The sequence below is a fragment of the Ischnura elegans genome, chromosome 9 (assembly GCF_921293095.1).
Source record: "Ischnura elegans chromosome 9, ioIscEleg1.1, whole genome shotgun sequence".
Classification (NCBI taxonomy): Eukaryota; Metazoa; Arthropoda; class Insecta; order Odonata; family Coenagrionidae; genus Ischnura; species Ischnura elegans.
In genome coordinates this window covers 32343999-32632356 of record NC_060254.1, presented here as the reverse complement: position 1 = coordinate 32632356, position 288358 = coordinate 32343999, and the positions used below count along the sequence as shown (strand labels likewise).

Here is a 288358-nt window from a genome sequence, read left to right as displayed (position 1 = left end):
ACTCCGTAAAGTTATCACAGTGGCTATTTTCGCTATACTAGAAGTACATTTTTGTCTCCATATGTCTCCATATAGGAGAGACAATTTTAGCACCTATCAGTTAAGGGCTGGTTACATGGTTTATTATCCGTTCGGGATAATAAATATGTGTATTAATGAATGGAACGGAACGGAAAATGTTCGATTGCTTGAAGAAAATAAGAATAGGTTCTATTTTCTGCCTGTAAGCAGAGCAATTTTTCCCCTCTGATTTAAAGGAAAAGGCAACGTATCGTTAGCGATAATCATTTGTTTATTTATTTATTCCTGTACCACCGAAAACAGCACCATTGGCCTTTCAGATAGGTATTTTTAAACTTTACAATCAAACGTACTCGAACATCTATGTCCTGGATAGCTAAAAACTACCCAGGCGGGACTTGAAAACGCGACCTCTTGTGTGGCAGGCAAGGATTTTACCCCGCCGCCACCAATAACATTTTAATCGATATTTAAATTCGAAAAAAGTCCACAAAAACGTTGGCGGTAGTATGTTTGGCTTTAGTTAAATCCCTTCCGAAGCGGGCCCAGTCACATTGACAATTCCTGCGAATGAAATATGATGTTCATGACCTTAAAAATTTCTTTCAAGCTTCAAGAATCACGAGAATAGAAATGGCTTGGGGAGAGTATTTTCCTTTTTTTTAATTGAATGTTCGTTCCATCTCGCTCGTGTCTCTTCGAGTGATTGGAAAGAATTGCAAGAGAAAAGGCCACGAAAATGCGTTTAGAAAGCTCTTTGCTTCGCGCTTGAAGTTCATCTGGCGAAACGAGAGTAATATGTGCGGGACATAATGCCACGAAACCTGAATTACGATATGCTGAATATCCCTGAGCATCCTCAGTCGACCCAAATCAATTAGCTATCAATTGCAAAGTTCGATACATCGGCATGTCTATTTTCCATTTGTTCCCATATGCATTTTACTCTACAATCATTATCATTTTGTTTTAAACTGGCGGAAAAGTGTTATGAAAAATACTCTGCAATATTAGCTTATGTTGTTTCACTAGAGCGAGAGTTTTTCAGCTTACAACGACAATGATTTTTCTAGGCCGACTGGAAGAGATTCATTATTGACGCTATCGTATGTCTTGTTTTGATTCGGTTCGGCACATCACGCATCGTTTCCGATTATCGAGAAATACTTTTTTTTCAACATTAGTTAGCCATCTAACTTCATATTAGTAGAATTAAGGCCGATAAAATAATTTCGTATTAACTCCGTTGTAGCGGAACGATGTTCCATAAGCTTCTGTTATTAAGTTATAATTCATTATGAAATATATACATTTTTCTATCGAATTTTGTTAACTTTTTAATGATCTCTAAGCTATAAACTGCATATTATTTCATAAAGCTGAGAACATTATCAAATATCATTTGTTTAAATAGCTGTTTTCGATACGATTTTTTGTGAATTGTATTCTAGGTTTTCTATAACATTTATTTTATTTATGTTATTTTGGTAGCTAGAATGTTGGCTTGCCACGCTGACGGCTTGGTTTTAATCCTGGAAATTCCTGCTGTGGAGGGGATTTTGCAGTGGATTTTCAATCACTCCTTTGGGGCTGGATGGACTGCATATTACATCCATAGAAATTACACAGAAGAAAAAATCATTCGTATTGACTGGGATTCGAACCCGGATCCAGGACCGGAATAGTAGTCTGTGGAATTTTGCACATTTGTGTATTGCGGGTGACTTCGTAAAATTATCACCATGGTTAATATCGGAATACTATAATGAGTACCCCATTAGTGTGCCTTCTGTAAGCAGAGTAATTTTTACCCTCTGATTTAAAGAAAAAGATGATCCCCAATTGACGGTAATAATATTTGTTTGGCCTTTTACATCCCAAAAACATACCAACCAATCAATACGCTAGTGGTTGCTTGCTTGGTTTTAATTAAAGTGCTTCCGAAGAATGCTCTTTAACAGGTGCTGCCAATGAAATATTATGTTCATGTCACTAAATATTTGAATATTTATTGATATATTTTTTTCGATGGGTTATATTTTTGTTATTTTGGTTGAGAGAGAGAGGGGGACGACGCACCCTGGCGGGTGTTGATAAGTTTACCCCCTTTATCGCCACCTATTGCAAAGAGGAGACCAATACCGACGCTATGTTTTTCTCCAAGCTCATCTCCCTGCGCTGCCCTCAATGACGCAAACAATCTTACCTTCCGTCTGACTCCTCTAAACAGCGGCACAGCGAGGGGGAGGTTTTGGGGGATAAACCCCCCCCCCCCCCCACAGAGCTCAGAGAAATTTTTAAGTTAAATCTATTTTACTTAATTGGATTAATATTACTTATAGAATAGTGTGAGGATATATATCCCTCAGAAGGCCGTAAAACTCAACATTTGGAACCATTTATCTCATTTTTTCTGGCGGGCCTTTTTTTCTTCTTATCAAGGCCCCGTACCTCCTGTTCGATACTTAGTACGCGTCTTCAAACCGACTTGTCCAAGGGTGGTAACTTTAATGAAATGAAAACCGCGTAAAGATACTTAGTGGACTGTATTAACAAATAGAAATGGTTCACATCACAGAATAGATGCTTCTCGGTTGATGTCACGCCGAACACTGCTCTTTGTCTCTGTCTCTGAGCGTGCAGCCCTCGCACTAAATCATGTCACCCTAGGGCCGCCACCCCCGACCCCACCGAAGGCCCCTAACCCAGTCCTCCACTCATAGATCCATCATCGCAACCTCCACTCACCCCAACCCGAAGGTCCAAACACCTCCCGCTTACCGTGGCGGGTATGTCATACCCCTAGTCTCCTCAGTATTAGTTGCGCCGGAAACCCCCCTAGCCTAAATTCCTAGCAGCGCCCCTGCCTCCAAATACAGTATCGTACCTTGTTTTTGAAACGAGCGATTAAGATAAAACAAAATTAGTTAAATATTACCCGTGAGCTGTTGGACTTAACATTTTTTTAATCGTCCACCATGGCCATGTGGCTACACTCTACTTGGAAAGTGAGACTCTTGACGAAAATCTGCGCACTTTTTTGTTTTCAAATTGCCACACATAGGTTGCTCCGTCTATTTTTGAAGCTGGTAAAAATAATTCCATTCGCTGAAAGAGACGGTTACAAATCGGAATATCAATATGGACACCTACCATGTGTAAATAATTTGCAAGTTATATGGAAGTGAAAAAGGAAGGAAAATGAAAAGATGATTGTACATTTCCTTCATACAAAACTATGATTTCCCTGAAGATTTTACTCTTTTTTAAGCTGGTACAAAAAAGATCACATTACATTTCGACTCCATCACCAAAATATAAAAAATGGTAGCTTAAGACAACCACAGGAGCAAAACAACTAAATATCTTCAAAATCGCAAGCAGACATTTCGGAAAAAGGTTAATCTCTGATCGGCGGCAATGAATGCCAAGGAGGTGTACTATTCCTCTGCTCTTCGTTCAATTCGGATTCAGTTAATTTATTCTATCTTCACTATCCCTTGGCAGGTACTCAAGTTCGTTTTTTTTGTCTGCTTCCGTGAGTGTTCTATGGGGCGTGGACATTAGAAATGTTTTCACTACTTTGGACCGAACCACTCAAAATATTCTTGACCTTCTGGCGATAAGTAATAAGATTTCTTCGAATACAAGTCAAGGGCGGAAAGTAGGTGTGGAGACACCCTCCGTCCTTCCGAGAAAGGTAGAATAAAATTTTTATAGCCCCGCGCCGTGTAAAAGAATGAAATGATATGGAAATGAATTCTTTCTTTACATTTGCTTTAGTTTAATGTAGTTTCAAGTTTTTGTGTTATTTTCATATCACACTGACGCTGAAAATACTATTTTCTGACGGTATTTTTAATGTACCGTGTACCCTCGCATTAAATGGGGGAAATCCATACCTTAGAGACCCTAAATGATATTATTGGTGTATGTCACTATCTCTATCGTAATGACTGACTGACCCTAAAATTAATCAACCGAGGTAAAATTAGTCGTAAATTTAAAAAAATTGCTTCGTTTCCCCATAAACAATTTTTTTAAATTTATCGTTGCAACTTTATGGAAATGAGTGCATTTTTGACTTGAATGCGTTAGTTTCATGTCACAATAAAGCTGAGAATACTGTCGGAAGGTTTCTTAAATAATGTCCCCTCTTCCCTCGCATGTACCCTTTAAAGACCGAACTAGCTTACCAACTGATTTTTGTTATTTTTTGCATACCCTATTTAATTTTCAACTAATTAAAAGATATTATGAAATAAAACGCGAACAAAATTTTTTAAATGCGTTTACAGCATGTTCCCAAATAGGAACACGCAACAAAATTTTGCTATTGCTTGAAAAATAAATATGCACTTCAATGGTATCGGGCTCAACTATGTGGAAGTTGTTATTCACAAATGAAAAGACGACTTCGTTGACTTCCACCGATTTATTTTCTTGCCACGACATGTTTCGATCCATAGAGGTCATTTGCAAGTACCGTACGTTTCAGGTATTTGGGAAGTCAACGAAGTCGTCTTCTCATTTTTAAATACAGTCTTGACCAAAAAACTAAGTTTAACAATGTAATGTATATTGAATATATTGATCTTTTAAATTAATGAGAATTTGTCAATGGAGAGCGAGTGAAGAGAAAAATATCGAATAAACCGCATACTTACTGCAGAGGTGATGAAAATAACCAATTTTAATAAGGTATAATTAACGAACAATGAATACACAAGTCATGCAATTAAATTTAAAAAATACTTCCATGCTTTATTCACGCATTAAAAACTACAAAAGTAATCATAGATACGAAATATAATTTTCATGAATTTTTATACATATGTTCCCAAATTGGAGCATTGAACCATAAACGGTTAACTAGGGGAATGCCATACCTTAAGACCCTAAATATTCTTGACATAATTCTTTGTCTCGGACGTGACTTCATGGAATCGTCTTAAATTAACGAAATGTTAAAAAAAATTGCAATTTTATTCTACAGTATTAAATTTTTGTGGAATCACAAAGTTTTCTTGCATTGCATTAAGACATTCTTTATGTTTGTGACTATGCCAATCTTAGTCATCATTGGGCTGATAGATCTAAAAATTATTCGTTAATTTAAAAAAAAATTGCTTCGTTTCCGCTTAATCCTAGATACTGCGGTATTTTATGGTCCTCCAAATGACCGTCTCATTATCACTTTTCTTTAATCCATCATTGAAACGAGTATGGACTCTTCGCCAAATTTTGGCGGCAGCCTTGCTCGTCCTTGACGGTATTTAAACCCCTCCCTCCAATGCCCCCCACGGCTTGTCCTTGACAAAATGCCCGACCACGCCCCTAGCAAACATTCGCATATGTCTCGCTCTTTATCTCTCCCGAAGGAATCTTTTGCCCGCCTCCACTTATTTTTTTTCGGAAGCATTTTTTCATCAATGACTAAATTTACCTCGCTACTTTAAGGTTATGTGCAGTGATGGGATAATGTCGGTCGAAATCGATTTTTAATCGAAATTAAAAGTTCAAATTTTCATCGAAAATCGAAATTTGAACCCTAAGATCGATTATTCGCAAAAATCGACTGTCCTTTTTTATACAGTTTGTGCAACAATGTTCGAGAAACACTCAAAATACACATTTGAGTAGTAGGAGAAAATCCCAATAAAAATCTACTCTTAATAATTTATTGAATTATTATTCGGTAGTTAAAAAATAATAAATGCGCGTACATTAGAGCTTTGGGTTCACCGCTTGGATGAAAATGTTTTAGAAAAATCAACTGATTGAGATGATTTCTTGGTTATCCAGAGCGTGCCTTTCCAATTTTACCGGCCTTAGATAAAAGTATTTCAATTGGGATGTATTATCGTAGGCAGGTTGTCGCACTGCTGAAAACAAACAAAATGGACAAAATCGAAGCAGAAAAAACCAGTTGGGATTAAAGCTCGAAGATCATGGCTCGATCTACATTTTCTCGATCTTTGACTGTAAAAATTGGATTTTCATTTTTAATCTAAATTGATTTTCCATCAGTAGTTGTGTACTCGAAAGATAGAGGGGGACAAATTTAAGCATCCATTGCCTGGAAGTGGCTAACCCTGCCGCAATGGAGGGCGCCTTCTAGGGCCGAATTTTCCTACAGGCTAATTAGGCTTTAGCCAAGGCCTCAGGATCAATGGGCTTTACTTTCAAATTTTTAGCTGCATTAAAATTACACTATTCTAAAATCAATGAACACTAATGCTTGTTTTTTATACAGGCCAGTGCTCGGGATGAGTCGATTCCACTTTTTTTCGAGTCTTTCTATAATGAATTCCCGATTCTCAATTCCGATTCCATCGATTCTTTTCCATACTAACAGCTGGGATATATTCATTTTACTGTCATCAAAACTTAAGAATTGAATGGAATAAAATAGCAAAGACAATTAAGTAGCCCAAAACCTATATCAATTACAAATAGAGAATTAGTATTGTAATAATATATCCTCAGTTTTAATACAATAATACTTTATAATAATAATACACTTTAACTGTTTAGGGCATAATTTTTTTAAAATTACTAGGCACATTGGCTCAGGTGAGTGGCGGCTTTTATGCCCCAAGCTTATTGAGTCACATAATTACCGCGCCGGAGGTGCAAATATTAGGGCTGCACCGATGAGTCAAAACTCACCCCAACCAGCCAGTTGACAAAACAAATGGAAATGGCGCATGTGTACCGTTGTCAGAGTTATATGTTGTTTGTGTGGAATGAGAAACTTAAATCTGATAATAAGAGCAGTAACTATGCTTGTGAGTTGCATTAACAAAGTTGTTTATTGAACTTTGCAGATTTATTGCATTCAGTTATTATTATTTTCAATCCAATTGAATTGGATATAATTTTGTTTTTTAATAACTTAACATTGAAATAGTGCAGTATTGAGCTGCAGTGATTGACTTTATTGTATATTTTCAAAATATTTATCTTCCTGGAGCCGATAGAATCGGAATCGGCTTTAGGCGATCGATTCTCCATTCTCCTTTCATTTCGTAAAAAAAAACCGGCTCTTGCGCCTTTTATCAATTTTTCTCGCTTAGCAAAGTAGTATTCCCACGTACAACAATTACATGTGCGAAATATCTCAGGCAAGACCTAGTTTAATGCTTAACCTTTTATTTATCTATGTCTTTAGTCTCTTCCCTAGCTTCCCGGAGGAATTTCTAAAACAAATCACGGAGAACGATGCCGTAAAATATTCCTCGGAAAGCTAAATACCATCTTAACAATGTCAACTTTTCTATGCATTAAGTGTAACTCAATGATTCCTGCTGTTTTTTTTCAAATCCCGTTTATCACACTGGTTTATGACCTTGCAGGAAAAAAAGAAAGTCGTGCCATGGCCATCAACCCAAGAGTTTTTATTTTTTTGTTTTTTGTAATTGAAGTGGTTTGAGCTCTCATTTTATCCTTCCGAAGAGCGCAAATTCTCCAATACGTGGAATTCTTTGCCTAAAGAAATAGTTCTAGCGATGGGTAGGGCTCCTAGGCAAGCAGTCATTTACCTTTTTCACTAGCGGAGCCTTGTGACCGGATATACTTGAATTGAGCCGATTTCAATGCTAATATTGCATCTACATGCAGTCTAAATGTATTAATATGAAACTATTTATGTTTGGGCAAATATAGCCTCCCAGCCGGCGCAGTTTTCAGCCGCGGCGGACCGGTGGAAAAGTGGTTGCTATTAAATTGGTCCAGTATTTAGCAGAGTCATTAAGATTTTTCGGTTATTTATTCTTTTCCTCAAATGGTATTATGCGAAACACTTCCATTAAAACTGGAATGCAATATACATTAACACTGATTATATCGTTTATAAGAGAACTGTGGAGAAGAGCAAAGATAAAAGAAAGGATTGACTTGTGCACGATTTGTTTGAATTGGTCTAGAATAGTTGTCATTGATTCAACACTGATACAGGTTATCATGTTCGATCATTTCTATTTTTCTATTTCTCCAATTTCAATGTTAAGTACTTCATAGTATCGATTCTCGCCTGTCTTAGACTTTATTTCATTCGGCCGTGAAGTATGCTAATCAGCAGGATCACCAATGAAGGACCGTAGCAAAAAAATCTTGTTGTCCTCAACAACCAAGGAGTCTCACCGATAATCTGTCACACCTTTGGATTAAACACATACTTTACCCTTCAGTACCATCAAGAGTCGCAAGGGGTTCGAGGATAAAGACGCTAGTGGAAGGAATGAGAAGATAATCGGGATTAGAACGGCAATCGATCAAATATTCTCTAATTTCTATCGAAAAGTTTCTAAGTATCACTACTTTTTGATGAAAAATATCCAGACTAGGACCATCAATTTGTGGTGATACTGATGTAAGTAATTTCATAAAATTAAAAATGGTAAAGTATTCATGACTCAAAGTAAACTGTAAATTTAACACATGGCAGACAATGGCATGGCAATGGGCTTTAAACGAAGCTTAAATAATAATAATTTCATAGGTTCGAATATTTTCGCGGCGTTGGTTAGATGATCTCTCCATTCTATTCGGGTTTTTCTCCGCGTTTGTTGTCTTTAAAAAACAACAAACGCGGTGAAAAACCCAAATAGAATGGAAAGATCATAAAAATAATTTCGTTGTATCTTATTTGACGTGAAAGCACAAAGCTCCCCAGGATTAAATCCATTGAGCTAATTTTACTATATCTACGTAAAGTTCTCTGTTAGCTCTTGACTATGACCTGTGGAGTTCCTATGATTGATTGACGCAGCTCTCAACTCAATTTCCCCATCAGCCAATCTTTTCACACCTACGTATTTCTTCTCTTCCACATCCTTCTTTACCCGATCCATACATTTAATTCAAGGTCTTTCTTTTCCATTCTTGTCATCCGCCTGTTCCTTGTCTTCATCAGGCCATTATACCTCAAGATATAGTCGATTAGATTGCTCTATCTTCTTCTTAGTGAGGCTTTTTTCATGAGGCTTCACTTCTCCGCTACACGTTTTAGAACTTCCTCACTCGGTCCTCACTAGGTACTTCCTCCTCGGTCAATTCATTTGATCCTCATAATTTTTCTGCAGCACCACATTTAGAAAGCCTCCAACCCTTGATTTCTACAGTACTGGGTATATTATCGTATTTGGTAAAAATAAGTAATAAAATAAGCTTAAAAAATTAGTAACTACCTCTAAATAATGATAAAATAAGTAAAAATTAAATAATGTAATAAGTTTAAAAAATATGTAACAAACTGTATCTAATGATCTTGAGAGTCTTCGGTGAGTTCGTATTGTTGCCCTCCCCCAGGATTTGACGTGTAATAAAATAATTAAGTACATAATAATTATAAAATAAGTAAAAAATAGTATATAAATATTAAAAAATAAACAATAAAATAATAAATTAAATAAATGAATAAAAGTAATAAAATAAGTAAAAAAATAAGTAACTAACTCTCAACAAATGAACGAGCCTTCTTCGTGAACGGTATTTTGGCCGTCGCCCTGAATTTGACGTGTGCCGTGATCGGTGGTGGTCGAGCGAAAGTCTTGGATGTGTAGTGTCCCGTCGAAAAGTCTAGAAAGCGAGAACCTTGGGAGAGAAAGAATGGGTGAGTGAGCGGATCGTGTTCACGCCCGCCACTGCGAAAGGATCGGCCGGAGGGAAGAAAGTTTCTGCCTTCCTATGAAGGTGGTGGATCCACCGTGACATGAAATGCGCATACTTTTTTGTGCTCGTCTCAATCATAAAAAAATGGTGAAGTCAACTTGTTTTTTCGGAGAGGCATAGTGGAACAATATTAAGGAATGATAAACAAAAATATCGCACTGCCCACTAACTTTGTTTACCAGCTCACAACTCGTGTGTGGCTAATGATGATTTAACTGATTATACCTGATGTTATAATATTTCCTGGAGTTTAGGTCAATGTATTTTATGAAAACAAGTTATAGCCAACGTTTCGATTTATTTCAAATCATCATCAGGGCTATGAAAGAAAAAACACGAACAATATAAAATACAAAGATAACAACGATATACAATATTTTACATACCTGATGATGATTGTAAGGCAATCTAAACGCGTGTTGTGAGCTGTTAAATATAATAAGTGGTCAGCATGATATCTTTTTTTATCATAGTAACAAGGGGACTACTTAGTGGAAGCCCCAGTCCGTATTGGACGCATTTTAATCAATTTCCAAAAATGCCCGCAGCGTGGTGACGAGCGCAGAGCGATCCATTTTTGAAATCGTTTGAGGCTTGTAGTGGTGGGAATGCGATATATCCATGATAAAAAATGAACAAAAAATGGTAATTTCCACTCTTCAATAATATAACTCCGCTACCGACCATGGTTTCGGCATCTTGGAAATGACATTGAGTGTTGAAACTGTGGACGGTAGTGGATTTATGCTTTTAAGTGTGGAAATTACCGTTGGTTGTTTATACTTTATCAAGAATTTATATATCATTGGTCCATATATTTTTCTGCTTCAGGCTTTTCTGCTGGAAACATTTTAATCTATACCCGATGCTGTAATGATATTATTTATTTACTCGAATTATACACTATGCTATATGAACATAATTCAATCAATACACTTGCTTTCATATTTTTGGCTTAAGAATAATTATATTAATTTTTTAACGTTTATTAGCATTTACCTTCAAAGTCACGTGTATGTTCCATTTAAAATTAATTTAGAATAGATATTAATCCCAATGATTCACCCTTTTACGGATTAAACACTCTATTCAAAGGAAAAGAAATTATAGTAAAAGAATTTTAGCTCTAATTTCAGTTTGAGTATACTTATTTTAGCTTCAATGTGATTTCAATGTAGTTTATTTGCAATCATATTGAACAAACGAAAATGAGGAAGGATGTACGTTCGCGTCAATTGGTTCAAGGGTAACACGGCCGAGTAGAAGAAAGAGACGCGCAATAGAACGTGGTTTAATGGCATAGAAAAACTAAGTGTGTATCAATATGTAGATAGATTGGTGTACCTGGGTACTCCAATTATCTCAATCCCGTACTAGTTCTTATTCTTCTCTGTCGTCCTCCTTCCTCGTATCTTATTCTTGGCCTAAGTTATCGTATTTTGATGATGCATGGGAACAAAAGCTTGCTGCATGCCAATTCTGGTGTGATGGAAACATGAAATTAAACTAAGAGTAAGAGAATTTTAACATAATAATCTAATGCCGGGTTTCTTTCCACCCTTCTTTGAAGCCATGAATGACCTCAATCCTCAAGATCATTCTCTAAATCCCAACGCATACCAAGATTCTTTCCGAAACTAAATGAAGAAGGGGTAGACCTAGTGGATGTTATAGTTTATGAGCAGAGTTAACCAATAAAACATGACTAATTTTTAGAGACGAGTTATTACAAACTAGGAATAGAAAGGTGAACTGCAGCGCCCCTGTCAGCTGTTCGGTAGCCACTGATGATGATGATGTTTATTTCCGTTAGAATTTTGAAAGGTTCGAGGAGGAAAGTGAAAGGGCATGTTGACGTAAAAACGAGGTCCGGATGGGTGGATGCCTCTGGCCTGGGGGGTCATCCTCAGCTGAATCCATCACTTTCCAGCATCTTCACATTTTCACTTCAAGGGAACTTATAAATCCAGGACTCTGTCTGCTCATTGAGAGTGGGTAGTAAAACTGCCGAACCTCAATTACTTGTTGAATAGCCGCTGATGAGGATATTATTTATGAATAGAAGTTTGAATGGTGAGTTTTTATACAGGGCGCTTCAGGAGGAATCTGCAATAGTTCAGGTGGTAGGGGAGGAACTTTTAAGCTTAATATTTGAGCTTAATTAAACGAGAGCCTTGAGCGAATATCAACAATACGATTGAGCATTCTCTTTGAGATCCATTGTTTCAGACAATTATGATTGTACATTTTCGTCCAACTGTAATTCTTTTATATCCTTGTGTGTTTAATAAAATGCCGAAAAGGCTGGATACCTAAGAAAAACCGTTTTAATGGAAACTATGAACTGCATCCAGAAAAATGTTTAAGTTGCCATAGCTCATTATCTGAGTTGCGACCCCATGTTTGTGGAAAAAAGCTTAAAATTGTCTCCCATACCACCTCCTGGAATATATAAGATTCCTTCTGAAACACCCTGTGCATGAATATTATTGGTCGTTACGTATAGTGTGGCGGCAAAATAATAATATCATAGTTCAGTGACTGAAACTTTACTTGTTTGGGGTTCCGATTGGTGTGGTGGCTAGAGTATCAGTGGTGGATTAAATTAAGGGGGCGCGGCCGTCCCCCCTCCGTAATTTCTGGAAAAATTGGAGAAACATTAATGGTAATTTTCAGGGTTGCTCTCCAAGGTAAATTTTCATTTCCACAGCTCAATAATCAATTATATAAACAATTTATTAATATCTAAAAGCCAAAGAGCCAAGGCAAGTGGTAAATCCCCATCCAAAACAGCGACGTTAAACCGCTCATTTAGAGTATAAGCCTCTTACATTATGGACCCAGGTTAAATCCCGCCGGTCGCAGTGAATTTTTATAGTGCTCCATCCCTACTTGACTGCTATGTGGAGGGCGCTTCAGGTATAGCACTTTATCCGTCGGGTGGGTTGCTTAGCCGTGGTCTATTTGGCGCTTCCCGTGAAGTGTTTTGAGCATTACATCAGGTCAGTAGCGCAGCGAGGGGGGATAAACCCCCTACCCCAGAGCTCAGAGTTTTTTAAAAATTTTATCCATTTTACTTAATTGGATTGATATTACTAACATAATAGTGTAAGGATTAATAAAATATCCCTCAGAAAGCCGTAAAACTCACCATTTTCATACCATTTTCTTAAAATTCCGCAATTTATTAATCTCGCACCTACCGCTTATCCTGGTGGGTATTCTATACCCCCTCACACTCCGGTATTGGTTGCACCTAACCCCCCCCCCCCCCAGCCTTAATTCCTAGCTGCGCCCCTGCATCAACTGAGTCCTCTATGGAAGATCCCTAAAGGTAAAAGGCAACTGCACGCGCTCCTCAATCAACCGCTCTGGGATGCGTCCTCACCAAGTTCCCCTCAGCCTTATACTTAACCGAAACTTATATTGCTTTACCCCCAAATTCACAAGACCTGAATATGAATAAAATAAAAAGGAAAGCTACTCATTACGTCTAAAATTGCTAAGAGGGAACAGAAAGCGTTATACACCTTTTACACGAATCAAGTTGGAATCCGCTAGAGACTCAGAGGCTACGTGCTAGGCTTAGATTTCTTGAGCTACGAAGGACAGACATCTTATAGAGCTACGCAGGAATATTAACTTATAACCTTCTATTTGTATATTTCTATCTATATATTTCTAAGTTCTACAGAAATTCTAAATTAAGAGAGATATTTTGCCGAACGGATAGGTTCAGGAAGCTTGTTTTCCCCGGACAATAAATAACGTTAATTAATGTGAGGCGGGACTTAGTACGTGTTTCTCCTTTTCTCTTATATTTTCGTTTTTAGTTAACGGCTGATGTCCCCTCCCGCCTCTCAAGGTGGATTGCGACGTAGTATTTAGATATAAATGAATATAAAATCTATACTGGAAGTCAACAGTGGAAGCATTCGAAATGAGGTACTACCGAAGAATAATGAAGATAGAATGGACCGACCGAGTAAGTAATGAGGAAATGCTAAGAAGAGTGGGAAAAAAGAGAAGTCTTCTAGAAACCCTAAGGATAAGACGGGACAACTTAGTTGGTCACATTATGAGGTATGATGACCTGATGAAAACAATTGTAGAAAGACAGGTGGAAGGAAAGAAGGGCAAGGGACGGCCCCAAATGAGTTACATAGGACAGGTTATAAAGGATGTTAAAGAGAATAAATAAGTCACTAAAAGGCTAGCGGATAAGAGAGCGGATTGGAGAGCTTCGCCAAACAAAAATTTGGATTGTTGACTAATGATGATGATGAGGATACAGTTAATGCTATAAACTGATGGAATAATTCAGTCATTTAAGATATAGACTAAATATTATTCGGTCATCATGTGTAGGGTGACATTAGGGGATTAATCACGTGTTTGGTCGCTTCTGAATATGATGGTATCTATTTATTTCCGTTCTAGAGGTGTCATAAAGAAAGTGAAAGGACAGGCTCAGGTGAAAAAGAACGTCAGATAAATAGGCAGGTATCCGTCGCCCCAGGGGAACATCATCTCAGCTGGATCCGCCTCTCTCTCTCCCCGTCTCCAACATTCCCACTCCTCCCTTCCCGACATCCCCCGCGGCTCCCACAAGCTCGCTCTCCTTCCCTCCCCCTTTTGTGGACCGCCATGACCCACTTCTGAGGCCCTTTATTTGGGACAAACCGACCGCTCTCCGCCGCAATACCACATCCTCGCATGTGGCCCAACCTCCTCCTCGTGTGGCCGTGCGTAAACCACACGCGTGCACTCCTTCCGAACCCCTCCTACTCTCAATCCTTCGCACAAACACACACACACGATCATTATCCCCTCCTAGTGGGCTCCGCTTCTGTTACGACCCCCATACCAGAGGCTGATCTTGCAAGGGCAGCCGCCGAATGATTGCGGATGCCGCCGTGGTGACCAGGTGCCGCTCTCCGGCGACAGACTGCTCCCAACTGCGCCAACCACGGCATCGATTCTCGCTTTTCAACAATGCAGCAGCGATTATATTTATATTTAGGGTGCTCACACCCTTAATCATCATCATTTGTCAACGATCCTAAGATTGGTTTGACGCAGCTCTCCATTCCTCTCTCCCACCAGCTAGCCTTTTCATAGTGACGTATATCTTCTCTTTTATATCCTTTATAGTCTGTCCTATGCAACTCATTCGGGTCCGTCCCTTGCCCTTCTTCCCTTCAGTAGCGGACACAGAAAAAATTTAAGGGGGGGGGCGCAAAAGACATCTTGAGCTACCTTTACTTAAGATATGAAGTGAAACACTTTGCACTTTCCACATAAAATTTATTAAACTACAGTCGGCATGTTTCGCTGCACTGCAACATTATCAAGACTCCTGATTACCAAGACTCCTCAAGTGTCTCGATAATGCTGCAGTGCAGCGAAATATGTCGACTGTAGTTAAATTAGTTTTATGTGGGAAGTGCAAAGTGTTTCACTTCATATCTCATAATGGATTTCCACAAAGTATCTGCCTCATCCATCCAATTTACCTTTACTTACTTTATCTTAATAAAAAAGTATTCAAGTCACATGCGAAGTTTAAGAAAGTTTTGTTTAAACTGATTATGCTCATATACAATGCAATGCCATCTTGTGATACAAAGTAGTTACAATTGTCTTTCTACAATGTTAGGCAATGCGGACGGCCCCGAAACGGAGGGGGCGCGCGCCCCCCGCGCCCTCTCTCTGTATCCTCCACTGCTTCCCTTCCACTTGTCCTTCTACAATTTTTTTCATCAGGTCATCATTCCCTATAGTGTGGCCAACTGAGTTTTCCCGTCTTCTCCTTGCGGTCGGTCGGTCCATTTTACCTTCATTATTCTTCGGTTTCGGCACCTCATTTCGAATGATTCCACTCTTCACTTCCATTGCATATTTAGATTTTATATTCATTTTTAGAAGACCTCTTTTCACCCACTCATCTTTGTACTACTTCATTACTTATTCGGTCGATCCATTTCATGTACCACATTTCAAATGCTTCCATTCTTGACTTCTCCCCTGCTGTCAACGTCCAGCAAAGTGTTAAAGCTACCCAAAATCATGACGTAAAACCTTCCGATATGTCCCGAAAACCAACCTCCCCTTTCTCTCTATGCATCACCTTTTTGTAGAACTAATAGCACCCAAACATTAAATGGCTCTATGTTGATTTATTGTGTTAATTTTATCAGCTCCTCCTGTAGAACTTTCAACCGTTACTTAAAGTGAAAATTAATCATGCTGGATGGATAGTTACGAATGGATGCTACAGTTTTCGAAAGAATGTTTCTCGGCAGTGGAGAGATATTACTGGATAATTTGGCAAAGTATTTTCGACGAGCACTCCGATTTATTTTTTGGAATCGAATGTGTGGAATCAGAGTTTTTGCTTGATTTTTCCCCTGCCAGCGGCTGATCTCGCTAGGGAGGCAACCGAATGATAGCTCATACCGCTGGGTATAGGTACTAGATGCCAAACTCGAGCGACAAACCGCGATCATTGTCGCCGTACAGGGACATTCGTTTGGCTTGGTGTATATTCCCGGTCTTGAAAAGAGCAATTTTCATAAGCAATTAATGCGCAAAACATACAGTGATAGCGTTTAAAGTTGAGTAAAAGGAGAACATTTTACCTGAAGTCGCAGCCGAAAATTAGAATGTGCCTTACAATATCAGACCATCTATTCTTATTTTATTCACAAAAAATAGTGACTAAAAGCTGCTAATACCTTAAAATATTCAAGCTTTTTAACCTCTGCCTACCTCTTTCGTTCCCTCAAATCCAACAATCCAGCAACTAACCCCGTTTTCATCAGCAACCTCTTCACCGCCAAAAACATTTCCATGCTAAAACTAATTTTATGTATTCTAAAAGCACAGCTAATTAAAACAAAATCACTCTTTAATCAGTTCTTTTGAAAATGATCAGACGTTGAAGTCTCCTGAACGAATTCCTTATCTACCTGCTATGCTCAGTCCCTGAATCAGCTTGGTAACCTTAGTGCTAAGCGTGAAATACCATACTTACCTCTGAGGGCCGAGCTTATTTCATGTGCCCGCGTAAATTATGAGACGCGCCTACATCTACATAATACCCTGCGAGCCACCTCTAGGGTGTTTGGCAGGGGGTGATCAATCACCAGCATACAATTGGACTCCCACATGCACACCACACGGTCCAAAAAACGTAACACATACTAAAAAATTACATTACCACATGCTGTTAGAAATTATAATAAAATTCAGAAACATGCATTAAGGTATACGTAATTTCGTAGGCTACACTACAATTTATCAAATCTATTAGTGAGTTCTAACGCTGCCTTTATAATCTCTTATTGATCGTGGAAAAAAGACATTCTGAATCCGTCTGTTCTACAGTGTATCTCTCTTATTTTATTTAGATGGTCTGATCTTCCGTAGTATGCTGGCGTTCGTAAGATATGGCTGACTTCGTTTGAAAGGACGCTGCTCTTGAATTTATCTAAAATGTTTAGTCTATTTTTTACTGACAGAGTTTATCCGTCTACTGACAGAGTTTATCCGGTCCGAGTTTATATAAGAGGTCAGCTACACTTCTATGTTGGCCGAAAAGGAACGCCATTATCCACTTAATCTCGCGAGAGGATGACAATGTAGACCGCCATTTTTACCCAAACTTCAACTCTTTTATGATGAGTTCGCCTCATCTACTTGGTATATCACTTCCCTAAAATGAATTACTCATATCAGCGCTTATTTTTTCATCGCGATGCTGGCTCGTTGTGTGAGGGTCATCCATGCACAAAAAAGTGGATAAATAGTACCACGTCATACTCGACAGCACACACCTCGAATATGCAGTAAGTATATGATGACCGGCGCAGAAAGATGTAATGCTAACAAATGATTCGTAAAAACTGCTACGAGAGGATAGAGAGCGATACACAGATTTTACGCGGATGAGGCTGTTAATTCATATTTCCCACATTGAGCTCAAATTTGGGTCGCAGGTTTAGCCAAATACGGGCGAGGACTTTACCCCGCCGCCACCGAGGCCGGCGTAATTATTCTGTAATTCTCCCCTATATCATACTGAAAATTTTACCCCAGTGTTTTCTTGGGCATAAATTTTTTCTACTCGTAATACAGGCAAATTCTGCCAAAAATCTATTCCATTGACACTGAGAATTTCAAGATGATAACTTAAAGAAAATAAAATTCACTCTATATGTGCCAAAACGACTCTTTATTACCTTTATTGAAGTGTCACAGTGAAACGTGCCATGTGAATTTTCTTTTCCTGTATCGTGGTTTCACAACGTAAAGCTGTAAACTTTAAACAAATATAAAATAATATTTAAACGAGTAGTACGTCGCGAAAATAGTCGAACGGGCATGAAGCTCGTCTTTACGCTTCCGAAGCTTTTAATCCTGAGGAGACATCATTTGGGCATTGCCTCAACATTATGTATTGATTAGCCTTCCACATTTGTTGACGGCAAATTAACCACAAATTATCCTTCAACATCAGTTAGAATTAGCATGAAATCTATTGAACGCGATCCATTTTCAACCCGCAACAAATGTATCTTATGTGTTTCTTTTAATTTTTTTTTCTTTTCTTTTGGGAATGTAATATCATGCTTAACATGTGAAAGTTGTGCAATGGTTTTCTCATGGGCCACAGGCCCACGAAATAAACGAATTTATTATTATTATGTTTTTTCTTAAATTTTCCTCAGTTTTCACTGAGTAGCTTTAGTGTTAAGAGCACGGGTTTTCACCAAGGTAACTCTTCACTATTGAATGCGTTGAGAAATTTTCTCGTGATATGACAGGTTGAAATTATTACAGCCTTTTGCAGTTTGATGTAAGTATTTGGATGGAGGTTGAGTATTTTGAAACTATTTTGTATGTGTTTTGGGATGATACCGGTAGCTGAGATGACAATTGGAGCTATATAAACCTGTTCCATATTCCATATTCTTTTTATTTCTATTGCCAGGTCTTGGTACTTGTTAATTTTTCCTGTAATTGTCTTTTCGATGTTATGCGACAGTGGCACGGCAATATCAACTATGTAGCAAGTTCTATATTTCTTGCCAATCAACACTATATATGGTCTATTATTAACTATAGTTTTATCTGTTTGAATAGGCAGATCGTAATAGATTTTATATATCACTTCCCTTATTATTATTATTATTATTATTATTATTATTATTATTATTATTATTTTCATCAATCACTTCTGCTACGTTTCAATCATCTGAACATTCTTACTCTACTTTAAAAAATACTTAATCTTCTCGACCATTTTACGTCCCATTCGATGTACACAGTAATACCCCATAGTATGAGTATCCATTATGTCTATTATATGTTTTATCCGTTGGTAATGCGTTTTGACGCTAACCCCATTTTACACGCTTTTTCTCAACTTGCTACGACTGTTGTCTTTTCCTTCGGTGGAATCTTGAAACTGATTTTAACCCACTTCCCATAGTCGGATCAGCTTGAAATTTTGCACATTACCTTGCTTCTAATTATTATTAAAGTATTCTACCGATTAAGGTAGGTTTCCATGGAGTGCTTAAGAATGAATCTTGGAGCCTTCCCTTACATCATGCACATCCCTCTTCAGTGCACAATAAGACCTACTACCTTTCATTCTATCCAAAAATCCTATTATTTTCCTTCCCCTCCCTCGTTTACCTAACATTCTTCCCTCTAACACTGTTTTCAACATTGCATCCCCTCTAAGTACTCGTTCCATCCATACCTTCTGTCTCCTCCTTATCTCATCTAAACGCTGCCTCTGCTCACCCACCATGTCCAGCACTTCGTCGTTCCTCCTCCTCTCCGTCCATTTCACCTTCTCCATTCTTCTCCATATTCACATCTCGAATGCCTCCAATCTTCTCTCGTCTTCTTTCCTCAAAGTCCACGTTTCCGCCCCGTTGCTTCTAATGACAATACAATAATGAATAATCTGACATTTGAAATTTCGCTCCATCGTGCTCTCAGTAATTAACTGAATTTCCATATGGAAAAAACAGTTTTAACTTTTATCGAAAGAAATAAATAGTGCGACCCAATCCATACTCACCTAAAAGGCTTTCCTACACTCATTTCTAATAACCCTAATGAGAATAACCCTCGCTTTATTCTCCCGGTGATGAAAACGCATTATAAGCCTTACTTTACGGAATACATTCGTCGAGCTCTCCAAAGAGTTTTGTCAACGAAATTTTGAGCTGATCATTTATTTGGTGTTTTTATAGTTTTCTGAGAAGATCATAATTCTTTTAATCCGTCAATCAATATTTTGTCAGCTCTAATGAAATTTTAAAGGTAAAAGAATTTCCTCCTTAATTTCATTCTTGAGACCATGGTATAGTGTAATTAATTCTACTCTGTATTTTAAATTGTTACTGATTTTGACTCTGTAACGTTTTGAATTTTTCATGCGTTTTGCATCCTATAATTTTTTGAATTTCTTTCTTATTTTTTTCAAAACGTGTGCAAGTTTGTTCACCCAAGCATTTGAAAAACATTTCTGACGCAAAAAAAAATTCCCATGCCTCCATAAACTCAGCTTAACTTAAATGTAAATTCCAATGGCAACACCATGGACTGTTATGCTTTTAGCCATGACGATAGCATTGCGACTTATTCCCCCAAGTCAACGACCTCATTGTTCAATGAGCTGAATGTATTCGATCGTGCTGGTGTCTATTGACCTTTTCCACTTTTCTGCCTCCGTCGTTCAACTTGTCGCGCTAGGACACGGGGAGCTAGCTATGAGAGTGAAGAAACGATCAACGCAAGTCTTTGAAAGGCCTTTATTATTTCATCTATTTTTTCTTTCCTTTCCACCGCGTGCCTCGAGGGTCGTTTGCCGCGGACTTTTCGATTTCCATCTGATCCTAAAGTGAACCGTCGGAAATCGTTCGCCTCCCAGTTATTAATTCGTTTAAGGGTGTACGCATCGAATATTAATGGTGCTCATGGTAATCGCGTCGCCGGCGTTTGAGTGCAACCACCCAAGGGAATTTTTTTTAGCGATGCAGGAATGTCATATGGGCAGATGCGGGGGACAGACTTCCGGTGGACTGGTGAGCGACTTGGGACGCGAATGAGGGGAACGCGTCAGCATGGCATTTCACGTGCAAGGGTTAAGAACCGGCCCATCATTCCTCAACCTCTCGTTTTCCGTGGCGTTCGAAGGCAAACGACTCGACTTTACTAAACTGTCCCCGAAATTTGCGAGTGCTAGGGAAATAATGAATACCTATCATTGCCATATACAGGAATTCATGGTGAAATAGTTCTCGGAGTATAGGTCAATGTATGTGATGCAAAAAAGTTTTAGCCAACGTTTCAGTTTATTTTAAACTATCATCAGGGCTTAGCCTTGCACATATTTATTGATAACAATATTATGTATCATTGATATCAATAAATATGTGCAAGGCTAAGCACTGATGATAGTTTAAAATAAACTGAAACGTTGGCTAAAACCTTTTGCATCACATACATTGAACTATACTCCGAGAACTATTTCACCATGAATTAAACGAGGTCAAGATAAGAAGAAAAAAAAAATAATTATAAAGGAATAGGGTGGTTTCCTATTATTTTTTTACTGCCTAAATCGAAAGATTATTACTACTGGAGTACGTATTTCACGCTTTTAGATTTTTAAATGGCGATATCTATTTTTCGCGATTAAATGAAGAGTGAAAATTTTCAAGCGCGCGAAAACGCGACGCGTAAGTAGGAATGATGGGAAAAAAGTCCGTGTGACGCATTTCTGGTTCCCCCTCCCGCCTTGTGAGGTGACCTTGGAGAGGCTCTGAGCGCTGATACGACGCAGGATGCTAGCGGGTAGCTGAGTACCATGCTATCTGGTAGCGCTTGGCTTAAAAAAGGTTTATTAATACCTTATCAAACGAATAAAACTTTCCGACCTTAGCCAGTTTTAATAGGTTATTATTAAGACATGTTCCCCTGAGCTCTGTGCCTCTTGCATGCATTGGTAACCTCAGACGATGTATAACTCCTATCCTCTCGTGTAGAAACTAGGTCCCTGTGACGTCACGTGGAGTGGCATCGCATGGGCGCCAATCTGGCCTTTTTCAAATGAGGATAAAATTTGACCCTTGCCATTCGTCTAAACCGGTATTTCTTAAACCAAATAATTTGTATATTATTAATACACTAATGGTGGGTAACGAATCGCAATCAATGCCTTTCGTTTTCTTCGATGAAGGAAACTACCCTATTGCCATGAGAAAAGAATATCCCCTGGACCGTGAATCGAACGGTGTCGCGAAAAAAGCGCACAGCGAAAAAAGCACACTGTGAGTAGGCACTACAAGTAAGCACACAGTTAACCCTTTTGGAGTCACAAAAGGAATCCAGCCCCTATCTTCTTAGAAATAAGGAATAGTATAGTACACATAGAAAATAAAGGGTGCATATGGTTTGTGGTTACGCCACTGGGCATTTCCAAAAGTTCACAAAATAAAAAAAAAATGTGGAAAAGTGCTACGATCTTTTATTTATTTAGATATGTCTAACTTCAACCCATTGAAGCCTGAATATGTTGACCTTATTCCCACAAGTAATTTATTGTTGAATTAATTAGTTTCTGATTCCCATCACAATTTAGCCAGGCTTTGAACTGATTTAATGATTGAATACTTAATAGTTTTTAGTCATTTCGGAGTGTTTAAAATCAGCATGAGTATAGCTTCGTCAATGTTAGCATTTCAAATATATATATAGTCTTATGAATATAATTAGGCTTATTCAAAATCAGCAAAAGTGTACCTGTGTCGTGGTAAATTTTTATGTGAGAGAGAATGTACCTGAGCTATTGTATTGCGTGATGACTCGTCTTCAAGCAGCTCCAAGTATTCATTTCCTGGTAACGGAACCCCTACCCTAAACGGTCACTTTGACCCTTGTGCTCTTTCTTCGCACGTATCTACATTTTTCGCGCTTTTTTCGCATAATCGAATTGAACCACGGACCTTTGGCTTTCCGGGCCCACTGCGCAAGCACTACGCTATCAAGGTTCATAAATTTTTGTGGAAGTTGTACCGAGACTCATGATACAATATTTTTGGCCTTCGCGGTCCATAAAGGACCAAAGATGGTAACCCGGAAAGCCAAAGGTACGCGGTTCGATTCCCGTTCCAGGGTAATTTTTTCTCATGGCAGTTCACGTATACTTCACCGCCGTTCACGGGGCAGACTTCGAAATATTACGCTATCATTGCCATTTTATTACTTACTTACAACAATTATGCATTATTTACAGCATTATTTTTTTAGCATACATTTTTGTTATTTGATGGTGGCTCAATTCTGGTCTTATGACCTTGGTGACCACCTAAAGCTCCTCCTTGTTATTATCAACTGTACATTCAAAAAAAATAAGTAAATAAATCATTAAATCAATCAGATCATTCATTTTGATGCTGTGCCGTGAAATGGGATGCAGATTGGCTATGAAACTTAGACAGTTAGGGATGAGGATGGAGATTGAAAACGGAGAAAATTTTTGTTTATTCCGCTGATATTTTACACGATTCAATTGGCCATGGGCGTAGCAAGCGAGGGAGGATTCTGGGGGTTCCAACACCCTAACACGCTCTTAAGATTTTTCCCTACAAAGGTTTCCCTTTTCTACCTACCCCACTCACCCCCCCCCCCCCCCCCCCCGAATTGTACAAATTTTTGCCTTTTCATGAATGTGGAAGTATAATTTTGTTAGGATGCATTAAATTTTTATGATCGTATGGTGTGCAAGTGGGAATCCTCTTGCTTGCTGCATTCTGATAATTGATCACCCCCTGCCAAACATCCGGGCGGTAACTCGCAAGGTGATATCTAGATTTAGATGTAAATTTTTTCTGTCTATGGCCTTGCAATTGGTTTCAACGGATGGTCATCGGATGGCTGGTCATCTGATGATGACTAGTGCTGGTCATATTAAAATGTGCGGAATGCTGGGATCGGGTTGGTGAGGTGGCTAGTGTACTGGCTTTCAACCCTGTGGACCAGGGTTCAGACCTTGGTTCTAACAGATAATTTTCCGAAACTGCACAGAAGTGAGGCAAATGTTTGCGTTGGAGAATGCATTCGTAGGTGGTGGCAATCAATGAAGGAAATTTGAGCAAAAATATACTTTAAAGATAAGGTTATTTATATTAATTTGACGCATTCTATTACTTTTTATCAGAAACCTTGTCCCTGTGGAAGATAGATGTGGGGGTATATAAGGGTTGGAATGGAGGAAGAGAAGGGGATTGGAACTGGATGCGAAACATGCGTATGGAAGAACGGACAGTAAAAATACTTAAAATTTTCGTTTTGACCTTAGCATCGTGTTCCATCCTTCTTATATCTTGAGCTGTCACGTATCTATCTTAGGTAATAAAAAGATAAAAAACATTATATATTAAGCAATTAGACACATTTCCATTAAATATGCCATCGTGATGTATACCTCTATCTTTACCCGATGACTTATTCACAGGTGGAAGTGAATTTCCGAAGTTTGTAAAATATATTTGGTTAATTTATGGTAATACTTAGAATATGGTGGTTTCCTATTATTTTTTTATTGCTTAAATCGAAAGATTATTACACCTGGAGTACGTATTTCACGCATTTAGATTTTTAAATGACGATATCTATTTTTCGCGATTAAATGAAAAGTGAAAATTTTCAAGCGCGCGAAAACGCGACGCGTAAGTATGAATGCCGAGAAATCTCTCCGTGAGACTTATTTCTGGTTCCCGCTGCCCCCCTGTGAGGTGACCTTGAGGCGAGGCTTGGCGCTGATACGACGCAGGCTGCTAGCGGGTAGCTGAGTACCCTGCTGGCTGGTAGCGCTTATCTTAAATAAGGATTATTAATACCTTATCAAATGAAGAAAACTTTCCGACCTTAGCCAGTTTTAATAAGTGATTATTAAGACATGTTTCCCTGAGCTCTACGCCTCATGCATGCATTGGTAACCTCAGACGATGTATAACTCCTATCTTCTCGTATAGAAACTAGGTCCCTGTGACGTCACGAGGAGTGGAATCGCATGGGCGCCAATCTGGCCCTTTTCAAATGAGGATAAAAATGGACCATTGCCATTCGTCTAAACCGCTATTTCTAAAACGAAATAATTTGTATATTTTGAATACACTAATGGTGGGTAACGAATCGCAATCAATGCTTTTCGTTTTCTTTGATGAAGGAAACTACCCTATTGGCATCGCATAGAAGGGATTATTTCGACAATATTTCGAGCCTGAGCACGCGATCACATTGCAGTGTTGCTGCCTTTTATAGCTATGGTAATAACATGAAGCTTAGCCAATCGTTTCCTTTTTAGCCATATCACTCTTTGCATTTCCTGAAAACCACGGCGGAAAAACCACGTGTTTTTCGATCACCTTTCCTCGTGGTATTACACGTGATAGACATTTAATTTGCATCTCTCTGCTGCACGGTTGGAACGATCTTCAGACTAAAGCTCTTTCTGAATTGGCGAAATATCGTTATGCTGAGCTGTGATTGAGTAATATCCCTTCCTTTTTATGTTTTTTTCTCCCTAACATACCCAATAATTGTATTATGCACTCAAGAATCCACCCTCGGTAACTGGCATTACGGCATGAAAGCAGTCATTATCGCAGACACGCGGGAATTTTGCAGCGATTTCAGTCACTGTCTTTTACGTCGTCGGGATATTCCGTCATGCCTAATTAAAGTCGTTCAGCTTCTTTTACGAAGAAGCATATCATCACGATTATCGTTGCTTAAAGAATCTTCACGCACCGCTTATCTTCGCGTCATTAAGAACGAATATTTTCTTTTCGACCCTGAGCCCAAGGATCAAGTTCTATCGACCCTTGCTGGATCCAGCCGGTCGTTCATCCCACAAGAATTTGCAAGTAATTATTACGCCATCGAGCGTGGTGGCCTAGTGGGTACAGTGCTGGGCTATTGATTGTAGGTTCCAGGGATTAAATATCGGGAATTCCAAACCAAAAATCCTCAAAGTAAGAGGTGTATTAGGGAAAGGTTGACCCAAGCATTGATACCCAGGAAATTCTTATCTCGATAATTCACTTTCGGTACCGTAATATTCAGTGAAATATTCTAACCGATGAAGAGCCATTCTGCGTTCTTTGCACGAAGGAATAGCATTATTGTTGACGTGAGGAAACGATTTACCGCGGTCATAGTAACTTTGCATAACACAAATGTGCTCTGAAAAATGGCTTACTAAGTCGTTATTCATAACTATAGGTGAATTTGATGTTGTTTCCCTATTTATTTGCTGCGACATTTTCCCAATAGTTTTTTGGAATCAAAACATTATGACTTACGTCAGTGGTGTCGAACACACCGTAATTTGCGATAAATATTCGAACTTACCGATGCAAGACCTTGACATTCACTCCAAATAATACTGAAAGTGATGAAAATTAATGCGTATCAGATGCAGAGGATTGATTTATCAATGTAACTGGTTCTGATGAAGAACGTCATCAAAGGGGAAATTAAGTCAGAAGTCTATGACATTAACGGATTTACATATAGATCTCATTAAGAGACGTAATAGTTTGCGAAAGATGTCACGATTGCGCGAGGCATGCGTATAGATGATACATAGATGAGCATGCGTAATAAAATTTTAACGTGTTCAATTATTCATTTTGGATTAAGTATGTTACAGTAGTAGGCATTTTTCATTAGGAAAATTATTCACCATATCTGAAGGCTGCAATATACGCAATAAATTTTACACCTATTTATTAACTCGCCTGCCGTATATTTTTCGAACGTCTATTTACGATACAATGCGAATGTTTGCTAATTGTGTTTTTATTCGCCCAAAATATTGGCATGATGCTTACATTCACATGTGAAGCACGACTATTTACTTAATTGTATTCCTATTAATAATTACTTACATAAATAATTACATATTTTCCGCTTTCACGAAGTTATCTGTATGAGTTACGAAAAGCAAAATAATACTAATTTGCTCAACCCGTTTATTCATTTCAACCGTTTTCATTTTTCCCATCTGACGATGATAAAAATTAATAATGGAGAAAACAGACATGGAGGAATGTGGTCCCGTGGGTAGAGTATCGGGATACTGATCTGTACGGGTCTGAGATCAAATCAGAGTCATCAAACCTTTCCGAGATCAAACCATAGAACTTCCCATTTAAGATTGTTGCTATGCGAAGTGGCTCGGAGATAAGTTCTGAGTGAGGTATACCCTCATCTAATTTAACCTACATTTTGAAACACTGAACTTGTTTAGAGAGTGGAAATTAATGAAGTTGTACGTATTTAAAATTAGTTTCAGTTTTGAGTGATTAAAAATATATTATTAGATCAAGTCAAACCATTATACGAAGAAAAGGCTTCCATAATTATATTTGGAAGTTATAATCGCAAACTTTTTAGCGACACTTCTTATGCTTGTAACCTCCATCATATCTCCACCTCTACCGGGTGAGAACAGGAATTATATTTTTAGTGTAAGTACTCCCTGGTGATGCTATGTGTACGTTGGATAAGAAATCATTGCGATATAAATTACAAGTATCCAATACGATTGTAGCTTCAAACAAAAGGGTAAGAGATTTATAGAGTGAAGTGATTTATATTTCAATTAAATTTTTCTAGTAGAATTAGACGCAGGTTAATCTGATTTTGGATATTTGTAGCGCATTTATTCCATCGACGGTTCATTTTAAATTTTCTACGGTGTTTCCATAAAAATCATTGGGTGTAATAGATGAAAAATCGATAATCTATTGATTACTTCAGTTTTTCCATCCTTTTTCGCAAGGAACTTGGGTAAAACCCCAGCTCCAACCCAAACTGAGGTCGTAAGCACACATTGTGTAACCGGTCCTAAGTGGTGGAGGCAATGCCCTAATGTGAAGAATTTCCGTGACCTTGCAGATTAATACGTATCTTTTTTGCGTAATGAACCCCTTGTCCTGTGGTATAATCATTCTCTCGTGTCATTAACGTGATTCGCATGGCAAAATCATGTGCATCCACTTAAAAGAAGCTTGAACGAGCAATATGGATGTGTGTGGACTTAAGGATCCTATTCTTAGGCCTCCTACCCCTCCTCTCCTGGCCCTCTGCATCTCTTTGCGCTGCCCAATCAACTAACACATCGGTCCACGCTTGGTCAGTCATTTGCACCTCATTACAATTTGCCATTATCATTTTAATTTCTATTCGAGCGAGGGCATCGACCCCCCCAGCTCCTGGTCTTTGACCCCATGTTTTCCCTCCATTCTTGTGGCGGAAGCGGCTAAGCAGGCCGAATCTTTGCTGTGTAACGGTAGCTCTTTCCTCAAATCCGCGACTCTCTCAAAGGATGCGATTCTTAAAAGATAAGAGGGAGAATCACTCATCCTCGATCAGACTCGGTTTATTTCTTTTTTCGACTAATTATTCCGTAGGAGCATAAGTTATCATCATTTTTGAGGCTAGGACTTTATCGATATATTTGACTGAATCATAAATATATAATTTTTTTTATAAATTATTGGTTAAAAGCATCAGTTGGCATCTTAAAATTTTTAGGGTTAATAGAGTTTCAGAATCAATATTTCACTGACTCTTAAATATCAAAAAATACTTTCAGACAAATACGATTTGTAAAAGAAAATCGACTTTGAGAATTGGAACCCTCTATCTTCATTGAAAGTAAATTTGAGATGCAGAAAAGGAAACCGATGCAAAGCACTGCACGGAACGCAATGTATTTTAACTGGGCAATAGGGGTTTCCTTGGACCTAAATCTAAATTATATATTCATGTAAAATAGGACGTTCGTATAACTGTCCGTCCGTCTGATATCGATATACCAGGAAACTGCTGCACCGATCGTCTTGAAATTTGGTACATGCATGTATGTTTTCCCTATGAAGGATTTTGTACCATAACCATTTTTTGTAACTCGCCCTCAGGGCCAACAAAGCCCCCAACCCCTATTTCCCACTTAAAATACATTGCGTTCTGTGCGATATAAGCGAGTTTACTTGTCCAATAAACAGTCGTGGACAAAAAGCGGCGGCATTCCGAGGTAGCATGGGTCTATCCCTGGGTAAGATAGGCCATCTAAATGATACATTAAACCTGTGATGATGACTTAACTTGGCGATAAGGGGCCGCCAACAATTATGCCTCACTTCATCTGGCGGAGAGGGCAGCAGCTCTTCTTCATATGAGTGAAGGTGGAGAACACGCTGGTCAGTACAGCGACACTCATTTCACTGCAGGCGTGGTAACATTTACTTTCACGGATGTAGTGCTGATATGTGGAATGCAAGTGGAAACCACAACATTATAATCCCGAGGAGTCGCAGCTACTCCAACTTTAAATAATCTGACATGATGGCCTGATCAGTAGCGGATACAGAAAAAAAACTCAAGGGGCGCAAAAGGAATCTTGAGCTACTTTTACTTTTGTCGTAGTTACAAATAATTAAGTCACATGCAAAGTTGAACAAAGTTTTATTTAAACTAATAATACGCATATACAAGACAATGCCATCATATGGTATAAAAAAGTTATTATTGTGGTTCTGCAATGCTAGGCAATGCGGACGGGCCCGCAAGGGGTGGCGCGCGCCCCCTCTGCCCCCAATATGTATCCGCTACTGGGCCTGATAAAGACAATCGTTGAAGGACAGGTGGAAGAGAAGAAGGGCAAGGGACGGCCCCGAATGAGTTACACAGTACAGGTTATGAAGGATGTAAAAGACAAGATATACGTCGATATGAAAAGGCTAGCGGATAGGAGAGTGGCATCGAGAGCTGCGTCAAACCATTCTTAAAGGCCTGTTTACACGGTACATTAACACGTACGGGTTAATGTCTAAATGTATGAACGCGAGAATGAACGCCAAAATGCACCGTGTAACCACCCAACTTGTGCGAATGCATGCACAGAAAATAGAACCTGTTCTAATTTGGTTCATGCATTCGTACATGTTCCGTTCCGGTCAACAAAAATCATTCACGCAAACGTACATTAACTCGTACGTGTTAATGTATCGTGTAAACAGGCCTTAAGGCCGTTTTACACGGTACACGGAATTGCGCAATCTGACGTACGTGCGAAGGCGCAATCAAAATTGCGTCGTGTAAAGCGGTGAATTGATAGAACACATGCGAGAATGCGTGGATGCGAGACGGCAAAATAGCCCGTGTTCTAATTTCGTTCATGCATTCGCGCAATTCCACGCCATTTTAGAAATTAATGCAGCTCTAACCTGCGCAATTCCGTGCCCCGTGTAAAACGGCCTTTAGGACTGTTGACTAATGATGATTATGATCCGTATAAAATCCGAAGAGGCATGATGGAGTGGAATTTTTCTATATTGAATTTCATACTTGCAGTTTTCCACGATTATAGCACTTATATTGACCTCGGTTCAAACCTTATTATATTACAATGTGACCTTGAGAATGGAGTAACATTGAAACCTAGGTTGCAATAAATTTTATAATCATGGAAAATAGCAAGTATTTCATTGAAATTAGGAGATCCAGTTGACATTTATTATTGGGGCCTTTAATTAAGCTAATTGTAGAGAGAAGTTCGTGTGGGAGGAGGGGTTGATTCGTAAAAATTGTCCGTCCTAAACTAACGCAACTGCTGAATGTCTTTAAAAATAGTAAGTCAAAACCTATTCAACGTATATCTGTGATTTACAAGAGAAAATATCAGCTTCAAGAAAAAACGAGTTAAAATTTTCATAGCCGAGAATATGTTTGAGGGAAGTCATATGATTACGCCATGGCTGGTGCTGAAATCTTAAGAATGATGGATATGGGAGAAAATTGTGAAGTCTATATATGAAGGATATTCTCCATCTATTTGACTTATCCGGGAATTTGTCTTTAATTTTCCCAATATCTTTTCAAGACATTAACATTCGATTGCGTCTCAAATATGAACATTTTATTTCTGTTTTTTTTTTCGAGTAAAATTTTCATATTGTAATAAAAGGTAGTTTTACTTCTCCAAACTTATTTTAATGCGTAATACGCGTTCCGGCTCACATCTGGTACAAGACTTTATCATACCAGAGCCGAAACGCGTTGTACGCATTTAAAATAGTTTTGGAAAAGTGCGACTACCTTTTATTTTAATGTGTCGAACTTTCATTTTATCACGCCAGAATCGGTTGAATTTAAAGTTTTCATATTTGAGATTCAAGTGACTCTTGATTAGGGTCTATCATAATTACACCAAAACGGTATAATGATAGAAGTCATAGCTTTGTAAATTGAGACAAAATATACCGTGATTTAGCGGGAGTTGGAGTGATGCGTCCTCTGATGGGGGCTCGCTAGCACGAGAGAAATTGGTGAACTTGAAAATTGATTGCAAAGATTGGTCTTTTATCTTCCTTAGTTTTAAAACCGCACTCCAAATTTCACTCATGAATATGAAGCTCTAGCGTGGAAAATACAAAATATTTTTATGATTTTTGGAATGAAAGCGTCTTTAGGAGATCGTAGGACATTTTGGATCAGGTATCAGTAGCGTGTCATATGAAATGAAGAAAAACGTAACGCCGTTTGCTCATAGTCCACACTACTGGAGATAAATCAGTGCCATTTTGAAGTAAACATAATTTTTAATTAATATAATTTTTGAACACCAAAAACTCATTATACCGTTATGGACAATGACGTGACATCGTTATTTTTGGTTTTCACTTCACACGGCCATGGCCCTGACTACCATATTTTTTTGCAGATGTGCCAACGTTAATAATAAAGCAAAGTCGAACCATGTTTCGTGTATTCCACGCTTAAGAATTATTTTCATAAACCGTATTTGCTTGCCTTTTTCACACGAAGATGAAGTACCAATCTATCTCCTATCACGTGTTTTTCTTCAGTGTCAGACATTGCATGGGAGCATGCCAAAAAAACACAATAAAAATTGTAGAAAGTCTATTTTTCCTGAGCATCAACACGGACTTTCAAGCGAATATTATGATGGTCAGGAGCGACGCTTTCTAGCCATGCACTGAACCCCCTCAGCCATTGAGTTTACCCCTTTGAAAACCACTCGTGCTCTCTGAGTGACTCCAATTTTTGGATAGAGAATGCGAAGATGACGAAGTCGTTTATTACTTACCTCGCTTATTCACCACTCACTTTGTCAGACCAAGAGTTTCCCCTATTTCATTTGAAAGGTACAGTTTCATACTCAATGGAGGAGGCCGAAGATTTTGCATCCGAACAGGTCGTTCTTGTGATTTTGTCATTCCATGAATACGCCATATTCTAGTTTGGAGTAATTTATTAAAATGTGACATATGATAAATACATAAATATACGGGTTTATGTTTTTCCCTATTATTTACCAGGATAAAATTAAATAAATTATATACCCGTTGTGTCTGATTTCATTCCATTCTATTGTTTAGGTTCAATTAGGGCCTATTAATAAAAATTAAATGTTACAAGTATGTAAATCAGGTGGATTGAATTGACGAAGTGTACGCTCTTTCCCTCAATATTAGCCTATAAAAAAGTCTCACTATTGTATAAGTTAAAATTGCAAGTATTTAATACAATCATATAAAGTATTATATCAATCGCTCCATCATAAATAAATAATAAAATCTTAAACAATTAGCTTACAAACTGTCGCTCGATGATTTGTAGCACATAATTTGGGAGATGAAACTCGTGGATTTAATTGGACGGACAAGCATATCCTGATCTCCTTATATTCTTTGAATCATTGCTCTAAAAACATGAATTCCAAAAAGATGATATCAGGTAGATATTCCCAGGGACGATTGTATTAACTTTCCATGGAGTCGTCTAAATTGTAAAGAATGTTCCAAAAAGAATCAGCTGAGTAAATAAAGACTCAATGTCATCCAATCCCCTTGGAACTTCCGCTGGAAATGCCTTGGTATGTTGCAGGTATTTTCTATCTCGAGGATTTAAAAAAATATATATATTTTTTGAAATCGCTTCCCACATTTTCCTCACAAATCAAGTTTGGAAAATTCGCAACAAAATGCTGATGCGTGGAAAAATCGTAGTGTCCGTTAAATAAATATAATCTTCATGAATGAATATTAAGTCAGGGATATTTTAATCTAAACCAAATTATTATTAGCTCTAACCCGGTTCTTAAAAATTATTGAAACTTCCAATATGTTATCTCGTGAGTTATTGGTAATAAGTTGATGCATCAAAACTACAATCTTTACTACTGCAAGTTTAAATCATAGGAATCCTCTCTTTACTAATAATTATATCCATCTGTTCAGAATTTAAGGCTGTATTTATTTTGATATGAAATTTCTGTTAAATATTGTCATCATTTTCTATGTCATGAAGTGAATTATAAGTTATGAAATTATTCTCGATTTTTGGTAAGAAAAGTAGGTCGTAAGCGTAGATATATGAGTATGCCTTCGTCTCATATACCACCAACATACCTTAAAGAAGGTGACTTTCATCTGAATCGTAGGTGCTATAATTATGGAATTGATTGAAACACGGAGTAACCTCGGACGTTTGGTATTTACACCTAAATGTAGGCATTAGCTGAATATGAATATCTTAAATGCATATACGTATTCCATCATTTTATTTTCGCAACCGATATGTGAATCAGACTTTACGGAAATTGTAAGCAGTAAAATAAGGAGGCCGTCCTTGTAAAAATTACGTCATTTTCTCTTCGAAGAAATCTGTGCCAAACGATTTAACTATAGTCAGTGAACTGAATTCTCGGGTACTTACCTACTTACGCTGTCGTCTGTAATGTAATACGGAAGTAGAGCAGATCATGTCGCACCGGGAAACCATATGATAGAACCTAATGTAATACACCGAATTAAACTCATAAAACTTATTCGCCTTCGTATTTTCTCTAAAAAAGTGAGTTGTATGCTGTAAAGTGGAAAAGTGAGTTGTATGCTGTAATGTTAAGCCTTGGTGTTCCTTCCTGCCAGTGGCGCCGACTCCATGGGGCCTGAGGGGGCCCGAGCCCCCTCAAAGATTCGTTTGGGGGGGCGGAGCCCCCTCAATAATTCAAGAAAATAATTAAGTTATATTATGCTTTGTAAAATCACAAAAATATATTGGTAATTTTTATTTCCTATATTTGACGATAGCTACCTTTTAAAATAAATTCAACAATAAGTTAAAACAAATAATTATAAGGTTAAGCAGGTTAACTGAATCAAGTGGTGTGAATTAGATAGTGTTTTGGTGCTGCGACACACTTTGAATTTAACGTCTTCCCGGGGCAAGACCTCCGATATGGGCCCCCCCAATATTTTTTATAAGTCGGCGCCCCTGCTTCCTGCCGATGCTGGCCACTTTGGAAATCGGAAAGTATGGGAGCGATGAATACTGTATGACTGTTGTGAAGGAGCTTATATTAGGAGCGAATATATTCGTAGCTTATATTGCTTCATTCAAATTCATATTTTTCGTTATGATATCTTTCTTCTTCTAGTCTTCTTACTTTACTATACACTGCATTCTACCACGTGTTTTCCGCCAATTTCTTATATAAAAACGTATATAGGTCCCAGGGGCGCAGCTAGGAATTAAGGCTAGGGGGGTTTTAGGCACAAGTAATACTTGGGTGTCTGGGGGTGTGGAATACCCACCAGGGTAAGCGGGAGGTGCGGGGGCACTCCTTTAGAAAAATATAAAGATAAATGGTTCCAACTGGTGAGTTTTACGGCTTTCGGAGGGATATTTTATTAATATTTACACTATTCTGTAAGTAATATTAATCCAATCAAGTAAAATGGATTAAACTTTTAAAAATTCTGAGCTCTGGGGGGGGGGGGGGGGTTTATCCCCCAAAATCCCTCCTCGCTGCGCCACTGATAGATCCTCATTTCGGAGAAGGGGGCCTTATAATCACCCTTATATTCGACCCTGAGGAAGATATTGTTCTCTTTGTGTCAACTTATCTCTTAAAAAATTTTCCGCCATTTCGCGGCACAATATCGCTCCAGTTTAAACCAATATCTTCAAAAAAATGTTATATTGGGAAGATATCACATATAATGTCTATACTAACTCCGAGGAAGGTGGTAGTGCCACCGAAACTTTAGTTGTGTCAGTCTTTTGTGTCTTTCATTGTGCTCTATACTGTGTGTACCCAACCTGGGTCATATTTGTATAATATAATAATTTCATATGTAATAATGTAATGAAAACATAATGTCTTCTATTCCGTGAAAAGGCTTTCACCTCAAATCTATCAACCTAATTCCAAATGTCTACAAGAAAATTTTGATCGTGTTTATTTTTGAATATTTGGTATGTTTTGGGCATCCGTATCTCAGTAATGGTTGAATTTAAGCACCACCCCATGATGATCGGCTATCATATTTGATGCTTATATTAAGTTACTAATCTTTTTCTTAGAAGAAATTTTAGCGTATTTATTTGTAATTTTCCGATCTCAAACATGTTCGAGGTTAATCATGATTGCTGCCCTCAATATTCATCATTTTAAATGAGCGCATCGTAAATACCGTTGGTGATTGCTGCGGTAATAGCTGCAAGTCAATAATAATTTTATTGAAGATGCTGCCTTTTAATTTTTTTACAACGAAATAGAAAATCTTTTTACCTTCGATCATATCGCGATTTCTTTTTTTTTTCTTTTCCGAAAGAAGAAATTTTCTCTGGTAGCCACAGTTTTTGCGATCAGTTTTACTACCTTGAAATTCTTCTATGCATCCAACGAGCTATAGGATTACATTCCAAATCAAAATTACCTCTAACAGTGCCCCTCGCTAGGTCATCAAAGTTGCATGTCCACTTGAGCATGAGGCTCAGGCCATTTGGCCAGCCTTCCTTTTTGCATCAAAATTGAAACTGAATTAGGTAAAAGGATTTCGCCCCTCATTCATTCATGTTGAAGCCTATGAGACTAACCAATTCGACGAGGGGATCTCATCAGTTGAACCTCTCCCTTGGTCGGGAGAGATTATTATCATATTCTGCATTTAAAGGTGTAGTTACATAACGCGGTGAGGCCATTATCGACCGAAATGTTATAAGATATGCATCGAGCTGATTACCAGGCAATGAAAAAACGCACGCTGATGGGATAATCGAGATCTTAGCCAGAGAGCGTCGGTCAAGTTCATTGCACCTGAAAGCTGTGGTCGCGATTCCCTCCATGAGATTCTTCGACGAAGTCAACGAACGAAGCCATCGCGTCTCACTTCCTTCGATGCCTTGATAATGACCCCATGCTTTCGTGGTTGAGGGATGCGTAGTAAGTTCGCTCGCTAATCATCAATCAAGACAATTAGGCCAATTAAAGTTATATATTCTCAGCGTCCTAATGCTCTCTCAATCAGTGCGAAAATTAATTAATTTCCGATCTAAGACAGACTTATTACTCTCGTATATCTAGTGGATGAGTGCGGGGAGACCATCATAAAATTTAGTTCATTCTCGAGACTTTTATATCTTTTATTCGATTGATTTCGACAGTTTCTGGTTATCTGCGGTGTTTGATATGGGTCGACTCAAATGAATAACAGAATGTGGTATAAAATAAGTTTTTTTTATGGTAGTTGTACAGAAATAACGCCAAGTTTTCTACCTTAGATTTTTAAACATCTCTTACTCTAACCATTATTGTATCCATGGAGATAGAAACGATGACAACTATCTGATATTAAAAATGACTCCATGTTTGTTTTTCGATAATATACTAACTGATTTACATTCATTCAAAACTAAACCACTAGAATGGGTTCGCATAATTTCTGTAGTGCTGGAACCTATATGCACTTAAGCACTAAGGATTTTTTTTCTGAGAGAGCCAATGATTATCTTCATCAGGTAAACTCAGTGTCCCGTGGCCGTATCCAGCGATGCGAATAAAAGGGCTCGACTGAGTATAATGTAGCGTCTGTTTACGTTACGAATCATAACTTGCTTGACACTTGAAGTTCCTAGTAACCAGTTTTGGAAACTCCTTCCATGGTTCCATTTTTCTAGCACCTCCCAATATACCTAACTTTTACCCAATCTAAATAGTTGATAGAGTATTTGTGACCCAATCTATATGTGATATTCAGTAGAAAGGTAAACAACGAATTACCTCCTCAAAATGATTTATTTTGTTCTTTTGGAGAAAAGGCGCAACACTTTCTCGGCGCCTGGAGGGTATGCAATACCCTTAACAAAATGGGAATTATTATTTTTTTTAGTTATTTCCGCGGAAAAATTAATAAACCTGTATTGCAGGGACATTGTACATTAAATTTATATAATTAATTATTACTTTTAAAAACTTCATTTTTGATTAAGTTTATATTATCTTCCCCCAGGCACTTAGCCAGGAATTTGATATATATCTAGGCCGAAGACTAAAATTTAGTGTCTAATTTAAAATATTTATTGATGGTATCAAATGGTTATGCAATAAATATTAATGAAAAAACTTTTCTCTCATCAAATAATCAATATGTTTCCTTTTTAAGTGATCCTAAATTTACGTAAGCATATGTCATAATCCATACCTTTATTTTTATAAATTTTCTTATGTACATATATAGTTTACATTATTATATATACATATCATATTTGCGCAAATTCGTGTCCTTTCTGTCAAATCAAACCTGACATCGCGCAAGCTTTTTTTCCATTCTTCATATGGCGCAGACGGAAGGTAAATAATTCTGCTTCCTTTTACGACGCACGTAGGTTAATTCCTTTGATCGATTCTTCCTGTGACCGCGATTCCAAAGCAGTGTAACCGAACGCTACTTGGGTGAGAAAAAGCTCGTCGACATCTTGAGCACACATCGTGCATTCCTTCCTGGTTTTCTGAATAACTTCTGAAAGTTCGTAACCCATCGATAGACGCACTTCCTTCATCGCCACCATAACCTCAAATTGTCCCCTATTATTCGTCTGACTTACGATGGAATCGAATAACCGTATATTCCGTCGTAGAAGACAACTGGGCGTATATGACAACGCTCAATTTTTCCTGCTAAAATGTAGATTTTGGGCTATATTTACGGTAAATGACCGCCGCCTACGAGATAAATAGAGATACCCCTTTCCACTGCTCGCCAACTTGTATTACGGAATAATATATCCATGCTTTCATATTATTATTGCTTCAATAGTGCTGCCCTTACTGGTGTCATTCGGTAGAGATACAAGTGTGCAGCCATTTTTGAGCTTCCCCCACACTATACGGCGGCCAAAGATTTTGTAGTCCGGCATGAAAGTCTGAAAACTGGCACCATGAGACTAGCCCCAACGGATAAGACGATACCCGACAGTATGAAAAGATTTTCCCGCACTAAAACGTCATCTTAAATTCCGGAATGTACATTAATTTCAATTCCATGCATCCCCTGCTTCATTACCTTTACAGTGAGTCATTCTCGCCTCCCCTAATTTTCCATTGTAGGGTACGGGTTACCTCTGCAGTGCTGAGAATTAGTAAGGGAGAGCTTGAGGGATATGCAGTACTACCTCAATAGCCCTGGAGAGGAACAGGTAGTCGGTAGCATTACTATGACGTTAATCGGGCACGTAGCCAGGGGGGTATTTGGGGGTTTCCGTCCCACATCCCCTGAATTTTTGCCCTTATGACGACTACCCGCGAACCATCCTGTGAGGTCAGGCACCTATCCTCTGACTCACCATTTTTCGAAGTACTTACATTTCAAACGTCTGCGATTAACTATCGATGAATTTAACTTTCGGCTCTAATATATTGCCGATATCTATATAATAATAATAATTTAATCCCGAAATATGTAGCCGATTTATTTAAATTTATCCTTTTCCGATGCGTACGAAATGCGAACTCACAACAAAATATCAATATGGGTAACCCGTGTACCACCCAATCTGCCCCGAAGCAAATTTCTGCCCACGTACCTGGGACTATTAATTCAATAGCCTCGTTTACAATTAGTCAATTTTTCTATCACCTTTTGCTGACCCCTCTAGCGGAAAGATAACTAATGTGTAAAACATCTTTTTTAATCATAACACTGTAAAACTGTCACCCTTGTTAATGTCTACGATTACAGGGAAAATAATTTTTTGACGTATCTAAATCTAAAATTTTGCGGTGGAACGCTGCTTGACAGCCGTAATACCGATTAATTTATAAATTGCATACATAACTTGGGATCGGTTGTGTAAAAGGAATGATTCCTCAGAATGAATGCCTTCACCCAATCGACCTGAAATTGTTTTCAATATTAGCTTGAAACTTGCTGTGAAGCTCTCTGCATTGATCATCATCTAACGTCAATGAATATGATGATTTTCCGTATTTCTATGTTCCATTTTCTAAGTATCGAAAATCTCTCATCATTCTTAATTTTTATTCAGAATTATTTTGTTTCAGGAATCCATCCCTGGGATTTCTATTTCTGTTAATTCCAGTTCTTTATTCATTTCAAAATATTTTTCAGGATTTTGTTATGCCTGGAGATTTTTCCATGGTATTTGTATTATTTTTTCTTTAAAACATGATAGCTTCGTTTTCAACTTGCCCACAATATATTTACTCGGACCACAGAATGCTGGAGATCTGACGCATTCTGGAAAGAGCGCATTAATTTTAGGTGAAAAGACGATTAGGTCATTTAGGGAGATGAAATGATAATTTGGTCATCGCTCCTGATGCCTTTCATTGAGTTTCCATTGTGTTCTTCAATAATTTATTTTCTTTCGTGGCTTGATTACTGAAAGAACTGATAGGGAAACATAGCAAATACCTTTAAAACTTATGGCTGACAAGTATTAATCGCTCACTTTCCAAACAAAATTAATCGCGGTTACATGTAGACTACAAGCAGGCCACCTTCAAAGAATTTGAGGCATTCCCTATTTTTCTTCTCATTACGTTTTAAGAAGGCTGCAGCGAAAAGTAAATTACGATTATTATGATTACCTGTGGGGTAAATCATTGGTGAAATAACAATTTCAAATAGGCAATATTTGCTTGCAAAAATTATCCAAAGTAATAATTCCATTTCCGTAATTCGAATCCTTTTACTTTGTTACTGGCTACCGCTGATTACAATGATTACACCAAAATTAAAGTCATTGTTCCGCTCATGTTAAATTTGCTGCTGCTTAATTTTCATTCATGAGAATCTTTTGACAAAAATGCAGTGATAATGATAAAAATTTATAGGAGCCAAGTAGCTTTCGGGAATGTAAGTGATTATAATTTACAAATTTCGTCCTCACTCTTATCTATCACAACCATCACCACTTACTATAGTAATGTAATTCTGCTTTATCCTGTATTCCAAAATAGCGCTACTTTTTCCTATATTCTGCGCGCAAAGTTCCAAGGAGAAAAAAAACTCCGTATTTAAACTCATTTTAATTACGGATAATAATTATTTCAGCATAATATTTTCTACAAAATGTACATATTATGTGTCAATATTCATCAATTGTCATGATATATCTAATTATTAAGATTATGAAAAAACATCATTTTATACGCCCATGCATCAATTTTAGATAATAGCATCACAAATGCGAAAAAGAAGGGGAAACAGTTTCTTCCCTACTCGCAATATGGTGACGTAGAAAGTCAGCTTTAAATACCATGCCAGGTTATTACGTTCATAATTACTAACCTCCATCAATGAGTCAGTGATGCAGAGATCCTTCACCGCCCATTTGGATATTTTGTTCACACAATGATATCGTAAGTAATACTATTTACGCAAATAATACCCCATTGGATCGAGCGTGGAGTTCTAAATGCGGGTGGAAAAAATTGGTTATCATATTTTCTAACGTCATACACTTATTTTTACCGAGGCACTCAATTTTTTTCCAGAGCAGCTTATGGTTTATGGTAACTTCTCGTCGTGGAATCATTTCCCATTCATGAAAATTTAGCAAATGATAACAATGCATAGTTCTTGTTTATTTGGTTCTTGGCTGAGTCACGAAATCCAATTAATTTGGACAACTTTTTTGGAAATTTTTTCTAGCGTAAATGAGTGAAGATTTCCTCGTATTTTAACATCTTAAAGCTAATCAACTCGGAATCCTCTTTTGATACTATAAAATAGTGATGAGCGTGAAATTTTCCTCCTCGGTCCGTTCATGAATTTGGTTTTGATCACACATTTCCCGGCTGAAATTATAGCCCCGTTTGGAATTATGGCGAGCAACAAAATATAAGTTTTTCAATTTTCAAATTCCATTACATAAAATAAATGCTGAAGTTATCCCGTGACATGGCCAAACTAAAATGAAATCTCACCGCGGAGTGAATTTTAATTATCTAGCACACATTCGTACCCACATTAAGTTTGAGCACTTTCATATAGTGTAATTGCTTTGAATAGTTTCCAAAGTCCCCTATTTGTTTTTACTCCTCTGTAAATATCCTGTGGCAAAAGCGCAATTTTCGAGATCTCACCATGGCTTGTAGTTTTTGAATGTGGTAGAAAATTCTAAACACCATCAAATATCGTGGAAAATCATATAACTCCCAAGAATACTAACAATCGCGTATTAAATGCAAAAATATTTTTAATTCGACAAAATCACGGAGCCCTACGCAAATATTTTAATTCGATAAAATTACGAAGCCCTACGTCCTACGGCTTTGACTTATCGCGGTCCTTGGTCACGTTGATACTTTCTTTGCCGCTGCGCAACTAGCGGCGCAGACACGAATCTCATCCACAAATTTACGGCGGGAAACTTAAATTTTAGCATGGCTTTCAAGCATTATTAATTAACATATTGGTATATCCCTAAAAACATGGTCCACCAATGGAAAATATTGTGAGGGAAAGAGTTTAGTGGCACAGTAATTTACGTAAAAAGGCACTGCATATTCATTAATTGGGTCTGTTAGTGATGCAACACTTGTCGGCATACATTCATTTGAAAGCTAGGTACGGTTTGGCAGGTCTATATTGGATATAAATAGTCCTTAAAATATAGAATTTTATCGTCTTTCCCTCACCCCACTACTATATTCCTGCATAAATGGAAAGTACATGGATCTCCGTTAATGTTACAATGCAATAGGGTGGTTTCCTATTATTTTTTTATTGCCGAAATAGAAAGATTATTACTCCTGGAGTACGTATTTCACGCTTTTAGATTTTTAAATGACGATATCTATTTTTCGCGATTAAATGAAAAGTGAAAATTTTCAAGCGCGCGAAAACGCGACGCTTAAGTATGAATGTCGGGAAGTCTCTCCGTGTGACGTATATCTGGTTCCCGCCTCCACCCTGTGAGGTGACCTTGAGGCGAGTTGAGCGCTGATACGACGCAGGCTGCTAGCGGGTAGCTGAGTACCCTGCTGTCTGGTAGCGCTTGGCTTAAATAAGGATTATTAATACCTTATAAAATGAAGAAAACTTTCCGACCTTAGCCAGTTTTAATAAGTGATTATTAAGACATGTTTCCCTGAGCTCTGCGCCTCATGCATGCATTGGTAACCTCAGACGATGTATAACTCCTATCTTCTCGTATAGAAACTAGGTCCCTGTGACGTCACGTGGAGTGGCATCGCATGGGCGCCAATCTGGCCCTTTTCAAATGAGGATAAAAATGGTCCATTGCCATTCGTCTAAACCAGTAATTCTAAAACGAAATAATTTGTTTATTATGAATACAGTAATGGTGGGTAACGAATCGCAATCAATGCCTTTCGTTTTCTTTGTTGAAGGAAACTACCCTATTGATGAAAATCATTAGTTCTGTCAAAATGAAGTTTTGCCTGGAAATTTTTGGGTGGTATGTAGTTGCATGTTTAGTTGTTTTCTGAAGTTGATGCCTACATTCTTTTTATATCTGAATGTTACAATGGTGTTGATTAACTTCTATCAGAATATGGTATGGAGGGTTTAATTCATTGACTCCATAATCTAATCCAGTTACAATTGAATCATGATCAGCTTAAAATTCTATCCTAGTGCAGTTTTAAATTACACACATTGAAATACATTGTAAAGGTCGAGTATATAGCTTTTGGAACACATTCCTCGATTTCACCCACTCTTTATGACTAAGTACCAATTTAAAACACCTCATATTACTTTACATGCTTTCAAGTTTACTTGGATCCCTGATGCTCTCCAACACACTCTCCCTTTTCTACACATTCTGCATGAGGTCCCAGTAAGAATAGGGTGGTTTCCTATTATTTTTTTATTGCCTTAATCGAAAGATTATTACTCCTGGAGTACGTATTTCACGCTTTTAGATTTTTAAATGACAATACATATCTATTTTTCGCGATTAAATGAAAAGTGAAAATTTTCAAGCGCGCGAAAACGCGACACTCAAGTATGAATGCCGGGAAATATCTCCGTACGTCGTATTTCTGGTTCCCCCTCCCGCCCGGTGAGGTGACCTTGAGGCGAGGCTTAGCGCTGATACGTCGCAGGCTGCCAGCGGGTAGCTGAGTGCCTTGCTGAATGGTAGCGCTTGGCTTAAAAAAGGTTTATTGATACCTTATCAAACGAAGAAAACTTTCCGACCTTAGCCAGTTTTAGTAGGTGATTATTAAGACATGTTTCCCTGAGCTCTGTGCCTCATGCATGCATTGGTAACCTCAGACGATGTATAACTCCTATCCTCTCGTGTAGAAACTAGGTCCCTGTGACGTCATGCGGAGTGGAATCGCATGGGCGCCAATCCGGTCTTTTTCAAATGAGGATAAATTGACCCTTGCCATTCGTCTAAACCGGTATTTCAAAAACCAAATAATTTGTGTATTATGAATACACTAATGGTGGGTAACGAATCGCAAACAATGCCTTTCGTTTTCTTTGATGAAGGAAACTACCCTATTGCATGATATATTCAAAAAGTGGAGATCTTCACCAGTAATTCTAGTGGTATAAATGGCCATCTACAGAACGCAAAGTTTGAAGAAGATTATTACATTTGTACATGCAGAATTGGTGTAAGTTGTTTTATTTTTGCAAAATATAAATTAAAAAAGTGCACATGTTATAAAAATTAGATCAAAGTAGAATAATTTACATTTAACATAATACATAACTACTTCAATAATATATAACATTAAAATTAATCCATCACGAGAACGTTAACAATGATGTCCATCCAATTTGTAGAAAGAGGGGCTTAGTCCACTGGTTTCTTGATTTGCCTGGCAATTTCACAGTTTGTTATCATACTTTCCCATACCACAAAGGACTGTGAAAGAGAGTTGATCTGAATCTAAATTAAGGAGGTAACTTGCCAAAGTCGTATTTATAAGAATTAGTTCATCAGGGTCACTTCTTCCTGAGAATTTATTTCACACATACAGCCTGCATTTTTTAAACAGTCATGAGAAACATAAATTTTTAAGTTTCATTATAAAAGGATCTTAAATGGTCTTCCCTCGGCGCCTTGACTATTCAGCCCAGACAGATTCGTGTCCATCGGGCTGAATGTGTTGAGATTAACTTTATAAATAATCATTTGTAAAGTAAGTTATGTATTAATGTCACCCCAATTTACATGCAACTTTTTTGCACAAAAAATCCCACAAAAACTCTATCTTACTATAAAATTCAATAACTTCGGAGCATTTCTCATTGAATGATTGACTAATTAACATACTGAATATACCTTACGTTAAATGCTCCATTCTGGGACCTGTTCCCCATTGTCCTTGCAAAAAGGCAAAACGGTTGAGCTAGGGATGTTGATAAGAAAATCCATTGATTGCAATTACGTGAAAGGCAATTTTTTAGTACCTTAATTATCATCAGCAATTGATCATTGTATGAAAAATATATTTACCAGACTTCCTATGAAAGTGTCATGGTTTATGGTACTTTGAAAACAATAGTTTCATTATGAACAAAATTTTTCAAATCACTTTAACAGAACTGGCTGCTGACAGCTCTAGAAATACTATTTTGAAAGATAAATTGCTTGACTAAGATGAATTCACATTACATATAGGTCTCCAGTTCCAAGGACAAAAAAATCAAGGGATTCAAAATATTTTAGTCCTCACACAGATGAATATTTTAATTAATATATCCTTAAATATTTTTTTTTAACTTATATCTTTGAAAACATATGCATCATATGAATTCAGCATTTTCAGGTTCTGTCCGCATAAGTTGACAAAGATTTATAGCAGTTTCACCACCAGGATACTGTTGTGAACCTTAGTCAACATACACGTACTAAGCCTGAACATGCGGAATTCATCCATTCAACGCTTCGGACACCTGCAAACGAACATATGCATTATGCACAAGGGGGGACCCAAAAGTATCGGGAATTTCGCAATAACTTTTTTATTAATCAATATTTTCCCACCAAATTTTTATCACCTTCAAAGTAATCCTCCTTGACTGCAACACATTTCTCTAATCGTCTCTTCGACTGTTCAAAACAATTTTTTAATTCACTTAAATCAATTTTCTTTAAGCCTTTTAGCGATTTTTGTTTTGCCTCATCTACAGTCCCAAAACATTTTTTTTCATTTCCCTTTTCAGTCTAGGAAATAAAAAGAGTCACAGGTGGAAATTTCTGGTGAATAGGGGGGGGTGAACAATTGGCGTCATGCCGTTTTTTGTCAAAAACCGCTTGGACAGTGCGGTGTGGGCGGGTGCGTTGTCGTGGTGGAAGAGCCAATCACCTGTGTGCCAAAGATCCACCCTTTTCTTCCGAGATTTTCCCTTAACCTCTACAAAATATCTTCAAAGTTCGTCAATGATTCGGCAACAATCTTCTTGAACAAGGGAGTGGATTTTTCGCAACATTTTCGTCCGTTCTTGGTGTTGACAGGTGCCCTGAATGAGGATGGTCATCAATCAACATCTGTCCATTCTTGAAACATGAAAGCCAGTCGTAGACACGTGTTTTACTCAGAATACAATCACCATTAGCAGTTTTTAAGCATCACTAGAGTTTCTGCATGAGTTTTCCCCACCAAAAATCAAAACTTCACAGCCGCTCGTTGCTCCCAGCAGTCAGCCATTACACGTTTTTGCTAAATCAGAAAATGTTGGTTAACCAAAAAAATCCCATAGACAAGCGGATGCACTCAGAGCAACCAGGATTCGCACACTGACTCAGGAAATATCATAGCTTAGAACCCTTTACGGTAAAAACCGATCCCTCACTCAGCCGACCCCCCACCGCGCTATTCCCGTTACTTTTGGGTCCTCCCTCCTATGTGCAATTTTTATGCATTACATCTTCCATTCAATGGATGAAAAAGCAATAACAACCTTTAACTACATGCATGAAACAATTCTAAAACACCAATTTTAAAATTTAAAATAATTTCACACCATCATCTGCTAAATAAATTTGCATGTCTCCATTACTAGGAGTGGAATAGGGCTCAGAAAAGGATACAATTCCATTGTATTGTTCAATCATGTCGTAAGTCTCTTTGGTCACATTTTCAAACTTAGTTTTATTTTCCAATTCAACCACAATCAATTTGTCCACCTTACTTTGCAAAGCAGGAATATCTGAAATTGTAAAACAACCAGATGCTTAGATTGGACACTTTCACAGATACTTCAATATTTTGGAAACAAAACAAAAGAGTAGAGTGAAATTGAACACTATGTAAAATAATTCACACTATTTTTAGGATCACAGCTAACTATTTTCCAAAAATATTCACAAGGGATATGAATATAAAAATATGTTCTTCAATTAATTTAACAGAAAATACATCTGAATTATCTCCAAAATGTCTTGATACAGCAAGAACAAAGGCTCTGTCTAGTCAAAGAACTTGTTAAGGCTTTCTACAGCATAAGTGGGACCAACGAGGGTTACCATAAAATTTTTCTCCCTTTAAATAATTTGCATGTAACATTCCTTTCTTAATACAGAGTGGGTTAAAGTTCTTTAATTATATTCCAAATTTACATAGGCACTACTTTAAGACCCAATTATGACATTTTTCTCTTTCCCGTATTCAAAAGAATCACTATTCTGTCCCAGTCCCATAAACAGTGCAGGAGTAACAGCAATATTTTTATTTGCAGCTGGTTTGCTGGATAGTCAATTCCCCAGGGTGACGCCATGCAATTTTTGGGGTTCCATATTCACTCTAAAAGGGCAGTTTTATGCCAAAAAGCTTCAAGAAGAGAAACTATTTTTTTCTAGCAATTACTTTTTCAATGTTGGGTACAAATAAATGATTTTAAAAATCATCATCTAATAACAGCTCTTGGAAATTTTTTATGAGCCACTGACATTTTATTTTTATAATGATCTGCTAATCATGAAAAGGCTTTAGAAAGCTTTACTACCTATTGACGCCCATTGTCTCCACTGATCTTACAATACAGATTATATCACAGAATATAGCCTGGTCTACAATAGGAAATAAGTCATAAGGAAGCCAAAATGCTAATCCACAGAGGACCTTAGCCATAAGACAAATGCAATGAGAAAAATAGTCAAGTTCATCCTAATCACTTTTGCATTAAGTCTAGCCAATCAGAGTGCATTTTTAGCACAGGTAGTACCAATGCAGCATCAATCCAAACTGGAATTGGATGGTAGCAAATTCAATTGACCACAGCCGCACCTCCAAAAAATTAAAAATAAGGAAAAGATAACACATCTATGACATAAACCCTTAGATGCACGCTAAGCGGGGATTTTGCCGCATTTTTCAAAAATTCGAAATAGCGCATTTACTGTGAATGGATCACTTGTGGTACACTTTGTTATCCTATTTCTGTACTTTTCCCTCCACGAAGAACATATATTTGCATCAATGTGACTACCAAATATTGCGTTAGAATCTTACAAAGTGAGAACGACGTAACTTCGAGTGATTTGCCGCTAGATGGCGTTCACACGATACTAAGGAACTACTGATAAACTGTCGTTACCGTGGAAACTTGGAAGCATAATCCTTTTTGCAATATATACTATGCAAATATGTTGTCTCGTATTTATTATATTTTTTGTAGGCATTTGCATTATCATTTCTTTACTATTATTATTTGTATAATTTATGTCAACCTCAAACCACATGTCGTAATTTTAAAATTTCGTCTTCATACTCAAATATGCATTACATTTATGTAAAAATGCGTTACATACACTTAACTAGTGACCGAAAAATAAGTGATGCACGTTTACTATAATGTATTATGCAGTGGAGTTTTTCAAGAAATTTGCATATAATTATGTGATATTTTTGTTTATAAATGAATGGGAAAAATATTTTAAGTGCTTTTATTTATTAGAAGTTACCCAAATACGTTAAAATACTCTCAAATTTGAATTTATACTTGGGAAAATCAAAAATGTAAAAGTGCGGCAAAAAAGCCGCCAGCGTGCACTGGCGCTAAACTTGCAGGCACGTGCACCTAAGGGTTAATATACAAATAACAGAGAGAATATTAAGTTTAGGCTCTACAGAGTGAAATATTACATACAATAATAATGAATTTAGTTGCCTGTTCCTGACTAGCACCTAAGAATAAAGGAAAAATATCAAACTTCTGAGAAGGTAACACTGGCAACATTTGTGTCAAGTTGCTCATTGAGGATAATAACCTTGGAAAATTAGGTGCAGAGCTAAACAGCATGTAAAATAAGTGGATTGAGAGTTTGGAAAAATATATTCTGAAAAATTAACAAGCAAACAAGCTCCTCTCCTGCCCACACCATAAAACAGCTTGAGTCGGAGTTAGGAGAATTGGGTAAATTAAGCGTAGGTGTGCATAGCATATTACATCATTTGCTTAAGTTTATTGTGCATGCATTCCATTGATTAATCACAGTGAGAGAACTTTTACGTGGGAAAATGATCCCTATCCACTCAATGGCATGCAATGCTTACCAAACATTCACGTAAATACAATTCACGATAGTAGCAGGTCAAATGCTGAATAGATTTGATCATTTGACATAGGATCGTTCTTTTTAGGTACCCTACACTTTTATCATAGCTTCCCAAAATTCAAATTAGCACAACCAGCAATCAGCTTATTGAAAGTACACTTTCGGAAATACTTACTTTTGATATGTTCACTGTCCAACACTGATTTCAACTGCTGCAATTGCTGAAAATACTTCACATTTTGTACAAGTTCCGGCTCCATGCTCAAAATGACATCAAGTTTTGATTTTGTACTCATAGGAATATCATCACCATAGCTGGGGTCCATGAATTTTTCTAATTCATTTACTGAGGTAATTTAGACGCAAAAATAGAATAGATGTATTAAAACTCACTATAACATATACAACCGATCAATGTTGCCACAAATTTTAAATGACCATTAACTTGCTAACAAGAACCCAAAACTATTGACTTACATCTTTTAAGAACTGCAGTTACCTGCTCCCTCCCAGACAATGCATTGGCTATTTGGGAATTAATTACCAAGAGTGAATCCATAACCTGAAATACCAAACGTCATGTTTACCTTCCAATCACCAGAATTTCGGAAATAGCAATTCAAGATTGACGAATATAATCTGAAAGCAGTTAACTGTAATGCTTACCGATGTTTTCGCATCATTTTTCTGAGAATTTCCAATAACACGACTTTCTAAGGCTTTAATTCGGCTTTCTAAAAGATCGAGGGGATCCACCATATCCTTCATCTTTCTTCCTTTGTAGAGCTTAAGCCCAGAGAACGAAATCCAGTACAAGCAATTTTAATATCTTTCAAGCTTCGATATGTAATATATAACAGCTTTCAACTTTAATTAAGAAGTGATTCTTCCTCCTGCTATTACCTATTGCAAGGGTGACGGCACGAATATTACAATAGTAATGGAGTCCCCTTGGGTGACGGCTTGAGAAAGTATACAAATTGATACAAATTCTGATAGCCGATCAGCTGTCCAAAAGTTTGGGAGTACCACAAGCTGTGGTAGAAAATTATTAATAGATGGGAATTCATATGGTAAAATGTTCAATTAAATATTTGATTACCTAATTTTATCCGTAATTTAGATTTTTCATTCTGTTTAATTAGTTTTTATAGCCTGAAACGTCAAAATTTTTACGTTGTAAAATATTGTACATTGGCGATACTGCTCATCCTATTGGTTATACTTCTTGTAAACACATGTATGCTTCAAATTCTTAAGGCTAGATGGAGATACCTGTAATTCGATATTCAGATGTTGGTATTAAGTTACCCTGCCGCTGTTCTGGTAATGTAATTTAATTACAAACTTATTGCTGACTTGTTATAACTGTAACATTCTCCTTTTTCTGACTTCTTTTCTTTGTAAAATTATAGTGTTGCTAAAATTAGCCGTACAGTATCCTAGATTTCGGGAATATCCAGTTTCCCGAGCAGCAAGATGTGGTTTGAAGCTGATGAGTTTGCAGAAATATTTAAAGGATATTTCCCTTACTACTTAATTATTGCCTTACCAATATTCATTATAATATCACCGGTAAACCCTGTAGCAGCTGCTCATGAATTTCCGTCGTACAGAATGCAACACTTCGATCTCCATGGAGTTCCGCATGGTTGGTGCCCCATATAATATCGTTTTGTTCTTCTAGTGAACCTTTTTTATGCTGCCTCCATTATATTCTCACACTTTTTATTTGGTCGTGAATTCTCTATCAGGGAATCGGTTTTAATACATTTTGTCGTATATTTACACAGGGTGCCGAAGTGCCCCAGTTAGCCTGGAAGCTCGCCCATTGCAGAGCTGGGGGTCATCTGCTCCATCTTCACAGCGGCATTGCCTTGTAGCACCCTTAGCATCTGTCTCTCCCCAACTGTTGAGGGATGCCCTCGGAGCAAGTGGATCTGGCTTGGCCCCAAGAGCAGGGGCACTACTACTGATGCTTCCACCCAAAGGTAGCCTCACGGCTGAGGATAAACAAGTAAGTTATCTTACCCTGGATTAATGAAATTTGAATTTGAACACCTATAATTCATCGCTTAAAAGCCGGTTATATGATAGAGTTGTTATGAAGTCCATCTTCGTGGATGCATGCCAGTCTTTAGTTCTTATTTAAAAATGAAAGTTGTGGGAACTGTCCCAAATTTAATCATCTGTGCACTATACCACAAGCCGCCTCAGTAGCAGCGTGGGACAGGTGTTAGACACCTTGCAATAAAAAAAGGAATATGCATGTACCAAGTTTAGCCCAGCATTTGTTCTATATTCTCAGGGATTTTTTATTAGTCCTTTATTGTTCAAGGGGAAAACGAATTTTATATCTATCCCTTCTGCAAAATAATATTTCTCGTAATTTATCGTTTCGGTCAGACGTGGGTATATAGTGATGTTATAATATCATGATCTGCTAATAGCTCTGAAAGATATCAATTATTAATTGCTCGAGCACTATAAGCCTAACTTGTACTCTCTGAGTCTCAAGTGACTTGCAATTAAAATCAATGTAACGCTTTCTCCATGCCCAAAGCAGCTTTAGATGAGTTTTGCAGCTTTCCTTTGAATCTTATTAAGTTCCTGCATTAAGTTTTTCTGTGCCCGCTGCACCCTGCTAATTAAAAGTGTGGCCTAGCAAGTGCTCTCTCGCATACTCTCTCCTCTGAAAACCTTCCCACACACTGCTCGATGGATCCTGGTTTCTTCAGGGCCCTGCCACTAATATTTCTTGTTTATGTCGCCCATGACAGGTTCAAAGTTATCATAACTCCCAGATATTTCACATCACATATCACCTTGCACTCATGAACATTGCGTAAAGTCTGAATGATCACTACTGTCGCAATTGGTGATAGTGTCATCAGCAAATGAGCATAGTATATGTACTGGCTATTTGAGGAAGAGGTCATTTATGTATGTAATGAACAAAAGAGAGCAATAAATCTTCCTTGTGGGACACCTTATGTCAGTTTAACTACATCGAAGCTAATTCCATCAGGAATTACTATTTACTTATAATTACTTGGAAAGCCGTGTATCCAGCTTACTACTTTTTGTTTAACCGGCATGAATTGTGTGGTTACGGCTTATCAAATGTTCAGTGCAATTCCATCATACAGTTCTCTGCTGGTACAGCGTTAGCCTTTTCCTCTGTGGTATAAGTGTGTATTGTTGAATATTTTGAAGAATGTCACTGAACCAGCCATACATATCAAAGAACAGCAAACCCTTAGAGTTGGATGGGAGGGCCTTTTCTTCAGTGTGGTCGATAAGGAGTTTGCTGCTCATCGAGTAAGGGAATTTGACAAACAAAGTGATTTTTTATTGAGTGCCTCTGAGGGAGCATGAATTCCTTGTGGAGTTAAGTTATGAATAGAGATGTGCGAATAGTATCTGCGAATACTTGAATACCTCGAATACTAGAAAGTATTCGATATTCGAGGTCTCGAATAATTATGCTAAAGGTACCCTCTCGAATACTTTGAATTTCGCGCCTTACACTGTCGTTGGTAGTTGACTCGGAAAATTGTAAAGAACTCTAGTCGTTTGGTATCAATTTACACAAGAACAATAAAAACGTGTTTCACGCCCTCCCCCCTTTTCTCACCCACTGGCCTTTTTCTGGCTACCTACTTCGAAGTTCCCCATTTCAGAGGTCAACTGCTGCATGAGTACCGTGGGATAGTTACATTAGCGCATTTCCCATGATCCGCTATCCCCCTCCATTCAGCACTAGCCCCCCTCTGAGGCTTTACTCTTCTCCGAAATAAAAAAAAGGTCCCAGCTCGCGCAGGGATCATATAACAAAGACCTTTGAAAAAAATATCTAGCTACACGAGAACAATAGAAATGTGTTTTGCGCCCCCCTTTTCTCACCCACTGACCTTTTTAAGCCTGCATGCCTCAAAGTTCCCAGTTTCTGCTGCATGTATCGCCTATTAGCCCAAAAGGTGTCTAACTATGACTTTCGGCAATTGATATTACACCTTTATTGGATTGAAATACATATTAGTAATGTGCGCGTTATTTAAAAAAGAATAAGATCAAACGCGACGTATTTCTGACTTTATTTAAGCATTTTACACGAGGAAATAAATGTCAAAATACGACGGAGACTTAGCATTCTGGCGAGACTCGATATGAGCAGCAGAGCTTCTCGGAAGTTGATGCAGTATTTTTTTCCGAAAACGTATATCAAGTTACAATTTATGAGTTGTGCTATAAATCTCTATTGTTACAGTCACAGACAAAGGTATATTTTCTCAGGATATTTGGTTACTCCCTGATAGCAACTCGAATTCATCTTCTTATCTCGTGAGAACTTCCAAAGATGGACTGAAAATAATTGAAGATATTCGGAGGAGAAGCGCGTGTATTTTGAAAAACGCCTCAGATTGTCCACTAGCACTTGACAGCAGGAGTGGGGGTAAAGTGAGCTACCTGTTGAAAATAAGAAGCTGGATGAAGCCGAGTATCTGAATGGCATGCCGCTGAAATGGCGTTTGGTAGATAAGAATGTATACATCAGACAGAAATCCATCGTAGCTGTGTAAATGCCGAGACGGCATGCAATCATTTTTCGCGAGGTGGTGTCCCCTTAGAATATTTGAAAGAGATGTTAGTTGAATCAACTATATGCCCAATTGTTTCCATAAAATTAAAATATTCCATTAATCAGCTAAATTCCTGTTCGAATCCTTTAAAGGAAATCAAAATGACTCCCCAAAATCTTGTGTTTCCTGCTGCATAGGCAACCGAGTCAAACATTCCCGCATTCATCGTTTAGTATTCGAGGTATTCGAATATTCGAGCAATGATTTAATATTCTAATTCGATATTCGAGTTCGAGAAATCTGCTATTTGACCCATCTCTAATTATGAAGTACAGTGGAACCTCGTTAAAGCGAGTACGGGCTATAGCGACACCCCCGCTATTACGAGAGATAGCCGATGCACCGTCAATTGGCCCTATAATAAGCGTGTTAAAGAATTCGTTTTTACGAGACCCTTTCGGTGTTGGCTCTCGCCATAGCGAGGGTTTTACCGCCGGAAGACTTTCATGGAGTCTCCTTAACCTCTGTAATTGCTAGCGAACTGTTAGAAATGAAGTTAATGGAGTGCTCAGTCTCAAATTTGTGGTAAACTGTCGTTCGATAAATGTAATGATGACGAAACAATGCTTTGCATGATTTAATTCAGTGCGGCGCTTATAAATTGTTTGAATAGTTAGTCGTTATTTGAGTGAGGAAATTTAGTGATGCAAAAAAACATCGCCTTTCGTCTGGATTTATGCTTACGTTTATCGGATAGATGTTTATCTGTCGCCACACCACTCCTGTTCCTGTATATCTGTTCGCAACAGGTATATTGGCTATTATTTGCTCCACCTCCGGTAGAGCGACAATTCGCTATAGCGAGTGTTTATTAGTGCACCGTGGGGTGTCGTTATATCGAGGTTTCACTGTATTCTGTAGCTTTCATTTCCACCAAAATGTGCATATTGCTCAGTAGTGGGACATGTCGGAATAAAATCAGAAAGTGGTTTTGAACCACGATCGGGAGGATATTTCAAAGTATTTAATTTGACATAGCTAGTGGGTGCAACAAAATGGTTAATCAATTGTATTCTGACGTGTCCCACCCAGGAATACACACAAAAATGCCTTCTGCAGAGGAACTGACAGCAACAGAATACTTTGTATCTCAACTCCATGAGGAATCCACGCTAGCTCGGAAGGCAAAACTCCAGCACACCCCATCATAAATATCACTTTGCTGCTCAAATTTCCTTCCTCAATGAGCTACCCACTCATTTTCAACCACACCAAAGGAAAGGCCTTTCCTCCCAGCTCAGAGGGCTTGTTGTTCTTCAATGCAGAGGAATGGTTCAGCAGCATTGCCAATTCAGAGTGAATTTGAAACTTAGAAAATTTTCGGCTCCTCTGTGGTAAGATTTTTGTGTGTGATATTCATGAATTCATATAAATTGCTGGTTGCATAAGTCAGCTATCAATCTTCACCACACTTTTGGATAATTTGGAGAGCCATTCAGTTAGGCTGCCAAGATACACCACTTTAAGGTATTAATGACAGCAACACTGCAGTTCCAGCCAGTCTCCGTGATATGTCTCTCCTATTATAATATATATTTTAAGAATTATATTGTATTGAGATTTGTATCATCAATTTGCCTTTTCATTATTATTTAAATGTTCTACTTTACAGAAAATTTTAGAAACTGAAGAGAGTCTTCTGTCAGGCCAAGGTGCAATTTCAATTCCTGTGTATTTTGCATATCATAGTCCTCAATTAGTCTCCATAATAGAGGACATATCATCTAGCTTCCTTGTGGACAGTCGGCCGCGATCAGCATTACAAGGTATTAATATTATTATCAATATCAATAAAATCAACTAGGTATAAAGATATTAATAAAGTTTCCTACTTATCAATTGTTACTACATTTATAGATTATTCTTCTTTGAAATCTCATTCAATTTTTTTCTGGGAATTTTCGTAACTTTTGTAATTAAGTATTCTGACATAATATAATGATGTAACATCATTTTGTGAAAGCCCACTCTAAATCATCGCTTGATTAGCCCCACCCCCAATTTCTGCAGCTTTTTAAATTCCAGCCATGCAAATTTTTTCATTTGTTGTCTTAATTATTTTTTCTCTTAAGTTGGTAATTTCAGCACCGAGAACATGCTGTGACAGGCTCATACTTTTGTGCTTTTTTCATACACCTCCCAATATTTGTGATTTAAGGCTAAAGGTGATTGCCCCGTTAAATGATTTTCCTAATTTGAGTGATGAGTACGATACTATTGACAAGAAACCTTTGCTAATATATAACAGGCCCTGCATTTTTTCTGCCTAGCTTATCTAAATTGACATAAATTGAGAAATTTAAGTTTTAACATGTTGTAATTAATTGAATACATACATGTAATATTTTTGGAAGAAAGCAGTGCCTACAAAAGAATTGTAGCCAAGTTACTAGTCTAATGCGACTTTTAAAACCAATAACTAAGCAGGGGTAAAGTTATAAATCGAATAGTAATAATGATAAAAGCACGACCCGTCGTAGGGCATTACCAGCGGCGAGTTGTGAGAACTAGAATGACTCATCCCATCAGCGAGAAAAAGGGGGGGGCCTGCAAAAGCACGGGAGGGTAGGGGCCATGGTGGGGATGGAGAGTGTTTGAGAACTCTGCCTTATTAGCAGCAAGGCATTGGAGAGGATACAAACGGAAGCAAGGGAGGAGTGTGTAAGATCATGAAATTTTGTGAAGTGTTTTTTCCTTGGCAGAAATGTGCGAGCTAAGTGATTTGTGTAGTTTGAGTTATTGTAAGTCTGTATCCTCTTGTTCGGGTCTCATACTAATAACACAGGCCTGTATTTTTACGTTTCTATGGTGTTTTTCAAGTTCTGTTGATGGAGTACCATATATTGTGACCATATATCATGTACTGAATCCGAAAAATGTCTTAGAGGGAACTAGAATGACTCATCCCATGTCCAATGTCATCCATGACCAATCAGCGCACAGGAGCCAAGAGAGTTCTGACCAATCAGCGCACAAGAGGAGATCGACCAGTGCTATATAAGACGGCAAAAAATTAAAACTTCTCACCTTCGACCTGAAGACGGAAGCAGGATGGCTTCCGAAACTGTAGTCAACCATAAACGACAGACGCGGCTGGAGAACCCGGAAATTAGCAGTCATCCTATCCATTCCTACTCCCCATTCCACTTCCATTTTTAATTTTTCATGGGAATCTACTTTTATGCTTTAAATGCATAAAACTCGTTAAAAAGACACTGTGTTTGGTGTCATTTTATTTTGAATTTTGTGCATGATACGAATATTTCAATCCAATCAGGATACCTCATCATTCGCCAAAAGTCATGGTTAGACACTTTTGAGCCCAAAAGGTGACTCATTTTTATGGCCTCGAGAAACTGGGAGCTTTTAAGAATGTTGGCTGAAAAAGGTCAGTTGGCAAGAAAGGGGGAGAGGTGTAACACGTTCCTATTGTTCTTTTGTAACGTGATGTTTTATTTCAAATGATTTATGGTCTTCGCAACATGGACCCTGAGCAAGCAATGATCTTGGGTGCCAAAGGCTTGTTGGGGAGCTACAGAGGGGAGGGAAACGTTGGGTTGGACTGAGGACTGATGGGTGGGTGATAGTGGATTTTGGGAAATGTGGGACATAGTTACTATTCTACGGCACTGAGATTCTCCCGATGGTAGTTCCATCTCTTGGTGAAGATTCACACTATGTGCCTGTCGTGTTTAGCCTTAAATCCCTAAAAATATGTATTTTATTCGCCAATTTTTAAAATTTCCTAATACATATTATGAATTACTTATACCTCTAACAATATTCATCTCAGAACTAAAATATTAAAATTTTTAATTCACTAGAATCTATGAAGAATATGGCCTGGAGAATGTTGTCCTGAAATATGTTAGGCATGTTGCTTTCCGATGATTTTGACTTTTGATTTATTACACTACTTAATTTTAAATATTTTTAGTATGTACTCATTTTTGCTATGCTTGTTTTTATCTAAATGTCAATTATAATTTTTTTTTTCTTATTTCTAGCTCTTATGAACTCAGTGTCTGCCAATGGCTATCAAGTGTCAGTCAGTTCTGGACAAGCTGCACCTATGAGTAATGTGTTTGTTGCCAACATTCAGGTAAGTCTTTAAATTGCTGAATATTTTTATTTTTCCAGTACAATGTATACATTTAGTAGACAGTCATGATGGAATTATCAAAAATTTGTTTTTCCCTCAGAATTTTCATTGGTTTCATTACATTTGACTGGTAAAAGTTGCCACTACTTTTTTGAAATTATTTTTATTAACTGTAAATTGCATCTGTTACATGAAATGATTGATAGATACTGTTCTTCAGTAATTAACTATGTGTTCCCAGCTATCGATTATAAATATTCCACAGTATTTTTCATTTTCAAAGGAATAAGAATCCATTAATCTATCCAATTAGTGATGTGCAAGTGACGTTACCCATGTATATATATCCCAGATTGCATTGTAATACACTTTAAATTGATGAAAATTTTAAGCTCAAAATAGTGGCACTACAGCACCCCTATTTCTGCCATCATGGATTTATCATTCCAGGCATGGGAGAATTTTCATCACCTGAAGTTTAAGAATTGCTTTATTCTGAGATAATTGTATTAATTATCACCCATTGCAAATATCTAGGCGTGGAAATTTTTCATCTGTGAAAAGAATTAAAATCTTAGTTTTTAAACCTCATATGCTACCTATCAACGAAACACTTGGCTATCACTAAGTCTAAATTTTCTTGTGACAAATAAATGGATTACCTTGTATATTTGGGAAGTCTTTGTTTGAGTAATTGCTTGCTTGAACCAGGTTCAGGTGTGTTTGTTTTGCTCCATCTTTAAATTGCTATCATCTGTTTCACTTAATATTCATCTCATTTAGGTATGTTTTTACTTGCTATCTGTTGTATTCCTGTGGAGAATATCCCATCACTTCCTTTTCACTATCATTGTAGGGAACAGTAAACCAACTCTTTTATTGTTTTTGGAACTGAAAGTTTTTGAGAGTGGAATGAATATCTCATCGTTCCACCAAGTAACGCCTAAATCTGTTGATTTTATTAGCTTTTGATGTTTTTATGAATGGGAGTGAATTTATGTGCATCACAAACCTTACCAGAAACACTCATTCCAAGTCAAATCCTATATTTTTACCAATAAAAACCCACCAGCTGGAATTTACATGAAACTTGCTACGGACAGTGCAAAGGACAGTACGAAACTTGCTTCAGTTTGGCATATATAGAGATCATGTGAAATTTTTGCCTCCAAGTGTCAATATTTTGTCAAATAATGGCAGTTGAAATTGCAGCAGCATTGAAATTTATCCATGACTGATAATTTGGCTAAGACATATGTATTATCCCTACTTTGCCATAACTTGCAACATGCATGTTTTTATTTCATCCATAATATATTTCCTATGGATTGAAAAGCCATGATTGATTTGTGTGGAGCTAAGAAGTCTAAAATGATCCCATGAATATCAGTAAATATTTCCTAGTGAAAATAAGATTTATAAAAAAATCCCACACATTTCATTTTTGTGTGAATACAAAGAGAGAGACCATGTGATTACAGTATAATAGTTTTGTTTAAAATAATCATCTAAGTATGAGCAAAGATCCTCAGAGAAAAAGAATTGTTTTTTGTGAATCCTCCATTTCTATTAATTTCAATGTAAAGGCAATTGCTGAGAAATTCATATTTTTTTCTGTTTCCTAAAAATTATTTTTTCTCTTTCTTCAGGGAAAGTTGCCTGGATATGGACTTGAGGAAAAATTGCCTACCATTGCAATTGTTGCCCATTATGATAGCTTTGGAGTTGCTCCAGTATGTCTCATCTTTATTTTTTCTAACTACTCTATATTTATTGAATTGCCATGCTATTCTTGTAACTTTGAAATGCCAGTTGTTTTAATAGTTTTTCTCTTCTTTAAAGTTTGTTTTGTTCTTAGGAACTTCTAACGGGAAATTTATATTTGTGAAAAGTGTAAAAATGATCTCTTAATTTTTTTCTCTTCAGCGCCTCTTCATATTATATTTTTGTATTATCAATAAATTTATTCTATAGTTGAAATCATAATTGATCATTAAGGGCATATCACTTTGCAATTTGTTCAAACAATATGAAAAAGTTTTCACCCGAACACATTTTATTGAATAATGTACTATTACCTCGTGTTGCTTAAAATACTTTAAAGTAGTGTGCATCTTAGTATGTAGTCACCATTTTCTTCCCCAAAATCGCCATGAGAAAATTTATATTTTGTTAGTGGGACTACATTCAAACCCAAGTAATTTGAGTGACTAATTATGTAACAGCAGCATTACCATTATGGTATGAATTGCAGTGTGGTAGAAATAATTATTTACTAATCTGTCATGTTAAGTTTACGATCATGACAATTCTTTTGGAACCAGTCCTTTCTTTTTTTTAAAGTTATTTCTACCATTTGTTTCAATCTTTTTTCCTGTATTTGTTTTGAAACACACCTTTGTGGTGGAAGTTCTTTAAATATATTATGTTAAAAATTATTTTGTAGTTAATCCATATCTTATGCTCTCATTAGTACAGTATCTCTTATGCTTGCATTAGTACAGTGAAGTCATTTTTTGCAGGAATTGTCATTTGGAGCAGACTCTAATGCTTCTGGAGTGAGTCTTCTTCTGGAGCTTGCTAGGCTCTTCTCTCATCTTTATTCACAACCTCGCTCTCATCCTCATGTCAACCTCCTCTTCCTTTTGTCCAGTGCTGGAAAATTCAATTTCCAAGGGAGTAAAAGATGGCTGGAAGATCATTTGGATGCATCGGACTCAACTTTGTTACAGGTATTACAGTAATTAAATTGACCATATTCTTCATGGATGAAAAAATTATGGAGGTATACATCTATCTCTCCAATGTTTAAATTTTAGGATTCAATGTTTGTACTCTGCTTGGATTCTCTTGGCTCCATGTCCTCAAACCAAAACCACACCCTGTACATGCATGTATCAAAGCCGCCAAAGGAAGGCTCTCCAGCGTCTCAATTCTTTCAGGTATGTTGTAAATAGCCCTTTTCTTTTTATTTACTGGTCCCTGTTGTAAGTTTTCTTTCTAATGCCTTTGATTCCCTTGTGCAATAGTATTTTGTCTCTTCTTATTGTTCATGGGTACTAGTATGGAATAGAATGTGAAAGTAAAACTTATATACAGCCAACCTCCATGCAGCAAAATTTTAAGGAAACCTTCGTATTTTGAAGCCATAGCCCTGATTCTGTATCCTTCCAATGGAGAATGTATGTAAAGAAAACCTCTTGTAACAAGTTTTTCTATTTTTGAAAATGTCCTTACAACAAAGTCTGCACTTGGGCCCAAATCAGAAAATTGCATCAACGTAGGGAGTTTTTTTGTGAAAGAAATAGTATTTTGTGATAATATTTTCCATCGATATTGACATAATATGCAGGAAGTAGGACTGAGGACAGAGGGTACTGTGCCGCAACCACTCCACTCAGAGCTTTACTTTCTGCAGTAACTTTATAGTGGTGTGTTATTCAGTATTAATTTGGGATACAGAAAATTTTCAACTCCTGGATGATAAGGTTTTCTATCTGGGACTGTGCCAAAGGCCAAGGGTATGAAGACCTTATTGTGGCTGGATTATCAAATCACGGTTTAATGGGGGAATTGACTTCAGCTGGGCAGAAGTGTGGGTATGAACAACGTGTGAGATGAGTGATCGCCGAGCTTATAAAATGCGAGAAAAAATGTTCTTAACACCAATTTCCCTGAGATGTGAAACTTTTAGGCTACGAAATTGAAGTGATCGTGATTACCCATCACAATGTTAAGATTTGTCGAAGTGGAGATGAAAAAAAATTTCTAGCCTTGGCCACATTATGATGATATGTATTAACTAAAGGGAGAACCATACTTGTTTTTCTGTGTTTTATGCAGGGAATAAGGAAAGCTTGTGGCAAAGTTATGGTTGAAAATGTTGCCATACTGATTTCAATTTTCCTGTTGGGCAGTACCCTTTATTGCAATGGGCCATGGGTGAACTAATAGACTTTGTAACTATAAAGATGGAATTACTCTGAGGGATTGGCTATGTAGTTTCTGAAACAATAAAATACTGGTAACTCCAGTTTGAGATTCTCTTACATAATTTTCATTGTATGTATGATTGGGAATGGGGGAGTAGTTCACTAATTCTTATCAATTGGTGATACATATAAAGGTTCTTCAATGGGAGGTTCTGCTGTAAATGGAATTCATTTAGTGCACCAGCTGAGGCATGTAGGAGGAATCGTCTTCTCATATTCACATTGAGCATTTTTGTAGACTGGCCATGATAACTTTGGTCATTCATTTAGAAAGTATATTTGCATAAAATAAAATGTTTTCTTATGTTTAATTTTGACTAGAACATTATAATTTTTCCCAGGTCCTCAAGAGTGTTTCCCAGAAAACATATCCTGGAAGCATGAATGTGGAGTTGATTCATAAAAAGATTAATTTGGCTGAAGAATCTCTTGCATGGGAGCATGAACGTCATTCTATCAGAAGATTGCCTGCTTTCACGCTGTCAAATTTCCAGGTACATGTGTTTCTTTGATAAGCTTGAACCTAAATGTCCCTAATGCATAGCATTTCAACTGGTGCATAATATAATTGTGAAACCCTTGATCAAAAGATAGATTCAAATGATAGATTATTTTTTTCCTATTTGGGTACCTCGACAATGTTCACTTTAAAGTGGAGAATCTACAAAGTACGAGGGTTGCCCAGGAAGTAATGCACCACCTTTTTTTTCTCAGCCGACAACAATGGTGCGAATGTGAAACTTTGTGTATGCATTATCTGAAGTTCCATGGGTGCGCTTACCAAATTTTTTGCTTTTCCGACTGATACATTAGCTGCAGGACTGTTTCAAAGGGGCATCTGTTGGTGATGTGCATTACAAGCAGCATGCCGTAATTGGATTTCTCACTGAGGAGAAAAAAATTGTAAGGGATATTCACAAACGTTTGTGCAAAGTCAATGGAGCATCTGATGTCAACAGGGGTACAGTTAGTCACTGGGTTCAGAGAACGAGGATATCAGAAGGCAGTATCAGAAGGTGGTGCTCCAAGATTTGCAGCAGTCAGGGAGACCATCCACGGCTGTCGCACCTGACATGTTGCAGTGAGCTGATGTTGTCGTTGCCATGCCATTGATGCTAAGAGGCGGTACCATTAATTCAGAAGCATATGTAAACACAGTAAAAAACCTTGAGAATCGCTTCCAGTGACGTAGGCACCATATCAACCGAAGAGATGTTTTGATTCAACATGATAACTCTCAGCCCCACACAAGTTCAAGGACTGCTGAACACATGGCAAAACAGGGTTTGACAGTGTTACCCCATCCACCATACAGCCCTGCCCTGGCTCCCTAGGACTTCCGCTTGCTTGGGCCACAACAGGATGCCATTAAAGGAAGACATTTTTAGGACGAGGAGGATGTGATTCACTCAGTGTAGAAATGGCTGCATGGTCAGAACAAGAATTGGTACCAACAGGACTTACACACCTTTGCTTCACATTGGATGACAGCCATATAAAGGGACGGAGATTACGTGTAAAAATAGGGTGTGTATTTGAAACGTCATTCTGTCGTATGTGTAATTCTCGTAATGTCCAACTAATAAATGTCTAAGAAAAAAATATGGTGCATCACTTTCTGGGCACCCCCATGTATATGTCCTGTTGGTGAAGTGAGTTCAGTTTAGTTGAAAATTTTTAAAGTAAAACTCTATTTTGCTCAGTTAGGAGGACCAAATGCAGGCCATGTGTAAAATCAAATTAAGGAAAATCACGAGTTGGTGAAGGGGTAAGTTAGATGCACCTACTGAGGCACAGGTATCACTGTGCAAAATCAGAAAAAAAATTGAAATAAATGTGTGTAATATCAAAGTTTTACTATTGTGCATTTTCAAAGTTAGGTACTAAAAACATATTTTACCTTGGTTAATATGGAACACTAGTTTGAAAGTATTTTTAAGACTTAGGAATGCATACCTTGTGCTATAACAGTGGCATCATTACAAGTTTGGTTGAACTCGCAGGATTTTTTACGGATCAGGAAAGCTCATCCATGACATACAATAGGAGAATATGGATGGCAAATCAAAAGAACTGCCAAGCTGTCAGCTTTCGGGGGGCTAACGTCTATTTGATTATTTGTCCCATCACATACTTGAATGGTTAAATGCATCTTATAAACACGGCTTAACTTACTTTTTTTAATCTATGTAAGGACAGTTCTTACATAGAAAGAATGGCAACATGTATCATTTCTAAGAAATTGACCTGTGATATGTAAGTAACCGAACATAATTCCTATTGTTAACTAAAATATCCCAGTATGTGTCACTAAATAATCAGAAAAATTTTATTCTCTGGCCACACCAAAAATTCCTCCGGGCATTAAATTTTCTTCCCTCAAGTGATAATGTCATTTGAATTAGTTACTATTTGTTTCTTTTAACTTCCAGAGTCACAAAGACCCTAAAAGGACCACTATTTTAGACTCAAAGGAGTGGATGGGAAGCAAGAATGGAGACACACTCCTACGGAATGCACGGGTGATAACTGAAGCTCTGACTCTGGTGATGTACAACTTGTCTACAGACCATCAAATTTTTTCAAACTCTTTGGTAAGGCTATATTATTTGCAAGTTAATTCATGGCATTAGAAGAAGTTGGATAGGGAATATTCATGAAGCGTCCCCCTCCAATTTTGTTCTAATTTAATAGGATAGTATGTATTTATAAACTTTTCTTGGGTTTTTATGTGGGTAAGAAAATCTAAGAGTGCCAACATTTCATGTTTTGTTTTGTCATCCATTCTCAAGGCTACTGATTAAAAATATGAAGTGACCGTTGAAGCTCGGCATCAGGAGGGGTGGGATTGGTCGAGTGAAAGAAAAAAGTTTATTTCTATTTGCCAGGAAAGTGTTAAATCATGCATGGTAGGATTGTAGTGTATCAGAAAAATGAACAAGTGCATAATTTTCCATACCCAAAAGGAATAGAAGCCGAGTAATTTGTCTTTGAAGTTCTGGGCCCTCTTACCAAATTTTGGTCAGAGGGCCCAGACAAGAAATTTTGCAATAGTTCATTTTTCATAGTACAGTACCATCCCACTAAATTTGAAGAAAATGGGAAGGGGCATTTTGTGAATGTTCTGTTTGAGTTTTGATCATGATTCCTTGTGACTTGGGGAATGTTTGCTCAAAAGCTTAGTCCTTAAAATATTTTTAATCTTTCTGTGCATGTATTTAATGAGATTCAGTTTATTTCCTGTCCATCTAATTCCAAAAATATCAGGAATTAAGAAAAATTATTTTCGTTTAAGAAATCATATTTGCACACTTGTGTATTTTTTGAGAAAATTGTGATAGAACAAGAAGAAAATATGGTATTTCCAAGGTTTGGTGTGATATATAAATAAAACTGAATTTTTTGTAGGGGGTGGAACCATCATCTCTTGAAGCCTGGGTGGACTACTTATCCTCTCAACCTAGATCAGCACAGCTTCTGGCAAACAAGCAAAATCCTCTTATCCTTACTCTTCAAGACGCTATGGCCAGGTAATCAAAGCATTCATGGGGAACTGGGTTATGGTTTTGGTTAGCTTAAAATTGTTGAGAAAATGAAAGTTGAATTTTAAATGATACATGTGGTATTTGTGCACTCTTTAATAATCCATTACAAATTAGAGACTACATTTTGTTTTTTAAATAATTTTTATCTTGTAGAATGTGTGTTGAATTTCAAAAGACTTTATGTTTTATTTACAGGTATACAAAAGAAGTCAAAGTTACATACTTATCACCTGATAAAAGGGATCCAGAATTTGTATTTTATGACATATCCAAAGTCATAGTTAATGTATACAGGTAAATATTACCATTTGGTTTTGTGTTGATATTTGGTCTAATGAAGTGATATCCTAAAAAAGGTGAAAAGTGGGCAAAATGATCACAGAGAAGTAAAGAAATTTGCTTTGTAATGCATCATAAAATATTATTTGTATGAGCTCTAAGAAGGGGAGAATTAGTGATGGGTCCACAGTCACCATTGAAAAGGTGTTCTTGTTCTCATGAGTAGATTTGAAATCATGACATAACAGTTACAAATACTTTTTTATGCTACTTTCCCTTCCATCTACTCCACCACCCTCCCTACTCACCTTCCAATGGTAATACGACCTTCCTACCCCAACCAATGCTCTTCCAACTCATTTCCAATGCTCTCCTCCCCTTTACCATTCTCCCCTTCCAACCCACTTACTATCACCTGGCCTTCCTTAGCACTCCCCTCCCCATGAACCTATGTGCATTTCTTTGATGTCCAACACCGATTATAACTTCAGCAATGTGTTGCTGTTAAGATATAACCCTCAACTGTATGGAGAAGGAAGTAAATGGTTACAGAGGCTCTCCCGGTGATTAAATTCATTATTGCTTTTCAAGTTGATGCTGCGTCGACTCATCTTTGGTGGACAACAGAACATCAACGGGCACATTCCAGCTTCGGGTTCAATTTTGAATGGGAGCTGGAATGTGCCCGAAACTTGTCTACCAAAAATGTTTCGACGCAGCATCAACCAGAAAAACAATTATCAAGGAAATATATTATTTTGAATAGGTCCACCTATCCCATCTTGCATTCTCTTATCATTGCTTGAGTTAAAATATTTTCTATTGAAATTGAGTCATGGAGTGTGTAAGTTCTGTCTCAACCCAGGCAACTTTCGTGAGTGGGGTCCCAGCAACCCTTTCTAGGGATGTTTACAAGTTGAGAACATTCTAAAGAAGTGTTTCCAGTTGAGAATCAGTGGTTGGTCACTACTGTGAATAAGGTACTCCATTCCTGCAAACCAATGCAGTTAACTAATATATACCAGTGGCATGGTCTTAAACATTACAACCATTGGAGTTGATTATGGAAAATCTCTATGTCCATGATCACTTATACTTGCAATACCTAGAGGTCTGTGAAATTCGCGGGATGCGATATCGGGAAATGATGCGAAATCGGTAAATAAAAACCAAATTTCGTGTTTTTTTGCAATTCTAGGTGAATTAGCAAAAAAATCACATCTAATGAGTCATGATCTATTAAAGCCTAAGCCTTCAATGTTTAACGCTTCCGACATTCATGTGCTCTTTCTCATTACGATTCCAAGGTCAATTGGCTTGTTTAGTCTCGCACATAACGCATCCGCATAATATTGTGCTCTGTAGTGATTTCTTCGACAGGATTTGCCGATAAATATTTCACAGCCTCACTCTTTGATTCCCATGTATCAATCCTGAAATATTTAGAATTAGGTGCTTTCCCACCTGAAGAATTAGATATTATGAATTAAAAATGTGTTGAAAGAAATTAAACGCAGCCGCGGAAGAATGGAAATACAAGCTCACGAGCCCGGCACGCGTCAATGCCGAGCAGTTATTCCGGTGACTCAATGTGACACGGTAAACCGCGTATTGGATAACTTGTTGCAGGAAAAACATGATGGTCTAACTTAACAATTTTGTAGACTTAAAGACGGCTGCTGGCTGGGAATGGAAGGTCACTTTCAGACAAGACGTCTTTCCACCAGCCTCCGTTCACGGCACACAGCATGGTGAGTGAGTTGTCTCGTCTGAAAGCAGCCTGAATTTCACGCCTTTGTGCCATGAACGGTGGCTGGTGAAAAGTTATATCATCAAAAAGTGGCCTCAATGGAAAGGAATTTTAAAATGCTGAAAACCTAGTGTTACCATTTATACCAGCGCGAATGAATTCGGCTCAGAAGGATTTTATGTGAAAGACGTAGTATTATGTACTGGGTAAATTTTGGGATAAAAGACTTGTATCTGAAAGACATGACACCTTGTTAAAGCACATCAACTGCAATACACATAAATGTGCAAAAAAAGGGGGACCCGCAAAACGCCAGCTATCATTAGAACAGACAGGTACTCAGTCAAAGAAAGTGAAGGAGGCGAAAGAGGAGTTTGCTGTCCCTACTACAGAAGCATTTATAAATCCTGGAATTAGTGTAAAGAAACCTGATAATCCAAAAATTCGGGAAAGGTTCTCAAAGTACATGCATGAAGGGTACGGGAATTTACCGTCTGCCGATTGTATTCGCTAAGAATACATTCTGATTGTAAGGAAAAAGAAGCAGAAAGGCTTAAATATTGTGTTATTGGTCTAAATTAAAACAATGATACTGAAAATATATTTCAGTATTATTTGGTCAATTTTTGCTCTAGTCTTTTTCACAAAGACAATCAAATGAAGTGCTAACAGTGCACATTTTCTTGCTCGCTCTATAATATTAATGCTTGAATCATTGATATATGTACATTGAACCATTTCCTTCATTTGGTTTTATCATAAATTTGGTACGGTTGAAATCGTATTTAATGTTATGTAAAATGCAAATTCAAAAGCATAAGCGATTGTGAAATGTGCACCAAAAAATAATAAAACACCTAGAAATGTGCAAAAATTTTAACATTATAATAACACTGCTAAGATTTCAATAACACCGAAATCGCATAGTTTTAAAACGAATTTTGGCAAAAAATGAAACCACTTTCACAGATCTCTAGCAATACCTCTTTTTTCGACGTATATGGTTGATATTTTCACTGTCATTTCTAATGTGTCATTTCACCAAAAACTACAAGAATTGATAAGTAAACAGTAAAGGACTATCTCATGCGTATTTGAAGCCAGTGATGAAATGCATTTGTGAAAAGAAGAATGAGTGGAAGTCTTAATGAAGTAATAAGGAAGCATGCAGGCCTGTATTCTAAGGAGACACATGTATGAGGATACCCAGTAGCATATTTAAGTATTCAAGGAAATACTCTGATAAATTTGCCATTTTGCAATGTACTGAATCAGGTGACATGAACTACCCGTATTTTCAGAGCATCCTACAATTCCTATCACCCAGTGACAGCACAATAAATTTTTGGCATGGCTTGTTTTGCTTAAATGTTTTCTTTTTTTTTTTTTTTTGGAGCATCACTTGCGTCTGTGTGATGTTCCTTGAACTTACAACTTGATATTAAGTTGAACTGAGGCTGCCAACTCTGATTTATAATCATTTCAATGGTTCAACATCCTTATACCTTTCAATACACAGTGTGCTAAATGTATTTTAATTGTTAAATCCTTATGCGGGTAAGTGTATTCATGGCTTTATTTTCAAGTCATTTGAGTTTCATGTACTCTTTTCTTATTTTATGTCTTTATTTCAGTGTTAAACCTGCCGTTTTTGACCTGTTTCTTACAATTGCCATTCTTGGATACCTTGCAGCTGTTTATGCTCTCATTCAGGTGAGTTCTGTTACCTGTTATTGTTAGATAAGGAATGATGGTATAGTTTATTCTTTATGTGCATTCTTATGTTGTCACTTTTGACATTGCAACTGTTTTGAAATCTTGTAGTGTCAACGGACATTTATGTGGGTGTTTTTTTATTATATCCTCCAGGGTAAACAATTATTAATTGGCTTCAGAAGCTTTAGCAGTGAAAGTCAGACCACAGCCATCTCCAATATAATCTCAATTCACAAAATAATTTCAAGTTTCTAAGTGCTGTTTGTACAAAGCTTTTAATACATCCAAAAATTAATGCATTATTTTATTTATAAACCACTGGCGGGCTAAATTATTTTCACAATCAATAGTTTTTCCTCTTAAATTGAGAAATGCTTACTTAAATGCATCCATTTATGTCATGGAGGTCAAACTCCAGTACCCTGATATGCCTGGCCTGAGCTTTTATTTTCCTCCTTAAAAGTGTACACATTATCAATGTTTAGATTAAATAGATATAAGTATGTTATATCATGTAGCTGTAAGTTTTTAGCATTGGTTAAAACCTAAGGTAGACAAGTTTCTACTAATCAAATGGGCAAGCCTTTTTCAGTTGTTCTTTTTATTTGTTCTGAGACTAAACATTTGATCAAAATATGGTACAGTAAATGCCATGATGTTCTGCTGGTTAAAAAATAATTACACATAAAATTGTGGGTGCACATTGATTAGTATGAAAATTTGTTTGCAATGAACCTTGATAAAATGTCACTTTTGATATTGTAATTCCTGAAAAATTGCTGTTATAAATATTTTTAATGTCTAACAGTATGATATCATGTTGACAGTTTTTAATTTACCTTTTACAGGTATTGAAGTTTTCAGACTTCCGATATAAAACTTTTATTGTTTCTATTTACAGAACTTCCCATTGGTGTATGCAACTGTGTCAAAACTGTCTTTTGGTTCAAAGCCTAAGGTTCATTGAACTATCTTTTTGGAGATGCTGCGTGCCATAGATCACGGAAATCCATTAAATAGAAAAATAGGTAGCATTGTAGAAAAAAATGATGCTATATTTCTACAAAATTTCATCAAGAGCATGAGTGCATACCTCATAAAGTTTTCTGCCATTGCAAGTCATGCGAGGTAGTACTAATTACTATCTTTTTTTCTGTCATTTTGCTATGAATCATCTTTTATTTATTTAGAATGACGGTATCATTTGTATTTTTTGCGTACCCGGTGTTAATGGGAAGATTGTTTTATAAAGTTCATGTTTTAGTGTGCTGGTCTTGTTATTTACTGCCATTTTAATGCCTAACTTTTTTGAGTCAAGTGCAGGGTGTCAAGGATTGTTTTCTTTGGGTCCTGGTGATCTTTTGTACTGTGTTTTATTGTTCTTTCGTTTGCTTCCTCTTGAATAGTATGAATGAGTGTCATTTTAGGTGTCTTTGAGATTGTGCTCAAGTGTGATCTGTGCTATGGCCAAATTTAGTTACCTCCTCGAGTATAATGTTATCTTCCATGTGGTAGTGTGTATATAAATTCATGCTAGCGATTGCATATGCCTTGATTAGCAAACAGAAAGAATTTCCCAAGAAGTTCTCTCCAGAAGTTTGCTATTCAGCATGTAATTATGTGTCCCTTGTTGTTGATTATCAATTGTAATTTAAATATTGTGACTAATAAAACTGTTGCATTTGTTTTATTTGGATTTTTTCTGATCAATTATTACCGTCTATAATGAAAATTATTGCAATCACAATATTTTCCCCAAACCAGGTTTGTTTCACTCAGCTGTTTACCAAAATTATGGAGTTTCAGCTTTGCTACATTTTTTTACATTTATTGAATTCATTTCTGTTTACTATGATTCCTCATCATTACACTTTCTTTGTTTTACCCATCAGTCTGTGTCTTCATCCCATGGAATATCTGAATGGGGGTGTGTAGGTAGACCTGGATTCGCTTCTGCCGGGTCAATGATGGTGGAAGACTGAAAATCATCGTCAGCGTACTCACAAAAATTTTGTCGTCTCCGAGATGCTCTCCGTGGTTTTGGTCTTGGTTTCTGATTAAGCTCAGTGCACACAGCTTCTGCTATTGGTTTATACGTCCTGCAGTGAGAGAACTTGAATTTAGCTTTTATATATTGCACAACAAGTCAAATTTTCATAAAATTAATTATTTATGATATTTATGTTAAATAATACGCTGAATATAGTGTTAACGCCCACTCAGTTGTAAGAAAATAATCCTAAGTTTATCGGGTAAAGAGTTACTAATGATTTCAACACATTTTATTTCATGCCAAGGCTGTTTCTGAACCTACGGAACTGGTAACTCTGCTCCTTGTGCTCACTGTGGATGTTAATCCTGAGTGAATAAAAACTAGTCTTTACATCTACATTGTATTTATCAAGAGAGGAAGTTTAAAAGAGTAAAACAATGAGGATGTGCTGACGCAAGTGGAGCAAGTTTAACAAATAGGTTGGTACCTTTCTTCCACGAGTTGCAAGTGTATGGCTAAGCTTAAAGTAATTGATGTTAAAGAAGAAATGATGCTTAGGGTAGAATGTCGAGGTAGTCATCACTTGATGTCTTCTCGTCATCTTAAGGGTGGAATTAGATCTCTGCCTTGATATTGAGGTGAGCTAATTTGTCAAGGTTGGCTGTGGGTATTGTTCGGATTAATTAAAATTTATCATTTTATCTCATCATGCATGCCGTGTAAAACGTCATGATAGGTTATATAATAGTATCAGTGCAATTGTAATTGTTGTTAATATTATTTATGGATAGTATTATTTGGAAGATCATTTTTACCAAAAAAAATATGCTAGGTTAAATAATCCCTTCTTCAAATTATAAAGGCCACATCATAATTTTCCTTGATCGCCTATTTGATAAAAACTGTGGTGAAAGGGAGAAAATACTTTTAGATACAGCGATTCTCTCAGAGAGGTCTATTGGTCCAGGGAAAATTTCCATAAATCCAGGTAGGGAGGTTCGTCTGCTGTTATGTAACATGTTAAGCAAAATTAGAATAATTAGTCAATATGACTGTGATTGTTTATTAGTGCCTCAGAAAAGCTAGTTCTGGAGGTTAATGGATTATGGGTGCATACTTAGGCAGATCTAGGGGGGAGGGGAGGTGCACCCTCCAGACCCTTAAAAAATATGCAAGATTTTTATTATGGTCCCATTATCATTGCGTTCATTTTGTATTACGAGGTATCCTTGTGCCCCCCCAGAATAAAATCCTGTATACAGCCTTGCTTGTGCCCCCACCAGAAAGAAATCTTGGATCCGCCCCTGGCTACATAATTGAATATTGATATCAGGGAAGGGGGCTAAGTCATTAGGTTTGGTATAAGGTGAGCCATCAAGCTTAGGGAATCTTTGAATTGAAAGATCTCATTAATGGTTGATATAGGAAGGGAAGATATTTTGATCTGTAATTGAAGTAGAAAGACTGACCTTGATTGAGGAATATGTGCAAGCCTGCCCCATGGCTTTAAAATACATATAACTATATTGCGGCTGTAGATATGGGAGCATCCAAGCAACAAGAATTGCTGCTTTACAGTGTTTCTCTCTGCTTGGATGCTCCCATATCTACAGTGTTTCTCAAATTGTGGTAATGGTTTTGTGAGCCTGGTAGAATCATTTTTGAATAATTATTACAGCTGGTGGGACAAATGGATTTTATTTTAATTTACTATGCATTAAGCACTTTGCTAAGCATAAAAAAGGATGAGCAGTTAGCCATTGGAGTTGGTAATTGACTTTGATCTTGTTACAGAGAAAGTTAACTACTGCAAATTTTTTTAGAAAGTGGCATGATATGAATTATTGAACATATTGAATTTGCTCTATTTGAATTTATAATAAATTAAGTTCATTCAATAAATTTATCACTAAGTACATAATCCTTAGTAAAAATATTATTAAAATGATGCTTCACTCGCTTCTCGCCAAGTAACCTTATCTGGATAACTTTCTGGACCTTATATTGGCCTGTAGCATACCTTTCTAAGTAATGCCATACTGCTGATAACTTATGAGTGGCATCAAGCATCCAAATAAAGAGAAGAATGCTCCATATCTGAGCTGCCAATGATAAGCCTGGTGGTGATGGCAGCCATTCTGCCCATTGGGAAAGCCGACCTTCACCAAAACCAAGGCACGCGTTGATGGTGGATAGCTGTAATGGAGTAAATTGAGCTTTAAGGAAGGTAATTGGTTTTATTTGATACTTTTTATGCATGTTTCCAAAAATTATAATCCAGTTTTCATGATAAAAAATGGAAAATTGTCAGATTTTTTCATTCTCTAAGAATTTTGATTGTGTATTTTTCATTCACTCAGAGCAAGTGCTAAAAGATATTTTGGTATGTTCCAATCAAGTGATAGGCATGTGAAATTAACACTCATTATTTTTTAGTCAAAAATACTACGTGGATTTTTATCATACTTCAGCTTAGATGATACATTTATAGTGAAATAAGTGGTGACTGATACATGTCTCTTTATGTCCTCTACCAGTTTCATACTATTTTTTCTAGCGTAACTTCACCAAATTTTAACAGATTATGAATATCTTTTCAATTAAATTTGACCGAAATTTATCTTTTTAAAGTAAGCATGCTTTCATTTTCGTAAAGGGCTTTTTCGAAAATGTTTCTATATTTCCCTCTATTTTGCTGCCTTATTTGTATTTACTATTATTTTTGCATGTACTTAGCCTAACCTGGAAAAATTAATTCTATAATTCTTGCATATTTGTATTGATATTTCCCTTTAAATGTCTCGGTGTGTGCTGATTTTGGTGGTTGTAAAAAAATGAGGTGCTCATAAATGACATCAGAATATGAGGAGTAGTTCACAGCTATTTTAGTACTCCAAAGGGTGAAATTTACCATGGAAAAATATTTGGTCATCTTGCCTTCCACTGCCAAAATAGAGTGAAAATGGCGAGAGTGTTGTGGGTTGTTAACTCTCTATGAAAAACTAGAGCAACAGCAGTCTATAAGGTCAACATATTGATTAAGATTCTCTCAAGCTAAGGTTAGGTGGCACACATTTTGTCAAAAGATAATAATCTTCGAATTATGATGGATTTGTTTCTGCAACCACCAAAATTGCAGGTATGAATACATGATGATGAGTTTGGGATAAGGATTTGGAAGTTGGGTACAGTTTCTTCAGCTTAGGTTGGGAACAAATTGAAGATAAGAATAAACAATTGAGGTACCTGATTTACCCCTACATGTTGCACTGGGTAATGGGATGAGGGTGGAATTCTCTGGAATTGGGAGGGTGACCTCCCAAAATTTACAGAAAATCCCCCCTTCAAAATTTTTTGGGAGGTATGTTTTACGTGAACACCTTAAGTGAAATTATTTACAGCAAAGCTTGTCATAAATTGCCATGGGAAAAAATTCCCCTCTACTGGAAATAGAATCACAGTCCTTCGGCTTTGAGGGCCACTGTTCAAACTATGTACTATGATATCCAGGTTAATAAATGCCCATTACAAATGTACAGAGACTTTTGGAACTAGATGTTAGGCCCTCGCAGTCCATCCAAGATGTCAAAGGTCTGTTATTAGATTCCTGGTCCAGTGGATTTTTTTCCTAGGCAATTTATGACATTTTCACCGCTGGTCATTAGGCATGTCTGAAATATTTCACAGTGAATCTTGTCTAAACAACCACCTCCATTCAGTAGCTACCTCCAAAAGTTGCCACTTTCCTTGGGAGCCGAATTAATATCCCTCATAAACAATGTAAATTCTTTCTCTTTTCACCAGCTACCTCATTCATTTTTTTTACCAACAGCCAATTCTTGAGCACCAACCCCAGGCCTTTACTTCCTCGAAATACCCTGTAGTATCATTTGGGAATTGCTCTCTCCTAATCTAATTACTCTGCATTCTGAAGTGTCCGAAAAGAATTCTAAAGAGCTTGAGTTTTAAAGAAACTCATCCACCCTTCCAAGGAATGCAGTTTATTTCGAATGTCTTTGCGACTGAGAGGCACATTTTATGGGGTGGGGGCAGAGGGCACCGACCTTCCTTAAGACCAGCCAAAATATCATAGAAAGAGACTAGCCTCCAGGAAATTCAGTTGCTTTCAGACCTCCGTGATGTATGCTTCGTAAGTTAGCTGTGTTGCATAGTGGGAAGAGGGTTTTTGACACAATCTTTCGTTTCCATTCACTGACTAAGTCCTTAGAGAACATGGCATTTCCTGCCTCTCTCTCCCCACATCCCTAGTGTTGCAGGTCCCACCCACTCCCTCGACGCTGCTCAAAGCATTCCAAGGATCATAGTATTTCTTCATTCATACTGCTGGCAATGGCACATAGACAGGCATTTTAAAACTACCCAGATGCCATCAATTGGGAATGGGGCACATCATGAGGGACACACCTATCGACCCTGTCTCTTAAGCATTTTGGAGAAGGGGGAGACTGGGGCAGTTGAGCCCCAACTAGCTGTATGGCTTTTGACTGGATACACCCTAGTGATGGGCACTGTGCGAGTTAGTCAGTTCAAATGTGCAACTCAGCAGATTGAGCTGTGAGGCAAGAGAGTCTTATTTGGTGATTCGCAACTCCCTCATCACACAACTGGCCCTCACGACTCCCTCCACTCACAATGTGCGTGCTGGAGTTGTGTGCAGTGGGAGTCGGACTCCATGCGCACATGACTCCCTTCACGCACACTGTGCTCTGGAATAGGGTGGTTTCGTATTATTTTTTCATTGCCTATATCGAAATATTATTACTCCTGGAGTTCATATTTCACGCTTTAAGATATTTTAATGACGATATCCATTTTTCACGATTAACACATTCAGTGCGGATGACATATATATATATGTCATGAGGGCTTTTCCACTCAGGCGGATGACATAAATGTATGTCTTCGGGAGTTCGTTTTTCCGCTGGTCACTAGGGTGCTCCGAGCGTGCCTTGCGTTACTTTTTCACCCTCCCACAGTTCGGGAGTGACCTTACACCATTGCGGAAGTGTCCGTTTCTAGTTCTACGTGTTCCTTCATTTTTAGTGTTTTTTTGTTTACTTTAGTGCTATTTTTGGAACAATTTGGCAGGTTGAGATTTTTCTTTTCATTTCCTTCGTCTTTTTTTCATCATTCTTATCGTAAATATCATAATCATGTCTTACATATGGATTATTTTTTTTTATTTGTTTTTTTACCTTCATTTTTAATTTATTCATATTTTATGTGCTATCACAAAAATTATGATTAGACTAACTTTTTTATTAAAGATATTTATCCCCGTTTCATACTCAATACATAATAAAAAAATGATCTTAGTGCGGTGCTTCAGTTAATGATGTTATATTTGAATTTCTTTTTCAAGGAACATTTTTTATTAATGCAAATTACGTTTATCCTGGGTGATTTTTTTTGGGTCTTTTTCCTACTTTTACGTCATATTTTCTTATTCGTTTCCCTAGGTCAATTACCAATCCTCTATTCATTTCGATTTTATTTCATTTTCTGAGTTATTCATACGTGTTGGGTTAGTTGCAGATTTTCTTCCTTTTCATAAAAAAATAACATATTAATGGCTTATGCAACACTGCATTACATTATCTACAGTATTGGTCTGTATTTTTTTACTCGTTTATTTGTTTCCTTAGCTTTGTAAACGAAATTGCGGAAAAGAATAGACTCAGAGGTATTTTAAGCATTACGGCATTTAAACATTATTTATTCCCTTGAAATAGTATTTTTATCTTATTTTTTAATTTATTCATATCTTATGTGCAACCACAAAAATTATTATCAGACTTAGTTTTTGTTAATAACGTGTATTCCCGTCTAAAAACTTACTATTTCATTCCAAAATGTTTTCATGCGGTCCATAAGGTCGTATTTTATACTTTATTTATAATTTTAAAATAATTATTGCAAATTACGTTTTTTTACATAATTTGGGTTTTTTTCCTAATTTTACGGCATATTTTCTCAGTCATTGCTCCACATCAATTACTTGTCCTCTGATCATTATGGTGTTTTCATTTTGTAGGTCATTTATACATTCTAGTGTTAGGTACAGATACAGTCTTAATTTTCCTAAAAACTAAAGTATTAATCACATATGCAACACTCCATTACACAAATTGTACTATTTTGCTGGATAATTATTAAGGCTCAAGGTTGGAGTCCCTCCCTACCAGCGGCACTCGCAGAGATTATTTCAACTTGATATTTTCAAATGATATTTTCTTTGAAATAATCCTCTCATAGACGGAGAAAAATGCAGAAAGCATTTTCCTCCAAAATCCTTCACCAAGGGCCTTCACTAAGGGCATAATGGATTGGAAGCCGTTGGACAGGGAGAACTGGAAACTTCCACACATGGGCGCAATTAGGGTTAACACGATTTCTAACGATTGGAGGTTAGAATTAGTGCGAGTAGCGATATTCGGGAGAAAATGTGCCGTGATAGGTTTTTAGGAATGATGCAGGCTCTTCATTTCTCCGCTAACCGTGATGGCATCCGTAGGACAGTGACTACGATTTGCCCAGAATGTGAAGGTCAACCAGGGCTCTGTCTAAGGCCTTGCTTTCAAATATATCATAAACATCTGTGAGAATTTTTATTGAAATGTTTCAATTTTGCAATAACTCTGAGGTAACATAGATTTAAAAAAATGTTTATCCCATAAATTTATATTTTTCTTGCCGTTCATTGTGTGTTCTACTTCTGTGACTTGAAAAAATTAAATCTACGGCCGTTGAAACAAAAAAATACACGTAAAGACTAATTCCAAGATATTTTCGTCATTAACCTAAGGAATCAACGGTAGAAGATGTATTATAAACGGAAATAAGAAAAGTTCACTTCTTCATACAAGGAAAATTGCATGTGTGTAATGCGGGTTGCGTGAATTGTCAATTACTGGTGACGGGTGGCATACATGTATGTCATTAGGGTTTTTTACAAATTGCTTGAAATAGAAACAAAAAAAATTGCAAATTCTGTTGTATTACTTCCAAGACCACCGTTATGAAGGAAAATCACCCATCCGTCACTGGAGGTTTCGGTGAAAATATCATCCGCATTGAATGTGTTAAATGAAAAGTGAAAATTTTCAAGCGCGCGAAAACGCGACGGCTAAGTATGAATGCTGGGAAAACCCCTTGTGACGTCTGGCTGCTGCTGTGTGAGGCCACCTGGGTGCGAGGCTAGAAACGCCACTACGATGCAGGCTGCTTGCTGCTGAGCATGGCGGTAGCGTAGAGTACCCTGCTGGCAGGTAGCCCTTGGTTTAAATAAGGATTATTAATACCCTATCAAACGAAGGAATCTTTCCCACCATTGGCAATTTTAATAGGTGATTATTAATAAATGTTTCCCTGAGCTCTGTGCCTCATGCATGCATAGGTAATCTCAGACGACGTAAAACTCCTATCTACTCGTATAGAATCTAGGTACCTGTGACGTCACGTGGAGTGGCATCGCATGGGCGCCAATCTGGCCTTTTTCAAACGAGGTTAAAATTGACCATTAACATTCGTCTAAGCTGGGTTTTCTAAAACTGAATAATTTGTATATTATGAATACACTAATGGTGGGTAACGAATCGTAATCAATACCTTTCGTTTTCTTTGATGAAGGAAACTACCCTATAGTGCGAGGCGAAGTCAGACTCCGACGCTCACGACTCCCTCCGCGCACAATGTGCGTGTTGGAGTCGAGAGCGGTTGAAGTCGGACTCCACGCGCACATGACTCCCTTCGCGCACACTGTGCGCTGGAATTGTGCGAGGCGAAGTCAGACTCCCATAGCGCACACTTTGCGTGTTGGAGTCGTGAGCGATGGAAGTCGGACTCCATGCGCACACGACGTCTTCCACATACATTTTCCGTGTGAGGCTCATCGCAAGTTTGGCGAGCCAAAGGAAGGACATGGCACTTAACGCGGGTAGATTCTCCTCATTCATTTTCTGGGTATTACTCTGAAGAATCTCATATGACCCTTATCGTTAATCTCTGTCATATGCATTTTCCATGCATCATGTAATAAAAAGGGTTGAAGATGCTAACGTAAAAGCTTTCGTCAACGGCAAAATTTATGAAAATAATACGAGACAAAAATGAAAATTTGTTCTAACACAAACAACTAAGATTAATCGAGGAAATTAATATTGAATTGTTAACATGATCATTTAGTTTCGGAGAGAATATTTTGTTACAACAGAAATTTTTTAATTGTCGTCACCTCTAAGCACAGGAGACGGAATACATTCTCCGTCTTCCATAAAGATATGACGTATGTGTATCGGCAGAAATGGTTCCTAAGTCATATCACCTGTTAAGCATTGTGACTATGCAATACGTGATTGATTTGAAATCAAAATTTCAAATTGTGATCTAGGAAATGTTACATTTTAAATGCTCGTTCAGACATCCTCCCTCATCACCCTCACCTCTTCCCCTTTCTTCCTCTCTCCTTTTCCCCTCTCCCCTCAACCCAGAGACGCTTTCCTGAGTCGCACTGTGCGAGCGGCTCTCTGGAGTGTGCTGTGAGTGTTGAAGCAGCTCCACGAAAAGAGTCGTTTATGCCATCACTAATTTACACCCGTGGATTGGTGGTATTACTTTTACTGTCCACTGGCTCTACCATTCATTGGACCAAGTACCAGCTAAGGAGGGAGGATTTTCTGGAATATGGGAAGCGACATATCAAATTCCATCACAACACAAGATTTACATGTACCTTGAATGTTGAGCTTTAATGTGCATCTAAAATCGGGGAATTCTCTTAATATGGCTTCTCAGAATGCGGAATCCAATTTAAATTACCCCTTACGCTTCATTATAGAGCGGCGTAACTCAAAAAACTACACTTTCTTTTGTATGGAGCTGCAGCCGCGTACATAATGGACGAATTTCTTACCGCACAAGGATATCGTGATTTTTATTTTCGACGTATCAGTGCAAAATAGCGTAATTACTAAATTGCTTTTTTCGGGAAAAATATCATTCCACCGTCAAAACCTTACAGGGAGGATCGAAAGCTTAATATATCAACATTCGTTACATATCGGCATGGCTTCGTTTTCTTTTGCGAAGAGCTGAAACCGGAGCCTCGTAAATAAAGGGCGAATTTATTTCAGGGCAATGGTATAGCTTTTTTATTTTCGACGTATTAGGGTAAAATAATCTAATTTATAAATTCCATTTTTACGTGAAAAAGGTCGTTTCATCGCCAAAACTGATGGTGTTGATATTAAAGTAATGTTGTTGAAATGCGCGAGATAGGCACATAATTACGTGATGTAAAATTCTGTGGAAAGTGTAAATTGACTTTAGTAAACGGAAATATTTTTAAAAGGACCGCGGAAGCTATTGACCACAACAATCGCATCGATATACTCGCCTCATTCAAAGGTGACAAAGTTAATTTAACAATTTCCTCTGTCAATATGGGCAGTCTGTCACAATATTGAACATTTTTCACATATATGACCTTTAAGTGAATATAAATTTTAACGATAAAAACTGAGGACGCAACGCCAATTAGCCCGCGTCTCAGAATTTGAAAAAAAAATTGTGCCGATATAAATACATAGATGATATTCACTCACCCAGGATGCTAATTCCGTGTTTATCATGGCTTGCAGATCGAGCAAAGGTAACCAAATTAGTCGGTGGGCAATATTCGTCAAAAAGATACAAGTAAGTGCCTGAAAATAAGTAATCCATCGAGTGTCAGGAAATTTATACGCTCCTTTGGAAAAAAATGCTGGGTGGAAATAATACTTCTTGCATCAGAAAAATAGTCAAAATACGTGCTTTATGATTTTCCTGGTATGTTTAAAAATATTTTAAGAGTACGAAAAAATGGAAGGCAATGGAATATGTAGGAATTAATATTTATAAGGCGTAATATCATTTAAAAATAGAATTTATTTAGTGGAATACTAACTGTGTATATGTAAAACAGAGTCTTCTTAGGACGCTTGAGTGACTGGGGCCACAAACTCCATCGCGCCAGAAGGGAACACACGGTAAACACAAACAAAGTTGATTCAAAAGTAGCCTCATAATTCGTCCACAGGTCCTGGCACATGCCAATTATGCAGAACGAATACATATGAATGTATAGACTTGGCCCGTACACTGCCACCCAACCAAAATCAATACAGTCACTCCAACAAATCATAGCGGCCGAGTATTGCGATTACGTCAAGCCAATTGGGATCTTTAAACTAATAATTTTCAATTTTGACATATAATTAACTTTCACGAAAATTTCCACACCAAATACGAACAAGATAGGCAGTCGTTACCAAACAACTAATTCCATTGTTGTTTTTACGTGAGCATACGCAACTTTGGCTTTTAGCTGTATTTTTTACTATAGCAGCCGACGGAGTATCATGAATAATGTTAAAATTAGTGTATTAAGGCTTCAAGTTATATTTAGTTCTTATCGAGTTGAGTATAATACTTTTCTCCGGAGTCTTGGACGGTTGTTAGTTATCCGTAATGAGCGCATTGTACGTGGTCCCGATCAGTTTATAAATGTTTGTGGTCAATTGTGCACCTTCGTCTAGTGGTGCTTTATCAACGAGTAAGATCCTAAAGATAACGGATTCCCGTAAATAAATGCAGCACGCCTCGTTAGAAACATACTTCTTCGACTTTTGGTCTGCAGAGAGAGAGCTAAATAATAATATTGTATTTTAGCTAAATCAGCTGGAAACGTCAAACATAAACAATGCATCCATAGCGATTTAAAAATGCCAATTATTCAAAGTGAAAAAGAACAAAAAAATAAAAGCATACACATAAACACAAGCATTTCGGGTGTAATCACTTACTGAAAAAGGAGGAAGAGTGCATGGATATAAGAAGTTAAAGTTGGCGGGCATTTGTAAGCCTGCACGGGGGGTGGTAGTTCAAACCTTCCTAAGATGAGTGCACCAATATATTTACGATCTGATGAAATAATTTGAGGAAAACAGCTCTTTTAACTGTTTAAATATTTTAGTACAATTAAGATAACTAATTTTGGAGAAAACATAAGTCAGTCAATAATTTTTAAGTTTAGCTTGTGGCAAAATGTACGAGACTGGTCACCACTGCTACACATTTGAAGACATATAAAATTTTCACGCAATACCTTCATCCAATTTTCTTGTGAGAAAGGAAAAAAATACTCGAGCAAATTTATCAAACTTCCACGGTTTTTAATCGCCCAAAAAAAGACCGCATAGCGATGATAGCCGTGAAGAAGATGCTGGGAGAGAAGCGGCCGTTGCCTTCGCCGTTAGCGCGCTTGCGCCCGTCGTTGCTCATCTTGGGACAAAGGATTGACGATTTGAGTAGGATTGGAAAGGGAGAGTTGTGTTGTTTGTTATGTTTTAATTCTCCTTACACGAGTGGTTGTTAATTCAAAATTGGAAAATGTTCGCTCGAAAGAAGGACGACAAGAGTAAGCGGAGATCAGGTGGCACGCCTCAGGTATGTTCAGTTGAGATAGCACTCCGAGAAATGAATCCTCTTTGTAAAATATTTAGTGGGTCGTTGTGATTTACTTGGCTCCGTTGAAATTATGTTTGTTTAACTACTATTTTGCGTATTACTTTCTAGTTGGGTATATTTGGGATACCGGATGATATAAACAATTTTAATCCTGAGGGTGGAGATGACGATAGTGATGATGATGAAGACCTTGAAGCAGAACTTTTAGCATTGACCTCAGGAGGGGCACCAAAACCGAGAAAACCAGGTGAATTTCTTATTTTACTCAAACTCGTTTATGCATAAGTATCATTCAAAATCGCGGTATTACCGAATCTTCCTGTGACTAATGGTCATTGCGTGCATTAGGTAACACACTAAATGCTGGCAAAGAGCGCTTTCCAACGAAGGATAGTTGGAAATAACGTCTTTTCTATCATTTTGTGATGTGTATCGTTAATAATACTTCATTCCTCAATTTTAGCGCCTGTTAAAGTTCAACCGCAGGATTTGGGAATAATGGTTGCGGCGAGCTTAAAGGATATTCCTTCGGATGATGATGTATCCGTCGATGAGGACGATCCGGACCTAATGGTAAGTATGTGTGATCACCATTATTCGCATGCATGTTACTCATCTTAACGTTTCATTTCCTAGTGTGCCTTACTAAGAACTGCAGTAGGGTATCTTCGTAGTGGTAATAAAGTCCAATTAATGTTTCCCTGATGAATGCGTACTTTCCTATAGTCACCTACAATTTGTGGCGTGCACAAAATATTTGTAGAGATAAAATGTATCGCGTAGTTCTCTTGTAGGTTAGGACATCAAAAATAAACTCAATATGAATTGTTCGAACTTGAAATCGTGGCTCTAAAAATGTTTAGGTGTTTGAACCCCTTGACCCTGGAGGCTTTTTCCTTGGTTGCTCTTTCCACAACTGGGTACATAGCATGCAGATATTATACATTCATACCACCTCTATTGAATATGTTTCAAGGAATCGATCCATGAAATAGACTCTCCTGATTTCGAGGAACATGCAATAAATGATGAAATCATCTTTTCAGGCAGAGCTGGGTGAGTTGGTTGAAGATCCACCAGAAACTACGGAAAGCAGCACGAAAAGTCCAACCTCCCCTGTGGCCCCTGCAGGTTCACAGCTTTTATCTTTATTAAAAGAAAGGCTGCAAATGTATGAGAAGGCAGAAGCCCATGCTAAAGCTGCTGGGGAAGCATCTCGAGCACGAAGGTATTATGAAGTTCGAATACAAATTAAAAGTTAACTCTGCTGTAATGACTGGAGAATAATTGTCAAGAATATTTTAATCTTCTTTGTCATCATCATTTATATAGTGTCACTATGAAAGTATAGCTTGTTAAATTTCCCTGAAATTTATTTTATGGGACTGGTTTCGTGGAAGACTCCACATTGTAACCCCCCTAAATAGATAGATAGATAGATATAAAGATTATTTATTATTCTAGGACTGATGTCCTCTAAGAACAAAACAATTTACAAAGCATATATACATACTTCAATATATTTGCTCAATTACTCATTGTGAGCAGTAATAGAGAAAAAAAGAAAAATATTATACAATATCCAATCAATGACACAAGTTTTATACAATGTATACAACGGTAAGACATACAATTTACAATCAAAATTACAGCGTGGCGGTAAGCAATAAGCTATAGACCTTTGACTTAAATAATTTCAGAGACCGAATGAATTTCAGAGATCGTTTTCAAAATCAGAAATGAACCCCATCTTGGGTGGTCGGTAAACAACACATAATAGTAAGTTGGCAGAGTTGACGTCAGAAACACTAGCGATGAGGTATTCAGGCCTTGAGCAGTAGGCAGGAGGGGAGTGGGAAAGGAGAGTCACGGACAGATTTGAATGAACATATATTCCAACGCCACCACCTTTTTTCCCAATCCTATCATGCCTGATTAAGTGAAAACCAGATAGATTTACCATATCATCCGAAACATCAGGGTGAAGCCAAGTTTCACACATACATATTATATCAAAAGATTCAGTAAGAAAATAATCCCGAAATTCATCAATGTGACATAGGAGGGATTGACAGTTTACGTGGCAAATTTTACAAAAGGGAGTTCATGCTGCTTAGATTTATGACTTAGATTTACAGAAGCTGCAACACATATCCTGATGCTGATGCTATGCTAGGGAATCAAGATCACCATTGTTGCTTATGGTAAGTCTTTCACCACCTTCAGCTATACGGTCGAAAATTCGGCCGCCACGCACCCAGAGGAATTTGAACTTCCCTTCCCTTTTAAGACTTCTGGCAGCAGCGTAAAGTTTTCGATGGGCAGGGGTGAGAGATTCATTAATGGGTAGTAAAAGGGAAGGGTAGTAGTAGAAGGGTAGTAGTAGAAGTTCAAATAGGGTAGTTTCCTTCATCAAAGAAAACGAAAGGCATTGATTACGATTCGTTACCTACCATTAGTGTATTCATGAGATACAAATTATTCAGTTTTAGAAATCCCAGTGTAGAGGAATGTTAATGGTCAATTTTAACCTCATTTGAAAAAGGCAAGATTGGCACCCATGCGATGCCACTCCACGTGACGTCACAGGGACCTAGATTCTATACGAATAGATAGGAGTTTTACAACGCCTGAGATTACCAATGCATGCATGAGGCACAGAGCTCCGGGAAACATTTCTTGATAATCACCTATTAAAATTGCATATGGTCGGAAAGTTTCCTTTCTTTGATAGGGTATTAATAATCCTTATTTAAGCCAAGGCCTACCTTCTTGCAGCCTGCATGGTGGCGGCGCTCATAGCCTCGCGCCAAGGTGGCCTCACACAATGGCAGGAGGAACCAGAATGACATCACACTGGCTTTTCCCAGCATTCACACTTAGCCATTGGGTTTTCGCGTGCTTGAAAAATTTCACTTTTCATTTAATCGCAAAAAATGGATATCTTCATTTAAAAAATCTAAAAGCGTGGAATAGTTACTCCAGGAGTAATCATCTTTCGATTTAGGCAATAAAGAATAAATAGGAAATCACCCAATAGTGGACTCCTCCACCTGCCTTCTACCTTCCATGAGGCCTACTAATTTGATCTATTACATGTATCTCTTCTGGCATGTAATACCTCATCCACTTTACCAGTCGCATATTATAAAACTATGAAATTTCATGGTTTTACTTTCATGCTGACAAATAAGGAAAGGAATTTCATGAAATTGAGTGTGTAAGCATTGACTTCTTGTAATGCATTCCATATTTTCAGAATTTAGCAAAAGATTTAACTTAGTAAAGCTTAAATTAAATGTGGAAAAATTGACCAGTTAAAGTTTCTAAGAATTACTGATTTAAATCTGAATAAGGCTGTTTTTAGTAATAAATTAGCCAAAAATAAAGTTAACTACTGAATGAAAAATTAGTGTAATGACTCTGGGGCGTTTATAAAAAAGCAGGTAAAGCTAAAAGTAGCACATATCAGCGGGTACTGAACGCCATCTGTCATTTAACTGACACTCACACTATTAACATTAAGTTAAGTTGTTTTTTCTTTTTAACTGCATCAATGTCTAGAGTTTGTCAATTCCATGTTATTTCTATGTTATTTTTTATGTCTTTGTGATTCATGGTGTGAGCCAGCAAAACATGAATGAAAAGTGCACAACATAGAAACAACAATGACATTGGTATTCCAAAATTTTAACGCTTATCATTAATTTGTAATTGACGATACCCGATGCTAATTTTTGCGTTTGTTTAGCCAGATTTCATGCTAATTTTTTTCATGAACACAGCCACAGAACATGAATACACACGGATGGATATTGGAATCTTGGCTTGGTGCTCCTTAAGGTTAAAGTATTGCTAATTTTTTTTTGCTTTTTGAAGGAAAATCATCACCTATCAATGCTAGTTAGCCTAAGTAGGTAGGTGATGATTTTCCTAGGTTTGAGGTGTAAAAATGAGATCGAGCTCATTTTTTGTGAATTTTGGTTTCCATACCAGTCAAAGCGAATGAATTTTCCTCTGTTAAGTTTTTTCTCTTCATGTGCAATTACAGGTGACTCTAAAGAAGAAAGCCAATAGCAATTAGACTGCCGTTCCCTTGAAAAGTACCTTACTTTTCTATAGAAATTTATTTACTGTTTTAGTAACTCTTTGAAATGTTTTTCTACACAGGTTGCGTCTTCATCCTAACTCTTTCATTACTTCTTGTCCATGCTACTCAATATATACCTTATGGTGCTTGATGTTTTCTTTTAATGTTGTGATTCACAATGGTGATGGCTGAATGTAAGGATTTGCTTAACAGTAGGGATGGTCGGATCGGATACCTCGGATCCAAATATCCACGGATATTGCCCTTCTTCGGATATTTCAGTTCTAAATTTGCTGAAGGCATTGGATCTGGATCTGAAATTTTATATTTATGCTTCAGTGAATGTAGCATCCCATACAAGGGAGTGGAAAGTGTTCTGATCCTACCTTTGCATGCTCTGTTGCACTGCGATGCTTGTCCTACTCATGAAAATTTTTGTTTAAAAGCTCTCGTAAGGGCTGCCCCTCCATCACCCCATGCCTCTGATATGTTTTTTTCCTTTACAAGACCACACAGTCCATAAATCAATATTTTTGAAGGAAAATATAAAGTTACACGAGAACAATGGAAACATGTTTCATCCCTACCCCAACTCACCCTCTGACCTTTTTCATCTTAATTGCTTCAATTCCACGTTCTGGAGAACAAATGGTAGGTGAGTGACTTACTAGACCCAAAGATGTCTCGATAGTTTTCAGCAATTGGATGAGATTAAAAAGCTCTCGTAAGGGTTGCCCCTCCATGCATGATGTTAGTAGGTAGGGGTAGAGCGAGCTACCTGTTAAAACAAGAAGTGGGATGAAGCCGAGGATCAGGTGGGCGTGCCGCTGACAATTAATGCAAAATTGTTCACGCTTTACACATTGCCTCAATTATATTAAAAATATATTTATTAGAAAGGAACATTTCAAATAATAGACCATTGGCCTTTGTGATCCATCTCACAACTAATCACTGCGCCGACGAAAGCAGTTATTTTTGGCATAACATGCACATTGCTCTCGTGAATACGTGTACTGGAAATGGCGTTTCATGGATAAGAATTCATACAGAAGACAGAAATCCATAATAGCAGGGTAAATGCCGAGTGGAGAGCAAACATTTTTTAGCGAGGTGGCGTGTTCCTTTAGGATATTTGAGAGAGATATTTATTAGTCGAATCAAAAATATGACCTAAGTGTTTCAATAAAGCACTAGTATTCCTGTAATTAGCTAAACTCTTGTTTGAATCCTTTAATGAATATCATTATCACTCATCAAAATGCTGCGTTTCCTGGGACATAGGCAACCTAGCCAAACATCTCTGCAGTGATTTGTTTCCCGCATTCATCGTTTTTTTTTTGTCCATCCCCCTGAAAAATGATAGATCAAGGTTCCACTGTATCACATAGGTCACCTGGCTTTGCTTTGAAGCCAACGACGTCACCAAATAGCAAGATCTGACATGTTCATCCTCGACTCCCTCATTTCTAGCCTCATTGCTTGAAAGACGGGGGAGCACACTCCTTCCTTCCCCTCCACCTATCCTTTATGCACTTCTGCTGCCCACCCCTTCCTCTCGTTGCACGGTCGTCTTATTCTGTTCCCACAACTCGTCACACAAGACGCTAATGTTTTTTTAAACATTGTTAATTGTGTTGCAGTTTGCGTAGTTGCAATTTAATTTAATGGTATACCAATAAAAATGACTTTCATTGTGTAGAAACATTTTTATTGACATCAAGAGAACCATGTGCATGCACTGGGACGTGAAAATATAGTGAGGAAGTGCAAAATCCACCTCACTGCAACTGAAGCATTCTCGGGTGAAACAAAGTCAGTATGTGATGAGAAAGTGACAAAATTCGGGAGAAACTAATGTGAAGAATATTAAAATTCAGTCAATGGCTTATCTTAAGAGTGAAACCTATTTTCATTTCTAAACACAAGCTTAAAGGTTTAGATCGTGAGTGTTTAAAGATTTTATCATTTAAAAAAAATAATTTGAAAGCTTATAAAAATGATTTTTAACAAGTAAAAATTTGAAAATGTGTAGGTTAATCTGAGAATCATTTCTTTGGTTGTATGTTCCAAAAGAAACATGAATAATTACTTTGTTTTATGGCAGAAATTTGAAAATGCATTTGGGTCCGAAAATATCCAAAAGATCCGTCTCCCAAAATCAAGTATCCTATCCGGATCCGAAAAAATCCTAGATCCATCCATCTCTACTTAACAGTGTATTATCTCAGTGTTACTTGAGATGGTATTTTCTATTGTGGTAGTGTAGTGCGTAGAGCACTTGGCCTCTGATCGTATGGTCCCGGGTTTATTATCAGGCATAGCCTCTGGATCCCACCCTCCCAATCCCCTCCCCTAGCCTTCTAAAAAATTAATCATAGTGCAAGGGAAAGGAACTGAGCTCCTTATCCTTAATGTGTAAAAATTCTCATCCCTTTGGGTTATTCTGAGGTGAGCTCTACTCTTACTTATCCATACCAACCATTGTGTTGAATAACTGAGTTAGCATAACTTTAATCTTCATAATAAAAATACTTGTGATTTGTAATATGAACTACTCATGATACTTCTTATTTTTCTCTCACCTTCATAATGGCTCCTGGTTATTAATGTCCATTATCCAATCTACTATTCTTCTACATAGTATTATTAGGAAGACTGAATAGTTTTGTTATATATCTTTTTGTTGATAGGTTCTCACGTGGAATTAAGACTTTGAAGGAGCAGCTGAAAAGTGCCTCAGCTGGTAAAGTTGTCAATGAGGCTGACATTCCACCTGCGGTGGCCAGTGGAGATAGGCCAAAAGATAATTCTCAAGTCAGAAGTGAAGCTGATGGGCCCATTTCAGGTGTGTCTGTATTGCTAGATTCTCGAGAAACATTTAGCCCAGTCTCTCATTATATCTAGAAAATTTTTATGAAATTGTGGAAAGCCTGCATAAATTGTCCAAAAACTTGAAATCCCAGAATTAAAAAAAAATTGAAATTCTTAAACTAAATGATGAAGTAATGTAATTATTATATATACACTGAATGTCTCATTCAATGCTTTGAGTTTTCGGTACACTAAATGGGTTGTCATTAAAAATCTAATCTGTGAATATTTTCTTCGTAATTATGGTTTGGAGCAAATTTAGTGATAAACCGTAATGTGAGTGGAATAAATTCAACAATCCTTACAGGCAGGAAAGATGTGCAGATGGGTAATGTAATTGGTAAAATCATTGATAAATTACCAGTCTGCCATTGAGTTACCATATCATACCTTAGGGCTTTGTGTCCCAATTGGCATGACGCCATGGGACACGATCATGTATGTATTTGCATTTTAGTATAAGATTTCTATAAATTAATGGGCGGTCCATTTAGTGGTACAACTTTTTGCTTTATAATTCATTTATCTAAAGAGTTAAAGTAACAGTTGATACAGGGAAGGGCCCCATGTGGCCCATGAATTGCTGATGCTCAGCTTTTGAGTGTACTCCTGTACTCTGGGACGTTGAATGAAATGTTCTCTCAATTGTGAATGTATCTTTGTGGTATAGATTGAAATAGAGACATGTGCATAATAATATGATGCAATATGCATAGAAAGTATGAATATTAGTTTTTAAATGGAATATGCTGTTTACATTGTTTAATACTACAGAAACTTATGTGCAGCCACAGACAATGTGAAATTATTTGAGGTTTTTAATAGCATTTTTAGTTCTCGCTGCATTTTTCATGCCGTACTGATTATTACTTTTTCCATCCTTCTCTTATGAAAGAAGGTATTTGTTTTAAGAATTTTATTTTCTTGGTTTTAACTTATGGGCATCTCACTTAAGGTCTCTTGGTAGTTATCTGAGTTTCGTCATGTGTAGCAGAGCATTTTTGGAATCAACCATGTTACAGGGGCTTCACATGCCCCTGTAACTGCTTTATGCCTTGTCTACACTACACACTTAACTTAAGTGACTTCACTTAAATATAATCTTAAATGTGGTGTGGTAGCTACACTTGTGCTTTAAGTCGACTTCAGCACCGTGATTGTCTATATCGGGAAACAGTTATGTTGACAGATGAAGGTCTAGGAGAGCGCGTGACTTCGTGGAATGACATATTCATAACGTAAACAAAAACACTTATTGCTAGTCAAATTCCACTGCTTTATTAAAACCATTGATGTTTAATTTCAACCATTAATTCCTCCCACGTCCAATGAAATCGCCACATCTTATCTCCCTCGGCATCCCTAGGACTAACATTAAAGCCCTATGCAATAGTTTCAATAACAGTGTGTGGGAAGTTACTGAGTGCATTCGTTTACGTTATTTTCGATTATGACACCATGGAAAATAAACTGTTTTACCGGATCCTCTGCCATCGTCTCATTGTCAGTCTTAAAATTCCTTAAAACGTTTCTAAGTTTTATAAATCGAGTTTCACCGTGAGCAACAGGCATAGCAATTAGTTTTCACGGAAATAAAACCAACAATAAGATGAGAAACGATGCACTGAATTGTTGAGGCCTTTACTTTGTAGAATTCCATATTTAATGTTTGGAAGGAAATTTCTTAGCTTTTCTACAAAAAACACACACTTTATTGCCGACTAGTTTCGGTTACACTGTACCATTTTCAAGACTAGTGATACACATCAGAATTTGCCGGTATATATACTCTGTGGTCGGGTGATTGGAGGGGAAGGGGAGAGGTAAGTGACGGGAATGGTGAAGGAGGGAAGGGATAGGGGAAAAACCAGAGGTAGTTACAAAGAAGAGCGTGGGTTGGCGTCACAAGGATTTTTTGGGGTGTAATAGTGGAATGTCTAGGAGGGGGGAGTGGAAAGGGAAAAGGTGGTCATTAGCAATGGGTTCTTTCCTCTTTACAATTTTTAAAATTTCCAACTGTTCTCTGATGTCCAGCTGTGTTCCTTTTTTGACTCGGTGCAGCAATTCCGGGGTAAAATCCGCTTGGTGGCCTTAAAAATTGTAAAGAGGAAAGAACCCATTGCTAATGACCACCTTTTCCCTTTCCACTCCCCCCTCCTAGACATTCCACTATTACACCCCAAAAAATCCTTGTGACGCCAACCCACGCTCTTCTTTGTAACTACCTCTGGTTTTTCCCCTATCCCTTCCCTCCTTCACCATTCCCGTCACTTACCTCTCCCCTTCCCCTCCAATCACCCGACCACAGAGTATATATACCGGCAAATTCTGATGTGTATCACTAGTCTTGAAAATGGTACAGTGTAACCGAAACTAGTCGGCAATAAAGTGTGTGTTTTTTGTAGAAAAGCTAAGAAATTTCCTTCCAAACATTAAGATGAGAAACACTACAAAATAAATTCGTCGAATTAATATCCCCAACACTAGAAATTAACTAACGAAATAGAACGCTCAATAACCACATCATACAATACAGCACAACTTAGAACATAATCAACGGGATGATGTGAGATGGGTATTATGTGCCATTTACAACACATGAAGGGCTTCAACCGTGCGGAAACAGTTGCCTACGCAATTTAAGTTGGGTTCTAAGATGACTTAAGTGGAGGTGTACTTAAATGAAGCTGGTGACACCTACACTACCAACTTAAATACAGAGCCAACTTAAGAATCACTTAAGTTACTAGTGTAGACCCGGCATTAGGTGCCGCTTAACTGCTTTGCTGTTGCATTTGCTGGTGTTCAATGTGCCACCTGCAAGTGCCATTGTTAGACTGTATGTGTAGTAACTCTTTAGTATCATTTAAAATCCAGGATACATACTCCCCATGTTATTATTGTTATTTATATTTGAAATGCAAATTTTGTTATTGTATGTAATAATTACATTTTTGTGAATTATTATTTGCTAACCTGAAAGTCTGTAAGATATTCATTTTAGTGATTTTTTTCTATTCAGACCCATTGCCTTCTGAGGCTCCTCAGTCATTGCCACCTGCAATTTCACCTACTGTGCCAACACCTGCTCTAGACAGCAATGCCCCCACAACACCTCAGGGATCGGAAGACATCGTGTTAACCACTCTCAATGAAAGGAGAAATGCTTACCGACATGAAGCTGTCTCAGCTAAAAAGAATGGTGATAATGAATCTGCCCTGAAGTATGTCAGAATTGTGAAGGTAATAATGTACCTAATAAACCAACCAAAATATTAGAAGATATTGTGTCAAAAGCTTGAGCACCATAACAACTTTAATGTCCATAATGGATTCCACAAATGATTTTAGCCGAGTAATCTTTCTAACTTATGCTTTTTTCATGGAATAGACAAAGGTACATTGGCTCTTTTTGTATTTTTATGTTTCCTTCATATTTGACACTGAAGTGAGAATAGTAATTGTTTATGATTATATGAAATAAAATAGCACGAATTATGAGAAGAATTCTAAAATAGTTTTCATGTTAGAACATGTTGCTATCTAATTTTATGAAAAAAATTAGGTTTTAGTAACTATCTTTCCTATTAAATGTAAATACATTTATGAATTTAATGAAAATTTTTTATCACCTTTCATTCTTGGATATACAGTATAAACCTCCATTTAAAAAATTTGTTGGGACTTAAAAAACCAAGACTTCGCTGTTGGGGGTTTCGTTGTATGGATGTGATGTGCAAGTTGTGTTTTTCAGGGGTATTAAAATATTCTTGTGCTTTACGGTGCAAGTCGAATAAATTTTTAAATCTTGCTTTATTCACCTTAAAAACCTTTCCTGTAGTGATGATAAACAATTTTTATAATTTACCATCATATACTGTGGCTATCACCACGTGATTTTCAATCTGCGTATTTCTAATTGAAATTATTGTTTTTCTCGTCCATTCTGCTCTATGCTTCATCGCTTTGATAGCTGGGGTAAACCTATTCAACCTACTGTATAAGTGAACAACTGTGTGTATTTTGATCATCATGGCTTTAAGCAGCTTCGATGGAGTTCAATCTGGAGGTGGTATCATAAATTTTCATTTGATCTCTTTTAGCAATTTGACTCCGTAATAGCAGCAGTGAAGAGTGGGCAGCCGGTAGATTTGTCGGAGATGCCTCCAATGCCTCATAAAGCACCATCTGTGCCTTTAGTTCCTGTCAGGGAAGCTCCTAAGCCTCCACCAAGGATGAGGACAAGTCTGGTCACAAAATCAGAGCCTCAGGAAAATGCAGAGGAAGAAGTAGCGAATGAACCTCCTCCTCCTCAGAAAGGTATGATTGTTAAGGCTTTCCTTTGATTTCAGTGTCACATAAATAAATGAACAACTGTAGTGCTTTTTGTGGCGAAAAGATTAGCATGCAGCGATTTGTGGATGACATTTCAATCATAGCAGAGACAGGGAGAGGAGAGAGAAGTTTCTATCCATAATAGATATTGTAAAGACTAGATTTAAGCTGAAAATCAATCCAAAGAATTGGTCTGATCTGGAGTAGAGGTAGATGGTAAAGCATCCTAAGTGCCTTAATGGAGATTATTTCTGATAATTTTCTAATAAACCAATACCAGGTGAAATTCTCTTAGTCACAACATCAACGTGTAATGCCAATTCAAGATCATCAGATACAGTGGTACCCCGATTTATCGTTCCCGCATTCATCGTTTTCCCGCATTCATCGTTCGCCGCTCCTGGTCCCAAATTAAGGTCCATATAGACAATGTAATTTTTTCCCGCATCTATCGTTCCCCGAAGTATCGTTTTCCCGCATTTATCGTTTGAAGATCGCGGTCCCGTCGAATAATTTTCCCGCATTCATCGTTTGATAAAAATGAGACGAAGTGTTTACAACGTGTTATTTATGGCTAATCACAACAGACACATAGTTCGAATCTTCCCCGGGAGATTGAAATGCGATAGGGAGAAGCAGAGTGCCGTGGGATAGTTACATTCAGCACTCGCCTCCCCCTCCCCTCCCCCCGGTTGAAGCTTTCTTCATCTCTGAAATAAAAAAAAAGGTCCCAGCTCGAGCATGGATCGTATTACGACGACCTTAGCTTCGAAAGAAAATATCAAGTTACTCGAGAACAAAAGAAACCTTTTTCACGCCTCCCCCTCTCTCGACTGCTGACTTTTTTTTAGCCGACTCGCTTCAAAGGTGGAGGTCAACTGCTGCATGAATCACCAATTAGCCCAAAAGGTATCTAAAAATGAATTTCGGCATTTGGTATTATACTTTTATTATATTGTGATATTAGTGATGTGCACGTAATTCAGTAAAGATTGATACCAAACACGACGCATTTCTAACGTTATTTAAGCATTTTAAGCAAGGAAATACATAGTTGGGATAATACAATGGTGATTTCTAGCGAATAACGATATCCTCGCAGCTGATAGTGAGCTTCACGGCAGTTGATGCGATTTTTTTCGAAAACAATTACGAGTCTGGTTACAATTTACGAGTTATGCTACAAGTTTCACTTGTCTGAGTTGCTAACGAAGCGATGTCTTCTCAGGATATTTTGTTTCTATCGACTAGCAATCTGAATTCATCTGCTCATCTAGAGCTACGCTACTTATTGTTAGAAATGAGTGGGTACTTTGCCTTCTCTATAGGATAAAAAATTTCATTGCGCAGTCATATGGTCATGCTTCACCCTCTGCAGTAAGCTCTGCCTACGCCGTACGCGATGGATAATTAGTGCCGAACTTCACCTCGTACGAGTGGTTCCGTACTTTCCGGGGTGGGTTGACTTAAAACTAGCGAGTGTTTTCCGTGTGGGTTCAATGGAGTCCGGTTTCATTTTTATTAGTTTTATTCTTATTCGTCTTCGGACCATGGCCCTTCCGAAGACACAAGTGAGAACTTTAAAAGATGGACTGAAAATAATTGATGATGAAGAAAAGAATCCGGGCTAGAATGCGTGAATATTGCAGAACGCCTCGGTATGTCCGGTAGCACATCACGGCAGGGGTGGGGGTAGAGCGAGATCCCAGGTGAAAACAAGACGTGGGATGAAGCCGAGGATCAGGTGGGTGTGCCGCTGACGATTAAGGCCACATTGCCTCAATCATATTAAAAATTTCATTGCTAGAAAGGAACATTTCCAATAATAAACTATTTTTGGCCTTCTTGATCCATCTCATGACCAATCACTGCGACGGCGAAATCAGTTGTTTGAGGCATAACACACACATTTCTCGCGTAAATACGTGTACTTGAAATGGCATTTGATGGATAAGAATTTTTACAGTGAAATAGCAGTGAAAATTCCGAGTGGAGTTCAAAAATTTTTTAGCAAGGCGGCTTGTTCCCTTAGGATATTAGAAAGAGAGATAAGTCGAATCAACAATATGACCTAAGTGTTTCGATAAAGTAATAATATTCCTGTAATCAGCTGAAATCTCGTTTGAATCCATTAATGGATGTCAATTCGCAAAAATCCAGCGGATCCTGGGACATAGGCAACCCGGACAACCATTCCCGCATTTATCGTTTTCCCGCATTCATCGTTCTTTTCATCCATCCCCCTGAAAAACGACAGATCGAGGTTCCACTGTACCTGAATGCCCAGAAATTTTATTGAAGGAGCAGGGTGAATGGTGTGTGTCCAAAATTTCTGGAGTACATATATTGGAAATATGTTGGGAATTGCCTTCTCTTGAATGGGAATACATTTTAATTATAAAATCAGCACATTTAATCAATGACGGCCTCGGTGGCGGCAAGGATAAGTCCTTGCCTACCATACCGAAGATCTCAGGTTCGAGTCCCACGTGGATAGGTTTCCCCATCAAGGAAATGGCTGTGTGTTATCGTCTGATGTTGATTGTTTAAACTCCCATTGTAAAGGCCATATTTTGCTGTGTTTGGGGGGGTAATTGAGATGAATAAAGAAAATAAAAATGAAAGTTGGAACATTATGTGTCTACTTTAGCTTTCAGTACATATGGTGCTAACCTGTATGCTTGCAGAGTTTGTGGCAAATTTGAGGTTATATGTATACCTGTCCAGTCATGGTTGTGAATGGGATGTGAAGGGAATGAGATTGCTTTTTCTGTTGCTGAGTATTTTGCTTTATAAATAAACTTCAATTCATTGTTCAGAATAATTGAAACTTTGGTATTGTTTACATTTCAGCCCCACCTCCTCCCCCACCCCCTGCCCCCTCGTCAGTACTGGAGGCTTTGGAGCAACGTTTGCAGCGTTTCAAGGAAGCTGAGCAGTCTGCCAAAGAAGAAGGAAATAGTTCCAAAGCAAGGCGATTGGGACGTATTGTAAAGCAATATCAAACTGCCATTAATGACCACAAGAAAGGCAAACCAGTCCCATTTGATGAGCTGCCTACTCCCCCAGGTGAGAATAATTTCAGAATTATAATTTATATTCAAGTAACTGCAATTTTTCAATTCCACTTGCCTAGTTTTATTATTGTGCACAAACTGTAAATAATGATAAGAAAATAGGAAAATCTACGCTTAAAATTGATCATTCTATGATTGTTGAAAAAAGAATTCAGCTGGATTACTGTCACTTTTAGAAAATGTAATCAGGTGCATTTATACTTATTTTCCATAAAAATAATGACTTATTTTCATTTAATAATATGTTACTTGTATAGAAGCTAGTTCTGGCTGTCTGTTCTTTGTCTGTTTATGTGTTCAAAAACTTTGAAAGTAAAGTGGATCATTATTACGTATGAGTAATACTTAAAATAGAGCTGTAATGTAACATAAATTACATTCCAGCCGGCGAGAGTTGTCCGATGGCACTGTAAAAGGAGGGGTAGAGAACCCTGCGCCAACATGGTTTGCAACCAATGGCTGTCCCCCAAATGCATCTCACACCCTTACCTAGTCATACCACCTTGTCACATACATATGAAGCACTGAAATAAGCCTAAGCCACCAAAACAAGCCCTTTCTTAGAATCACCGAAACAAAGGATTCTTCCATTGGATCCTTCGTCATCCCTTCTGGCTGCTTTCTTCACGGAACCCTTTTGTTTACATGTGAATTGGGCGTTTCCCTTTCTTACCTGGCAACCTTGCCCCCTACCCCTTCTAGCTGTCAACAGACAACTCTCAGCGGCCGGACTGTAGTGAATCTCAACATTAAAATTAACTTCCTGATGAAGAAATTGCATCTTGTCATCTAATTTAAATCTTGAATGGACGAAGTCTGTTCTTATTTCATGTTGCATTACAAAAAGTGCTGGTGATCAAAAATATTTTCATATTTGAGGCTCTTTTAGAACTTTTATATTCTTTCAGTATAGTTTTGGCACTCATTTCTTATTCTGTCTGTAATATTTTGTTTTTTATGTTCACAATTTAATCAGGATTTGCCCCCATACCTGGCCAGCCCATTCCGAAGCCTGATGATGACAGTGAGCCTATGACTTCTGGTGAAAATTTACCTGAGGAACCAGCCAAGCCTGCTGTCACTCCCAACAAACCTGCCCCCAGTCCTTCCTCTGTTGCACAGAGTGGTAAGTAGGAATTAGTTTTGTGCACCCAAGTAAACTTCGAAATCTGAAAATTTTCACTCCGTTTTAGTCAGTCTTTCACTGATTTATTCATAATGCTGTACCAGGACTATGATTATACTTCAAGACTGTAACCAGAAAATTCTTTTGAGATTTTGAGAGACACTGATTTAAAAAAATAGTGTATTTGACGGCATTTAAGATGCACCCTTATTTAGAAGGCCACGCACAAGAAATAAAGTTTCAATGGCCCACACGACAGCGCGGTACCACAATAATTTAAAATATTGTTTCTTTTAGTTCTCACATTTCATAAAAGCCAAATAAATAATCATTGAATGCAATTACCAAACATATTTTTAATTAAGGAAAATTAACAAATGGCAAGCTATTTCGAACATAGTGTGTAAATTTCAATGCTGAATAAATTAATGAACGGCAAGCAATCATACATTATACAAAATAAAGCAGAAACAACAAAAAACACAGGTTCAAGAAAAACATTGCCTATCATGAAATTAGACTTTAATTACTTTCAAAACCATACAAATCCGTTTCACTGTCATCATCATTGAAAACGAGAATGTCGTAATGTTTTTGTTTTTAGCAGTCTTTAGTTTATCTTCCTGCAGTCGCCAAGTACGTATCATTTTTTCGGTAGGTTTTTGATCGAAATGCCTTGCTGCTGCTCTGTTTCCATGCACTTTGGCATAGTTTAACACTCCTAGTTTATACTGAATTGTATAGCTTAATCTCTTGTTTTCTGTAGTCATATTTTCCGGGGTATACTTTTTTTATACAAATAGTTTACCAACACGTTTATACAGAGTAGCACCGATACGGACACGTGTGTCGCCTGAGTGTCGGGCATCATATGTTGAACAAGTAGTACAATGTTGTACTATGTGCTACTCCCCGCTTCTCCACACCGAGGGCAGAGCGAGCACTAATAGTTTCGTTTACAATGTGATGGGAATGGAAGGAAACCATCCCAGTGCTCTCTTTTGAGCTATATTTTTGTTGGAAAATTTCAGTTAAACCTGATAAAATAGTTATTACTGATGTAGAAAAAGTTGTGTGTGTCTAGATCTTTATCGGGGCTAAAAATAGCATTCAGTATTGAAATTTAACCTGTGTCCTCCATGTATAAGATGGAGGTAAATTTTTTGAGACCATATTAGGGAAAAAAAAGTGCATCTTATATGCCGTCAAATACGGTATTTCAATGTTTGGTCACTTTTGTCAGTTACAGTTTCGAAGTGTAGCAAAAATGATTGTGCAGCTCTGACTGAGCGACAGAAACTCAGGAGCCAAGAATATATGAGACATTAAGCACTTGTTTCCAATTACCAAAATTTGGTGGCTTTATGATTCGCAATATTATGATCCTGCAACTGATAGTCTTTACAGGGGCTCTATGTTTCTGATTGCATGCATCACTGATTATTCAATTGTGTCATGTTAATATGCTATAGCATGTAACTGAAAGAAAATTAAAGTTAGAAAATATTGGGCATTGAGGGGCTTCATCCTTCACCATCAGATATGGGTGCTGCATGTACCGAATGATTTCCATAGAATTCAGAGCCCTCATTATACGGTCTCCATTGTGTGCGTGAATGTTTTTGTTACTCAAATACTGGTTGTAAAATGATGTTTGATGTATATTTTAGAGCTGTGTAAGTAACCCAAGGTGTACGGGCCACATGTAGACCCAAAACAATTTCATTTGAACCAGAAAAGTATTTGCCAAAATTTTTTTAAAAACCCTTTTAGATGATCAAATTGCTTATGGTGGAATAGAGTGGTTTCCTTTTATTTTTTTATTGCCTAAATCGAAAGATTATTACTCCTGGAGCACGCATTTCAGACTTTTAGATTTTTAAATGATGACATCTATTTTTCGCGATTAAATGAAAAGTGAAAATTTTCAAGCGCACGAAAACGCGACGGCTAAGTATGAATGCTGGGAAAAGCCTGTGTGACGTCGTTCTGGTTCCCGCTGCCGCAAAGTGAGGGGACCTTGGGGTGAGGACATGTGCGCTGCTAGGCAGCTGATGCAGGCTGCTAGCAGGTAGCAGAGTACCCTGCTAGCAGGTAGCAGAGTACCCTGATAGCAGGTAGCCCTTGGCTTAATTAAGGATTATTAATACCTTACCAAACGAAGGAAACTTTTCGACCATAGCCAGTTTTAATCGGTGATTATTAAGACATGTTTCCCTGAGCTCTGTGCCTCATGCATGCACTGGTAATCTCAAACGATGTAAAACTCCGATCTACTCGTATAGAAACTAGGTCCCTGTGACGTCACTTGGAGTGGCATCGCATGGGCGCCAATCTGGCCTTTTTCAAATGCGGTTAAAATTGACCATTGCCATTCGCCTAAACTGGGATTTCTAAAACCAAATAATTTGTATATTATGAATGCACCAATGGTGGGTAACGAATCGCAATCAATGCCTTTCGTTTTCTTTGATGAAGGAAACTACCCTATTCATTTGCTTAAATTTGTAGTTATGTTTAAAAGTATGATGTGAAAGTATTGGTGTCATTACCATGCCAATTTTAACATGCACTCTGCAGGCTCAAAAAAGTTGCCAATCCCTGTTTTATAGCATCATCATATTCCTACTAGATGAAAAATTCATGCCACCAGTAACACACAAAAATAACCTCACTTTTAAAGCACCTCTGATTTTCAAAATTAAGAAGTTTTGCTCCCCTCACACCTCTAGATTTGAATTTCTAACATATTTGAGATAATGTAATTATTGTTAATTGTGCATATATTTCAATCGAAATCTCTGGAAACTTAGGCCTTTGAAACTTTAAACTACATTCTGTGATCCTTATTGTAAACAGATGTATTGTTATCTCATTATAAACACACTTTGCACTGGCTATTAATAGATGGTTCTTTTTTCTATGAGGTAAAATTGCTACTCCGAGTCCAGTTAGTGGGCCTGGAAACCAGTCTACAAGATTGGACCGTCAGTATGATGTTCTGATCAAAAGGCAAGCAGCATTCAAAAAGGCGGCATTGGAAGCTAAGAAACGGGGTGATGTTGCTCAAGCTAGAGAACATTTAAGGAATGCCAAGGGGATTGATCCACTCATTGAGGCTACACAAAATGGTCTACCAGTGGACATGGATACAGTAAGTCTATGAATTCCATTCCTGATTTATATGTAGTACAAACAAGGTTAAAGTGTATATTTTTGTGATGAGGTATAACCTCATCATTTTAAATGCTATTAATTCATGATGTCAGTTTGTTCTTTTGGCAGCCGTTAACTTCTACAGAAATATAATAGATGTCAAAGAAAATCTCCAGCATGCATGTAAAGTTATTGATCTGTTGCCTGAAAGTTATTTCGTTCATGTAAGAAAATACCTTGCTATTATTTCAGTAGGAAGGAGCATGGTGTACTAAAAAGTTTTCGATAATATAGTGGAGTGTCAGTTTTCTGCTCTATTAAAGAGGAAAGTTCAAACAGGCAATTGGAAGAGATGGATAATACGTTCATGATATTTTTCCTGGCAGTATTCCTTTTCCTTCTGTCATGCTTTTTTTTATCTCTGGCTGGCATTGCATTGAAGTATTGGTTACTTCCACTACGAATCTGTGTAACTTTCACAAAGTTAAGACTGAATTTAATAAATAATTACCGTATTTCCCGGCCTATAAGACGCACCGGCGCATAAGACGCACCTGGATATTTCAGGTTAGAATTTACGAAAAAAACTAAAATACTTGGATAATACAAAAAAGAATTTTAATGATAACATTTTACATAAAAACGGAACTTTAATATTAAAAAATTTTAAAATTATTAATTAGCAAATATATCAGAGTTTATTCATCATAGAACCCCAGAAATTCCTCATCACTGCTGCTAAAATCATACGCGTAGATATTTTCTTGGGAGTCATCACTTTCCTCATACAAAATGTCATCTTCACTTCCATCCAGCGTATTGCTGATTCCACACTTTTTGAAAGACTTTATTATAGTCTCAGTTTTTACTTTCTGCCAGGACTTTTTCACCCACTCACAAACGGTAGAAATTGACGGCCGTTTCATTCTTCCGGTCGGTGAGAAATCGTGAGTTGGTGCCTCAATCCACTTTATCCATTCTTCACGCATAAATCCCTTGAATGGTTTATTGATTGAAACATCCAAAGGCGGCAGTTGAGAAGTCAATCCACCAGGAATCACAGCAAGATGCGTCTTCAGTTCTGTAGCAAGGATTTTTGCAGACTCCGTTATATGGGCCTTAAACTGATCGCACACTAACAAAGACGATTTCTTCAGAAGTCCACCTGGACGCTGGGACCACACCCTCTGCAACCACAGTTTCATACCCTCTCCATCCATCCATCCCTTAGGATGAACATGAATATAAATTCCATGTGGAATTGTGCACTTAGGCAGCGTTTTTCGTTTTAAGATCAACTAAGGAGGGAGTTTTGAACCATCAGCACAACACGCAAGGACAACAGAATAGCGTGTTTTTTCGTTAGCGGAAGTCTTTATCGTAACTGTCTTTGCACCTTTAACATACACAGTTCTATTTGATGGCACATCAAATGTCATGGGAACCTCATCCATATTTCCTATCTGTCCTATTTCAAAACACTTCATTTTTCTCAGGTTAAGTACGTATTTGTGGAATTTGATAATTTTTCTTTCGTATTCGGGTGGCAGTTTTTGTGCTATTGTGGGTTTAGTATGCATTTCTCTTCATAAATCTTTCACACCACGGCGTTGTCCCAGAAAAATCGGCAATGGACATATCTATCGCCAACTTTCTCGCTTCCATTAAAATCATTTTTGTTGAAACAGTGATCCCGTTCTTCCTGTGATTTATTATCCAGGTCTTAACGTGCTCCTCAAGCTTTGGCCATTTCGGAGAACATGAACGTAAAGTTTTCTTACTCTTATTTGCATTCATTAAATCTACCTTCTGCTTCCGCCATTCTCGTATCATCTTCTCGGTTGGAGGTGGGCCGAAACGCCTTGCAGCTGCCCGGTTGCCGTGTTCCGAAGCATATTTCACGACTTCAAGTTTAAATGCAGTACTGTACGACAATCTCCTCTCTTTAGATCCCATTAGGTTATTCCAATTTTGACTTTTTATACAGAAATTACCAAGTTTCTGTGCTTAGAAGCACATGTGCAGACTAAATAGAAAGATACGTATTACGCACTGAACTGACTGAACACCGAGCTCATACTTTGTTACCTAAGGATGAGTGCCGGTAGACTCATGAGTTTATCGTGAGAGATACAATGAATTAGCATATAGATGACATCTCCTTTAGCTCAATGTATGTAAGTTTTGCAGCAGCACCTATTGCAAGATTAAACTAAACATGCTACATTGTATGCATTTCTGATTTATCCGGGAATTTTTTTAAAGGGAGTTAGACATCAACGTATTAAAACTTTATTTCTCACAACCTGCTCAAAAGAGTGCTATTATCAAAATTTTTATTGAATTGAACTATTTTCAATGCCTGATACACTAAAAAATACTTAATGGTATTTATTTATCCTGTCAAGACGGTTGCTTATTATAGGACGAAGTTATACCCGTGATATCTGTATACCATCGGCGCATAAGACGCAGGCTAATTTTACAGCACATTTTGGAGAAAAAAGTGCGTCTTATCGGCCAGGAAATACGGTATATTTTCTTTATAATAAGGTTGAAATTGGTAGGAAATAGTGGATAGAGGTGATTAGAGAAATTAATTAGGGAATTTTACGAGGAATGTCTTCAGAAGTCATAAATAGTTCAAATATTGGTCTTTTGAACGAGTATATTGGAGGCTCTACTGTAGGTAGTGCATAATTAACCATAGTGGTCAAAATGTTTATTCTTAGTGTTGGTTGAAATTCTGATGACAGTTAGGTAGCAGTTAGAGAATCTCTCATTAAGTTTAACCTAGAGAGCACTGCTATTATAATAAACCCATAGAAATGATGAATTTTGTGATAACTTAATAAATTGTTAATGAGCAATATTGCATGTGTTATTCTAGCTACCCCTGCCTCCAGAAGAAAAGGCTGCTCTCCTTGAGACTGATTTTGACTTTGTTTCGGTGGAAGAGTGTATACCTGGGAGCATAGCTGAAATATATGAAAGGCTGGAGGAAGATCTTTCAAAACAAGTTATGGTAAGTCATTTTTCATGATAAATTTTTGTATTCTGGTTCTCTGAGCTGTTGTATCTGTTTTTGGGAGATAATTGAGTTTTTATGAATGTTAAAATTTAGATATTGATTAAGAAAGGCTAGGATTAAATCCTGTCGTTTTTTGTGGTTTTCCTACTCAATTCTGTTTCCATTCCTGTAAGGAGCATTATGGATTCCATTCATGCTTCATGTAGTTGTTGCCTTCATTGAAAAAATAATTACTACGAACGTGATGCGCCCGCTCCCAGCGGGCTTCCCCCGCTCTTTTCGATGCAGGTCCACCGAGGGATAGGCACGTTTCTAATTTTAAAATGTAGAAAAAAAGGCAGGCAATATTTAGGAAGTAAGATATGCCGTCGCATGTTCTTTGATAAATTCTGTGCATTTTGGTACCTCATTTGTAGAGTTTGTTGCGTATAAGTTGAGAAAAAGGTATCTATAGAGTAGAAATAAATATATAAGGAGATGGTTTCTCCTTTTAAGTAATTTCAATACTAAAATTTCCTTTAGGCAACCTGCATGATGCATGTATTCCATTGAACTCTTCCAGCTGTTTGGCATTGGAGATGAATTTAGTGATGAAATGCAGTGATGGTGATGCATGTATCATTCAAGGTTAACAGATACTGAGGAACCTTTCACGATGCACTTCGAATGCACAGGGAAGCCTTATAAGTTGGCCTTAGGCAACCCTCTACACTTACTTAACATGTCACTCTCCCACTCGCTGGCCTTCGACTTGCAACATAGGTGTTACATTGTATCTGCATTGTTCATATGGTATACTATAAATAGCCTCCTCAATAATTAAATGGTTTGTGTACATTTGGGTTAAAATGAAGATCTAAATTTTCAAAGTACTTGGTAAATTTTAAAGTAATGTTTGAACTTATCCACCAATTTTTGAATTTGAGTGGCAAGTTTTGTCATCCAGCTCCTGTGTCTTTGTCATGGAAAATTCAGTGCCTTCTGGCTATGTCAGTGTCTTACATCTAGCATGTCCATATTACGATAAGTATTGCATTTAAAAATTTTCATTCTTTCTTCTTTTATGATATTTATGTAGATGTGTATGAATACGAGAGATCACTTCCGTGCAATCGGTGATGTGAGCAGTGGAAACCGTTTTGAGCAGATGGCATCACACTCCAAAAAGGACTTGGATGCTGTGAGAGCTGCCAATACTGCCTACAAAATGGAGGCATCGAACAAGGGAGAGGATGAAGTCATGAAAACAGCACCTCCTCGTTTTCACTATGAAAACAAAACATTTTCAATCGTCCAGTTAGTACTTAAGTACCCTAATCCTGAATTAACTCTAAGTATAATAGCATATATGGGAGCATGGTAGCTTACTGCTGTTGTAAAAGGTCAAGGTGCCCATGTTTGAAGTGTTATATGTCAGTATTTCAATTGGTTGCTATGAATTAAACTGGAAACTAGAGATGTGCAAATAGTATCCGCAAATACTCGAATACCTCGAATACTAGAAAGTATTTGATATTTGAGATCTCGAATAATTATACTAAAGGTACTATCTCGAATACCTCGAATACTTTGAATTTCGTGTCATACACTGTCGCATGCACGTCGTTGGTATTTGACTCGGAAAAATGTAGAGAAGAGTCTTTTAGTGCATGCAAGGCCGTTTTAGGCAAGTTGACGAACTACATCAAATTTGCGGGTTAGAGCAGTGAAATATTCTATTAATCAGCTAAATTCCTGTTTGAATCCTTTAAAAGAAATCACAATTACTCACCAAAATCCTGAGTTTTATTGCTGCATAAGCAACCTAGTCAAACATTTCCGCATTCATCGTTTTTTTCGTCCATCCCCTTGAAAACTGATAAATCGAGGTTCCACTGTATACCTTTTTATTTGTACATTCATCAAGGGAAATAGAAGAAGAAACGTACATTTAGTATGCTTTGCGCAATGCTAGTATTCGTGGTATTCGAATATTCGAGCAATGATTTAATATTCGAATTCGATATTCCTGTTCGAGAAATCTGCTATTCGACCCATCTCTACTGGAAATGAAAGAAAATTTATTCCTACTTTTCTTCAGTATTATCAGCAACTTGTTTTGGCATTAAAAATTATTTCATCGATCTTTGTTTGAAAAAAGGCTCAGTTTTAAACACTTGTGACTGTAGCTCTGCTCTGAATTTTTTTCCAGAACATCTTTATGCTTGGATATGAGAGTCCATACAACCAAAGAATGGACTCGTAACGCCACTTTACATTGTGAATGATCATGTGATTGAAATCATTTGCCATGTATAACGGAAAAATTCACGAATGAACCCTCATGCGCATGATCATTCAGTGAAAATTAGAACATGTTCTATTTTGCTCGCATGATCCTGTGAATGATCACGTGATCATTCATATGATCATTCATCATGTATAGCAGCCGTTACGTATGCATATCCTAGAGTAGAAGTTTTTAACAATTATATTAGTTCCAAACGTTGGTAAAAACTGGTATTTTAATTTTTCAAAGACTTACTGGAGATTTTAAAGCACTGTACATGTGTAGTTGACGAGAATTTCAGTTAAAACAGCAAAAAAATCTTAATTTGATTTTTATTGGCTTGTGTTCTTCAACAAATTTTCCAACCAAAAGAGTTGAATTCAGGGCTGCTAGCTACACAAGGGAAAAATCAGAAACTGTTAGCTTGTTGCCAAGTTGAGGCTTGCTGTGAATCAGACCTTACTGCATGGTTCGTCATCAGCGGTTGAAGGGTAACCACGCTTACTGATTCTTTTCCATCTCCTTCACTTCTCCAGTCCCTACCATTTTCATTTCTTGTGCTCATTGGGTGTCTAAATTGATTACTAGCAAACATCAAAATAGAAAACTGTTATAATTTTTCATAATTGTATTTCTGGTAGTCCTTGATAGTACCAAAAGTGCTTCTCAATTTTACTGTTATTGGGTTATGAAAACAAAAGAGCTTTAATTAGCAATGACTTTTTGGTTGTAGATTTTATAAAATAACAGCAGTCCGAGTGGCAATTCTGAAGTATGGATTTGGTCATTTCAATGTGACATTAGTATTAAGGCTCTATGCATACAGTTATTTTCTTATTCATAATATGATTTAATTTGGTAATTTTTGTGTCATTTATGAAAGCTAATCCTATATATTTTGTGATTACAGATGCAACACCGATCTATCGGATAATGATGTTGAGTTGACCATAATTAGAGGTATCAATTTTAACATCCCTAATGACTCAGATACGTACGTGAGATTTGAGTTCCCTTACCCTACAGTGAGTATTGTTAAAATAAATTTAGCATGAATTTCGCTCTTCAGGCTGTCACTACAAAATTTCTTTAAAAAAATGTGAAGTGCTTTCATGGTTTACTGCAAAGGTTTTTCCAATAACATTTACCTGCCTGCTCCTTCCATTCAATTGATGTAACCCTCATTGGGTCATTCCATTGTATCAGGTCTGATAAGAAAATACAGGAAAGAAATTATAGAGCTGAAATTGATGATGCTACAACCTTTTCGTGCCACATTTATGATAGCTTGATCTTCTGAGACGGACTGTATCAAGTTTGAACATGTTAGGACTGTCTCTCGAGATGCTAGAGTGAGGTGTGTTCTTAGCATCCGTTGCACATCATGAATTTCAAACAACGTATCGTTTTGTTTTAAGTTGCAGAAAAGTGGTAGAAGCTAATGAAATGTGGAAATTGGTGTTTGGCAATAATATGGTAAATCTGTTTACAAAGTGGTATGAGCGATTTAAAAACAGGAATGAGTCTGTTGAAGCCAAGAAATGGTCAGGATTCCATCAACCTCAAAATGTGCGAAAATAGGCAAATATTGTACGTGCGAACTGACATATAATTATTCATGCATTAGAAGTGAGTGTCTATGAGTGTGGTCAAAGCATTTTAACTGATAATTTGCAAATGAGACAAGTGAGTGCAAAATTTGTTCCCAGACTTTTCACTGATGAACAGAGGGAAAATTGGGTTTCAGGTTGCACAGAATTGAAAGATTTTCTTCAAGTTAATCCAGATTTCATGGCCAAAATTGGAGGTAAAAGTTGAGTATGTGGCTGATATGAAAATGCTGAGTTCCTTATGGAAACCCCTTAACTTCCAACGTCCTAAAAAAGCTTGTAAAAGTCAAACGTCATACTCATTGTTTTTTTTTTATAGTGACGGTAGAGTGCGATCAGATTTCATTCCCTGGGAAACACCCATGGTCGTACCCAGCAAGGGGCAGGGGGGGCAGTTAGAAGCAAAAATCACAACAGTCTTTAAGCAAAATCAGTACTGAATTGAAACGAAAGCATTCTACTAATTTTCTTTTATCCCACGAAAAATGATATGTATTAGTATAAGATATGTAACTAAAATAAAACCATTTTTTCAAGGAAATAAGCTCATAAACTAATGTCACAACTTGGTTTGCCCTCCCCCCTGGACCATGGCTTGCCCCCTCCACCCCCCCCCCCCCCCCCCCCCCCAGTATTGATCCAGGGTATGCCCTTGGAAACAACTGTAAATCCTGAATTTAACATAAGCATACTCATTCTGCAACATTTTGGGAAATGATTTATAAAGAAGGAGACCAGGAAAATAGGCTAATGGATTCCTTCTTCATCTCAACAATGCACTGTGCCATTCATTGCTTCTGATTTGCAAGTTATTGGCTTTAAAAAATCTTCATATTAGTCTGCATCCACGTTACCAGATTTAACACATTGGGGTTTCGAACTCCAAAAATAAAAACCATGCTATCCATTGAGAAAACATTTTGTCACCATTCCTGACATTGAAATGGTCAGAAAAGAGCACCTGAACGTCCTTCGAAAGAAGCCTACCAAAAATCTCTATGCATATTTTGACTATGGCATTCAGAAGTTCGTGATAGCTATAAGCAATTGGGTGATCAAAACTCCTAGATAAATGGGATCATTCTATGGAGGATTTAAGAAAAGTTCTCTTATGGTGGTTTGCTTCATGTACTCCATTTTTAAACATGATGAGCCCCACTATTAGTTGATATTTTTCTTATTGAAGTTAAATCTTTAAATGTTGTAATTAGGATTTATCCAGGAAATATTCAGGGACAATACACTTCAATACATTTCTAATGAAAAATAAATATAAGTCTTCAGTTCAAAATACAAAAGATTTCCATATTTAAGCATATTCGGGAGAAACTTTGTGAATACATACATAAAATTCAAATCCACCTCTCTGTATTCTGTTAAATATGCTGCCATTTCACAGAATTCTTAGTGTTATTCCATATCATGAATCTTATATTTTCATACATTCATATACTTCATGTTATCTCTTCTTTTATTCCATATTGTTTTCTTTCATCAAATAGTTTATTCATGTCAGTAATCTGAGTTCGTTTGAAATATTTCTTAAGTATTCATAGCATATATAATTCCTATTAATGAAATCAATATGATTTATAAACATTTATATCTCTCTTCCAAACAGGAAACCCCACAGAAGGATAAAACTCAAACTGTGAGAGGTAATAATCCTTCATATGAGCAATCATTCACGTTGAGTATGCAGCGCTCTGCACGGCCATGTCAAAGGATTTTTAAAAGGCATTCTGTTAAACTGGAGCTTTGGTCACGGGGGTAAGTGTTAAAATGCCTGAGCAGAATAATCCCAGTAATTGATCATTGTTGGTGCTTATTAAATGCATAGAACATCATACGTCAACATTTTCTGTGACCTTAAACATTTCATTGCTGACAGTGTAGCTCCAAGCTGTGTAAGGCCCTTTTTTAAATTGCTCTACATTTTCTGGTAAAACTAAAAAAGGTACATATGGACATGCTTGTCAAGGATTATGAGACAGGCCAACATTTTAACAAAATTAGGCTGTCTAACATCACCTATCCACTTCTATGATAATTACATTTGAAATCCTATTTTTGGACCTAATTGATACTCTAAATGTCCAGTACTGGTCAAACACTTAATTTATCAAGACTAATGATTTTTTTAAAGTATCAATTTTTTGAGGAATATGTCACTGTGCAGTAAGTTTAGGAGACATAGCTGTTAGAGAATGCAAGTTTAGGAGGCAGCAAATGAATCTCACCTCTTCTCTTTTGCTAACACTGGCATTATTTTAGGGAATATTTTATTTTGCTTTATGCTCTGCTGTTTTGGCTTTCTTGTAAATAGTGGGTGTTAATCTTGTTTTTGTTGTTTGCTCTGTGGGTATGCGAATGCTGATTTTTGTCACTTATTTACATGGTGTAATGGTTTTAGCTGATGTGTGGTGTGGTGAGGTCTTTGCAATATATGGTTACCATAAACTCTTAATTTTAAGAAGCTAGATATGTAATGTGAATTTCCGGTAATACGAAGCGAAGAGGTTGGTCCGCACTAAAAGCCCATGCTAAATGCGAGGCGAATTTGAAAATATGAAGTTTCAAAAAAGTAAATTTTTGAAATTGCAAACCTCAATATCAGTCCCCAGTAAAAATTAACAGTCATTTTTATAAACAAGGGCAAATAACTTGAAAAGATAAGCTTTTATAGCAAAGGTGTCAACTCTGGATTATCATCTAAAGTTGGGATGTTATCTCTATATGACCCAGAGTGAACCTTTTTCGCACTCATGTTTTTTTTTCGCACCAGGCCATGGGTTTGGGAATTTCATCAATTATGCATAATACCGTGAGTCCTCGTTCTACGTCACCCCGTTTAACGTCATTTCGCGATAACGTCACGAAAATTTTACGACCGTGATTCGTTTATCGTCCCTTCGCTTCGCGATAACGTCACGTATTTTAAATTTCGCGCGAGAAAAAAGGCGAATTGGCGGGCGTGGCAGGTTGTTTGTTACGTGGGCGGTAATACGGTCAGTCCATTTAAAGTGTAAAACGGTGTGTATATTGTTAATTGCGATTACGTTTTTGGCAAATTTTAGCATTAGAGACATTTCCACGACAATGTCCAAGAGAACAATGTTCACATTAATTTTGGTTCCTGTTACTGCGACGATGTTTCAGCGATGATGATACCCAGGCGACGCCCGCCCGCCTCAATTCGCAATTAAAACCATCTCTTCGATTTCATAATCCCAGTTTGCCCGCCCTCGCTCATTTCCGTCATTTTGATTTCGCTCCTGACCGGTCCGAAAAGAAATTCTCGTAGCGAGGGTAGGGCCTATGGACCGGAGCACCCGATCCCCGGTCTGTGGCGTCTGGTAGCATTCATTCATTCATTCAAGGTTTTACTTGACATAATGGTTTTCAGGAACCTAAAAATCAATTTCAAGGCATTTTTCCGAGTAGAACTCGGAGTTTTTGTCGTCACTTTTTTGCCGAGTTCACAATAATTTTGGTTCCTGTAACTGCGACGATGCTTCAGCGATGATGATGCCGAGGCGACGCTCGGCCGGGCGACCACCATAGCGAAGCCGAAAAGCAAATGCGGGAAGATACAAAAATGGAGAAGGATTTACGTCACTGCTGCTATTGTCGTCGATGAAGACAGGAACTCGTATTTATGCCATAGTTTGGCATTCCCATCGAAAAAAATGCCCCAGATATGATACGACAAAATTTTTTCGCATAGGAATTGTGAGGTCTAGGAACCGATATTCAATTTTTACATTGTTTTTATGGGATATTATGCTTCGATTAACGTCATTTCGTTTATCGTCACATTTTTCAGGAATGGTAGGTGACGTTAAACGAGGACTCACTGTAGTTTAATGGATATTTTGTTTACGTTACAAAATTACATGGGAATTCCGAAAATGCAGAGATGGTAGAATACTTAATACAAGGTGGAATATGTTTTTTACTATAATTGCCCTTAAAGCTACTGCAAAATCATTTATTGAAAATAATCACATATATAACATCCAATTATGTTTTTTTTTTAAATGTCAAAATAAGTGATGTTTTTTATAGTAAAAGTTTTGTGACATTCATTAAACATTCCTAAAATTACAATTTATTGTTACAAATTGCCAATACATAATTACAATTTGATGTTACGAATTGCCAGTTTATTGGTCCTAATGACTTTGTATTTTCAAGAGTTTACTGCATGTTCTAGTATGTTTCTTTATTGTTTAACAATTATGTATTTGGTTAAGTTATTTTAAAGTTTATTATAAATTTTAAGAATTGCTAAGAAAATTAATTATATTCTTCTCAATGTCGAAAGTTCAGTGGTAGTCGAATTAATTTTATTCTTTTGAGTATTTATTGACGATGTCAAAATCATTTTTGCTTCTGATGTGTATGGACTTATTCTTTTCATTCATAGTGCATGTGCATGGATGAAAATTCAAAGAAATGCTTTCATTTGACTTTTATTCACCCGCTCTTCTTTTATGCCTTTTATAAATTTAACAACTATTTTGTCCACTAACTACTACATAAAGTGAATAATTATTGTTCCATACATATAGGTTCTCTTTTCTCTGTGGTGATAAATAGAATGGAAAAAATATGCAAAAAGTAAAGGATTGAAAAGTAGACATTTTTAGTACAACTTCTTCATATTTTATTTTTTTGTAACTATTTATTGTATTTGAGACAATTTATCTTCAAACTTACCTTCTGAAGGTTTTTCTCTTTGGCTGAAATACTCAATTTCTATGATTGTAAATATATTTTGAATATGATTAATGATAGTGGTGCTTCTCTATAATCTTTTGGGTGACGTTTGGTGTTTGCCATTATATAGCTGCATAATACTTGAACTGTTCATTACCAGTAAAAAAGATTTTTCATATTTAATTTTTGCTTGATAGTTGTTCTATCTTTATATTTCTGCAGCACTAATTTTACATAGTTGCTAAGTCTCAGAATATTTTGTTGAGTTGTATTCTCAAATTTGCAATGTTATATACCCACTGTTGGATATTTAATATTGAAAATTTATATTTATATGGCACGAGAAATGGAGAGCTGCATCAAACCAATCTTAGGATTGTTGACTAATGATGATGATGATGATTTGATTTTTATGAGTAATTGGTGCTTGTACATTTATGATGCTCTAAATTCTTTCATTTTATTTCAATAAGGTATAAAATGCAATTAAGTGGTAGTTTTATTTATTTTCTTCAAGTAAAATTGTCTTACTGACAAAGAATGTTTGTGAAATTCACGTATGATATTTTCATTGAATTCCTACTGTTTCTGCTCAGTAAATATTTTGATAACAATATGAACCCAAGTTTATCATTTTACCCGCACTTGCAACCTTTTCTTCCATTCCCTTGTGGAATTATAGATGAAAGTTCCAATGTATAGAAATCAGTGATGAACCTCAAACCAAAATTTTCGGAGTTATGGGAGATAGCCAAGGATTATACTGTGTTAAAGACCCTAATGCTGTACTGAGTTTCCCATAGATGTAAGAGTGCTTATATTGGGCCGTTTTCAATCCCATACTATGTCAGTCTAAGCATACTGTAGTAATTCCTCAATTTAAATTATCTGCTTAAATGTTATGCCTATGATCTATTAGAAATTAGTAATTCTAAAATTCATTCTGAAGATGAAGTTCAGTCAAAACTTTTCTCTCTTCATACTGTAAACATGCAAGTATCTTTTTGAAGGCATTTTATAAATATTCACCCTAAAACGAATTCTGCTTCTTTTAACCATTTTACATTGCTTTAATTATCAGTGTGTCTCTTAAGTGCAATTCGAGGAGTCAGTGCAATTGCAACTTATTTACGTCTGACAGGTGGTAACGATTATCCATCAAATGTAACAGTTTCTGGAATTACTCAGTGGACATTATCCATCATGGAGATGGAAATAAAAATAGCACATAAAAACAGTGTCATATTTTCACTCGTCTCTGTTTCTGATGATGGATAACAAGTCAAACATCAATACACATGCAGATGCATTATTTCCTTCTTGGTTAAAGACTTATCTTATTTAAGCCATTCACCAGGATAGCTTTACATATGTGAATTAAAGTTCTAAAAATTAAGCTTGCACATAGTTTTATGCAGATTGTGCTCTAAGAGAGGGAAAAAGAATTATTTCTACTGTCTTAAGAGAAAGGAGTCGGTCATTATTTTTTCTTGCATGCCTATGGTTTATGATCCTAAGGTTTTTGCAAAACTCTCTGTTAAAATGGGTATTCATTTTGTGGTCATTCTTTAGTTGCATCAAGAGACAGGGCACGTTTCGAAATTCACTGGCAATACTGCTACTGCTGCAAAACGGAACAGAAAACAGTACTGCCCCTTCAACAAGGCAGTGATTTTGGAACGGTCAACAGTAGCGGCCGTTGATAATTTTGCAGGAAATAATGAATCATCCAAATACCACTTTCATAGTAAATTGAATATGTAAATTGTAAGCATGGAACTTCGAAATTGATGGATTACAGCCTAAATTAATATTTTTATATTTCCATTGTAATCGAGGAGAGTCACATAAGACCTTTAAAATTAAAAGTACTTTAATCTCAGGTTGAAAATGCCTTCATTTGTAAGGTTTTCAGTGCTTAAACATAATCAAGAGCAATTTATAAGACACTGATACAGGAATTAATTAGCTGTCTATCAATATTAATGATTGAAGCAAAGTTAAATACAAGTTGATTTCGGAATGTTTTGGCGGCACTGTCAGTACTGCCAGTGAATTTCGGAATGTGCCCACAGTTAATGAACCATCCATAGTAACCAAACAGTTTAAAAGGATGTAAAGTTCTTATGACATTTAATGATACCGTTACCCAGATGCCCTATAATTTGATAATAACAGTCTATTTGTACAACAATTTCTTTCCCCTATATTTTAAAATCCTTTTACATATCATCTACGCTACCACTTATGCTATAGAGAAGCTCATTGCTTGACATTTTTGCTTGTCTTTATGTATAAATTAGTTTTACTTTACATGTGTAACAGCATTTGTGTCATCTTTTATCCATTGTATACTGAGCAATTAACCTCCAGTTTAGTTTGCAAACTTCTTTGAGGTTGATTGAAGCATCTGTTCTTTGGTTGCAGTTGTATGTAGAGACTTGAGTTAATTGGTTGTTGAATAATGAGAGGTCTTTTAAAACCTGTAACTGTGAATTATATTGCAGTTCCTGCACTTATTATATGTACATTTTAGTTAAATGTTCCAGTCTATTTTTTATGTTATCTGGCTTTTCTTAAAAACCATTGTATGGAGAGGTGAAAAATGTTATGCTGGAGGAATTTTTTTATTATTATTAAACAGATTGACATATACTGTGTGTTTGTGTCTAAATGAGTTGTATAAAATTTATGTATATAATATTTTAAAGTTTTAATGCCATTTTTATCTGTTCAGCTTGCTAGGAAAATAGATCATTGAAAAGTTCGGTAAAGGAGGTGGGCATAGTTTCTTTTTACTTAGTCAATGCCCGCCCCGCGTCTCATCGCACAGCTGCAATTATTTGAAACTATGGTAGATTTCACAATTTTTTGTGTGTTTGCAGCTCTATTACTTTCATGATTGGCACTTGAATTGAAGAGAAATTATATTGATACAATTTTTTTGTGATTCATTTTGTTGTGGGCTCTACTCTTGGCAAGAAAGATTTGAACAGACTATAGGAAGGGAAAACCATCCACTTTGATGTGAATTTGAACCTGGAATATTTAATAAAATGAGAGATATTCATAATATTTGAAATTTTAAAATGTAAAAGCATTGATAAATGTGTAAAAAAGAAGCCTTGTTACACAATGCATTAACTATACAATGTATTGAACACTAGATTGAATGCAAAAAGGAACTGTGTTGCCTCCAAACTTGTGTGAATTCATCAACAGAAAACAGAATCTGTTTTCATTCAGCTCATGCATTTGCACGTTTTCTGTTCAGGTCCACGAAACCATCAGTGTGTTCTCGCAATAACATGTGTGTTGATGTACTGTGTAAGCAGGTTTAGAGTTGGGGAATTCATTTTCTCATTCCTATTGATTTTTACCTATTTCTGTGTGGAGATTTCTTTGTAATTGATTGATTATTTTCATATGTATATGTAATTTTAATTTATTTATACTAGAGGTGTGCGAATAGTATCTGCGAATACTCGAATACCTCGAATACTAGAAAGTATTCGATATTCGAGGTCTCGAATAGTTATGCGAAAAGTACCGCCTCGAATACCTCGAATACTTTGAATTTCGCGTCGTACACTGTCGCACGCACGTCGTTGGTAGTTGTACAGAACTCTAGACTTTTAGTGCATGCAGCGCCGTTATAGGCAAGTTGACGAACTACATCAAATTCGCGGGTCAGAGCGGTGAAAAGAGTTCGACGTGGGGAACCTAAATTGATCAGGGTGAAAAAATCCAAAAATCCCCGGTTTCCCCCACCAGGAAACTCCAGTGCCGTGGGATAGTAACATCGGCGCATTTCCCACGATCTGCTATCCCCCTCCATTCAGCACTCGCCTCACCCACTCTGACGCTTTCATCTTCTCCGAAATCAAACAAAAGGTCCTCCCTCGGGCAGGGGTCGTATTACAAAGACTTTAGTTCGAAAAAAATATCAAGTTACACGAGAACAATTAAGACGTGTCTCACGCCCCCCTTTTCTAACCCACTGACCTTTTTCTGCCTACCTGCTTCGAAGTTCCCCATTTCTGGAGCTCAACTGCTGCATGAGTACCGTGGGATAGTGACATTAGCGCATTTCCCAAGATCCGCTATCCCCCTCTGAGGCTTTCCTCTCCTCCGAAATAAAAAAAGGTCCCAGCTCGCGCAGGGATCATATTACGAAGACCTTACCTTCGGAAAAAATATCAAGTTATACGAGAACAAAAGAAACGTGTTTCGCGCCCCCCCCCCCTTTTCTCTCCCACTAACCTTTTTCAGCCTACCTGCTTCTATGTTTCCAGTTTCTGGAGGTCAACTGCAGCATGAATCACCTATTAGCCCAAAAGGTGTCTAACTATGACTTTCGGCAATTGATATTACACCTTTGTTGGAATGAAATATTAGTAATGTGCACGAAATTTAAAAAAGAACAAGACCAAACGCGATGCATTTCTGACTTTATTTAAGCATTTTACGCGAGGAAATATATGTCAAAATAGGACGGAGGCTTGACATTCTGGCGAGACTCGATATGAGCAGCAGAGCTTATCGGAAGTTGATGTGGTCTTTTTTTCTGAAAACATATATCAAGTTACAATTTATGAGTTGTGCTATAAATCTTTATTGTTACAGACCCAGACGAAGGGATATTTTCACAGGATATTTGGTTTCTACCTGATAGCAATTCCAATTCATCTTTTTATCTTGTGAGAACTCCCAAAGATGGACTGAAAATAATTGAAGAAAATCTGGTGGAGAAGATCTTGTATTTTACAAAATGCCTCAGATTGTCAGCTAGCACTTGGCAGCAGGAGTGGGCATAAAGCGATGTTAGTTGAATTAATTATATGCCCAATTGTTTCCATAAAATTAAAATATTCCATTAATCAGCTAAATCCCTGTTCGAATCCTTTAAAGGAAATCAAAATTACTCCCCAAAATCTTGTGTTGCCAGCTGCATAGGCAACCGAGTCAAACATTCCAGCATTCATCGTTTAGTATTCGAGGTATTCGAATATTCGAGCAATGATTTATTATTCGAATTCGAGAAATCTGCTATTCGACCCATCTCTAATTTATACTCACAATTGTCAGTAAAATGTGTGATAATTATTTTCACTCGTGTTTTGTGGGTTAATCCAAATTATTTCTTCAAAGGCTTATGCATGGATATAGGTATTTGTATCTTATATCCATCTTTTTGAATCTCTTTGTACAAATTAATTGATAAATTTGGCTGTTTTTTGTTATTTTAAAAGATTTTGGAAATCATTAATGATGCTTATAATAATTATAATTACTTTAAGATTTGAATTAGAAATTTGTCCAAGTAAGATCAGCTTTGAATTTCTTTTGGAGGATATCCTTAATTATCATGTTTGGTTTTTTAATTTATGATAATTTGAGAAATAAAGAAGACTGTAATATATATGTATTTTATCAGATGTGGATACAGGGAGATGGGAGAAATTTCTTCTCCACCCATTAAATCTAAGAGAGAAGATTTTTCTGAGGTTAATTATTTTTACCTCTGGAAATTTGCATCATCTATTAATATTGGACTGGATTTATTTCAATTACGAGATTCATAAATAGATGAGAGGCAGTATTTGTACTTTCACTGACAGGCTAATATCCTTTGTCATATGTTCTGGCGGGTTTGAATTTTTCCTCTACAAGTTTTTGACATTGTCCGTGTCAACTCGGTGTGTACGTTGTGTAGGTAGCAAAGCCTTTTAATTTCATCGGGTGCTTTCCTAGTGTATTAAGTATCTGAATTTTCTTTCTTTGCCGGTCTAATGGTTATGTTGGCCCATTATAACTATTGTTTCTAGGTCCCAGTTGTTCCACGTCATCTGGGGAAATATTTTTGTCGATCCAGTTACCAGTTCCAGCAGATTAGGATGATAACCATGTGTTAGGAGAATAGGACGAGGTTATAATTATATGATCATTGTTAGCCAGAATCTGATGGTATTTTGTCACGTGTAATTTTCAGGTCTAAATGGACCAGATTGTCCTGGAAACTTAAATTACCAAATGGTTATTATTAATAAATAGTTGTGACTTGATGAACCTGTAAAGGGAGGAAAAAGAAGGACTAATAGTGTCCTAATATGTAGGAAGATCTTTTGTCTTCCGAGACACCTAATCCTCTTTAGAGGGCATGTGAGCCTCCACCCCTGCATTTTAACTCTTCATAGTTCTCTCTTCTATTGTTTTGCAGTGAGTGCATTCAATTATCAACCAAAATGGCCTGGAAAATTTTTCTAGTTGGCTTTACTTTTTGTTTTCAATTTAACCCTTTCGCGCCGAATGCCACACCTGTGCGGCGAGGATTTTCTTCCATAAAAAACGAATGCCACACCTGTGTGGCGTTAATTTTCCTAACCTTAGCAACGAATGCCACGCCTATGCGGCACAGGTCGAAAAAAGTGACCGTGGCGGACACAATAGACCCAGGACGCGGTCGCCCCTCGTGATCCGCCTTAGCGCGAACCCAGTCCCATCTTCGGCCGCTCAGGTCGACCCTTCCTTATCCTCTCCATGCGGTCAACTACTGTTATTTGCAGTTTGTTTTCCAAAACTATATTTGTTGCTTACTTTTGATATCTATTGCTATAAAGGAATTCATCGTTTTTTGCTGACCACATGGAATTTTCAAACAAAATTCAAACGTTAATATCAACGGAGTTTTAGACCAACTAGTAAATATACTAAATCTGTCTATATCAACGTTAGAACTTCGTTTAAAATTTCTGCACGCTCAGAATAGAAGTACAAAATTCATTTTGAATGTCAAAAATTGATGCGAACAGCAAATATTTGCATATATTTTGCACTAATATTTTAGCCAGTTGACTGCGGACTCGTCCTAGGAAGGGGCTTTTAATCCCTCTAGGGTCTGGGACAGAGGCCGAGGAAAAGGATCGGCGCCCCACTGAGTTGGGTCCAAAAATGTTTCGGGAGGGACCCACTGCCTTCAGTCGACGCAAAAAAGCTTCGTACAGAGGAGTAAAGAAAACTTTCAAGAGACTCGTATTGAGGAAGAATTTCCCTCAACGAAGGTCCGGCGCGAAAGGGTTAAGAATGAGTGACTGAACAAGGAATAAATTTTTTGGCAGCAATCTGTTGCAAAACCATTTCAAATTCATAAAATTTACTGTGATTGCAAGTAATAGAATATGACACCTTTGAGAAAGCATTGGGCATTGTGGTTGAAGTCAAATAACCATCAGTTTTTCCCTTGACCTATATATATACCGATCCTTCACCAACATTAGCAAAGCAGAGGTTTGCCTTCTCCTCTAATGTACTTTAGTGTAGCATTTTGGAAATGAACTGTTAAGAAATTTTTTCTGTATATTTTATGTATATTCAATGAATTGCATTTTTTGAGGATTATCGATTCAAATGTGTAGAGCAGGGGTCTCCAAACATTTTTGCTCAATGGCCATTTCTATGTATTAAACTGCTATGTATTAAATTACCCTTTGTAGTGCAATGAAGGATTTTCATTGCAGTAATCGGTTTAAAAAGCTGTGGACTAATTCTTTCCTCTATTTGAATTTAATCAAATGATAAGCCCACGTAAGTAGCGTCTGATCTTGGTAGGATACACAAGTATTTCACAATTTTAGTATTTTTATCTGAGCAGATAAAAACTTCACTACTGGTCAGATAAGAGCACCTCGTGGGCTGTATCTGGCCCTTGAGCCATAGTTTGGGGACCCATGGTGTAGATTATTCTTCCAGCTTTAATGTCTTGTTATGTCTTTTTTAATGGTAAGCTTTATTTTGTCCATATGAGAATATTTGCTTTGGCATTTCTTATCTTCGGCTTTCACCTTCCATCTTTCGTAATGATTGATTTTTGTGAATTATTTCTTCATGCTATAATGTTATGCTTTAAAAATTGGTGAAACACTGTTGTGTGCTTAAGTTGCTCTGCATTGGCTTTACCATATGAGCACTCATTCCCTGTTGAACGTAGTTTATCATAATGTATCAACTTTTTCAGTTCTTAATCTAGATGAAAAATCTTTCCAGGTCCTGTCTTCATTACCTTTGTTGCTTCAGTTGTGAAAAGAGTGGTTGTCATAATAGTTTCAGGTAAATAAAGGGTTTTCATGTCTTGTTTTGTGCAACTGAAATTTTTTTAAAATTTAAGAAAGATCTGCGTAATATGAGAAATCTGTGTATGTTGATTATTTTCATTCGACATTTTAATGAGAAAAATAGTAACTGCATTAAATATGCAAATGAAAAAAATTGGCTATCCTTTCCATTACTGGTTTTGACATACGAGTGTTTTCATTTGGTGGTACATATTTTGAATTGACGAAGTGACAAGGGTAATGACTTAACTCCATATGTGTCCAAATTTTTATGACGTAGATTTAGCTTCTCAAAACACATTTAATGTTTCCTTTAAGGAGATAGTGATCATATATTGTATGTATCATTCTGTGGATTGATTTTAAAAAGCTAGAAATCCAACCCATACTTTGATTTTCATTTTTTTGTTGTACGACAACAGTTTTTATTGATTAAATTTGGACACATCTTCATTTATCCTTTAGTTTAGGCATTTTGTAGTACTGTACTATATATAGTCAGTAATTATGATTTGCTTTATTGTATACACTTTACTATGTAGTTATAATGTACCATTCTCTTCAGGTTTTTGCCATGTTTATTCATTTTTTGGGGCCATGTATCAATGTGGCAAAAGCCCGAAAAGAATATGGCCATTAAATAACTGCGGAAGCCTCCATACCAACAGTTACAATGTATTTGGCAGACAAATTTGTAATATAGACTAAAAATGCATATGGTTGTACTCCAGAGTGGTAGAATTTAACTAACAAAAAGTATACGTAGTCATTCTGCCTATGCAAGTGTCCATTATTAGTAGAAATATTTGTCTTTCGTTTAACAAATTTCTTTCTTTTATTCTGTCTTGGTGAATTCAAATAATTGTAATTATAACTCATCTTGTTTATTTGTGAGGGAAGTTTGGTAACGAATGGGGATGGGTCAGTTCCATTTTTTTTTTGTTATTTCCCATTCCATTTCAGTGCCTGACAAAGGTTATCTGTCCTGTTTCTCAGTTTTGGTTCTTAATGCTCTTGTGTTGATGGTCAGCTAAAGTAGAGGCTGATTTTTTTATGCAAAAGAAGGAGTGGAAGGAAATTGAAATGGCATGTGGAATAGTGGTACTCTGTCAAATAAGGTTAATGAAAAAGTCTTGACTGTAATAATTGCATGGACTTGGTATGTTCCTTTTCGATATGAGAGTATTACTGACTGTAATCATTAATGGTGTCAAACTGTGACCGAAGTGCTTTAAGTTTCTATTAAACATGTTATGTGAACTCTTTGTGACTAGTTTAGATGTATATTCATCCCAAAAAAGTTAGAAAAGCTCATTATTATTTGTTCATTAGCATGCATAGATGACTTTGTCAATTTTCATTTAACACAGGTCGTATTTAATTTTGGTGATACCTTTGAGATGGATGGAAAGTTCTCTGTGCAGAACTTTCTCTGAGCCCTGTGATGTGTTACTTTACAGACTGATGTGATTGTTTGAAAATAAGGATACCATCATAATTTTCAATATGGGTAGTGATTGCCCTTATTTTTTTCTTAAATGGTGGTGATATATATCTCTTGTTTTCCCCTCAAAAATGAATTAGCCTCATTGTCATTCCAACTATAGTTTTTCATTAGTGTCCTTACTTTTAATGTGGAAGAGGTAGTTTTATCTCTTCCTGCATAACACTTCTTTGCCACTTAGTATACATCCTTACCAATGTATACAATGACTGCAACATTAATTTGTAAACTATTTTTGCACCATAACAAAGCTTTTATGCCTTAATCATTTGAAAAATGAATTAATTTCCTATTATTCGCACTAGAATTGTATTTAGTGTAGTAATGTGTCCATTAGTACAAGTATTTCTTATTCTGTATCATTTCCTACTTCAATTCATAACCTGCCCAAATAATCTGCTTGTTTGTGGTTGTATTTAAGCTAATTATTTGAAAATATTTAACCCATGTTTAATTTTCTTATATGTATTCAATCCTTGTTGTTGAAATGGCTTGAAATTTTTATTCATCTTTGTTGCTTGTATGACATCAGTAATTCATTTTGATGTCATAGTATATGTTTGTGAATCATCATAAATTGAAATCTCCAAATTCAAAATATTATTAAAAGCCATGCACTGATGTGCTTCCAATAATTTAACATGGCAGGAAATGTTGAGCAAAATGCCACATATTTACTCCACAGCTTAAAAAAGCCCATGAATAGCACAACCCTAATCACTCATGATTCCTTATTTTTATTAATTATGGGCAACTAGGCAAACCTTCAGTAATTAAGTTTTTGCATGAGCTAGGTAATAAAGGAGCAATTTAATTAATTTTAGTGCTTCTTCATGAGTCAGTAAATTTTGCTCTTCCACTATGATAGTTCTCTGATGACTTTGGAAACCTTTAGCAACATTCAGGGATGACAGGCATAATTAGGGGATGGCAGGCATAAGGAACAGGGGCAGCAAAATGTTACTGATTTGGGGAATCACTAGTCACATCTGCTTTTGGGTTGAGGCAAGAGGGATAGATGGTACTTATCCTTGCAGATATTAGTGGGGAATTCTTCTTTGCGTAAGGACTGCAACTTCTTCCAGTGGCGCAGCGAGGGGGGGGGTTTGGGGGATAAAAACCCCCCCAGAGCTTATAGAAATTTTTAAGTTAAATCTATTTTACTTAATTGAATTAATATTGCTTATAGAATAGTGTGAGGATTAATAAACGATCCTTCAGAAGGCCGTAAAAATCACCATTTTGAACCGTTTGCCTTTATTTTTTCCGGCGGAAGGCCTCCACACCTCCCGCTTACCCTGGCGAGTATGCAACACCACCCACACCCCTAAGTATTAGTTGCACCTAAAACCCCCCCCCCCCCTAGCCTTAATTCTTGGCTGCGTTCCTGACTTCTTCTAATCAGTGACTAATCTCCCGTCCTCATATATACTCATGACTGCTTGGGGCATATGAATGTAACATGTGCCAGCCATAAATGATTTTTCCTTTTTCTTTCTCCCTCCATGTATTCTGAGTAATTGCATTTACATAATGTTTTAGGGAAAAGAGGGGTTGATAAAACCATGGGCATATCACTCAAGGCTGTGTCATCATTTGATTAGGTGGACCATGCGTGTTGTCTGCCACAGGTGTATTGGGGGAAAAGGTTTTAGGGCCATTGAGCGCTGGTGGAGGAAAGACAAGATCTTCTGAGCTGAAGTCAATGTTGGGTTGGAAGAACTATAAAGGGAGGTAGAAAGGATGAGATAAAGCATCCATGCTGCACTGTCTGCTCATGAGGGTGATGAAAGTTGCGAGGGGGGGCAGTCTGTGCATTGCTTCATTAGGAAATTTACTGCTGAATTCATCTATCTATACAATATATGTACCTATATTAAATGCACTTTTAAGCAGTGATGTTATATCATTTTTTGCATGGACAACATTGTAGCTTTTTCATCTTGTCAGTATCTTGCCACCACGTTGCATGGTTCCTGCAATAGTACTTCTTGGTTGCAGAAACCTATAATTGCTATTTTTTCTTAAGCCACCAAGAACTTTTCATGCTGTATTTGAAATTATTTCAAGTACCTATGTAAACATCCCCTTTGCTCAGCTGTAGCTGTGCCCAACATTTGGTCATATGAGCCAACAATATGTGATGAAAACCAGATATCCCACTAGGAACAATTTCTTGAGTTCATAGGACAGAATGCAACTTTAATAGACCATTATGAGCAAATACTTCGAATGTAAGGTAGATTTCATTTTCCTTGATATTTTTATAAATTGGTAACAGCACCTATTTCACTGATTGAATGATTACTAATGAGCATCTTAATCTTATTTAATTCTTTAGATAACTAAGTTTAGTATTTCATTGGCGAAAGTTATGTGTCTTTATTTGTTATAAGGTAAACATCTACTGGAATCATCATAAAACATAACAAAAGTCATGCAATGGAATCCACCTCCCCCACCTTAACTATCCACCCAGCCATTAACATATGTTGGTAATGGTAATCTAAATAATTCTTAAAATGACATGTTTACTCTTCAATTGTAATGTTTAAATGCAAAAAGCGATAAATGACTAAAAAAAATAGAGTAATCCATCTTTACATGTTGCACCTGTAGACAAAATGACCACTCCAGGATTCTGGGTAGAATTAATTATTCTGATGAAACAAATTGATTATCCTGAACTCTTTGCTCCAAAATACTAAATTTAAAGTGTTAGGAAAAGTAATTTGTGGAAATTATTTTACTATAAAAAATAAATCAGGTGTAAGGTTACTTGAAATTTCAACAGCAATCAAAAGGAAGTTTATGGGAAAAAAATTCATGATCTTTATCTTAATTTTTTCAGTGGATTTTTTCGTGGCGATTCCTTGATTGGTACAGCTACTGTAAAGTTGCAGCCCCTAGAGACAGTGTGCACACTTCATGACTCTTTTCCTGTAAGTAGAGGTAGATGATTATAAAACAATAATTAAATTTTTGGCGTTAACTTTAAAAATTTGGAATAAACTATTCCTTGGTGTATTTCATGAATTTTGTATCTAAGTATTTCATTTACACCCTAATTTTAAGTTTCCTGTACTAATACTTGTTATTAAACATGCGTAAATACCATTTAGATGTTAGATGTGATTTATGTCATGCAGCTATAGTCAGGCAGTTGTCAGCAAACTTTATTATTTAAATTCTATGTATGAAAATATTCTCCTGGACTGAGAATCGAATCACAGATCTTTAGCTTTATATGCCTTCACACAAACCACTTAGCTATCCTCGATTCCCATCAAGGATGGTAATGTAAAGGCGTAACTTGTAGCAAGTAGCATGATGAGCCGTGGTAAATTGCGGTGCAGATCAAAAAACCTGGAAGTTATGGTCTGCATAGTGAACTGGTAACCCAATGGTCTGTAGTTCAGTTCCCAATCCAGGCAATTTTTTTCCATTGCAGTTAATGTGATCTTACTTTAATTGATGTATTAATATGACCATTGACAGACCTATGATGGTGTAATGAATGGGAATATCTTCATGAGGGATTGATTTTCCAACGTCAAAAATGTTAGTCTCTTCTCATAAATGAATGATGATAAAAGTCGAAAGTTTTTTTTCTTGAATACATAGCCTATGGCAATCCTTGAATGTATATATACTTAGGCTTAATATCTGTGTAGTTTTTGATGTGCCTTTTGTATACAGTGGAACCTCTATCTATCGTTTTTCAGGGGGATGGATGAAAAAAAACGATGAATGCAGGAAAATGATGTATGCTGTAATGTTTGGTTAGGTTCCCTATGTCCCAGGAAACGCTTGATTTTTGCGAATTAGATATTCATTAATTTATTCAAACAAGATTTTTGCTGATTACAGGAATACTATTACTTTATCTAAAAACTTAGGTCATATTGTTGATTCAACTTATATCTCTTTCAAATATTCTAAAGGAACATGCCACCTTGCAAAAAATGTTTGCGCTCCATTCTGTTTTACTGCTATTATGGATTTCTGTCTGTTGTAAAAATTCTTATCCATCAAATGCTATTTCAAGTTCACATATTTACGAGAGCAATGAGCATGTTATGCCAAAAAAAACAACCGCTTTCGCCGGCGCAGTGATTGGTTGTGAGATGGATCAAAAAGGCCAAAAATAGTTTATTATTTGAAATGCTCCTTTCTAACTATTAAATTTTTAATATGATTAAAGCAATGTGTAAAGCGTTTACAATTTTGCGTAATTTCAATCTAATAAAAGTATAATACCAATATGCCAAAATTCATTGTTAGACACCTATTGGGTTAATAGGTGATTCAAGCAGCAGTTGACGTCTAGAAACTGGGAACTTTGAAGGAGATAGGTTGAAAAAAATCAGTGGGCGAGAATCGTAGAGGTGTGAGACACGTTTCAATTGTTCTCGTGCTACTTGATATCTTCTTTCAAAGCTAAGGTCTTTGTGATACGATCCCTGTGCGAGCTGGGACCTTTTTTTTTATTTCGGAGAAGAGGAAAGCTTCAGAGGGGGAGGCGAGTGCTGAATGGAGGGGGATAGCGGATCTTGGGAAATGCGCTAATGTAACTATCCCACGGCACTCAGCTTCTCCCTATGGTATTTCAATCTCCTGGGGAAGATTCAAACTGTGTGTGTCGTTATTAGCCACAAATAACACGTTGTAAACACTTTGTCTCATTTTTGTCAAACAATGGATGCCGGAAAATTACACGACGGGACCGCGATCTTCAAACGATCAATGCAGGAAAACAATACTTCGGGGAACAATAGTTTCAGAAAAAAATTACATTGTCTTTATGGAACTTTGTTTGGGACCAGGAACGGCGAACGATGAATGCGGGAAAACGATCAATGCAGGAACGATAGATCAGGGTTCCACTGTATATCTTTATATAATTTTAACTCAGTATTGAGTCAGCAAGGATTTGTTTTGATCTTAACTCATGTTCCATCCATATACAATGAAAAAACTAGTTTTGGAATTATTAATGCCATTACATATAATAATAATAATATAATAATAATTTTTATTGTTCCTAGAGATCACATGTTCCGGTGACATTGGAAGTCGTCAAAATAAAGTAAATAATTAAAGTAATAGTTACAAATAAATGAAGTGATATAACATTTACAATTTTTACAGATAAAAGAAAAAAAGTTACAATTTTAGTGGTTGATGGGCAAAGATTACTCCGAGCCCAACATAAAATCCTTCAGGCTATAATAGTTATTTTCCATTAAATATTTCTTCAAAGCATTCTTGAATGGTGTAGGTGGAAGACATTTAATATCATACGGTAGCTTGTTGTATATTTTTGATAGGGAGAAAAGGGGTCCTTTTTGGCAGAAAGTGCTATGGTAGTCTTTGAGGTGAATGTCATTGGTGGTTCTGGTAGCGTGATTATGGAGAGAACTATTTTTTACCTTACGAACAACACAAAACAGTGATGCAATCCATCGCCTTTTTGTAGCCCATTAGTCCTACAGAACTGTAACAAAGAGAGCCATTTGGTGTTGCTCGGTAATACAGTCCCAATCGTGCGAAAGATCCACAGAGGAAAAAATCATTCGCCTTGACCAGGATTCGAACCCGAATCCCCCGATTTCCGGTCGAGTGCTTTAGCCAGTTAAGCTACCGAGGCGTCATTCTTCCCTGTGGATATTTTTCGGACACTACCGGCAAGGTGTTACTGGACTGCTGAGCATATGATGCCACAAGCAGTCCAAATCGTGCGCACAGCGCCACAGCCGGAGAGCAGGTCTGGACATAGAACACAAAGAGGTGTTCGCTCTAGACTAGTTTAAAGTATACCGCGGCTAGTCCCGGTATACTTTAAACTAATACAGTCCCATTTCATCGGCATTGTAAATGCCATCAGCAGAAAACTTGTAGAGTAATTTGGGCAGTTAGTTTAATTTCCATTCCTCTGCACTCACAAAATCAGCACTTTTTTTTCTCCGTGAGCTCTCTTAAATTTTATTTCATTTCTGGTCTTCCATCTAGCCAACCATTTGTTGCCTTAAAATGGTCATGAACAAGTTTCAAAGCTAGTTCCTCCAACTTCTTTTTTAACATTGGAACGCTAACGCAAACCCCTCGTTCGCTCACAATCAAAAACCATTGGTTTAAGGCGTCCTCAACATCTGGATCCTTACCTTGACGTTTGCGTTTTAGGGGTGGTGCTTGCTTTCTATTGTGGCTCCATTCTTCTCTCAGCTTATCCTGTTGCTGCAATAACCGAGCGATTGTCGATTTCGGCACTCCAGTTATCTCAGCCAAGCGGCGATGACTGGATTGGGGATGATCTTTAATTTTTTCCAGTATAGCAATTTTTTCACCAAGTAAAAGGTCCTTATTCGGCATTTTACTCAAGAAAAGGAGTGTTATTGAACTCTTGGCACTGAAACAATATCACTTATTCAGGGTTCCCTTAGATTGTAGAACAGGAGATAAATCCCACCAAACATTCGCACCACAGATCCTGGTTTTAGACTGTTCGTTCTAAGTTGACTAGTTCCGAGTGGAGAGAAAAATGACTTCTGGGCATGCGTCAACTGCTGAGATGGGGATGAAAAAAATAAAAAGGAATGAAGAAGCAGTGGGAGAGGAAATAGACCACATGAGTCAGTTGAATTTTGTGCAAGAAGTCGAAAACAAAAAGCTCTTGGTAAGCAAAATTGTTTTTCTCAACCAGTCTCCTCTGCCGACATTGGCGAGTAATCTCTATAATTTGGTTCGTACCCGCTCGTATCGTGAACCCTCAGCACCGGTGTCGCCACATCTTATCTTTATCATTATACCAGGTTCATTCTATAATCTGCAGTCCAACTGCCGCCGGAAGAGTCCTCTTATCTTAAAAACAACATTACATTGAATGAGGTCTCGTGGTCGGGAAACTGAATCTGAATCCTCTGACGGACAGTATAACTACAAGAGCTTTCAGAATAAGGCAGAAATAGATACCTTTGTGAAAAATAGGTCTAAATGTTAAAAAAACAGTACGAAAAATTTTTAATTTCGTCACGAGTGTAGCCAATGTCACCGACTGATGGCCCAATAAAGCGGCATGCTGTCCCAGTTAACCAGAGAAAACTCAAGGATATTCTACAATTGGTTTCTGTTCTGCAACATCTGCCCCAATTAAGCTGCTGCCCCAAGTAACCAGTGGACACATTAACCGGAATCTACTGCCAATATGTATTTTAATACTTGTAATCTGTAACCTTAAAATATTAGAGTTTTAACTTTACTAATAGTCTCTGTCAGAAGTTAATGAAAAATGCAGCCTGGACTTCAATGATGTTGCTAGTTTAAAATTACTTTTTATATATTTTCCCTAAAATGAACTCCTTATATGTTGGACTGGTTTTATGTTACCGTGGTTGTAGGTTTTCCTACCATAAAGGTAAAATATATTATCCTTCAAGTCTTCCCCTTAAGCTTGTATTAATGCATAAATGTTTCCTTCAGCTGATGGAGGGGCGCAAGGCAGTTGGAGGGAAGCTAGAGGTCAAGATTAAACTAAGGAATCCAATCCTCGCCAGACAGGTGGAGAAAGTGAATGAGAAGTGGCTTGTTATTGATAGGCTGTGATAAGGGTATTTTGGTGCACTTGAGAATCAGCTTTACAAACGCCATTTATTTATATTATGCATATATTTTCTTGTTGTTTGGAATGCCCTCCTTATTTTTTCAGAGAATTTATTTGGATATTTGGTATGTATTACGATAAATGTTTGCTGTGCACATGAAGTGATGATGTAGAAATTTTTAACAATATTGTGTGCTTTGCATTCCTAAAAGTTATCATTCGTTGGATGCTTTTCAATGAAATTGTATTCATTTTTATCTATTTTGATGGTTTTAACATGTGAAGTAAGTTGTTTTATATTGTTATGATCATTTCATAGCAAGACATCTCAGCTCAATGGAGTATAATAATATTTTGTTTTTTGTTCTGCCTGTTGTAGTCTGTTACAGTTAAGCCTCTAAAGCTAATGGCCATTAATTAAGCCCACATCTTCAAAATGTAGCTTCAGTGTTTTTATCATACAAAAAAATATGCTATTCCTCATGAGAAATCAAAATATGTTGATGATTCATCATTAGGTTACCAACTTGATGATTTCCTTGTTATAACCTAGAGTAGATCTCTTGTAATCACAAAGCTCACCAGTGAGACATTGGTAGTGGATTCTTCAAGGAATTATAAATCATCATATGTATTGTGGTTTTCAATTCAACTTTGAATTTATGTGCAAATTTAATGAAAATGGGTTTTCCCTGCAGAAATGTCCTTCCATACTTAGTACATGCACTCAAATTAACTATGCATACTGTAATACTGTGATAATGTGATAAAAATATACTTTTTTGTATCCCTCACTTATTAGTAAAGCAATAAAATATTGTTTGAATGAATTAATTTTGGAATCCAACAAAGTGTATTTTCCAGCATCACATCTTGTTTTCACTACATTAAGCCAGTGATCAACAATTTCATACATTTAATTTGTTGGTTCAGTGATTACATTTGGATAAGTATTTTCTTATTGTAATCCATGAAAATATGAAGTCATTATATAATTAATATATTAATATTGTGAGTTATTAATATATTAATAACTTCTACAGTAAGACTTGATAGGAAGAAGAGTGCCAGTTTACAATTACATACTTGGGTCCAGCTGTAATTGTAGTTTCAGACAAACTATCCCAATGTATAACCAAATTAACTCTTAATTTTTCTTGAGAAGAAATTTAAAATATTCAAAAATAAGGAATTCTAATGTGAATAAATAGTGGTGAGTCTTTCTATCATAACTGGAGCGGATGCGACAAAGAATGTATATAATTCTTATATATATAAATATGTGAGTTTATATAAATCAGTTGATTTTGTTATAAGCTAATTTTATCCATTGACATAAATAACACAATCAAAGCATATACTCTCCAAAACATTTTCACTGAACTATTGTTGTTTCAGGATCAAAGACGGTAAAATGTTTCCTCAAAGTGATATTTCATCTACATTCAAACACTATCCCACAAGTCCCCTCAATAGATTTTCCCTGCTACTCAGTACATACCATCACCATATTTCTGCAAACAGATGTGGCACCAGCATGGGTGCCAGTAGACAGTTCAAGTTCCTTGCTGATTCCACCACCAGTTTCTCACTGAGATATGTTTGAAATATATGTAATGTATCAAATATCTTCTAAATTATTGCTTTAGTTTGTTTTTATGCATAATCCGCCCTGAGGTATTAATGCCAGGCTGTGTAAATAATGAGTGGAAATTCATGTATGATGAACAGATTGAATTTTACGTACATAACATATTGAGATGTTCTTAAATCATGTCATTACATTTCAGCGATGAATTGTATTTTTTCTGGTTAACCAATATATTTTCCTGTACATTGTATATTTTAATACTTGCAATTTTTTGTAAAATGTCTGCGAAGGATGAGTTTTTTCAGAAATGTTTCAGAAATAAAAGCTTTGAAGGTTTTCTCAAACTTAATGGCGCAGCAATCTCTTTGCAATTTGTAGTAAAATTTCCATAACAATGTGATAGGTGTGCAAAGTCCTGCTGTAATTAAGATGAATCTCTCATTACTCCATGTTCTTGCACTATTGATGCATATATGACTCATTGGGTCAATTATATAAATGTCAGTGTGTCATTTATCATCAGCACTTGTAAACCTCTTTGGTCAATCTTCAATGTATGTCTAGGCCTTGTCATTACAGGAGAATCTTTGATGTTTGACATTTACATGATTGACCTTCAGGAGTACTAATTGTCTCGCTGTATTGAGGCTGATGTCAATTAAAGGACCACCTAATGTACAGCATTACACCTATGCCTCGCTTAGTGCAGTTTCGATTAGCAGAATTTCGATGTAGTACAAATTCCTTCATCGGGGAAACATCCCAATGCTGCTTAGCCTAATCATATAGCCGTTACACTCTCTTGATAAAACGTGAACTTAGGTACAAGTATGCATGAAATTACTCTCATTTTACATAGAGTAATAGTATTGCTTGACCCAAAGCTTATTCTTTGTATATATATTCGTCGAAATCAATTGCTGTGCATTGGCCAAAATCATCAACTATGTATGTACTTGTCATACCATACAGATAGCCAACCTACCGAAGTAATTTATCTCGTCTCCTTAGCTGAATGACATGAGTTAATTTATATCATTAAGTTTGGAGCAAGTGGAAATGAACTTTTTGACAGCGATATGGTTGAAGATGCGATAGTGGTTGGCGTAACATGGTGGAACTCCTTCATGATGCACAAGGTTAAGAAAAAGACTTCGCTATTCCACAAAATAAAATATATTTGCGACCGGTTTCGATACAGCGTATCACAGATGATGATACGCTGTATCGAAATACTGGTCGCAAATATATTTTATTTTGTGGAACAGCGAAGTCTTTTTCTTAACCTTGTGCATCACGGTTGAAGATGTAATTTTTGCCATATTAGGTTAATAGGCTTATTGACTTCCACATAAAGGGTCCACCCTATAGCCTTCTAGATCATCTGTGATCACGGGGGAGAAATGTAGGGGTGGCTGAATTGTGCATGAGCAGCATCAACTCATGTCTCTTTGCGGGCACTCGCTTAGGGGCTCCGCCCCTTAGAATCCCCGAAGCCAGCTTTGTAGTCTAATTTGGTGGATGTTCGCACACTTTTATATGAGTAATTAAAAAACTTTCACTTTTACCATGCTGAAATAAGAGATTGATCACGGGAGAAATCAAATTTGCTGTAAGAAAATCAATAATATTTGTTCAAACAAAAAATGTAGTTAATTGGAAATATTTTTCATAAAATATCGTGTAATTCGCAAATATCGTAGGCCACAACATAACCTGATCACCCAACAATTAGTGCTGGAGCAGCATCGAGTCTTACATGGTCATCCCCCAAGAACTACAGTGTGAATGGGTCAGCAAAGTTTAGGGCTTAGTCGAAATGCATGCAGCAGAGATTAAATATATTGTCGTTTCTGATTGGCCATACAATCGGCCGCCACGAGGGAGGATCACCAGCCCCTGCTACCTCAGCAACAGCGATAGGATTTGAAATTACCTTTTCAGCAATTTTTGTAACACTATGTAACGTTTTAATTAATTTTCCACTTCTCTTACTTAACAAATGATTTTTATAACACTTTTATAAAGAAATTTTACAATTTAAAACTCGTGAGCATAAACAATATCAACAAGCCGCCATTACTATTACAATCCCATTTGTACTATCCGTACTTCCACTCACTGAACCACTGCCATGAACTGCACCAGTGGGGATCTTGAGTTCTGCCATATCCCTCTTCCTCCGGTCTCTTTCTCTCTCGTAGGCGCCTGCTTTTTCTCTGCGTCCTCTTCTTCTTCCTGCTGATCTTGAATTCTGCCGTATTTCTTCCTCCGGTCTCTCAATACACCACTACTTTAATTTTTCTCCCAATCTTTTATAACACGTCTATCCCTTCCTTCTCTCCATACACGACTCCCTTCCTCTTCCTCTCCGCGTCCCTCACTACCATTGTTAGTTTTAAATTATTTACAAACAATATGGTGGCTTGTTTACATTATGTTACAGCTATGTAGGAGTGACTGCTTTCGTCGCCTCTATCGGAAGTGGGTGTTGGAGCTGGAGGAGAAGGATAAATCTGTTGGATGAGGACGTAAGAAAATTCCTTTCACTATCTGTTTATATGAGAGCAATAGGAAGTAGATATCTTTCAGAACATCACATTTCCTCCAACCCCTTCTCAAGAGGCTGGCTGCTAGTATGACTTACCTATTGGGCTCTAGGATGATAATTTATCACAGTTAATGTTGTACCACAATAGATATAAAAGAATGATTGCATGCACAAAATTTGAAAAAGAATTTGTTCAAACGTGACACATTTCTGACCATATTAAAAGACGTTAGGTGCATAAATTATAAGTCCCTTGCTTCCAGTACCTTTAACCTTTTGACTGCCACCAGGCTGATATATCAGCCTTGCTGGTTGAGCGACAACTGCCAGGGGCCGAATTGTTTCACTATTTTTTCGTGATTGTGGCCTTTTCAACGGCTGTAATTTATGTAAACCCCCATAATATATCTATGTTTATAAGATGTAAATGTATCTTAAGAATTGGGAAAAAATCTAGACATTAACTAAATTAAGTTGCGGAAAAATTTTTAAAACTGACGTGTTGCTAATTCTGGAAAATAGCCTTGGCAGTCTTCGTACATCCCACCTGAAATGGGCTGGCAGTAAAAGGGTTAAGATTTTAATTTACTTCGGTTTTAGTTCGATCGGCTATAGCTCCTGGGATGCCGATTAACTACTTCACTAGACTTGCACTTGATGGACGACATTGTTTTTATCACTGGCGTTTCAATTTAGAAAATTTAATCTTTATCATTCGAAATCCGACTGCAATGGGGTTGAAGGAGGTGTCAAACATGCAAACTTGGGTAAGTTGTCTCTAACATGGGCATAAGAGCGGGCAGGGCTGGACAAATGTCCCCCTTCCCCACCCCCCCTCCACCCCAGAAGCAAAAATCGTAGAAGTCTTTAACGAAAATCAGATTGGGATTTTGAGGTTTATGTGAACTTGAAAGGAAAAAATCGCCCTTTACTATTTTTCAAATTATAAGATAGGCAAACAATGCTAATAGGGCACTACATAAAAGAGGTAAAATTTTACATAAATGCTTCCTTTAACCTTTGGAAGTGAATACACGCACCTTTTCGCCTATTTTTATTGCTTACGCGGAGTTCTACAAGTTACCGTCAGCTTTGTGATCAATCACATTTATCACCTCGTGCGGAGGCGAATCATCTACACTATTCCGTTTAGCTGCTTCGACCTTTCACCTGCAAACTCAGTTTCGGAAAAAAGAAAGATTGTTTTCTTCAAGATTCTGAAACGGACTAAACGAGTGGCTTTGGCCGTTTCCTTAGGATTTGACGTTCACAATCACATCCTGGGCCATTTCACGTGGAGCGATTGGATCTGCGGGTGTGCAATGTGTTGAACAACGGTGATCACGACACCAAATATTAACTTAAGCGAAACAATTAAATAAATAGTCCAAGAAACGTCTTATTTCTTATTGGAAAAAGTCCTGACACGCCGAAAAAGTCCCGAAAAGACTCTTACTAAAGTTATTGCAAATTTTTTATTTGATGCAATTAGAGAAGATATGTATTAAAAACTCGAAAGTTCCCCTTGCACAAAAATTTGAAAGACTCACTTATCTAGTTATGGGCACTGTGCGAGTGAGTCAAATTTGCGACTGCAGACTCGCCTCACAGCTCAGCTCAATCTGCTGTGAGGCGAGAGAATTGTTCGGTGAGTCGCGACTCGCTCCGCGCACACTGTGCCCTGGAGTTGTGCGGGGCGAAGTCAGTCTCCCGGCGCTCACGACTCCCATAGCGCACAATGTCCGCGTTGAAGTCGTGTGCGGTGGGAGACTGACTCCATGCGCACAAGACTCCTTCCACATACTACATTTTCCGTGCGAGGCTCATCGCTCGTTTGCCGGGTCAAAGGGAGCACATGGCACTTTTCGCGGGTAGCCCACTGCTCACCTTTTCACGTCCCTTGAAAGATTCCCCTCATTCATTTTCTGGGTATTACTCTAAAGAATCTCATATGACCCTTATCGTTAATCTCTGTCATGCATTTTCCATGCATCGTGTAAGAAAAAGGGTTGAAGATGCTCACGTAAAAGTTTTCGTCAACGGCAAAATTCATGAAAATAATACGAGACAAAAATGAAAATTTGTTCTAACACAAACAACTAAGATTAATCGAGGAAATTAATATTGAATTTTTAACATGATCATTTAGTTTCGGAGAGAATATTTTGTTACAACAGATTTTTTAAATTGTCATCTCTAAGCACAGGGGACGGAATACATTTTCCGGCATCCATGAAAGATATAACGTATCGGCAGAAATGGTTCCTAAGTTATATCACCTGATATGCATTATGACTATGCAATACGTGATTGATTTGATATCAATTTTTCAAAATTTGATCCAGGAAATGTTGCATTTTATATATTCGTTCAGAAATCCCCTCTTCACCACCTTCCCCTCTTCCCCTTTCTTCCACTTCCTTGTTCCCCCTCCCCTCAACCCGGAAACGCTTTGCTGAGTCGTACTGTGAGAGCGGCTCCCTGGAGTGTGCTTTGAGCGGTGAGGTAGCTCCACAAAAAGAGTCGTTTATGCTATCACTACACTTATCCCGCGCTCTGGTTATTCGCCAATGAAATTTTGAAAATTCCAATTACCATCCCTCCATGACTCGAAAGCTACTCATTCAACCTTTTGAAATTGCATGTAAATATGCTTGAATAGGGTGGTTTCCATTTATTTTTTTATTGCCTAAATCGAAAGATTATTACTCCTGGAGTACGTATTTCACGCTTTTAGATTCTTAAATGACGATATCTATTTTTCGCGATTAAATGAAAAGTGAAAATTTTCAAGCGCGCGAAAACGCGACGGCTAAGTATGAATGCCAAGAAAAACTCCGTGTGACGTCGTTCTGGTTCCCGCTGCCGCAAGTGAGGTGACCTTGGGGCGAGGCTTTGAGCGCTGATACGACGCAGGATGCTAGCAGGTAGCTGAGTGCCATGCTATGTGGTAGCGCTTGGCTTAAATAATGATTATTAATACTTTATCATACAAAGGAAACTTTCCGACAATAGCCAGTTTTAATAGGTGATTATTAAGAGACGTTTCCCTGAGCTCTGTGCCTCATGCATGCATTAGTAATCTCAGACGATGTAAAACTCCTATCTACTCGCATAGAAACCAGGTCCCTGTGACGTCACGTGGAGTGGCATCGCATGGGCGCCAATCTGGCCTTTTTCAAATGAGGATAAAATTGACCCTTGCCATTCGTCTGAATTGGGATTTCTAAAACCAAATAATTTGTACATTATGAATACTCTAATGGTGGGTAACGAATCGCAATCAATGCCTTTCGTTTTCTTTGATGAAGGAAACTACCCTTTTAGTTATTACGCCTTTCAATTATGCGTCACGATATACAGAAGTGTTGTGGGGATGGACTAATCTCGGGGCGCTCTGGGATTGCAGATCCAATCCACATGGCCAGACCGCCCCTGACTATGGTGTAGATGGATGAAATGGATGGATGTACTTGAGATTTTCAAATATCAATTTGAATTCGAATTTTAAAAATTATATTCAATGTCCTTTAACTCATTATAACCCAAATGTTGCTTCTAAGCAACATCAAAAATGTATACATTTTCTGCTCTATTCGGGAAATATTTAAACCATGTGTTTATTTGTGCTGTATAGATTTCTGGCGAAATGTGTAGCTGCCTCAAAAATTACGATTCAGTGGAAAATTTTCAATTTTTAAAAATGAGAATGTCTTAAAATTTATTTTCTCCCAGAAGCAGCTGTGGGTTAGAAAGGATTAAGTCGTGCAAATTTGTTCTATGAAACTACACTGAAATCTAAAATAGTCTCTATAATAATCTTTTCGAATAGGTAATCCTTTCAAAAATGCATAAGGCTCTCTTTAGTCTTCGGGCACATTTATTTAATTTTGTGTGATCTTTTAGCACTGATAATGCTGTAAATGAAGAAATAAATGAAAGCGTAGAATTTTATAATTGCAAAAAACTTTGGTTCAAGTAATCTGAGTCTTTTTTTGTTCACACCATTCGTATACGTTTCACGATAGACGCGAGCGTTGTCCCCCCCCCCCCCCCTAAGCTCGGGCCCCTCGGCGATCGCCAACGAGCCGACCTGGCCAGACCGCCCCTGCAGAAAGTTATCCTGGCTATCGAAAGCAGTAGATATAATTTCCAAAGGAGGGTACCTAAGGTAGGATTTTATTATTAGGTACCTATAATATGAATTCTCAAAGGGACTCCTCACCCCCGCCTCTTTTCCTGCGTCGCTACTTACTCCTCTCACTTTCAAAAGACACGCGGCCTCTTTTTACCCTAACCCGCCCTTTTTTTCACTCTTCTCAACACCCTTCCTCCCGTTTTGCTATGGTTCTTCCCCACGTGTCGTCATTTTACAGTTATGACTAGAACCCTCCCTCCAACGTGGGTTTTCCACATCCCGTAGTTGTATCTTTTCCCACTGTCTCTACTCTGTACGCCCGTTCCCACCCCCCCATCCTCAAAGATGTCAAATCCTCTCCTACCCCCTCCTTTCTCAAGGGTATAAAAGAGATTTTCACATGTTCTGAAGTGTCTTGTACCAGATGATGGCTCAGTGAGCCGAAACGCGTAGCACGCATTAAAAATTCTTGTGGAAAAGTGCTACGATCTTTTATTTATTTAAATAATATGAATTGTTAATAATAGGATACAATTTATTCAGGAAAGATATGTAGCATTAGTGTGTGGGATAAATTCATTGTTTCGGCAAATATATAATAAAATTGCTGTCCATTTTTATTCCTAAATTCTTTAAAATAAAACTACATACAGTAGTGCAGTATCGGATCGTAGAGTAATCGGATACAGAGGGTACCTACTTTTGGATAGGGAACATAACGGATTTCAAATACAGTACCTACATCTTCTACCGAAGGAAGTTCGAGAGAAAAGCGTACAATTAAAGATTGCAAAATATGTTGTGTCTTCTTGCAACAAACAATTTATGCCAACCATGATATCGTATTTGGTTGGATTTTAAAATTACGAAAACACGGTCAATTTTTAACTTTGATCCCAAACTTATATTTAAAATCCGAATAAAAAATTATTTTGACGGAAAAACATAAATACATCCCTTTTTAATGAATATTTTTAATGAAAACGCCACTTTTTGGTTTTTGCTGATATATTGGAAGCTTTTGATAGGTTGGGGACTTGTCAGTATTTCATCAGAGTGGTATCCTTAACGTTCATGCAAATTTTCAGCTTGTCGGCAATTTATGCAAGGGTACCCCTATTTTTTGGGCTAATTTTACCGGGCTATAATGTCAAGATTCTAGAGTTTTTCCTCGTAAATGGTGTGATGACGACGACGATCCTCAAATTTGACTGGCTTTTATACCCGCTGCTCGTCCAGCCTCCGGTGAGTATATATATTCCACCTCTTCGGCGGCGATGAATTTACGCTAAGTGCGTAATAAGGGGAAAATTGACAATACAAGTGTATAGGGACCAGTGTAACCTTTCCAGTGTTAGTGGAGGAGAATTAGAAAGACAGGCTTCTAGTGAGCACGTGCAAAAGCACTCTAAAATTAAGAAGACTACAAACTACGGCGTCGGAAGCCGGGAACGGCACTAATTGGCCCAAAAATGACACTTAAAATTTTAACAAGTATTTTTTGAGTTTTACACAATTATTTCATTTTTTTGTTGTATGACAATGCATTTTGTTCATTTTATATTTTTTGTACATATTTTATCAAGTTTTATCATTTTTTTCCTTGATTTTGAACAATTTTTTTACATATATTTTTTTTGTTTTAAGTATTTTCATTTTTTTCTCTTTTCAAACCACAAAATAATATTTACAGTTACAATAATAATGATTATTGAAAGAAAAGACAGGAAAGAATTCGGTATTAGCAAATCAATATTTCTTTTGGAAGTCTGTAGCTTTTGAAGCGTTTGAAATGTACTGGGTAATCCTATAGTGTTTTTGTGAGCGGGTTACGTGAAAGGGAGTTCTGAAGTCTCACAGCTTGTGACTTGATGAACTCGTGTATTTTGGGTACATTGTGAGTGCATCTTATTTCATCAATTGGAATGAGTCTGCGTCGTAAATGGTGTTATTTGAATTTGTTTACGTTTTTCCTCGCCTTCTGTAGCAGTGGTTGTTGAGTGTCCATTGAACGGATGGCTTATCGTCCCTCCCCTCAACGGCTGACTAGTCGTTATGAACCCCCTCCGCTTATCCTCTTTTCGCTGAGCAACACGCCAGCTAATTGTAAACAGAGCATTGTGAAGGAGGGTGAGTAGTCATGCAGCAACAGCAACACCTCTAGTCAAGTTGGGCAACTTACAAGGATACCTCCTTATATGTTATTCCCGCCGTGGAGATACAAGCCTCAAATATCGCAGATTTTTGCCTCTGGGACGTCAGATTTTCTCTTTAATGAATATTTTTCGAAGCCCGCTAGTGGTGTCGTATGATATGTCAGGAGGTATTCTCGTAAATAGTTTCATTAGAATTTGTTTGCGTTTTTCCTCGCCTTCTGCAGCAGTGGTTGTTGACTGTCCATTGAACGGCTGGCTTATCGTCCCTCCCCTCAACGGCTGGTTATTCGTATTGCACCCCCTCCGCTTATCCCCTTTTTGCTGAGCACCGCGCCAGCTAATTGTAAACAGAGCATTGTGAAGGAGGGTTAGTAGTCATACAGCCACAGCAACACCTCTAGTCAAGTTGGGCAACTTACAAGGATACCTCCTTATATGTTATTCCCGCCGTGGAGATACAAGCCTCAAATATCGCAGATTTTTGCCTCTGGGACGTCAGGCCCGCTAGTGGTGTCGCATAATATGTCAGGAGGTATTCTCGTAAATGGTATCATTAGAATTTGTTTACGTTTTTGCGTCGCCTCAAGCAGATTTCGGGCCTCACCCTCCACCTTCTGTATACCTCGCCAGCCAACACAGTGGAGTGGTGTGAGTAGTCGAGCAGTCCCCCGCCAACAACAACAGCTGAAGTCAAGCGGGGCAACATAAAGGGATACCTCCTTACACGTTTTTCTCGCCGTGTAGATAAAAGCGTCGAAATACGCTCTGCGGGCTGGTAGTAAAATATATTTAGAGGTATTCTCGTAAATGATACATTGCAACTGCCCTTGAGATTTATTTCTAGTCTTAGATGCTCTCATTCCAAAATTGAGTATATTTTGTTGTTAATTTCGGCAAAAAATTATGTTGACGCATATTCATTTGCATTATTTAATGTAAAAACGTTAAACTTGACGCTACTTTCACAGAAGAAAATCAATGAAGTAATTACTTTTTAATGCGTTCGTGAAGGGTGAAATATGTTAATAGCATTGCTGCCATTTCAATGCAATTTACTTACCTACTTGCTGATTTTAAGTTGTGTAGATGCCCACTGTCTGCTCTCCTCTGCTTTCTGCATTGATATGTTCTTGATATCTTCAGGCTTTACTTTGTAAGAAGGTTTTCTTTTAATTTGTAAGGATCACTAATATATTTAAAATAGCAGCTAAGGCCACAATGATATATTAAAACAAAATATTTTATGCTTGATAGGCCACTAAGCATAGGGTGCTTAAAAATACATTAGAAAACCTTGCAATATTTATTCTTTTATTTTCCAATAAAAAACCAATTGCAGAAAAAAGATATTCATCAAGAAAGACAAGATCCTTCAGCTTCAATCAAAAATCCCACCATCTCCTAATAGGAGTCTCCCGAAAAGCACCTTGGTGAAAAATCCTGCCTTTGCTTCTTTTCAAGAGAAGTATCACCTTCAATACGTACAATTTTAAATGCCTTTTAAGTTCATGTCTTTCTTTTCTCCTCCTATGCAGTGCTGCAGTATGTGCGACAAGATTCGTAAAAAATTTGTAATTGGTAAGAAAATTTAGCCAGAATATGAAGGAAGGGAAATCATTAGAGCTGCAAGTTTTTAAATGTTCTTTTGTTAAAAATATTGGCTATACAAACACATTTTGGGTGATTCATAGACAGTGTCTGATGGCTGTAAAGCTAAAAAGTTTGAATGATTAATTCCGATTCCCGGTTTTCAGACACTCCCTTCATCTTCTCTGTACTTATAGGAGAGGTTAAGTCACTCTGCCTCATGATGTTAGTATTTTGCATTGTCAATTCAATTAGTTCACATTTTCCGGTGCTGAATGACAAAACCAATCCAGAAGACTTTCCTTTTCAGGCACAGAAATTTGGAAATGTCACGCTAGACAGAGATCAGGACACCAAGGTGGGTCCTTTGAGGATTACAACGCACCGGGGCTGGGAATCAAGTCCGAGACTTATATGCCCACGCTCCCCGGGAGGGGTTTGGACGGGAAGGAACAAGGAGAGAGGCGCCGCCGCGATAGGAGCCCGTCGACCCCTCTGGGATAGGGATGGAAGGGAAGGACGGGGAAAGCTCTTTGCTATAAAGTGGAAAGGGCCCATTAAATAGCAAAACCCTGCACCAGCCATTAATGTGCCAACGATTTTGTTGGATTTATTAATCAAAAAGCACTAGACAATACCAACCAGAGAGATTGCAGTACGGATTGTTGCTGATACTAAAGGTATCATCACGATATTTCCATGAAGTTATTAATCCGTTGCCCACTATTATTTTCTCTTTAAGACATATAGCTGGTCTCACCATCATTCCATTACACAAAACTCACTGGATAACTTTATTATCAGTGGAAACTATAAGATAACAACGTCGTTAACAGCTGGTCTTACTTGATGAATGATTTTATATTTATTTTAGCTGCGATTTTTTAAATCCTTAAGTACTACGGGAAATAAAATATTGTTTGAGATTTCAAATCAACAGATATATTTATTGCCTACAATCAACTTGGTGCAATGCATGCAAATAAGAAAATAACTTCAACTATTAAATGGTCTCACTCAAAATAAAATTAGAATGTTACATAATAAGATAGTAACACAGAAGAATCAACTATACAAATAACAAACACAGATAACAAGTAAAAATATCACTGACCATCAGAAATCAAGACTTGAGAATTTATAATCCACAGGTACCAAATCAATTTAAAAATATTCTCTGAATTCAGAAAAATAAATACCTCCCACACCCATTTCCAAAATGAAGGAATGTTACCACAACTGCAGATGCAACTTCAGAGTGTGTGAATAGGATGAAGACCCAGCTAATTCACAAGTAGGTACATATATAAAATATGTAAGTATATGTATGTACATGACTTGGGACTACTCCCAAACTTATAGCCTTGTATGAAGCATCACCCTAAAATTAATAATTGAATCTGTTACAAAAGGATGTAAGTAAAAAAATACACAATGACAAATACTTTGTTTCACAAATATTGCTGTTCCACAATATATTTTTAAGTCATATGTACAACATTTAGCACTTCTAACAGCATTTGAAGATTACAAGTTTTTATAAATCAGCTGATATCTTGGTTACATCAGATAATGGCTCATTTAATTACCTTCCGTCAAACATTCATAATTGTTGTTGTTCAACTATAAATACAGACTACAAAGAGAAAAAGTCCTCCTTAACTTAAAATATATTTTTTATCATTGAGCTAAATAAAATAAAAACTCAATCACACATCACAATCACACTTATCACAAACAATTTTTTTAGTTAATAAACATTGGATCTGCAGCCAAAAGTTTAGGTTTCTTAACTCAAATATTTTTGTTTCTACGCCCAAGAAAATGAACAAACAAAACAAATCTAATGATAAACCATTTCATAGAAATGTATCCAAAAATAGGCCATTCGGTAAACACTCAATTGATTCGCTTTATCACCTTCCTTAAATTAAATCATGCATTCTCAAATTATTTTGCACCCATTCCATTGAAAAACTAGTCATTATTTTGTAGGGTAGCGAGACTGATTGAGAGGACTGGCAAGGATGGTGGCATGCAGATAATACAACAAACGCATCATTGAACAACATGATTGAGGCACTAAAAAGCCAATTAACATCACACAACAGAATTTTTTGGCTGACATCGAGCAAATAACAACTGAGTATAGACTACACCAGGTTTCATTGAGCAATTAAAATTATTCTACCACTCTGTTTGTCTCCTTATATCCTCAAAGTCGGAGGTGACTCAGGAAAATGGTATGACCATCCCCTTTGCTAAAAGTGTTTTTCCCACGCCTGCAGTTAGCTCTACCATTACTTATCCAAACCACCCTATTGGTCGATTCATTGAATAAGTGATTATTTGGCCTTGTCCTTTTCTGATTGTACCACTGGCCTTAAGAGCAGTCCTAAAAATATTATAAAAAATAATACCTTGTCGAATAAAATAATTTGTATCGATGCAAACATGTACAAAAAATAAATGAGAAAATAAACACACGCCTCACACATTTTCTCAGAAGAACAAGGGTCTCAGTCACTCACACACTTAGGCTTACAAAGAATTCTCTCACACCAGTGACCACACACACAATAAAAATATAAAATGGAAAATTCAGACACACTCAAATTCACACCTTGCAGATTTGTTCAGAGAAACAAGTTTCCGTGAAGGTATCAGGCACTCATTCACTCAGGTTTGCAAGGATTTCTCTTACACTAGCTAGTGACCGTTCCGGTACAAAAAAATTATTGGAAGCATAAAAGCAAAATACACATCACATATAGGCTCCTTTATACACCCTGAAGTCACTCAAGGAAAAACTTTCCACAGGAGTTTTAAGCACACACTGAAGTTTGTGAAGTTTACTCTTACACCATGTACCATCACTCATACTTGGAGGAAGAAAAGGTCTTGGAAAGGGTTGTACAAGTGTCCAAGAAAGATTTCCTGACACTGGGTGTTTCGTCTGCCAAGCAGAACTTCTCTAACGAAAATGTTCAAAATCTGAATCGTGTTAATTCCATGTCAACAATGCAAACTCAGGTTTGACTCAAATGGTCAGTCCAGGCAGGGGCGCAACTAGGAATTAAGGCTAGGGGGAGTTTTAGGTACAAAACACTGGGGTGTTTGAGAGTGTGGAATACCCGCCAGGGTAAGCGGGAGGTACGGGGGCCCTCCCTTAGAAAAATTTTCATATAAATGGATCAAAATGGTGAGTTTTGCAGCCTTCTGAGGGATATTTTATTAATATTTACAGTATTCTATATGTAACATTAATCCAATTAAGTGAAATAGATTAAAATTCAAAATTTCTCAGAGCTCTGGGGGGGTTTTATCCCCCACAACCCCCATCGCTTCGCCACTGAGTCTGGGAGGGACGAGGGTTTGGAAGCCATTGGTCGTGAGTGTGAGAGGGGAAAGGAAGACTAAAAGGGATGTGGGGAAAAACAACAGAAGATAGTTGAGGTGGAGAGGAGTAAGAGATGTTGGGGAGAATCGTAGAGCAGTTTCTACATGTGGGTACAGGGTGATTTTGGCTTGGTACAAAATGCGATTACAGAGTGATTTTGAATTTCATTTGAACATAATTTATCACTTCGTGGTGTTGACCTTGTTTCTTTGTACATGGCTGCTTCTGCCATACAATTGTAATTGATTATCAGAGGCATGTTTGATGAGACTCTCATTTTTTATGGAAATGGAATTTGATGCCAAGTGTAAGGGCACCAATGAAAAGTTGAAATGCCCACGTCTAAATCACGCAGTGTGTTCCTTAAACCAAGAATTTAAATTTTGCCCAATATAGGCAGACATGCACACAGATTAGTGGTGGATCCAGAGAGAGGCTAGGGGCTACCCCCCTACTCTTGGGTACCCAATTTCGCCTAGATAAATAGTAATTTTGTTCGGACTCCCACGACTGCTGGCAGGTTACCTCATGCCCTCCACCTAGCCCGTTCCCCCCTTGTTCATAGCCTGGATCTGACACTGACTCAGATACCATGATTTTTGTAACTTTAGGGATTCCAAAGAGAAACTTGAGCTTTTTGCTTTAAGAATAGCTTGGTCTGATGTGTTTTCGGCAAATACCTTAAATTCCTTCGGTAGACTTGAAGGTATTTACTGAAAAAAAATAATGCCTCAGGGCATAAATAAGCCCTTTGTCAACCACCTGAAAAGTGTGAATGTTTCCCAAGACCATTAATTTTTAATGAAGTAATAAATTGATGAATTCAGTTTGTGAACAGAGAGGTATTGGCAACATCCTCGCAACTGTCACATCTTAATATATCAGCATTCATTAAATTCACACAATGGGACAGGAAAACAGATGGAGCTAAATAATAAAACCCTTGAATTATTTTTTGCCATTGCCATTAAAAATGAGGTAAAGGTACTTAACAATTAACTCTAAAATCCCATAATTATCTCAGTCAGAGGAGGAGTAGAAACTAACCAGGTACCAGATGTACTTAAAAATGAAAGTACATACAACTTTTGAGAAAAAATTCAGCTACGAAATACAAACATTAATCTTTTGATATATTTCTGAAGTACCATTAAAATACCAAGCTTCCAAACACATTTCCTAACTTCATGTAAATAGTTACGTTTTTATCAATGGCACATTTTTTTGGATGATTCCTCATACCCTAAATTATTTCCATTGGAAAAAGAATTCATTGTGATGATACTATTAAAATTGGATGGACCTCCAAGAGGAGAAATGAGATCAATAAATGAATTTTAACTCCCAGGATAGACTTATACTACTCTACTGGTACAATTACGAAGGCAGCTTAACAGAAAGAGTTAACAATATGACAAAAATATAACATTCAGATGGCCTGCTTAAACCACCAATTATTGGAAAGAAAACAAGGAAGGTTCAGATCAACAAATAACAGTTTGTATATCAGCCTTTTTGACAATTAATTACATACAAAATTATTCATAGCATAATATCCGCCTATTAATTGGCAATTTACATTTGGGACAAGGAATTCAATGCTCTATTTTTTAAAATGTATGCTGAGATTCATTTTGGGTGAGTTCATTTTGAGGAGGATAACACATAAGACTGACTGTCTTCCCCAAAAATTCAGAGGGGGGTTTGAAGAAACTCTCCTTCACCACTGCCTTGAGGGAATACATTTTGACTAGAACACACCAAATTACCACATACACTACTGGTGTACCTTTATGTGAATGATTTGCAAAAATTTCAACATCAAAAACTTCAAAATGGAAAACTTCTTAAAACACATGATATAAAATACACAGAGCTAGCTACTTTTGGAATAATAAAATCTTCGACACCTTCTCCTTTGTGAAAAGATAAGCCAAAGAGCAATCAATATTCCCCCAAAAATATAAGTTAATATGATGGTCGATTCTACCGGAAGGTGGCATCTCATCCCAGCATAATTGTTGGGTGTAAATACAGCCTGGTGAGTAGAAGAAAAGTTAGGATTATGAAAAGGTGAAGCAGCAGACAGAATACAAATTTCAGAAAAAAACATACCGAAAAAAATACATTCTTTCATCCATCATTGTTCAACCAATCAACCCACTAAGGTAGGTTTTACTTCCATGGAATACAACATGGCATATGGGCCCATAAACTTGATCTCAAAATATTTCAAAAATTTCCACTGAATGCTGAGTTTGATCACTCAATAGAAGCGCATTTCTTCATTTCTTTTTTACATGGAATATCAATACATACATGTGTAATCCCATTTTTAAATACATATTATGCGTTAAAAAAAGATTGAAAGTGGTTTTAGACTATCAAATGATTTGGTACCATTTTTGCTGTTTCAATGCACATGGAAATTACATACATACTGTCTGATCAAAAAATCCTTCAAATGGTTTGAAAACCGTATCATTACAATATTGAATTTGAAGCCTGTGAAATTTACTGACTCTGGCCTCACTGACTGCTTGGAGAGTGAGACCGGTCACTAAATAGGAATATTCCATACATCCAAACCATAAGTGCTCATAGATGGCCCAGATGAGCGATAGGATACTGCCAGCTGAGCACATTTACAGGGTGGAGAAATATTGGGTCACAAAAAATTTTTATCATGGATAGCTGATGCCAGTAAGAATCAAAATTATAAATGATATGTGGGTTGAAAACAAACCAATATTAAACTACAGAAACTTTTCGCCAAGCACTCCAATCGGCTGGTGGTTTTACCTGTTGCTGGGCGCTCTACCGGAGATCGTGCTGATCGGAGGCCACCAGATTGGAAGGCAAACGCTCAATCACAAGAGCTAGCAAGCTGCCTTGGATACATTCGAATATTCGGCAGGCAAAGCATTCCAAGTCATGAGTTGTCCAGCGCACCCAGCAATCAGGCAAACTCATGGCCAATCAGAGTGCATGGCTCACAGTTTCTGTATCTTAAAAATGGTGCGTTTTCGACCTAAACATCATTGGTAATTTTGATTCCTACGGGCATCTACTATCCAGGGTTAATACATATTTCAATTTTTCTCCACCCTGTATAATGTCAGGCAACAAGGTGAGCAGTTTAGCTACACCAGGTCATGTATTAGCGCATATGCTTGGGGGGTGCCATATTGGCTGATTGTGACCAATGATTAAGTAGAGTCATTAAACAGTTGTATAATTTCCTTTACCATCATAAAAGTTGGATTATCCTTGTTCCTCCAACTGAAAGATGGCAGTGTCCATTCAGCCACAGCACCTTTCCGATGACTAGTTGTACAACCATGGTGAGTATGACCACTTAACACAAGGCGTGGCCATAACTGATCAATCAACTAGAATAAAAAAAATTTGCACCATTAGTAATGGCAGAGAAAATAAATGCACAAGAGGGCTCATAAAATCTACTAATAGCTTATTACATTTCATTTCCCCCATAAATTATAGAATTGAGAAGCCAAATGAAATTTTACAGTCTGTTTCAATTGATAATATTAACCATATAATAATACTATTCAGGGCATTAACACAATCTCATACCCCAAGACAAGATGCTTATGCTAATATATCAAAATTAGTTTCAAATTTATTAAAAAAAAATGTTTCATCTCTTAAATTCCAAAAGCAAGGCATAATCACTGCCAGATTTACAATGAAAAATCCCCTTCCCAAAACTCCTCTGATGAGAAAAAATAGTAGCACTTGCACACTAAAACATGGGAGATGCCACAAATAGACCCACAAAATCACAAAATGCATATTTTGAAACATGTTTATAATTACCTCCCAGCAGTAAAAAATTATACAAGGTGTGTGAGAAAAGTTATGAGACTGGCAATACTGCGGGCAAACTCTCAATGTTGTGTTTACCGGCCTGTGATAAACCAATTTGTTCATCTTTTCCACTTCCTCAGTGCGAGTTTCAACTCCATACAGCTAACACATTATTTTTGTAGTGTGTTACAAAAATGGAGCATCGTAATTTAGAGCAAAGTTGTGCGATAAAGTACTGTGTTAAACTTGGTGAATCTGCGAGTGTGACTTTTGAAAAGTTGAAACTGGCCTAAGGGGAACCTATCAAGAGCAGAAGTTTTCCGCTGGCACAAATAATTTTTGGAAGGCCGAAAACACATTGACGATAAACCTCACTCAGGAATACCTTCAACTTCAAAAACTAACAAAAACGTCGAATGCGTGAGGGCTCTTGTGAGCTCAGACCGCCATTTAGCATTAAGAATGATGAGTGAACAGTTAAATTTAGACACTTTTAGCATGCATCAGATTTTGACGGACGATTTGAAAATGCAAAAGATTTCTGCCAGGAGTGATTAATGTGAGACCCGAAATTGCTGACAAGTGGATGCTTCACCATGACAATGCCCTGTGTAAAACAGCCATTTCCATTTTTTACTTTTAATTTTTGACCTTTAAATGCATTGCTGTTGTCCTTAAACCCCCTATTTACCTGATTTGAGTCCTTATGACTTTTTCCTTTTCCTGAAATTGAAAATTTTCCTCATACGGCATCATTTTGGAACTCTGGAGAACATTCAGAAGACCGTGACTGACCAGTTAAGAGCCATACCATTTCAAGACTTCCAGTGCTTCTACCAAGAGTGGGAACAACACCTCCGCTAGTATGTACGTAGGTGCCTAAGTGAACTGGTTTGAAGGGGATGACATTATTTTTTGACACAAATAAAAACTTAAGTTAGTAAAAAATTAGTCTCATTACTTTTCTAACACACCACGTATAACAAGAAAAAATTGACAAAACAATTACACATAGGAAATGAATGATTTCCAGACTTATTAACTATTAATATACTGAATTACAAACCGTATCAGATGCTTCTCGTGAGAGACAATCCCAACGTTCACGAAACTTATCTGCCTTTAACTCCTGAGGTGCACTATCAGCACCTCTGCAGCTTTCATCAGATTCACGGAACATAGGAAAGTGCTGAAATTCAACACCAAAATTAAAATTACCCAAAGTATATCCAGACATAAGACAATGATCATAAACAACAGATTGTTTATCATTCACACGTCTTCAGTAGCATATGCATGAGAAAACATGCATTTTCAGAGGGATGCCAAACTAGTTCTTCATTAAAACGTTTCAAGCAAAATAATAAATGCAAGAAATACATCACACCTAAACAATAACATAGGAAGTAATTTACATAGTTCTCATAAAACTGCAACAGGCCTCCATTTAAATAAAAACAGGCCCTTTTATAGCTTAGAGGAGTTTTGAGTTCAGCATTCTTTCGGGCTGCATCCGCGTCCGTTGTCGAAGAACCACAACAGTTTCGCCAGCTCTCCTGCCAGCGTCCTCATCCTTCACCTGAGGACGCTGGCAGGAGAGCTGGCGAAACTGTTGTGGTTCTTCGACAACGGACGCGGATGCAGCCCGAAAGAATGCTGAACTCAAGTAATCACCGCGGAAACCTGCATACGAACATAGAGGAATTTTGTTTTAACTTTTAACTTAACTTGACAAAAAAAACCTTTTAAATCCATTTATGTAGATATATACTGGACTCCAAAGCTGTAGTGAGCAGGAAACCCCCCCCCCCCCCCCACATTTACTCCATCTCCTTAACCAAACTTTAATCCTCCCACAATTTCTTATCGCTACAGCCTTGACATATTTGCACAAAATTCCAGGTTTCATTTAATATATATGTCCAGGTTTCATTGAATAGTTGAAAAAATCTGCACTAATAAGCTTTACAAGAAGAACAATAATCAACAACTTTTTTTTACCTACAGTGCAGAGCAGTACTTACACTTTTTGCAAGTCAACCTATACACAGTGGAACCAAGATAAAACGAGTACAGGCTATTGCAAGACCCCCGCCATTACGAGAGATAGCCGAAACACCATCAATCAACCCTATGATCAGCATGTAAAAATATTTCTCTTTTTACTTTTGGTGGCACTTTTGGTGTTGGCACTTGCCATAGCGATAGTTTCCATCACCTGAAAACCTTCACCAAGAGTCCCTAATCTCGGTGATTGCTGGCGATCGGTTAGAAATGAAGTTATCAAGGAGTGCTTGGTCTCAAATTCTTGTGGTAAACTGTCATTTAATAAGTAAATACAGTGCAACCTCGATATAACGACACCCCACGGTGCACTAATAAACACTCGCTATAGCGAATTGTCGCTTTACCGGAGGTGGAGCAAATAATAGCCAATATACCTGTTGCGAACAGATATACAGGAACAGGAGTGGTGCGGCGACAGATAAACATCTATTCGATAAACGTAAGCATAAATCCAGACGAAAGGCGATGTTTTTTTGCATCACTAAATTTCCTTACTCAAATAACGACTAACTATTCAAACAATTTATAAGTGCCGCACTGAATAAAAATCATGCAAAGCATTGTTTCGTCAATCATTATATTTATCGAACGACAGTTTACCACATAAATTTGAGACTGAGCACTCCATTAACTTCATTTCTAACAGATCTCTAACAGTTACAGAGGTTAAGGAGTCTTGATGAAAGTCTTCCGGCGGTGAAACCCTCGCTATGGCGAGAGCCAATGCCGAAAGGGTCTCGTAAAAACGAATTTTTTAACACGCTTATTATAGGGTCAATTGACGGTGCATCGCCTATCTCTCGTTATAGCGGGGGTGTCGCTATAGCCCGTACTCGCTTTAACGAGGTTCCACTGTAGACCATTTTGGTGAAAATATTGCGTCATCAACATTCATGAATGCTCAATCTTCTTTTGTTCCTCCGGCGGCAGAAAGCAGAAAACAGCAGTGGCGTAGCCAGGAATTTCATTCAGGGGGTCCAAAACCAAAATATTTTGCAAATTCATGATTTTTCAATATTTTGTTTTCCCTTATGATTGTGATTTTGTTTATGTACCTTATGATGTGTATGTATTGGGATAATGATTGAAAAAGCAATGCTTTGCATGATTTTCATTCATTACGGCACTTATAAATTGAATGGCTAGTTTGTCATTAAGGTAAGGAAATATACTGATGCAAAAACACATCGTCTTTTGTCTGGATTTATGCTGGAGTTAATCGGATATAAATGTCTACGTCACCGCACCAATCCTGTTCCTTCATAAGTGTTGACAATGGATTTATTGGCTATTATTTGCTACACCTCCGGTAAAGAGACAATTTGCTATAGCGAGTGTTTATTTGAGCACCGTGGGGGTCTTGTTTTATCAAGGTTGTACTGTATTCTAATATACCCTTTCTTTTCTTTTTCAGAGAAAAATTTAGAGATTATTTCAACCACTATTTTTTGACCTTTGATAGATTCAAGATATGATTTCTTAGTGAAATCTTATGAAAAATGAGCTATGAAAAATTTGTGTACCTGTAATAATATCGGTCGACTATACTGTCCAAGATTCATGTCTTTTTCACAGCGAGATATGCCTTTGGTACATCGCAACCGTGCTGTTAAGAAATAGAATATACAAATTAAGAGATAGAACATGAAAATAGAAACAGCTAGGAATGTAAGTAGAAATATGCTAAATGGTCAACCACCATTATGAATCATATGAACTTGTTTTACACCATTTTTTTATAATAGCTCAAAGGCAATTACTCTATCTATATCAAAAATAGGGAAATAACTTGTGCCACTAACAGAGCAAATTCTAATCTTTAACTTCAAATTCAAATGGTTATATACTTGCTATACTTTAACATATGCATGCAACCCTGGGTACTGATAATACTGAGTACTCACAGGATATTCGAGATATTTGTAATTCAGCAGGTCGGCATAAGAAACATCCATCACCTTCCAATGCCATACTATTCAGAAGAACAAAGTGGTTACCAGATATGGAAATCAATCTCACAGATGATGCATCAAATGCATTAGAAAATCTCTCATGAAGATATGGGCTGATCCTAGATCAAATAGGAAGGAATCATATATTTTTCTTAAATTTAATTATCTAATTATTTTTATATTACCTCTAGGCACCTTTTTGTCAACCTCTGATTGCACAGAAAAATGACACACAAGCAACAAGTAGTGTGCATAGCAGGCAACTATCTATCTGCACCAAATACACTATCACTGCCAAGTATTAAGGCACATATTTGTGATACATTAACATGTACCTGTTAATGTCTGATTGCATGACGATTTCGTGTATCGAGCAGAACACGTACAAATGCATGAATCAAATTAGAACAGGATTTTTTTCTCTGCTAATGCATGCACATCAGTTGGGTGGTTATGATTTTTGCGTATATTCTTCCTTTTGTACATCTGGAGATAATGTACCATTTAAACAGGACTCTAGTTATTAGGGTGAATTGAATAGAAGTTTAAATTATATATATGTATATATATATATATATATATATATGAGTATATATATATATATATATATATATGAGTATGTGGCCGATCAAGGCGAACGAACAAAAATTGTACTAATAAAAACATAGACACACATAAAAAAGGAACACTCACAAAAAAACGTTCAGACGTTTCAGCAGATTGATCCGCTATCCTCAGTGCTGAAGGTGAACTGGTGCAGGCAGGGTAAGTTCCTCCAGTCGCCCTCCTTGGTGAGGTAGTGGGGGTGGAAGAAGGGGAGAGGGGGGGAAAGGGAGGGTAGGGTTTGTTTTGGCATTTAATGGGCGATGTTTAGCCCGGGCGTTTCAAACGCCCTTTCAGCCCAGATGTGGGCCATCTCCCTAGTCCTCACCTTGATGATAGTTGCCCTCTCTGGCAAAACTTCAATGAAGGTTAGGGAAAAACATTGGTCGAAGGTACTGTTGTGTGAGGAAGTGTGAATGGGGATGGGTTCATGAAAGGGGGGAGTTTTGCAGGAGTGCCTGTGGTTATTCATTCGGATGGATATGGGTGTGGTACATTCTCCTATGTAGTACGAGGGGCAAAAATTACAAAATAGCCTGTATACAACGTTGAAGGAAGTGCAAGACGGTGTGGAGGAGGATCTATTGATAACAGGTGAAGTGGTGGGGCGTAGAAGGGGGCAGCATTTGCAACGGGGGCGGTTGCATGGAGTCAGGGAGGAAAGTGGGGGCAGTGCGTGCCGTAGGAGGGGGCGGGTGGATTTTAAAATATTACCTAAGTTAGGTGCTCTTCTGTAGGCAATGGAGGGGCAGGATGGAAGAAGAGCAGCCGTGATTTTGCTTTTGCTGATGATAGGGTACAGATCTTTTAATATTTTTTTAATTTTTTGCGTGCCCGGGAAGAATGTGGTGGTGAGATTAAGTTTCCTGGTTTGTTCTTTTTTGGTGCGTGGGGTGTACTGTTCGGAGGGAGAGAGTATTTTCTTTTTAAGCAGGGGTTCTGGATACTCTCGTTTGAGGAGAGCAAGAAAATACTCTCTCCCTCCGAACAGTACACCCCACGCACCAAAAAAGAACAAACCAGGAAACTTAATCTCACCACCACATTCTTCCCGGGCACGCAAAAAATTAAAAAAATATTAAAAGATCTGTACCCTATCATCAGCAAAAGCAAAATCACGGCTGCTCTTCTTCCATCCTGCCCCTCCATTGCCTACAGAAGAGCACCTAACTTAGGTAATATTTTAAAATCCACCCGCCCTCTCCTACGGCACGCACTGCCCCCACTTTCCTCCCTGACTCCATGCAACCGCCCCCGTTGCAAATGCTGCCCCCTTCTACGCCCCACCACTTCACCTGTTATCAATAGATCCTCCTCCACACCGTCTTGCACTTCCTTCAACGTTGTATACAGGCTATTTTGTAATTTTTGCCCCTCGTACTACATAGGAGAATGTACCACACCCATATCCATCCGAATGAATAACCACAGGCACTCCTGCAAAACTCCCCCCTTTCATGAACCCATCCCCATTCACACTTCCTCACACAACAGTACCTTCGACCAATGTTTTTCCCTAACCTTCATTGAAGTTTTGCCAGAGAGGGCAACTATCATCGAGGTGAGGACTAGGGAGATGGCCCACATCTGGGTTGAAAGGGCGTTTGAAACGCCCGGGCTAAACATTGCCCATTAAATGCCAAAACAAACCCTACCCTCCCTTTCCCCCCCTCTCTCCTTCCCCTTCTTCCACCCCCACTACCTCACCAAGGAGGGCGACTGGAGGAACTTACCCTGCCTGCACCAGTTCACCTTCAGCACTGAGGATAGCGGATCAATCCGCTGAAACGTCTGAACGTTTTTTTGTGAGTGTTCCTTTTTTATGTGTGTCTATGTTTTTATTAGTACAATTTTTGTTCGTTCGCCTTGATCGGCCACATACTCATATTTTCGCTTAGTGCGCTTTCATCAAGATTTTATATATATATTCAATGTTTTGTAGAAATGGGATGCAACGTAGCACATAATATGAGGTTCAAATCACAGACACTAAACATAGACACAAAAAAAGGAAACACTCACACGAAAAATATAACTGAAGACTTTCGTAGTTGTAGCTACTTCATCAGCAAAGGAGAGAATGAGTGGGGAAGGAGTGTGTTGGAAAAAGGGGAAAGGTGGGGGGAAGAGGGGAGGGGTGTATTGGGGCGGGGCTAACTCAACAAGATACATTCAAACCCGGGTGCTTGTTGGCTTGCAAATGCCAGATGCACGCCAATTCGAGGGTGTGGAGATTGAGGGGCGAGTCAGTGGGTAACAGGGAGGCAATGATTGAAACTTTGAAACATTGATTAAAGATGGAATCATGCGATAAACAATGTGTGGGGACCGGGAGAGATGCGTGTGGGGATGACGGACAACAGGAGGCGCGGTGATTATTTATTCTAAGGTTGAGGGGGGTGGTGCATTGGCCTATATAAAAAGCGGGGCAGAAGTTGCATTGAAGGAGGTATATGATGTTGGTGGAGGTACAGGTGGTGGAAGGAGATATCGGGAGGAGTTTAAGTTTGGAGAGGAAAGAGGCTGGGGGTGGAGAGAAAATTTTACAGGTTTTACATCTAGGACGGTTGCACGGCGAGGGTGGGGTAGTGGGGACTGAATTCAATTTTTGAAGGGGGCGGGTGGCTTTGAAGATGGTGCTGAGGTTAGGTGGTCTCTTATACGTGATCCGTGGAAGAGAGGGGAAAATTTGTGAGGTGGATTTGTGGTTGGAGAGAATGGGGTACAAGTCCTTCAGGATGTCCTGTAAGGCATGAGCACCGGGGAAGTAAGTGGTGAGAAGAGATGGAGAGCAATTCTTTTCGGCACGGGGTTTATTGGACCTGTAAGGTTTTTTTCTAATTTTGTTGATTAACAGTTTATCGGGGTACCCGCGGCGGAGAAGAGAAGTGTGTAGATTGGAAAGGAACTTCTCAAGGTCTTCGGGGTTGTTGCAGATTTTGTGACCACGGACGGAGAGAGAAAAAGGGATTGAACGTTTGGTATGTGGTGGGTGGCAACTGTCATAGTGGAGGTATTGCTGTCTGTTGGTGGCTTTGATGTGGACCGATGTCTTGAATTTGTTATTTTCGGAAAGAAGAATGTCCACATCTAGGAAAGTGATGTTGGTGTTAGAGATGGAAGAAGTGAAAGAAACTGAGGCGGAAGAGTTAAGTGAAGAGACAAAGGTGTTAAGGGAATTGATGTCATGCGACCAGAGAATAAAAATGTCGTCAATGTATCTGAGCCAAAGGAGAGGTTTTAGAGGGTAATTTGTTAGGAAATTTTCTTCGAACAGGCCGAGGAAGAGATTAGCATAGGAAGGGCTAAACCTACTTCCCATAGCACAGCCGGAGATTTGCAGATAGTGGTTGTTATTAAAAGAGAAGGCATTGTGGGTGAGAATAAAGTGGGTAAGATCAAGAAGAAAGTCAGTGCTGGGGTTTTGGGGTGTGGGTCGTAGTGAAAGGTAGTGACGGAGAGCAGCGAGTCCCTCAGAGTGAGGGATCGAGGTGTACAGTGAGGTTACATCAATAGTGGCCATGATAATGGGCTGATTGGGGGGAAGAGAAATAGAATTGAGCTTAGACAGGAAGTCATGTGAATCTTTGATGTATGATGGAAGGGACTGAACGAAGGGTTGGAGATAGAAGTCAACGAAAGCAGAGATGCGCTCAGTAGGAGAGTTTCGAGAGGAAACTATGGGGCGGCCTAGATAATTAGCTTTATGAATTTTAGGAAGGATGTAGAAGGAAGGCGTGGTGGTGTGAGATGGTAAGAGAAGGGAAATGTCAGATGGGCTTAAACCTTCGGGGGGACCTTTTGTTTTTAGAAGTTCGTTCAATTCTCCGGTGAACTCAGAGTTAGGATCTGATGAGAGAGGGGAGTAGGAGGAGGAATCTCCTAATAATCTATTGCACTCTGTGGTGCGGGTGCAAGTAGCAAAATGGCTATGAATAAATTATTTAGGAATGAAACCAGGATCTCCTGACTTCTGATTTTAGCATACCTAACCTCTGCTGAGGTCTCAGAGAATCAAAGTGAAATGTCAAGGGGTTTAAAGGATCATCAGGGCCCTTTAGCATTGCTAAATATAAAGACAATACACCCCATCTTCATGCTATTAATCTATTATAAGAACATATGGATAAGGCATTGCTTGCCACAAAATGAACATGCTATTTAGTACTAGTGTAAAAATCAATGGAGTGAGGCCAAAACAAGTTATGCCCAAAAATTAAGTAAAATAATTGGATCACAGACTTAACCCAATTAACGTGACAGGTCACAAATGCTTACCCATAATGAAAACCAATGTCATGATTTCCAACTACGACGAAGAGGTCCGTTGTATCAGGAACAGCAAAGAGACTGTGGAACCTCGAAACATAATATGAAAACTCCCTCTCGCTGCACCATAAGCCTTCATCAAACAAGTCACCTATAAAAATCCATACACCTTAGATTTGGTTCCAATAACTAGGATCAAGTGACTACACAGCATTTAACACTTAATTTGTATATTTTAAAAAATAACTCGCAACGGCAAAATATTAACACCCCTGTGGAAGAAAATGACCCAAAACAACATACCCAACACGAAAACAACATCTGGACTGTGCAAGGTTATCGCTGTCTGGAATGCTCTGTACATTTGCCACTCCCTGAAACATTGTTGATATACAAATTATATTGCAATAATGAATGTTCTACCGCATTATAACCACAAGTTGCAGAATGAATATGTCTAAAAGAAATCCACCTACCTTCTCAGTTTGTCAAACCAATGACCATTTCGGGATCCTAGAAGATGAGTGTCGGCTATTATCATAGCCTTCACCGGCTGGTTTTCAGTTTTTATTGGAATCGTTTTGTCCACTGTATTTGGATTCAGCTTCGGCCATGAGCACTGTACCCAGATTGACGATATATTTAGTTATATATATATATATATATTTCAAATAGGTCGCCTAAGGCGAATATTCAAATATAAATAAGATATAAGTTGAAAGAAGGAAACATGAACACAGGCACATTCAACGTCATAAAATACCATGACGAACAGCTAATCGTGACTTTGAGACTCTCACCTGGATCAAGACCAGATAATACACTAAGAATTCACAGTAAAATATCAGTGCCCATACGGCTGCGATAAATTTGATAATATAAGCCAATTTGATTCCCATCTTTCACGTAATAACGTATCCAGAACTTTACACAACATCTTTCAGATTCTTGCCATTCGTTTGAAAAAGAGGTTGCCTATACCTCGCAATTCACTTTTCCACAAAATTATATGATACTAATTTCTTTTGCTTATTAAACTTAACTTCTGACATTGATGTAATTAGATGAGGCTGGGAGGCGGTTCCAAAGCCTCCAATTCTTTCACTAGTGTCGCGGAAATGTCGCTTCGATCGCTGTTATTGTTCTGAGCACCACCTATACGACAATAACTTAACCAAATGCTCAGCCGTAAATTCGAAATGTCTAATTTCCTCGCGCCTTGATCCAAAGCACTCCCGGATGTTCTAAAGCTCGTAATATCGTCGACAAAACTCTGGATCAAAACGAAGTAACCATTCAGAGTTGGATTAATTCTTGAGTTGCTCTTCATTTTTTAGCGCCAGTGGGGAATTATGGGCAGAAGAGGGGCAATAGCACCCTAGCTGAATCCCTTGTCAATTAATTGTACTGCCTCTTATATTTTTCCCCTACCTAGATTCATGCTCAACTCCTTGCCTACCCCGACCAATCTCATAAAACTTGCTTGCCTCTCATATCGTCAATCTGCATCCTTCCACATAGCCACTTCATTTCCACCAAAATATGCCATATAACAGCAAGGTATTTAACGATGACTGATGGGAAGGATTATTGCAAAGAATGCATAGCACATAGTTAACTATGGTTTCAACTGGCAGTGGCCAGCACTTCCGATGAAACATGGAAAGGGAAAGAAAGCTCTTCCAGTCAAAATAAGCATTATTACAAAAAATTATATCTTCATAGTGAGAGAATAAAAATGCAAAATAAACACCACAAGCAGTGTAATGCAGACTTTTATAGGTTGCCTGGAGCAGAGCCCCTTCAGCATAAAAAACCACTCACTAACCTGCTGCAGGAATTCCCTTTGACTTAGGAAGTGGATCATAGATTCCCTCTGCTTCCGAGTTCCACCTCCTATACACCACAAAGGACATACCAAAACAAAGCCAGCTGCAGATTAGGTTGAATATGTTTAGCATGGGCTATAGTGAAACCAGATTACTGATGGGGTCAATTGCTCATCCAGCAATTGTAATACATACTTGAAAATAATCTTTTAGATGGCAGGGTAAGACAAGTAAAATTCATCATTCAGCCTTTCTTTCATAATTTTAAACTTGAAAAAAGAACTCATTTAATGACCACCCATTTCTCATGAGTTAATAATGCCATTATAGAGTTTAAGATCAGTGAATTATTCAAGAGGAATCATTCATTAAAAGAACAAATTGCTCAAAAAGTGTAAATATCTACAAACAGCGAGAGGCTAGTGGGAGGAGGAGAGACTGCCAATCAGTGACGCACTTGGCAGGAACGAGTTACGTCAGCCACTTGCCTGCATTAGAGCCATAAATTTTTCATCATATATAACTCATGAGGTGCTATGGATTAAAAATCTAAAGGACATGTCTACTATATTTAATTATTTTCACAATTTTTTAACTGATGAACATGCCCATTCACTCTACAAATACTGATTTTTTGGGAGAAACTGTCTCTTTTTACTCTCCACAGCTCATAGCTAAAAAACAATGAATCCAACTTTGAATGAAAGCATTAGGATCAATCATGACTGTCGTAATCTCCAAACGAAGATTTGAATATTTTTTTAAACATTCAGTGTTCCACTTCCTGCATTTAATATTCAGTATCATTCAATTAGTGATAGACAGCACTTTTTACACTGCACTTTACTTGATTAGTTACCATGTTGCATAGCTATAGAGGAATCACCTTAACCGTGTGAGAATATGCAAGCAACTCAATCAGTGGGTAAACCAGTGCATGTCATTATTTCCAAGCATATTCATTCTCTCATTTGGAATGGATGCTCCAAACAATTCTGAAGATTACAACCATAGCTAGTTTTCCATACCCAATTTTACAAAATTACAGATACATTCTCCCAAGATACATTATGAAGAAGTATCACCGCTCAAAGGTACGTTCACACTTCTCATCACCCGTCAGGTTAAATAAGGAGACTACATTGGGCCACCAAAATAACTTTATCAAATTGATTTACATCAGTCTCGTTATTTAGACAACCATTCACAATAACACATCCATTCTACAAAATTGTTTAAAAAATCCATTACAACACTCAACTTTGCCACTAATGAATACATAATTAAAGAAATTTCCTCATCAACGATTAAGTCACAAAATTTCAAACCATTGGGCCTTTTTATTACCAATTCATTATTTACTCATAATTAATCATTTTTTAATGGATATCAAAATAGAAAATCATTAAAAGATGGATGAAACACACAGACTGCATATGATTACATCAACTTACAAGGAATAAATTTGCAGTGAGGTAGTGTGAGAGGACCAAAATTTACACTTTTATTAATAACATTATAATTTGTTGTCATATGGCAGCACTTCCAGCAGTCAAAACCTGCCGTCAGTAGTATGAGAAATAACTTGATTTCATTTCATTGGGAATTTGAATACAATTTCACAGATCAACTAACAGTCATAACTGTGTTATGTATTTTACCCTGAAATAATTCCCAATGATATGCACGACAGGATTCGTAAACCAAAAATAATGTCTCAAAACACATGATGCCAAAGTATGCCCAAACACAAAATTCAAAAAGTGATCTTAGTTGAGACCATTATGGCACCTGTCCAAGGGGGGGATAAAAGGATAATTTTCTATAAATAGACTCTTCGGCTAGTTCAAACTGAATGAAGAAAATCAATGAGCAAAAGATATAATAGAACTTCTGATAAATGCACCTTAAAATTATGATGTGGAAAAACCACTTGACAGAAAAAAATACTTAGAAATAAATCTATGACTTACTTCCATTTCCAAATTTTCTAATAAAAAATGTAACCATACTTGTATGACTAAATGGAGTAACTGGCCAAACACATAAAAAGATAGCTTTCAAAAAGAAAACACAACACAAAATTCTGGAAAAATATATGGCCACTTAATCTTAGTAATTCAAAAAAGCTAAAAGTCAATTGAAGAGCATAAATGGATATGAAAAAAGAATACAATAATCCGGTAGTTTACTCAGTACACAACCATAGTATTCCTCTCATTGAAATCTCCTCCTTTTTACCCCTGAAAAAATTGAACAATCAATAGTAATTCAACACAATTATACAAGCAAATTTTCATTAGAATAATGAATTTCATAAATCAATTTTCACCCTTACCTTTCTTCTTCCCTTTCATGGCTGTCTTAATCTTCTTTCTCTTCTTAGAACCTTTTGCTACACCTGATGACTCTGATTGAACGCTTGTTCCTTCGAGCCCCTCCAAAACCTTAGAAACTCCACCATCTCCAAAATGTATCACCTCATCCCCTAATGTTCCCAATGTAGTCAATGCTTTACGATTTTTATGTCGCTCCACACGTGTAGTTGGCAGACGGGTAAAGTACTCCTCTTCATACCTAAAAACAAAGATATTTCAGGGCTTAATTGCATAAATATTTCAAAGATTGATAGCAATGCAATATTTAAATAACTTGACACAATTATGGTGCCCAAAGTTAGCCTAGTAAGTAGTTACAGTGGTGTTTTTTCAAAAACATACATACATGATCTCCTTTCATGTTAATATACTGGTTTGTTACAAAATCACCAAATTCTAATGCCCTGACTTCCATCAAAAAATTTTCATTTCACCAGACTTTTATAACTCTCCTTTTGAACCCATAACATTTTTCTATCAACTCAGCCAATAATGGAAAACTTCAACTTTGATTCAAGTTTGTCCAAGAAATTCACATCATAGTTTGGCATAACTGGCATTGCATACAAATTTTAAACAAGAGAGCCAAGCTGAGCATGGAGCAGAGGATTTTTTTAGGATTTCTTAGAGGATGTAGAAAAGAATTAATAATTTGTGTTTAAGAACAAACGATGATATTTAAAGCGATGCTGTTAAAACTCAATTTTCCCAAAACTATGACGTAAGTAGTTTAGCATGGAATTAATATTTTTCAAAAGGCAAATTTACGGCTTCATTCGGATCAAAAAAGCAAGACCTCCACCAGATAACAAATTACATTATTTTCATTTGCTCATCATGTCAAATACTCCATGATGCCATGTTCCCCAACTATTCTGACCTGTAACATCCCAGATATATTTACCCAATGGCATTGTACTCTCTTATTACTAAAAAAATCGCAGTCCAAAGCCACAATAAGCATAGATAACATTGAATTGAGACCAGAGTTGGATATGTGGAAGGCAGTGCTAAACAGGAGAAAAATTAAATGCTTAAATATTTTTTTGAAACTCAATTATGAGTTGTAAGTAAATTTAATTTTTAGAATACTGAAAAGATATGATTATAGTTAAAAATTTCCACCGATTCTGATGTTTTTGAGACATAATAAAAGTAGAAATTTAAATATCAAAATTTAATAAAAGTTTTTAATAGTATTACCTCAACATTATTGGTATTTAAACTCATTACACATAGGAATATTTTTCACTACATTTATTTCTGCATGGGCCATTTCGTTTGGAAATTTAAAATGTTTTGATGATAACAAAATGCAACTTGCAGAAGTAAATATAATGGAAAATACAGCAATTTAATCAGTACCTATAAAGAATTTTCACAAAATTGTGACATATGTAAATAATACATTACATTACATTGGTATTTAAAGCTAAGCTATAATATGAGCTAAAACCATAGATCTACCAGAACTTGGAAGAGACATACAAGGAATGGTTTCCATTATGCAAAAATATGAAAAAATTCGAACACATGAAAAATGCCTAAAAATATTTTTTAACAAAACAGTAATGGGGGTATGAAGTTGGATGTAAGCATACACTAATACAGAAATATTGATCAAAATCTGAGTAACTTGGAGTGAATCATTAGGGGATAGACATCTAATCACCCTTTCTTTTTTTCTTTTTCAGGGCATATATACAGGTATTAGCACTGAAATAACTGTATGAATGTATGACTGTATGTCTTCTTGAATGTACAACTGAAAGTATGATACTGAATACCATGGTCAATGAAATCTAAAGTTTTGTGATTTGCAGCCCTGATCACCTATGCCGAGTTGGGACATAATTCAAGAGCAAACAAAGTGGTATAAAGTTCTTACTCTTTTTTGTGTGAAGCATGAGATCTCCTTGAAACAGCTGCTGATGAGGATGATGCCCGCAGCATTGTTGCTTCTTCTTCTACTGGTGCATCTAAGTACTCCTCCCTCAATTCCTGAAGAAAGGCACTTCCTAGGGCACGACGGCGTGCACGCTCCACTTGCTGCTTTTCCTTGTCAGCCCGGCTCTCCTCCAAATCTGAATAAACATTACAAATTCAGTCACAGCTGCAATGAACTGTCAATTAAAATAACACTTGGAACCACATACCCAGGAGTTCCAGATTGGAAAGTTCATGAATAAATCGTATTACCAAAAATAATTCACATGAGTAATACATTTGTCGTATTGCAAAATATAAGCATTCAAAAAAAAAAAAATCGAGGGAAATTGAAAATATTTCTATCCGCCCATGTAAATGATAATTTAATATTCCAACAGCTTGGGAAAAACTAATTAGCAATTGATCATCAACACACAATGTTTCATTCTGTTCCAGAAATAATAAAGGAAATTGTTTTCTAGGGCTTCGTCACGTCAATGAAGAACAGATGAATTAGAATAAAAAAGAAGGCCTTAAGTAAATTATATGAAATAAGTTATAAATAGAGTATAAACTCATGTAAGAGACGCACCTTTTTTTTGCAGCCGAAAATGGGGGTGTGTCTCTTACACGAAATTCTTATCTACAGTAAACTCTTGATTTTACGAAGCAGGATTTTACGAAGTTTTCGATTATACGAAGTGATATTGCGGTCCCGGTGAAAAGCCTATACATGGCGCTATTCGATTATACGAAGTTTCGATTATACGAAATTTTTTGAATTTACAAACCTCGGCTCGGTCCCTAGGAGCAAATGGCATTCGTTTATACGAACTACGGTGAAAATTTGTCAACAAAACTAGTTACGCCGGCGTAAGTAGCTAAAAAATCAGCGCTTCCAACTGTGGTCCATCAGAAGTGCGTCGCAAAAAAATACGGCCCCCAAAAGTAGACTGAGGCAGAGCTGAAGGCCATTTCCCCACCCTTCTTTGTCCTGCCCCCTTCACCAGTCCTTGTGCTGACCACACTTCTTCTCTCAGGCAATCCCCATCCCACTCTTATTCACCCCACCCACTGGGAACGTTCCCCGATTGTGGAGAAGGGCATGGTTCATCTTTACCTGCAACAGGGGTAAGTTATTAACCGGAGAGAGGCGGAAGAAGTATCTTCCACTATCGGGAAAATGGTGCCGCGCTTATAATTGTCTCTCTTCTTCTCAGCTGACTTTTCAATTAAAATTAATTTCTTTGCTCTTTCCACACTACATTTATTTACGATTATGGCGCGACTATTTTTTAGTGCTAAAACTAAGAAAATCTTTTCTCTATGTCCAATGATCCTTTGCATAACTTTCAATACGGCGGAGAAAGGAACACGAAAACTACATGAGGTGACGGTACAGGTTTTTGCGTGTCATTTTTTGGGAATTCACGCTAGTGAACCAATACTTAACCACGTTGAGAAATGATAAAACGTCTCTTGTAGGAAAACAATCAATGTGGATAATAACGTTTCTATCTATATTTCTCCGATACTGTAAGATGTTTCTCCTGTCGTTTTCCGGTTGGAACCTTGCTCCTGTCGGCATATAAGGAGAGAAACATACTATATGAACAGGTCACCTCACACCCGGTATGAAGAATACAGTCCTGATGAAGAATTAAGTCTTTTATGGCAACGTCTGCGAAGATGATGGAACACAGTAGTCGGACGGAGAACTCAAACAGAATTTACTTCAAATATTCGCCAGAAGATAATCACATCCTACGTTATTTATTATCGTAATTGAATCTCAGTGAAAATAGAGCACATTCTGCTGAAAATACGAAGTAACTCGAAATATTAACTTACGAAGGTTATTTTGGAAACGGGCTAAGACCCTTGTTTTTCTTTTTTTCTCGTCACTGAGCGATAGAGGGCGACATAAATGGCGGTTAGGCCGGCTGCCGCTAAAATTCCGTGGGTGTCAGAAACAAATATCTATCTTTTGCATACTTAATAGTAGCTATTGGCTCCTAACCACAAATTTATTACTGTTAATTCTTATAATAAACATCGCAATTCATTATTTGATTACGTTTTCTAAACTGGTCGGGAATTTCTTTAGCGATCGTTGATGTTGAAGTATGAACAAGAAATGGGAATTTTATGGTGGTATAATTATTTAACGATTTTTCACATCATAAATCGATAGCAAAAAGCCTTTTCTATGAATTATACCGAGAATAACCACCGAAAACATTTAAATAAGACCACTAAAGACAAAAAACGGCGGAAGAAACAAAAGCGAACATTTTTTTTCGTGACTTATGAAAAAGGTTTGAATTTACGAAACTCGATTTTACGAAGTGCCAATTTTCCGGTCCCACTGACTTCGTAAAATCAAGAGTTTACTGTATCTGCTGGTCGCAAGTCCTAAGGGGAACTGAGTGGCCTTGGTTTTCAGCGTGAGTCATTCATCTAAATATCTAGGTCAAAAAAAAAGCAGGAGGCAGGGGAGTTTCTCCCTTAGTGGCATATTTTTTCTATGCTCCTGTTAGGGTTTCTTGCTATTAAGTATGCTCGTAAGCGTCTGAGTGTCTTGTTGATACCTAAGATGTGAACATGGAAAAGATCACATGGGGTATTTCACTAATTCTCTAAATTTGCTACCACAAGTGGGCATCCCGACGCATTTATACAGCAAATAATAATCGCATATCAAAATTAGAGAAAAACTTAGTGTTGAAGGACAAAACCTGGTTAATAGCACTAACCAACATCTGCCTTGCCGAGTAAATTTCCATTTTGCTAAGGGCCTGATTTTCCAAAAATCATCTTCAGAAAGAATAACAAGGATCATTTCTTTAAAAATTATATTGGTGTTAAAACCTGCAGTTTCAAAAATTCTAATGAGCGTGCACATTGTTGGACTAAATCGTAGATAGAAAAAATTGGAAATGCTTACAATTGAAGAGTGCTTGCAAATTCTCTATTCCGGTAAATTGAACACCAAACTACAGCAAAGAAACTGAACTTAGCAGCAATTTGCCGGGGCCACACCTACAGATAGATTACCCCTAGCATTACTGAACAAAGACATTTACCCTTTTAAGGAGAGGTAGAGGGGAAGGAGCATGCTCCGTCCGTCTTTCAAGCAACAAGGGAGCAAGGGACAAACACATCTGATCTTGCATTTAACATCGAAGCCTTCAAAGCGAAGGCAAAGCAAAGTTTGCATTTCCAGCTGTTTCTGTCTCCTCTTGTTTAAATGTGCTCATGCTAGGTTTGTTTCTTTGAATATTGTGCTGCTTGGACTATGTTGAATATTAGTAGCGTTGTAGTAACTAGAAAGCTTTGTCAATCGATTAGAGCTTAAAAACTTAAATACTGTCAGAAATGCATCGCTTTTGGTCTATTCTTTTTTTAACCTCGTGCATATCATCCAATTGACAAAATCTATCGGGACATCTTTGGGTTTCTGTTCTCCACAACGTGGAATTGAAGCAGGTAAGATGAAGAAGGTCAGTGGGTGAGATTGGGTAGGGATGAAACACGCTTCCATTGTTCTCACGTAACTTGATATTTTCCTTTTAAGCTATTGATTTATGCTCTGTATGGTGTAGGAAAGGAGTAAACGTCTAACTTAGGCATGGGCTGATGGTCAGCCAAGGGTGGTTTTCTAAAATCTGCAACATGGTTACTTTTCACATGGTTATTATCCTACTGCGCTGAGATTCCCCCAACTGTTGTTCAATCTCCTGAGAAGATTCACATTATATGCCTGTCGTATTTTGCCTTGAAAAATTCCACAGCTAAAATTCTAATGCTTCACTCCAACGAGAACTTTTAAACAAAATGGTTCACGAGTAGGACAAGCATCACAGTGCAATGGTGCACGAGAAGAGAGGATCAGAACTCTATCCAGTCCCTCTGATTGGGATACTGCCTTCATGGAAGTATTAATTTAAAATTCCTGATCCAGGATCGATTTCTTCAGCGAATTTGGCTTTAAAGTATCCACTGAGGGGTATTATTCACAGATATCTGGATCTGATCCGACCATCCCTAGTAAGCATCATAAGGTTTAGAATACCATTGAATACCTACTTATCTCCAAGCACCACACATACAGTGTTAACTTGGCTGAAAAATGCCATATAAATTTTTAGCATATTGAAAGTGGAAAATTTAATAATTGGGGGATTTCATCTCAAATCAGGCAGAGGGGTGTCAGGTGACCATCACCGATTTCTCTGAAATTTATATATGTGAAAGCAGTATCATTATGATGAATAACGATGACTTTGTCTCCGCTCAGAACTGAACCGTCATAAAGTTACCGCCCCTTGAACATTGCAGTGCAAGGCCTCCGAGTAAAAAATGAAAAATCACATAAATGTTGATTACTAAGGAACCATGGCCCGTAAAGCAGTGGTTATTGTTTTATTTGGAAGAGAATTCATTTATGCACATTATGGCATAACTTTCAAGTCATTTGAAGCAATAATAAACAAATAGGACGTCTTTAAACAATAAAAATTAGTCATTATTTAACAATTTATTACTAAAAAAGGCCACCTTTTATTTTCTTTAAAATTTCTCAGCGGGTAGTTTAAATGTTCTGCTTTCAATAAAAAAAATAAAAAAGGTAGTATTTTTATATTTTTTGTTTTAAGGCATGTCAAAGTTAGGCATGTTTTCGACTCTTTTACATCAAGATTGCATACCTTCAAGGGGGGAAAAAATACCGTTTCATTCTACCTAGCATTCATAACAGTGTAAAGTTCCTATCTGAATGATTGGTTACATCTATTGACTGAAAGCAAGTTCAATCTTGTTTACTTCCATGGCATCCAATGTGTGCAAACACCCACTGCTACTGGCTGGAAACGGTGAATGAGTTGCAATTTGCACAGAGTATTTTTCAATGGCACTCCACATAAGTCTTTCTTCTACTTTGGGCCATGTGGAACATTTTGATGGATCATGTGGATGCATAAATGAGACACTAATGTCATTCTCTTCTAAAGACACTGCAGTGATTTTTGAAATTGACCAGGTTTTTCGGAAACACACAACAAAGTCATTCATGGTGAGATTTTGAGTACTGTATGTCATTATATCTGAATTTGTTAGTGTCACAGCCTGTTCCATTGTGTGGATTACAGAGCGAGCTTTAGTTGTCCCGTTTTCAAGTCACTGATGCACAAATTTTAAATTACTTCAGACAAAAACCTTATCAAAGGACTTAATAAGTTCCAAACAGATTGCTTCAATACTATGAATCCACACTTCAAATATTAACAAAGAGCACATGCACGACCAGAGGAAATTTCAAATCAACAACCACAATGGATAACAGTGTGGTGACGATATTTATGCACTTATGCATGTATAATGAACACGTCTTGATATTGACAAATAAATTGTAAAATCTTACCAAAATGCATGGGTCTAATGCGAGGTGGAACATAAACTCCTTTTTTACTATCCTTTCCATCATCCTTTTTCCCATCTTCATCATCAGAATCTTCTTCATCTTCACTTGACTGGGTTTCAAAGAAATTAAAAAAATATTACATTCAGCCAATGAAAATAAAAAATAAAAATTGAGAAACATAGGATTGAAACACCTCCTACTATTTCTGCGTAACTACTCCATAAAATTGAGAGACTGCAATATTTTATACCTTTAATGCCCGGTCCAAAACAATTTTATGGTTATTGCAAGTCAAATAGAAATTTCCAATCACAGCCATCCCCAAAAAATAAAACATACATTAAATAATTGGTATAGTATATTAAGAAAGATGTAATAAATGGATACGAAATAATGTATTCACTAAAATATTTATTCATATATGGATATCCAGTCGGAATATCATTAGATTGACATAATTAAGGAATCTCTTGATTTCCTACTTAACCCTGGTGTTAAAATCATTTTTATAAACTCCATGGTCCTGACTCCATGGTTTCGGAGGGTTGTCGGTGACTAAAGTAATGCCGGGGGTGTCAGTAGGAGTAGGGGGGAGGGGAAGGATTATGGGTTGTTGGTTTTTCCATAAGGGTCAGAGAGGCTTTTAGGAGGGGGAAAGGTTCATCATTTTTATGATATATAAGGACGTATCTTATGCTTGTAACCTTTGTACCTGATGATGACGCCGTTGCGTCAAAACTTGTCGTACTGCAAGAATAAATAGGTGGATAAATATATTAGAGTTTTTTCCTTTCATTTGTTACCTGACTCCACCTACAATGGCACACAAACTGGATTCAGAAAAAATACCTAATTACGTATCTTGAAACTCTGACATTATTTGGAAAAATGGGTGACACTTCATTTCAGTGCAAAAAGACTTGATTATTGAACTATCTATAATGTATGAGAAATAATGAATAAATCTCATTGGCCATCATTCACGCCCAGGATGTACAAGGTAGTCTTGGAAACCGGCTTGGCCGGGGGAGTCTATGTGATCCTCTCACATAGTGCAGTTCTCTCCCTTATTTTCGTAACAGATTCCCCAAAATGCCTCATACATTACACTACAGGGTTTGTCTGGAAAGTAATAGGACTGAGTCGATTTAAAAAAATTTAATGAGCCAATCGTTAAAATTCTTTAAAAACTTTCAAAATAGGCTCCTTCTGTGTCGATGCAGTGCTGCTAGCGCGATTTCCAAGCATTGAAGGCGTCACGGAAGGCATTCTCCGGATTAGCCTTGAGAGCCAAGGTGCATGCTGCTTGGATCCCCTCTGTCGTCTCAAAATGCTTGCCTTTCATCAGCGATTTCAGGCAAGGAATAAAGAAAAAGTCCGGGGGGACATCACATCTGGGCTGTAAGGCGGCTGCGGAAGCGTTGGGATGCTGACCTTGGTTAGGTAACTGTTCACAAGAAAGGCGGTGTGAGCCGCAGTTTCTGGTCGTCAGTGAGCACTTCGTCTTCGCACGCACCTTGCGCATGTGCAAATGGTCCGTCACAATGTCATGAACCACAGATTTTGATAAATTCAACATCTGGGCAATTAAACGAATACTTAGTCGACGGTCTGAGTTCAATACTTTGCGCACACGAGCCACATTGTCGGTGTTAGTCGAAGTCGCAGGTCATCCAGCTCTGTCTTCATCAGTGACCTCTTCCCGGCCCTTCAAAACGGCCTGGTGCCACCGAAACACACCACGTCTTGCTAAAGCAACATCTGGGTAAGCCTGCTTGATCATATCAAACGTCTCTGTCGCAGATTTACCGAGTTTCACACAGAATTTAATCGCGTACCTCTGCTCTAGCGAACGCTGCGTTTTCGGCTTGCACCACCCACAGAAACACGTCGCGCAAAAATGTCTGTCCTGACTCTCCAGGTGCTCGGAGACTACCGACCAGCCGCTCGTTCGTTAGCTAGGAAAAGCATCTACCGAATCCAGACGATGCGCGCACGCTCCGAAGTACAGTCGCGGCGAAATAAAATCAGTCCTATTACTTTCCGGACAAACCCTATATCAATATTTCAGTCAATGAAATACATCGTTTCTGATGATAATCCTTTTTCCAGACTAAAAATAACAGGATACAGCTACAGTAAAAACTGATACTTACCAGGTCCATGAAATTTTCAGGATGAGGCTTATATTGTAAGGGATCACTAGGATCAATCTTTCCACTAACAGCAGTTTTCACCAACTTATCTATGTGGTATTTGAGCTTATGCTCCATTGGTCTCATTTTCTCCATAACAGTTCTTATTTCCACTAGCCTCGCTTTAAGTAAAAACATATATAAATGATAATGACAGAAAATACACATTGTACGCAAAGTCATGTTTGAACATGAATACATAATAAAGCTTATACTCTTTAAGCTTCACACAAGTAAATTTGACATACCAATTGCGGGATCTCCTTCTATTTTTTCTCCAGAACATTTTCTTAGAATCACATACGTAAGATTAATGAGGTAGCTCAGGAGCATATGATATTTAACTTCAAGAAAACTCAACCCCTACACATGGAAATAAAAAAAATTAATACAAAGAAACTTTGAATTCACTAACTGTAATGATCACACATATTATATATCCAAAATCACTATTTGCTAAAAATTCTTGGGTCCACCACACCTCCACCGAATGAAGAAAAACAGTCAAGTTGCCATCACAAAGGGGGGAAACATGTTAATGAATGAAGTCTATATACATAACTTTAAGCAGGGCTATCAATAACTCAATTGTTTTTCCATCGCAAAATCTTGGAGAGAGCCATCCTCTACATAGATGAGGCAAAAATCATTGCAGGGGAATGACAATGCTAAGCTAGACTTATTAGGGAGCTAGTGAGGATTACCAACACACCTAAGAAAATCAGCAGGAAAGATGCTTCATACTGACAACTAATCATTGTCAACAACAAATAATTGGAAGTGTCCTTACAAGGCATACTGATGCTGACTGACCATTAGGCCATGCCGCATCAGCAAGATAAGATAGCCAAACCGCATCAGCAAGTACGTTAACCTGAAGTAGCGAACTGACTAACATAGGTGAAACTGCATTCACAAATCCAAAAAATTAGGGAGACAAGCATACTTTGAATTTCCACACACTGTTTTTTTAACTTATGGAGGCTACGAAACTGATTCAATATAATCCAGTCACTCATCATTCCAGTTGGCATTGCATCCTAACCAATTCGTAGTAGAAATATCCAAACATCACTACAGTCACTGTTTGCAGACCCACCAAGTGCGTAAAATAAACATAGGAATAGCGAAAAGAAAATAAAATGTACTTCTTTTACGTTCATGAGCGGCAGTAGATGGTGGTGATGTATACATGCTTTAAAAAATATGAGGTATTAACTCTAAACGCGCCAGATTTTTTTCCCTTCTAGGAAACGATAATAGGAAAGTGTTATCAAGGTGTTGATACTCTCGCTATTAATGTTTTCGAGTAGGTTGAGAATTTCTAGACTTTCGAATATGCCTACCCCGCGTGGCCCAAACCCTAGAATCTTTTTTTGAGACATCAACACTCGGAAAACATTTACAGGCACTTTTAACAATCTTTACACTACAGGAGAATTGCACTCAAGTGTGAAGAGCAAGTAACATGACTTAAATACATTCCATCAAAAAATAGTTTAATTTTTAATACCTTGGCTGTGGACACTTCACCCCGTTTCACTCGCTGAAGCATATTATCCACTAGCTGTGCGACTTGACGAAAGCTATTCCCCATTTCCTGCATTAGCTGCAGGGCCTCGGGGATATCATGGCCAACAAGTTCTTCTAAAGCCTGTGAGCATTAATAATTTATCAACTTTCTCATGAACTAAATTATGAATAAAAAGTCATTTAGCATTAAGGAACTTCTAACATCCCCACCGAATGGGACCGACTGCCTCAAAAGCATTGCGTTCCTATTAATGCCTACTACAATTAACGATTGAGCAAAAATTAAACTTACTTGAACCATATCTAATCAATCAGAATTAAAATTTTCTGTTTTTACAATCAGATCAAACTTTCAAATACGGCACGAGCAATAAGGAAACATCATACGGGAGGTCCTCTGCGTTCGTCAGTGTTCGCCATTCTCGCGATTCTCGCCATCACTTTTCCATAATTTTTGTTTTTAGCTAGTCAAATGAGAACTTGACTTATTTCATTCATATACTAAATCAAATCTACATTATTAACTTTTAAAAATATTTTCTCAGAATTTTACCATCTTTGCATTTATTTTTGAATAAAAATACACTTTTATGAAATTTGACATTAGGGAAGTCGACTTCCACATCCGATTCGGGTTAACGCGGTAAAATCAAACACTCTTCGCGCATTGTACGTAAGATGAAGATGAAGTTCAACCAATTTTAGTTCGTAAAGCATGCACATAATGACACATACATAAGAAAATTAAAATATTAGATAGATTTAGGTAACATTTCTGCCTTTAAAACTTGTCATTTCCTCTATTTGGACAGCATAAAAAATATTAATAACCCTAAAAATTAATGCACGGCTGCAGGGTTCACATTAAACCGCCTTTTTATTTCAAAACACTTTTCATAGAAACAAAAACGTTTTTGATCCGAGATGAACAAATTATTAGCATCAACAATGAATAAAATGTATAATTTGAGTGGAAGAGGGCAATACATGTAATATATGTATTTGGGTTATTCTGATAAAATCAAGGAAAATTCTATAATTTTGCAGATGACCCTGTTGTCGACGCACCCCTAAAAACGCATTTTTTTCAATAATTTTGTTTTAGACGTTTAAGAAATTATCAACCGCTCCCATCCGCAAAGTAGTATCTCAAAAAATCATTGCATTCAGGCATTTTTAAATTTCTAGTCCAGAAAATGGTAGGTGAAAATTTTGAGGCATATAATCGTGCCTGAAATTTCGTCCATTGTGGACTAGTATTCTGACATACAAAATTTTAGATATGATTATATGCCTAAAATTGTACACGGCATTTTCTGAGCTAGAAATTCAAGATACACTTGCGAATGCAATGATTTTTTAGATCCTAATTTGCAGGTAGGAGCAGTCGATATACAGCATATATACTTGGGGAGTGGGAAAAAGAGTTTTGACAAGCTAATTGAAGGGTCCTGGATCAAAATCGCGGTTGAAGCCTTCACCACCCCTGAACCAAAATTTGAGTTGACTCAGGGAAAGAAACTAGGTTCCCACCCCAATTTTAATTCATTTACTGAACTCTATCCCTCACACAAAGCAACCTTCAATTTGAACCACTGATTGTGAGTGAGCATACTTCTTATTGGAATGAGAAGGAAAAAACAGGCCCATGCAACTTTATAAAAATTGCACACATTGCTGTACCATGATTCAAACTTTGTTATCCTCATGAAAAAATAGTTTTCAGCCTGGGGTAATCTATCATGATATAATGGTGTTAGAGGAGAGTTTTCAGATGAATAACACTTTGGCTGTTTCAGCAAAGGCCAGCTTGACATTAATATGGCAATGCAGGTACTTTTGTCCATGCCATCATAATTTCCAAATCCTAGAACCACCTATCATATAAAATGCAGCTATTAATTTTCATGAATGGCCATTAGTAGTAACGTCTTAAGTGACTAAGTTAAGTAATAGTCTTTTAAGTAGTCAGAAATATCAAATAAAAATACTCATGCCAGTGCCTATTCCATACCAAAGAAATAATTACAATCTATGCTCATTTTAAACACTCATTTAGTGCATGTAGCCAAGTACTGTATTCAAAGACCCACCCCTTGAGTCTGCCACTTGAATGCACATGTTAATGCACAAAGGCTCCTGATGAGGTCACCAGGGCAAGCAGAGACCCGTTGACACCAAACACCATCTACACTGATGGACTGCATTAAGCATTAATCTCTACAACACAGGTGCTCTTGCCCTTATTGGGCACATACCTTGATCCTCAATTTACACCTGTATTCACGGGAATAAACAGGAAATTAGTTCCAAAAGATTCCATTTTAAGGAAAGTTATGATATGTCCTTCATTAGCTTCAAACTGCATAAGTATTTGCAAATGTTCACTTAGGAAAATAAAAAATGGCAATAAATATAAGAAAATTTTTCTGCAATAACCCAACCCACAAAAACATTTTTTTTCATCTTGCAGGATCTGGCACTTCTTAGGTGAATAGAAAGATGCAGTTTTGAAATGATACAAGACTTGAAGAATGTTCGAGAACTGACATTCTGAAAGCATACGATGGCATCAACTTTAAGGTATTTGAAGGAAGCGACTGAGAGCTAAGATCATTTGCAACATGAGGAAAGGGTATATCATAAAACAAGTCATCATCATCATTAGTCAACAATCCTAAGATTGGTTTGACGCAGCTCTCCATTTCTCTCTCCTATCCGCTCATCTCTTCATAGCTACATATTTATTCTCTTGTACATCCTTTATAACCTGTCCTATATAACTCATTCGGGGCCGTCCCTTGCCCTTTTCCCCTTCCACTTGTCCTTCAACGATTGTCTTCATCAGACCATCGTGCCTCAAAATGTGGCCAACTAAGTTGTCCCTTCTTCTGCTTAATGTTTTTAGGAGTATCATACAAAAATGATACCCAAATAGTTATTGAAATAATAGTCTTTGAAAAAAAATCATTTAGATACACTCCGAAACACCAAATTATTGTTATTTTACCATTCGCAAAATTTAACCAATGAATTAACCTATTTGATAAATGACAATGCCATTACATACAAATGCATTTTATTCCATTCAATAGCGTACAAATAGCAATACAACAAGTTACTTGAGAAAGCAAAACACAGGCACCTGTGGTAATCACACTCTCCCACCTACCAAGATGTGGAGCAAAGGCTTCCCTCACCAAAAAACATCTTTAAAAAAATGATAACAGGATAGGTAGACAAGAAGGACCTTCCATTGCACCCAATGCGCTTCACATTAGTGGATGAACGTGATTAGTTTTTATGCCTGGCATTACAAGAAAAATAAGAAATGAAAGTGGAGCAGATTGACTGGTAGAGTGTAAACATTTATACATACATTGTGTATGAAATTATACAAAATATATTCAGTTTTTCAAGTCAGAAAAGGGTACATGGCCTTCATACAAATATATGATGTGGTTTAACCAATCTCTATCAAATATGTAACCAAAGTGGTTACTTTAATTATATTTTACTTCAAGAGTAATAAAGAGTAAACTATTATGAAGCTGCGGATATAAAACTGGAAAAACTTCAAATAATTTATTTCAAAGATAAATATGCAATTGCATTGACAATTTAAAGTAAAAATTCACATCTATGAAATTTCAAAAAAAAAAAAAAGCATTGAAAATTATTATCATCCGACTCAAATGCATAAATAATTTCATATTTTAGAGGAAAACATATAAACATCCCTGATGGAAAGCAGGCATATACATATATGGAGGTGATTACTTCTTTTCAGGGAAAAGAAATACACTTTCAAAACATAATAATATATATTTTTCAGCAATGCAGAACAAAAAAATCTAAAGGATAATACAAGTATATTTTTTCTTTGGCTGAACTGAAATAGAATATTAGCAACCTAAATTTATCTTTCAGTCTATTTTTGACAAAACAAATTCAAGTGAAGCTAATGATAGCGAAAATTTAAACCCTCTTAGTGCATTGGAGGCAATTTCATAGCACCACAAGGCGAGCATTCTTGTAGGAATATTTCCACCCTTATTTTTACCCTACATTTCCTTCTCGGTCAGTTTCCAAAAGTAACTGCAAAGGAAATTATTAACCATAGCATCTCATATGTCTCACTCTTTACAATGATAAAATAGACTAGAAATAGTTTTACCAAAAACTAAACCATTTCAGTCCTTGCTGACCACAAAATAGTCAGCTCTAAAATTGATAAACAATCCTATGTACAAAGCACATACATAAATATATCATTCACTCACCCTGTCACACACGTGTAAACTAATATCAAGCAGGAAAAGCATAACTAAAATGCAAAGACACCGCAAACTCTAGCTGTAACATGTTACAATAAAAATGTACACCATTTGCTGTCTCAGGAAAACATCAATAAAACAGAAACACCCAGTATAAAAGTGTATAAAAGCCAATGGGCTGTCTCACATTTATGAATTCATCAATTCCACATTTGCAGTTATTTCCTTTTTTATATAGCCCACAGTAACTTCATTTACCATGCATTCAAAACCTTTTCGTTAAAGTCAAAGAACTTCAACAGATGACCATTCACTCTCTTCATTTGATCCGCTTCACTGGGCCCAAAACCACATGCCACATGAAATTCTTTCATGCGTTGCTTACAATATATTCTTTGAATCTCTTCTCGTTTACAGAAGTTCTGTTTTTAGAAAAGTTTTGCACTTCAGAAATGCTTTTCTATACTAAACATACCCTTCATATTTTTTTTTCAATTTACAATCATCTCTTTGAAATATTGCCTTAAGGCTCCATCTATAACATGTAAAAATTTTTGGCAGGGATATGAACACAAAATGAGGCTGTAAGGGTGGATAACACATCAGCTAAAATTATTTCTGTAATTTTTAATTAACACATTTAAAATTCATAAAAAAATAAATACAGTGAAAAACATTCACATAAAATGATTTGTGACAGAGAAAGTGGATCCAACCTGCTAAATTCTATATCATACAGAGAAAAAAATCACAGCAGACCACTATTTCATTGGAAACAGGATGGCATTCCTATTTCCAATTACTCACCATTAAATAACTCATAGAAAAGTGGAAGAATTAATTTAAATGCCTAGGGTAGGGATATAGAAGATATTGGAGGTATCAAACAATTGCATTAACTACTTAACTCACGGAAAATTTTCTCTTCAAAACGAGAATATACAATTCCAAAAGTACTATCTTATTCTTGTTGTCTCCCAAAAATACTTCCATCCATTCAAATTACCAATTTACCAGCACTTACTGAAATTTGTGAGTCAATAATCTATTGCACTCAGATCAAAAGCAGGGATTCAATTTTAAATACATAGCAAAAAAACTGGTGATAACTTTTTTGTAACGGCATAGTGAATCACCCGTAAGTAATAAATCAACATTAAAAATGACATTACCTATAAACCTGCAAGTAGGATGATGAAATGAGGTGGACTAGAAAATAATGAAATAGATGGTTGACCTAAATTTCACCACACAATAACTTACTTAAGCCAATTTATGAACACAACATTTTCCACTCCGTAAAAGTGAATTAATAGTGATGTCTGTGCATGATATAATGTTAACACAGTAAAGAAGCTGGTGAGCAAAGGAGGTAATCTCATTCTGTGTTTACATTTTAGTTAAGATATTTGCTTTAATGTAAGGCATAGCAAAAATGTATGAGCCAAACTATATGAAGGATGTCACTGTTAGCACATTTACATCAAAGCGGTCATCCTTTCACTTGTAGTTCAGTCATAAACTGTTTTAGTAGTAGATTACTTTAGCTATAATTCACCAGTGGGGAAGGTACACTTCACACATTTTATCTAATCACCTTTGAACACCAACTATCACTCTTACGTCCTCTTCTGAGCCCACTTGAAATCATCAGCACGAGGGCGACAGCCAGTAACAGTTTGGATTGCCCACTCCAGTATGGCCCAAAATCGCACCTTTTCTAAGGGCCAGTTAAGCCACCCAGTCGTGATGCAAAAATACGTCTCGTGTGGTGCCACATGATGTGTTCGATGATGCCGCCTGGGTAGAATCAGCCTATGGTCCTGCAGCCATACCACCCATCCTGGCAGCCCAAAATAAGTGTGTGACCATTTGTGGATCTACATTCAGGAAAAATAAGAAAATCCATTTATAAATAAGTATAATTACATATCTTGAGATGAATAAAAAAAGGTAAATTCTTCCTCTTTCCTCTAAAGCAATAAGAGATATATTTTACTGCTAGTTCGGTGGACCATAAACTAATAAACAATTAAATGACAAGTCAAATGCTATATTCGCAAAGTCGTAGAAGCACACAATTAATTCCTATTCCTAATTGATCATGTTGGGTTTTTAATATTCATCCCATCATCACTGATGAGAGGCAGAGGGATTGGAGCAGGTATTGCCAAAGATCCACCGAGGATTAATCACCATAATTATGGTAGGGATCAATGGGATCAGCAAAGGCAGAATACTAGGAGGGGGACTGTCTATAAGTAGCAATTATTTAATGAAGTCAGCTGCACACTACGCAAAAAGACTTCACACAGATATCTTTTAAAAGATCTTGCTTTTGGACTGATATTTATTTGTGAACTAAAGATAGGGCTTATACTATTTCTGATAACACGAACTACATTTTCGACTATATGGCAGTCACTTACAATAGCAGTGTGAAATATTTTGTTTGATTTATCATAACAATTATCGAACTGAATAAGTAACTCCCATAAAAAGAGACGACAAATTTCAATCTGGAAAATGGATGTGGACAATCAAAATGGGACCAAAGAGAGGGAAAGTTTGTGAATAATATTATCTATATGGTATATTTGTATTCCATGTTTTTTTTTCTTTCAATGAAACAACCAATCTATAAGTGGCCAGGGTTCCCTCTCAACGAGCTGAATTTTTTTGCACTATCTCAGGGGTAAAGTTTTTACATTTGAGAAACAGGTAAGTTTGACAATGGTATACTCATGATAAAAACTCAAACAAATTCTTGAAAATGACATAGAATGTCGAAACCATGGTCGGTAGTCAATAGTTTATTTAAGTGAGGAACTTACCATTTGTAGTTTTTATCATTTATGTACAGTAGACTCTCATTAATATGAACTTTATTACAAAGTTCCAGTTATTACGAAACAAATCGTTGGTCCACAAAAAGGCCAATCTGATCTATAGTAAAAGAAACGTTACAATGAAATTTTGCTCATTATAAATTACGAACCCTCAGTCCGGGTCCCGGCGGTTACAAAAAGAACTTCACTACTAAGTTGTTAGTTTTAGATTTTTAAATGATGATATCCATTTTTTGTGATTAAATGAAAAGTGAAAAATTTCAAGCTCACGAAAACTCGACGGCTAACAATGAATGCTGGGAAAAGCCCACGTGACGTCATTCTGGTTCCAGCTGCCACCGTGTGAGGCGACCTTGGGTGCGAGGCTATGAGCACCCATACGATGCAGGCTGCTAGCAGGTAGCGCTTGGCTTAAATATGGATTATTAATACCCATCAAATGAAGGCAACTTTCCGACCATGGGCAATTTTAATAGGTGATTATTAAGAGATGTTTCCCTGAGCTCTGTGCCTCAAGCATGCAATGATAACCTCAGACGATGTAAAACTCCTGACTACTTGTATAGAATCTAGGTCCCTGTGACGTCACATGGAGTGGCATCGCATGGGCACCAATCTGGCCTTTTTCAAATGAGGTTTACGTTGACTATTAACATTAGTCTAAAATCTGATTTCTTAAACCAAATAATCTGTATATTAAGAATACACTAATGTTGGGTAAAAAATCGCAATCAATGCCTTTTGTTTTATTTGATGTGGGAAACAACCCTATTGGGGAAAAACTTCAATGAATCCCTGGTAAGAGGTTTGTCAGAGGTCTTGAATTACAATGAGAAAATTATATTAAAAAAGGTTTGAGGTGAAAAATTCCTTATGGTATTGCGAAAAAGTAATACTTATCCACAATTGCCCATATCAATCTGGTAACCCAATGCATAACTTTAAAAGTGATGTCGTAGCTTTTCCTTGTATGATACGTGGCATCTGCATTCACATTTTCATGGACTACACAGGGACTCCTCCAAACCAAACTCTAAAAATTATTATATAAAATACATAATTTAACTGGATAAGCAAGAAAAAACATGCACCTGAAGGGTTTTATAAAAATAATCTGGTAAGTCATGCACTTTTATAAATGTGAGAATGAAGATTTCCACGGTGTGTGATGCAGTTCTTCATTTCTGGTTACTACCACGTCACTTGGTGTGGTGATGACAACAGGGTAGCTAGCACTACTACCAACAACTTCAAGTTGAAGACTCCGGCAGGGACACAAGTTGGACGAGCAACCAATGCGGTGGTAACCAGAATTGAAAAACTTTTTCCAGTGTGATGAAAAAGTTTAAAATATCTCGCACAATAATTTCACGGTATTATTCTTCAGAGTTCAACAGAGGAGTAATGCACAAGTCTTTACAAACCTGATTAGTCATGGCTACAAAAATAGCCAAAAGAAAGAGGTAGCAAATCCATGAGAATTTATACTGTAGTTGATCTTCCGGGAGAGTCAGGAAATCCCAAGTGATGCAACCCAAAAATGGGATGGTAAGCATGAAGTTATCACCATTGGTTTCAATAAAGTCATGCCTTGTTATAGATGTTGGATCAATATGATGCTCCCTGAAAGGCCTTATAAAGGCCTGAAGAAAACAATAAAACAGAATTACCACACTGACTAAATTTACCACTAAAAGATTAAATGCAAAGTGAAAAAAAATACTGAATATGCATACTGCAGAAAATAGTGAAACATATGGGCTACAAAATATAATACACAACTACAATCAAATGTATGCATTGAAAAATATCTATTTTCCAATTGAAGAAAAGATCAATGAACTATATACAGGAATATGACTCCTAGATCTTAAATACAAACCACTAAAAATTCACTTCAAATTATACATAACTACCACTTGCAAGCATCACTTCCTGGAATACCTATGATGCAATACTACAACAAACCGATGTTAAACCTAAAATTATCCTTAAGACAAAAACAAAGTAAAAACTACATCATTAAAAAGATATTGCAGGCTTAAATCACAGAGAAAATAATACCCAATCATCGATTTCGTGATTAAATATTCACTTTACATAGCCTCAAGTCTGTAAATACTGGAGAAGGCCATAAATGCATTAAAACAGGGTCAGGGGCAAAAACGTGAAACCTGTATGGTAATTTGGTATATAAATACTATAAAAAACACTAGTAAAATATCAATGTAGGTTCTGGGGAAATCTCTTGAGCATTTTACCCCTAAAAGTCATTCCATTTCCAAGCAGGTCACATGAGAAGCTAATGGGTACCAGGCTACTTAGCTACATACAATATCAGGAGAACCAATCTATACGAAAGTACTCTGTTACAAGAAAGATTTGAATCACTCTGAAATAACTTTCATTAAAACTAATAATCCGTAGGATTTCTATTAAAAAACCTTTTGTAATCACTGATTTGATCAAAACTGAAAGCTATATATTCAATGGAATCTTATATCCCCTGCCTTATCTCAGCTCAGAATAGTAATCAGTCAAGTTATTGGTAATAAGTTGAATCTCAATTCTGTCGAGCCAATAGGAGTCAAATAAATTTTTATATCCCTGCCCGCTCACAATTCACCCTCCCCAGAATTCTATGACTCTTCCAAATACACTGAGTATCACACTAATGTGTGCATGGAATTGAGTATCATTTGAAACCAGTAACATTTAGAACACTTATTGACTGAAAGTATGATAATGTAGCTCTTCTGTGAATAATCTGTTATGATAAACAATTCATCACAATAATTGATGCCAAAACCAAAATAAGACGTTTAAAACACGGTGATTCAGCAGTTTTCTTGGATAGTACAACTTTTCACTGCTTTATTTCAAGGGAAACATTGGCACAAGTAAGACCATGAATCATTGAAATGATTAAGTCCATTTCCAGTAAGTCCATGAAAGCTAAAAAATTTAAAATAAACACATTTCAGCATCTCAAAGGATTCTGGCCTGCATTCTTAGTCGACCCTGTAGGGCCAACCAACCCTGGATATGTCATCAGCCCCTACATAAACCGATCTCGCCCTACATACGCCACATCAAGCCCTACATATGGCCGTTTTTGGGACTAAACGGGCCCTACTTAATGTAGGGTACTCGAACCAGCCCTACACCCTACAAAAATATGGTGGCTAATTTCGTCTGCTGATCACTTCGTTTAAAGAACCTACATTACCATGGATATTATGGGAGACGAGCTCTCATGAGCCATTTTAAAATGTACAATAACACAGCAGGAAGGTAATAATACATACTACCACATTATACACATCAAGTGAAATAAATAATAAAATTGGCTGAAGTATAAGTACAATTTAGCGGTATACATCACCATGTTTCTGCAGATATATATTAATATTTTTCACCTTTGGCACTTGGTACGCTTTTGAAAAACCAATAACGTTTATGTACAACAATAGAAAACATATTTTCATGCCTCTATTTGCCACATAATAAACTCAACTACGGAAGGTAAAAGCGAATGACAAACCTTGATGATGCAACGCAAGTTCTCACATCAATTATCATATTTGCGTAAGAGCAATTTTGAAGTAATTTTAAGACAATATGATTATACTTTTGGCTTTATTATTTATATATTTATTATGATTATACTTTCGATATGAGAGTATTCATAGTGATAATTAATGTTCCAACACGACCTGGTGGACGACACCGATTGTTTATTTACCTTGAGCTGTTGCCCTAACAAAACGCCCGAAAATAATCGGATGTCTTTTCTTATTTTCATAATTAGGTCTCATTACGCAATCATAGTGGATAATTAGTGCTGCACCATCATCTACATCAGGGGTCTCCAAAATATGGCCCGTGGAGGGCTTTCATCCGGCCCGCCCACTTGTTTCAAGTAGCGTGCGATTCTCGCTCATTTAACTCTGTGAGACGCCGCTAGGAGCATTGCAGCGCTGTACTGCACGTCAAAGTCGCCTTCAACTGTTCGTAAATAAGAAATATGCCACCGGATACTTCAGTAGACGTTGATATCGAATACTTCAGTCATCAGCAACTTTGCTATCCGGCCCAATTCGGAACTTGGAATGTGGCCCTCGTGGCCTAGTAAATTGGAGACCCCTGATCTACTTCATTTCTGAGGACTTGACGAAGGAATTACCCCCCACCAGTTATGCAGGGTTGACTGAGAAACGCATGTAGGGGCCTCTTGTTATGAAGGGACAGAAATGTAGGGTCGACTAAGAATACAGGCCTCTGATTCTCTCATTCTAGGTGAAATCTAAAATATTCCCGTGAATTGCATAAATTGTATCACAATGGCCAATTGCCTCTTCCTCATTACATTTGGAAACTGGTCTGGAAACCAGCTAGCAACATCAACAATCCTTATTTTTGTTATGATGAGTATGATCGTGAAATATTTGTAAGCAATGGTGAGGTATATGTAATCCACCTTAAGAAATCTGTGGTATATGAGTTATTAAAGGCCATACCAGTTAAATAAACTCATATGAATGGAAATACTTCCCAAAAAATAAAAATTTCATACAAAAATACTGAAGTCTTCAGCCAGTAGCTCCAAAAATTTACAATTAATTAATTACAATTGCATAGTTAATTCATACTAGGTTAATTAAATATAGCACATTTATTGACAATTTCAAATAATACATAATAAAAAAAAGCTAGATCTCAAGAGCTACAGTACGAGCTATTTTGTAAAACAGTTTTCAAAGAGGTTTTATCATCCAATTCATAATGCTTCAACCGTTCAGCTATATTAACATCACATTCTAACACCAATTTAGGCCAAAAAGACAAGAATATCTTTGCATTCAGTTCAAGTAAGGGGTTAAGAGCAGATTGACATTTGAAATCCAAGTGACTATGATCCTGGGGTCCTAACAACATCTTCGGACAGGTTAAGACACTTTCTTCTCCCAATTGATGGTTGCCTTACCAACCAAAAAACAGGTTTCCGAGATATTACTGCCTATTCTGATTGACTTTAGGAAAAATACCTCTAAATTTCATCATCCTAGGGGGTTGGAAAACTGGCTATTACCTAGCATTATAGGGGATGGAAAGCCTAAAAATAGAACATAATGTATACGCATAAAAATATTTTTCTGAATATGAACAACTCTTACTTTTAAAATAATCAGTGCAATAATGCAACACTGAAGAGATTGCAAGTTCTTTTTTCATGATGCTTTAGGCAAAGCAAATGAGTACAATCACTAGCCACTTCCATGTGAGATATATATGCCCTTATTTTATTACACAGGAAAGATGCGCCCTTAGTAAGGAAAAAAACAAGAAAAAGGGATATTGAAACTTAGATAGGTAAAAGACAGCTCTCCTAGAAAGAACTAGATGAATAAGGTAAAACAAACATGGCCATTTTCAAGGCAGTTGCAGTCACCCAGAACATTTTAATATAGATACATTACTTAAAAGAGTAAAATAAAAAAGTAATATAAAGCCTTGTACCTTGAGGTTGGCAACAATTAATGATTAACGTTTACCTACAAATACCAATGCCTCGAATAGAGGTAACCTACACAGACAGGACTCGAATCAGTGACCTTAAGTTTAGCAGGGAAAGACTTTACCCCACCTCCACTGCAGCCTACATTCGAATCACTTAACAAAATAAATGTACACATTAACGCATTTAGGGCTGTACTCTCAGACAACCCTGTAGGGCCAAGCGACCCTCGATATATCATCAACCTCAACATAAACCGATCTCTCCCAACATATGTCCATTTTTGGAACTAAACAGACCCTCCTTGGGGCGTAGTCCAGTACAAGCTCCCATTGCCCCAGAACGCTTGAAGCAAGTTCTTGCATAGTCCAGTAGAGGCTACATGAGTTCCCGCAGCCTTCATGCACGTCACGCATGACATCACTATATTCACCTCTCTCTCACTACAAATACTCCTGTGAATGCAAATGCAAATATGTACTCCTCAAATGCAAAAACGTGGGTGAGCTGAAGCCAACCGCGATTCAGCACAAATTTGAACGAGAAGGAAGGCAGAAGAAAATGGTGATCATAACACTTGTAGATCAGGCCAGCAATAATATGGACATTTGGAGTTGATGGAAAAAGTGGCTAAGAGAGATGGGATGGTAAGTGCTAAAAAAATTGTTTATTTATTGGTTTATAGAAATATTCAGGGGAAATTACGGTGAGCCAAATGGCTATAACACAATGATTTTTACATTTCAGATTCGATGTTCACCATGGGCCTGCTTGAGGAAGGAATTGAGCGGCAAGTCCAAGGTATCTTATAAAATTTGTTTTGATAATTTATTAATATTTAAGCTCAAGAAAGCGAGAAGTGGAGATAGAAAATGACTATTCGAAGTTAATAGGGCATGTGGTGGGTGAACTTTCCGGATGAAGCATTCTGCTTATTATTAAGTATTTTTTTAAAGTTAATTTGATTTATTTGTTATTTAGATCTATTATTAGTTACTCAAGCTATAGATTGTGTGAAATGGAGATAGAATGTGGCTTCTAAGTTAAGGGTACGTGGTGGGTGAACTTCCCAGTTGAAGCATTCCGTTTGTGGCATTGTGTTGTGGCCTAGCAAATTTTCTGGTTGCAATTATAAGTTGTCTAGTATACCAAGCCAGAGTATGCTTCCAAATAATCATTAAAAGTTATCTTGTAAACTATTTTATTACTTTGATAATGTTTCAGTCTACCATAGAAATTTGGGGTTTGCAGAATAGTTTGAACACCATCAGTAAAAGTATTATCTTGGAATTTATTTAAGAAGTGAAGTCTAAATTTTAACCTCAGATCTGAATCTCAGATGTAAACATTTTGTCTGTGGTGATTTAAATGTATTGTTTAGTTAATAATTTTTTAACTAGAGAGCAACGTATTCTTTAATCTTTCCAACCTTTCTCCATAAAGAATTATATCCTCATTGAAATGATGTGGGATATATCTCCCTCTAATCTTCAACTAAAGTAGAAGTTCAATCAATCGATACTCAGTAGTATTTTAGTAATTTTCTAAAGGGCAGGTTGACACAATATCCCAGATTAGATCAATTAGCCCAGTGGGTAAAATCTTCAGGAAAAGCTTCGATCTGTTGTTGTGTCTGAACATGGTATCCCATGCAGATCTAAAATAAATAAGGATTCTTGTGGTCTACCCAATGGATCAAACCTTGCCCCTACTTTTTTGTGTTATTCATATTACTGGCCTCTCTAAAAGGCTAAGTAAAGTACTTGGGACTTTACCAATACTTTATGCAGACAATGCTTGGAAAATGAATGACTAACAAAATGCTACAATCGCTCCAGCCATGATCCAGTTGGTGGAGCACCGGTAGCACAGAGAGCGATAGGAGCGGAAGTGGACCACGAATTTGTAGCATCTGAAGCAGGAGCACTCCGCAGCATGTATTGAACTACACCCTTGATGTAGGGTACCTGAATCAGCTCTACACCCTGCAAAAACATGACCCAATCACTTCGATTAAGGAATCTACATTGTAATGCATATTAAGGTGAGATGAGCTCAGATGAACCATTTGAAAACGCACAACAACACAATAGAAAGGTAATAATACTACCATATTATACCCATCAAGAGAAATAAATAATAACATTGGCTGAAGTATAATAAGTACAAATAGTGGTACACATGCACCTTGTTTCTGCAAATATATATTAATATTTTTCATGTTTGGCACATGGTATGCTTTTAAGAAACCAATACATCATTTACCTACAAACACAGAAAACTAATTTTCATGCCACAAATTGCCTCATAATAAACTTAACTACGGAAGGTAAAAGTGAATAACGAACCTTGATGCAACTTGAGTTCCCACATCAATGATCATATTTACCCCGTTCTTATCACTATCTTGTACACACAGGTTTTGAAGTGATTTTAAAAACATTATGGTTCTACTTTTGGCTCGATATTAAAGTATTTGTAGCAGATAATTAATGTACTGACACCACCTGGTTGACGACACCGATTGTTTATTTACCTTAAGCCGTTGCCCTAACAATACGCCCAAAAATTATCGGACAACTTTTCTTAGCGTCATAGTAAGGTCTCATTACACAATCATAGTGGAAAATTGGTGCTGCACCATCGTCTACGACATGACCTATGTCATCTCAGAGAACTTGATGACAGAATAAGCCCCCACCACTTATGTAGGGTCGACCGAGAAACGCATATAGGGTCCTCCTGTTACGAAGGGATGCCTATGTAGGGTCGACTAAGAATGCGGGCCTTAATGTCAATTGCATCACAATGAGGCAAAAAAGTTTTGACAGGGGGATAGAAAGGTTTAAGTTCATGGCTCTGGATAAGGATTAGAAAATGAAATACATGCCTGAACATAGATTTTGATGTCAAAACACTATCCACAATGATATAACAGTATAAAAACAAACTCATGATCTGTAAAGAAAATAGACTAAATAGATGAAGTTACTTCAATATTGAACCATGAGCAATCAACTTTTTACAAGCAAGCATTTGTAACTTGTTAAAAAATACTAATACTAGGAAGTATATAATTTAAATAAAAATAGAATTTAAAGAAACTCACCCATGAAAAAAATGCTAAGAGACACTCCTTCAGAAAAAAACCAACACGTTAACCAGTAAGTAAATACCTATCTTCAACAAAGAATTTTCTTTAAACTTAACTTAACTGTTTTCTTATTTGTATCATTCGAATGAAGATTCCTTCAAATATGTGGCCCAACTGGCAAAGATTAATAAATACTTATCAGCAAGGTAAAAGTGACAATCATTAACTATGCAGTAAGTCCTATGTATGAATATGAGACTGAAATTTCAAAATGGAAAGAAAAAATTATTTAAAAAAATCACAAAAAATGCATTCCCCATATTATAAATTTAGCAATTCATAATTAAATTATATCTTTTAAAAGCTTGCTAACAAGGTGGAAGAATATGATGGCTGTAAAATGAAAAAATATAATTACTTATTTGAAATGTATTCTTCTAATAGTGACGCTGTTGAGAGAAAAAATTTGAGCTTTCAGCCCTTGCAAGCTACAAATATGTGAACTGAAGCTTACATCTCCATGTTGTGCCATTTCTAATAATGGATTAATTATGCTAAAAAAAAAGCTTTACCACGTGAAATTTCTCCCTCCTTTGACTAGGCAACTATCTGCTATACCAGTGAGAAAAACAGTATGGTATCTTGCCGATAGATTCAAACAGTAAGATATGCACATATTCAAATATGCTAAATAATGTACAATAAAGGCATTTGGTAGATATTTCAATGAACAATGGAAAACTAATATTACTTCATCTCCCATTACTGGATGCGGAATATGGATACCATGTTGTGAAGCATTAGTTTCCCAATATCTACTGTGTGTTGCAAAAATCATGCTTGATTTGCTGCTGAGCACATTACTTTGAAAATCCTGCCATGCTATATTCAAACAACGGAGGTGGTAAAAGGATTTTACAATTAAAATAATTACATACGGCATTGACATTTCCTTAAATACTTTTGGCTCCTAAAAGACAAAACAGAGCAATCCAAGTATCAACATCACTCCCAAAGTTTACAAAAAATGTAATTTTAACACATGTGCTCTCATAATGAGAAAAAAAGAGTAAAATTAATTCACTGAAGCAGTAATATGGCTCCAGCATCCCCGTTTTTTTCTACATCACATAAGAGAACAGAAATTTTAGTTATAAACTTCAGATGTACAGCATACAACAGAGACAGAAGATTCAAACAAATTATCTGCGAGCAAGGGAAGTGGTCACCATTAGGCACACACTTGGAGCAAAAAGCTTTGAATAGCATAAAAACTTGAACAACAGCAATACTTCATATTTCCAGTTTTCTATTCTATATCCATTACTGCTGACAAAAAATTTCAGCAATAAACAAATTTTCACCCCTAATGCATAATAGTTCACAAGGAACAAAGGTGCTGAGCTGTCAGTCACAAGGGCAGTTTATACCACTAACAAAATTTTTCCAATAGCTGCCTACCAATTTTAACTGTATCAGTCTGGATGAGAAAGTATTTTACTTTAAACTTCAATGCTAAAACTTTTTCTATTGCAACCTAATTACACATATTCACGAGAAATCGTTAAAATCCCATGCAAATTTCTTTGCCATTTTTTTCTACTTACAATAAGTTTAATACACATAATATTTAGCAATTTCGTTTTCATAAAATATAAATATATCCATAAATAAATTTATATTAAGATGTATTTCATAAATATTTATTGCCTTTAGAATTTTATTAAGATTATATATATTCATTGATATTGGAAAAAAGATTCATTTGTTAAATTAACTGCAGGTAATTTCACTATGCATAGGTTCTCGCTGTAAGTTAACTAAGGCTTCCTAGTACTCCGAATGTAATTGTCCTCCCATGAATCATTTACGAGCAATAAAATTTCACATTACTTACTTTAGTAGGGTCTATCTATCTACTACTTAAAAACTGCTCGCATATGAGGTAGGAAGTCTGAATATACTCGGCAAATCCTCCCATTTGGCTGCACTAACTTTTCCAGTCCTACAGGGGATATTACACGCATGATATTAAAATAAAACAATAAGAATTAAATGACTTTTTGTTGCAATCCAGAACTGCTCAAGAATTTAAGAGAGACTTCATCAAAGAACATCAGTCTACCAATTGTTACTAGCTTTTAACCACATTAATTAACAATGGCTTTGAATTTACAAATAAATTTCTTATTGGGATTTTTTAATGTAAGAGGAAAATACATTTATTCAAAACATGAATTAATTAATCACTTAATTACATCAGTTTACTAATCCTATGATTTTGGTCAACATTTACACATAAATTATTATTTTTAGTGAGAAATGAAATGGGATCTATGAGAGACATAATATTAATAAGAAATTAACGAATAATTTATTTGCACATATGAAATACAGCCAAAACTGATGATTAAGTGCATTTATAATTAAAAGGAAATTTTTTTAAGGATATGTTCCACTGATCATTTGTATGATAGGTTTAGGTTTTAATAGATCATTTTATGTATGCATGCCATTTTTCAGCCCACAACAGACAATTTTCTGCTAAGCATGAGAATTTACAAAACTAAATTATTCTACTTTCAATGGATTAGATAAAATTTATCTCATCTTGAGAAAATATAAAAGGCAGCAATATTATGAAATTATTTTCACAAAACCACAGCACAACCATTAAAAGGGCATTGGAAGGAATTAACTAATACCTAATACATAATACCTGACCGAAGGAGAAAATGAAGAAAATTTAAAAGCTAAAAATTATGTCCCGATGGAATAAACTTATGGGACTCAAAGCTGGGGTCCCTAGTGGAAAGCCCCACCAAACTATCCCTGTGAACGTAGATCAAACAGCATTACTAGATGTCCATATATATCTGTACACGTACAGTAAGTCCTCCACATACCAACAAGATGTGTTGCGAGACCTTGTTGAGACGAGTTGAATTTGTTCTTAAGTTGAAAAACCTAAGCAAGCCATCATATAGGTTAACTATCCTGCAGAATGCAACACTGCATTATAATGTTCAGTTATGATGCTGACAAACTGATCTTGTTCCACATACGACGTGGTTAGAGCCGATAAAATTTCATTGCACATGTGAAGGAAGAATGGGCAAAACGCTTAACTGTTACTGACTTCACAACGGTTTAATTGATACTTTGTTTAGTCTGTGCCCAAAGTGCAAGTTCCTCTCCACAACACTACATTGCATTGGCCAACCTCTAAGGTTCCAAATTTGAAATTTTGGACAAGCTTGAATTTTTTTAATGTCCATAAGTAAAGGACTTACTGTACTCTATTTTCATAAATTTTTCTGCAATGAAATCACATCTAACTGTCATGAATGGAAACTTTTCTTGGGTTCAACTGAAAAAGTTCAATAAAAACACATTGTGTTGTTATATCATTCCCTAGTGTCACACTTTTAGTTCATAGACAACAGTCAACACATGATGGTCTGCTCACTTAAAAGTATGTTTTTCTGAATCCAGCGGTGGTGGTCGGATCACATATTTTTCCTTGTTTTTGCACTGTGATTAGTGAGTCCTCGCTACGGAATTATTTTGGGCTATTTGAACCAAGTTCTTGTTCTTGCAAAATAATTTATAAATAAAAAATAGGTTTATAATAAAAATGCGTACTTAAAAACATGTATTTGTTCTGAAGTTGTGAGAGAATAATTGTATACTTGATCACTCCCCGGAAAAATGCTTAAAATAGCAGGCCTCAAGGGCTAGTCAAATGTAAAGGGCGACTGAACAAGAAGTGCTAAACAAAGCACGAAGTGTGCCATAAATATGACAAAAGTGAGGGATTAAGGGAAGGCAGCCCGCCTCCCTTAATTTTGGGAAAAATTTAAAAAATGGCAATCTGTACGGTGGCTCTGCAATGGAAGCATTTATATTACCAAATTGAAAAACCAATATCTAAAAATAAATGGCAAATATCTAAAATAAACTTGCCTAGGCATATTAAATCTCAAAGACATTATTACTGAGAAATATTGCAAAATCAAGTGCTGCGGAAAATTGTGAATGCCCAAAACAAAGACCTTAATCTGCCCCATCTAGACAATGTTGAAATAAAATAGAAACACACTGTGTCAGTATTTAGCTTTTAAGAGGAACTTGCAAAGAAGCTTCCAATCATATTGAAACAGTTTCACCACATCTCATCTGAAACATCTAGTTTCATCTATCAATTAAGGAAGGCTAATCTCTCTAAAACTGCATAAACAAGTGACTTTGTATGCAGTCACATGCAAGGATGCAAATATATTGGACCAGAAATAGGGGGGTTCAAGTTAAAATTCGAGCAAAATGATTTTTTACACCAATTTCCCCTTATAGGGATGTTCTGGAGGAATAGAATTTTAGAAGAGAAAAAGCATTCAGGAAGAATTCTTATCTCGGCAATGATAAAAAGTGAGGAGCGCATGCAAAATCTCTTGATTAATTCCATTTGAAGGTAAGTTCTCATGCCCTCAGCTTATTATTAACTTTTACCCTTAGTTACCTTTAATTTGAATCTGTTTCATACCTTTTCATTTGGTCATCCAAGCTAAGAAATGCAGACTACGAAATATTTATTCATAGTACGATTGGCCTCATTTCTAATACATGAACTACATATATACTAATTTTTAAATTTCACATAATCGGAGGCAAATAAATGATGTATTGATACCCAAATTTTCAGCAGTTATGCTTATTAAATTTTAAAATGGAAAAATAATGTACAGGAAATGCATGAACAGATGATCAGGACTATGTTGAAGCAGAAACAAAAGTCACGTATTTTACTGGAATTTATATATATCAGTTATCCAGACATGAAATCGGAGACTTTAGGAAATTACACAGGGCTGGGCAGTATTTCAAATACATGACCTGAATGTATCTTGCATTTTGTACTTTAAACACAAATTTGTGGTATTTTCCCATTCTACAATACAAAATACATTTGTAAAATACTTTTGAAGCAGCGATGGTTTCGTTACACTACCACACACTATCAAAGTTCGTCCTTTGCTGTCTAATTGGTGGAAAAATGTATCCCTATAATTGCTGCGATTGCTGTAAGTGTCATTCGGATGATAATTTTTAAGAGCTTCCTCAATCACTTAAGATATCATTGCCACTACCCCTCCAAAGGGATGGAATTTATGATCATAAGAAGGTAATTGTGACCTTATTCTTTTATCTTTTGAGTTTGCAAAAAAATATGCCTGCACTACTTAGTTTCCTCTATAAAATTTACATCCGGCAGATGATTGTGACGTTGAAGAAGCAGGAAATGTAGATTTCCATAACTTAGAACCTCAAACAGTAGATGATGAGAAAGAGAAAAACACTACAGAAACACTGGCATAATTCTACCATACCATTAAATGCGTGCAAGTCATACCTTAACACACATCGGGAACCACTGATTTACCTCATGCTCTGATGAGTTCATCTGACAATAGAATACATCATCCAGCTCTTACGAAGTTCTACACATTATGGAATGTAACGCGTCAACCAAAATAAGTCTCTCACGGTTTATTAAGATATCAGTTGTTGAATAATTGTTCTACAAAGTGGAATTCACTACGCAACTTAAGTCAATTAATGAATCGCTAACATAGGTTGAGTGAATTGTTAGAGATGCTTAATTTAGTCAATGCATTCAAAGAAGTTGAAGTAGAAAATTTAGAGGAATTCATTATCATCAGGAAGCGAAATGCTATTGCATTGAGCCTAAATAACACAATCATTCTTTCGTCCCTAACCATTGATAGTTCCAGCGATCACTACAACAATGGTGGAAAAACGACTGTTTCATGCAGTCATTTTCCATGATGGCTCCAGGGATGGGAATCCCATCCTTATTCCATTGCTGAAACAATGGGGTGGTTTCCTATTATTTTTTTACTGCCTAAATCGAAAGATTAGATTATAAATATTACTCCTGGAGTACGTATTTCACGCTTTTAGATTTTTAAATAACGATATCTATTTTCCGCGATTAAATGAAAAGTGAAAATTTTCAAGTGCTCGAAAACGTGACGGCTAAGTATGAATGGTGGGAAAACCCCGTGTGACGTCATTCTGGTCCCCGCTGTCACAAGTGAGGTGACCTTGGGGCGAGGCTTTGAGAGCTAATACGACGCAGGATCCTAGCAGGTAACACTTGTCTTAAATAAGGATTATCAAACAAAGCAAACTTTCCGACCTTAGCCAGTTTTAATAGTTGATTATTAAGAAATGTTTCCCTGGGCTCTGTGCCTCATGCGTGCATTGGTAATCTCAGACGATATAAAACTCCTATCTACTCGTATAGAAACTAGGTCCCTGTGACGTCACGTGGAGTGGCATCGCATGGGTGCCAATCTGGCCTTTTTCAAATGAGGATAAAATTGACCAATAACATTCGTCTAAACTGGGATTTCTACAACCGAATAATTTGTATATTATTAATACACTAATGGAGGGTAACGAATCGCAATCAATGCCTTTCCTTTTCTTTGATGTGGGAAACTACCCAATTGCTGGCACCACCCTACAGCCAATCACAACTCATGGCCGCAAACAGATATTATAACGCCATGTTTGACTTGTAATGGAATGACAGTTGTAGATATAGAAAGCTGCAGAATAAGCGGTGGAAAAGGGACAGCGGAATGACCGTGTGATTCAGGGAATGTTGGGTAGAGTGATCACCTTTTTGGACCCTGAAAAGGTATCATCTATCACCCCGAGGGACGGAAAAATGATCATGTGATTCAGGCTTTGTATTACCTTCAGGGCTAGAAATCCTATTATTTTGGACAAGTACTAACTACACTAAATTTAATGGTAAATGATTCACACAGAGTCATGCAGCTGGAACAGCAACAGCATTAGTGAAAACTTTACATAATAGATTTCAATTATTTTCAGTTTATCTCCTATAGTGAATGAGGCTATTGTAGTTTCTTGCTTTCATCCAAATTTCAAGATGTGGTGGCTTCCAGACAATTTTTCAGACTCAGAACAAGAACACACAAAGATGCCTGCATTAATTGCCAGTGCATGCGATGATACCTGCGACACTATGAGTGTAGGAGAGGATGACTTCTTTGTGCTATCGAATACAAAGAAAAGCAACATTCCCGTAATGAGTTGGAAGTAATCACATATTTTAAGGACAAAAACAAAATTTCTGCCAAGTCTAGCCTAATATGAAGAAAATTTTGATCAGATTAAACACAAGCCTATTCTCACCTCCAACAGTGGAAAGACTACTTACACTTGCTGACTTTACCCATCCCCCTGTGAGGGAATCTCTGTCTGACACACTTTTTGAAAAACTCTGGGAATAATTCATGCACATACAGCAACATTTGAGAAGTTTAATAATTAAAAATGCAAAAAATATAGTTAATGAATGTTTGTAACTATCCTTAACATGCTAAAATAGGTTAGAGTTTTTTTAAAGTTCTCTTACTTAGTTTCCTTAAAATGCTATTTGTGTATAAAAAAAACATTTATCATACTCTTTTGCATTTCATATTTGGAGCAGTATTTTGTATATCGAATACTAATTCACCTGTTTTTGCCCAGCCCTAACATTACAATGTATATTATGTAATGTATAGTATGTTGTGGCCATCACTAACAAAATAGTGGGAACTTTTTCTCACACCTCGAGCTAAACGATAAAATTAAAAGTTAACTAGATTATGCAGTTCATTTCTTTCAAATAAAATAAATGCATAAAATGCCATATTTATTGTATTAATTTCCAAAATCATAAAATACCTTGAATTCCAATTTCAACTCAACAAATAACCTAAATTGTGCAACTCAAAGGGGAAGAGGGCAATTCCAGGTTTGACAATAATTCGGTATGTAACAGTCAAAGAGGACCTTGGCTTCTTTAGCCTGTCCAAATAACCATGGATCTAAAACTCATTTGATAAAGAAAACCTACAAAATCACTGCCTCCATGACAGTATTGAAATGATACAGATTAAATATTCAAGCCAGTATCTATCTAATCATAAAAATATGCTCTTCAACATTCTTTGTAAAAAAAATACCTCAACAACTGCTTGGAAATCAGTACACACTAACTTTTAAGGTATACTTAATGGATTTTTAACATGCATACTTTCCAGGAACTTTCCATGACAAGTAAGGACAGAGGGTATGTTTAAGGGGGTGAACATACGAGTCTATGTGCAAAAAAAGTATGCTAAACCCACTTCTGAAAAAATGGTTGTGATTTATCACAACTTTTCACAGCAATGCCAACTTCTCTCGATGACTTGGAAGTACAACAGCCTCTAGGTCATGTTGTTGCGGGAGTAAATCCCACATTAGGTAATGATGTTTCAGGGCACTATCTCATTCTTTAATCACATCATCCTGAATACTAATCTGGAATAAAATAAAGTAAATCCCTACAAAGCAACAACAATGGAAATCTACTCACATACTGATAACAATTTGAACCTAAATAAACGATTCCACTACCACAGTAGTGGTGACAATTCAACCAGAAATACCTATATTTTAGGTATTAAATGATGATAAATGGGATGCAAAATTTTCCAACTAAAGAAAAACCATCATGAGCTTAGCTTTGTGGCTAACTTCCACACTACCTCACGTAAAAATGCACCAGTGTGGAATATAATAATGTAGAATGGCAATTTAGGAACATTCCACAATTTTTATGAATCGATTATAAAATATCCTCAATTATAATATGTATTTGATTGCATATCATTTGTTTCATACAAGAATCCAGGCGATATAAAAAAGTCTTCAGAAAAAAAATTATCATTTAATACATAAGTTTATGCTCAAAAAGTATACTAAACCCACTTATGAGAAAACAGTTTTGATTTATTACAACTTTTCTCAGCAACCCCGACCTTTCTTGATGAGTTTGAAGTACACCCACTACCACGTCATGATATTACTCTAAAACATTAACCATACTTGTGGTTGCTCCCAGCAGGTTTGAATGGGGAAAGGCTATAATACAATAGGAATCATTATTTCAGTATCATTAAATAATTTTAGTACTCCACTGAAGCTGTATACCACCAAGAGACGTCCAATATTATGACGTTCATAATTAATTTCTATTGTTTCATCGATTACTCTCTCATTTGCAGAGCAAACAAATGGTATACTAAAGGTTGCCGTTGGTGATCGAAATTAAATATGACGACCAGTTCCGTTATGGCGTTATTTATATTTCACTTAAGAGTATGTTTATTTATCGTGGCGGTGTTACATAGAAAAATACATGCTTGCTACTCTTAACACCTACCTTTCCAACGATGGGTAATTCCACTGATCCCCAAGTATCTGCTCCCCAGTGAACTAAGCCGGAACCAAGATCGGCAGTAATAATACCACAGAAAGCAGCAATCAAAATGGTACTCAAGTTTTCAAGACGAAAATGAAGAACAATGAAGAATGTGTTCACAACCATAAGGGTGATGCATATCCCCACACAGATACATTCTTGAGTACGCTTCCCTATAAATCAGAAAGTTTAAGAATGAACAAAAACTTTCCAAACAATAGTCACGTAAGCTAAAAACCAGAAAACGGAGGTCAACATGTATAGTAGCACACAACAAAAATCAAACGTATACCAACAGGACAGTACATAAAGCCAGAGCTATCTCCCAAGAGCAGGCGAGTACGTTTGATTCGTTAGCAAAGGTGAAGCGATGAATACGCAAAAGCAATACGCGGCTACTACTTTATGCTTCAAATGAAAAATTCTTGTGATAAAATCTTTATCATAGTGACGAATCATCAATAGTAAGATGGAAATTTGGAATTACAAAAATCTATTCGACGTTATTTCACCCATAGATTCTCTATACATTACCAAACAAATATGCAACTCATTCAAAACTGCTTCAGTGGCAGCCTCAACAAAATAAAACTTATCTACTCCTCCGTAATCCAATCGGTAAAAATGGGCGTGAGCAAACAACCATTACGAGAGCCCGGTAAGCTGATTTATTTCGATCTCTTCAAATCAACGAAAAAAGTATGACCGGAAAGTGATTCCAAAAATCAAAATCAAAGAATCGACGGAATCAAATACATTATAACTGCTATTTAAGTAATTCAGAGATATCTTCGCTTACCTGTACTATAGAGATTCGCTAACTCCTGAGCTCCTTTATGATTAGGTCCCCACCGAGGCTTAGAGGTTTCCTCGTGACATACAGAAGAGTTTGCGTTGGGGTCATCTTCTAGCATGGAATTTTCAAATATTTGTTTTTCTGTCTTCACTGGTGCTAAAAAGTTGGACGCCATACTACAATTCAGCTTTGTACGATCGCCGTCTCCACTGTACTAGTCAAGCTACATTCTATCAAATTTACTTCCAATATATGATTCCATGATTTTTTTCTGGAATGTTTTTAATAATTAAATATAAAATTAAGTAATATAATTATAAGCATTTGAGTTTCATGACAAAATTTAGGAATTTCATTGATTTATTTCCTAATATCAAAGACGCCAATGACCTGTGATGACCTGTCTGCTGCGATGTCCTTTGAGGTGTCTGAGGTCTTGGATATCTTGATTTATCTTGGATCTTGTGAGACCGGCGTGATCTAAGTGTTTGTATGTGGTACATAATTCCGCGACCTAATTAAGTCGTGAACCAATGTCTGAAGTCTCTTTTCATTTTCGTTGTGAGGTTCATTTATGAATTCATTCTCGAGAACGTAGATCTTCTAACCAACAGGTTGCTCTCTTGTTACGCTTTGTATTGACAGTCGTCTACAATGTCCGTCTTTCATTCGTCTACACTGTTTCGTTTTGGCAGTATTTTTTACTCGCATTTGATTCTGTTAACCACGTCGATCTCGAACTAGAGTATTACAACATACCGCCCCTGAATATTAAGGAGGTGTGCGGGGAACTTGAAATTATCCACTTATAATCATGATTAACTGATTCTGAGTTGATTCAGAATTGATCTTAACTGATTTTGATTGGTCGGACAGTGCTCGTACATGGATGGCCGACGTACAAAGATTGTTCGTTTTTGTCAGGTATTTTGTCCAGAAATGTTAATACGCACTTGCTTGTGTAGTGGGGTGTGGCCAAAGTACGAGTAGATTGGAGTAGATGGACTAGCGTGTGCATGTGTCATGTACATACGCGCTGTGACGTAGGAGGAACCTCCGCCGTCATGGATCTGGTTCGAATCCCCACGGGCCAAGAAATAGGTATTATAAGCGTTAATCGGCCTCTCGAAAAATCAGTACAGCCTATACACACCCTACCTACTTCCTAATCCAATCACAAATCATTAATTTGGTTTAACTGATGTTTCTTGCTTTCTAAGTGAGCAATTAGCAAGGGGTGTCTAGGTATCCTAACCCAGTACCCTCGAATATTTTGGTGGAAAGTCGGAAGTATTACACCCTTACAAACGACCCCCTGCTCAAAACGCCTATCGAAATGTTATTTTGCTATCGCCCTACTATTTACACCCTCTCATTAAGACGTTCACCTCAAGACTGTTGACTCCATGGTTAAAGTGAGAGGGGAAATGCTCCTTTCCTTTGACGAAATGGTATTGATCTATATTTCATTCCATATCTGCTGCACAGGGTTTGATGAATATTAGTTGTTGACGTTCATTTCCCCCTTTCTCCATCGTTAATGGTTTTGCCTCTGTTGATATTAACTCAAATTTCTTGCTAATTTCAACCTAATGCATGTGTGAAGCCTTAAAAAATTTCAATAATTCTTGGTTGATATAGAACATATACCAACAAACTGTGGTCTTTGCACTAAAATCCCAAGAGTAGCGTGACAAGGTCAGTGATCGCTGAGAGCTCATATTACAGCCTCTACCTAAGCTTTTTTGAATCCATTCACCAATAATAAAATGAGGGGCCAAGTGGCATAACTGCAGTATGTGCACCCAAGGGTGACCCTTGAATTTGGTTCACCTGATCTCACAGTGATGCACCCAGGGTTGACTACGTTTTCACATCCTCCGAGGTACCATTTTGAAGGTACTAGAAATTTTCTTTGAGCCTAGGGCCTCCTTTTGCGACTGATCTCCCTGTCACGGCATCACTCTCTTGTAACTTATTTTCACATTGACTTACAATTCACATTACTCCCAGCGATTCAACTTGAAGGTTGGTTTAGATAAGTTAGGATACAGCTCACCCTGGACCAAACTTCAGGCGTCTGAATTTCTCGCATTTAGGGTACAGGGTCCAGTTCCTTTCCCTGGACCACCTCATACTTCAAGGATTTTGTTTGGTAATGTCAGAAGGCTTCAACCGGGACTGCTTGATCACCTTAGTTACTATGCTCCCCTACAATTCACATACTTAGGACATCACATTGTTTTAACCCAAAACCCATTTTTTCTTAGCATGCAGTTATAAGCCTATAAGGAGGCAGTTAAAGATATCAGTAGTTTTTAAGAGATTTTTGTACAAGAATAGTAGTTAATGAGAGTGATTAATGTATTTTTTATGATCTATAGCCTACTTTCTGAGATTGGCCAATTTCTCAACCTTTCCATAGGAAGGACCTCAGAAATTTACTGATTTTACTGGCTGTTGTATCCAATGATCATGATACTTGGCAGTATTTCCTAGCCCTTGCTCTCCAGCAAGCAAACAGGATAGGTACTGAGTCAGAGGTATGCTAACGTCACTAAATGTAGTGAGGGGGCCGTAGCTTTCATGGATTTTTTTGTCATTATGTACTTTAACCACTGATTGGCTAAATTTAAGATTATTTAGAGGTGTCAAATAGCCATTTTTATCTCGACCTGTCCTATACTTTTCTCTCGTGTCTGCAGGATGGCATAAATTACTATATTATAAAAAAGACAAAAGTTTACACAGGAAGTTTCTGTTTCCATTTTTTCACCGATGGTGGATGTATGGGAGGAGCCAATGTCATCTTCAGCTGAAAAATTCAGCCATAAGCCGGAATTAAATGATCGCTTTTCCCATTCCTTGTGAATAATAACTCCAGTAATTATTCACATGATCGCCCAAAACTGATTGTCTGACAAGCATTTTCAGGGATTACTCCAGGCAATAAGGCTTCTCAAAGCTTTTTCTATCACTCAGCAGTGATCCTCTGTGGCTAAGAACATCGTTTAGCTTATCTAAGTACATATGTAGGTGGTAAAAAGTCATTGTTACACTGCATTTGGTCATTGAAAGAATGAGAGCAATAAATTAAGGGGGCAGGGAAAAAAATGGAAAGTGGGTGGGCAAAAGTGAGCTGCAAGTCTGGAATGGGTTGCTTACACTCATTTCCAATGCCTAAGACTTCAGAAATTGACGGTATTCCAGACAATTTGCTAAAACTAAGCAATTTTGACTTTTAATATTCTATCTTATCAAAGAAAAGTATCTCAAGCTAAACCTGATAAGAAAACCATTTTTCTGATACGATCCTATGCTGAACAAATTTTACTCTTGTAATAATAAATGTTAGGGTAAAAATGGTTGATGTTCAAAATTAAACCATCAATAAATTATGCAAATGGCAATGATGAGAAAGAAATGTTAAGCTTTGGTAGTTGTTAGTCAATCGATTTTTTTTAAATGCATGAAAACAGCATTCAAATCACTTAAAAAAGAAAATAAATTTCTATTGGCATTTCTTTCATTGAATTATGGTCATATTTACATTAATTTTTACAAAATATACATTTTCTATAAACTTGTGAGATACAAAATAAAAAAGTTGGAAAACTGACCATGATACTTTCACAATCATTTCAATGGAATAATCTATTCCTCCAAGTTCTGCCACAAACAGATTGAATGTCATTCATTCTTGGTTTGTTAATCATAAATTAAAACATATTAGCACCTTTGAACAAATTCACATGTCCTTTTCACAAAAGGTTTTTTGCACTGCAGCCTATATAAAATTGCCACTCAAGCTAAGAAACACTAAATAGCTTGGATCAGGCACCTAACAAACTCATGTTAACACAACTGTATAAATATGTACATATATTCTGCCTATAATGCCACCTGCTTAGCCTCCATATTAAAAATAATGGAGAAAAAATACAGCAGTGAGCTAGGCATAAAAAATTCACAGCCATCATTGCAGTCATTAGGAGGACAAATGTCACCAGACTCAAGTTTACTTCTCATTCAGAGTACATGTACGGCACTGGGGGACCATTTACTCCCGGATGAAGGAAACTACACTGTTCACCATTTCTACAGTAACCAGCTCGAAAATGCTTGCAAGGTGTAACTCGAAGGTTGCCTCTCCCTCCTCCTCGACCTGGAAAGTATTCACAGAGTACATGAGAATTTTGAAAAGTAGACATAGACAAATAAATAGAAATAAGACAAGTAGAATGAGTATCAATCACTACTGGAAGTGAATGGGCAGCATTCCTCAACCACATTAAAATAACTGAAAAATACTATTAAGTAATCAGCTTAATGAAGCAAGAGAACAAGTCAATTCAGCAATGTTTTGAGACAAACACTTTTTCTTCATGGTGACCTAAGCCATCACCTCAACTTTTCCACATGAAATCATGTGCTTCAATTTTATGATTCCATTCACAAGAAAACAATTTCCAGGAATAATACATATTATAATATTTCTTGAACAGAATCTCTCATGCCATACCCAATCATTGAAAAAATGATGCTATTCCTCCAGTAGATTATGAAAGCACAAAAAAATCCCTGCTAAAAGGACTTGTGCCTTTCGGAATTGGTGGCTTCAAATTTTCTCTACTCTTGTCAGCAATCGGGTATCACTAATGACAGTGTTAATGGAACCCATCAATCAAAGACATTCCATCAGAATTTGAGCTATGGCCAAATTATTTACAGTGAAGTAAAAGCTATTTCTAGTTTTTTTTGTCAGAAAAAAGGCACCCTATTGCATGAAGTTAATATTATACCAAAACTATTTTAAAAGATTCCTATCAACTAATCCTTCACTTGATTCTTCGTGACTTTTACTGATGCTGAATATTAAATCTGTTTTTATAACTATTACATAAATCAAATATAGATGTGTATAATAATTATAAAAACAATTTAATATTCAGCATCAGTGAAAATGCCACATAAATCTTATTAATACATTCACTTATATAGTATAGTTTTTGCTGTTGCAATAGCTTTCATTTACCTCCTCTCATTTCCCAGTTTCCTCCGCCCCCTCCTCTCCCTCGTGGGGGTCCATTGGGCCTGAACCATGGTCCACCGCGGGGTGCAGGGCCACCTCGTCCACCCCTAGAGCCACTTCCTCCCCGGAACATAGGAGGATGGCCATACATAGCCCCACCATGAGGAGGTCTTACATTATTGTTAGCACCACCAGCATAGTTCATTGGTGGCATCATGTATCCTGGTCCTACCCCACCAGATGCCTCCTCCATTCCTTCCTGGTACTGTGCACCATACTCCATCTCATACCCAGCATTCACTTCACCTTCAACTTGTGGACCATTATTTCCTCCCATTCCAACTTCCGCAACACCACCTTGAGGATACATAACCATGGGCTGCGAATCTTCAACAGGAACAACCTTACCATCAGCAGTCTGTGAAATAAATAAAATAAATTATAAATGAGTGAATAGTCTTTTGAATATAGTAGTATAGGATTATATAGGAATATATAGCATAGGATTTCTCCTTAAATGTGTTGAAGTATGCACGCATTCGAATAAACAAATGAAAGGAACAATGACAAATCCTAATGCTGCTACATATCATCAGCTCTATCAGATGCAGATTTTACCAAGCAAACAAACGAATGTCGGCTACAGCCAACAAAGTTTTTCCGACAAAAAAGAATGAACATCAGCATTATCTGATGGAGGGGATGAGAAGTGACCTCGACCCAAGCTATAAAACTCAGGCATGCCACACCCTTTGCAACCTAGTTTACCGAGGAATTGGGCCCACTCTTTGGTACATATCTCTACTCAATCCTTTGACTTATTTTCCAGAACTCCAACACAATAAATTGTAGTCAACCGACAGTATTGGCAATATTTTTATGAATATACAAAGTAACATTTAAATAAAAATATATAACATAGACGAGTCCATTTCGGTTTAATCTGACTCTCTGCAATTTTCAATTGAAATTCTAATGTTAAAACTGACAGAATTATACACTGAGAAATATAATGCACTAAACCAAGTGAAAATTCTTAAATCGGTAAATATTGGCATAAGGATACCACATTTACACTAAAATCCATGATAAGTGCTATGATTTTTGGTTTGAATAAAAACATTAATTAGAGTAATTAAAAGAGATTCAAACTGTACATTAATGAGTACACTTTTTTGGATTTCTGCAAATTAATGAGTTAATGACTATATTCCTCTTTGTTTGACAGAACAAGCAATTATGACGAGATAGCTCAATGCATCCAAGCAAAAGTTTTGGATTGCATAATGCACATAGGAGGAAGAAATTGAGGGCATTGAATAATTGAGAGCAGTTGATTCAAAATCAACAAAAGCATTCCAGTTCTTACCTAAGTTTCATTTTGACCTAGTTCCTCTAAATTTGATAACTTTTAACTAAACAAGTAAAGACCAAAAATGAAAGAGCATTTTTCAAATGAAGATAAAATGATGGAGAAAGACTAAAATTTTGATAGGAGTATGAAACTTTACGGATACTTCTCTCATTTTTCAAAGCAAGTTCCAAAAGAGCACACTCACCCTCCAGTCTCCACCAGAACTGGTAACACCCTGGATACCAGGATTCATCATTCCAGTCATTTGGATTGGCTGAGCATTTTGCTGATGCATCATGGGCCGAGGACCAGTCATCATCACATGAGGTGCACGCTGATGCATGTTATTATCCATGGTACCCATTTGTGCACCGGCCATAGCTGCTCCACCCATGGCAGCATTATAGCCATGCATTCCATGTCCTCCCATTTGGTTAGGATGCATTCCACCAGCAAATGGTACTGGCATCCCACCTCCAATCATGGGATGACCTTGAACCATGTGGGGATGAGAATGTTGAGCCATGAAGTTGGGATCATTAACATCCGGCATCCCACCCATCAAGGGACCACCTCCAGAGGGGCCAGAGGAGCCCATCATTGGTGGACCAACAGGCATCGGAGGCTGAATTGATTTAGGCTCAGGCCATGGTGTTGATTGGAAGTCATTTATACTATCTGGATTCCCTGATGCATCATTGAGAGGTATTATTTTTGGGTCAGTTGTGGGGTGATTTTCATTATCTGGCTCTGATGCTGAATCAGGAATCCTGGTACGAAAAAGAAGGGAAAAATATAATTTCAACAAGCATCGACCACCACCAATTTTCTTAACTGCACATATTATAGCACCCTAATTAGAGCAGTAAAATTCTCAATTATTTTTCATCGATCGATTAAATGGATATAAAGTAACTTAACATTGAACCATAACAATCTCTGGTGAACCCAAAGGTTATAAATTCAATGGCACGATTAGGTAAATTATTTCTCATGATAGGTATTGAAAATACCAACACCATTTCCAAAGAGATTCAAAACTAGCACATTGGTTATTATTGTAATGTAAAAAGTCTAGCAATGAATATTCAGACAACACATCACATATGTATGAATCTACAGCTATATACTTACATTTCCCTGTGGAAGTAAAGAGATTGTAGAACAACTTTCTCACGGGCATACTGCACATCTTTTTCTCGGCTTTTACTTCCAGGCTCTGCCAGAGGTGGAGGTAGCATGAGGGGGATGAGGGCTTTCCATTGCATTCTTTCTTCCATTGTATCCTCATGAGCTAAAACAAATGAAATTAAAATAATAAATCAACGTGAACTTTAAACACAGGCTTCACAACCAATATTCAATAAATATTTCTGTAATGAGTGACACATTTTCTGACATAAAATATATTTTATGACTCCAATGAATCAATTTAACATCAGACACATTACTTATTAAACAGCCTCATAATTATGAAGCATTAAAATTCTGCATTCAAACTATTATGAGAGTAGCCACGAAACATTTAACTTGAGTATATATGTTTAACTCTCAATTAGCAAGACAGCATCAAATACATTGTCCTGACTTCCCTAACAAACCCCCTGATGACAGTCTTATGTAAATCCTAGTGATACCCTTACCCACTCAAACTTAATAGGCAGTTACATTTAATCACATATACCTTGCACTTAGCACATCAAATGCTACTAACACCTAATTGGGAGGGGGTCATCCACGAAAAAACATATGCAACATAATATTTAATAAGTGTGAGCGGACATAATGAATATGAATTATATATAGCTTTAATTCAACATGGTATGGAATATCCACAAATATGATAGAAAGATGGTGGCCCTGACTCTCGGAAGGCATTTTATTACATGAAAATAACAACTTTACATGAGAAGAGGTATCGGTACACTCATCCCCTTGGATATCATCCTTGTATTTACTATATATTTTGGAATATTTAGAAATTTTTAGAATATGGGTTCGCCGGTTTTTTTACACTACACATGCCTACAGGAAAACGCTCCATGCAACATAGCAATCTGCTAGTTTGTAGCCAGAAAACAGTTTGGGAAATGGGGAGGGGAGTCTTTCTGAGAGGGTATAATTTCAGGGATGGTTGTGTTTGAAAAGGTTGTATTCCGGGGATGGGAATCATTTTGAGGGGTTGTATTTCGCTGGGATTCATTCCGAGGGGTCTTTCTTGAATAGGGTGCAATTTGGGGGGTTCACAAAAGAGGGGTGCATTTGAGACGTGGGTTGTTTTGGAAACCCGAATTCTCATGACGTCACAGACTCATAAAAAATTGGCTGCAAATTTCGTGGTTTTACTCAAATTTTTCGAGAGAATGGCTGAATCATGAAAATTTTATTTCGTAACAACTTAATTTTCCCCTTTCAAAAATCGCAGTCTTTAAGCGAATAGTGACTTCGGGTCTAAGTGAACGCTGCTCGATGCGCGGTTATTTTTTGACGCACGATAAGACGATCATTCACTACGAGAATACGTGATAGATCGCTCGTCCGCAACAAGTAACTCACTCCTTCCCCTACTATCCCTGAGGGTCCCCTTCTTTCCCCTACAAACCCCCTCCCGCCGCCACTACCCACTCCATTCTCCCAGACTCTTCCCCCTCTAACACCCCGCCAGCTGGAACTTCCTCGTTCGCTTGCACTGTTCTCGAGCCAAAATACGCAGTTCCATTTCGTCCACATTGGTTTCACCGGCCACGGCTATTAAACCAAGAACATAAGCACCCGTTACTTCGTGAGCATCCTCAATCAGACACTTACGAAAGAGGCTTTCAATATCTTCAAAACGGGATGGAGATGGTTTGACAGTCCTGATTCAATACTAACTAGCCCTTTCAACCTAACCAGCCCTCAGGACGATGCAGAAATGCCTGCACAGAAATGTCTGCAGGCATGGAGTCTAATTGCCCAGCAGGAAACCTGAGATTTTATTCTACCAGTCACCGTTTGAGATGGGCTACTTGCAAAAAGAGAAGCGACAGTTTTATGTCGACAACATACTTTCGGCTGCAAGGTGGTTAGCGGAAATAACAATTTTCCTTCAAATGAGAAGGAAATTGCGAAAAGCAACGTACAAGGATACCCACCTACAAACCGTGCACTCGCGCGGGTAAATAAAAAAAAAACGACTTGGTGAAAGCAGAGGCCCGCCCGGCTTCCCTCTCAATCTGTCCTGAGGCCGGAATTTTTAATATGTATTTGTTCCGTGGTGACGTAAATGTGGGTCGGTAAACTACAACCTGAGGGGCACCATTTAGTTTTCGAAAACCTATCTTGTGGTCCACATTAGAGCATTTTCATTACTTCAGCATTTCATATAATAATATATATGATAATTTTTTGCTAAATTATATACATGTATATATTATTTACTCATGAAACTATCCTCCGGAAATTGGAACTTCTTCGGAAAATTCTATATCTTCGGAAACAATTCGGCAGACAATGAATTGTTAAAGCACATTATATTAATTATATTATTACAATAGAAAATACGCTTCGGAAATTGGTAACTTCCTTAGAAAATGCTATTCCTCAGCAAGAGGAATCGGACACTCTTAATGTTGATGGTGTTGCGAGTGAAAACAATAGCATAGGAAGCGTCTTACTACAGGCATAGGAAGAATAGCTCGATTCTAGATATGGCAAGTTCGAAATCTATTTGGCGAACGGGGAAGCAACGTTCAGGGGCGCAGCTAGAAATTAAGGCTGGGGGGGGGGGGGGGTTTTGGTGTATCTAATACCGGGATGTGTGGGGGTATGGTATACCCACCAGGATAAGCGGTAGGTGCGAGATTAATAAATTGCGGAATTTTAGATAAATGGTTGAAAGTGGTGAGTTTTACGGCTTTCTGGGGGATATTTTATTAATCCTTACACTATCCTATTAGTCATATCAATCAAATTAAGTAAAACGGATTAAACTTAAAAAATTCTCTAAGCTCTGGGGAAGTGAAAGATGATTCTTTAGAAACCGCACGATTTTTGACGAAGGGTTGCAATGAATCAGATGTAAGGCAATCCACAAAAAAATCACGACCATCGAGATCCAAGAAAATCTAGGGTTCGCATTATGAAAACTTTAGTCGAATTCAAACTGCCGACCATATATCAACATCGCATCGCATGGGCGCCAATCTGCCTTTTTTCAAATGAGGTTAAAGTTGACCGTTAACATTCGTCTAAACTGGGATTTCTAAAACCAAATAATTTGTATATTATGAATACACTAATGGTGGGTAACGAATCGCAATCAACGCCTTTCGTTTAATTTGATGAAGGAAACTACCTATCTGCGAACTACCTATTTCCTATTCGAACTATCAGTTCGAATGAGGAAATCGAAGACAATTTTTTTCTGCAATGTGACTACATATCTGTACCATTGGCAAGGACGTACAGGTTCGAGACGCGGGGTCGGATCTAACCACGTGCAACATTCTGGTCTTCATGTCGTAGTATATTCCATTACTTTCTCCGCAATCCAAAAATAATTCCTCAATCTCAAGAAAATCCTATATCAACGTACCATGTGCGGTGCACCCCTTGCGACAAATTTTGGGTAGAGACTTCTAAGGACCCCCATTACAGAATAAAGAGCCAAGGAAAGTAATTTTCGCTGAACGAAAATGAGGGCTGCATAAGATACCGAACTTTTATAACGGGAAAGCGCGCGCATGAATTTTTTTTCATTCGCTGACAATATTTTTTCTTCGATTACGCATCAATTGTCGTGCGTGAGGAGCAAAATGACCCTCGCTGTCAACGCACTCTAAAAACAAAACACAACATCTATTAATTGTCGCAGAGAAATAAAAAAATCTGCTTTGGAGAAAAGGAAAGCAGGATACTAGGTCACAAATAAGAAAAAGCCAGAGACCTATCGAAAAAAATTAACGTTGCGAAAGCGAGGGATGAGTTTAGAGTGGTTTCCCATTTTTTTGCATCACTATCGAGACTACGCTTACTGAGTAACTTGATGATTTATTTAACTAATATTGTATACCCGCGATCCCACTAGTCTTACAAATCGAATCCAACTTTTCTTGAGAACATTACGTTCTCAGCTTTATTTTCCCCGAGATGAAGCCACACCTGACTCAACTCCGAAGTAGTGATCACGTAGACTAAATTGCCCAGAGATAAAGATAAAAGTGTTCCATCTACCAAGTGAGGGATGTTAAGAGATATTTATTTCCCAAAGGAGCGACTAAAAAACATCGAGACTACCTTATTATGAGGCGAAAAATATAAAACGAGGGTAATCGAATAGGCATAAGGAATAGTGTGGAAAAAATCAGTACTTACCAAGTTTCCTGGCCATTTGGAATGCCTCTCTCTCGTGAGTTCTTTCCATTTGCTTCATGTCCATGAACGTCTTGGTTACATTCACTGTAAAAAAATTAAAAAAACGATTAGCATATGTGAAGGGAATTTTATATTGGCACCTCGACAATCACATTTTACTTAAGCTTAAATGTACTGCGATACGCCCACATATTCAAATTTTAGCCACAGCACTCATGTGCAAGGTAGACGCTGAGTACAATTTCCCCAGAGGACTGCTATTATCTGTCCCATCGAATCGTGGAGACGGCTACTTGGACATATTTTGAAGAGCCATGAATAAACGTCGTAATAATAAGGATTGGGGTCGTGCGAATTCCATTGGAGGTTAACGATGGTGTGGAGCGGAGGTGGAGAACCTCATGGCACGCGTGCCCAAAGTGGTACGTGGAGCTGGGGGTACGGAATGTGCAATGGATTGAGCTGGTACGCGAGACGTGCGAGTATACTCATATTTCATCACTTTAGGAACATTCAATCCCCGTTAAGTTGGCCACCCCTGGTGTAGAACAACGAATTTAACTTAGCCATTACAACGCACCATTTTTCAATCCAAATCTGTAGACATTGCGCCGACAACACTACCACATTTACAACGAAACGCGGGGATACCTATTTATAAGCACCGTTAGCCAGAGTGCCCACCTCACGAGCCCTTCCTCCGACAAATGATTAATTCACACGTAAAAAAATGTTTACGCTTATTTCTCTAATCCATTAATATTGCAGTTGCCACTCTTCTTTCGTTGAATTTAATTCTTCATTAATTATTCCATTACTTATTATTTTGACACCCTCCGAAAATTTCAGGGGATATCACAAAACAATTCAATGGCGCATTGTGCGCCATTCATCATTTAATTAAACGTTCGTTCTACCGTAACGCCTTCGACCTGGAGAACTGCCTCTACAATATTAAGATAACAGGTAAAATGATATCACCGTCCAGTACACCATTTCGTGATTAAAACAAAGATTTCGTGATGACAAATTTCAAGTCAAAGCGGCATTAAATAAGGAGAAGGGAAAAATCCATACCAAATCGTGCCTCTTTCTCAAGAGGGTGGTTTCCTGTTATTTTTTTATTGCCTAAATCGAAAGATTATTACTCCTGGAGGACGCATTTCATGCTCTTATATTTTTAAATGACGATATCTATTTTTTCGCGATTAAACGAAAAGTGAAAATTTTCAAACGCGCGAAAACGCGTAGGAATCGCGGCTAAGTAGGAATGCTGGGAAAAGTCCTTGTGACGTCATTCTGGTTCCAGCTGTCGCCGTGGGAGGTGACCTTGGGGAGAGGCTTGAGCGCTGATACGACGCAGGCTGCTAGCAGGTAGCGCTTGGCTTAAATAAGGATTATTATTACCCTATCAAACGAAGGAAACTTTCCGAACTTAGGTAATTTAATGGGTGATTATTAAGATTATTAAGAGATTATTAAGCTCTGAGCATCATGCAAATCTCAGACAATGTAAAACTACTATCTACTCGTATAGAAACTAGGTCTCTGTGACGTCACGTGGAGTGGAAGCATGGGCGCCAATCTGGCCTTTTTAAAATGAGGTTAAAATTAACCATTGCCATTCGTCTAAGCTGGGATTTCTAAAACCAAATAATTTGTATATTATGAATAATTTCTTGGTGGGTAAGGAATCGCAATCAATGCATTTCGTTTTCTTTGATGAAGCAAACTACCCTATTGAATTAAGCTGGGAGATGGATAGCCCGCTAGACCATGACGCATCCCAACGCCTCTTCAAGATCCAATAACATCGTGAAAGTGCTAAAAATATTACCAACACCCTCCTAGCATTGGATACTGACAGAGGGTGACATGTCATTATATACGTCATCTGTTGAAATTCTGGATTTGATAGAGATGTTAAACAATGGAGACAAACAATGGATGTGTCTCCGCATATAACAGCGCGGATGAATACATCGTCTAAACATGCCTTTCTGTAGTATTAAAAGAGTAGAGGAGTGATTTGAATAGTCTTATCAGTGGCGTACCCAGGAATATGCTTTGGGGGGCTGGGGTGGCGACCCCCCCAGGCAACAAGGGGCGGGGGGGGTCCCGGAAAATTTTTGAAAAATTACATGCCTGGAAAAACATTTACATAATTTTGGCACAAAAAATTTAACTTCAAATAGATGCAGTAGTTAAATGTCAAAATTAGACAATAGTTTAAAATGTTTTTTTCTCTCTGAGGATTTGGGGGGATCTATCCCCTCATCCCCTCCCAATGTTATGCCACTGAGTCTTATACTCCTCGTACACTCGTAGTCGTACACTCCTCAATCTTCCCAGATGCCCATTCTAAAAAAAACACTTTAATATTTATGCCAGGATATGGACAAATAATTATGTCCTCTACACTGACTAGCACCTAAATATTTAAACGCAATAAATAAAACAAATATTAGTAAAAAAGTTAATAAAGGCAATATTTATACTGAAATTATATTCACTGAATGATATAATCCCAAAAATATAATTCTCCTAACCTGGAGATGGGGAGGGACATAGAGGGCTTGAAATTCCTCCAACTCCACAATCTTTTACCTTATTACTAAATAGTGGGGAAGGCAATTACTTGTTACGGTATGGAATATGCTCATACAGGATGCATCAGAGAGGACCGATGTCACACCGGATTAGGGGTTTCCAGGCTGTCCACATATATGATACACGCATTGTCTGACGGTATGATTGCTCTTCAAAGGTATTCAGATTTTCCTACTAATCAATAGTTAGTTTCTGCATGACTCTCTTTTATAAAATGGTGCAGAAACAATGCTAAATTTGTGTAGATGATAAAAGTGAAAATTTTGTTTGAAACGACTCCTCAATCTCCAAAACACTGGCTTTGGTTGATGCTTTAATGTTTTAGCTACTGCTGTATCTCTTACCATTAAAGCAAAAGGAGATGCATAGAACAGGATACAAATAGATTAAAGTTTGATTTTACAATGAAGCACATAATTTCTTTCCTAGCTCAAAGCCACCCATAAAACAGGTACATAGTCGTTCATAGTTTTTGGGTCTAATGTCTTTTCATGAGTGGTCACCATGTACTGCTGTAAGCTACCCGGTAGGAACTAGATACCCCAAACTCCAATAGACAAAAGCTTAAAACTTTTCCGCACAGTGGCCGACAATGATATGAAATATCACCAAATATAGCCAAAAATTAATAAGACTTACCTCTTTCAGTTTCATCCAGTTCAAAGTACACCACCTTCTCCAATTCTCCATCTTCTTTCCACTTCACAGACCTCTTAGTTTTAAGAGATACCCTCTTGTGGTAAACAAGGATGCCCCTTAAACCTCGGGATAAAACCTCTCTTCTTCTAACATCATCACTTTCTGAACTATCATTATCATCTTCTTCCTTCTTTATTCTTTTTCTTGTCACAGAATTATCATTTTCTGCTTTATTTTTCAGACCTTTTGTCTGAGAATCCTCATCAGAATTTTCATTTTCAGCAGATGGGCTATCATCGCCTGGTGTAGGGGTTGTGGCTGGAAAATAGAAAACTTTAATTTAAAAAATATAATTTTTGATAAAAATTAAATTTTATGGGCAGTAAACTAATTAAACTACTCTCCAACATATTGAAGTATGAATATTAAACTATTACAAGAAAATGATTGCCGTAAACCAATAATCCAGCACCTCAATGGATGAAAATGATGAGGTGCTAAAATTTTTATTACATAACTAATTCATACATCAGGGCTAGAAATCTTCAGCTTACCTCTTCTTTCCTCATCACTCAAATTTTCCTCCTTGACTTTTTTTGTTTCATCCTCAGTTTCCAGCGTATCTTGATAAAACTGTTGAAAGGAAATAAAAGTATGTTTTCATCACATAATGACAGCTATAAATTACAAGTTATAGTACTAATATGGAAAATGAGAATCGTAAAATTAAAAGCTTCACTTGGGCCATGAATTCAATTCTAAAACTTAGAAAGTATAACACTTATCTCATGCCATTATTCTTTCGAGTAAGATTTAGATTTTAATCAAGGAAATACAAATGTATTCAACAAACCTTAAATGACGGTTTCAACACTGGAGGAGATTTCTCATCAGGGGAATGAGGTGGTGTCCCGCCAAGTCCATCCCCAGCTTCTTCTTTCTTTATATCAGCATCTTTTCCCTTTGGCTTTTCATCATCTTTACTACTAGATATTCTTCGCTTCCGCCGCCGTGGCTCTTTCCGTGACACAGCTGTTAATGCATCCATGAAGACGTCACTTTCTTGAAGGAAGGCATGTGCTATAATTAAGACAGAAACAATGGTATTAATCTCATAGAAACGTATCGATCTTTACTGCAAAGCAGTTAATTACATTGGTCACCCATCATAAATGTCAGCAGTTACTCCTAGCTGCATTCTCCTGAAAAACCACTAGAAGTAATTATTCTTAGATGGTAAATTAATCTTAAGGCTCGACACTACCATAAAATTTCATTGCAAAATTTGATTTCTCCACCATGTGAACTTAGTAAATTTTTTTACATGGTATCCTCATGAACGTTTAGAGTTCATATTGCAGCATACACTAGAGCTACAGCATAGAAGATGTTACTACCATATTACAGCAGTTCAACTAGTTTTTAAGGGGCTAATATTTAACAATTATTCCATTCAGCCAAATTAGGTTATAATTGATCAAATCAAATGTGATTGTTAGGATGGTAGGAAGGGGATGTGAAATGATTTCAACCAATTTACACAATGCAAACTTCTTTATTCCTTTGTATGGAGTACATTGCATTTATTTCATAATTTTCCGTCCATATCTGTACATACTCCCCAGCAGTATTTTTTGGTAGTTTAACAACATAAAAGCAAACTTTTTAAATGTATGCTATATAGATAATAACTCTCATATTTATTTTTTCCGTTGAAATCATGTTTCATTGAATTTTCTACAGCACAAGGTAACCAGACACCCAGAAAATGCAAGAACTATTCTAAAATATAAACTTTGACTGGCATCAGGAAGGAACTTTTCATTATTGCTAAGTTACAGGTAATTAGAAACTTTTAACAGCACTTATATGCTTCAATGAAGTTACACAACCTTGAAATTGCCATCCTTTCAATAGTTTGATTCAACAAGTGCTGACAGTGTCAAGTATCAATTAAAAAATATAATTGATTTTGTATGCATGACAGAATTATTTATTAGTATTTTTTAGCATTTCTGTAATAATAATTGCTTCCATATTATTTTGCATTTTAAGATATTGTCCCCCCACCCTTGCTGTGTAGAGTTTCCCCAAGAGCTGATATCTCCTAAATGCACAAAATGACCCTAAAGAGGAGTTTGCACGTAGGGTAAACAGGGGGGATGGCAATCCTATCCCTTCACACCGATGAGAGGAATGGAAAGAGTTGAATGATCACCAGAGTGGAAAATGCCACCATTAAGATATGCTCACTCTAGGGTGCATTGATAGTTAAAGAAATATTGTGATGTCCGCAATTTTGTTTACCTCAGTCAGCTGAGAGGTTGGCCGCAAACAGAGTGAGGTACTGTAGATTTATTAAAAGTAGGGCAACTAGAAAATCCCAAGATTGAGCTGAAAACAAAATTGATTTGTCTAGTCATAAATTAATCCTCTGAAATATCCACTAGGTCTTTCAACAAATTCAATATCTGATAACCTTTCCATCAGATGTATTTTGCATATTTGAATTCATATTTAAATAACATTCAGTTATTAAAATGTGAGCTGCGAAGAAAAATTCTATTCTTTAATGAATACCGATTTTAGAGTATCTGCTTATCCCACGAATTACAGTATCAAGATTTCTTACAGACATGGCTCTTTACAGATACTTAAACCTCATACTTATATTTCCGTAACAACTGGAAACCCTATACACAAAAAGTAACTCCGTAACCCATGGCATTTCCAATAATTAATTCAAAGCAATTTCGGCAACATTGGAAGAGTACTTGAGTCCTCAAGGAAACCGTAATTTTCAGCATTACCTTAAAATTCAACAGAGCTTTATGATTAATTTGCTCTTAGCTTCAGGTAGTGAGCCATAAATTATATTTAAGTGCTATGCTAGCCAGATGGTGGCATGACTGGGCATGAGCAGGATCTGCTCTTGGTGTAACAAGTAGTCTCTGCATTTCCACTGCGACACCAAAGCTATAATAACAGTTTGGTTTGGTTGTAACATTAAAAGGAATGAATTTAACATAAAAATGTAGGTGTAAAAATCAGATGATCCTATCATTCGTCAAAAATTTAGTTGAGCATGCCCTAATCAGCAGGTACTCTTGGAAGTGAATGTGTAAAAAAAAAATTATGAGATACAAAATGGAGGATGAAGTTACAATATTAAGAATCAATACCAAATTAGCAAGCATTTAAACATGAGTAACTATGTGCGTAACCTCTTCTCGGGATTCCCACCTGGTTAATTTATTCATAATTAACCACCTGGATTAAATTATGGACAACATTTCAAGGTCCGACATTCATTCAACCTTGAGGATGAGCCCTGAGTCGGAGCTTGAAATGCTGGCCGTTATGGATAAATTAACCTAGTGGGGATCCCGAGAAGAGTTTACCCACATTATTCGCCAGGAAAGCATCAAATCATATGAGTAACAATGTTTAAAAAACAGATTTGAGCCAAGACTTGCACCAAATTTTAATTTATGGTGAAATATAAAAATAATTGTAATTTATAAGACACTAAAATTTCATTGCAATATGTAGTTGCGGACTTAATTTTTTGAAAGGTAACATTAAAAATCTAATGAGCTTTTAACTTTTTCTTAGTAATTTACTTCAATGGATTCTTCTCTATGTGATTTCTATGAAAATATCTTATTACTAAGGAAGGTGCTATACTTTTAAAATTGAATTTCAAGGTAAAATCATCCAGCATTTTTTCTGCTCCAAGTTTTCTGCAAAATTTTCATCTGATCATTTACCATTTATCTTGGTGATATAATGTTACTACCGCCCTGAGGGCCTGCACCACGGGTTTAGCCGAGTGGCGTACAGGTCTCATGGGTACATCCAGTAGAGAGGTGGAACATGCCCACCCTTCCAGTCACCTTACTCAATTCAATTTCCCTACTTCCCAGCCCATCAACAAATCTTCTCAAGTAGGTACTACCTCTACTCAAGAGCCAGCCCATCCTAAATAATGTCCTAGACCAGTCCATAACAAACTTTTGTAATACTTAGTCCCCATTTCTGATTAAACCTTTCATATTTTTATAATACTTTTTACATTACATTTTTGTTAGTTATTCTCCATTATTTACTATGAATCATCTTTGAATGACACTAATTTTTATCAACTGACTAAGATTTCTGCAGCTGACCATATTTAAACATTTTATTAGCCTGTATTGGAAGCATGTTCTCCATTTAAACCATAAATGACTTAGGAAGGAGTGAAGGAAAAACTAAAAGATAAAATACTATTGGATTAATTCATGTATCAAGTTGAAAAAAATATGAAGAGATAATCTAAACATTGGAAACTTTAAAATCATTTACATATGTTTTTTTCAGGTACTAGCACCTAACCACCTTAAAAATAATCCAATTTGAAAACTGATGACAAAGATTAAGAAAAAACAAAAATAATGCGCCGGTAATTGCAGACAGTAGACAGGTGTTAGCCACCTTCCCAGAGCATCTTCGTCATATGAATGCCATTTCTTAGTAGTTTCTATCAAGATCATTCAAGGACATAGGTACATAGGGAGGGGTTCAACCCCCTCTTCCCAACCGACCTCATCGATCAAATGAACCCTAACTATGGGCATACCCGATGGGGGGCAGGCAGGGGCAGTTGCCCCCACCTGCTCCCTGATGGGTTGAGCAGGAGGGGATAGTTGCCCCCCCTCGAAGGAAAAGTAAATTTAGTTCAAAACAAAAAAAAATTGAACAAATTTTCTTTCAATCAAAGAAAAGTGATATTAGTATAAAACGTAATTAAAACGAAAATATTTTTTCTCTAGTAAATAATTTGAAAAACTAACAAAGCGTTGCCATAATTTTCTTGAAAGTTTAGATTCCATAACCTTTTCTGTGTAACAACTTGAACGACCTTGGCTTGCCCCTCTCTAATTATGATTTTCGGTACGCCCTTACCCCTCCCCCAACTCCGGAAAATGTTTTCTGGACTGGACATTGCTGCCAGTTTTTACTTTAGAATAATAAAACGTAAGTTGGAATTTCAAATTCAAACAATCAGACGTGTGATTCGTCGCCTACAGCCCTCCTTAACGTTCATAAAACGATTTTAAACGTACCAAATGTAAGTGCGCGCACAGCGTTAACGAGAGCGAACGAGATCATACACTACGACCGAGAATCGATCTCCGAGTGACTAAGCGCATACGGCAGCCGATTAGCGAGCCGATTAGCGTACTGTTGGTAGAGAGATTTTAATCGCTAATTGGTGCGAAGAACGTAAAACATATATTTGATACGTTAAACACCGTCGTAAATAAAATAATACAGGCAGAAACTAACAAGCAAGAAACCATGAGCCCGAAGAATCTGACGACCAAGAGAAAATTTAATAGTCGGGTACCAAGAAGGCCCCTTAAAAAAACAGGAGGAAGAAACTTCGAATAATCGCACCGAGAAATTACCCTATTCACAACTGGGATGTCGATATAGAAATTAAAGAATAAAAATCAATGTCAAATGCAAGTTATACAGGTCAGGGATTATATTACCTCCGATTTCGAAGAAAAGAATAAATAGCTAACATAATGGTACACCGCCAAAATACTAAACTTGGATTTCTGCACGCGTTACAGTTGCCGCACAAGGACGCCAATCGCGGAAATTATGGACATATGGAATGCGAAACTCAATCGGGAAGGTGAACAAAGAGATGTAACGAAAATTTGACGCTTCCCCTCAGTCCAGGTGGCAGACTTCGATGGTGAATACTACGGAAAGGCATCCATCCTGAGGCCTTTTGAAGGGACCTCTCGGAATATTTGACTTGTGAAAAAATAAGAAAAATATTTAAAGTTTTCAATTATGGCCTCGCAAATAAATGAAAATTCCATTTAAAAGGCGATACCATAAGTAACGCCTGGGGCAATTCCAATGCTGCGCAACGCCAATTTCGTATTGAACAAGAACCCGAACAACACTGGGGCAACTTTGTCTGACGGAAAAATCATCGCCCGGATTTTTTTCCCGAGGGTAGGGAAGTGGAGGGATGCCGAACGAGAAGGGGTATATTTCCCTGCAGAGAGGTTGAAGATGGTTCACTTAAGACTGCATCTCCAAAATATTTACGAGGAAACCCCATGATCTACATTGCCTCCGACCGTGTGTCTTCTATTGACGCGATCGGACAAGAGGTATTATTATCATATCTATTATCTAGAAAAATTTAATGCAGGGGCTGCATACTGCTTCAATCAACAATTGACGTAGAGATCTTTAGATTTTCATCGTGCAACCATAAAAAAATTACGTTAAAGACCAAGCTCATAATATAAGCCGTGGATGAGGCTGATGTGAATTTTACCTTATTTCATAAAATCGAATCTTGTGACGACTAAGATTTTTTAAGGCTTGAATGGATTAAATACATAATTAAAAGGATTTGACCTTTGAAAAACATAGATATCGTCTGTTTTTTTTAATAGCACGTAATGACTTCCAAATTTTCCGTGACTTAGCATCGCGCTATAAATCTATTATTTGCCGAGTAATACTATTTATTATTGGCACAATAGGTTTTAATTGGAATTAAAAAAGCTGCCAGAAGTTCTTTTCCTACCCCACGGAAGTTCAAAATTATCTGCGAGCGACTTCTGGCAATTACTAGTTGGGTCACCCGTCCGGTTTGGGTTCGTCGAATCTATAAATGGCAAAGACGTAACTACTCTAACTCCGCGGCTTCGTCGCCACACTGCAAGTCTGTTGCTTAACTGCCGCGATGATTCTTTTGATAGTCCTCGTACTGTCTATTACTCAAGGAATTTACGTATGGAACAAGACCAACCACTTACATCCAACCAGGGGCGCAGTTAGGAATTAAGGCTGGGGGGGGGGGAGAGGTTAGAAGCAATAACTAATACCGGTGTGCGTGGGGTTATGGAATACCCACCAGGATAAGCCGTAGGTGCGAGATTAATAAATTGCGGAATTTTGAGAAAAATGGTTCAAAATGACGAGTTTTACGGCTTTCTGAGGGATATTTTATTAATCCTTACACTACTCTATTAGTATTATCAACCCAATTAAGTAAAATGGATTAAACTTAAAAATTTCTCCGAGCTCTGGGGAGGGGGGGGGGTTATCCCCCAAAAACCCTCCCTCGCTGCGCCACTGCATCCAACGTCATCAAGGTATCATCAGCCGACACGGAATTTCGTTTTGGCTACGTTCGGCAAGGGGAATACCTGCCTCTTCCGAGTCTAAATGCTATTCATCATTTAGCGCAAGAGTAAAACACGGCTTAATAAATTCGACGAAACTGTAACTTAGAAATAGAGAGTCTACATCTAAAATAATACAAGCCTTTAAATAAATCAATCAACAAGTCTGATGGCCGTTTCACTGTTCACTGCGTATTTCTACAGCACAATTTAGCAGCGATGTCATAGCAAAAACAGAAGATTCGAATAAAACAATACATTAATTATCTACACAACTCCCAATTACATCAAATAAGTAATGCAAATCGGCCACGATTGAAAGAAAATAATCTAAAACACAGCTTAGATTTTCTGAGCAAAGACAACTAATGAATGTTTATGAGAGAATACCGCAACTCTGGACAGGCTAGTCACTCTGCGGCTTTATGTTCTTAAACGTTCCTTAATAGAATAGTGGGACAAAATCTTAGCAACTCAATATTGCTCATATCCAGGGTATGATTGTTCGTGAACGTGTATTTGTTAAACATTGTTAAAAATCCCCGATGCAAAGGCCAACACGAGCTGCTTTCGGTGGCATGAAAATAAATAATCGAACAAAGAAAAATATTCAGGGGGAGTTCATAAGTTAAACGGACGTTAATACACGATATCTTTTCCAGTAAACAGCAGTACAAATTAACCCGTTTTAAAGCCTCTTTACGCAAATTTTGGTACACCTAAATGATAAAAATAGCGAACTCCGAACTATTGGAGGAAATGAAAAATAGTTGGTTAAAAGAGAGAAGTTACGCATGAATAGCACGAATACCCATTTTCAATCAGTTTTAAAATATTATTAGCAATCACGCAGCGCAAACGATCCAGCCTAACCAAGCGCCTATTGGGGCATTTGATGTCGGAGGCTGTTTCATGAATGAACTCCTCTGTCCGGCAATAGTAAATGTTGTACCAGGCACTGTAACAAACCCAGAGTATAACGTAAGACCAAAGATAATAATATGATATGTAATGCGATCACCACCAGCAACTATTATTGCCGCATAGAATCAACGCGTCTTTAACATTCGGCTCTCGCTATGGGAAGATAACCGAAGGTTGACGCCGTTGGAAAGTATACGGACACATTCCGTAGCGATGACTACTGCAGTCCGATAGCTAAGACGACGTGCTGTACATTCTTTCCAATGCAGCTCCTAGCAATGGCAATATACGCAAGGCGAACCACGGACATGCTAGGCTTTGTATTTGAATTCCAAAGTGGAAGGGAAGGCCGGGAGAAGGGGGCGACGCCCATAACTGAACGTGGGTCTTCAACTAGGCCGTTATCAGCATAAGGATAACAAACAGAGGCCTCCAAAGTAGTATGGAGGTACGAGTCTCAAATCCGAAAAACTTAGAAAATTAATTAATAAAAGCTATTCAGGGAGTTGAACCCAGGCTAACGGCAGGTCAGTCAGTCAGCGGCAATCAGTGAATGTCAAGGTCAAGTTTTCTTTCCACCATCGTGTACACAAGAATGAAGTTTTAGGTGCATCCACTGAGCTTCAGAATCATATCAACACCAGTCCCGCTTCCATGTTTGCTAGGGGAAGAGACAAGATGATTTATGCACTATATAATAGACGGAATTATAGGCATCGAAAATTAATTAAAATGGAAGAAAGTGGACGGGGGCTCTTTATCAGGTTGAGAACATTTCAAATGTTCATTAATTTAAACAAATTTCGTACATCAAAGGAAGGCTGGCGTAGATAATTTTCATATTCACTCGTCAAAACTGCACACCTTTTCTCCCCTAAACGCGGAGAATCGATACGCTTACCCTTCAAATTTTTGCAATCTGAAAAAGCTTTCGGGAACAAACATGATGGGGTTGTGGTCAGATCATGCTATAAGGTGAATTTCTCGTAAAAATTAATTGCGGAGTTGAAAGGAGTCGAGCTTTACGGAGCATTTGAAGAACAATTTACTACTCCCGATTTCTCTCTAAAATGATGCAACGGCGACGGAAGGACGGCGCGTTTTCCCCGATCAAATACGGTACGGTTCCGCGCAAAATATTCAACAGACGAAAAGTTAAATAACTAACCAGTTTTCACGAAAAAATAGTAAGTGTTTTGCTTGGACTTACATGCTCAAACGATACAATAATAATTGCTCGACTAGGGCATTGAGAGGAAATTAAATTCGTCAAGCATAATTTCGGGATTATCAGAAGCAGTAATTCTTCACTTGATTAGCTTAATAGATAAATTCACTATAACGAAATTGTTTGAATTCCGTTTATTTCTCCTTAACCAAATTCTTATTAATGGCCCAGTCGTCATTAAGGTTATAGGTTTAAGTAAGAAACCTTAGATGCACTAGAAATTATAAGAAAATCAAATGCCTCTGTGATTTCTTGAATATTCAACAGCTTTTACGCCGTATTAATATCTAAAACGCATTGTGCCTGGAGTTTCATTCTTCATCATCGAATTATAGGCTAGCCATTTTCATTCAGAAAGCCTTTATTTGATCAAATAAGAATACATGAGAACTCTGCTGTGGACAGTTCTCTCATCCTCATCATTTCATTCATGAGTTGACATTTTTGGGACATTTGAATAATACGGCATGCCTTTGCTCTTCAAGGTTTATGATAATACTGACTCCAGTTTTAAAACAGATCATAGTTGAGGACCAAATGTTACTTTTAAGCAGGGACGGATTAAAATTATTATTTTGGGGAAGAAGGGGTGGTTCACTAATTTTGACTACAGCGAGACCATATATAATACCCCTCATCAATTGGAGAACTAGGATAATTTCCTCAGAAATGATAATAGACAAAAAACGCACAAGCATTTTATACTAAACAGGTGAAATAAAACCTAGTATTAGAAATACACCCTTCTGATTATAATTTGTCAATATTAACAGAAATTCTGGGTGAGGATGGTCATCACACCCCTTAACCCCATTTAATCCGTCACTACTTTTAAGCAATGACTTATCTTCTCTTCTAGTTTTCAACTTTAAAACCAACAAAACGCAATAAAAAGCAAAGGCATACACTTCAAAGCTTACCTTTACGTACAGCCTCCATACCTTTATCTTCAATCATGGAGAACAGCATGTGCTGGAGATAGCGTTAGCTTTTTTTGGCAGGTCATCAGGATTCTTCAATTCTTACAAGGTTTAAAAAGCATCAGGAAGCAAATTTCGTACAGTCCCACACTAAAATTATGGCACAGTAGCAATACTGTGGTGAACTTTTACCATTGTAAAGGAATTACCTTACTGTGAACTCTTTCTTTTGATTGCAGTTGCACAAAATTATTTTCATAATTCACACCAAATAATTCCTCAATGATGAAAGTTATATGATAACAAGAACTTTAATGGATACTAACCTCATCTGTTGGAGAAATCAACTTTTGCAAACTTACTTAGGTATTTTAAATATCACAACATACATAACCACCTCCCTGTTATTGATATTTAAGATGTTTGAGCATAATATAAAAATAATAAATTCAATCCCACAACACAGAAGCAATTTCTTAAATTTCTTTAAGCATACGCCTCCATTTTGCTCAATAAAAAGAAAATCTTCGCCTTGAAAACTTCCACAGGATATTGAGAGAAACATGATTTAGGGCTTTGATGATGACTAGAAAAAAAATTCAGTATGAATAGATGATGATACAAAATCATTTGAGTTGCCATGCACATACTTATCAATATGATTTTTATAAAATCATCCCAATTATTAAAGCTGAGGTCAAAGTAATCACAGATATGAAATTTTTTTGTTGCCCATCCATTATCCATTAGGCAAATTAAAAGTGGTAAGTTCTGGAAAAAAATTGCAGGTCATCAAAGTAGCAAATGAAATAAATTATAAAAATAATAAGAGAGATTTCAAAGCAAATTTCTAATGAAAAAATTACTCCATCAGGGATCCCTAAAGAAATATTAACCCAGAGTTTTCCTTCACCGCCACAGATGATTTGGACTATACCTGAAATGATGAATTTGATACAGAATTTAGTCATCACTGCCTTCATTGGAATATCATGTACACAAGAACAATAAATATATATTCTAGAAAGTTAAAACTACTTAATAAGGAAGCATGAAATTATAGAAGTTAATTTATAAATTAATAAAACATCTCCACAAATTCAAAAAGGAATAACATGTTAGTGAATTAATTATTTAGAGAGTTCACATGCTCATAAGCACTAAGTTTACTTCCACGCAGAAATATAGAATCTCACCTTAAACTGTATATCATAATAAATCAAAACTTGTACACCGAAATTATACATATTCTCATATGACCTATCCTATTGACTGATATCAATTCACACTTGAACTCCTTCATGTTATCCACATAACTTTGGAAAATTTGCTAAAGGGCAATCATATAGGAATGCTTTTCCTCAACTTCTTAAACGAAGGTTGCTCCATATATAACTGAATATTTCCTAAAATATGTACAGTTAATGATAAATATTGAACGTTTTCTAAGGCCTGTATTTTCTTTGTAAACTAGCATGGTAATTTTTCCATGAAATTAGGCATTGTGCAAGACTGATTAATTATGTAAACAACTTATCCAGTAATAACAGTGCCATATAAGCTTATTTCTGATTTCAAACTGATATTTTCATAACATTCGATTGATCTTGACAAGAAATAGTGTCAAATGAGCTAAGCACAGAAAAATTTCAATTTTCAGAGAGAAAATTGTTGGTCAACATCATAATTTTGATTCTCACTCAGAATTCAAACTTTTCAAGTTGTTCCACATTGCTATATTGTCATAATCTCTGCACTTAAAGTGAAACGTCAGTGGCATAGGGTATTAAGACTTAATTGAGCACGGGTACTAAGATGAGTTACATCCAAAATTTCTCACTCCAAGGAGAAAATAATGTTTAACCAAAAACAAGGAGAACGCCAACTCCATCAAGAAATTTGAAAGAGGATACGTATTCATCTTCAATGCAAGGGTAGAAAAACTCAAAGGTGGATAGAGCTCTTTTAAGCCAACTTATGTATAGTGACAGTTAAAATGAAAGCAAATTATGAAATAATTTTGTAGAAATAGGTCATAAAAATGGACAATTAGAGAAGAATGGCTAATTACAAAATTCTGATGTTTTTATATGACAGCAGTAGCTGCCTGAATGATAGGAGGTGATAAAAATGACATACAACTTCCTTCAAGTTTGCTTAAAATATAATTTTCTAGAAATTTAAGTAGAGAGCATGCATAGGCTCTTATACAATGGTATTTTAAAACATTTTCAAAATTGATTCCACCTCAAAACTTCAGCCGAGAAGTATATTTTTAAGATTCATGTTAACCCTAAGATGCTCAAGGTGCCAAAGTTTTCGGCATAATGGTAGAAAAATAAACAGCAGGTCCAAGACTAGCTTACGATCGTCCAAAGTTAACAACCAGAGTTAATTGAAAATTCGCCTGTAACTTATAAAGGAGATTATTTTGTCAACCACCACACACAATGTATGAAAATGAGGCATTTTAATTTAAAAAAGATAAAATTCTTTTCACAATGGTATAACCAGCAAATGCAGTAATTATGTAAGCAATATATGGCACCTATAAAACCAATAGAATGTGCAAAAATAATTTAACATTTAAAATACTAAAAATTCTAATTCCAATTGTCACCAAGTATCACGGTACCAGTCAGGGTCCTTTAACCCTTATACTGCCACTGGGCCGATATATCGGCCCTTGCTGGTTGAGCGAAAACTGCCAGGGGCTGATTTATCCGCCCGACTTATTTGACTTTCTTTCATGATTGTGGCCTTTTCAACGGCTGTAATTTAAGTAAACCCCCATAATCTATCCATGGTTATAAGATATAAATATATCTTTAGTATTGCGAAAAAATCTAGACCCATAAAATAAAATTAAGTAGCTGAAAAATTTTAAAATCTTAAATGTTGCTAATTTCAGTAAAGAGCCTTGGCAGTCTTCGCACATACCACCCAAAATGGGCTGGCAGTATAAGGTTTAAGACAAAGAGTCATAAGTGATTTGTTATCATAAAGGTCACATGTTCCAAATGGAGGGATTATCAGGTTGCAAGGAAAATTTATTATCAAGTGGGGAAGTCACAGGATTGAAACTCCCTCCAACTGAAATAATGAGATGATCTGTTTGGGAGATAGGGTTTCATTTGTACCCCTCGTATTAATCCTGCCGAAATGTGAATCCTCTCCAAGATGAACACTCTCCAACATTTTTTGGAGCAACAACTTTGACCAGTCATTCAAGACCAAATTCAACAGTGTCTGTTCAGTAAATTGCAATCAAGGGAACAAGTTCAATTTTCTGTCAGTCACGACTAATCGAACACTCATAAAAAAATCCAGTTCAATCAAATAGCCAATAAATCATTTTGAAAGTTAGAAAATACGAGTCCCATAACTTATTCTCCACAAATAGAAAATATGAAAATCTTCCCCATCACAAAATACCCAACATTAGCCTGAACTCTGGAACCTGTATTTTCATTTGTATTATGTTGGTGAGAGGGCGATGAGATAAACCTCTGAATACCTCTAACACTGCTCATGTAAGAACTCAAAAACACTCTTTGAATTTGCTATAATACGATTAATTTGCGGCAAAAAGTAATGTAAAAATGTTTCCATTCATTGCTTTTCTCCATGTATGAATGCAGAATAGTTTAAAGAAATCAGTTAAATAGTACTTTATTTATCGTTTTCCCCTCAACTTTTCACCCATACCAGAAAAATTAATTAACATATTTTTTCCCAACAATCTAACCACTGCCAGTGAATAATCAAACAAATATCTAAGTAAACTCATTGTAGTAAAGAGATCAGAGAAAAGAAAAATTAGGCAATGTAAGTTTACTGGTAAGAATGACTGAGTTTTGCTTCAAGTAGAAGGAAAAATAAAAAATTCACCATTGCAGGAGTCAAAACGAAAAACTAAAATGTATGGAGAACTGCACTTCAGATTTTCCTCTAGTTTACATTGTTGCAGTACTCTTAATTCATTTCTAGAATAATTATACAGGATGGTAATTTATTTTCTCTGTATGTATTCAAGATTGATAATGCACCAAAAATATGACCCACCTCTATTACACCTAATTTTTACAACACAAAATCTCTGATTTCATTTACAGCGTTTTTAAGACTTATACAGAGCGTACATGTTTTGAGCTAAGTGTCATTTCTGCATATAATGAACGTGTAACATGTATCTTAGAATTGAATCTTGTTTAGAGATTTTAAAATACTTCATTTGGGTGAAAAATCACAAAATTAGATAGTTTCTATGTCATATCCAGATTGCAGTTACAGCACAGGGTCTATGAGAACTCTCGTTACATTAACCCATAGATTCTACGCACCTTAATTTAAAGGAAAAACAAAAATTAATGATTATTTTAAAAAAATTCCTAACTCATACATGCAGTGATGCCGTTTTCAGAGTTATTTTACACCCAGTTATGTGAACCTTAACCATTATGAAAAAAAGTAATGACATATATTTCTCCTACTGGTATTTTTAAATTATGGATTTGATAATATTGCATGCTACTTCAATTCTCTGTACACCTTAGATAATGTCACCGTTGTTTTTTGATTTTATTTTGTGCTTTGTTAATCTCAACCAAATGAGTTGGAAGTTATGGATGCATGGTTTCATCATAGCACTAATTAAGGAGCATCTATGTAAATTTGACTTCACAGATTTGAAAGTCATATTCACCCGTTACACTTAAAATTGAGATAAAATGACATAGGACACAAAGTACTTCAGTAAATGCTCAAATGATAATTTAATAAGCGTTTTGAATTATCCAAAAAGATTTATGGCGTTATAAAATACAGTAGAAGCTCAGTTTAACAAGCGCTCAAAACCCCACGAAAAACAATTACTCACTATACCAAATACTCATTATATCCAAAGGTGAAGATGAAGCTCCTTAATTCCCATATTCACCTTTATTTAGAGCTTTTTTTTCCTATCAGTGCTATTTTCCAGAGAAATAAGATCTGCGATCGCCTTAACTAGTGTATTTGTACTTAATTCTGCTAATACTATACCTCATCACTAAGGATGAGTCGCTTTTTAAATTTTTTTCAGTTCTCGGTTCCGACGTTCTCCCCCATCGGTTTTCGGTTGTCGATATTCGGTTCGAAGAATGAACTCTTATTATCTAAATTAATGACAAATTGAAATAAACAACCACAACAAGTGAATGACAATAATTTCACTAAAGAAGTAAATTAGCAGGAAAGCACTGTAAAAATAACTTAGGTTTCTCTCCATAATTTTATTTGCCAAGTAGAAAAGTTTAAATAACACGTTGTTAAAGAATGCATGATCAACCAATATGTCACGTTATATCAGGCAGCCACTGGTTCTTTCTCCAGGTTTTGATTTTTAAAAAATCAACATTTTTACCCTATCTATTCTTTTTTCGGCAGGGATATTGCCTGCAGTACTGAACAGGTGTTCACTGAAAACAGTAGCGGTCGATGCTGATTTTGAAAGGCCGCGTGAAATATGCTTGGAGCACAGTTTACATACTGCATAGCATCAGGATCAATAGGGAAACTCCCCCAACTTCTGGCAACATCATCCATTAATTTGTTGTAACTTGTGAGTCAGATCAAAATATATTCTCTATTCTGCGATGTAGATTAAATTGTTTCTTTAATTGACAACTTATTCTCATGCTTCAATGTCACAATTCTTATAACCTCAACAATAAACTGCTGAAAACGCCGGTACAGCGACATCATGGATAAACTAGCGGCCGTGAGCTAACGCAAAATTGTAATGCGGTGTTGCATTCGGCAGGATAAGAACACTTTTCGATGCCTTGCATAGGTTTATCAACTTACGAAAAAGCTTTCGGAACGCATCTTGCTCGTATGTGGAAGAATTACAGTATACGTACATGATTTAATGGCAAGACCACTTTCAGACGAAACAAATTTCCACCGGACGACGTTCATGGCACGGCATACAGCGTTGCACGGAGTCACTCGTCTGAAAGCCGCCTAAATTTCACGAGAACGGCGGCCGGGGAAAAGTCTTATCGTCTGAGAGCAGCCTCAATGCAGCATTGTTTGTATTTCACGCCGTAGACGGCACATCGTCGGGCCGGATTGAAATGGGCCCCGTACTGTCAAATTCGTCAACGCAGCCGATTCGACTCGTTTGAAGACATCACTCAGACCTATAGTAAGTTGAAATAACAGCGCCGTGCCGTGGACGGTGGCAGGCGGAACGTCACGTGAAATGTGAAATGAAATGAAAGCGACCGCGGCTACGGAAATGTTACAATGTTGGCGAGAGCGACAAACTGACGAACCTTAAATGCGCGTGTAAGCGAGCAACTCTAAAAAAAAAAAACGTGAACGCCATGCAATCGGAAAGTATATATATGTATGCGTTTACTATTCTTTTTATTACTTTGAATACTCTGCAGACCATTCTGACTTTGGGCGGCACATTCAAAATCCTCGCCACCGTTCCGAGTCTGTTCCAAAGTACCGACTTTATGCGATCGGTTCTCGACACCGGTTCCACAAGCCAAGAACCGGCAGTACCGAGAACCGGGTACCGGAAATTGGCTGATGAAATAAACCTCCTGCACCTTATCTTGAGTTATTCTTTCTGCCATCACCAGTAAAAAGCAGGGACTTCTCGGCCTCACTCTATCTGTGATTTTACAGTTACTTACACACCTTTTGACGGTAGACTACCAATCACATACACTGCGTTTCTCACTATATGCCAAATTCACCAAAATGAGCCGAAATGTATTTACTATGAAATCAGCAGTTCATCGCCCTCGAGATATATCTGTTGCCGCACCAAGCCTATACCGTGGAAGGATTTTTTGGCCAAACTATAACCGATTTGTTTTACATGTAACACAGGCCGTTTGGCAGTACTAAAACTATCACTTGCAATAATGTGATTCTCGAAATATACCATGTTCACTATACTGGGCTTCAACTGTATATTACGATTAAGAAAATAGCAGGTGGATTGTTTTAAAGCAGTGTCATTTTCAATGTCTTTCATTCCTGGATTTTAACAGGTGCCCATAGCTATATAGTGTGCCATAAAGCATACGCAAAATTCATATCAAATATCGTGTACTATTGTCTATTTTTAATTCATTGGTTTAGATGCTCAGTAAATATTCTGAAAATCAAATTGCTGTAGTACAACTTTAGAATTTTCGGGATTGAAAACTGATGCCTTACAACAATCTAACTTCCAACTCAAGGAAATAATTTGTATCAAGGAATCCTTTAGGGTTATCTTGATATATACATACACACATACAAAAAACTGATTTTCCTCACTGATAACCTGATCAATAGGTACAACACATTAACAAGATTGTAATAATTTCAATTTTTTTTGCATACAAGAAAACAGAAAAAATGTGGCAAACAGAAAACTTAAAGACCATGCAAAAAAATGATCAATTTTAGATCAGACGTGGAGCAAAAAAAACTATCTCTGAAATTGAAGAGCTGTAACAAAATAGTAGCTGGGACGAAAATATGAAGTGTTACATTCAAATCAAAATTTTAGCTTCCTGACATGCAAACAAAAAAAAACCTTAAGAAAAAAAAGAAGTAGAAAACAGATTCACAAATACAGAAATGCCTGCTTAAAGTTAACATTAGTTGATCTCTGGGAACAAATAAGGGGGAAAAAAATGGCTTTTAGCTTCTAGCTGAACAATGAGGAGAGACAATTTTAAAAAATAAAGCTGGTCCTAGGAAAGCAATTTGACATTGTAAATGCATGCAATATCAATGACCTAATTGATTTCAATTGTTATAATTACACCTACACAAACAATAATTGGATTGCATTCATATGAAACCATAAATTACCTTATATGAGGAAAATGAAAATTAACATGTACTCAATGGGTATGTGGGTATTTAAGTTAAATATATCTAACCGATACTCACGTTTATCTTTGGTCTTTATTGCATTTGTCTTCACATTAGCCTTGTCTCCCTTGCGCGGCAGATCATCTGCTACATATGCAGGAACAGCAGGATGTGCTACATCTGTTAAAATGCCAGAACCAGCTCTTGGTTTCTTTTCTGGGGGGAAAATTTCTCTGGGTGGTGAGGGTCTTTTTGAAGGAATGGGTAATCGGGCATTTTTTTCAGTCGTGCTTTTCTTAGCTGCATTTCTAGGAGGGGGGGGCTTAACTTCTTCCTCTAAACCAGTTGAACGGAATTTGGAATTGAATGTTTTTACTGTCTTAGGACGAGGTTCACCAAGAGATCCCTGAGACCGCCGTACTTCAATAGAAACTGATGGTTTTTGGGCTCGGCGAACTTCATGAGCAGTGGGAGTAGCTTTCTTAATTTCACTATTGCTGTCATCAGTACTGCTCTTCTTTTTTGGTATTTTTCCTACTGACTTTGACACAGCTGAAGACACTATCATAATTTTTGCTAACGTTTCCCTGTCTTTCTCGGCTTGATTAATTTTGACATCTTTCTTTTTTTCTTCTTTGACCTTTTCTTTAAGTTTACCTCTATCACGATCTTTCTCCTTATTCTTTTCCTTTGGAGACTCTGAGTCCAAGTTCCGAGACCTTTTCTCACGGGTAGAATCCACAACAACTTTAGTTTCCTTCAGTTTTTTCTTACTTTCCTTAGTTGCCTTCACAGAAACCTCAGTACCTTTCACAGAAGATGTATCACATGAGTTTGATTTAGTCTTTTTCTCTGACTCCAGTTCTTTAGATTCTAATACTTCACTTGCGGTAGGCTCTTCAAGTTTTTCTACCTTTTCATTGGAATTAGAGGTTACAGGGGATGGGGTCACAAGGACAGAAGTCTCACTCTCCTGCACATCATTCACTAGTCTCTCTTCCGCAGGAGGGACATTCACAATAACTGCACCACTAACATTTTCATCTATGGCAGGAATTTCATTTGATGGGATATCAGTAGCAGGTCGTTTTTCGGAGTAAACTTTGGCAAGAACCTGCTTGCCGTCCCTTATCATAATTTTGTACAAGGGGAGAGGGGCATCCCATGGGGAATTAGAGTCTTCACTAGTTCCTCCACCTTCCTCAGTTCTTTCCTCACCATCTACAACAGGAATATTTTGTACCTCTTCAGCATGAGCAATCTGTTTTTCGACTGAGCCCACACTATCAGACTCCACAACTGAGTTACTGGGGGTTTCATTTGTCCTAGAATCAGGACTAGTCTCAACAACAACATCAACACTAATCGAGTTCACAGCATCACTTTTCTCCGCAACTAAAACAGAATTTGTTGGTTCCACAATAGCAGCATCAGTTCCTGAGACAGTGTCCTTCCCAACTTCCACTTCATTTCTCACAACTTCCATCCATTGGATTACCAAATTACTGGCCAACAATTTTTCATCTGAAATTAAGCCATTGTTCAATAATAAATACATATTAGCCATTGTGAAACAAAGGGAATAAAATACTGAGATAAAATTAAATTAAAAAAAATCATGCATTGACAAATATATTAAAAATATTGAATTGAGTACTCACTCTCATCAAAGCTTTCCAATGAAAGACCCTTGACAAGTTTGGGGCAAGAATTGGATCTTAACCGTTCCACATTCACAGGGCATAGGGATAAAAGTTGCAGTATCTCACAATTTAAAGGGTGGTTCTTTGCCATTATTGCATCTAAGAGCCACTGATGTGTTAGATTCCAACCTCCAGCAGCCATAAACCTGTAAAATTATGTATGTCACAGGGTTAGAGGATTTGAAAATATATTCAGTGATATCAACACATGCAGAGGCCAAAAATTTATCATAGCATCAATCATTCATGGGCAAGGAAGAGAACATATTCTAACACAAATATTTTTTGCACTTAAAAGACATTGGAAGGATGACTTAATAAGTTGAAATTTTAAAAAACAGAATGAGATGACAGAACCATCTTGCAAATTCATGTTAGCACTAAGATATGACCAAATGGCCAATTTTTCACCCGCTCAAGATGCTCTTAGTTAGAGCTATTAAAATGTTGGGACCCTTCAAGACAGATACGCAAGCAAGAAATGAAGCAGTACCTGAAAATAAAAGCTATCACATGAGCAATGTGAAAAAGATATATGAAATATCTCCATCATACAAAAAACAAAAAGTTATTCCAATTGAATTGCACTTGTTAATCCCTAAAATTTTTTTCAGATTTAAAAATGATGAATTATAAAATTGAGATAAGTAGGCAAACAACTGAAATAACCCCCGGTTATTAACATTTGGAGAACAATAATTCTAGGAATTTAAGAATCAGATATCCTAAATGCAATAGATTCCTTATGAACCAATTATTGAAACAAATTGATCTAAAATATGAAGAGACTTATACACGGATATTTGAATATTGAAAAACCAGAATTAACAAAAGACTTCTTTGAAAAATAAAGATTTTTCGATTAAGAAAAGTATTAAAATTAGTTTAAAACCCTCTACTAAGTACCCTGTTTTTTTAATTCCCTTTTGGTTTTGGACCCCCTCCCCCTGAACAAAATTCCTGGCTACCCCACTGGCAATTACCAACACAAACTACGGAAGTAAAGCTTAATAGTTTTTAAAATATGACAAACATGATATCGAAGCTAACAATATTTCAACTGTTAAATAGTTTCAGTTACAAAAAGCAGATTCATTAATTACATTATTTAACCTATATAAATATCAATCTCTCACAATAATGCAAATATGCAATGAATCAATTGAGGTTATTAAAAAATTTGTGGATTAATATTTTTACCTATGGTTGAATAATATCTATGAATCATTTGATGCAAGATCAAAAATATGTCTATCAGAACTGGACACTCAATTAAATCAATATTGAAATTTAAAAAAATACAAGGATTGCACAGATGCCACCAAAATTAACATACAAAAATACTTGAGAATGCAGTATTTGATAACAACTTGAGACTTTTCACAAAACTTGCAGTCATGTATGCAGTTTGAAATTATGGATAAACTTAAAAATCACAGGCAAACAAATCTTCTATAAACCATACACAGAATTATTACTTGGAACTTCACAGTAAAATCATCCCAACAACTAGGAAACACTATCAGATAAATAAAATATAAAATACTCAGTGAAATAGAGCCACTCCTTAATTTACTTTTATATCATTTTACATATTTCCTCATATTACATACATATGTAATGTCAACAATCAAACTGCTAGTTTACATATGGCTCTGTAACTCCATAATGTTGTCCACAGATTTAATTATAAAGACCATATTTCAGTCCCATAACATGCAAATTTTCATAGGATGAGGACAGGAATGGGAAATTGCAATTGTAGCTATAATATTATCAAATTGAAATGAGAAAATCTGTTAACAATCTTTAGAATCCCCTCACAGCCCCTCCTAGATATCCTCACTCCTAATCACTATAGAAAATGGGTAGGTCTAGGACTTTTTTGAGGTAAAGGTGCAAGTGCTTGAGAGAAAGCAGGAAGTAGTGCAAATAGGGCAGGGGATGAAGGAGGAAGAACTGATGGGGAGAGGAGTGAACCTGAAAAGTGAACTAGTACCATGTACAAGAAGTGAAATTCTTCTTTCAGCTACTACATATGTCAAGTCCATTCAGCCACAAAAAAAATCAAAAATTTGCCCACTCCTCCATAACTTGTCAGTCAATTGTCCAGTGCTTTAAATAAAACTTTGACACACTCAAACTGAAATGCTAAATTTGCAAAATAGGGAACACCCACAAAAAATAACTTTAGCATGAAAGAGGCCTATTTTTCAAGTACCTACAGTTTCAAGTTCACTCCCACACCATCTCGTCTTTAGACTAAAATCACATTACAAAGTAAATTCATAAGATTGACAAGAATTCCTTTCTTCTAAATTTACCAGCATGAATGAATAACAAATTTTAAAATATTTATATCATAATAATGATTACTTTAAAAACTCGTAGCCTGCTACGCTTAGCAGAAAAATAATCGACGTTGCAATGAAGTATGGAACATTAAAAAAAAAAACACATTCATCACGAATCTTAATCCTATCACATATGTCCACAAAGTTGCTTCCAGTAATAGAAACTCATGACATTTGAGGAATAAATAGATACTGATGACAAAAAGAGAAATGCCCCGTAGCATAGGTATTAAATTCCTGATAACATTATAATTAAGGAGTTATAAAGCCAATTCAGGACAAATATATTGGTTTTTTTTCTAACACACCATACATTTATGGCAGGTAAGTGATCTAATGAACCAATCTAAGTCCTGTGACCATCTAAACCAACAAAATATACCCTGATAAAAATACAACCAAAAAATAACTTAAATAGCCTAGCTCCAAAAATAAGGCATGTGATCCAGTGCATGTTTTGAAGCAGGGGTAATTTCAGGTAACACATATAGAAGGACAAGATACTATACACATGGCCCTTTCGGTAGATTGGGACAGAAATGTATTCACACCATTCATAATTGGAGGAGGAGAAAATTACACACCTCCCTCTGCTACCCAGTGCTCCTTGAAAATCCAAGATTTGAATGCCAAAAAATGTCACCTTGTGATATTACCAAACTGAGTATCACATTCATAGCAATGATAACCTAATACATATGAATGCTGTTTCATTTAATTACTTTAATCAACATGAAATTTGGAGATGATGAAATAAATAATGGACTGATGGAATGAAGACAGATGTAAAATTTAAATGATGAGGACAGATTCTATAAATGCATTTTGAAGATAAAGTTATCCAAATACTATAAATCAACAGCTAAAGAAACTATCTATAAAAATCCTAATCATAGAATTATCTCTATTATCTTATAGAATAATTAAGAGCATTGGAATTCATAGGAATTACCTAAAACTCTACAACAGCATTCTAGATTTGAGAATTTTATTCCTTGCCCCTATCCTGCATCCGCCACTGCTTGCAAAGGCCTAATGTTATTCTCTAACAGAATTGCACCCATAAGTGGAAAAAATCTTATTGTTAAAAGGAGAGGAATATTTTTTACAACAGTTTGATTTTGAAAATTAGATAAGTACTCATACATAGAGAGCATCAACGTAAACTGATGTGCCTGAAATTACATTTTTTTTGGTTTCCAATAGAAATTCTAGTCACTAATCTAATTTCTTAAATACTTCATTAATTATAATTCAAAGTAGCCCAATGGATATGGCACTTGGCTGCCTACAGAGGGTTTCCAGTCTCAATCCCGGCTGAAGTCTTAGGACCGCCAAAACAAAATTCTCGGAGTGGAAGTTACACCTGGGAAATGAACTGGCCCCCCTACACTTAAAGTGTGACAGTTCACACACCTATGGCTAAGCCCGGGATGATCTCTAACACCATCTATCCAATTTAATCTTCCAGTTGAATCACCGAGTGTAGTCTAAATTAATAATTATAAAATATTAACTTTTTCCTATGGGTGCATCATAGAATGGAGAGAAAAGTTCTTAAATATTTATAACGGAATAATACTTAAAATTCTAACTTCAGCCACTACCTTCTTGAAACTTTAGCTTAGTGACCCAAATTCTGATAAGAAAATAGTGGTGAGACAATAATTTCCTATGGTACACCAATATTCTAATTTTTAATACATCAACATTACACCATATGCATAACAGGGGTGCAGCTAGGAATTAAGGCTGGGGGTTTAAGGTGCAACTAACACCGGGGTGTATGGGGGTATGGAATACCCACCGGGATAAGCGGTACGTGCGAGATTAATAAACTGTGGAATTTTAAGATAAATGGTTCAAAATGGTGAGTTTTACGGCTTCCTGAGGGATATTTTATTAATCCTTTAACTATTCTATTAGTAATATCGATCCTATTAATTAAAATGGATTAAACTTAAAAATTTCTCTGAGCTCTGGGGATGGTTTTATCCCCCGAATCCCCCTCCCTCGCTGTGCCACTGATGCATAAAAAAAGATTAAAAGAATGACATTACTTCTTAACACAATTACTCATTTAAGATGTAGCTTGCAAGTGAGGATATCAAACTTGATAGATAAATCAGTAACATAAAGCATATTGATGCATGCTTTTAGTCAATAACAAGATCAACATTTAGAACCATAAAACATTAATGACCAAAATTGATTTTATTCAATAATTTACACCCAAATGGCATACTAATCTTGACAATAACCATGACCATTTTAAACTGAATTATACACTAAGAGAAAAAAATCATTCCCCTTCCACAGAGGGGAATGACGCCTTGGTAGCCTCACTGGCTAAAGCACTCAACCGGAAATCAGACGATCCGGGTTCAAATCCCAGCCAAGGCAAATGATTTTTTCCTCTGTAGAATTCACTGATGCTGAATCTTGGAGCATCAATACAAGGAAAAACCATCGTGAAATGTTTATGGAAACTACTAGACATATTCAAATCCAATGAGTCAGCTCCAAATCAATAGTATTTCACTAAGACTTCCAACCTTGGACCCATCACTGATACCATATTTCTCCTAAGGTAGGTCTAAACAACAGTCTTCCATGCACTCAGTACACCCACTTTCACATATCATACATTCAGCAAAAAAAAAAGTGGATGCTGTGGCTATTCACTGATGCAACTACTTCATCCAACAGTGTAACTTCCACTCCTGTTTTTCTCGACATCATGAAATTATAAATTGTTGATCCAACAAAAACAAAATTTCATACTCCCAGACTTTTTTTTTTGTTTTCTAGGGATTTGGTAACATTGGACCTCACCTTTTAAAATTATTTTTAATATCACAACCCCAAAGTAACTTCTTACTAACTTCAATTGTCAATTTTAAAATTGAGGAGTCGCACCACTCAATACTAAGCAGGGATATAATCTGTTTGAGTACACCACCTTCCGTCACGTAACTACCTCTTACTCTTATAAACTAAAATTGCACAACCTTCAACTGATTGATTTTATTGATGGGATGCCTTTGACAGGTAAGTTAGATGTCCCTTGAATCATTATGCCACAGTCCTGCCCTTGCAGGCAGGAGACAATGTTACCACAGATACTGTATGAATGGTCACCCATCCAATCAGAATCCCAGCCCAGCAAAGCGTGACTTTGAAGATCTTACCTAAACCAGTGTGTCAGTGTGAAGGCCATTGCCCAATATATTCTACCCCACCACGGATACCGTTTAAAATAAATCTTCATAGGTTTCCACAACAAACTGAACTTTCTGTAGAAATGAGTTGAAGGTAAAATTGACAATCTACCCATAAGCCCAAAAGCATTGAATGACGGCAGAGAAAAACAATTTATTGCCTTATTAATACCGCTTTAGTCTATTCTACATCTGTAGAGGACATATGGGAAAAACCATTATTCACTTCCTGACAAATTTCACAAAATAAATTTACAGTCAGATCAACATAAAATCTGCTTTGGATTACCATGACATTTCACATTAACAAAAGCCTACGAATGAACCATAGTAAAGAGAAAAAAGATAATCGCTAAAATTTAAAATACATGACATACTTACACTAACACTTCCATAACTAATTAGATGTAACAAATAAAACGATGAATTCCTAATAAGAGGGTTCAGTGTAGACAGTTGCTTAGTGGGTTGCATCACCATAAGACAATCGAAGAGATTACATCGATTGATGACACTAATCACAAACATAGCAGTTGCCAAGGATTGAGGACATTTTTAGGGGACAAATATTTCTCACCACAGTGAAAATGCATGTCCATAACATAAAGCCTCTTATGTGACTGACTCATTCATTCAATGATGCGTATGAATGCCTGACCACTTTCCAACGAGCTGGAAAGATGAAATTTTGTACAAAAGTGTGGGACCAAAAATATTATCAATATATATGTTTCCAAAAATCCTGACTTTACACATCATTCTCCACAAAAGAAAATTCAGAAAGGTATAAATTCTGGTTTTTCCATGCGTGAGTCTAGACAACAGTCACAGGTACTAAAGGATCATAAACTTTGTCACTAATTGGAATAAGGAAAAAGTTGTACATACTTTCCTTGGTGTTCTTCATATTGCCCTAAATTTTAGGAATACGGAGAGACAAGCCTTTGAACCTAAATACCACAGGAAACCCAAACATTCAACATGGGTACGCAAGAAAAAATAATGGATATTTTTGCCAACAACTCCTGATTCTAATGCAGATTAGAACTATCACTGAAATACTACCAACTCGATTTGCTTCCAGGGAAAATATTGAATACCCCAATATTCTCCCAAATTCTACTCAAAAATATTTATAAGGCATTAATTCTGTTTTTATGCGAATAACTTTGGTCAACAGCCTATAATGCTAAGAACACAAAAGGGATTGAGCCTCAGCCATTCTTTGCCTTAAGAGCACAAAATTATTTCCCTGACCACGCTGTTATCTTCAGGTTATGCACCTGCAACACTAACATTACAACCTTTATGGAGTTAAGAATTAATAAATCACTGATCACAGCCCTCAGTCAAAATCTACATCCAAGACACGCATAATGATGGTGAATTAGAAGGCATTTTAGGTGACACTGGTGCACCTGCTTCAGCTAACTACACAGCTGGTGACAGCACTCTATCAGATATGTGTAAAAAAGATGATTTCTCCATCAAATATATTTTTTTCAGGGTAATTGGTCAATTCTATATTGGGGCACTCACTCACTTGGAACAAATTTTCAAAGATACAACTCAGGAGAAGAACTACCTTGAGTCTTGAAATTATTGGGTAGGCATATTAAATCAGTCCCGAATTGAGGGTATTTCTGTATGTATGCGTGTGAAGATAAGTTTTTTTAAACATTAGAAACCATGTTAGGTATTGCACAATCTTATGTAGTCTTCCTCCCCATAATGCTAGTCAGCAAACTATCCAGAAAAAAAAACAAACTTTATTTCACCATAAAGCAAAAACAATGCTTAGTTACAGCCAGAACGCACAGGAACAGCGTTCCGGCACCTGTCAGGGAAAATTGGGTTATGTCAAAAATGTAATATTTTTTTAATGCTTGGTAAAACACGATTCCTCACTGTATCTTTTATTGGCAATTTAAAATATTGGAATTTTTAGGGGAGGGGATCAGCGGCTTATGTTTGGAAAATCATGTGTGGATTAAATGAGTAGTTAGGCATTCCAGTGTCCACATTTTTAGAATTTAAGGACTGTTGAAAATTAAAAGTCCCACCACACTAAAAAGACAAGGTCAAAGATTTAAGTAGAACACATCAGACCAATTCCTAATTAAAAATGACGTGATGATGTAAGAGAATTGAAAATTTTTCAGATCTATCATCCTGATTTTAATTTTCCATCATCCACGGTTAACCCTTTTACTGCCAGCAGGCAGATATATCGGCCCTCACTGGTTGAGCGAAAACTGCCACGGGTGTACCATTTTCACAGGTGAAACCACTCTATTCCAATCTGTCTTCTTTTGAAAATCCACAAGTGAAATAGCCAGTTGCTACAAGTGCAGGAGCCTTGCAGTAGTTTTATATCATATATGTCAATCCCTTTTCACAAGTAGATTTTCTCAAAACATTTTTAACCCTTCCTAATGGCATATGCTTGAAACCTGGGATAAGCAGTTCCACGATAGGAGTGAAAGGCCACCTCGCATCATATTTTCGCATTGGTCATCAGACGGGCGACTCGCACCAAGAAGCTTGCAACCTTAAGGGACTTTCTCCATACAAGTCATGCAAACTAGTCTGCAATTGTTTATGAAGTTAATGCCAAGTAGTTTTTATAAAATATTTATGTAGTATGCATTTCACGATTAGCAGCGACCACTAATATTAAATTGTTGAGTTGAAATTCACAACCGGTTATTATGCATGGTAACCGATTTGAAGTGGGATTACCTCCGATCACAGAATTTGATAATTACCAATAAGTTTTTGTTGGTAGCCCTGAAAATGACATGGAATTTGCAACAGAATCATGTAAAAAAGTATGGAGGGGCAAAATATTGATTTTCTATTTGGATGGTAAAAATGTTGCACCATTTTCCTTCCCTTAACGGATGGTCTCATCATGATTACTTTCACGATTTACGGACAAAGAACTTTTTCCAATGTTTTGAATCTCTCTTAATCACATCTTTAATCTTGAACTTCATGAATTTGATTGGGTTTCTCTCTTTACTTGACCCTTAACTCAAAGTGCATCATTACCACCGACACCAAAAGAAAAAAATATTTTTCATTTTTCAGTATTGCCTCCATCAAGGTAACTGATCTATTCCATGGAAATATCATTCATCTGGAATGCATCTGGTCTCAAGCATTCCGGATTATCAACCTTTTACTGTAATGTAAACTTTTAAAAATCCTATTCGTAACTGATACACGTGTAGCGTTCAGTCTTTTCTTCAGATATTAAAATATGAACTATGAATTCAAAGTACAAAATAACTTACATAAATAATTTAACAGCCCCAGTGAACATCCTAGAGTATAGTTTATGGTTGTACAACATACTGAAAAATCTTTAAGCAAGCTTCATATTTACATTTTCAACATATGGAGCATCTAATTATCAACAGTTTATGAGTCAAGAGGTCACAAGTCAGCAACATTCATTTAACTCATGAACTTAAATGTTTGAAAAACAAGCCTCAGATAGCTAAAGATTAATTCTAAAACAATTCTTCTACAGAGAATCTCCACAGCAAAATTTGTACACTAACAGGTTAACTTCATCCAGAAAAAAAACAAGTAATTAATGGCACACAAAGACCTATTTAATACAGGAACTACCTACCTTGCAAAAATATAAATTTTACCTTAACAATACAATTACATGCCTAATAAAATACATAATTGAAATATTCTCTAAAACTTAAACGCAGGTATGATGTGGGGAATTAATACTCACATATCAAGAAGATCTGATTTTGTTGCTCTTAAAATCTGTATGTAGATACATTTGCTCACCAACTTCTTGGAGAACTTTGTCATCAAACTAAAATTGAAAAAGAAAACAATAATAACACAAATGCCATATAAACCTCAAACTATTTAACTTTAATACTATTTCCAGCAAGTATAAGCCCACTTGACAAATAACATACTCTTCCAGGCATGAATATAAAAAGGCCAAACCATACAATGATCTTAAATTGCCCTGATATACAAAAATAAAAAAATATATAAAATTAAGAGTGCACTTTGCACCCCATTAACCCTTCTCCATTTTCTTAATACATAGAATATAAATCTACATTGCTAACCAACAACAGAAATTCTGATGTTAATTTATGAATATTAACATCGACTTGCCAAGGGTAAAAGAGTGGAGTCACATCCAAGGGCTAAGGTTGAGCAAAAATTACCCGAAGGCCATTATTTGCCTTCACTGCACTTCATCCATTTTCTTCAAATCTTCTCAGGATTTCCTCACTACTCACTTAACCCATCGGATTCTAAGGAATTATTCATTTTTAAGGAGCAACACATTTTAAAGGGCACTTCAACCATAGACTTCTCTATTTCTGCACTGGTCTAAATAACACTACCATGTTGACTGCTCCAGATACAAGTTCTAATGAATAACCCCCAACTTCTATGCATGGATTCCCTACAATAAGTAGATTCGCCCCTCGGAAGAAAACCTCCTCACCTGGGATTGTTTTACCATTTCTTGCTCTGCCCATCCATACAATATCAATTAATTATTTTAATAACAGCTAAAATAATTTCCCACACATATTTCATGAATTCCTGTGGAGTAATTGGGGAAAAAATATTCCAAACAATATCTCATTGCAATTCTCCACTGTTCTCGAAGTTTCAAATTCTCATTTCCTGGCTAGCCTGTAAATACTCGTACCTATGACTAATTGTAATGCTACCTGAAGTACCCCTCATTTGAAGGATTTTTTTCAACAACCACCTTACCAAAAGCCAGATAATGTATCGAAAATGCTATCACTGAGCAAATATAAACTCATTTTACTAGAGGGTTGGAATTTCAACTAAACACAACATGAAGTTATTAATTCTTCACCAAATTCTCTTTTCTATTGGTACATGTACTTAACTTTTGACACAATACTTGTTAGCAAATGTTTAAAGTTCCACATGAGTCCAAATACCAACTTTGTATGAATTTATTCTTGGATTTAAGCCAACTCAAACATTCTTTTGTAATGAGATATGAAGTGAAACACTGCAGCATTATCAAGACTCTTGGGAGTCTTGATAATGCTGCAGTGCAGCGAAACATGTCGACTCTAGTGTAATAAATTTTATGTGGAAAGTGCAAAGTGTTCCACTTCATATCTCATAATGGATCTCCACAAAGTATCTGCCTCATCCATCCAATTCATTCTTTTGTAAAAAAATCAATGGGTTTTTTAATGGCATAAGCTCACCAATCATTGATTCAAGAGTAAAATTATGGGTATCCACCACCAAGTTGTCGTACATATTGAATAGATGCTTTATACAGGAATAGCATAACAGCAGCAGTATGTTTTAAAGGTGCATCAATGGCTTGGGTCTTTCAGCATCTTCAATGAATGAATATCTTAACATGACATTCATTACCATAACTCATTTAGTACCTTATTTAACATTTAGGTGTATCAATAAATCCAATTTAGGTAAATAATATATAGTACGAGCCTGCCGCAGCAAGGAACATAATCAGACTATATTATTAGTCACTCAAGATTTCTCTAAGTTCCATTAGTTTAGTAGAGGGGTACCTAGAGTGCCTATATATTTTAATTTCCAATAAAATTGTGAGTGGAATGATAGACAAGAAATGTAAATAAAATTGACTTTTTAGCACTTTTGAAAAGGGTAGCAAATTAACTTTTGTACTTTTGATTTCACTTCTCATTAAATTAACTGGTAGATTAAAGCAAGCAAAATAATTTTGCTTTGATATTTCATAAGAAAATAAATCTCTTTATTTCATGCTAATTCTGTCTAAACAACCTTGTGTTTACCTCAATGGACCTTTGTATTCTGAAAGCATACTTTTGAAATCCCTCTTTCATATTCCCCATCCAGGTCATCCAGGATGTATTGAAAGTAAAGGTGCTACGTTTCTTATCAATGTGTAACATTTACCTGGTACCTGGAAGAAATTCTGACAACAGCTCACTAAGCATAACAGCAATTGTAGCTTTACATCATTCCAAGGCTATTGCCAGAAAATATCAGGGGGATTCATTAAGGAGGGTGGAGTTCTTTCACCTAATCTCTTACTGACTACAAGTTTGTCCCACTCCCTGAATTTACAAAGCCTCACTTGACTTTTAGTGTAATAAATGTGAAGAGCTGGCTAAACTAAGACTTTACAGGTAAAAAAGGATAGCCCTAAATTTTAAAAATTACACAAGTTTTTTTACAACACTTGGTCTTGTATATTTCAAGATCATCTTATCTTTCATGAGTCCCAAATGCAGGGGGGAGAAAAAAAGGGAAAGCTCACTACTTCTATTCACCTCTCATAGCAAAGATACATATATCGCGGGAAAATTAGGGCTGTATAGAAGTCCATTCAACAGAGGACACTTAGAAGTAAGCATAGAAAATTGTATTTTAAACACTCATTGTAAAAAAAGTGAAATAGTTGAAAATGTTATCTATGGTATGCTGTCACTAAAATGAGTGTGGCATATGTATACAAGGGACAGAAACCAGTAATTAGAGGAAATAAAATGATAATACGATTCTGCAGATCACTCTGAATATTAATATCTGAATATCACAGCTAATAATAATATGATTACAAAATTCTTCAGCTTTCACTCTCATTTGGTTTAAACCGCCAGTCATTTAACCATATGCCTTGAAAATGATGATCAAAACACGAATTCATATCATTTAAAAGTAACAAAAGAAAATTTAAAGATGTTTTCGGTACAATACCAAACAAAGAATACTAGTATATGCAATTACAATAGAATGATTCCTAATGAGAAAGAAATTCAATTTCATCCAACAATTCCACCCCATTTAATTGGTCCAGTATCACTTGCCACACATCAGCAATAATGTCTCTAACACACGCTTCTTTCACCCCTTCTTCCTCATAAGTGTATGACAACTCTCTAATTGTAATGCTACCATCTATCAACTCTCTGAAAACACGGAACTGTAGGCAAAGAAACAAGCAAATGGAGCCTGATGCTTGATGAGGTTTCTTTCATAAAAGTAAGGAAAGTAAGGTCCACAAGGTTTACTACTGACATAATGGGAGGAGATCAAGTTGGTACCGCATTAACACTTCATACCTGATGGTGCTTTATCAGGAATTGGCCTACCTCTTCGATACTATATATTAGAGGAAACCAAGGGTGAAATTAAAAACGTCATACATCTTAAACATATATCTCATTGTGATTCACTGCTGCAAGTATTTTCTTTATTTTTTTAGAGTATTTTCAGACATATTTTGTATTATTTATAAGAGTATTTTCTTTATTTTTTCCATGTACATTTATTATTCTGCTACATAATGATCTATGTTATTAATTCTTCAGAAATTATTTTTGTTTTACCAAGGTATCTGCCCATCCGTTGAAAAGACCAAACATAAATAGAAAAAAGACAAATAGAAATGTTGGAGCAAAGGAAGTCTGAAAGATTCTGGGGACTAAAAATTGATTGAGGGATATATTAACACGTTGCGTATTGAGGTATTTAAATTCCTAGGAACGCCGATTCTGGAAGCATGTGCCTATTAGGGCGTAATGCCTTTGGTTTAAACATGGTTAAAAAGCTAATGTTTAGAATATAACTTTACCCAATCAAACGTTATTATGTATCAATTCATTATGAATAACGAACAACAACTGAAAACGCACTAACGAATAGGTATTGTATGCTTTAAAATTGTTAAGGTTGACTTGCCTAAATGACGAGAATCTTCATCATCTGTCCGGAACGTTTGGAAAAAAAATGACGAGAATTCTTGCCATCCGTACGCAACGTGTTAAGTGGAGAATTAGGTTAAAAAGGGTTATCTTGGGAATTGAATGAGAAACTTTTTTAAGGAGAGAATAAAAATCAGATACATGGTAACATTTCAGTGTTAATAACAAAAGAATATAGTTCTGGTCCTTGAGAAGAAACCATTACCAATCAAAAAGAATTGGAAGTAACCAGGGTATCAGAGGAGCTGGAAGAAATATGTAACTATGGAAACCTTGGGTAGGAAAAATCTAGTAACGATGAGATCATGAAAAGCAGTAGTAGTGGCATGGAGGGATGAAAATGAAATCACTGATTGTTAGGATTGGCAGCCACAAACAATAGAGGGAATGTACCACTTGAAGGAAAGAACTATTTATCAAAAACACTTGATTTGGAAAACATAATAAGTACAGATGAGTATAGGTAAACTTGGTAGAATCCCGAGGACACAGGGAGATAATTCTATAATTGTACAGCCAAGGTTCAAGAACAGTCAAAAACTCAGTTTCCGAACAGTAGATAGACACTTGGAACACAGCCTAGTGTTTATAAGATGCAATGCAAGGTGAAAGGGCTTATTAACACTTTTACGTCTATGCAAAAGAAACCAGACTCACCAGAGTGTCTGACTACTTAATCATTCATTTAGCATTAATTACATTCACTTTTCACTGAATGAGTAATCATTTCAGCGTATCTGACCTAATCCTATAATCGATGCAATGATTTCCCGTAATAACACTCTTTTCAGCAATCTAAGGGTAAGTAAACAGCAAACCAGGGAGAGAAACCAAGTGAACCAAAAAATAGGAAATGAAAGGGAATTGTGGAGCACCAGAAGCAAGACAACCTGGTGCATAGGTCTAGCCATAAGATAGCAATTACAAGAGGTATATAATGGTACGAAAATATATACATAAAAGGAAGAGTTCCCTGAGGGAGACCAAGAGATAATTACTTGGGGCAGACTAAGAGAACATCAGGGAACAAGGAAGAACCTCATGGAATGAAAGGAAAAACCTAGATAACAGGAGAAATGGAAGGCTGCTAAATACGAATAATTATTAAGATTTCAGTATTTTGAATTAACATTTTGAAAAATGTTTCCCAGATGAGACTTGGATAAAATGAAGATGAATAGGAGGATGAAATCAAATAAATAATTGAAGACTAAAGCAATGAATACAAAGAATATTGAATTAATTCTGTATTCAATCCTCTCTCAAAATTTGATTCTGTTGAAGTTATTCAGGGATTTACATTTATTCCATTGGATATTTCAATTTCTTTTTATGCACCAACAAAAAATTCATTTCAATGGATGAAAAAATAGAAAATGAATTCTAATGGACCAAAATAACAATAATCCATATCAAGGATTGCTAATTAAAGTTCATTTGCAGCCCATATGCTTCATAGGGTGGACATATCAATCATAAATTTTAATGCTGCGTCATTAACCCTTACAGAGTCAGCCAGCCGATGCATTGGCATGGGGGGTATGTGTGAAGACTGCCAAGGGCCGATCTATCAGCCAGGTTTTTTATACCCATGCCTTTTATTTTTTGTGCTTCATGTAGCTTTTTTAACTATTTTTTTCGGTTTCTGTCATGCTATAACATAGCCACAAGTATTGGGAGCAAATAAAAAAAATGCTTATTAAAATGCATACTAAGCTTTATGTAATTTTTTAAGTTCAAACCTACAAATTCGCCTATAAAGCCCTGGTATTCTTCAGCATACCAGGTAAAATAGGCTGGCACTAAAATGGTTAATTGGCTTCTTCCAGGATCACCCATTAATTTTACCTTGGAAGTAATCAGCGTAGCTACAAATACTCGGGAATCATTTCAGTGGTTTTAGCACCAAACAAAAGCACTCTCAACTCATAAATTGATATCTGCATTACCTTAGTTAGCTATGTCATAACACAAAGATGACTATTATAGAATTGCCTGATTGAAACAAATTAAACCAAAACGAATCAGCTTTTTTCCATTGACCCCATATAAGAATATTTCTTGAACGTTTTTTAAAATCATTCGAGAACTTACACTTTCTGTGTGCTACTAATCAGCATTGATTGTGTAAAAATGACAGTAATTTTTAATGAACATATGTAATTAAGAAACTGATTCTTAATCAATAAAGTTAAAAAATGGGAAACCAACGGCAAATTCTCCCTCCTAGTACTATGAAAATTTCAATTTGGAGATAACAAATAGGTTAACAAATCATGTCATTGTAGGATAAGTGTTACAATTGGAGTCCACAAAGGGCACTCATATTAATTGATGTCAGTTGAGGTTGGGTTCAGGGCACATTATATTCTCTTTCCATCAATATCAGGAATGACAGGAGGAAATACAGCAGTTTTGTGGTATTTCCATTCTTCTGGTGCTCTTGCCCAGGCAGTTGCTCAACAGCTGCTTAAGGAACAGCCAACTTACTTTACAAATAAGACATCCTTTTCCAATTTGATGTCCTCCTTGATGAGGTAGTCACAATATCAAGATGACTGCACAAGTATCTTGGCAAAATTTATTTGATAAAAAATGGTCGAATATGTGGCAATGATCAGTCACAGCTGATTTTGAAGTTTGTTTAGTCTGCAGCGCCACTTCTGCTTCTTTAGGCCTGCCTCTCACAGTTTCTCCTCACACGGCCAGTGCAGGGCAAACAACCGAAATTCATCAGCAAGCCAACCCCATGGTATGATTTACTGAGAGTAATAAAGAGCTGCAGAACCAGGTCCTTCCCTGAACCATATAGCACCACTAAATGTATTTTTGATCGATTTGCAAAGCTTAGCCCAAGATTTAAACTGAAAACCTTAGATCAGTGTCAAAATGCTTCCTACTGGGCTACCACCTCGCACGAAATTCTACTTTTGATAATAACTAATCATGTATTTTTTAACAAAGCTATCTCCCATTTCTTTATTTGTAAAGGAGGTGACTAACATTGACTAAATAATTTTCCTCAAAAAAACACTGCTTAGAAATCAATTTTAAAAGTTGTAACATTCGAAAAAATATTAAGACACAAAACTCAAGATGTAATAAATCAGAATTTATCACAACAGAACACATCAATAACAGCTCACATACCGACGAGAAAAAAATAAATAATTACATAAAAGCACAATTCATAGAGGAAAAATATTCGCTCGAGGACATATTCGTACATAAAATGAGTTGTTCGTATATTCATCAGCACAAAATCCTTACTAAATATCAGCGAATTAATATAAACAATTTTTTTAGAAAAAGAGTTCTTGAGATTGCAAAGGAAAAATTAGAAAACCTAAAGAAAAGTGACATAAAGACGTATTTACTTAAGATTATAGGTAAGGTTAGCACTTAATAAAGCAATGTAAATGCAATTGTAGTAAATTAACGGGAAATATTGTTGCATTAAAAGCGCGGAACACATTGACCGTAGATTTTTAATAAGCCATATGAAATATTACCACAAATAAATTTATTTACACGACATATGAATTAAGAGAGCCATTGGATTTTTACCGTGGTCGGCAAAAATGCAACGGCACAAAGTCTTAAAAAATCACGAACGAAAGAAAAGTAACCGAAGAGAGACAATAATCAATATCAAAACGCCAGAAATTATCAACTAAAAGTAGCAAATAATAAGTTACGATAATTACTTCATAATATAATATACTCATGACCCTACCTTACAAGCCTGCTAACTTCATCTCGGCTTTTTATTCCCCCATCGGGTGATAATAAGACACTCAAACACTTGAGTAATTGCAGGGGATCTATCCTTGGCTGAAATAGTAGATAAAATAATTGTTAAAAAGTAGAACAGGAGAAAACTGATGGCTAGCTAATAATTAAATCGTGTTATTATCAATGTTCGCCAAGTAAAACATTTTGAACAATGCCAAATAGCTACTTCTACTCCATCTTGTGGGCAAATCATCAACTACACCGTGGACGTGACGTAATGACCGACGCCATCGCGTCCGCCATCTTCATTTCTAAAATCGATTAATGAATTCAATAATTACCATTTTGAAATCCAAAGCTACCAAGCCCCGAACAGGAAATAATCACATCAAAAGATGCACGACAGGTGTTTATCTTTCACGGATTCACCTCCAGAAAGTGTCTTCGATCTGCAATCACAAATTATTCTCTTTCCCAACTCGGGAAATAAACGTGTCGAGCAAGCACGTTACGTTATCATTTTCGAAGGTAACACCGAAACACATTTGCTCACAACATGTAATAGTCAGTATTTTATAAACCACTGCCTTTTATGATTCAAGGCGTCTCGTAAATGTTTTTCTTTTATCAAATGAACTTATCTCTTACTAGAGCCTGTTCATGGAATTCCCAGTTTCAAATAATAGATTTCCACTATGATAATAATACTTAATATGAAAGAGCAATTTCATTCGTACCATGATTAATGAAACTTTTTCTAGAAGTCTTCCATAAGGAAGTATGTAATAATTACAAGTAAATTTATAGATAATACGAAGGAGAGTTTAACGACCCAACAGCACGCCAATTCCCTGCTCCGCTCGGCTCCACCCTTCTGCGCGCTACGTGATATCCGGAATAACGTCATCAAATTTTTCACAACCGAATAAGTCAACACACACTTTAAGACATGAAGATTATTTTAAGAACTGGCCTAAAATATTTATTATGCTTATTTTTCCCAGATAATTTATTTTTTAAACTCTAAATACTAATTATCCTATTTTTTGTACGGATATAACAAATTTTTAGAGAATGCAAAATACATGAAGACTGGATTTGACCAATATAATTCCTAAAGTGTTATTTTTTTATGATATTTGTGAAATGATAATTTTTATCTTTCGCTTATATTAAGAATATGTCACTACCTAAATTAATTGTAAAATTTTGGTTATCTCCTATCTATCAGATCGACTCTCGACGATCTCAATTTTTATGATATTTTAAATTGTTTAAATCTGATGGGAATTAGTTATCGAATTATTAAAATTGCTATTAAATTCTTCCTATGGTGGAATGGGCAAGGAATATTTTGGAATCATAAATTTTATACAAGGTATCATTCTTTATCAAATCAAGTATAAGATATATGTAGATGGATTTAGAATCCATGCTTATGGGGAATAGCAAACTTTCGTATGAGAAAATATTTAAGTTGATAATTAGTAGCTTCAATGATGTATCTTTCTTCAGCGCAAGCTTTTCTCTGGAGGAATTATTTATCGCCAAATTCTCTTGATTGAAGTAGTATGTCTGCGTATGGTAATGATGGTCTTTCATTATCGTGCATGATATCTATCATCGATTTTAGTACCGATATCAGCTAAGTCACCGCTATGTGATGTAGCTTAATTAGCGTAAGACATACACGTTTTCTAATTATTTTAATCATTCATTGTTGTTTTTGTACTATTTACGTCTCTTTACACTTATAGTTTAAACACGGAGAAATCGCCCGGGAATTTAGTTGTTCAGGCGGATATTGTTATTGTTTACTCTACATTTGGGATTATATTAAACGTTTGTGATATTCACGGGTTGTAAAATCTTCGATTAGCTCTAAGTCATGCCTGCATAACTACCGAATTCATGTGTACGAGGAGCAGTATCTTGTTAGGATGCCACCATCCGCACTGAAATGGCACGTAATATTATAATAAACGTCTCAAAGCACTTTGGCTATAAATTGTCTCCATTACTTTAACGGCTGATCGTTGGTCTGTAAGCTTTCTCTGAAAATTTCATTATCATGTTTTAATAACAAATTTTACTTCTGATAAGACTGCAACCTTCATACCTAAACCGAATGCACTAATGCTTCATCAAATTAAGTGTCTGATCAATAAGTGGAGAATACCTGAATGGATTCCTATGTATACCCAATCTGTGCCTATATTTCATATTACTGAGGGGTTGATATTGCGGATGAGATACTACCTACGTATTTACGAACATGTATTCTTCATTTTCCCCTGTATACCTCCCTTTAGCCACCTTTAGCTTCATCCCGGTCATGAACATACATGTTCATGATCCCGGTTCTCCCTGGTTGCAATGTCTCCTCTGTTTACCTGATGTATTTTTGTTTCTCTCCAGACCATTTGATGTTTGACGATACTATTGATGCAGTGTTGATTTTGCATGCCTATACACGTTTACTCATGACCTCTCACCGTGGATGCTGGTGGAAAAAATTGTCAGTGGGTCACATTTAGTGCCTCTCCTGGAGCATTATGTTGCTACACGTTCGGTGACGAAGATTTTGTGTTTTTTATGGTAAAAAATTGTTAAAGGACTTTGTAGTTCTTATTTGTAATGTTAAACGACCAAAATGCACTGTTCCTATTCAAATTACAAAAGTATTAAGCACTATTGTTTCCTAAAAATTTTCATGAGCCAGGGGGTGCAAGTGCAACCCCTCTTGTGCTCTCCTCTCTGCACCCATACTTTTCTTGGCTCTTTTATAATTATGTTGATTGATTATTGCTCCTAGGGAATTGGTGACTTACATGTGGGACTGAATATACTCCTGTATCACCGTCTCCATAGCTTCCAATATTTCTTTCAACTAAGCAATGGTTTCTGCAGTAGGTACTAAGGATAAATTCAACCACTGGATTTAGAAAATATATATTGTGCCATATTGTTGCCCTACACCTCTTTCTGAAAAATGAGACAATTTTCAGTCACTTTGGCCTCTCAACTGAGCATTATGCATTAATCAGGTTTTTTCTCGTGGTAATGCAACTGTTACCACCTGGCTGTTTGATCAAATATTACTAACAAATCACAGTTACTTCCTGCTGACTCATGCTAGAAATCACTTGAAGGGTTGAGTAAGAACCTGGTGGAAGCAGCCCACATGAGTGAGTGGTGTAATAAGACTTGGAATGGTTGTGGGAAACTTTACAAACTATCTTCTGTGAAAATATGGAGCAAAATGGAATGAGGCTTGGATTTTCACAGGTTATCAGGCTTTTTAGGGCAGGTATCATTCATGGCATTGTTATTGATAATTTCAACAATATCATTATCATGTGAAAGACTTGTAGAGACTTAAAAGCAGTATCCAAAAACAACTAATAGAAAACCTTGGACATGCAGGGGAAGGCAGCAGAGGATGTAGGAATATACGGAATGTCAGGGCAATGATGAGGGTGTGTAAGCTTGAAAATATTAAGAGGGTAATAGGAGAATAGATCTGACTGCATGAAGTGAGATGGAAGGATTGATGGTAATAGATCATTGGAGTGATAGGTATATAGTGGTGAGGAGGAAAGTGAAGTGGAAGAATTAGGGCAGAGAGCCAGACTAAGGAAGTAAATAAAAAGAGACAGGACCCAGATAGCAATGTAAGCTGGAATCAAGCTTGATTCAAGCTTGACTGATCAAGCTTGCAGCAACCTGGAAAAAACAAGCCTGTTAGCTTGATTCAAGCTTGAATCAAGCTAACTAGTCTCCACCAGTCAAGGTTGTTGCAAGCTTGAAAAAACAAGCCTGAATCAAGGGTATGACACCTTCCCACATAGCAATGCAAGCTGGTAATAAAAGGTGGTATAACACTGTGTGCTCTTGCTAGCCACAGGTGAGTGAGTTAGTGTTATATATGAGTGGTGAGTTGTAAGTGAGTTTTGTGAGTGACTGAGCTTTCTGACCAGAAAATATTTCAACCTTGACACGACAAGGGAAAATCAAGTTTGGCAGCTTGACATACGCTGGACTCAGGCTTGAAACATTCAACCTTGACATGACAAGGGAAAATCAAGTTTGGCAACTCGACATAGGCTGGAAAGAGGCTTGAAAAATTCAACCTTGACATGGCAAGGAAAAATCAAGCTTGACATAAGCTAACATGCTATGTGGGGAGGTAGTTAATAAATGGAAATAAATAGGAGGTTACAGAGAGGAACCAAAATGACCAGAGAGGCATGATGGGAAAAGCAATGTGAAGAAATGAAAAATAATCAGAAAGGTAGGCCTGCAGAACCCTATATTAAAGTCATTATCAAGTGGTAGAGGGAGCATCAGAAATTAAGACTGAGAATGGAAGTATGTTAAGGGAACAAGAAAGAGGTTCGGAGCAGGTTTGGAGGATCTATATGATTGCACAAACTTGCCAAAGAGTGTCACTGTGGATGAGAATAACCTCAGGCCTGGGATTTTAGATGCGGAAAAAGATAAGAGCCCTCCAAGATATGAATGCAAGAAAGGGAGAAGGTGTGGACAACATCTCACGGGAGCTTCGGAGAAATTTAGGGAGGAAAAGATTTTTTGTATGGCGACTATGATAAATGATAACATTGGGCATTAATCAGTTGCTTTTCAGAAAATGTAAGCCATTCCGTGCAGTAATAGGGATAATGAGGACCAAAGTGGAGAGCTCAAGAATACAACCACAACATGTATGATTGCTTTTATGAATTTTGATTAAGTATTTGATTTCATTGGCTAGGTGAAGTTAATTGGCATAATTGTGGACAAAGAAAAAATTGCAGGGATAGCCAACTTATTTCATAACCTGTACATGGCTCAGACTTCACGAATGAGGGTAGCAAATGGTTTTAGAGTGGGCAAGTATCAGTGGCGCCGACTCCATGGGGCTTGGGGGGGCCCGAGCCCCCTCAATAATTCGCTATGGGTGTTGGGAAAAAAGTTTCAGGCTTGTCGATTTTCCCCGGAGTGTCCAGATATCGAGATTAGAGTTCTCAGTGCTCTAATGTTGATAATATTACTCTTCTAAAATGTTTAAAAAACTTAAAACTCACTACTTAAAAATTTCCCGGGGAGGGATCCCCGGTTTGGGCCCCCCCAATATTTTTTGTAAGACGGCGTCCCTGGCAAGTATTGGCCGAAGAGTGAGACAAGGTGGTTCACTATCATCCTTACTGATTACCTTATATGCTAAAGGAGGCATGGATTGAGGTGGTTGCTGAAATGGAGAAAATGATGTTTTAATCAGTGAAGATTTTGGATGATCAGGCATTGGTTAGCCAATCAGCAAGAGTTTAATGCTCTGGTGAATGCATTACATATACAGTGCAAGGAATATGGCATGAGGAGTTATCAAAACAGGACCAAAGCTAGGCAGTTTTGTAGAGCATAATGAGTAAGATATCTAATTCAAAGGAGATGAGCATGTAGCCATTCAGCTACTTAGGATGTAAATTAGAAGAAAACAAATACAACAATAAGGATATCAGGGAGAGCCTTACGGAAGGAGGCAATTAATAATAGGAAAGGGCTACTATATGGGATTAAAATAGGTATGATTAGGACATTAAGAAAAGGCTAGTGAAGAATCTGCTCTGGAGTGTAGAGTTCTTCAGTTCAGAAATGTGGACCCTGAAGAAGTGGGACAGGAAAAGAATAGACATTCAAGATGTGGGTATGGAAGAGAATGAAGAAGGTAAAATGTCTGGAGAAGAAAATTGGAATGAGTGGATGCCAGACTTGGTGGGTGAGGGAAGGAAGTTTCTAGAAGGGATGCATTGGAGATAGGAAGTCTGGATGGAGCGAGTACCTAGCGAAATTTTTTATGAATATGATCTTCAGAAAATCCTCATCTAATCAGCCCCCTTCACTCGCAACCATCCCCTGATGGATCCTCCCCATTAAAATGCCTGCATAGAGTCACGGAAGTCCTTCAATATTTCATTCCGTTTTTCCGATCACAGAGGCGTATGTGAGTACCATCGATGACGCATATTTTAGTAAATACACAATACAGTATTCTAAACCCGCAGTTGTAGCCGTAACGTCTTCAGTCGTCTCCTTCATCTTTGGCGCCTCACGATCAAAGCGCCTACCCGGGGTGACGGGCAATCATGGAAGCACGGATGTAAGCTACGGAAGCGCTGAAGGCGGAGTACGGAGGTTATGTTAACTTACGATGAAAATAGAAAGATGAAGATCTAAATGCGGTGTAATGTTAGGTTTGTCTTCTATCGCACTCAAATAACTTCATGTTAGAAATATTTTTACATCTTTCGATTTGCAAAAATGGGTACACCATGTGATTGGCAAGTAAAAAAGCAGAAAGTTGCCGAAAGGGGTCGTTATTTGTTGGAAACGTCACAATGGAGTGATTGCAAATTCATCGTTGGGACTGAGCCACATCAAGAGGTAGCAAACAGTACCTATTCTTTATACCACTATAAGCATGTCGTCACCGAAGAAATTTCACTTATATGAGTTTTCGTTTAATTTACAGTCCTTCCAATGTCATAAACTATTCTTGGCTATTGCCAGCCCTGTGTTTGAAGCTATGTTTTTTGGTGGAATGGCTGAGAAAGATGTGCCAATACCTATCCTCGACGTCCAGCCAGAAGCTTTCAGGGCTCTTCTAGAGTTAGTATTGCATGTTTCAAGGTCATAGAATTTTTCCATTTCCGTGGTGAATTGTTGTTTGCAGGAATTTCACCGTGACTGTAGAAATTAAGTTGTATTTTATTTGGGGTAAAAAATGCAGTTTTTATATCTTTAAGTGGTCAATTATCTTAATAAAAGATTTTAATTCTCTTCATAGCCGTTACTTCAACTATTATAGACTAAGTCTAGGCCTAATGTTTTAATTTTTCCAAATTAACGATTAAATGAATTAGAAAGTGATGCTAGGGCAAGGCAACGTATGTATGTATAGCCTTATTTTCAATGAATTAAGTCAGCTTAGTAATTGTAATTAACTTGGATTTTGAAACGTGGACATTTTCTCTCACGACAGTTCACTAGGCTAATAAGATATGTAACTCAGTCATGCACGTATAAGTATTTAGTTGACAAGAGCAGTTTACATAGTTGTTATGGAAGTGCACCGTTGAATATTTTTTCAATGCTTGCAGGTACATATACACTGATGGAATAAACTTACAGTCGTTTGATCAAGCATGCGAGCTTTGCTATGCTGCCAAAAAGTATATGTTGCCATATTTGGTTGAAGAGTGTACTAATTTCCTTTGGAGGGATTTGCATTCAAAAAATGCTTGCCGTGCATACGAATTTGCGAAACTTTTTGAAGAACCTAGACTAATGGAAAAGTGTTTGCAGGTATGTAATGGTATAACATGATGTGCTACATTGGTACAGTGTTCTTTGTTGCAAATTTCTCTCTTTGATCCAGTATAACACATAATTGACTAATATGAATCATCCTTTTCAATCCCAGATTATGTGTTCAGAAACTCAAGCAGTCATATCAGATCCTAGCTTTGAGGAAGCCGAACATTCTACCCTAATTTCTCTACTTGAACAAGAAAATCTCAATTTGCCCTCAGAACTTCAGCTATTTGAGGCAGTAACAAGATGGGCTGGGCGAGAATGCCAGCGTCGTAATCTAGTTCCCTCAGGTGAAAATCTACGCACAGTTCTTGGCCCTGAGCCTTTAAGACTTCTGCGGCTATTGACTCTATCGCCTGCTCAGTTGGGAAGCGGTCCAGCCGTGTCTCCTCTGTTGACGAGGGATGAAGCATTTGCACTACTGCTGGAGGCTTCTGCTCCTGGTGTTGCTGATCTACCAGAAGGTTTATGTACTAGTCGTGTGTCACGGTGTCACAATGATCGAAGAGGAAGTTGGGGCGTTAGACTGGCCAATTACTATTCATCATCACGTCCATCTGCCTTTGGATCAGTGAGCCCTCCTCTGGAAGCACCAGAGGTACAATGAATTACCCTTTTCTTACTTTGGTTTCAATAGCGAGCAGTGGCATAACTACAGGGGGGATAGGTCCCCCCCAAAGCCTCATAGAAATAAAAATAATATTCGAAACATTTGTCTAGTTTTGACATATAATAAATTTTAATGTAACGCAAATTTTAAGTGCCAAAATTATGTAAAATCTATTTGCAGGCATGTCATTTTTCTAAAATTTTCCCAAAGAGGAGGGGGGCGGTGGGAGGTTGCCCTTCCTCATCCCCCTCCTCCCAAAGCATATTCCTAGTTACGCCACTGATAGCGTGCATATTTTAATACTGTGCCTCTAAGAATTCAATAATTTCTATTGTTGTTTTTTTTTAAATTTCCATAAACTTAGTATAAGGATAGTCCTTAGTAATATGTTCTTGAAAATGGCAATTATTTCTCAGATGAGTTTGTTGGATAATTTTGTTATAAATTATAGGCTTTTCATTGTATTTATTTCTCTTGTCAGAATGTTTTGATGCCAATGGGAAGACGTTTGTCACCTTCTACTTGCTGGCGGAACATCATACCTGATAGACCTTACTTTCATCCAAACAGTAGCATGGAATCATCAGTAACTTTCACTGTCAGTAGAAACATATGTGTCCTTGGTGTTTTGGTAAGTAGAACATTCATCTTATATCAGTTTCCAACTGTTACCATTTAGCGTAAAATATTATATCATTTTATAACTGACCTTTCCCTTGGGCTACGACCTTAATGCGGTAGATAGGAATGCATATTCCAATGACCCCTTCAACTGCACAGATAGGGGTAATTTTCAATTATTCCTGGTAAGATCCCCTGATAGATCAAAGGGCAGGAGCCAGATAAAAGATAGTCCATGTTAAATAATAAATAAAATAAATAATAAAACACTGTTATAATGGAATTTGGAAACCTTAGCAACTATCTTTTTCTACAAAACATGGAGTAAAATCCAATGAACTTAGGAAACTCATTAAATCGGACTTGTCCTTTGAGGTTTTATGATGCAAAACTCTTGTGGAGGCTTATAAAGACCATCCAAGAAAGAAGAAAAGAAGGTAAAGATTAAGGCAGCAATGACTGTTCAGACAGACAGAATGTTAGGAAAGTGATGAGGGAGGGTAAGATGGAATATATCAAAAGGGAAATGGAGTAAGGGAGAATAGATCCATTGGGACTGAGTGATATGGCAGTGGAGACCATAGAGGAGATACTCAATTCTTAAAGTGAGCCACACAAACACTGCCAAATGGGTGGAAGGTGAACTACAGGATGAAAAATTTTGTCAGCTAGTTTCACGTCTTTTTGATATCATTGGATAATAATATTACAGCAAATTTAGGAATGGATTGGTGGCGATGAAAGATGTACTCTATATATCATGACATTAGCTATCTTTTATTGATTCCAAAAGTATAATTTACTAAGGTGGTACAGTATGGGCATCGTGTGAAAAATATAGGTGTATAAAAAACACATTTACCCCCATTATCACTGGAAGAAAAGAGGACCTTGACAATTAGGGGTAAATATGGAATTAAAGGGGAAGCAGGGTAAAAGTTGGCATTGAATGAGTAAGTGAATGGATTCTTGTAATTGAAATTCAATCACGTCCAAGTTAAGGAGATGCCATAAAATTCGAAGGGCGAGGAAGTGGAACATAAATGCTTGAAATGGGTATAAGAGAAAGGAATTCCGGGAACTATAATCTATTAAATATATGTTTGTGGGAGAGCTTTCGTTGGAGCCTGGGCACTCTTGGAAGGTTTTGCTATTGGGGTAGGGGTAATATCAAGAGAGAGGAGGAGCGAACTTAATGTTGCCAAATGTACATAGCCATAACGTGTGAGTCATGGGTGGCCACAGGTGTTTTGGGCCCGGCGCCGAGACAATATACCTACTCATTTGGAAGGCATTGAGGATAATCCTTTTTCACAGAAGCCCATGGCATTGTCAGCTACGACACTGAATGAGGCACCGTTGGTGAAAGGCACACTTAAAGACTTACAAAGAAAATGCGTGAGAAATGCGATGGAAGTTGGCGTAACATGGTGAAACTCCTTCATGATGCACAAAGGTTAAGAAAACACTTAGCTAAGTGTTTTCTTAACCTTAGTGCAAAATGCGTGAGGTTTGGCAACGCTGCTCTACGAGCAGATTTATGATGTTAACTTGATGGAGGTCTGAGAGCGACTGACTGAGGCCACTCCTACTGATTGCTGATTGGCAAAGGGAAAGTCACATGTTGATAAACTTTCCCTCCCCTCGCCCCTCCTTGCTTTAGCCACACCAGCTCACCCACAAAGATAAAATGAACAGAGAATAGTGGAGAATATGTAGTAAGCTGGAGGTTTCTAATGCAATGTTATTTTAATGAAAGTATTTTTATGTTAGAACTCTATTATACTCATTTTATGGTACTTTCTGGGAATATTGGTGGAATGTAAAACCATAAAAATGTTATAAGTTGAAGACAGTACTGACTACATAGAATGTTTAATAGTCTTATCAAGTGATCTGCAGCTTTAGTATGGCTCGATTCTTTTGTTGTCATACTTACTGCAAGTTCAGCTATGGTATTTTATACACTCTCATTAGTGACAAACCTGATGACATTATTATTCTCTTTAACAAATTCAAGAAATAGATACTTGTAAATAGCGTGATTGCTTTTGTCTGAAGTGTGCTGTGTGGGTTCAGCATTAGGACTATGTCAGATTTTGCAAGTAATGAGTTACATAATTAAAAATTGCATTTCCCCATTGCTGCTAGGCTAATGAAATATATGTATTGTTGGAAATATAAGAAATTATTTCAGGTGGAATTTGTGGATGTTGCTTATATTCATATTCATAAAGAAACATAGTCGTTATATTCCACACTTCACTTAATGTCAACTAACCTGAGTTTTGGCAGGTCAGTACAATCTTTTACACCTAAATATTAAATTAAGTGTGGAGTGTTACTGCTGTGCTTGACAATCTATTTTCAGAAACTTGCTAATGTCAAAGTGTCCTATTACTAAAGCTCTTGGGAAGTATGTCTGAAACACAGGTGCTGAAACATGAGAAGGCCATTGGTGTCAAATGTGGGACTAATGAGCAGAGAGTTTATGACCAAGTGACCCTTCCCATATTGACTCTTAGAATAAGGGTGGTAATATGACAATAACAGGTTTTTGATATCTTTGGTATTGAATAAATGAATAGTATACGTAATGATAATTGCTTTTTACTCTAAGCCAGAATGGGGGCAGAAAGGTCACAGAAATTATGAGTGACAACACATATTGTCTTGGAGTGTGAGTTCACCACACTGGTAAAAAAAAACAGCCAATATAAATTCAGCTATTCGTTATATAATTTAATGGTATTTTGAAATAAATTACCAATTCTTTTATGATATTGACTACACCGAGGAACCTGTGATATAATGATGTTATTGCTATGTAGAAAAGTTTTTTTCATTAAATTCTATTATTTGGTGCCCGTACTAGGTAACTGTTTAAATTTCATGAACTTATTCTAAAAGTACAGGAAAAGAGTTGTAAATGCTCTGTTAAACGTGTAATTAGATGTTAGCTGTGGTGGTAGTGTTTTGCTATGGAAAAATGCCTTGATGACTTCAGCTAGAGACAGATAACCTTGATAGTAACTTTAAATTATTGATTTTAGGTTCCATCTCAAGTTAGTGAGCGGCATCATGTTGGAGATAGTGGCCCTTCTACCTCAAATGAACATCACGTCTCGGAATCTAGTTTCAGGCCATCTGAATTTTCAAATACCCCAATGCTTTTAACTGACGGCTCGCCAGGTATGTTCCCTTCATCTCTGCGACCAAACCCATCAGGTCCAAAGAATGATGGCCCTGGTGGCGGTTTACCTGCAGCTACTGGAGGAAATCATGAGGGAATGGGAAATGAGAGTAATGTTCGGGGTAGAATGGGTGGTGCTTCTGGTGAATACACAGAGCTTTTGTATGCTCATCTAACTGATGGCGATGGCTGTCGCCTCACATACACCCACCTTTCAGCTCGTGTATTGCCGGATTCAATGGTGGAAATATTATTTAACCGGCCTGTCCCTATAACTCGTGCTAGGACTTACAAAATTGTTGTGGTTTTCAATCGAACCGGCTGGTATCCTATGGGAGAATGTGCTAAACATGTTCAATGTGATGATGTGCTATTCAATTTTTGTGTTGGAGACAGTGGATCGTGTGTGAGAGATGGGCTGATAAGGTCCATAATTTTCACATAACAGTCATTGTTTTTGAGCAAGAAGGTTGATCTTAACCAAGTTTGCTTGTGTGTGTTTGAGGTTGTTTAGTAGTTAACAAATCAAAATGAGTGTCATATGTAAGCCAAATGCATTTGATTAAATCCAATGCCTATTGAAATGAATTATACTGTTTCTCATTTTTTATCAATGGGAAATGTAAAAATATAATAGTGTTGTTTGTTTTAAATGTCATTTAGCTATCTCAACTGTAAAAGTTTTTGTGAATAATTATTTATTGTAAATTTGTTGTATTTATGATCTCTAAATCATACTTATTGCATAATAAATTAACCAAAATTAATGAGGTATTGCAACTTCCTCCATTTTGAATTTATCAACGCTGCACTGTGATGTAGTGAGCCTATACAATTACCGAGCTCAGTCATTCAATCTTAAATATCTTTTGCTGATGACTAGGCTTAGTGGGAGACTTTAACACATTCAATGCAGAACATTTTTTGCTTACAGTCATGAAATGGTTCGTGCACGGGTTTTTCTGTCCCTTTTAAATTAGTCTTTCTGAGATGGGAATGTGCATCTCTCAGTGTCTTGGCAATGCAGCCTGGACTTACCTTGGCATCCATCAGGCTGAACGTGTTAAGATCCAAATAGCTTTGCTCTATAAATGTGAAAACTTTCAGTACGAGTAATGGGCTTTTTCATTCTTGTTAACCTGAGTTTCGACAAGTCACAAGAAGGGAAAATTTTTACAGAAATAGGGAACGTTTTAGGGGTATCTGGTAGTCATATGGTGGGTGCAGTAGATGAGTTTGAATTTATCTTCATTTAATTATCCCTTGAAGAGAAAGCTGCTCAAGCTCTAAGCCTCTACCTGCAGCAGCTAGTACCACTGTTCACCAGCTTATGCAGCTGAGCACTTACATTATAGGTATCCATTCAGAGCTGGTTTGGAATAGAGTTGTTTTTATGGTGAGGTAATTTGAAAATTCAACATGTCTGGGTATTTACCTCACAATAATACTTCTCAGATGTTTGGAGGTTTCAGAGGTCATTTGCACCGTAGGGAGAGCATACAGAAAGAAGGATTCAGAAAAACCCAACGTAGGCATTAGGCTCTTAATACAAGGTAGCAAGGTGATCACAACTTCACATCCCATCTGACAGATGGAGTACTGTACTAGAAGTGCCCCACACTACAATGAAGGAGGTGTCAAACAATCTGTGAAATATCTGTGTCACTTCCAGGATTAGAACCCACCTTACAGGGTGGAAATCTAACGCCACCACACCAACCTAACCCTCATAATGCCAGAGTCAGTAAAATTAATGCTGTGATGTTGTAGATGTGTTGTATAGGGCTTGGGTAATAGACCTTGAGCAAATTCGGCATTATATTTTATTGATTCATTTCCATAAAAATTACAAATTATATTCTAAGATTCAATACCATTCTGGTATGTGGGTGGTTTAGTACACATACAATATAGACCACAGGTTTTTTTCAGATCAAGTAACCATTTTAGCATTATCCTCATATTTTCGAATTGTTAGGTGTTAAGAGCTCGTCAGTGTTGTATGCATCTCTTTACAAAATACACCTCATTTGCAACAGTTCCAGGCTCTGAAAGGGTATTTTAATCCATAGAAGACGATCTTGTGAGAAAAAGTGGCAGCTTTCATTCATGATCTAAACTTAAAGAGCATCCAAATCTGAGCTTCTTTAGCAGGTACACAATTCCTAAAAGCAACTGGAAGGTAAATAAACAGTACTTGAGGACATAATGGAATGTGTTTGGTGGAGTATGGATAAATGCATACCATTCCATGTAATGCATTATCAGTACACTCAGACTTATGGCAGGTATGGTATGTAATGTTTGTATGCAATGAGAAATAGTGGATGAATAACTTAGCTTTAATTATTTCAAATTGTTACTTAAAAAGAAATACTGGATCAATGAAATCACTTCTCACTGGGGCAAAATGATGGACTAAAATAAAAAAATGTGCTCACTTTCTTAAATGTGCAGCATGTCATGAACTTACATATTTTAGATTTTAAAACTTAGATAAACTCAATGAAACATGCTTGGACCTCTCATCTCCTAAATAAAATAAAAAATGATTGCTCCAGCGTAGAAAATATAATATGAAGTGGTTTATGTAATGTGATTTTTCCGTGTTTGGATAATGACTTGGACCATTATTATTTGCTTCAAACTCTGGTATTTTGACAATTATTAACCTCATAATTTTGCATCCATTAGCATATATGTGCTGAATAGAAATTAATGGAAAAAGTGTGCACTCTGCTTCAATACCAGTACGTAATGGTCATAGCACCAGATGAATCCATAGGTGTCTCCATAATACTGGATTGTCGAGCAAGGCGTCCTCGTAAGGATCGTCTTCTGTTTGGTTGTATAGAGCCCAAGGGTGTACGCTCTGTTGGTGCATCAGTTACTGGAGGCACAGAGTTTGCATCTGCATTTGATATTACACTTTCTTGCTGACCACGTGAGAGAGACCTTTCAGAAACACGCCTTGTATTAGCCATGGCTTGCCCAGCTGCTGAAAATTCTTCAAATTCTGTACCGTCATTAGCATTTAAGTCCTCATATGAACTCGCAGGAGAGGTTGGCCTTGAGATAAAGAAATGAAATATTTTAAGTGCCACTACAATTTTGAACAGTAACTTGTGGAGGTTGTTCTAACAAATGAAATAGATACATGACTTTGTCTTAACAATTTCAAAATACTCTTATCTAATTTTACTTCATTGACTTACAGCCACTCTCCAGGAAATATTTCTTAGAAATAGAATTTGAATATGTATTCAATTTTTTTCATGTGTTCTTATGGCAATATTTGTCCGAGCTTGTAAATAGATTAAAATTGAACTACTCAATTGAAAAGAATGCTTCCAAGTATGGACAGTGAGATATTTCGATAGCTTGTCTTTGCAGTGTTTCTCAACTACTCAAAGACAATTCTCGGAAATCTCTCAAATAGAATACTTTATATTTTGTTTTGACAAAAAACAGCTTCAAACTGCACCACAGCATAGCAACTTAGGCCTGCCACCATGCAATTATTTGAGTAATTAGCAAATGAAAGATGTGACTGAATTCAAATCTTGATATTTTTGTAGAAATAGTGCTGAGGTTAGCTCAAATATCGAGCTTATTATATCCAACCCTAATTGTGTTTTACAACCTTAATGGAGGTCACTTATGGTGGCAATATTTTTTGTATAACCTTAAGTTAAAAGTAATTGCTTTGCACTATGGAACCGTGGCCTTATTTCCTTAAGAATGAACATATAATCAAACACCTTACATACCAAGACGGACATACCTTATTGGAATGCATCTGATGCATTCTCTCCAGTTCCAGTCTTTCCCAAACTCTTCTCCCTCCTCCACAGTTTGAGGAAGCCTATGGTGCAGTGTTTCTGGCAGGCGTAGACCAGATAGTCCACCAACCACTGATATAACACCCAATATTACCAATGGAAGCACCAGCATTTCTGATCCCTGTAATCAAATCAACTTTTTCTATACAAAAAAGAGCATATTCCTCTCATTACAAGGTCATTAATAGTAGCAAGAAGTCACTGAGGTTGCAAAAGGTTAATTTAATTAGCAGTTAATCAATAATTTTCTGACTTAAAATTCAGGTATATATAAGTACTTCTGAATTGAGAAAGGTAAAATGAACTTAATGCCATATTCTTCAAATGGGTACCCAGAGGCAAGGATGTATGCTAGGTGGTTGTAACAAAGTAAAAAGGCTAGGATGGGGACATAATAGAGGAAAAAATTCATGGAGCCGAATTAAATCAAAAGTTAAATTTACACTTTATAGAAATCAAAATACCCAGCTAAGAAAAACTTGTCACGGTACACAAATTATCTCATTAAGAAAGAAAAAAAGAATACATATATGTATTCAATTACTTGCAGTTAGTATTGAAGATGTTCCCTGCATAATTTATCCAACCCTAATAATTGCTTTACTACCTAAACGGAGAACACTTCTGACAGTAATACATATTTATTTGTATGAACTTAAGTTAAAAGTACATACATATTTGTATTGCGTTGTGGAATCGTGGCCCTTTCACCTTGAGAATGAACACTAAAGTTAAAGCAAACTTCACTCTCACATAGGACTCAAATTGATTTATCCTATGATATGCTATAGTAGGCATTTCATAGAGAAAAATTAAATCAAACAATCACTCAATTGTTCAATTAGTTGAGTTAGTAGTGAAGATGTCTCCCTCATGAAGAACCACTTTAGGAATATTAGAAAATATTTTCTATGTTTATACATTTTATATGTTACTTAAAATCAATATTATTTGAATTTTTAATTGAAATTAAGTTCATTGGTAAAATTTATGACATAATCATGCATCACTTACCAGGTACACTATGAATGGAATGATCACTAGACCGAGACCAGCTATGTAAGCACTGGCACCAATTCCAATTCCTCGCAGCTGAGTGGGATAAAGCTCCCCAGCAAAAGGATATATGATGAGAAATGATGCAGATATAGCTGATTTTGCCAAGAGAAATAACAAAAGTGTTGCCGTCACAGCATCTTGAAGAAAAAAGAAAATTTGTATGCAAATTTGAAATTTATCACATGCATTGCCAAATTGATCATTTTTACTTTTTGACCCTGAATGACTTGAAGTATTTCTAAATAGACGATATGAGTCTCACCTTCAGGAAGAAGTACTGTGACAATACTGCTGACTCCACTCAGGACCATGCATACACAAAGAGGCCATCTCCTTCCCCAATGATCCATAACAAACCAGCATGCTAAATAACTTGGAACTTCAACTAGTGCTGATAATAAGAAACTAACATATTGATCACTACCAAGAGAAGGGCCATAATAACTCAACCCCACATAAACCATCTCATTGGCAAACCTGCAAGAGTCAGTACACAATTATTAAAACATACAGGACATGATTATTCTACATTAAATGTTTAAAATAATTCTGATTAAAAAATAATTAGCATCCACCCCCTCCTCCTTATTGGGTGAGGCTGTGGGTTCCACAAGCAAAATAGCTTTGATTTTTCCAAGGAACTACTGTTCCAAATTTCATGCTTGCCTCATAATATGCAATTTTTTGCTCATTATCGGTTTGTGGCACTAGCTCTGATGCAAACTTTCCTCAATGGAGAATCTCTGTATAGAATCTCCTCCATATATGTACAGTGAATTAATTATACTAAGGATATCAAGGATATTTATACTAAGTAAGGGTACATTGGATGCTGAACTAATGGGAAAATCTTCAGCATGAAATTTTACCTTTCATGATATAATTTCCCTATTTTTCTCTCGTGTAGTACAAAAAAGGTTTTCAATTTTCATAATCTTTTTTCATTGCATTTGAAAAATAGGACTCACCAATTCAATGTGATCAGAGCAGTTTTAAGCCGCATATTTGGTGTTCTACACAGGGCCATGACCCCAGGTCCTTTCTTGAGACGTGATTCTTCGCTTTGAGATCTGTGGAGTGTCATTTTTTGCTTCAGCCTGTGAACAAATCCACTTGGCAGCTGAGTACCATTCACTCGTGCTAAAGTTTCAAGGATTGCAGAAGCCTCCTCAAAGCGTCCTTTTGCTAGTAACCACCTTGGTGACTCTGGTAGAAACCTTAAGAATAAAGCATATAAACATCCTTATCTCAAGTCTTGCTAAATTTAGGACTGCGGGAGGTCATAATTTTAGCTACCAGCCTGTGCAGGAGAATAGTAAGAAATATTTTACTCCTCAAGCCTGGCCAAATGTCTTGGAGGGAGTGAACTTTTATAATCCGGGATCTAGGACGATCATACCATCTTTCTTACCAAGGAATGGGCCTACATTTGGGCACTTGCTGTAGGCACATTAACGGAGTGGAGCGGGTAGGGAAAAAATACAGAATGGGCAGTGTGATGGGAAATCCCAAAAGGCATAGAGTTAGAGCTGGGCCAGGAGAGTTAAGCCCCTTAGCGATCCTTATGGTGAAAGACAGTGCCCAAGTGCTAGACATCCTGGTAGCAATAAATTTTGGGACACTGCAGCAGGTAGTTGAGTAATGGTCAAGTATTTAAAAATATTTTTTCCACTGTCAGTGTGCAAAATGTATAAAAATGGTCCTGCAGTTTGAGGGTGAATACCATAGGTTGCCAGGTTTAAACTTAATGTAATTGGCTTTGGCAATTTATGATTGAAAAATTCAAAAGCGCTGGCTAAAGTCACCAACAAACATGGATTGCAAAAGGTGCCAATAATAAATAAATCAATCAAAGCATTTAAAATGATATAATTTTTTTGCATCATGAAATCATCATGAAATTCAAAAATGAAAACATTAAAATTATAGCACATACATATAATGTAGTTTAGCTAATGGCTGGTTCAAGTTTAAATTGAGTCTCAGGATCAGTAGTTTTCATTCATCATTTATTTAAGTTTAATCTGAATGTCCCAAACCATTCACTCACCACCAGTATCCAAAATAAAGAAGAAATGGTGCAGATGTGACCAGTGCCAGGCAAACCCAGTCCCGCACCATGTAGGTTATCCCTGCAAGCACTATCATTCCCAGAGTGTAAAACAGGCAAGTCATCACTGTCACAAAGGATCTGTAGTTAGGTCCAACCAACTCCAGTGCTGGTCAGTTATGCCATGATGAAAAATTGGAGATAACTGAGAGTTAAATTCATGAGCTTACTTCAACACCATATATTTAAAAGCTTTCCTTAATACTATGATTACATTGCATTTTTTGCATTTTAGCAGCATTGGGCAACTTGTACTCCACTGAATGTTTAGAATATGGAGTACACAATCATGTGTAGGTGCAGGTGCACAACCATAATGGTGTATTATTTGTACTATTACGTGCATGAGCCACTTTCATAAATTCCAATGTGGTAGATAATTAACTTAGGTAACAGATAATGCTAAAATTTCTTGTCCAGAACATGCATACCATCACTGATGATGAAGTAAATCTTAACCATTCCAATTTGCTTCACTCTCCCCTACCTTATTTCCAAAAAGACAGAATGGATCAACTCTTCTAGTTAAGATGGTACAATAGTTTGGTATGCTCTAAGGGAAAGGGACGTCAATGTGAGAGGAGAGGATTAGGTCAGAGAAATGTGGGTTCACTACTGCTGTGTTGGAGCAATTTGATGCATTGAAGAGAAAGTTTCAAAGTATTTAATGGGGTAAGTATCTCATTAAATTCTCTGGAAAGACACAAGTGACACACCAATTCTTCATTATGAAGGTTAGTACATATTTTGCTTAGTCAGCTATGATGAATTCCAGCAGATGGAATTCGGTTTTATCGGGTGATCTCTGCATTTCTTCAGGGTTTCCTTCCGCGTCAGCTTGTTTGTGGACAACAGTTTCACTGGCTATCCTGCCAGCGTCTTCAGGTCGAAGGTGTCGGCTGTTGGTTTCTGCCTTGCTTATATACTGTAGGTTGGATGGGAGCTGCACTGTGATTGGCTGTCTGACTGGTCGCTTCTCTCTGATTGGCTCTCTCTTTGATGACTCTTTTCCAGGCGCTGTGAAGGAAATATCCATCTTCTCTATTGAAATTCAATGGTGTTTTTTGAATTCCTATTGCTTCCCTGATTTGTCTAGGGAAGTATCGGCATTCCTTTACTAAAAGTTTCTTCTCCTCAAATTTGCTGTCGTGGCCAGGTTCCGACCATGCATGCTCGACGATGGCAGAGAGCTGAAACTGTTTGTTCTTGGTCGCCCTTTGATGTTCTTTAATCCTCACATGCATGGAGCGGTATTTTCCGCAGGAGCAAGGCACCTTGTATACCCCCTCATACAGGTCTTGAGGAATGATGTCCGTGGGCCCGGGGAGGAAGTCTCTTATCTTGGTCACACAGTTACCTATTATCTGGTGACCACGTCATGCTTTTTTAATATTCTGGCGATCCTCTCTGACGTTCCAGCAATGAAAGGGATGGTGAAGTATAGCTTCCTTGATGATTCTGCCTCTCCATCGTCATCACTCTGGTTTTCTATGGTGGCCTTGCGTCGCTTTTCCTCTTCCTTCGTGGTCCTTTTAAGGACCAAATCTCTCCGATAGCCATTTCTCTGCAGTGCCGTAGTGAGGTACTTTACAGTATAACTTCCTTCCAGTTCCCAGTCAGACAGCCAATCACAGTGCAGCTCCCATCCAGCCTACAGTATATAAGCGAGGCAGAAACCAACAGCCGACACCTTCAACCTGAAGACACTGGCAGGATAGCCAACTAAACTGTTGTCCACAAACAAGCTGATGCGGAAGAAAACCCTGAAGAAATGCAGAGATCAAACCATCGCCGCGGAAACCTATGTTCAAACAGTTTTATAGGGTGTATCTGGAAAGAAATGTCAGTGATATTACTGTGAAACAATTAAATGTAGTATCAAGCATCAGAGAAGTCCATTTAATAAGTGTGATCGCTTATTTGTTACCGACCACAGGATTGTAAGGACAGGATTTGTGATGAAACTTGTATTTGACTCCTTTGCAAGTCATGATATGATGCTCTTGGCAGAAAGTTTTTGATCAAATTTTGGGTGAATCTGGACCCAAATTCGGATGACATCAGAAATTTAGCCAAATACGAGCTTATATTAGAAATTAGAGCTTGGAAGTTCAATAGAAGTGGCCGCCTATGGCACACAAGTAACTGCTAACTTCAAGGGCTGACTTCCACGGGAATGGTTCATTTCCATTGTGCCATTGTTGTTGTCTTGAGCTATGAATGAGTCGGGAAAAATTCATTTGAAGATCCAACAGCTCTCTCTCTCTCTCATTAGGGCAGAAATATTTGTCTTCATTGAATATGAGACTGTTCCACTACTGTGATTTTATGACTTCATGCATGGAAAAGTTTGATACATAATGCCATACCATTTTCTATAATCCATTTAAAAAGTTGATGACGTGCCTCACTGCAGAAAATTACTTTCATATTCACTGAAGCATTTTATTTTGAAAAGAGGATTAGGACATAGGTATTGAGAAGTTTTAAGAAAATTAGCTTTAGTTGACTCTATCACGTATGCTTTGCTTTATGTAATCTAAGTGTCTTACTGACAGGTACTCTATGGATGATAAATAAAATTTCATGTGAATAAAAAGTGTGATCATCTCATTAAGAGAAAAAAGAAATCATGAGTAACGTATGCTGAGAAATATTTGTGCATTCCCAGAGGGTAAAAAAAGGATTCAAATCAATTTTCCATCATTAGCAGAAGTACGTGGGAAATAATTGTAGTAAAAATAATTTTAAAAATTATTCTCATTCACTGGTTTACAAAACTCAAACTTTTTACAGCTATACATTTTAAATTTCTAAACTTCATGAATTGTAGATTCATAGCTAAAACTGCCTCTATTAGACCAGTTTTTCATGAAAGTGGGCCACTATCACAGTGAGGGGTTCCCAACCTCCAATACTTTCAAGGGAAGAATCTTAAGTGACAGTGCCCCAAATTATATTCTGACAATGGCTTTGCTGGACCCTTGTATCTGTCACAAAGGAAAAACTTTCACATCAGTGATGTAGTCCAGCCACCATGATATCAAATATGAATTCCTCAAAATGAACCCCCTAATGCAGATGACAGCATGGACTCTCTAAAATGAAATGCCCCAAAATGAAAAAAAAACTCCCTCCTGAAGACTACATGACAACCTACCAACTACATTTTATCTGGGCTGGAATTAGAATCACACTGACAGTCTTATTAATGATTTGAAAAATGCTTCCAACCACTCAAGGTTGATAACAAGCTAACTCTATTGGGCTTGTGCGGTGGGCAAAAGTAGCATATGCGCAGGAATGGCCAAATATGGACTGAAGAGCCAATTTCCACTACCATAAAATTTAATACTCTCTATGTATACTATAGAAGTGCTCTCTATGTAGTTAAATACACGTTTAATCTTTACTGATTAGAATTTTTCGTCCCATGCATAAAAATGCCCATCATCACTCCAATGAGTCATACCATTTTTCTTTGAGGATGGAGGGAGCACGCTTGCTGAGTTGGGCTTGTTTGGACAATAAGTACTTCCAGCCCAGCCTCTTAGGTTGACAAACCATGCTACCAAAGCAGGTTTTGTGGCCGATAATCCACTTGTCCAATCAGGGGGGAACAGGCATCCTTCTCAGGTCCAACATTTCGTTCAGCTGCCATGTCAGAGCAAGATCAAAGCAAAAAATATTTGCTGAATAATATTTTCCAGTGGTGTGCAAAAACCCTAGGGCAATTGGCGTCTCTGATACAGGAACATTAGACGGGGTATCTCAAGGCAATGCAAGAGGACAAATGAGTCAGAAGTGAACTGAGACTGAATAGGTCCATAGAGAGCACTGCTCACAGATGATGAAGGGGGCTCACAGATGATGAAGGGAATCTGGTATATGGCTGGGATGGTGAGTCCAACGATGAATCTGCATCCCGCCCAGGACCAAAAGTTTGGAGCAGCTGCAGTCAAGATGCCACCCAGCAATAGTGTAGCAAGGCAGGAAAAGAAGGAAAGTCTTCTTCCCACTCTGAAAAAGCCAAAGAAAGAAGTAGAAGTAAGATTAAATTTATTTTTGAATAACAAGAATTCATTTTAAATGAGTTGTAATAAAACTTTCATGAACCTTGAATGTATTAAATAAGTAATCCATCATTTTAATCCTACATTTACCTACATGGTTCATTCAAATTTAATGAAATGATTGTTATTTCTTATTGATAATTCAAAGTACATAGTCCAAAGAAATAAAATGAACATACAGCCTCATGTCACATCATAAAGAAAAAAGATGTACATAATTTGCTATGGTGAGTGGATGGAATAAAAACAAAAAAAATAAATCTTACCTATCATTAAGAAGGCCAAACACGTAAACTCCTATGGGACCTCCAGCATTCAAAGCCGCAAGCCCAATGGTTGGGTAAATGGCTTGTTCACAAACTAAATTAAACTGAGAAATATAAATAATCATGAATGAGTAGGTTAAAGAAGTAGAAATAGAAAATTAATATTTGTGAAGAAAGAATTTTGGTGGTTAATGATTCTCAGAACATAATCTGTTATGAATAATATTCTTCTTTCATGATTTTCACTAATTTTATGACTTTCTATGTGGCACCAACGCAAAATGCTCACAGTAACCGATTTTTACCCTGAGTCATGGAACTTACGTACATTTGTGTGCCTAAATCATAGAATAATCAATATGTAGTTCAATGTATTTGATGACTGAAATTAGCAATTCACTTTCTACCTAATCCACCTCTTACATTTTTATGCAATAAAGAAATTCTTTCTCAATTAAATGCTTTCTCATACTACTCACATCAATGACAATAGATGAATAAACAGAATCTGAGAAGTACTCCCACCCCCAATCTGGTCGACATGTAGCTTTAGGCCACTTTGGTGAAGGACGCAACATCATCAATGGTACACCAGCAATTTCAGCCTCACGAGTGAAATTCACATTGTAGCGCAAGCAGCTGCTGAGTTCCATATTTTCAACAGCTGACTCTGGGAGCATTGAAGTATTTTGAGCAGTGAGTGGAACCTCCACAGTAGAATAGCCATTAGATGGAGGAGTATCTGTGATGACCCAGGAGCCAGTTGCCTCTGGTGTTTTTAAAATTTCCTAAGTAGTTTCAAAAGGAAAAATAGGCCACAATAACACATGTCATAAGTTTAAGTACATATCGAGATAAAGTCCTTTATACAAAAAATATGTAAAGAAAAAGCAGCAGAAAATGTTCATTGCTCAATTTTGCCGAAAACATTAGAAAAACTAACTAGATGCAAGTTGGGGAAAGCAAAAGATAAATTTGAAAAAGAAACTTTGTGATTAATCGGATCTCTGTGCTTCCATTTTTTCCAACAGGATATTTTAAAGATAATATTTTTGCCTATATGTATTAAATTGTCTTCATGTTGATGAGCTAGAGCTGCATGTGAGATAGTTAATATAGTATGTACTTATTTGGCCATATGATGGCCTGATGAAAACAATTGTCAATAGATAGGTGGACGGGAGGAAGGGCAAAGGACGGTCCTAATGAGTTACATAAGCAAGAGTATTGAGGATATACAAGAGAAGAAATACGTTGTTATGAACAGGCTAGCAAACGAGAAAGCAGAATGGACAGCTGCGTCAAAACCAATCTCGCTATTTTTGACTGATGATGACTTAAAGAAACAACCACGTGTTAGCTTACGGACACAATGATAATAGGGAGAAAATGGACAGAAAGCGAGGAAATATATAATTGACGTATTCGAGGGGTTTCGGATCAAGTTCAGATCAAAGCGAATAGCGAAAATTTCTCTCCAAAAATTTGCCTCTTTTATCAGTTAACTTGAATAAGGAAAATTTATTGTGCACCAAAGAAAATTATTTTATTGGAAAGATAATGAGTCTTAGGGAGAATTAGATATTTGGTAGCAGTGGCGTAGCGAGGAATTTCATTTGGGGGGTTCCAAAACCAGGGGGAAAATTTTTGAATAAAAGGGTACTAACTAATGGGTTTTAAACTAATTTTAACACTTTTCACAATCGAAAAAACTTCATTTGTTAAAAAAATACTTTGTAAATTCATGATTTTTCAATAATTTGTTTTCTTTTATTAAGGAAAATAATTGTGCTTTTATATTTCGGGGGCGTCCGGACCCCCCAGACCCCCCCCCCTGGTTACGCCACTGTTTGGTAGAATATCTCATCACCAAGTTTAACATATCCTCAAGACTTACTTTAGAATCTGTAGATATTCTAAAGTAAGTCTTGCGTAGTAGACCCACACAGTAGTAGAAGTCACAAAAAAACGGGATAATAATTATGACAAAAGTTTTTGGCACCACTGGATGCATTGAATACAATATTTAATATATGTAAAATAAAGCAAAAAATCGGGTATATCTGAGACATTCTGAGATAAAGATAACCTTAGCAAGGGAGCGAGGGAAAGAGACATGTCCGAGGTTTGTACATCTAATACACATTTTTTCAAGTTACTAATAGCCGAGAAAGCTCTATTTGACAATGACCTTCCATCTCCGAGTATTACGGGGCCGTAAAGTTACTGGTTCGTGTTTCTCCGGGCGTTTTACCTTCCGAAAACATGTGCGCGAAGAGATTTACGCGACAAAGTTCGCAAGTCGAATAGATCGTACCATATAAGTAAACTTTCCACTCGATCAACTTTTCGAAAAAGTGATCTACGATAGGTGAAATGTATTAATATCGAAAATAAACATCCTGCCAAAAGTGAAGGATATATGGAATCACTCTCGATTCAGCGATAAAATTAACGCTAAGTCCTTTCGGAAAAAAAATGAAAAAGTGAATTGATACGTCGCTGAGACAATTATGTCCGATTTCAATAATCCCATTGTGATACTACTCTCCCCATAAAACTCGGGGCTAGTTTCCATTTTTGGGTGAAGCCAACCAAACCAAGGGGCAACCATTATTATCTCCCAACTCAGCTTCTTTTTTTAGGTCGTCCCTTCTACTTTCGCGTCTTCCATTCTCAAACACAACCATAATTAGATTATTCAGATTTAACTTAGATGAGGTGGAAATAAATTCGGGAGTGATAGGCATGGGTAGAGATGGCTATGAGTAGAGTATTAAATCTATCAAGTTACGACCGTAATTACAAATGAAATCATGGTGGTTGAGGTCTTTACGTGAAACGATTGGCCATCGAGAAGTACGAAATTTACGAAAGAGGAATACCTCTACTAAAAAGCAATTAAATACGAAATCTTGGGTGCAGTTGAGACGATTATGGTGAGAAAAAGACGAGACCTCATTGATTAATCACACTAAAAACAAAAATTTACTTAGGAATCTATGATAAAATGGCATTAATATTTAGTTTATTTATTGGCCTAATTTCCCCATGAAGCGGGAAATTGCCCCCGGTAAAATAATAATTTATCCCGCAAACATGGAAACCAAAATATCGTCCAAATACGAATACATTAAACAAAATAGACAATTAAAAAAGACAGGGTTCGAATCCCGATCAAGGCGAATGATTTTTTTCTCCGTGAATTTTCGCACAAATTGAGCATTGCGGGTGACTCCAGTAAAGTTATCACCGCGGCTAGTTCCGGTATACTTGAAAATATGTTATTTTGTTTTTTTCAGTTATCTTTGCCAATTTAAAAACCTTAACCCTGATGTAACTAGCAGAAAATGGAAAAAAGTGAATAAAAAGTGAAAAAAGTGAATTCGACAAGTGCAAATTAAAAAGATAACATCTACCTCAAAAGTATGGATGGAGAGATAATACCGAAGGCGCTCGGCACTTATTCAGATTTTTCTTGTTGGGTGTCATAGGTAGGATAGGATATTTCTTATTCTCTTCTTATTCATAACATTGAGCGACCAGCATTCCTTACTATAAGCCGGCGAGCTCAAGGCTCATCGTGGTCACATTTCATAAGGAATTTCTTTTCATAGACTCATGCGTCGATTGATAACTTGATTTTTGGGAGTAGTAATACCGAATCAGAGCGATTTATTCACTCTTATCATGTGGATACAAGCGCAGTTGTCCTTGTGAAACGAATTTATTTTGGAACATACCACGGTGTTAAATTTCATGATAAGGATAAAATTAATACACGACGGGTTTACTCCCGAATGCTCTGAAGTGCCAGAAGCAAGCCGAAAAGAGGAAGGGCCGGTGTTGCCCAATCAGAGGCCAGAGTTCGAGTGGCTCCCGAAGAACCGCCCGAACCGCACTCCCATATTTGGCGCTTTAGCTTAATTTTCTTAAGGCCTGTTTACACGATACATTAACACGTACGAGTTAATGCCTGTTTGTGTGAATGATTTTTGTGGACCGGAACGGAACATGTACGAATGCATTAGAACAGGTTCTATTTTCTGTGCATGCATTCGCACAAGTTGGGTTGTTACACGGTGCATTTTGGCGTTCATACATTTAGACATTAACCCATACGTGTTAATGTACCGTTTAAACAGGCCTTATTATGCGGTAATGCAAACTCGCGAATAGATAAAGAGCAAATCTCTGGTATTACTATCAATTTTTTGAGCTTTCCACCAAAGTATTAAGTCCCCTTACGAGTTGTTTTAAAGTTTTTTTTTCTCTAGTTTGTTCTTATTCGGTTGAAAATTTTCAACAAATAACGACTTATTTCTATAAAAATGTTATACTGTATAGCCTTCTGAGAAAAACATTGGCTAATTTCCTTTGCTGAAAAACAGAATCCCTGAGATCCTATTTTTATTTAACGCCTTGTTATTAATGAATGCAGCGTGCCTTACTTTTTCATGTTGCGGGTTGCATAAAGTCACGGATGTAGTGTTTTGCTCGACCTGCTCACGCAAGCCTAGAAATCAGGCTTATTTTTTTGCAAATATCGATTCATTTGGATAAGAGATATGTTTGTCTAATTAAGTGCTGGGCAAGCGAGGGATTATCTAAAAGACTGAGGAAGGGACGTGCCGTTGCCCTGTCAGGGACTCGCCGTCCAATGCAAGTGGGAGAAAACCTGTTGGTTGTCTTCATGCATGAGACTGTGGGACATCTGATAGCGGCATAATGGGTGGTTTTCATGAGTGCTCATTAATGCCGTTTTATATGTGCGCTCTACGATTTAAAAAATCATGGCCTTTAATTAATGTAATTACCTGTTGTTGATAAGACCTCACCGCTGGATTTTCCGGGGGTGCTGTGAGCAGGCGCCTGATGTGGTGGGGAATAGGCGGTTGTGCAGTCGCAAGCTCCGGAACCTTACACCATATCTGCTCCGGAACGTCCGCCATGAAGAGCTGATTGAAAGCACAGAATCCGCAGGGTACGCAGGCTGGTAGACAGACCAGCCAAAGGAGTAATTTCTGATAGCGACCGAACTCTCCAACTGCGGGCAGAATGTCATCAAGGTCCATTGGGCCATCATCTGCAGCCTCCTTCTTTCCTTTCTGCTAGTGAGAGATAACAGTGAAAGCCTTCGAAAAACGAATTCAGGCAGAATGAGTGAAATGACAAGACAGCGTTTGATCTTTGTGAAAGTAGTTAAATACGCTAGGTGAATGTTATCAGAAAATCGCTTTCATGGGATATTTTTGTAGGCCCCAAATACAATTGGATTTGTGCCAATTTTTCATCCTAACCTGAGAAAAGCATAACATGCTAACCCTTCAAAATTTTTCTTTGTAGCGCTCATCTAGAAAAAAAAACTTTTTCCATATGAAACATTTCCAGGCAGAGAAATAGGATAATGTCACTGTCAATGTCACAGCCAGAAAATAGAAGAAAAAGGTCGATGAAGGAGAAACTCGTATCTTAATTGCTGCAATGCACCCACAAAATAAGCACATTTGTCTCTTATGATTGATCAACTGTTCAGCTGAATTCATTCTGATTTATACCTAGAAATATTAAAACACAAAGGCCATCCTCTTCCCATCTCATATTCGTCTTTTTCGGTCCAATTTTCCCGGAAAGTATCTTCTTTTTGGAATACATCTTAGAAATCATAAGTGTTAAAGGAATTCATATCTCAACCACAACAACAAATTGACGTAAATAATGCGTATGGCGGTTCTATACATTCCACTCCCGCGGTTGCTTTACTTCAGTTGTCATATCACCTCGTTAGTACTCAGTCTTTTCGCGTGCAAATTATTGTGAACTTCAATCACTGAAACTTGTGTGATCTTTTCAATATCACACAATTTAGCGGTCGGAAAATTTGGCAGTAAAAGTCAATCCAACATGAAACGATCGATTTTCTTCGTTTGAGACAAAATAAAACAACATATCCAGCGTAAACTGTGATTTTTTTAATACGCATTTGAAGGCATTCAGGTAGCCACGTAATCTACTTTTGGCCATAATTTTTCAATGCGAAAGAAATTTTTCATTTAATTAGACGGCGTTAACCTATTTTATCTAAATAACTTCTAATCTCAAACCTAATTGTATCATGCATTTCCTCGAATGGGGAAGACTGCTGCTATCGTAACATTGTTAAAAACAAGATTTTAATACTGCATAATAAATGGGTCTATATCTATTTTACCGACATTTTCGATGGTTCAAGAAGATTCTCGATAACAAACTGACTTGATCAATGAAAAGATTTGAAAACAATGAATAAATTTATCAACCAAGCAGTATATGCTAAGTCAGTGACCTTCTGTAGCGGCTTGAGTGATCACACGAATTCAGTAGGTATTTATTCATTTTGTACAAGATTTTGACAATGTTGGTCATGATTATATTTTGTTAATACTTATTTTGGTATTTTTGATAAAAATGATTCAAATCTAACTTGAATATTATATCTAAAACAATGGCTGTTTAAAGTTAACAGTCTCACCGTTGAAAGATGCATCAAGTGTTCTTTAGGGGTCAATTTCACAGCTCCGACATTTCAAGCTCTTTGGAATCGGATTGGATTGTTTTTGTGAGTTTTCATTCATAATCCATGATTTCAGAGAGCAATTAAGTACACGAAACATACATAACACCACGATTTAAAAGTACACGAATGAATGACTGACCTGATGGGGGTGTTCCTCTTCAGCGTCCCCTGATTCCGTCCTCTCTTTGCCCATGGTGGCCTATTCAACGCGGCGCCTCTGAAGAACCCCTGGCAGTCAGCCCGGGCCCGCTCCCGAGGCCTGCCCTTGGAACACAAACGGGTCCCCTCTTGGCGCCTGCCGTGGTGGATGGCTGAAAACTGAGGTACTTCTATCTGCGAAACAAATCAGTGAACCTGGGAAGTGCATTCCGCTCCGTAAACAAGCTAAAGACGCGCTTGGGTACATGATACGTGTCCCGTGGTTTTCCTCTGGGGATATGATGCAACTAGATTTGATCTATCGATTCAAGATAATATGGTGGTTTCCTATTATTTTTTATTGCCTAAATCGAAAGATTATTACTCCTGGAGTACGTATTTCACGCTTTTAGATTTTTAATGACGATATAAATTTTTCTCAATTAAATGAAAAGTGAAAAATTTCAAGCGCGCGAAAACGCGACGGCTAATTATGAATGCTGGGTAAACTCCGTGTGACGTCGTTCTGGTTCCCGCTGCCGAAAATATGAAGGTTATTTAATTTAATAATTGTATAATCCAAGTAAAAATGCTGGAATAATGAGTTGAAATCGCCCACAAAACATTTTATGAAATTTATTTTTTTCTTGGCTTATATAATACTTCAATTTTTGACTAAATGTATTGATGTTCGCTGTAATATATATTTTTCCTGCGCGTGCGTGAGCACTAGTGTGTGAGCCTGCAAACAGATTGATTATTAGGAAATGATTTCTAATAAACTAATAGAAAATTTTCGAACAGCAGACTTTAAGATTTAAATTAACAAATGAGAAGTACAATTTTATGATTTCACAATAATCACATTTGATTCACGATGCCAATAATTAAGTTTGTTCGCTTCCGTGCTCCATTTCAACAATAGAGCGACAAATAAATGATATTTTGATACCAATTTAGAACGTAGAAAAAAAAGTGCAGAAGCGTAGAGTGTTCAATATTAGAATGGCAGGGGCGTTTCCAGAAATATGCTTGGAAAAGGTGCGTATAATAGGAGATGGTCTCAGCTGAAACTGCCTTGTGGGCGTGACGTCACGGAGTTCCTAACGTAGACGTATGCCAGGGAATAACAAGCAGGAACCGGGTCGTGATATCGCCTTTCCGCATCAAATTCTAATGAGTTACAACAAAAATATCGTTATTAGCCATCAGATTACGTTGTATACTCTTCCGGAATGACCCTGTTATTAATGACCCTATTATACGCACCTTAATGCTCGGGGTGAAATGGTGGTGTGTGGGTTGCCTACACTGGCATTTTGTTCACGCGCATGCGAATTTAAAATTTGATTAAATCAGCTGATTCGTGAGTATTTTGCTGAAAGCTAAATTCATCCCTGGCTATTGGAAGATATAATTAATGGAAATTATATCGAAAAATGGAAGGTTTGAGGATGAATGGAGTATCGCTGGGGTAGTGGTCTCCGCAGTCTATGCATCGCGCATTATCTCCTCAAGGAAAGAAATTCGGTGGTGACCCTGTTAAAAATCGAACGCTTGCCTGAGAATAGAGATAATGTCAATGGAGAGTTCCGCACGTTCCGTGTGGCTTCATTGAATCCCGGTTCACTCTCCGAGAATAGGGTGGTTTCCTATTATTTTTTTATTGGCTAAATCGAAAAATTATTGCTCCTGGAGCATGCATTTTATGCTTTTAGATTTTTAAATTACGATATCTATTTTTCGCGATTAATTGAAAAGTGAAAATTTTCAAGCCCGTGAAACCGCGACGGCTTAGTATGAATGCTGGGAAAATCCCGTGTGACGTCATTCTGGTCTCTGCTGTCGCAAATTGAGATGACCCTGGGGCGAGGCTATGAGCGCTGATACGACACAGGATGCTAGCAGGTAGCAGAGTACCCTGCTAGCTGGTAGCGCTTGGCTTAAATAAGGATTATTAATACCTTATCAAACGAAGAAAACTTTCCAACCTTAGGTGGTTTTAATAGGTGATTATTAATAGATGTTTCCCTGAGCTCTGTGCCTTATGCACGCATTGGTAATCTCAGACGATGTAAAACTCCTATCCTCTCGTGTAGAAACTAGGTCCCTGTGACGTCACGTGGAGTGGCATTGCATGGGTGCCAATCTGGCGTTTTTCAAATGCGGTTAAAATTGACCATTAGCACTCGTCTTAACTGGGATTTCTAAAACCAAATAATTTGTATATTATGAATACACTAATGGTGGGTAACGAATCGCAATCAATGTCTTTCGTTTTCTTTGATGAAGGAAACTACCCTATTAGATGGTATGTCATTTGACGCATTGTTTACCAATCTCCTTTCCTTACGGATTGCTCGGATCATTCTGGGTGCGGGTGGGAAAGCCTCGCCGAAAGCTATTTTTCTTTTAAAACTTAATTTAGATTGGTAATAGCTAGACATTGTAATAAAAGCATGGATGGATTAGGCCAGGGGTCTCAACCTTTTTTTATGCAAGGGCCAAAAATCGATTTCACATAGTCCATGGACTATGTCCATGCATAGTCCATTTGCAAATGGCCACGATACTCCACTTTACTTTTCCACCGCATCAATAAAATTTAAAAAATATAATTTCAAAGTGAAATAATCTTTATTGATTTAAAAGTTCGATCAATCACTGCGACTTTTAACAATGTTTATTTACGAGTGTAGCGATATTTTGTTTCATTATTATTTTTGTATACAATATTTTATTTAGACTTAAAGGGGCCTTAAGAAATTAGCCAGCGGCCCGGGGGCCACGGGTTGAAGACCCTTGGATTAGACATACAAGTTTTTTTTTAAATATTTTAAATTGAAATAGATATGAAACCAATAACAACTTGCGCATTTTTATTGCTGCACATCGTCTCTGATGCTGTTTCTTTTCCATTTTATGAAAAACGCAGAACAAAAATGTTTTTAAGATGAAATCCATTTAAATTGAACATTTAATGTAACTCGACGTAGAGGTTAAATATTTCATTTTGGGGAGGTATAATATTTCACTTCTACACTGAACCTCGATATAAGAGTTTGATCGTTTGATTCGATTGCTTAAATTAGTTGGCGAGTAAGCCTTTGAAATGTATCGGCATGGGAATATAAAATAAATTAACCCATAACGTTTTATAATAAAAAGTAACTAATTTCCTTACTTTCAAAAAGTCTGCAAGAAAATTCGCAAAAGCAACGAGAGGCTCAAAATATCAATTTTGTATAACATTTTTTATCCTCTCGGTTTCGGCAAGTGATCAAGCCCCTTCTGCAATGATTTTATCCAAATCACATTACTTAAATTTATTGATTTAACTCCTCTAATTTTTTCAGTACATTTTATGGAGGTTCAGGCTTGATTGCATGAGATCTTACCATTACAAATTTTGAAAGAAATTGAAACGTTTCCCTATTTTAAAATTTAAAAAGTGTGACGTAGCAAGAATAAAGTTGACACAGGACGCAGAGCCAAGGAAGCAGAGGAAGAAATATGAAATACAAGATGAGCCTCTCCTTAAAACGAAAATAGCAACTAGAAAAAATAAAAATAATGAAATTCGGCTAGGAGGCAAGTGAATGATGTATAATTTCCAACGAAAAATGTTCATATTAACAACCTTTCACGTTCAGCCATCTCACGAAATAAAGGAGAAACATTTAAGCTTCTTTAGGACCTCTCATTTCACTAATGAGAAGCAAACAACGGATATTAGTTGATGGTTACTGAAGACATTTTTGTTAGGTAGTTGACACTATGAAGTAATTAAGAGAAGATGCATTATCAACGTCACACACAGAATATCCAAATCTTCATCGGAGATATATAAAAAAGGATATTGGTGAGAAGGAAAATGCTTCCATTAATATTCCATGCACAATAACATTTGTTTGGATGTAAAAGGGCAAAACTGGAAATCATTTATAGTTTAGTTTTACGTAGAAAGGAAATACAGCTATCCCACACTTGTCAATGGGGTGGTTTCCTATTATTTTTTGATTGCCTAAATCGAAAGTTTATTACTCCTGGAGTACGCATTTCACACTCTTAGATTTTCGAATGACGATATCTATTTTTAGCGATTAAACGAAAAGTGAAAATTTTCAAGTGCGCGAAAACGCGACGGCTAAAAAGGAATGATGGGAAAAGTCAGTGTGACGTATTTCTGGTTCCCGCTGCCGCCCTGTGAGGTGACCTTGAGGCGAGGCTTGAGCGCTGATACGTCGCAGGCTGCTAGCAGATAGCGCTTGGCTTAAATATGGATTATTACTACCCAGAGGCGGATACAGAAAACACTCAAGGGGGGGCACAAAAGATATATTGAGTTTCATTTACTTTTATCGTGATAAAAAGTAATCAAGTCACAGGCAGAGTAAAATAAAATTTTAATTAAGGTAATTATACACATATTTAATAAAATGCCATCTTATGATGTAAAATAGTCATAATTCTGGTTCTGTAATGCTTGGCAATACGGCCGGACCCCTCAAGGGAGGGGCGCGCGCCCCCCATCTGTATCCGCCACTGTTACTACCTTATCAAACGAAGGAAACTTTCCGACCTTAGCCAGTTTTAATAGGTGATTATTAATAGATGTTTCCCTGAGCTCTGTGCCTTATGCACGCATTGGTAATTTCAGACGATATAAAACTCCTATCCTCTCGTGTAGAAACTAGGTCCCTGTGACGTCAAGTGGAGTGGCATTGCATGGGTACCAATCTGGCCTTTTTCAAATGCGGTTAAAATTGACCATTAGCACTCGTCTTAACTGGGATTTCTAAAACCAAATAATTTGTAAATTATGAATACACTAATGGTGGGTAACAGATTGCAATCAATGCCTTTCGTTTTCTTTGATGAAGGAAACTACCCTATTAAGCCACATGGTACTATCTTCGTGAACCATGCATTTTTCTCTACGGCTGTTTCACGAAAAAATGAGATGGAAGTCACCATCAAGGCTTTAAAAATCTATACTAATTCTAGCTCTTTTCCAAATGGGTAAAACCTTAGAATGCACGACCCTGCGCTACGAAGAAATCGTGTGAGTGAAGCTAGAAGCAAGCACGATGGGATTATTATCGTCATGACAGTCCATGCTCCTTGAACAAAAACCCACGTGTGATAAAATCACGTTATTTATCATTAAAACAATCTTCGACTCCACCACTAGCAACAAGAAATATTGTGGCCGTCACAAAATAACTTAGCAAATTATTTTTATAAAAATTGCAGCACATTGAGATTTTACACTTTGCTTAAAACTAAGCTTGCGAGATAAATGAGAAATTCCTATCTCGCAGTAGAACATCTCTTTGCGTTATTTTCGAGAAAAGAGGCTAGAAAGTCAGGATTGGCCTCTATTTTGCAGATAGTTTTGTATTTAGATTTTTGGATAAATTAGAGGATAAAAAGAGCTCGTAATATTTGCAAGAAAAAATAGTCGAGACAGGGGGTTAACCCCGTCGAAGCCTAAAGTTGCCAGTTTGAATCCTGCCAAGGTCGACATTTCCTCATATGAACATTTATGTTGGCTCAAGGATAAAATTGGAGTAAAGGACCGAATAAATGTAGAATCGCCTGTATAACGTAAGATTCGTTATTGCACTTCCTTGCACACAGACGCTGTTGTGCAGCTTCTACAAAAATAACAAAACACGGTTACACTTTGAAATCATTCAATTTATTTCACCTGCAATTAGTACTATAAATTTCGGCAGAACTATAAATAAATAATACTATAAGTTTCGTACGATAAATGGCGGGAGTAAAACCTCTAGTTAAGCTGAACCCGTCCCAGATTCATGGGAACTTACGATTGGCTGGAAAATTCAAATGAAGGACAGACACTTTTCCTATGTTATTCGACGGTAGTAAAGGCTTAGAGAATATGAATAGTGAAATGGAAGGGAGTCCCAAAAACAATGATCTTATTTTGCATTCACAATAAATTATTATTAATATTACGCACCAAATTATGTACGGATATTTCCATACGATAGTCAGATTTGTTCAATGCTTCAGCAGGCATTTCCTCTACCTCGTCTACCGCCAACGGGTATATGCGAATATTTTTTTCTGAAGCAACCAATGAATGATGGAGGCACCAGCAAAGCTACCGTGTATCCACTCTCTAATCGGAAAATATTTCACTTAAATGTAGTTATCGCAACATATTTTGACCTTTTAAGTTTAAGTTATTCTTTTTGAGAAATCGTGCAATAATTTTACCATTCCACGGATTAGTAAATGCGACCAAGACCTGCTTTCGAACTTAAGACACCCTAAATTATGATTGAATTACATGCAAAAACAATAATTGTAGGTAAAATTATCGCAAGAATCTTCAATAAAAGAAAAATTCCAGCTATTCCTGGTCATGGAAAATAATAAAGGTTTAAGACTCATATGTTCGTCCACAACGGCAATGAAGCCAAATAATATCGTCCACTCTTCAAAATCAGGTCACCAACAGGTTTTTAAACATGTGACTCTTGCGGCCTAAGGGCACATTTTAAGATCATACTTGTAAGTCATTTTCAGTCTTCCTTGAATCACAATTCTAACAATTAATTCCTTACAAAAGCAATAAATTATTCAAACGACAAAAACTAAAATGGTAATTTCCGCACTTCAATACAAAACGGATCCTTGAAAATGTCATAACATGTCGTAACCATGGTCGGTAATTGAGTTTTGTGTTAAAGAGTGGAAATTACCATTTGTAGTTTTTATCATGGATATATGGCACTTCCACCAAGTTAAGCCGGAAACGATTTCATAAATCATACAAATCCATAACGAGAGGAATAATCAGAGATGTTAATGAAAAAAAGATAACCACCAACTAAATAGATAATTATCGCACTCAGGAAGAACCAAAATCACCAAGATAGCACCATCGCAATTTCACTCCTTGAGTAATCCTTACATTGAAATCACAATTAAGGGTCCGTTAGATAATTCACAAATTAAGAGTTTTATCAGAGTATTGCGATTGCTTACTGAGGAGCAGACGAGGATTTTAAAGCTGAAATTGGAGGATCCTGGAGCACCAAGCACCAAAGCAGAGGTTAGAATTTCTGTATCACACACAACCCCATAGAATGCTTCGTCCTCCGTCACTGAGGCGATTAGCGGCGGTTGTCGCTGTCGGTGTGTGGTGGAGAGGGGGACATAGAAGTCGCGTGTCGGAGCCAATGCCGACTCCGGCTGATTCTCAGCCTTCGTCGAGTCGTCATCCTCAGCTTTCCGCCCAGTTCATTTTTTCTTTCAACGACCAATGGCGTCGAGGAAAATGCATCATCAATATCCAGGTCATTCCAAAGCAAATACTGGTAACCTTAAAGCCCTACCAGTGTCGACTCAGATGTCCTGATTTTGCAGTCGGATAAGGTAGCTAGGCAAAACAAAATGCAACCAAGGATGGAGGGCGTTTTTCAAAGACTCCTTGGATGAAAAATTATTCATTAACACTCTTTTGGGGAATGAGACTTTTTTATTCATTCAGCATGAAGTTTCACAAAGCGAAAAGCGAATCGATCGATTTTTCAAGGGGATTAATGTTTGACTGATATTAGAG

At 37.0% G+C, this 288358-nt stretch overlaps 10 protein-coding genes and 2 long non-coding RNA genes across 18 annotated transcripts; 5 read left to right on the top strand and 7 right to left on the bottom strand.

The window, feature by feature from the left end:
- Positions 1-43720: 43720 nt before the first annotated feature.
- On the bottom strand, positions 43721-49653 carry LOC124165776. Its single transcript, XM_046543269.1, has 7 exons — positions 49582-49653; positions 49522-49540; positions 49285-49404; positions 49096-49180; positions 48794-48964; positions 46153-46271; positions 43721-43998 (listed from the first exon to the last, which is right to left on the bottom strand). Exons 3-7 carry the CDS (start codon positions 49384-49386, stop codon positions 43909-43911), a joined length of 567 nt encoding a protein of 188 aa, XP_046399225.1. The 5' UTR covers positions 49387-49404; positions 49522-49540; positions 49582-49653; the 3' UTR covers positions 43721-43908.
- A 198-nt stretch (positions 49654-49851) lies between these two features.
- Positions 49852-70335, top strand: LOC124165774 (nicalin). The gene is made up of 14 exons (XM_046543267.1): positions 49852-49944; positions 50034-50269; positions 50412-50635; positions 54874-55027; positions 57269-57363; positions 59013-59096; positions 59886-60095; positions 60183-60305; positions 61697-61849; positions 63788-63949; positions 64764-64885; positions 65096-65194; positions 68564-68642; positions 69547-70335. Exons 2-14 carry the CDS (start codon positions 50098-50100, stop codon positions 69610-69612), a joined length of 1743 nt encoding a protein of 580 aa, XP_046399223.1. The 5' UTR covers positions 49852-49944; positions 50034-50097; the 3' UTR covers positions 69613-70335.
- LOC124165775 lies at positions 69230-81315 on the bottom strand. Its single transcript, XM_046543268.1, has 4 exons — positions 80603-81315; positions 80262-80360; positions 72659-72834; positions 69230-70744 (listed from the first exon to the last, which is right to left on the bottom strand). Exons 1-4 carry the CDS (start codon positions 80837-80839, stop codon positions 70534-70536), a joined length of 723 nt encoding a protein of 240 aa, XP_046399224.1. The 5' UTR covers positions 80840-81315; the 3' UTR covers positions 69230-70533.
- A 111-nt stretch (positions 81316-81426) lies between these two features.
- On the top strand, positions 81427-131609 carry LOC124165773 (coiled-coil and C2 domain-containing protein 1-like). 2 transcript variants are annotated; one of them, XM_046543265.1, is made up of 17 exons: positions 81427-82143; positions 82273-82411; positions 82628-82737; positions 83211-83392; positions 88948-89102; positions 92151-92371; positions 93232-93448; positions 96317-96532; positions 97517-97666; positions 100594-100820; positions 103713-103847; positions 104932-105149; positions 107033-107147; positions 109354-109502; positions 120498-120560; positions 124921-125011; positions 129549-131609. In XM_046543265.1, the coding sequence occupies exons 1-17, from the start codon at positions 82087-82089 to the stop codon at positions 129669-129671; spliced, it is 2568 nt and encodes an 855-aa protein (XP_046399221.1). In that variant the 5' UTR covers positions 81427-82086; the 3' UTR covers positions 129672-131609. The 2 variants fall into 2 exon arrangements, with proteins under 2 accessions (XP_046399221.1, XP_046399222.1); XM_046543266.1 differs by lacking the exon at positions 120498-120560 and having other exon boundaries at positions 81430-82143.
- A 13427-nt stretch (positions 131610-145036) lies between these two features.
- LOC124165527 (metallophosphoesterase 1) lies at positions 145037-159062 on the bottom strand. Its single transcript, XM_046542969.1, has 9 exons — positions 158615-159062; positions 158291-158433; positions 158118-158188; positions 157824-157965; positions 152895-153061; positions 152514-152596; positions 149990-150112; positions 148341-148484; positions 145037-147130 (listed from the first exon to the last, which is right to left on the bottom strand). The coding sequence occupies exons 1-9, from the start codon at positions 158711-158713 to the stop codon at positions 146969-146971; spliced, it is 1134 nt and encodes a 377-aa protein (XP_046398925.1). The 5' UTR covers positions 158714-159062; the 3' UTR covers positions 145037-146968.
- Positions 159063-160785: 1723 nt separating this feature from the next.
- On the bottom strand, positions 160786-173547 carry LOC124165399 (neuroguidin). Of its 2 annotated transcripts, XM_046542792.1 has the most exons (8): positions 173393-173547; positions 173081-173221; positions 171816-171930; positions 171529-171689; positions 169373-169481; positions 163910-164105; positions 161982-162220; positions 160786-161886 (listed from the first exon to the last, which is right to left on the bottom strand). In XM_046542792.1, the coding sequence occupies exons 1-8, from the start codon at positions 173399-173401 to the stop codon at positions 161861-161863; spliced, it is 996 nt and encodes a 331-aa protein (XP_046398748.1). In that variant the 5' UTR covers positions 173402-173547; the 3' UTR covers positions 160786-161860. The 2 variants fall into 2 exon arrangements, with proteins under 2 accessions (XP_046398748.1, XP_046398749.1); XM_046542793.1 differs by lacking the exons at positions 173081-173221; positions 173393-173547 and adding an exon at positions 172280-172484.
- A 2615-nt stretch (positions 173548-176162) lies between these two features.
- On the bottom strand, positions 176163-199466 carry LOC124165268 (plasmanylethanolamine desaturase). Its single transcript, XM_046542599.1, has 5 exons — positions 199387-199466; positions 198990-199257; positions 198152-198363; positions 181651-181869; positions 176163-179257 (listed from the first exon to the last, which is right to left on the bottom strand). The coding sequence occupies exons 2-5, from the start codon at positions 199159-199161 to the stop codon at positions 178997-178999; spliced, it is 864 nt and encodes a 287-aa protein (XP_046398555.1). The 5' UTR covers positions 199162-199257; positions 199387-199466; the 3' UTR covers positions 176163-178996.
- Positions 199389-202741, top strand: LOC124165269. Of its 2 annotated transcripts, none has more exons than XR_006866183.1 (3): positions 199389-199476; positions 201412-201529; positions 201692-202741. It is a non-coding gene; the product is annotated as an uncharacterized LOC124165269 (long non-coding RNA). The 2 variants fall into 2 exon arrangements; XR_006866184.1 differs by having other exon boundaries at positions 199396-199483.
- LOC124165266 (serine/threonine-protein phosphatase 1 regulatory subunit 10-like) lies at positions 202491-251795 on the bottom strand. 2 transcript variants are annotated; one of them, XM_046542597.1, is made up of 13 exons: positions 251255-251795; positions 250915-251012; positions 243164-243250; positions 233790-233977; positions 232207-233652; positions 214830-215056; positions 214531-214609; positions 213977-214294; positions 210728-210811; positions 206507-206666; positions 205578-206142; positions 204022-204436; positions 202491-203151 (listed from the first exon to the last, which is right to left on the bottom strand). In XM_046542597.1, exons 1-13 carry the CDS (start codon positions 251255-251257, stop codon positions 203012-203014), a joined length of 3810 nt encoding a protein of 1269 aa, XP_046398553.1. In that variant the 5' UTR covers positions 251258-251795; the 3' UTR covers positions 202491-203011. The 2 variants fall into 2 exon arrangements, with proteins under 2 accessions (XP_046398553.1, XP_046398554.1); XM_046542598.1 differs by having other exon boundaries at positions 251651-251795.
- Positions 251796-252361: 566 nt separating this feature from the next.
- On the top strand, positions 252362-253607 carry LOC124165586. The gene is made up of 2 exons (XR_006866264.1): positions 252362-252592; positions 253332-253607. It is a non-coding gene; the product is annotated as an uncharacterized LOC124165586 (long non-coding RNA).
- Positions 253608-257072: 3465 nt separating this feature from the next.
- LOC124165517 (BTB/POZ domain-containing protein 6-B-like) lies at positions 257073-263478 on the top strand. The gene is made up of 6 exons (XM_046542959.1): positions 257073-257357; positions 257446-257582; positions 258074-258278; positions 258397-258885; positions 259379-259528; positions 262572-263478. The coding sequence occupies exons 1-6, from the start codon at positions 257235-257237 to the stop codon at positions 263154-263156; spliced, it is 1689 nt and encodes a 562-aa protein (XP_046398915.1). The 5' UTR covers positions 257073-257234; the 3' UTR covers positions 263157-263478.
- Positions 263479-264520: 1042 nt separating this feature from the next.
- Positions 264521-287948, bottom strand: LOC124165562 (carcinine transporter). 3 transcript variants are annotated; one of them, XM_046543016.1, is made up of 12 exons: positions 287782-287948; positions 280757-280950; positions 278879-279172; positions 274541-274849; positions 274062-274165; positions 273588-273742; positions 269663-269831; positions 268581-268829; positions 267875-268089; positions 267568-267749; positions 266496-266674; positions 264521-265780 (listed from the first exon to the last, which is right to left on the bottom strand). In XM_046543016.1, exons 2-12 carry the CDS (start codon positions 280808-280810, stop codon positions 265453-265455), a joined length of 2238 nt encoding a protein of 745 aa, XP_046398972.1. In that variant the 5' UTR covers positions 280811-280950; positions 287782-287948; the 3' UTR covers positions 264521-265452. The 3 variants fall into 3 exon arrangements, with proteins under 3 accessions (XP_046398972.1, XP_046398974.1, XP_046398973.1); XM_046543018.1 differs by having other exon boundaries at positions 278900-279172; XM_046543017.1 differs by having other exon boundaries at positions 278879-279169; positions 287782-287947.
- Positions 287949-288358: the final 410 nt, after the last annotated feature.

Coding starts and splice junctions, on each gene's coding strand:
- LOC124165776 (XM_046543269.1), bottom strand. CDS start 49,386: ATGAAGGATATGGTGGATCCCCTCGATCTTTTAGAAAGCCGAATTAAA. Junction 49,181..49,284: donor AAAATGATGCGAAAACATCG/GTAAGCATTACA, acceptor TTGGTATTTCAG/GTTATGGATTCACTCTTGGT. Junction 46,272..48,793: donor GGACAGTGAACATATCAAAA/GTAAGTATTTCC, acceptor TTACAATTTCAG/ATATTCCTGCTTTGCAAAGT.
- LOC124165774 (XM_046543267.1), top strand. CDS start 50,098: ATGTGGTTTGAAGCTGATGAGTTTGCAGAAATATTTAAAGGATATTTC. Junction 50,270..50,411: donor TCTCCATGGAGTTCCGCATG/GTTGGTGCCCCA, acceptor ATATTTACACAG/GGTGCCGAAGTGCCCCAGTT. Junction 65,195..68,563: donor GTCATAGTTAATGTATACAG/GTAAATATTACC, acceptor TCTTTATTTCAG/TGTTAAACCTGCCGTTTTTG.
- LOC124165775 (XM_046543268.1), bottom strand. CDS start 80,839: ATGATTTGTTGGAGTGACTGTATTGATTTTGGTTGGGTGGCAGTGTAC. Junction 80,361..80,602: donor CTCTGTTTTACATATACACA/GTTAGTATTCCA, acceptor ACTTATTTTCAG/GCACTTACTTGTATCTTTTT. Junction 72,835..80,261: donor ACACGGAATTAGCATCCTGG/GTGAGTGAATAT, acceptor ACTCCATTACAG/CTATCCACCATCAACGCGTG.
- LOC124165773 (XM_046543265.1), top strand. CDS start 82,087: ATGTTCGCTCGAAAGAAGGACGACAAGAGTAAGCGGAGATCAGGTGGC. Junction 105,150..107,032: donor AAAACATTTTCAATCGTCCA/GTTAGTACTTAA, acceptor TTGTGATTACAG/ATGCAACACCGATCTATCGG. Junction 107,148..109,353: donor TTGAGTTCCCTTACCCTACA/GTGAGTATTGTT, acceptor TCTTCCAAACAG/GAAACCCCACAGAAGGATAA.
- LOC124165527 (XM_046542969.1), bottom strand. CDS start 158,713: ATGGGAATCAAATTGGCTTATATTATCAAATTTATCGCAGCCGTATGG. Junction 157,966..158,117: donor AGATGTTGTTTTCGTGTTGG/GTATGTTGTTTT, acceptor GGATTTTTATAG/GTGACTTGTTTGATGAAGGC. Junction 150,113..152,513: donor GTCGACCGATATTATTACAG/GTACACAAATTT, acceptor GTTGAATTTCAG/CACTTTCCTATGTTCCGTGA.
- LOC124165399 (XM_046542792.1), bottom strand. Junction 169,482..171,528: donor CTGAAAATTTCATGGACCTG/GTAAGTATCAGT, acceptor TTTGAAACCCAG/TCAAGTGAAGATGAAGAAGA. Junction 161,887..161,981: donor CATGAAAGGGAAGAAGAAAG/GTAAGGGTGAAA, acceptor CAATTTTTTCAG/GGGTAAAAAGGAGGAGATTT.
- LOC124165268 (XM_046542599.1), bottom strand. CDS start 199,161: ATGGCGTCCAACTTTTTAGCACCAGTGAAGACAGAAAAACAAATATTT. Junction 198,364..198,989: donor AGCGAATCTCTATAGTACAG/GTAAGCGAAGAT, acceptor TCTGATTTATAG/GGAAGCGTACTCAAGAATGT. Junction 181,870..198,151: donor AATTACCCATCGTTGGAAAG/GTAGGTGTTAAG, acceptor TGTTTTCTTCAG/GCCTTTATAAGGCCTTTCAG.
- LOC124165266 (XM_046542597.1), bottom strand. Junction 243,251..250,914: donor GAAGTTAGCAGGCTTGTAAG/GTAGGGTCATGA, acceptor TTTCAATTTTAG/TTTGATGACAAAGTTCTCCA. Junction 204,437..205,577: donor GTTCTGGTGGAGACTGGAGG/GTGAGTGTGCTC, acceptor TTTATTTCACAG/ACTGCTGATGGTAAGGTTGT.
- LOC124165517 (XM_046542959.1), top strand. CDS start 257,235: ATGGGTACACCATGTGATTGGCAAGTAAAAAAGCAGAAAGTTGCCGAA. Junction 257,358..257,445: donor GGACTGAGCCACATCAAGAG/GTAGCAAACAGT, acceptor TTTAATTTACAG/TCCTTCCAATGTCATAAACT. Junction 258,279..258,396: donor TAATGGAAAAGTGTTTGCAG/GTATGTAATGGT, acceptor TTTCAATCCCAG/ATTATGTGTTCAGAAACTCA.
- LOC124165562 (XM_046543016.1), bottom strand. CDS start 280,810: ATGGGCAAAGAGAGGACGGAATCAGGGGACGCTGAAGAGGAACACCCC. Junction 274,850..278,878: donor TGAGGTCTTATCAACAACAG/GTAATTACATTA, acceptor GAAACTACTTAG/GAAATTTTAAAAACACCAGA. Junction 274,166..274,540: donor ATTCATCTATTGTCATTGAT/GTGAGTAGTATG, acceptor TATATTTCTCAG/TTTAATTTAGTTTGTGAACA.